This window comes from Crassostrea angulata, chromosome 6 (genome assembly GCF_025612915.1).
Source record: "Crassostrea angulata isolate pt1a10 chromosome 6, ASM2561291v2, whole genome shotgun sequence".
Taxonomy (NCBI): Eukaryota; Metazoa; Mollusca; class Bivalvia; order Ostreida; family Ostreidae; genus Magallana; species Magallana angulata.
Genome location: NC_069116.1, coordinates 183696 through 444724, shown reverse-complemented (window position 1 = coordinate 444724; position 261029 = coordinate 183696). Strand labels below are relative to the sequence as shown.

General features: G+C 33.9%; 21 protein-coding genes, 1 long non-coding RNA gene and 3 pseudogenes across 31 annotated transcripts; 18 read left to right on the top strand and 7 right to left on the bottom strand.

The window, feature by feature from the left end:
• The first annotated feature begins 1111 nt into the window (after positions 1–1111).
• LOC128190540 (uncharacterized protein K02A2.6-like) lies at positions 1112–3984 on the top strand. The gene is made up of 4 exons (XM_052862623.1): positions 1112–1352; positions 1488–2898; positions 2984–3320; positions 3460–3984. The coding sequence occupies exons 1-4, from the start codon at positions 1112–1114 to the stop codon at positions 3982–3984; spliced, it is 2514 nt and encodes an 837-aa protein (XP_052718583.1).
• Positions 3985–14093: 10109 nt separating this feature from the next.
• Positions 14094–19074, top strand: LOC128189622 (protein draper-like). Of its 2 annotated transcripts, none has more exons than XM_052861295.1 (9): positions 14094–14242; positions 14569–14627; positions 14760–14930; positions 15182–15224; positions 15848–15900; positions 16040–16177; positions 17810–17948; positions 18023–18087; positions 18173–19074. In XM_052861295.1, exons 1-9 carry the CDS (start codon positions 14148–14150, stop codon positions 18715–18717), a joined length of 1308 nt encoding a protein of 435 aa, XP_052717255.1. In that variant the 5' UTR covers positions 14094–14147; the 3' UTR covers positions 18718–19074. The 2 variants fall into 2 exon arrangements, with proteins under 2 accessions (XP_052717255.1, XP_052717253.1); XM_052861293.1 differs by having other exon boundaries at positions 14748–14930; positions 18173–19073.
• A 10904-nt stretch (positions 19075–29978) lies between these two features.
• LOC128190284 (multiple epidermal growth factor-like domains protein 10) lies at positions 29979–33483 on the top strand. Its single transcript, XM_052862281.1, has 6 exons — positions 29979–30115; positions 31179–31240; positions 31489–31636; positions 31858–31910; positions 32057–32302; positions 32395–33483. The coding sequence occupies exons 1-6, from the start codon at positions 30036–30038 to the stop codon at positions 32559–32561; spliced, it is 756 nt and encodes a 251-aa protein (XP_052718241.1). The 5' UTR covers positions 29979–30035; the 3' UTR covers positions 32562–33483.
• Positions 33484–33578: 95 nt separating this feature from the next.
• On the top strand, positions 33579–34945 carry LOC128190519 (uncharacterized; the record flags this gene model as incomplete). The annotated part of the gene is made up of 3 exons (XM_052862597.1): positions 33579–33688; positions 33789–33853; positions 33944–34945. Coding segments are annotated over 3 exons (684 nt in total), but the record flags the coding sequence as incomplete, so codon positions are not given.
• A 4149-nt stretch (positions 34946–39094) lies between these two features.
• On the top strand, positions 39095–45581 carry LOC128190283 (uncharacterized). Of its 2 annotated transcripts, XM_052862279.1 has the most exons (7): positions 39118–39225; positions 41674–41772; positions 42781–42833; positions 43068–43226; positions 44005–44098; positions 44190–44254; positions 44357–45581. In XM_052862279.1, exons 3-7 carry the CDS (start codon positions 42812–42814, stop codon positions 44707–44709), a joined length of 693 nt encoding a protein of 230 aa, XP_052718239.1. In that variant the 5' UTR covers positions 39118–39225; positions 41674–41772; positions 42781–42811; the 3' UTR covers positions 44710–45581. The 2 variants fall into 2 exon arrangements, with proteins under 2 accessions (XP_052718238.1, XP_052718239.1); XM_052862278.1 differs by lacking the exon at positions 41674–41772 and having other exon boundaries at positions 39095–39225; positions 44357–45579.
• Positions 45582–47898: 2317 nt separating this feature from the next.
• LOC128190282 (multiple epidermal growth factor-like domains protein 11) lies at positions 47899–55271 on the top strand (annotated as a pseudogene).
• A 7597-nt stretch (positions 55272–62868) lies between these two features.
• Positions 62869–63493, top strand: LOC128190511 (uncharacterized; annotated as a pseudogene).
• Positions 63494–65138: 1645 nt separating this feature from the next.
• On the top strand, positions 65139–66044 carry LOC128186816 (uncharacterized). The gene is made up of 2 exons (XR_008243980.1): positions 65139–65492; positions 65849–66044. It is a non-coding gene; the product is annotated as an uncharacterized LOC128186816 (long non-coding RNA).
• Positions 66045–66921: 877 nt separating this feature from the next.
• Positions 66922–74217, top strand: LOC128186814 (uncharacterized). Its single transcript, XM_052856720.1, has 6 exons — positions 66922–67052; positions 71352–71404; positions 71587–71745; positions 73033–73126; positions 73220–73284; positions 73390–74217. The coding sequence occupies exons 1-6, from the start codon at positions 66970–66972 to the stop codon at positions 73710–73712; spliced, it is 777 nt and encodes a 258-aa protein (XP_052712680.1). The 5' UTR covers positions 66922–66969; the 3' UTR covers positions 73713–74217.
• A 998-nt stretch (positions 74218–75215) lies between these two features.
• Positions 75216–78512, top strand: LOC128190423 (uncharacterized). The gene is made up of 7 exons (XM_052862465.1): positions 75216–75613; positions 76326–76375; positions 76829–77032; positions 77601–77739; positions 77825–77867; positions 77942–77990; positions 78366–78512. The coding sequence occupies exons 1-7, from the start codon at positions 75531–75533 to the stop codon at positions 78431–78433; spliced, it is 636 nt and encodes a 211-aa protein (XP_052718425.1). The 5' UTR covers positions 75216–75530; the 3' UTR covers positions 78434–78512.
• A 1491-nt stretch (positions 78513–80003) lies between these two features.
• Positions 80004–82969, top strand: LOC128188651 (uncharacterized). The gene is made up of 3 exons (XM_052859832.1): positions 80004–80383; positions 81017–81211; positions 82290–82969. The coding sequence occupies exons 1-3, from the start codon at positions 80017–80019 to the stop codon at positions 82898–82900; spliced, it is 1173 nt and encodes a 390-aa protein (XP_052715792.1). The 5' UTR covers positions 80004–80016; the 3' UTR covers positions 82901–82969.
• A 4000-nt stretch (positions 82970–86969) lies between these two features.
• LOC128189183 (metabotropic glutamate receptor 6-like) lies at positions 86970–97086 on the bottom strand. 3 transcript variants are annotated; one of them, XM_052860687.1, is made up of 11 exons: positions 96929–97086; positions 95111–95280; positions 94383–94989; positions 93618–93730; positions 92180–92373; positions 90925–91141; positions 90526–90632; positions 89648–89821; positions 89345–89446; positions 87978–89201; positions 86970–87569 (listed from the first exon to the last, which is right to left on the bottom strand). In XM_052860687.1, exons 3-11 carry the CDS (start codon positions 94845–94847, stop codon positions 87103–87105), a joined length of 3063 nt encoding a protein of 1020 aa, XP_052716647.1. In that variant the 5' UTR covers positions 94848–94989; positions 95111–95280; positions 96929–97086; the 3' UTR covers positions 86970–87102. The 3 variants fall into 3 exon arrangements, with proteins under 3 accessions (XP_052716647.1, XP_052716644.1, XP_052716646.1); XM_052860684.1 differs by having other exon boundaries at positions 86972–87575; positions 96929–97081; XM_052860686.1 differs by lacking the exon at positions 95111–95280 and having other exon boundaries at positions 86972–87575; positions 96929–97081.
• On the bottom strand, positions 96696–114043 carry LOC128190501 (metabotropic glutamate receptor 4-like). Its single transcript, XM_052862574.1, has 11 exons — positions 113870–114043; positions 111325–112219; positions 110171–110283; positions 108738–108931; positions 106395–106611; positions 105993–106099; positions 104745–104918; positions 104442–104543; positions 104110–104300; positions 96929–97087; positions 96696–96770 (listed from the first exon to the last, which is right to left on the bottom strand). The coding sequence occupies exons 2-11, from the start codon at positions 111784–111786 to the stop codon at positions 96696–96698; spliced, it is 1794 nt and encodes a 597-aa protein (XP_052718534.1). The 5' UTR covers positions 111787–112219; positions 113870–114043.
• Positions 114044–117604: 3561 nt separating this feature from the next.
• On the top strand, positions 117605–118968 carry LOC128189377 (uncharacterized). Its single transcript, XM_052860963.1, has 3 exons — positions 117605–117838; positions 118002–118116; positions 118350–118968. The coding sequence occupies exons 1-3, from the start codon at positions 117730–117732 to the stop codon at positions 118693–118695; spliced, it is 570 nt and encodes a 189-aa protein (XP_052716923.1). The 5' UTR covers positions 117605–117729; the 3' UTR covers positions 118696–118968.
• Positions 118969–119413: 445 nt separating this feature from the next.
• LOC128190496 (uncharacterized) lies at positions 119414–152675 on the top strand. Its single transcript, XM_052862570.1, has 5 exons — positions 119414–119564; positions 119856–120120; positions 140997–141144; positions 143340–143584; positions 152626–152675. Exons 2-5 carry the CDS (start codon positions 119997–119999, stop codon positions 152673–152675), a joined length of 567 nt encoding a protein of 188 aa, XP_052718530.1. The 5' UTR covers positions 119414–119564; positions 119856–119996.
• A 910-nt stretch (positions 152676–153585) lies between these two features.
• LOC128190492 (uncharacterized) lies at positions 153586–159068 on the top strand. Its single transcript, XM_052862564.1, has 3 exons — positions 153586–153658; positions 156270–156417; positions 158611–159068. Exons 1-3 carry the CDS (start codon positions 153586–153588, stop codon positions 159017–159019), a joined length of 630 nt encoding a protein of 209 aa, XP_052718524.1. The 3' UTR covers positions 159020–159068.
• A 2174-nt stretch (positions 159069–161242) lies between these two features.
• Positions 161243–167427, top strand: LOC128189312 (uncharacterized). The gene is made up of 3 exons (XM_052860866.1): positions 161243–161474; positions 166636–166762; positions 166958–167427. The coding sequence occupies exons 1-3, from the start codon at positions 161354–161356 to the stop codon at positions 167220–167222; spliced, it is 513 nt and encodes a 170-aa protein (XP_052716826.1). The 5' UTR covers positions 161243–161353; the 3' UTR covers positions 167223–167427.
• A 5196-nt stretch (positions 167428–172623) lies between these two features.
• On the top strand, positions 172624–176333 carry LOC128190735 (C-C chemokine receptor type 3-like). Its single transcript, XM_052862883.1, has 2 exons — positions 172624–172771; positions 174917–176333. The coding sequence occupies exon 2, from the start codon at positions 174947–174949 to the stop codon at positions 176165–176167; it is 1221 nt and encodes a 406-aa protein (XP_052718843.1). The 5' UTR covers positions 172624–172771; positions 174917–174946; the 3' UTR covers positions 176168–176333.
• A 3090-nt stretch (positions 176334–179423) lies between these two features.
• LOC128189236 (PCNA-associated factor-like) lies at positions 179424–181034 on the bottom strand. The gene is made up of 4 exons (XM_052860766.1): positions 180902–181034; positions 180591–180665; positions 180219–180411; positions 179424–179771 (listed from the first exon to the last, which is right to left on the bottom strand). Exons 1-4 carry the CDS (start codon positions 180948–180950, stop codon positions 179747–179749), a joined length of 342 nt encoding a protein of 113 aa, XP_052716726.1. The 5' UTR covers positions 180951–181034; the 3' UTR covers positions 179424–179746.
• A 3050-nt stretch (positions 181035–184084) lies between these two features.
• Positions 184085–192189, bottom strand: LOC128190672 (uncharacterized protein C1orf50 homolog). Its single transcript, XM_052862802.1, has 5 exons — positions 192054–192189; positions 191051–191166; positions 190273–190359; positions 189201–189332; positions 184085–185033 (listed from the first exon to the last, which is right to left on the bottom strand). Exons 1-5 carry the CDS (start codon positions 192085–192087, stop codon positions 184839–184841), a joined length of 564 nt encoding a protein of 187 aa, XP_052718762.1. The 5' UTR covers positions 192088–192189; the 3' UTR covers positions 184085–184838.
• A 391-nt stretch (positions 192190–192580) lies between these two features.
• On the top strand, positions 192581–203357 carry LOC128188086 (mitogen-activated protein kinase 1-like). Its single transcript, XM_052858892.1, has 11 exons — positions 192581–192744; positions 193500–193626; positions 195438–195493; positions 195918–196107; positions 197158–197290; positions 198436–198507; positions 198931–199010; positions 199162–199240; positions 199507–199616; positions 200302–200431; positions 201199–203357. The coding sequence occupies exons 1-10, from the start codon at positions 192620–192622 to the stop codon at positions 200425–200427; spliced, it is 1098 nt and encodes a 365-aa protein (XP_052714852.1). The 5' UTR covers positions 192581–192619; the 3' UTR covers positions 200428–200431; positions 201199–203357.
• Positions 203358–204519: 1162 nt separating this feature from the next.
• LOC128188085 (uncharacterized) lies at positions 204520–208739 on the top strand. Of its 2 annotated transcripts, XM_052858890.1 has the most exons (7): positions 204520–204883; positions 204977–205082; positions 206131–206418; positions 206880–206973; positions 207102–207239; positions 207600–207874; positions 208145–208736. In XM_052858890.1, the coding sequence occupies exons 1-7, from the start codon at positions 204807–204809 to the stop codon at positions 208370–208372; spliced, it is 1206 nt and encodes a 401-aa protein (XP_052714850.1). In that variant the 5' UTR covers positions 204520–204806; the 3' UTR covers positions 208373–208736. The 2 variants fall into 2 exon arrangements, with proteins under 2 accessions (XP_052714850.1, XP_052714851.1); XM_052858891.1 differs by lacking the exons at positions 204520–204883; positions 204977–205082 and adding an exon at positions 205529–206043 and having other exon boundaries at positions 208145–208739.
• A 3600-nt stretch (positions 208740–212339) lies between these two features.
• LOC128190601 (uncharacterized) lies at positions 212340–223699 on the bottom strand. 4 transcript variants are annotated; one of them, XM_052862718.1, is made up of 10 exons: positions 223640–223699; positions 223501–223548; positions 219247–219291; positions 217518–217553; positions 216653–216742; positions 215374–215454; positions 215170–215223; positions 213062–213136; positions 212736–212795; positions 212340–212488 (listed from the first exon to the last, which is right to left on the bottom strand). In XM_052862718.1, exons 1-9 carry the CDS (start codon positions 223654–223656, stop codon positions 212765–212767), a joined length of 477 nt encoding a protein of 158 aa, XP_052718678.1. In that variant the 5' UTR covers positions 223657–223699; the 3' UTR covers positions 212340–212488; positions 212736–212764. The 4 variants fall into 4 exon arrangements, with proteins under 4 accessions (XP_052718678.1, XP_052718675.1, XP_052718676.1 ...); XM_052862715.1 differs by having other exon boundaries at positions 212736–212764; XM_052862716.1 differs by lacking the exon at positions 217518–217553 and having other exon boundaries at positions 212736–212764.
• Positions 223700–228911: 5212 nt separating this feature from the next.
• On the bottom strand, positions 228912–239921 carry LOC128190600 (uncharacterized). Of its 2 annotated transcripts, XM_052862713.1 has the most exons (10): positions 239832–239921; positions 239681–239734; positions 233951–233992; positions 233319–233360; positions 232434–232523; positions 230687–230767; positions 230495–230554; positions 229835–229909; positions 229401–229429; positions 228912–229181 (listed from the first exon to the last, which is right to left on the bottom strand). In XM_052862713.1, exons 1-10 carry the CDS (start codon positions 239861–239863, stop codon positions 229150–229152), a joined length of 537 nt encoding a protein of 178 aa, XP_052718673.1. In that variant the 5' UTR covers positions 239864–239921; the 3' UTR covers positions 228912–229149. The 2 variants fall into 2 exon arrangements, with proteins under 2 accessions (XP_052718673.1, XP_052718674.1); XM_052862714.1 differs by lacking the exon at positions 233951–233992 and having other exon boundaries at positions 239832–239882.
• A 7677-nt stretch (positions 239922–247598) lies between these two features.
• LOC128190487 (fibropellin-1-like) overlaps positions 247599–261029 on the bottom strand; it is a 13954-nt pseudogene continuing 523 nt past the window's right edge.

Below are 261029 nucleotides of genomic sequence, written 5' to 3'. Positions count from 1 at the left end.
TCGAGAGTCGCCATTTTTACATGTAAACAAAGTGCACCACATGAATTTACGGGACTGGTGATGGTGTTTAAAGACTATCCGAGGCAAGTGAAGAGACATCAGAGATATCAGTAGTAAATTGCATGAATAATTTAATGGTACTAATTGTTTTCACAGAATTTGCGTATAAATAAGATAAATTAGTCGAAAACAGCGCACGTCTTTCTGCGCAATAAATATACAATTTTTTTCAATGGGTGGTCCTGTACCTCCCAGGTCCTCCATCCGAATTTTTTCAGACCGGGAGCTTCAGACCTGCAGCTATAATCAGGCACGATATCTATGTTTTGTTGTTTACGTCTCTGGCGTTACGCAGATCAACTTAGTTGCATTTAGTATTAAAATCGTTAAAAAGATGATAAAGTTCCTAATAAATCATCAAATAGTAGATTATTTATGTAAATACTTTTCTACTGACTTTACACTCAGTAATTTTATTGATATAATGCAATTTTAAAATATTTATATACATGTCCTTTTCACAGACATTATATCAGGAACAAGGACCATCAACGAAAGGAAGGCCACCCTTGAAGAGAAAAACGCTGCAAGGATGATTCGTTGCTGGAAAAAGCACTATCCATTGACGGTCGCCAAATGCCACAACCCATTGACCGGGACGGAGGAAAATCGCTTAATGGTTGACGGTAAGATGGAAATCGGTTTCGCGACAAAACAAGCGTTCGAGGAAAGCAAAGGGGTTCCAAAAAAATTCGGCATCGTCTTAAATCTGTATTCAGCGGCGTAACACATAGGAACGTTCAGACTGTTGATGAAATGCTGTATACTTTATTTGGAACGGGTTCGGAATTCAGGTCGGGTTCGGTGTATGATTTGATTATGTTGTACGTGTATTGAATAAACGCATGTTTGATCGTCACAGCTATTTAATAATTATTCGTCCCGATAGCACGAATTAACATGGTGGCAGCGATGTGTTGACTCTGATAACGTCTCAACGCTGCATATCGGCATTCCTAAGGTGATTTTGAACATTACAAACTGTTATTTGTAAGAGCAAAGTTTGACTTTTTGTGCAACCACGTGCATCCGCCATTTGCATATATGAAACATGGGCGAAGCAGAACCAACCCCAGTGCAGGTATATAACTGTCCTTTTCGATTACCCCCTGAGTTAGAATTTACAACAGGAAATGAGTCAGAAAATTTTAAGAAATGGAAAAGACAGGTCGAGGTGTATCTCGCAGCTTCCGGTGGCACAGAGAAGGCCACAGAAGTGCAGGTAGCCATAATACTCAGTTGTGGAGGCCCCCACGTGGTTAAAATTTATGACCAATTCCAGTGGGACGATGGTAATGACAAGAATGACCCTGATAAACTTTTTCAGAAATTACAATCTTATTGTAACCCCAGATCAAATGAAGTACTCGAATCACACAGATTTTGGTAGCTCCCATACCAATATCCATTTGATAGTTTTCTCACAGATCTGAAGACCCGTGCAGCATCTTGCAATTTCAAAGAACCTGACAGAATGATGAGAGACAAAATAGTGTTCACAGTTACCGGAAAGTTACAGGAACTTCTACTCAGAGAGGACAAACTTACACTCGAAAGAACCATACAAGTTTGTAGGGCGTATGAACAATCCAACAGACAAGTAAAGGAGCTACGTGAAGCCACTCTGCAAGTGAACAAACTACAGAAATCTGAAAAGTACATGCACAGCAAAGCGAAAACAGAGAAAAAGAAGGAAATTCCAAAGACTAAACACACTCAGTATAAGAAGAAAGACTGTGAATTCTGTGGGTACAAACACGAACCAGGGAGACAGAAGTGTCCAGCATGGGGAAAATGTTGTGAACAGTGTGGTGGAAGGAATCACTTCAAAGCAAAGTGCAAGAAGATACATTCAGTCAATCAGGAAGAAGAATTTAACGAGGACCAATGGTTGAAAGCTGTTAGTTCTGGTGGCAAGGAAGTGACTGCAATAATGCGTATCAATGAGTGTGACATTAGATTTCAACTTGACAGTGCCGCAGATGTGAATACAATTTCTCAGCGTTATGTCCGCAAGGAGCAATGCAAGCCTACCAAAATCCGCTTGAACATGTGGAATAAGACAAACATGAAACCACTTGGTGAGGCAGATCTGACATTCGTCAATCCACGTACAAATGAGAAGCACCAACTCAGATTCATTGTTGTTCCAAATCATTACACATGTTTACTTGGACTTGAGGCGGTACAGAAATTGAAGTTGATTACCATAAATAACGAGAAATTCATATCCAGTGTATCAAGCAGTGACTTAGGTGGTTTGGGAACAGCCCATCTACATGTCGACCCAAATGTGAAACCCAAAGCTCTTCCCTGCAGGAAGATCCCTATCGCACTCCAGAGCTTGGTACATGAGGAACTTCAGAAGCTTGAAGATAGAGGAGTACTTATTCCGATTACAGAGCCTACTCCATGGGTCAGCCAGATGGCTATTGCTCATAAAGCCAACGGCAAGCTAAGATTGTGTATTGACCCGCAAGCACTCAACACAGCGTTGATGAGAGAACATTTTCGCCTACCTGTTCTTGATGACATTCTACCGCAGCTCAGTAAGGCCAGAACCTTCACAAAACTTGATGTCAAGGAAGCTTTTTGGCTTGTGAAGTTGGATGAGGAATCCAGCAGACTAACGACAATGATAACCCCTTTTGGAAGGTACAGATGGGCAAGACCACCTTTTGGACTAAAGGTATCAAGTAAAATATTCCAGAGGAAACTGAATGAGGTGTTCGGAAACATGACAGGTGTTTTCAGCGTGGTAGACGATATCATAATAGCCGGCTGTGGAGAAAACGATGTAGAAGCTGAGCAAGACCATGTTTTAAAATTGAGAAAAGTGTTGGAGAGATGTGATCATCTTGAATAAAGAAAAACAGGAGATTGGACTGAAAGAAATCTCATTTCATGGACATATTATTTCCAGAGATGGAGTGAAAATTGATGACAAGAAAGTAAAAGCCATTAATGACATGCAACCTCCTACTGATGTTTCAGGAATTAAGAGACTGTGCGGCATGGTTCAGTACATGGCGAAGTTCCTTCCAGACCTTTCTACCATAATGGAGCCGCTCAGAGAACTTACTCGCAAAGATAAGGCATGGCATTGGTCTAAAGACTGTGAAGCAGCATTTCAGAGGATCAAGATGATGCTGACAGAAACTCCTGTACTAGCTTACTTTGACCCTGGGAAGGAAGTAGTAGTACAAGTGGACAGTAGTAAAGACGGCATTGGTGCAGTTCTCCTTCAAGACGGTAGACCAGTAGATTATGCATCTAGATCACTGACAGTGTCAGAGAGAAACTGGGCGCAGATCGAGAAAGAAGCGTTATCTGTGTTATACGGTCTGGAACGTTTTGACCTTACGGCCATATACATATGGCCGTAATGTGATGATACAGAATGACCATAAACCATTAGAGGCCATCCTGAAGAAACCTCTTGCAATGGCACCAAAGCGACTACAGGACATCATGATGAGATGGAACCGGTACGATTTTAACTTTGTGTATGTCAAGGGAACTAACCTTACAATTGCAGATACATTGAGTCGCGCATATCTAAAGAGTGAGGAAGGTAATTTTAGTGAGAGACTAAGAATCATGGCATTGAAAAGTGACGAACCATGTGACATTCCTGATGCTCGACTTAGTGAAATAAAAGAAGCAACAGAGAGTGACGAGGAAATGCAAATTCTCAAGGAAACTGTGATGAACGGGTGGCCGGAGCAGAAACAAGAAACGCCACAGAGAATTCGCCATTACTTTGACTTTAGAGACACTATATCATACAGTGATGGACTTATGCTCAAAGGGGAAGCTGTAATAATCCCTAAATCTTTGAGGAGTGAAATGAAAGCCATACTTCACAAGGCTCACTTTGGATATGATAGCATGCTGAGAAGGGCAAGAGGAACAATATTTTGACCAGGAATGAATTCAGATATCAAATAGTTGGCTGATTGTTGCTCAATATGTCAAGAGAGAAAACCAATGAACCAAAATGCTCCAATGATGCAGCATGCAGAAGGATCTACTCCATGGCAGAAAATAGGACTTGACCTGTTTGAGCTGAATGGAAAGCATTATTTGATTGCAGTTGACTATTTTTCTAGTTTCATCGAAATCGACTTGCTAACATCTTTGACAAGCTCCAGAGTAATAGCTTTACTCAAGAAACAATTTGCTCGATTTGGAATTCCAAATGTAATCATGTCTGATGGAGGGCCACAGTTCGTAAGCCAAGAATTCCAAGATTTTGCAAAGAAGTGGGGTATCACTCACATGACATCATCGCCTATGCATCAACAAGCCAATGGCAAGGCCGAGTCAGCTGTAAAAATCATGAAGACTTTGTTAAGAAAATGTCAAGCGGAGAAGACTGATCCTTATGAAGCAATTCTTGAACAAAGAAATACACCAAAACAGGATACTGGTATTAGTCCTGCAGAAATCATGTTTAACAGAAAAGTGCGTGGCATGATTCCACATTTTCCACAGAAACTGGAGAAACCAGAAAGTGATGCATTCATCAGAAAGAAGAATCAGCGCAGACAGACAGTAAAGAAATCGTTTGACAAGAAGTATCGCGAGCAGAGTGAATTGGACGTTGGTCAAGCAGTATTCTTCCAGCATCTAGAGGGACGCAACTGGAAACTCGGAAAGATCAATGGTATTCTTGGACCAAGGACATACATCGTCAAGGACCAGAACGGAACCACTTATCGTAGAAACAGAATTCATTTGCGACCTACCACAGTTAACTTCTACAGTCGTGACCGCTCACCGTTGCGTTCAGTCCCAGATGATGATACAGAGGGCATACAGAGACACTTTGTAACAGACTCTAAGCCAGTGAACAATCCGAACTCTACTGTTAGCGGACGCGCACCAGAAACACCGTCCGTTGAACTTACCGTATCAACGCAAAATGAACCACTCCGTGAAGAAAGACCTGTTCGCGAAAGGAGAAAACCAGCCTATTTGAAAGACTATATTACTGGTTAATGGACTTTGTCTTATGAAATTAAGTGATTTTCTAGTCAGTTGTTGTACATGTGATTTTCAATTGATCATTGTGTGCCTATAGGTCAGATACTTCACCATTTCAGTGACATTTTGTGCTAGATAAGTGCACTATTCATTTTATGTTTGTAACATGATGAAAGTCTATTTTGTTTGATGAAATTTTGACAAATTTTCTTAAGAAAAGGGGATGTTGATGAAATGCTGTATACTATATTTGGAACGGGTTCGGAATTCAGGTCGGGTTCGGTGTATGATTTGATTATGTTGTATGTGTATTGAATAAACGCATGTTTGATCGTCACAGCTATTTAATAATTATTCGTCCCGATAGCACGAATTAACACAGACGTCTCTGAAATCTCTACCCGAAAAGCAGTCCGTCAATCCAATATTCGACAATGTAGCTCCTCTGAAACCTATTCGTGCGAGTTCGATACAAGAACGCCACCAAATCGACTTAGTTGATATGTCGCGATACACCGAATTTTATGACGGTCAAGAGTACAGGTATATTTTGTCGGTTATAGACGTGTTCAGTCGTTACATATGGCTTCGCCCCCTCCGCTCGAAAGAAAGCACCGAGGTTGCAGACGCGCTCGAGTCCATTTATCAAAGCGAAGGACCGCCCAAAATTATTCAATGCGATAATGGTCGAGAATTTCATGGAACAGTTACCCAATTGGCCGAGGTATTGGGTTGTCAAATTATCAATAGCCGACCGTATTATCCACAAAGTCAAGGTAAAATCGAATCGTCGCATAAATCGTGGAAATCAAAGATTAAATACGACTTACTTAAAATAATCGATTCGAATTGGGTTCGGGATTTACCAAAATACGCGATGTTACGCAATGAAGAGTATCCCTCTTCATTAAAGGCGTCGCCATTTTACGTGTATCACGGCCGGGAATCTAATCGCGTGCGTAAATCTACTCGACTTGGGCCGAGCGTTCCGAATCACGTTTCTAGTCAGCTAAAAAGGCAATCAGCTGTCCGCAACGCAGCCTTATTGGCATCGAACAAACGCGAAAAAACTATGATAAAACACCATTTCAAAAAACATCAAGTTAGTGTGTATAGCGTGGGCGACGACGTGTATGTAAAATCTCGAACGCACAAAAATTACAATAAAGCTAAGCCCCGTTTCGAAAGAGGGAAAGTAATCGCTACTAAACACAACGCGTTCTCGTATAAAATCAAGTTTTCTAGTGGGGTTTCGCGTTGGATAAACGTTCAAAATATAGCTGCGATTTCGCGTTCCGAAGAATTGTTAAAAAGGCAAAAACGTCATCGATTAAGATTTAATCCCATGTGCGAATGTACCAGCGATGAATGCTCACGAGAATCGGACCCCAACTGCAAACACAAACTCAGTAAATTTTGTTGCCGCAAAAGCAAAATTTCGTGTTCGCTGCCCTCTCATAATTTTCCTCATATATCGGATTTCTATCTGTCCGAAAACTTAGTTAACCAACTTAAGGTAGCTCCATACTCGTAAAATTCTCTGAGGAAAGTTGAAAAACCGAACTGATTTCGACTTAATAGACTTAAATGTCATCAATTGTTAGAAAAAATATACATGTCATCACACTTTTTGAGATGCCAGATAAACATAAACTAAAGTATATTTTAGCATTAGAAAAATGTATTTTGTTTCTGTTAAAAGTAAAATCTTGTGGGCAGAAATTTGTTTTTCTTGTTTAATTTTAATGTCAACTTTATCAGAAAACTAAAATTACAAAATTATTTTTGAATTAATCGTTGGAATAAGAAAAACTATAGCATTTAGACATACAACTGAGAGAAAAGTCAGAAAAAGAGTTATTTCCCCTTTGCATAGATAAAATATATAAAAATTTGGAAATTTAGTATAAAATTAAGTGTGAAAATATCTTTAACCTACCAATAATTCTAATTACATCCATGTGATTATATTCACATAAAATAAATAAAACTATCTTGCACAATTTTTAAAGAATTCAAAGTTTTACAAAAAAGTGTGACGTCACAGAACACTGGATCTACTTTAAAGGACCGAGCCTTTCGATAACCGATACAGCCCATGACGACTTGGTTCGAAATGCGCTTGAACGCGATTTAGTTCCTGTTGGAAACATTCCTAAAGACGGCAGCTGTCTATTCCATTCTGTTGCACAATCGCTCTCAAGTCAGTTACAAACCGATCTTGGTCAGCAAGATATCCGAAATGTCGTGGTTAATTGGCTTTCCGAAAATCCCGAAACACCAGCCGGCGACCGCTTCTCGCAGTTCTTTCCTAACCTAGACTGGGACACCTATTTAGAGGGCATCTTAGGTACCGAATGGGGCGATCACATCTGCATAACAGCCATAGCAAACGCGTTTAACATCGCAATAGGTATCGTGTCGAGCGCCCAGTCCGACTTAAATTACATTTTACCTTTCAATCCTCAAAATCGGGAACATCTTTTGCATATTTATTTGGGTCATGAGTTCGAGTTTCATTTAATTAGATTAGAGCCAATAGTAGGCATGCAGTCGGATGTTTTTAATAGTGCAGTTAATGTTCAAAATGTAAATATAACATGTCTTCAAAACAAAAATACAATCTCAAATCACAATATCACAGACAACTGTAGTGATTTTTACAACTATTCTTTTCAGGAAGTTATTCAACCTACAAATTATTCGACTGATTCAGTTCTGAACCTACATTTATCTACAGACGACAGTTCATTTTCTCCTCAAAGCAGCCATCTAGACAGCGCCCCTTGTCACACAGAAGAGGAACACATTGATGCTCCTCTCCTGTCAAAGTTAGATTCATCAGCCTCCCCAACAGCCGCCTCAGACAGAAACGATCTCAATTCCACAGATCATGACAGGTTATCCCCTCCAAGCCATAATATGTCATTTTATATTGATCCGCCTTCTTTAATTCAAATTGCAGATACAGCAAATGGTTCAAATTATGACGAGGAACCTCCGGTGTTATCACCAATTCATTTAAGGTCAATAGTGCGCCCTCCTAAGAAGTTCACACCAAGTGATTATGTCAGGGCACGTAAGCAAATTTTTGCCGAAAGGGTAAACCAAAAGCATTTTACTGATTTACCTTTTTTTTATTCAGCGCAACATTTTGTCCCTTGTAATCTATAACAATTTCAACATGTTTTTAACTTTAATGAAGGTATCAACACATTTCGAACATCTGCTAGCCACCCTTAATAATTTATGTCCTCAAATTTACTTAAATGAAAATGTTATGTCCATATTGGAAGGTAAATCTGTGTTTCCTGATTGCGTACGACACAACTGGTCTCTTCGTAAATGAAGCCGATTGGCGGGTCCTGGGAGTGGAGTAATGATGGAACTGCGTGACGTGACCAATTTCTTCCCGATGGCTACATCGAGATCCTCGCAACAGCAATCGCCGGATGGTATTATATTGTCGGTTTTAAATTCAAACAGTAAAATTTAATATTCGCGTGTGCAGCGTTAGTAATTGAGCGTCAATTGACGGTGGTATGGCCTTTTTTCTCTAAATAGGCTTCCAGTTGGAGCCACCAATCGCGCAAATAACATAACAACAGTAAACATGTGGTACGGCCACGTGTCGCGCAAATATAGGACAATATGTAAACAAAATGAATTTATTTATGTATTTATTTATTCCATTATCTTTTTCAATGTAGAAGTAAAGGAAACACTTTCAAAACAAAGCAATGTTGAAAGTGTTCTCTCTCTCTCTCTCTCTCTCTCTCTCTCTCTCTCTCTCTCTCTCTCTCTCTCTCTCTCTCTCTCTCTGTTTAATCATTTAATAAAAAACAAAGACTCTTAATAGGAGATGCCTCCACGTGGCAAGAGTTGGGCAACAGTTTAATCTGGCAGAAATCTCCTGATATTATTACTTGACTTGTGCATGTACTAGCAAGGTAAAGTGAGTTGATTTCCAGACCATACCCGTAATTTTTATTTAGTTTTTTATTCATTGTTTTCCCTCTTATCCAAACATGATTTTCAGTACTATATTTATTTGCTTTTGTCTGGTTACTCAAAATGATAAGATGGTTAAATATTGAAACGTGTATTTTAATGCATACTGAAAATGCCCTTAATGTCATAGATTTCATATTAGAGTCTCTGAAACGTTTCAGAACTGTTCATGTAATCAGTAGTTTTTGATGATGCACATGTCTTTATAATACATTTTCAAAATCGTCATACAGGAAATTCGAACATAGAACCTCTACATTGTAAGTTTTAAATTACCGCTAATTTACGTACGTTATAGTAAATACTTTGACATGCAGATGCGTATAAAATCTAAAGAAATATATATTTTGTTTAACCATCAAGAAGTAATGAAGAGAACTATAGGTGAATGTCTTTTTCCCGGTTAATTATTTTTAAATGTTTGTTACCGAATGCCTGATAACCACAAATTTCCTAAGCATCTCTGAACTTAAGATATAATCATATTCTAAAATTAAAAAAAAAATAAGATAAACAGAGGCGGTATTATGTTCATATTCTTTGTTTACAACTGTAATGTTGACTTTCCTCTACATGTCAGCAATAGTACACAGTCAAATTAATAACTAAATATTTCATTTATGAGAAGTTGGATGAATAATATCAAACCCGTTTGCAAATAATTAATAATGTAATTAGTGCCTACGTGTGATAATAAAATTAAAATTATCAGATGCGGTAGTCGTTACTCATTAATTATGAGGAGATAAATGTAGGCGATAATTATAATCGCTTATAATAGAAGAGGCAATTGTCATTACTGTTTAATTATGAGGAAATAAATGTGAGGTGATAATTATACAATCGCCTGTATTTTCCCACGTTTGCTATAATTATGATACATGCATTTTATTTTTTATATTAACGATGAAAGTCGCCATCTTCGGATCCTCATACGTGAAGCGAGCTTCTTATTTTGCAGACTTTGCCATGCCATTTGAAGTAGAGTGGTTCGGTGTTGGTGGAATGACAGCCTCCCAGCCCTGCCCAAACCTAATCTTCAAAATGGCGAGATACAGCCCGGACATCGTTGTCGTTTGTTTGGGGGGTAACGACATTTCCAGTGGAGCAGAGCCGTCTACTGTCATCGACTGCCTGACAAGCCTCTTCCACAGAATAAGAGATTTCGCCCCCCGACAACCCGATATTTTCTTCACGGAGATAGTCTCCAGGGAAAAATTCCGTTCTTCTCTACAACGTGAGGAATTCGACGGAAAGAGGAGAACCGTCAACAATAAGATGAAGAAAATCCTTGGCAGAACCTTCATCAGAATAGACGTCAGGTTTCCCAGACACTATCTACCAGACGAAATCCATTTTAACGACGCTGGGACTGTCATATTCCTGCTTTCCATAAGCAAGACAGTAAAAAGTCGCTCCTTGGAGTAGAGAATAAACGGCCCTTTTAAGGGCATTTCACATTTTTCGAAAAGCTACCTCTAAACAGCAATCATAACATGTCTAACAACGGCCAAAAATGGCACACCCGTCAAGTTTCAAAATCTCGAATTCCTAATAAAAACAAAAAATTCATTTCATAACATTTAAGACAACAACGTCTGCCTTCAGTTCCATGTACGACGCAATACAGATTTTGTCATATATTTATCCTCATAACTATTAATAATATTCATTTAAACGTACATTCCTGTTGGCGGACATTTTGTCACGTTCTTTCACAATATTCAGCGTGGGCATAATACGATTTCTTCAAAATTTAAATGCGGCGTACATAATGTAAAGACTTTTAGAAACTAGGCAACCTTTTTTAATTGCAGACATTATGTTTCGACATACAATTAGGTAGGCGGACATTTTGAACAACGTTCACAATGTTTAGCGTGGTCATAATACGATTTATTTATATTTACATGTTCCAGTGTCTTTGCCTGTGATAACACTACGTATCGATTTTGTACTATATAACCCATAATACAAATGACGCCAAATTGAGGCGCCAGCGGGGTTTGCTTATTCATATTTAAATATTTAATCGTACGATGGTTTAAAATTATATAAATATATGTAATAAGGAATCATTCTTTGAATATTATGAGGTGATAATTTCGGTCGGGGCGTGATCAAATCTATCATAAAGCCCTTCGGGCTTTATTGGATTTGATCACGCCCCGACCAAAATTATCACCTCATAATACTCAAAGAATGATTCCTTATTCCTTATAAAAATTTCAGTGGCGGACATAATGTTACGACGATTAAAAAATAGCACTTTTTAAATGGCGGATATAGTGTTACGACTTACGATTGAAACTTACATTCGTGTTAGGGATGTTATGCCATTTTATTTTTCAATGTTAGCTTGGTCATTTTATAATCCTTTTAAAAATATAACGGCGGACATAATATTACGACTTTTGGAAAAAATGTGAATATTTGAAATTGCTTATATTATGCTATGACATACATTGCAGTCGGCGGACATTATGCCACAATTTTTAGCGTGGTCATAATCATTTATGATTTCTTCAAAAGTTAATGCGGCGTAACTTTAAAAATAGGATAACACTTTTTTATGTCGGACAATTATATTTCGCCAAATATCGTAAAATAAGTAGATTTAGGCTGTTTTATGACCCAGAAAATAGTTATAGCACAACCTTTGTCTAGTTTGCACAACTCTAAACGACACTTTGACTTAAATCACTCAAAAATGCTTGCAGTGCAGGATGTAATTCATCCAGGAAATTTGCTTACATATCCGTTTTCGGAAACCTGCACCTTTTCTTTGCAAAGTATGTAAATATTTTCTTTATACGGAGTACAGAGTACAGCGTATCTGATTCACTTCTCCTATACATTATTAGAAGAATATCCACTATGGACGTAACTATTCTGGTCCTTTCTATAGCATGCTGATTGATACCCCCTTCCCCCTCACCGATGAAGACGTGGCAGAATTTGTGACCCAATCATTTTATAAATATTGAACTTTTTAAATATTTCCTTGTCCAAATTATCACATAATTTATTATATTTTCGTATGATAAACTTATTTGGAACCATTAGATACTCTCAAAAATATATTCAAAAGAAGTGATTCCTAGTTCTCTGAGTTCCCTCTGGAGTTGTAATTGTGTAAATATTACTAACGGTGTGCAGCTGTCAATTCTTAATATTAACAGTTTTTCATTGCGTTCCGCATTTACTTCGGCTTGTGGCTGTCCGTCTTGTCACCAAATTCACCACTGCAAATCTCATGCCTAACACAATCAACTTCAACATCTTTTAGTTGTTTTTTGTTTTTTTGCTTGGTTTGTTTTATCTATTTTGAACATCATGATGAAAAATTAAGAACGAAATATGGTGATAATGAACAGTATTCAAAATCAAAATCGAAAAGAATAATACAGCACTGGGCCAGAGCAAACACCGACCTCTACAAAAAATAAAGGTAGGATCAGGTGCCGTGTAGGAATGAGCATCCTCTGCTGACCGGTCACACTCTGTCACACCCGCCGGATGATCTTTGTCATAATCGGGAAAACGATCAAATTCAGAGATAATTTGATTTATAACAATAGCCTAACAAAAAAATTAAAAAACGTCAGTAACCATTCAACTTAGTGAAAAATTGTATTTGCTGACAAGATCGTTGTATCGACCATAGAACTTACAAAATGATGGGGGGGGGGGGGGGGGGAATGAGTTCAGAAGTAATTTTTCCCTCCATACATTAAGATCATGTAATATGTTTTATAAGTCAATTCATTTAAACAAATAATTAATTTCCTTTTTAGAAAACCACGATTTGTCCTTTTTTTTTCTTTAGTTGACTTGACAATACACATTTATTAAAAAATGAACTTAAAAATAGAATATGTTGACAATTGCTTCTTTAATTAGCTGATTTGAATTAGAGCATTATTGATTTATGCTTTCGAGCAATAGTTGCTATTTTGTTCCACATAAATTTAAATACAGCGATGATAGAATAAGTTATAATAATGTATTTTATAATATTCTAATTTAGGCGGTGGAAATTTAATATTGAGTGAAGAATAATTTAATTTCCAATAATATATTCTGGCTGTTTGCTGAAGATTTATGTAGTGAGTCATTGAAAACATTTTCAAACAAATTGATTGAAAGATTTAAAAAAATATACAACAATCAGATCAAACAGTTTGCTAAATTTATATCTTTGTGACATGAAAATCAATCAATAAAATTAAAAATACTGAAATGCCACCTTTGACAATATCATAAAATCATGGAAAAAATGCATCAGTAGGCTATTAGTTAATGTAAAATTAGAAAAAAACTAAATAACTGACCAAGATTTTTGTCTAATTTGTTTCCTACTTAAAGTTTCTTGCATTAACTTTTACAACTTATTACAATTATATTAGTTTTAAACATTATAAACAGTTTCAGTTAAATTTGTCTAACACATTTATCTTAATTTAGAACACATGTTTTCTTTTTGACTGCATGGGAATAGTAAGTCCTGCTTTGATTGTACTTGACCTCATGTATTTATTTTATTTTATTTTGTATAAATCGTTCTTTAATCATATACTATTTGTTGTTTTTTTTTAAATTCTACTTCATTTAAAATTGTGATCGATTTTAATAACTTCATACATTATTACACTCAGTCTTGTCGGTCTCACTTCCAAAAACAGATACCCATTGCAATAGCTGTGAATCAAAGTTTAAAAAAGTTAAACTACATGTATATTAGATGAACAACTGTTGTAAATAAAATGGCAATAACTGATATCAGGAACAACAACGGCAGATGTCCTTATTATAGATCAATCGTAAATTTTATAAATATATTCAATTACACTAACATGTTAAAGTATTTTAATGGACCAATCGAATAGGTTCTTAAATTACAATTACTACAGCTGTACGGAATAACAAGTGTTCTAATTAATCAATTTAAATGCTTATATTTCTTCATGTTTATTGTTTCTAATTTCTGGGTTTTTTAAAAATATTTTGAAATGCTTACAATATAAATGGTATCAGATATGGGGAAAACTATTTCGTCTGCCTGGGTTGTGTTATCTGTCTGAACAATGTTGACATATTTTGTATCTTTGAGTGGTATTACATTTATTTTGTTGATCTCTATTCAGTCAGGAGGCTTTGTGTTTTCTTCTGAATGCAACAGGTTTGTATGAATACAGTTATTGTTATATCAATAGTATATAATTTTTTAAGCCTCAAATCATCGTTATATTTCCCTTATGTTTACTGCTGTTTTGAAGCAAACAGTTGAAGTGATAAAATAATAGACCCTTTTCCAATTCTATTATTATTTGTACACGCTCTTTATGGCATCATTAAAATCTATATTAGGGCAAAATAATTTTATTGCAACTTTAACTTAATTTTGTTCATCTTTACGTAAAATATTGCAACCCTTTCATCGTACAGGTTAACACAGAAATATTTTTATTTTCGACAATGCTTTACAAATGATTATTTGTATTAAAGAAACAAGGATCGCTGTTGCGTGAACTACTATCGATCGAGATTAAATGGACAATGCACAGGTAATGAGATGCAATAGTCGAACGTTTAACATCTCTGTTTTAATGCTATGATTTTTTTTTCTGATTGTATACTATCAATGTGATTTATGTGGTGTATATGTATATGTATAAATATTTTAGAATGTCCGGCAGGAACATTTGGCTTGAACTGTAGCAGTACCTGTGGAGACAATTACTATGGACGATTATGTAAGGAAGAGTGTCACTGCACTGATGGTCAACATTGTGATCAAGTCGACGGATGTCTAAACAATCATAGAGACACAACCAAAAGAGAATCCGGCGTTAATGAAACAAATGCAGGTACATATGTTGCCAATCTGTTGTTTATAACGGGTAATTGTTCAACACTTTTAGTTAATATCTAGCAAGGTAAAATCAAATATAGTTATGAATTCCATCTGCCCAGTCTAGTATCCTTTATTATTCTGAATGTGATACATATATATTGATAAATGTTTCATAAAAATCTGCATTTCATTTTTGATATTGTCCATCCATATTTTTATTGATTGCAAGGTATTGTACGCAGTCATTTTTTATTTTTTTTGTAGTTTTTGCAGTTAAAAGAATTGCAAGGTCTTCAGAATGTGAAAGGTTTGACAAAACGCACTTGGTTAATTTACTTTATTTTCTCTCTCTCTCTCTCTCTTTCTCTCTCTCTTTCTCTTCCTTCCATCCCTTTGTTTTCAAAAGAGGAACAGCTATTAAACAAATCCGTCTTTTTTTTCTCAAAGAAGTAATATTTTACGAGTGGGGCAATCACCTTTACTCTTACGCGCTAAACAATCACAGGAAAAACATTACTGAAAATCAAATATAATATAGAAATAATTCTCTTTAAATTCCTTGAAAATTGTGTGAAAAAAAGAAAACTTCTGAATCAATAAAGGCGATGTTAATTTTCGTTAAACTCAATACACTTTTTTAACGGTAAACATGTGTTTCACACCAGATTTCTACTGTCCTTGTCATCATAATTTATTGAGTAAAACGTTCGCTAACGAAAAAAAAATAACACATAATTATCACTAAGAGTATTGCTATGCGGGCTAAAATAACATTCAAACCATAAATTTATATAAACAAAAATAAATGACCCATAACACACAATGCTAGTTCATCTTTCTAAACATTTTCCATTGAAAAGCAAACAAGTCAGTTTCTTTAATCATTACCACAAACGTGTTCACAGTTGGATGTTTACCTTTCTATTCCAGTAACATAGGACGGTGCTGTCTAAATTACTACAAAGTAAATGGAAACTGTACAGGTAACAGAATAGATTTATATAATTGTCTGAATTCTAATTCACGTAAACCCTCATACTTAAGCATCGTTTTCTAGAAGCAAATAAAACGAATACTGAGTCGTATTAAGTTATACTGATTTTCATTTTTTTCTTCAATCAGAATGTCCGGCAGGAACTTTTGGCTTGAATTGTAGCGGCACCTGTCCACGGAATTATTATGGACTCTTTTGCGAGGAAGAGTGCAGTTGTACTGATGGTCAAAACTGCGACTCAATCAATGGATGTATTCAAAACACGGGTATGGTAAGGCTTCCTGATTATTTTCACAACAACGTGTAGAAAGTCACTTGTCTCAGGTCTATACTTCACAAAATAAGACTTCATAACTAACTTTGACGCTACGATATGTATTATTTTGATAGTTATCAAAAATGCACCATAACGTTATAAATGAATTTTATTGAAGATTAATGAACCTTTACATAGACGCTGTTGTTAATACTAGTGTTACTAAATGCAATATTATCATTATTGAGCATCAAATATTTATCAGTTTTAAAGCTTCGTATTAGGTAAAGACTAAATATTACTCATGGTGCGGAGACTGTTTTTGCTACGTGCACGTAAATTTTATGAATAGTAATGCTTGTACAAAACAACTAAGTACAAACGAAAGATCAATGTAATCTTTGTATAGTTAGCGGGAAGTTTGGAGAGAAAACAATAACCAATGCGACTCATGATAGGGGAAACCGACCATTTGACCCATTCTAATTTTTTTGGATGGGCGAACTGTTTTGATAATATAAATTTAATATCAAATCGTCGTCACAACTATCAAATATTGTGTTGGACATCGCTGTTATTTTATGTAATGAAGATTAAAAGAAATTTGCCAAGTTGTAGTACCTTTTCAATAATGATACCAATACCGTTTTATGATGCTATTTTAGCTTCGGGAAATTTAATCGTTGCTGTCAACAAGCGTTACAAACAAAGAATGGAAACAGTCGTCCAAACTAGGAATCCAGTAATGCTTCAAATAAAATTTTCAGTACTTTTAAATTTTACGATTCACAAAAAAATTGTATGGACTAAATCAAAATAAAAACAACCATAGGATAAATGACTGGCTCAATTTTTTTTTTATTTCTATTGACATTTATCCTCAGACGTTAGTGTATGCCATCGCTTACTATTATTATATTTTTGCATTATTTTCTATAGGTAAGTAAATTGTGATTGTTTGATTTACCTTGTAGAAGAATATATATATATATATATATATATATATATATATATATATATATATATATATATATATATATATATATATTCGGTATTCATACATAATCAATAGAACATTTAATATTTAATCAAGTTTTAATACTTTAAAGGCGACATACCTCCTTTGATTAGCGCATTTATTTTGCATACGTTAATGGAATGCTTGTTAAAGATATCAGATTTTCAATATTACTTTAAAATCACAAACACAAAATGAAAATTTGTTTATATAGCTGTTTGACGTCAATAATTACACTTTTTATTGTGCATGAAGTGAATTACTTTCCTATGCTTTAAAGGTTCAAAATATGATTTTCGAATTTATTTCTCATTCACATTCCATAAGGTAATGTCTTCAGTTCTGTTGTTAGTTTACATTAGCTCAAATCTGTCAAACATAGCTTGATTAGTAATGGTTTAATTTCTGTAAGAAAATAATTCATTTATATTCTGCATTCCACACTTATATAGTTAACTATCCCTGTTTTTTAGTTTTGCAAAATTGATTTAGGTCCGTTGTCCCTCATTCACCAGCAGAACAAAACTTATTGTCATTTTTTTTTATCATATTTATCTTTCGATACACTTTAATTGTGTATACCGCTATCTGCTTTCATAATTATGATCATGTTTTACATCGCAGTATATTCAACTTCTACCAAAGTCTTCACTGCAACACCAATTTTTGAAGATATGTATCTGTGGAAAAATATGACATTTGCCTTCACTGGGTCCATTGTAACTGCATTCGCTGTGGCAGCAATAATGTGTTTAAGATCAAGGTAATAATTATTATAAATTATTTCCAAATAGCAATTAACATTATAAGAACGCAAAATGTATTTTGCTGGTTTAGGTTGAAAGAGAATCAACGACAACGGTCTTTAAGATGCCATGGGGAAGACCAGGCAGATCTTACTGGTGAATATAAAATAAATAAAAACAAATTATGCATTTGAATTTTAAGTACATTTTTACAGCATAGATAAATAATGTCCTTTTTCAGCTGCTAGACGGGACCACGGAGAGGCAAATATTGAAAACATAAACCTTGATCAGGAACATGCACATGAAGAAACGGCAGACAACATGGACAATCTATATGCCGATTTAAGGTCATCTAAACTTTTAGATACATATAGCAATGTTACAAAGAAAAACAGTTTTGCGACATGTAGCACCAACAATGAAATTCCGAATGAAGATCATTGTGATTCCAAAAATGAATTTTTCATCGAAAGTCCGATGATGTATACAAACTCGAATGAAGAAGCCAATGCCAAAGATGAATCGGTACCAAATTATGAACAATTTCAAATGCCCTTCCAATACAGCATACTCTCTTTGAAGAGAAACCTTGACCCATCTGCTACAGAATTATATGGTAAGACCGAATATAATAATGCCGATGCATATGACCTTGTCAATGTGTATGAAAACAGTAGAAGTAGTTCCTCAAGTAACAGCCAGTCAGAGATGGAAACATTGTTAACCATCTTAAAAACGGAAAATGAGAAAGATGAACAGAGTGATGATGTTGACAGTCCGTGACATATACATGTAAATACCATTATTCTGGTGTGCTACTCATGTACCTCCAACAATTATTCTTTTAAAAATGATCATTTTATATCATTGTATTTAACATGTATGAATTTGTCTTGAGCATGTAATGCAATTGTTAAGGTATGTCTGTCAATTCCAAAATGAAGAAATAAACATGCTACGTATGATTATTATGTACATGTTGAAATGACAATTTTGAAATTTGAGATTTGAAAATTTGCTTTGTGGTAATTTTAATTGTTTGAGACTAATATACAGCTGAACAACCAGCTGTTTGATGTCTAACAACGTAAGTGGTTGCTTCGATGTGTTTCTTTCAGAATAAACATCCTGATAATCAGGAAAAAAAACAGATTGAATGCTTTAAAACGTATCAAGAGTTTTATGTTCGGATTTTTTCATCTTGTATAAGAGATATCAATTATGTTTGTTTACGACCTTTTGCTATCTGATAAAGTTATTTTAGTAAGTATTTTATGGCGTTTGGATTTGTAAAAACTCTTTGCAAACTGTATGTACATTACGATAATCTGTAAAAAGCATAGTCGATGGGCATGAACCTTTGATGATATTATATTTATTTATCTAATTTCTCAAAGTAGTCATAAATTAAAAACAAAATGAAAATAACAAACAGTCAATCATTTCAAAAATCCATAAAATAAAATACAAAACCATAGCAGAGCAACACGGACCTCAACAAAGATAGAGGTAAGATCAGGTGCCTAGGAGGAGTGAGCATCCTCTGCTAACCGGTCACACCTACCGTGTGCTCTTTGTCGTAATCAGTAAAAATAACGGAAATGTCCGTAGAGAATTAGGTGATTAATTATGGTCTAACAATAAGTATAAAAACGCCAGTCAGCATGCGACATGGTGGAAGATTGTGTTTGCTGACAAGGTCGTTGTATCGACCATAGAACCTACAAGCAAATGACTTCAAAAGAGACTACTGATAGTCTCATAAACAACATTTCTACAGTTTTTACACAGCATTCTTAAAGTTTTGTATCATGCTTAACCCTTCCTTCTAACAACTAGCTGTACGAGATAAAATGCATTTGTTCTTGACGATTGTCGTGTTCATTTCTGTAAATATTCTTAGTATAAATATCTTTGGGGTTTTGCAGCATACTAGTATTGTAAAAATAAACATCATATTTCAAAAACCAGTCACTATATATAACTACGTTGTGTTCTACATGAATATCTCACACAAGTTCTGAAGTGTTTAAAAGAAATAGCAAAATAAAATATTGGTGCGATCAATTATCATTATTTTTATCCTGTAGTATATTCTATTCTTTTGAATTTTCGTCGACTGTTTAGCTCACCTGAGCTGAAAGCTCAAGTGAGCTATTCTGATCACATTTTGTCTGTCGTCCGTCTGTCCGTCTGTCCGTCCGTCTGTCCGTAAACTGTTCACATTTTCAACATCTTCTCAAGAACTACAAGGCCAATTTCAACCACACTTGGCACAAATCATCCTTAAGCAAAAGGGGATTCAAAGTTGTGAAAATTAAGGGCCACACCCGTTTTCAAGGGCAGATAATTAGAAATTAATGAAAAATTTTGAGAAATTTTCAAAAATCTTCTTCTCAAGAACCAGAAAGCCAGGAAAGCTGAAACTTGTGTGGAAGCATCCTCAGGTAGTGTAGATTCAAAGTTGTGAAATTCATGACCCCCTGGGGTAGGTTGGGGCCACAATGGGGGGTCGAAGTTTTACATAGGAATATATAGAGTAAATCTTTAAAAATCTTCTTCTCAGAAACTAAACAGCCAGGAAAGCTGAAACTTGTGTGGAAGCATCCTCAGGTAGTGTAGATTCAAAGTTGTGAAAATCATGACCCCTGGGTGTAGGGTGGGGCCACATTGGGGGGTCGAAGTTTGACATAAGAATATATAGAATAAATCTTTAAAAATCTTCTTCTCAGAAACTAATCAGCCAGGAAAGCTGAAACTTGTGTGGCAGCATCCTCAGGTAGTGTAAATTCAAAGTTGTGAAAATCATGACCCCTGGGGTTAGGTTGGGGCCACAATGGGGGGTCGAAGTTTTACATAGGAATATATAGAGTAAATCTTTAAAAATCTTCTTCTCAGAAACTAAACAGCCAGGAAAACTGAAACTTGTATGGAAGCATCATTAGGTAGTGAAGATTCAAAGTTGTGAAAATCATGACCCCCGGTTGTAGGGTGGTGCCACAATGGGGGGTCGAAGTTTTACATAGGAATGTATAGAATAAATCTTTAAAAATCTTCTTCTCAGAAACTAATCAACCAGGAAAGCTGAAACTTATGTGGAAGCATCCTCAGGTAGTGTAGATTCAAAGTTGTGAAAATTATGACCCCTGGGGTAGGTTGGGGCCACAATGGGGGGTCGAAGTTTTACATAGGAATATATAGAGTAAATCTTTAAAAATCTTCTTCTCAGAAACTAATCAGCCAGGAAAGCTGAAACTTGTGTGGAAGCATCATCAGGTAGTGTAGATTCAAAGTTGTGAAAATCATGATCCCTGGGGGTAGGGTGAGGCCACATTGGGGGGGGGGGAGGGGGTGTTAAAATTTTACATAGGAATATATAGAGTAAATCTTTAAAAATCTTCTTCTCAGAAACTAATCAGCCAGGAAAGCTGAAACTTGTGGGAAGTATCCTAAGGTAGTGTAGATTCAAAGTTGTGAAAATCATGACCCCTGGGGGTAGGGTGAGGCCACATGGGGGGGGGGGGGGGGTGTTAAAGTTTTACATAGGAATAAAGAGTAAATCTTTAATAATCTTCTTCTCAGTAACTAATCAGCAAGATGATTTTTTATAATTGTTAAGACTTTGGCTCCAGGACAATTCTTCGGCCTCACAAGAAGGTTCAGAGTTTGATGTAGCTAAATATCCCATATATAAACAATTGTAAAGGATCTTTTTGAGAACTGCAATACTCAACATGTGATATGACTATAAAATTGAAGCAGGCAGCTATTTTTTCATTAGAATCTTTTTGTATTACTGTTTTGAGTTATTGCCCTTGATTTATTGATTCTTGATTATTTTAATTAATGCATCCACTGTTAACCAATTAATGTGATGATTATTTTTATACAATAATAAATATTCAATGTATATAAGTTGTTCTGCATAAGTAGTTTTGGGTTAGGCTGGATTAGTTTGTTTATTTTTGATTTCCGATTTTTAGTATGAATTGTTTACTATGAATTATTTTAGGCTGGCACATATATAGGGACAGTGTCTATTGCATTGCAATGAGCGACTGTTTGGGGTTAAACTTGAACAGGTACGGAGAGTTTGAGGGTGTTGACCTCCCTGCTCTTTCTATTCTTCGTGTTTTTCTAACCAACGATACAGAATATGCGGTCAATTCTGCCCTGTATCGCATTAATACAAATATGCGGTCATACCTGCTTGTATTGGTGGTGGTTGCGGCGGAGCACTAGTGTATGGTCATCCCTGCTGGTGTTCTGGCCTTTCTAGCGCAAGTGTGCGGCACTCCCTGCGTTAGGTTGAGCTGTTGGCGCAAGTGTGAGGTCATCCCTGCTTGCGTTATCTCTGCTTGCATTAACGTTGGTACCTGTTGAGTTGCGTAGGTGTGCGGTCATCCCTGCCTGCATAACGTTGAGTCCCTATATATGTGCAGGAGCGGTGATTAAAGTCTGCTCTTGTAAATATTTTCAGCAGTCAGGGCTATCCAAGTTCCAAGGGGGAAAAATGGATTTTATTTATACAGGATCTACATGTATTAATGTACATTGTCCAGATTGTATTATGACTCCATTAAGCTGACTTTATCATACCTATTGTTCCTCAGGTGAGCGATGTGGCCCATGGGCCTCTTGTTTTTCTCTTAATGTAGTTGCAAGCAATTGAAATTCAGACTGCGAGTTCTTAAATTATATTTGGTGAAGCTCAGTTCATCAGTATGTTTTGCAATTAATAATTGTTAACCTCCAGTGATAAAAAATAGGTAGATTTTGAACTGAAAAGCGGTAGCATCGCGTCATTTTCGCGTATATTTCAGAGCATATATTTTGATGTACTACAAATGTACAAAGGGTTTCTGATTAGTAAATAAAGATATCAACTAAAATATAAGACTATTGAAATTTGGTAATATCAGCACAAGCAATAAAAATGTTTGCATGCATTTACCATTATATTGATTACGGTAATAAAGCTATTTATTTTTAGAGGAAAAAATATTTCAGTGCAGAGACTTTAACAACTGCATTTGTTCAGAAAATATAGGTTAAGTTGCCAATATTCAACATATGAGAGGAGTAAGAACTTGTAGGAAATCGTATACTGTGGTTTCATCAATATTCGTTGAATACCAATTTTCGTGGATTTCGTTGTTTAGTTGATCCAAGAAATTAAATGTTCATTGAAGTGCAATTTTTATTAACATTTTGTATTGATAAGGTCCTTGGCCACGAATTTACGTATCCTTGAAACTGTGATTTTCACTTTATCCACGAAATTTGATGCCCTTGAATATTAATGAAATCACAGTATTCTTTTTCAATATCAAAACAAAGCAATAAACTGCAAGTCAAGTGTACTGTTATGGCCAAGTTAAAAGATATATTCAGTCATCGTTAGAGCTACGTGTGGAGCTGCAAACCTTCTTTTATCGTGGCAAGGACAACATCGACATGTCTTGTAACTTTTGTTTTCAGGGGAAGTGGCTTCTTTCATCGTACAATGTAAAACACATGCTTGAAAACTTATCAAACTTACCGACTTAAAAAAAGTGTTTGTGTGCCTCTGATTCAAAGATTCGCGCTTATTTCAAACTCGACGAGATTTTTTGACCACAATGGCATCCAAAATGGCTATCTATCAAAACAAGGAACGTTTTTTGAAAAAAAAAAGCGGTAGATTATTTTAATAAAAGCGGTAGGCGGAAGGCAGAGCTAAAAAGCGGTAGACTTCAGCGTAAATCGGTAGAGTTAACATAAATGAATTATAAATGAATTATTCATGATACAATTCATATTGCTGGATTTGTTTAAAACATTTAATTAATAAAATAAATGACCAACAATGAATCCACCCAGTACGTCGTATTTATCATGTAGCTAAATCATCCTGCATGAATAATTGCTATTTTAAATTTATTTTAACAAAATTTCCCCGATTTTTAATTTTTTTTTTACATGATCAGTTTTGGATATCAAAAATATAATTCAAGCTCATTTATGCCGATTCCTAGATCTCACTGACGTTCTTATAAAACACACAATTGATAATATCTTGCATTTTGTACTTCCTGAACATGCATTATAATCAAAGCAAGTGTTTTCTATTAATCCTTTATAAATTAAATGTATTAACAAAATAAGTTTATCCGAATTCGCAAATTGTTTAAATGGTTGCTGCTGATGACACACATTTACAATTTACATAAAGTTATAAAAATACTATATATAGTCTTCCAAATATGATGCTCTGTAGTTTATGTTGTTTACGTAGATGTAATTATATTATTGCAAAAATAAAAATATATTGTTGATCACTTTTTTTTTTATTTCAACAGTATTTGTCAATATCAATGCCAATGCTTTCTTCTTCCTTAAATGGAATTTGAAAATTTGGAACAAAGTTTTCATTAAAAAAAATTGGCACACAAGAACATATTGCGGTATTTATATTTTGATAAACAATGCAAAATCATCTTTCATAACTCAACTTATGGTTTATTTTGTATATCATCATATATTGCTTTGCAGACAACTTATTATTTTCAAAATATATTTCTTTTTCTTCAGAGAGGATGTACATGTAAGAATAACACATTAATATGTTTTACTGTAAATAAGGCACCCAATCATTAAAAACACTATTCATAGGCATTTTTGTTTATTCCAAAAATAGTTTTGAAAATAAACGTTTAAACATTTTATTATTGTATGCAGTATAATTCAAAATGACTTACAAGGGAATATTGATTATCGAGCCAAAGCAGCACTGTTAAGGCTTGCTATGAAAATATCAGCGGATTTTAACGTTCATAAAACGATGCATGTATTATTACAAAATCTTTATGTAAAGTTATTTTATTATGATATAAATGTGATATCAAATGAAACAGTACAGTAAATGTTACTTTGTATGACACTTATTGTGGTCTCCTGAATTGATGGTCACGCGATGTGTGTTGATAATTCTCCCGATTGGATAAACAAATTTCACTATTACAAGGGCATACCCTTGAGCTCCAGTTGGAATTTATATGACCTTCGCTTAATATTTACGTATTTGTTAAGTCATTCTGTAGATTTCATTGAAGCAGCAGCACTTTTGAATAAATATAACATTCCCTTAATTTATATCCAAACGATCGAAATGATCTGTTAAGTATATGCCCTTCTAAAAAGTGCACTTAGACTTCCCGATGTCAAACACATCGGACTTGTACATTAAAAATCCTTAAAAAGAAATAATACACGCTTTAAATAATAATTACAAGTCGAATAATAACAAGCATAGTAGACAGTATTTAATGGTATAATAATTGTTTTATGATTATGATCCGTTTATTTATAAAATGCATTTTTCTCGTGTTAAAAAATTGATTGATCCGCCTCTCTCTACACACAATATGCGTCAAAATTTACAATATGACGTAACATCGACAAGTGCACCGCGATCAGTATATGTTGTTTATATTTATCGTTGTTGGACTTATTTGACTACAAAGTTGCACGCATAGGTAATTTTTAATGTAGTTTAATGTTTTTGTACCCATAACAACTGGAAATTGCTTTATTTATTAGCATTTTTGACGACTTGTTATTTTGTGTTATGTCATAGCTAACATTTCCCGTACTTTCAGGTCGGCACGTCCATGAGGTAAACCTTAACAGTGCTGCAAAACAGTACATGATATATGATAGTCAATTTTATTACAGTAAAGATCCTTCGATCCGTTATTGTAAAAAGGACAGAATCCCCATAACATCATAAATGCAATAAATATTCATCTTCTCATTCCCACATACATTAGTATTAAAACATTTTTTTTAACCTCTAAATCGAAAATTCTAAACAGGAAATTTCATCACACGGGACATACATATACCCAACCAATATCAAAACTGTTATACCAATATATTGATTTCGAGTAGGATATCATTTAAAATGTTGAGTTTAAACACTAAACTTATATTCATCAAGTTTGCAATTATGACTTATTAAAGTATATTGTGTTTTCATATCATTTTAGAAATACTGAGCGTGAAAACCATCATGCTAATTTTCAAAACTCATCATCTATGAACAGTGCTATCACTATACTCAAAAGACTTACTCTGTGCAAGCAGGAAGTGATGAATTTATGTCGCAAATATTTTATTACGGTGCAACATATAAGATGATTTTTCCATTTATACTCTTCTTGCCTTTAAAACATTTCTTACAAAGAATATGATTTGTATTTAGCGCGTCATATTTTAAAAAATGTAGACAATATATTACATTATATATATATATATATATATATATATATATATATATATATATATATATATATATATATATGTATATATATATATATATGTATGTATATATATATATATATATATATATATATATATATATATATATATATATATATATATATATATATATATATATATATACATATATATATATATATATATATGTATGTATAACTTTCTGCATATTGCCATATTTTACACTCTTGTGCATATTGCCATTTTTTACACTCTTGTGCATATTGCCATTTATAACAATATTTTTAGATATACTCAGAGTTGTTACAAAACATAGAAATATGAAATTAAAAGTGAGGCCAGAAGGCCAGAATGATCACTTACATTGACGACAGGATCAAATACTTGAAACCAGAGGCTTGGCTTTCTGAACATTTAAAACATAGAAATCATAAATCAGAATATATAATTAAAACATGAATACTATTTCTCTTTTTAAGAGATGCAAACATACGCCAAAACAAATACGTCGTTATTCAATGAAATTGTGTTTTAAAATAATTTTTTCTTACCTCAATTATAATGTGAAGTGCTTATTTAGGAAATCATTTGTTTTACGATCTCCACCCAATGTATTACGATGTCGATAATTGGAAAAAAAAACACGTTTAACAAAACAAGAACCTTCTTTACTCTTCATTGCAGGCAGATATAAACGGTGGCATGCATGGGTTGGTCACATGAAACAAATTAGGACGTATTGGTAGATTTTTATTTTTTGGTTTTTCGGGGGGTTTTTTTGTTTACTAATACATTGCCCATTTCTAGAACACACATTTTGTATCAAATCATACAAGTTTTGTTAAAAACAAAACTCTACAAGATTTTTCTATATTACTAATTGTTGAAGTTAGACTGATTTGCAATGGGATGTATAATATAATGTAAGCAAACTGTAGCGGGTGAAAAGTTTATAATGAAAAAGAGAGTGGTACTCTAAATCAAGTAATCCTTTACATATGATTCCTTACCATCTGTCATTGATCAGTTGATCAAAATATTTTGTCTTCCATTCAAATTTGTGAATAAATTACAATACACGGTAAAGGTTAAACAATAGATGAGAACAAACTGTTGCCTTACTCTAGCCACATATATCTTATGAAGATAACAAGGCAAGTAATCTTGGAAATGTTACGTTGATAAAATATTTTAATACGTTTAAAGCCGTACACACAACTTAATTATGTTATAGAAAACGAATTGTTTATGAATACATACTTTGAATATGTCAAAAGAATTCAGATTGATTAAATAGATGCAATAAAACTCTTTTGTACATTTTTGACATATAAGTATATAATTGAAATATGCAGTAGACATAATGAATGGTCAGTTTTCATCCCTCTGAGTTATGGCCAATTTATTTTGATTTTTTTGCACCTAAAATACACGCGGATAGGTTAAGGCAACTCAGGTTTTTAATGACCGTCAAAATTATGATCAATTTAAAACTGTTAGTTTTTATGAAAACAGTGCTGAGAATTTTACCACGTAAATGTGTTCCCAATGATATTATGTTTCTTCTTCGGAATTGACTCGATCTTTGAAGCTGCCGTACCATTCTATCACGTGACAACTAAAACAAGATCAAATTCTCACGCCAACAAAAAATTGAAAAGTGCATCACTATCCTGAAGTTCATTTGTAAGCATGATACAATAATTCGAAATGCAATTAGTTCATTTTTTTATAGTATAACTGCTAGAATCCTATTGTTAATCGCATAAAAATTGTCATTTTTCATTGAAATTACTGCATATTTTTCATTTACAGCAACAAAGCCAATATTCTAACAGCATTTTTAAAGTATTTTAGGTCAAATATATACTTTTGATATTTGCCAATTTCATCTTTCATACTAGTTGGGGTATTGTAATACTTTTGCCTTTTTTTGTACATACTGACAGAGGAAAGGCCGGTCAAACCAAGTAAATGTATATCTGCTTACCTTATAACACCCGTTGATAAAACAAAATAGCCATGTCTGTATTATCCTGATTATATCCTAACTGAAATTCATCAAAATCTTGTGTAGATCTGTATCTATATTAAAGTAGTCTTATTTCAACGTTGTTTACACTCCATTCAAATGATTTGTCTCCCATAATTGATCTTCTCTAAGAAACACGCTTTGTGACGTCATGAATGATAATTATACGTTATACAGAGAAAACGAAGATATATATTCAGTTATAGTCTGACCAAAGATATTTATGTAGCACATTTTGGCGATCTTTAATAAAAATAGAGTTACCTGTGAAAGAAGTGCAAATGAAATAGTTGAAAGGTATAATTTCCATGATAATAAAATGGGGAATGTCTACATCTCCTATCCATTCGGAATACACTTGGAATACATCGCGCAATTATTCAACGTTATCATCCGGGCTTGCTGCAATACAAAATCCCCGTATTTTAGCATTGTATTGAAACCTGATAAGCTAACAGGGGCGTTTCGACTGAGAGATCTTGGAAGTTTTTTTTATTCTTTTAAATGAACATTGTATGAACCTTGAGATATTTTTTAATATCAAGCAATTAAGCAAACGATCAATTCAGAATATCTTTGGACAAACTATAAAAGAGTTTCTAGTAACATTTTAAGTCTATAGTTTTAACAATTAAAACAGGAGATAAAGTTAAAATTGACATGTTTCTGAGTACAATATGACATTGTCCTACTTGTTGTGACGTCATATCGATCAAAGAAATTTTTACTCAATCGATCACTGAGAGTGGCCTTATCATATCCACGCAATAACTGCATGATTAGATGATTAGGATTTGTTGACAGTATCTATAATTAAGCAACCCTATATCTTTAAATATTTTTTTGGATTATACACAATGGTCACACTGAATAGAGGGATTACGAAAAAATTGTTTGAAGCTGCAATTAATTGTTGTGACCTTTCCGCACTTAAAATAGACAATTTCTATAACAGTTACAATTTGATTTTAAATAAAAACATTTGAATATCAATTATTTTATATGAGTAATCGTGTTTGTCCAGATATGTAATCAGTCTTATTTTAACATTAAAAAGACCAAAAACATGGGTGTTAGTGATGTCAAAATTTAGATATATGGCTTCAAATGTAACATTCTCGTAAAAGGTGCCTTTAAATTGTTTTAAGACATTTTCTATATATTTGCATTAATTCATGCTAAACGTCTATCACTCTTTTAAGATTTAATTTTATACATGTGAATCAGAACCTATAGAGAATGTTACAAACCTGTCAAATGTTGAAAATTGGAATAATGAATAAAATATAATAAAAAGAAAAGTATCTTGGAAAATCATAAAAATGCTTGTTTCTGTCATTTTCGTCTAAAACACCTCTCGCCCGAAAAAAATAGTTCCAGGAAAACTTGCTTGTTTCTCCGGATGGATTTTTTTAATGAATGTTGTGTAATTATACAATAATAACATAGAATAGAACATTTCTTTCAACTCAGGCTTGTAAAATGAGTAAGCAAAATACACTTTAACAAAGAATTGTTTCTCGTCAAATAGTGTTTAAATAAAAGTACAATTCAAAACAATTCATCGAAACGAATATGCAATTTAAAGTTATTTCATATACCACACTCTCAGCACGACCAAGATAAACATAGTTCATCAATATAATTGAATAATCTATAATCTATTCAAGGAAACAATTTTTACTAGATCATTTATGTACACAATTTCCTTGTATGTATTATAAATGTACGTGTTATCCGTTTTACCCCTTCAGTTAAACAAAACAAAAACAAAAAATAACTCGCAGAAATGCATTTAGTGAATGTTGGATGTTTTTTCTATGTAATATTCCAATGCATGGTTTGTGCAATATTTTTTGAATGTAACAGGTAGGTTATAAGATACATGCACATTTTTGGTTTGTCTTTCGCAGTCTCTCTGTCTCTCTGTCTCTCTCTCTCCCCCCTCTCTCTCTCTCTCTCTCTCTCTCTCTCTCTCTCTCTCTCTCTCTCTCTCTCTCTGTCTGTCTCTCTCTGTCTCTCTCTCTTTATCTCTGTCTCTCTCCCTCTCTCCCTCTATGTATATATATATATTATTTGCCAACGTTTAATAAAGAGAAGACTTAATGCAACCAAATTCAGAAACATGTGCTGGTCAAGATTGATATGCGTATTAGTAAAAAATATATTAGCAATGTATTTACAAATAGAATCACTCTGTTAAAACTAACATAATTTCCCGTATTGACTGTTTTCTGTAAACTTTATAGCATACTGTAAAGAAATTGATATGCCGTTATCAAGTAGGATATTATTTTACATTTTTTGAGTAAAAACATATTTCTGGTGAACATTGTTATCCATATGTCAATTCATAAAAAAGATTTTTTTTTCATGCATATGAACGGTCAATTTCTATCATATGACCGTGCTATGAATTTTATTTTTTAACTTACTATGCTTAAATCCAAAAATATATAGATACTTCTTTATACTAGAAATAGATTTTCATGACAACATAATAATTTTGTGACATTTTGACGTCACTTTAACGAAATTAACGCATATACGTAGTGCAGCCAATATTTCACTATAATTTTACACTTACAGAGATTTGGTTTTTTATCTTTTACAATAAAAACAATCAGAGCCTTTTGATATCAGTCAATAAATGATTGAATAGACCTGGCCCTTGTGCCATAAAACTTAGACAAGCTCAGTTTGGATCTAATTAGTCCCACTTTAACACTATGTATTCTTTTTGTTAAAGTGAGACTGAGATCAAAAGCGATCGGCTAAGTTTTATGGCCCCGGAGCCTGATAAGAGTATATTAACCTCAGGCTTCGTCCTCGTTTGATATACTATCATAAGGTCTATAAAACCCTGTATTGACCTCATCAAAGAGCCAAAGTTGTGTGATATTGAATAGCTGAATTATTTTTTTATTTTCAGTGACAACCACAAGACTAATAAGTGTTGTCCCGATTATTACAAAGTCAATGGTAATTGTACAGGTAACTAATTTGACAGTTAATTATTTATTTCTATATTTTATATATCATTTATGTCATATTTTGCAATATGCTCTTTTATAAATACTTTTTTGGGTTTTTTTAACACTGTTATCACAACGGATCTTACAACTTCATTATAGATAATACGTGTCTTGATATTATATTTTCAAACAATAAATGAGACAACCTATAAAGCGTAGGTAAATCAGACTTCTACTGATGCTAATCACATTTTGTATTCAACCAAGAATGTCCAGCTGGAACTTTTGGTCTGAACTGTTCTTCTATATGTCCAAAGAACTTCTATGGTCAGTTTTGTCAGAAAGAGTGTTTTTGTCGTCATCAATATTGTCACCCGGTCGATGGCTGTAACATCAATAACTTCACAACCGATGGGTAAGCTTGAAAACTAACTGTAACCGCAATCTTATTTGCTTCTTTTTTAAGATGTGCAGTTGTTTAAATGGTATTTATTTCTAAAAATGTACCGGTAAATGATGAATTTTCATGTTTTATAAAGGAGTTCAGACCTCCTCTCAATTCCACTTCAGTTAGGTTCAACTCTTCTGACTCAAGGTTAGGCTGTATTGATATTATTTTTCTTTTTTTGTTTTCAGAGACAACTTTCCATGTATTCAAAACTACTATATTTTAGATGGTAACTGTACAGGTATATAAATCAATGTGAATTAATATTTAGTATTTCCTGAAACATAAAATGCGCACAGTTATGTAATGTATTTATTCAATGAAATTCACCATATGTAGTGCTGCTAAAATTCAGTTTTAACATATATCTTATTTACTTTTATTTAGAATGTCCGGATGGAACATTTGGTGTGAACTGTAGTCAGACATGTCCAAACAATTATTTCGGTCGTTTATGTAAGATACCATGCAACTGCTCTGATGGCCAATTTTGTGACCAAGTCAAGGGCTGTATTCCAAATAATAATGACACAGACAATGGGAAAATTAGTGATTCAGGATTAACTACGGTTGCTACAGAAGTGACTACGGATGCCACAGAAATAACAACGATTGCTTCAGGAATAACTAAAGGTTAATACTTAAATATTTACGAATTGCAAAAGAAACTAATACCTTTCCCCACTAATGATTTAAACCATTCATGTATTTTTTTTCTGTTTAAGAATGTCCGGATGGGAGTTCAGGTGTAAACTGTACAAAGACATATCCGACAAACTGTACAATTAACCAATTATGTGACATGGTCGATGGTTGTCTACAAACAAACAGAGACACAGATGACGAAAATTCAGTCACATCAACAACTGGTTACAACACTTTTTTCATATAAAATGAAGCACTGTGCATTTTATCTTATAAGCTTTAATGCAGCATGTTTAGTTATAAATAAAATATCCTAACTAAAAAAAATAGGACCACTTGTTAGAAAAATACGAAACTATTTCTGTATAGCAAACTTTCCATACAATGATAACAGCTCATATTTAAAAGATAAAGTTTCTTGTACAGTTTTACATGTAATAACTTATTCCCAAATAGGAGATTAAAAATTTAAGTTAATTAATTCATAAACATGTTTAGCAACGCATATTAAAGCAACGACAATATCATCATGAATTTCACTAAACGAGCAAACACATAATTAAAAGTCAATTTTTTTTCAAGTGAAACCTTACGAACGAATAAACCAATTATAAACCCATTTTCTATCAATTGTAATTTAATCTTTGTGTTGAACTTTGTTAGCAAATCTTCAGACATGCATATAAAAATATTTATACGCATTTGAAAAATCACAAAAATGCATTCTTTGTTATTAAGAAGCAAATTGCTACCAAATAATTCCTTTGGCAAGGTTCCATTGTGTTAAGAATGCATAGAAGATGTCTCATTTTCTTATCAGACATTTATTTTAACATTGGTTGTTGTTTTTGATTGAAAATCAAATCATTTTCGACACCTGTTAACGTACTTCCGGTTAGAACAACAGTATCGTTACGCGAGTTTGATGATTCTTGAAACCAAATTAATTTTCAACAGGACAGATTAAGCAAACATATTTTTTCAGGCTGCAATTAAAAAGCACACTCTTTGATATTTTTTCACTTGCCTTTATCATTTTTGTTATGTAACACTTCTTTTGTAAAAACAAATCCTTGTGTTCAGTAATTTTTTGTAAGTATAAAAGCTTAAGTTCATTATATGTAGCGCACAGCATCAATGATATCAGATTATTAAAGTTGAGCAAAGTATTTTTTGTTTATATGTATTGCTTTTTTAGTTTGCAGACATCATTGTATTGATATTTCATGAAGTTTTTCATCTCCTGTATAAATAAACGGATTTTTTAACAGCAATTCACCAGCGGACGTCCAAGTGGAAAGACGTTTCGTTCGCTTTGATCGGAGCTGTTTTCGTTGTTTTAGTTGTTGCAGGAGTATTTTATTTAAGATCAAGGTATTTTTATGCCACGATAAAAGTATGTATTCACAATGCTCTATGATCAGACATTATTCTACACAGGTGAGTAACTACAAGTTTGCTTTTACTTTAATAGATTGAGAAGATTTAAAAAACATTGGTCGTTTTCGAATACAGAGGAAGACCATGGGAACGCTTCTTGTAACTTCAACTATTTCGTTAAGCATTATTTTCAAAGAAAACAATTGATGCAGTTATATCTGATGTTAATGCAATCTTTACTTATTTCAGTAGCCGAACAAAACATTGAAGTTGCAAATATTGTATCCCCTACTCATTCCACTCAAGGACATGCTTCTGAACAGAGGGGAGAAGCATTAAGTAACGTTTATGACGATTTGAGATTATCTCAAATGATGGATAGAAATACAGTCTCTGGTACAGATTGTAATCATTTTGCGGCATGCAGTGAAGAGACCTTAAATGAGGAAACATTTGGTACGTACAATGAAAGCGTTTCAAAACGACATTATATCTATTCTTATACGGAGACAAGCGGTGAGGAAGAATCGGCAAACAACTATGAACATTTCCGAATGCCAACAGAATACAGTATTCTGTCCTTAAAGAGAAACATTGACCCGTCTGTCATACAACTGTATGGTCAGCGCGAGAAAGGCAATGACGGAGCGTATGACGTCATAGTTGGACAATTTCACAATGTCGGTGAACAAAGTGAAAACAGTCAATCAGAATCAGAATCAGAGACAGGTTTACCACTTACAGATATACAAGATTGAAGATTTTGATAACTGATCGGTATCACCACATTCCCTTTTTTTCAGGAGTAAAAGTAAATGCTGGAGAGCCTAACTATTAAAACCTACTTCATGTATTTCATGATATTCATTTTTCAAACTATTGGTAGTCAAGTCATATTTGTTAACAGTTTATTAACAACTCTATTCTGTGAATAAAAAGACGATTTACAATATGCAATATTCTTGTAAGAAAAAAGAACTCACGGTAGGTATCTGTATATTCAATTTTTTGTTCTTTTAACTTTAGTCTACATTATATTCTAAACAAAACAGGAATTCAAAACCTTGTTATTTGTTTAGTTATTACTCATATAGCCACTGTATCCAGAAATATAATGTATAAGCGTTTTATCATAGGACAACATTAATGTGATTATAAATTAACGATTTCGTTAATACGCCTTATCTAATATTTTCAATTGAACCTTAAAAGACCAATCATGCCCTATTCTAAAAGCTATGTAAAACATGAAAGTTTACCTTACATGTCAATTTTGTTAATGTAAATCATACTGATGTTTTTGGGTTTGGTTTTTTTTTCTTTTTGCTTTTACTTTCGTTTTACAAATGTTTGAACTGAAGAAAAGTTTATCGAAATCATTTTCTATACCGGGACATATTTCAGAAATCCTATAACCGTGCTTAGTTTTAAACATTTAAGAAATCAAAATACTATGTAATCATTAATATTCATGGTGGCTCAATTTTCGTGGTACTCGTGGTAGAGTTATCTTTCTTACTGAAACAGAAAACCGACGCATCCAATAAATTATATACCCACGAAAAAACCCACAATCCACGAAAAATGGCTCCCACGAAATTAAATGATTTCACAGTATAAGCTTAATATTTCTTTTTTTGCTACGTAAACAGAGAAAATGGAACCATACAAAAACTTTCAAAATCGTTTTAAGTCAAAATGTATGCCTGTCTACTTACTTTTCTACAAAGAAACATGAGTTTTTTAAAACGATAATTAAAATTGTCTGAATGGCGAGCTTTAAAATGACATCCTGGACTTAGTGCAATTCTTAAGTAAACTGATAGTCTTAAACATAACAATATGAACATAAAACTTTTTCATTGTTTAACACGGGGAAAAAACATCAATTGAAAAAAAGATAAAAGTAAAAGAGTGATCAGGACATACGCAGAATTAAGATATTGTTTTTCACAAACGTATTGCATTCTAAGACCTTTCATAGCCTAATAGCGATTGTAACACAATTAACAAAAACAAAAGATCATTCTTCTTTTAGAATTCTGCATTCTTCATTTACATGACTAAATGAGGAATACAAAGTCCGTTTATATATCAAACTTTAGAAATGTTCCTTTTTTAAAGATATTTTCCGAGCAATAACATATAATTGAATTTTTTTACCAATTTGTAAATTCATGCAAGAAAATCATTTCTAATGGTTTTATATCTGTAAATATCTTCCTTGTTGGTATGTACTCTATCTCTGTCCTGTAGCTACACAAAGAGTGAAATGTATTTAGTGCATGGCGAATGTTTCATCATTGACTCATGACTTGTGCAAGATGCTTTGAATGTAACAAGTATATTACAGCATCATATACTCTACTATAGACAATCTTTTGCGATCTTTTGCTGTTTACTTCTCTTTCCTAAGCTATTCCTGTCTCTCCCATTCTCATTCTCTCTCCCCCATTCTCATTCTCTCCCCCATTCTCTCTCTCTCTCTCTCTCTCTCTCTCTCTCTCTCTCTCTCTCTCTCTCTCTCTCTCATCTAGCATTTCCTTTTCCGTGGAGAGGTTTGGGGTAATTGTGATGTCTTGCATTAGCTAGCGAAAATGATAAAAAAAAACATGAAATTTTCTTTAAATTGTGTGCGGATGTTGTACTTAATAATCTGTTTTCAGTATATAAATTTCGGGGGGGGGGGGGGGCTTGAAGTCCTAATTCAATTTGTCAGTTATTCTGTCCCCACTTCGTTCTCTCTTCGTTTTCCATGCCTTTTTTTTTTTTGATTTGCCTCGGCAAATTAATTTCAAACTTTCTGTAAAGCTCCATAACGATGCACTATAGATAAATTATGAGTAGTTTTACTTTTGATAAACAGGTATAATATATATATATATATATATATATATATATATATATATATATATATATATATATATATATATATATATATATATATATACTTAAATAAATAAAACAGAATGCGACAGTCCAAATTAAATAAATTGTTTCCTGTTAGCGCTTTCAGCCATGTCGGCTCTTCAGACAATTATACCGTATAATTGTCTGAAGAGCCGACATGGCTGAAAGCGCTAACAGGAAACAATTTATTTTATTTGGACACCAACACTTTATTTATCTACATATATATATATATATATAACCACACACATGTTTAGCAAATAAAACGACAAGTGTTTCATTTTTTTATGTGGAGGGGGTGGTGTCGGTAAAAGACATGTATTGTTTGTGGCAGTTGGGCTATACTCTCATTTGTTATAAAATGAAAGTTTCCAATTACACTGTACATAGCTTCTATCATGCATTTTGACCCACGCGATAGTTTAAAGCAATTTTCAAAGCATTTAATGTAATTCAACCGATCATTTTTGGAAATAATTTTTCTGGACCCCCGCCTGATACGTCCGCCTCCAGGAAACTATAGAGACACTTAACTTGGGTGTGATACATATGCCTGTCTATACCTTCTACTCTATCTTGTTGATATATCAATGAATGAATTGTAACAAACTACAACAATAGATTTTGAAAAATTAATGCACAATCAAATTTTTAAAATTTTACTGTTCTCTGCACAAGATATCGGCACCCTATTATCCCTACCTTTAATTGTACAGAATATGTATCCTTCTATATTGAAAACAATGCCAAAAGTAAGACTCATAATAAGTCGTTTACTCAAGAAAAGGGAAAAACAATTTGTATTAATTAATAATTCCGTATGATTTGATAATATTTCAATGATTAGTTTATAATCAAGATACTAGTGTACGCCTGTACATAAAAAACGATAAGTAATGCTTATATTTATTGGTGAAACCTGGACTGATTATTTATATTTAGATTAAAACATGTTTTAGATACTAATCTTCATGCGCGGAGGGGGACTATAAAGGAGGGGGCCAGGGGGTCTGGACTTTCCTCGGGAAAATTGAAGCTTATTTAATTTACATAGTAAAATTATTGAAAATTGGCCTAGGACCCCCTACCGAAAAAAATTGGCTCCGCTTATGAAGCTCTCTACCATAACCGTATTTTTACACAAAAAGGGTGAATAAAGCCGGGGTTTAAACTATTGGTGGTGAAATACCCCAGGGTTCAAACGCATCAGGTGGAAATGCACCAGGGCAAACAAAATCACTTAGATCTGCGAAACACACTGCATTATTACCAGTCTACTTGAATAATCTGTGTAAAAATGAATACAAACAATTATTTAGTTAGCTAGGGAAAAGTGAACATAGCATTTATTTGTATATTAAAGCATGTACTAATAATCTTTATTTAGAACAGTTTGATGTCGCTTGGATACGCGTTTTCAGATCCTTGTTTTGATTGGTTAATTAGATATTGAATCTCAAATTTCGAATCTTGAATCTCGTATTTCGAATCTCGTATTTTTAATCTCGTATCTCGAATGATCCTTCTCGGCTTTCGTAGTTAACAGTTTGATCTGTTTAGAAAATAATTATTTTATGTTATTAACCTAGACACCAACATGCCGTATGAAGCTTTTTAGAATTACCACTGATAAAGTCCCTGTATCAAGACAGATCGTTGTCACTTTTTTGGAAATGATATGTTGACTTTTTCACAATCTTTTTTACAATAGCATTTTTTTTACCTAGTAAATATGTCAAAGGTAGTAGTACAAATATTTATTAGAAAAATGAAAATAAGGTATATCATCTATAGATTCCTTTCAGAATAAATTTTAAAAAATTGAACTTTGCAAAAACATTCTAAGAAAGAAATATAATAAGTGCTCTTTTTTATTTTTAAAATTATATAGAGAAAAACTTTATATTTGATATTTTCTCATTCAAATGAATATTTAAAAAAAATATATAGTTTCATTTTTAAAAATGATAGCTATCTTTTTTTTTATTCCTGTATACTTTAATCTCAAGTTATAGCTATAATATTATTCATTTATTGTAGAGACATGTTTTTAGAACTAATAGCCTTTAAATGGTTACTGTAGAGGTTCTACATTCTATGTTAATTAAATTAAAACTATCCTCTTCATTTTTATACTCGTGTGTTTTTAAGAAATGAAATAAATTTCTCTGATGGGCTAGCTTTAAAATAACATCCTGGATTATGATTTTAAAAAATTGACATCTTCTTCAAAAAATCAACGGATACATTAATTATGGTGTAATTATACTTTACAAATTATTCGAAACGTTAGTGTTATATGTATATAATTCACTTCTTATCTGGTTTGAATAAGATATAATCATATATAAAAGGCAATTCTAAAGATCAATTAACTTTATGATCCTTTAATTTGTTTTTAATATTTGTTTTTAGGAAATACACTAATTAAAAAATGAACATGTTACAAGTTGTATTAAGTGTTTTAAACATTTAAAGTTAGATAATTAATGTATAATGTATTTTAGTGCGCATATACCTTTAATGTATGTAAACAATGCCGAATTTTCTAAAAGAATGAAGTTAATGTTTTTTGTGTTACAGTTGTTAACAGGCTATGGAATGTCTTCAGAATGCAACAGGTTTGTAGAATAATATTTTGATTTCAAGTACCTCTCGATCATTTATTCAATTCATTCAATTTTCATCTCTGTTTTCTTTTCTTCAGTATTAAAGAAGGCAAAACGTTTTAAGATTATATTGTTGTTTAAATGCTCAGCTTTGCTACGAGTGCGCTTATTATTATATTGTCTACAAATGGAATGGACTCACTTAAGAAATTCAGCAAATTCAATAAATGAAAAGACAAAAGTTTATGTTTTCAAAATATACTCTGCTAGATATTGCGATTTTTGTTTAGAATATCTAATAACGAGAGTCCAAGGTCCTGGTAGTTGATATATTATAAATCCAACCAATTTTCTTTTACCTCAGTATGCATATATAGTTTTAAAATTCGTGTATAAACAAGTATTTCTTTTCTTTTAAAAGAATGATCGGCATGTAACATCATTGGTTAGCTCTGTTTATTTAATGCTAAGCAGTCCGCTACATGCAATAAGCTATATATAGCACCGTTTTGTTGATTTCCGATATAGCAAGGCACAAATAAGCTTTACTTTTAGTAGACGAATTACATTTTTGATAGATATTCTTACGCATATGTGAAGTAAAACGCGATTTGAATCTTTATGTATTTCACTGTATAAATGTTTTATTTTCAAGGCAAACGGATAATATAAATGTTTTTAGTAAGCTACGTGTAAATAAAGAGTTAGATTGGGTCATTGTATAGTAAAAAATGGCATGAAATTTATTTTCAAAGGTTTTTAATTTCCTAATAATTAAATATATACCTTTGCACTAAAGCATTTCTTGATACATGTATTCTAGGTATTTATTTTTTTTTATTTTGTAAAATATGATTGTCCCCATAGACCTTAATGCATGCAATCTTTATCAATTAATTAAAGCTTAATTGATAATATTTTTGAAAATTTTTCACTATAATTTTTTTTCTGCTCAAAAAACTTTGAAATGATAATAGAGTATTTTATACATGATGCTCAAGGTTAAAAAAATTAGAACTGATCATGAACTATATGTAACTTTATGGGATGATACGCTAGAGGCCAATTTGCTACGTATACATAAAATCCTTGTAATCAAACGCGATATCATTGATTGCACCAATGATATATGATGAATTTGGGGGTATGGGATAAACAAGTAATATTGTTGATTTAGAACGGATGAAAACAATTATAATGTAACCACTAACATGATTTTGTTTTTAATTTCCACGCAACAGTGATACCAGGAATCATAGAGAAAGGCAAAATATGAATGTTTGCATACTTTAGAATGTCTCTAGATTGAGCATGTGAAAGTTAGTCATCCAGCGTTTTCTAGTTCTTCTTCACCCTTTAACTATAGTCCTGCTGGACATATCAATACTTGTGAAGTAAATAAAATAAATAATAATGACTTTAAATTACTTATCCATTAAGGTCCAAAATTTAGGAAACCCCAATTTTTCAGCTGGCATTCTTATTTTATATACATTATGAATTATGTAGAGGATTACGCCAGACGATGGGCTAAACAAAAGGAAGACCTTGATACATGTTCAGAATGGATTTTAATTGTTAGGGCATGTTAAAATCTCAAAATAAGCTATTAAAACGCAGTATAAAAACCAAATACCTTTCTATATTTGATAGTTTAAAATTGAAAAAGGAAGAAGTCTGATCAGTTTGTACTTGTCCCTGCTGACAAATCAGGAAACAACTTGTAAGGCTCGTTATATCAATTGTATATTAGAGGAACTTGGATATAATTCCACAAGTGGCAATCCAACTGATACTTATACCTCTCTTTCCAAGAAGGATATTCTTCAAAATCTTATGTCAGTTTTGAATACATCTATTTTCAACATATCTAACAACCAATATTAATTTGAAATACCTTACCTATATTGGATACCATAACTTATTACAAACAAGATATAAAGAAGGTTCCAATGTTCTAGGTCGCCTTTTTCTTCATACAAAATTACAACAGCAGTAAAAGAGAAGAATACTGTGCAAGAGTACATTCATGAAGCAATGTAAACCAGATGTGGTTACTAAGGAAATCCAAGAAACATTTAGAAAATTTGTATTTTCAAAATTTTATCAAAATCAATAGCATCAAAACTTAAGGTTCAGGCGTTTTTACATCATCGATAGCAAAACGTTATAATAAACGTGATGACCTTGATTCCTATAGTCAGCATTCATAGTAAATTAAATATACATTCGTCACCTGTACTCTGAAGTTGACATAAAAAGATGCTACATCTAGAATGTAGTTTTTGGAAATCAGGTCTTCCAACAATCTGTTGGAATTCTCATGTGCCCATTGTTAGCAGATCTATTTTTGTATTGTTATGAAGAGAATTTATTCAAGACCGTTGATGTAAAAAAATCTTAACATTCAGGTATATCAACGACGTATTCTCAATTAACAATTGTTATTTCCATACTTAGTCGACTCGATATATCCCAGTGAACTTGAAATAAAAGATACCACAGAGTCTGCGTCATCTGTTTCATATTTGGATATTTTACTGGACATGGACATTGAGGGTGACTTAACAACAAAACTTTATGATAAACGCAATGACTTCGATTTTGCTATAGTCAACTTTCCTTACTTATTTATATATACCTTCATCACCTGCATATGGTGTTTTTGTCTCTCAGTTGATTCGATACGCAAGGGCATGCCCTTCGTATGAACACTTTCTAAGACGGAGCAAGCTACTGACAAACAAGTTGATAAAACAGTACTATCAACAGTCTCGCTTGAAGTCATCTTTTCGTAAGTTCTATGGTCGATATAACGACCTTTTCTGCAAATACAATCCTCCATTGGGTCGCATGCTGACTGCCGTTTTTCATACTAATTGTTAGACCATAATTAATCCGCTAATTGTCTACGGACTTTTCCGATTTTTTTCCCCAAATTACGACAAAGAGCACACGGCGGGTGTGACCGGTCAGCAGAGGATACTCATTCCCCCACGGCACCTGATCCTACCTCTATCTATTTGGAGGTTTGTGTTGCTCTGCTTTGAATTTGTATTCCGTTTATCGAGTGTTGAGATGGTTCACGATTTGTTATTGTCTCTCGATATTCGATACGCAAGGGCATGCTCTACTTATAAATAGTTTCTAAGTCGAGGCAAACAATTGCAACTGACAAACATGTTGATAAAACAGGACTACCAACAGTCTCGTTTAAAGTAATATTTTCGTAAGTTTTATGGTCGCTACAATTCAGAAAATACAATCTTCCACTGGGTCACATGCTTACTGGCGTTCTTAATACGCATTGTTAGACTTTGATTACTCACCTAATTGTTAATGGATTTTTTCCGTTTTTCCGATTACGAAAAAGAGCACGCAGCGGATGTGACCGGTCAGTAGAGGATACTCACTCCTCCATGGCATCTTATCCTACCTCTAACTCTTTAGAGACCCTTGTTTGTGCAGCTCCTTTTAGTATTGTTCCTTTGGACTTTTGAATTTTAACACTGCTGTAATCATCACAAGTCATACCTTAAGCTGTATATTTTTTATAATATATTTTAGTCACGGTCGTCAATGCTGTTCAAACTATTTCATGAAGAATGGTCATTGTTCAGGTTAGAAATATATATTATGATTATAAAGCTGTAAACGTCCAATTTTTATCTAACAGTTGTTAGTTATTAGCATAACAAATATTTTCAGTGAATTAAAACGTCATTTTTTTTATCTTTAACGGGACATACTTAGTTAATAATGCAATGAACCATTTTCATAATATAAAGAAGTTACAGGATTTTGCACAAAATGTCAAAACTTCTTCTAACAGCATTTGCTGTTATTTTTTTTAGAGTGTCCGGCAGGAACATATGGTGACAACTGTAACGTCACGTGTCCAGATAATTACTTCGGTCGTTTCTGTGACGAAGAGTGTCACTGTTCTTATAGTCAATACTGCGACTCAGTTAATGGATGCCTCAACATCCCAACTAACACGACCAAAATAACAGGTGACTACTTAGTTAATTAAAAAAGAATTGTAAAAACTATTGTTGAGGTTTTTTGTTGGGTTTTTTTAAGTTTTAAGTTTCATCACTGCATTGAAAAAGGAAACATGATAAATTGCAAGCCATATCACATAGGGTTTAATTACCTAATGATATTGACAAGTCAAGCGTATCAAGTTCATAACATGTTCATAAGTGGTGGGAGATTTTTTGGGGCAGGCGGGAGAATTGATATTTATTCTTATATCAAATTCACATTATGTCATTTGAATGTGCACTTTTTTCCAAACATTTTAATTAAAATCTCACTTTTAATTCAACCTCAAATGTAGAACGTTTTTTTCTGACTAAATCCTGGATTTAAACTGTGTATCATATGTCGAAATATCTAAATAGTCGCTGAATCTAGAAAAGAATCTCGTATGATTTAAACATGCAATCCTCATTCAACAATGTTTTTGTTGAACATTTTAAAATTGCAGTCTTTATCAATGCTTAGCCAAATAAGAACTAGTGTATTATGCATCTTATGAATTGACGCCAATTGGTATAACAAGAAAAAATATCTGTTAAGTAAAATAAAATGAACTCACCAAACGTTTTTAGAATTGATTTTTTTACATGTTTAATCAAAACCAGTATTTCACAGCGTTCAAACAAGATTATTTTTATCTAAACATATTTATTTTATACCCTTAACAGGCGTGTGCAACAAGAACAATCTGTTTAAGTCTTCTTTTAAAAATGTAAAACAAGTATACAATGAAAACTAATCTTTCAGAGACATCTGAGTGGAAAAACGTCACACTTGCCTCTATTGGTTCCATAATCACAGTTGGATTAGCTGCAGCAGGAGTTATCTCTTTGAGATCAAGGTTCTGTTATCTGGTTGAACACTATGAGAGAAAATATTAAATACAATTATCTTTCAACCTAAATCATTAAAATTCTTTGCTTATTTTATAGATGGAAAAAGTGTCAAGTGCAACCGTCTTCCAGATATTTTTCAAAACATCAAAGAGAAGACAATAGTAAATTAAAGCATTAAATTCTCTTTTCAGATCTGATTGATACTCTTACTGTAAGTTTATTGATGTATTTTTATGTTAATTGTTTTCTATCAACATTCTCAGTTGCTAACCAGAACGTAGAAGCGGCAGCTTTTGAACGATGTGCATCTAAAGGAGCGTCAGAAAACCTAAATCATCCATACGGGAACTTAAAATTAATGCATTCAATGGATACAACTACAGATAATAAAACCACATTACGTTGTGTGAATGATGAAATTTCAAATGACAACAATGTTGGGGTGACTTATGGACTAATTTCAAAACGTCAATTAAAAGATGCATGTTTTACGGACACTAATTGGGAAGGGAGACGTTCAAATAACTATGAACAGCCATTCCAAACGTCGTCTGTGTACAGTATTTTGTCTTTGAAGAGAAAGATAGATCTGTCTACGACGGATTTGTACGTTTAAAGTGATACAGAACTGATAGGTCACACAATTTAAATAAATATATGCACTGATAGTGCGTTTTGAAATACCTTGTTAATAGATAGTCAATACAGACACAGAAAACTCTACTGATAAAAATCAAAGAAATTTCATTTGTCAACTACACAGTTAAACGAAAATAACGTCGAGAAAACAATATATCAGTGAAAGGTGTAAATCGTTTAAAAAACTATAATATACTGTGGTTTCATCAATATTCGTTAAATACAATTTTCGTGGATTTCGTTGTTAAGGTTATCCCTGAAAATAAATTTTCATTGAAGTGCAATTTCTAATAACAGTTTGTATTGATATGATCATTGGCCACGATTTTAAGTATCCTGTAGCATTTTATTGTTTATATTAACATCTTTCTTTAACTAATTAACAAATTGATCGTAAAAAGTAAGTAAAAATCAGTAAATTACTGTTAATGAACATAAGTACGTTATCTAAAAGAAACAGCCAAATAGTCTCCTGTGAGACTTTGAATCTGATACCATCATTATTATTTCGTGCAGTCCGTGATTTTTCTTAGGTAGTTATAGATTCCGACCAATCGATAAACGGGGCGTGTAGATTTCAGTCTGGCTGTTTCTACACAGCTATGAGTTAACTATAAATATTCGTAAGAAATAGAGGGAACAATACTTGGTAGATGTAAATATGTATTAATGAACCACAGTAAAACACATATTCTAGTGCTTTCAATGCCTGTGTTGTTCGCTAATGATTATTTACTTCAATAAAAGGTCATTATGCTTATTTCATTTATGATATATAATATTGAGGAATTTATAATCTTACAAAATGTCAATACAATTATTATGAATGTTGCAAGAACATCCAATATATCGGCCAAACGAAGAATTTACTGCATTTCCTTTAAAAAAGGTCTTATTATATATTTACGAATTCGCTGTGAACAGTTATCTATTTTAGAAAGCTTTTAATATATATATATTAATATAGAATACTTTTTTGTATAATAATCTTCAAACTGCTGCTCAGAATGGACAATCTCTTTACTTAAGAAAATAATACACTAAATACAACATAAATAGAAAACTTTGCACTTTCCGTCTGATGTTATAAAAATCTTTAGTTAAACAATAAATGTTATTCAAATGACTAGAAATTATACAAAAGCTGTTAACTAAGGTTTATTGAAGACAGTCCATACATTCTGAATCAACACCACCAGTTCAGTATCAGGCCGAATGAACTTTGCAGAGTGCCTTACACTATAAGCGACACAAACCACTGCCTTATATACTTGACAATCTCTTCTATAGAACACTTTGACGATTATGCTTATGGGCAAATAGCTTTGAGTCGAAAAAATGTCTTTCAGTAAGATCACTTTCATTTCCTGTAATTATGCAACGTTTTAGGACAAAGTTTTCCATCTTTTTTTTAAAGATGTCGCCTTAATGTCGCTGTCAGTCCATTGGGGATTTATAGAAACGAATTATGCCATAAAAAGTGACATTATTTCTATACATTTTTATATATTAACATATTTACAAATTTTCATGAAAATGTTTACATTTTATCAAAGTGACTGTTTCAAGTCATAAACTTTGACCTTTTATAGTTATAACACGGTTCCGGCAAAAACATGTTGATTTTTTTTTTTTTAAAAAAGAAAAGAAGAAAGACTTCAATAAGTAAACAAAATGGTCTGTAATTTTGGTGCAATTTCTAAATATAAATCAGAAATTCACGAGGTAAATATTACCTTTCAAAAAGCTTATTATTGAATTGTTGCTTTCTAATTAAATATCACTTCAGATTTCAAATTTCTAAGCATATGGAATTAAACGATTGACACACACTTTCTCATCGAGTGCACAATTATACGTAATTGCTTTTCAAGAGTGTTTTAACTTCACTCAATGTGTTTGTTTTGGTTGAAGGGGAAATGATAAATAATTGTCACATATATGTTATCTAACCTTTAAATTTGTAATAAACCATGAAACAGTCTAGCAACTTGTACCTGGAGACATGGTAAATCTGAGCCACTTTAGACTTTTTCTATCAGAAAATCAATATAGGTTTTTGTTCCATAAATTGCCAATATTTTGTTTTTTACTCTTAAAAATCGCTAAACAATAAAAAGGATTTAAAATTAAGTTAGATTGAGATTGTTAAATGATAACTTACATGAAACTAGTAGCATGGCTTTCTGAAAAAAAAAAATGAGGTAATCTTTTTATTTCAAACAGTTGAACTGACAAATTTTACGTAGCTCATAAGATTGAAAATGCCAAAAAAAAGATTATACTTTTATCCAAAAATATGAAAAAATATGCAAACAAAAATGATTAGATGATTATCTTTCGATACATTCATCGTTAAAAATAAAGCGCTTTATTTTAGGATTATCTGTCTCCCGACTTTCACCCAAGTGATTCTGCGATGTCAATAACTGGAACAGGAATAAACGTGAAAAAACGAGAACCCTCTTAACAGGAATACACTTCTTACAAACATATTTTTGTTTCCTCCTAGATCAACGATAAAACCAAGAATATATTATAAATGTTATAAAAAACAATGTGGTCTGTATTTCAGTTTTTCTCTAAACAATTTAAACCCTAATATATTAATATGTGATAAAAATAGCTATGTAAATGTTTTTAGGAAGATAGCACTTATTTGATAAACATTTACTGCTGAAGGGGTAGCAGTATCTTTAAATGCTATAGCGATTAATATCGAGATTAGAATGACAGACATCCTCTGAAAATGATTAATGGAGATTTGACTTATATACAATTCTATTTAAAATGGAGGGGAGGCAGATATGTGACTTTACCAAATATAGTCCTTTATATTAAACTTCAAAATTTCATCAAATAAAATGAAAAAATATTGTATGTTCCTTTACTAAAGCACATTGGTTTGGTTTTCAGTGTAATTGATTATCTCATAATCTTCAATTGCACACACGATTATTTTAAGAATACATTTATCATAATATGAGGGAGACGTTTAAAAGGAAGAGACATTTATCATCACCACTTTGTGCTTTAATTCATAATGATACGTATACGATAAGTTTTATCGTGAAATGTTAAAATATATCGTTAAATTCAGGTTCGTAAAGTAAATAACTGAACTACATTTTAGGGAAGGAGATGGATATCACCTCTGTTCGGTTTAATGAGGAACTTCCTTGTTCGTATTATAAAAGTATATAAGTACTCTATCTTTGTAGACGATCAAAGAGTAAAATGTGTTCAGTGAATGTTGATTTATTTATTTTTGTAACATTACAGTGCATAACTTGCGCAAGATTTTTGGAATGTGAAAGGTATGTTATAGCATATTAATATATTTTAATATGAACTACATGTATATCTCCGTGTCTAACCTCTCTCTCTCTCTCTCTCTCTCTCTCTCTCTCTCTCTCTCTGTTATTCGTTAAATTATATATTGATAACATTAATAATATTTATACTTTACAGTAATGGTGGCAAATGTTGTGCAAATTATTACGAAGTAAATGGTTTGTGTTTAGGTAACAAAAAATCCAGATTTACTGTGATCTCTGTTCAATAAATTTCGTTCATATATTATACCCCTTTGTTACTAAAATTTATTGGAATACATATTTATCATGAAAAGAAAATGTGTTAAAATGATTAATTAAACAAACAAATAAGACAACACAAAATATGAAACGTTGATAAATCAGAATTTTACTGATTTCAATCACATTTTTTTTCAAACAAAGAATGTCCAGCGGGCACATTTGGTTTGAACTGCACTGGTAGATGTTTACCCAATTTCTACGGTCAGTTATGTAAGACGGAATGCCATTGTAATTCTTATCAATACTGTGATCCGGTCCATGGATGTACATACAATAGTCACACAATCAACGGGTAAGCCTAAAACAAATGTTTTCCCTTATGTCCGTTATCAATTAAACGAAGAGCTGCACAGAATGAATCTTTGGAATTCAGTCTACTTAATGTAAGCTGAAAGGTCTGGAATGGTGACGGAATGACATAACTTTTGTCCGTCACCGTTCAGTTACCTTATAGTCACCTTTTTATTTTACTACATGGTCCATTGATTTCATTTTTAAAAAGATACAACTATTTTTTATTTATCATTCCGGCATACTTTAAACTCAATTTATAGCAAAAACGTTTTTCATTCATTGTAGAAACAACATTCCATGTGCCGTGAACTTCTTTATTTTTAATGGTCACTGTACAGGTACTGAATTCAATGTGAATTAAAATTATGTTTACTTCAATTTAATGTATATTTTGGTATTAAACGCACCATGTTAGCATTTAGTGAAAGTTAGAGCTTTTTATCTTCTTTTTTTTAATTAGAATGTTCGAATGGAACATTTGGTGTCAACTGTAGTATGACATGTCCGAAAAACTATTTTGGTCGCTTATGCAAGGACTTGTGTAACTGTTCTACTGATCAATACTGTGACATGGTCAACGGTTGTCTACAAAATGCAGGCTACACACTGAACGAACATACACAAACTTCAAAAACAACAACAGGTAAATAACTTTCTTAAGTTGAATGGAATTATATGGCATTGCATTTTTATCAATTTATTGTTTAACGTAACAAGAAATGCTATTTAATATACATGCGTAAATGAAAGACGAAATGATCCAACTCCTAGCAGTGAAGAAAGTAAGATATTTATGATATTCCGTGAATGTCTACACAATAGTAACGGTACAGACATTTATAAACATTGCTAAATAATTAGATATATTTAAGTTCCTAAAAATTCATGATAAAAGGAAAAAAATTTAGTTATTAATATTTTTTATGAATTTTACAAGTAGCTGTGGTCATGTTTTATAGATTAAACAGGTATTGGATACATCATTTGGAGCCGAGTATCAAACTAATCAATATTCTTTAGGTGGCAGGGGACAGTTTTTTTGATCCAATTCATTGTAGCCAAGGGATGCATGTCTTCGGAACTCTGTAACTAGAATTTCCTCAGTTCCCATTCAGTACAAAAACCTTTAATTCACTCTTTATAAGGCCAATCACCAATTTCTGAAGAAAATTGCTAATCAAAACCTGTAAAATTCTCTACATACTGGTTTTTATGAGATTTTGACCCTTTCATATTTTGCTAATTTTTCATGATTTTTCAGCTTTTTAGACCTCCCCCAGCTAATTCCCTGCAGAGGGTTGACCTTCCGTACTGCGTGCATGCTGCACTATCACATGTCAGAAACTTACCGGTGTATAGTTTACAATGTCCCATCTACCTACGTTTCGTGTTATTTTACCTCCCGTCTGTAACCTGCAATTTCACTGTGTAAAGTCAGCACAACAGTCAAAGCCGCAGGTTTCGCAATTTACTTCTGATTCTCATGTACCTACAAAAGGGGCCTACATATTGCATATCAATTTCAACAAGAGACACCCCTCTAACTAATGATAATCATTAAAAATCATTTCATGAATTTTAGCAACACTCATAAGCCTTCAAGTACAGCAACTCTCAATTTTACAAAAATATTGACGGGTATTTTATTCGAAACTGTCCCTTGCTACCTTTAACATACACTAACATTCTCTGAAAAGTCATCTTGTCTTAAAATTACAAAGCTTATGCTATTCTGAAAAAAAGGACACCCTATTTTGCCAATTCCAGTGAGGTTTAAGAAAAATATGGCCATTTAAGTGAACTTACCATTTCCACTTTCCTCTATTTAACACAGATTCACAGTGCTCGCCATAAATAAAGCGTCTTTACCTAATCTTTTAGAGGTCAACTGTTGTTCAACCTCCTAAAATAAGAAACCTTGTTGAATACTACATGCATCTGCTTGATATTATCATGATAAAAGCATCACATCACTTAGAAATCCCTTTACATGTATACCCTCCCCCTATCTTTTGATTTTCACAAGAAGCATTAGTTTGAACACTTTAACCTAATATTATGAAACTTGTGGCAGTTTCCTTGAGTCATTTCTTACAATAATTGAAAACAACCATCACTGATATTTAAAATTGATCTTTTTTGGTAAATGGATGATTTGTAGCATTTTTATTCACAAAAAGTCATGTCGCCCTACATGTGATTTCTTGTTTTCATGAAAAACTAAGCCTATAATCATATTTAGTGGATATCTTATATATTCTGGTTTCTAGTCTCCTTTTAATTTTGCTAAATTAGTAAGACCTACAAGTGTGACATGTGCGTTTAATTAAAATGAAATTCAAACACACCCGGGTACCTTGGGACGAATGAGAATTCCATGAAAAAGGTTCAAATTTTACATGTTTTTCTACATTTTTTATGGATATATACAATAAAAGGGTAAAAATATGTTGTTTTTTGTTCAGTTCAAGAGTAATTATCATAGAAGATGTTATTTCAAGGTCAAATGTACAGTTACATATCCTACATGTAATGGTAATGGAGTCCATTGGAGGGGGGATGGCTTTTTTCAATTCTGTAAATACATCTAAAATACCATTTTTTGATAGGAAGGAGCAAAAACTTGAGTTTTTTGACATATTGTATACTTTGACAACTGCATTTGTCTACATGTAAAGTTCATTTGAAATAAAAATATGCTGTTTTAAAAAAATTGGGTGATATAAGTCAGGTGGATTAATGTTATTTCATAAAATCAGACAGCAAAATGGCTGCAAATTCATAAATTTAATGATTTAATTGATAAAAACTGTTTTAAAGTATTTATTCTTATCTCAGTAATTAACTTAAGCCTATTAATTGTCATCAGGATAGGAAATGCCTACTCTCTAAGCCAATTTACTCTAGTGGCGGTCATTCTACACATTTAAGAGGGAGTTACTCCCCTTGAATATTTTAGCTAATAAATGATGTCATGACATCTATAGCCAAGAAAATCACAAAATTTATTACTTATGGTACAAAATCCACTCAAAATTACACTTAAAGGAGAAATATGAAAATACCATGTAGTCTTGAAGGTGGCAGGGGACAGTTTTTTTTGATCCAATTCATTGTAGCCAAGGGATGCATGTCTTCGGAACTCTGTAACTAGAATTTCCTCAGTTCCCATTCAGTACAAAAACCTTTAATTCACTCTTTATAAGGCCAATCACCAATTTCTGAAGAAAATTGCTAATCAAAACCTGTAAAATTCTCTACATACTGGTTTTTATGAGATTTTGACCCTTTCATATTTTGCTAATTTTTCATGATTTTTCAGCTTTTTAGACCTCCCCCAGCTAATTCCCTGCAGAGGGTTGACCTTCCGTACCGCGTGCATGCTGCACTATCACATGTCAGAAACTTACCGGTGTATAGTTTACAATGTCCCATCCACCTACTTTTCGTGTTATTTTACCTCCCGTCTGTAACTTGCAATTTCGCTGTGTAAAGTCAGCACAACAGTCAAAGCCGCAGGTTTCGCATTTTACTTCTGATTCTCATGTACCTAACATAAGGGGCCTACATATTGCATATCAATTTCAACAAGAGACACCCCTCTAACTAATGATAATCATTAAAAATCATTTCATGAATTTTAGCAACACTCATAAGCCTTCAAGTACAGCAACTCTCAATTTTACAAAAATATTGACCGGTACTTTAATCGAAACTGTCCCTTGCTACCTTACATGTTAGTCGGGATAGAACAGCTATTTCATGGTACGTTTAAATGCGTTAATTCATTTTTAAAGTGCACAAAATATGAAATCAAAACAAACATAATGATATGATATTGTTAATAAGTAATCAAAATTTAAAGTGAATAAAGCAGCAATCTATTTATTAAAGTAGCTTTGATAAAAAAAGTTCAAATATTCTCTGAAACCACTTTGAATTTCCTGTTTATTTTTGAAAATATTTCCCCTTTTTATGATACAAGTACAAAAAATACTTTCTACATGCGAAATATGTTTTTATAATCGGCTTTGGTCAATCATAGTTTTGTCCACATGAGGCATCCGGCAAAGGACAATGTGCGGTTTTATGCATTTTTTGCCCCCTAAATCAAAGTTTTAGAAAGAGCTTTAAAAATAAGGTGAAAGATAGTTAAAATCATATTGGAAATAAAGGTGTAAAAGGTTATCCCCACAATGACGTCATAATGTAGAAATGACGTCATAAAGATTGCATTTTTTTGATAAATTGATGTTTTGTAGCGAAATATGGGTGTTTTCCGATGGTTTTTCGACTGGGAAACATTAAGCGCAGGCTTGCTCAAGTACCATATTTTAGTATAATGTGTATAACTATCTGATGAAAAACATATGTTAAAATCGCACTTGAGCAGACCTGCGCTCTATACTTCCGAATGCATAATATAGAGTAAAAATGGGAATATTGTTATTTGATTGCAAATTTGCGGGAATTTGGCCATTTAGGTGACGTCATAGATACACAGCGAATGAGCAATGATGACTAAAATCATTATTAAAGTTTTAGGCATCCTCTATACAATGATTTGTGAAGATTTTATTTTTATACGATACTATTTAAAAATTGGTTGAAATCGGGGGCAGATATTTGACGATACCACACATAGTCCTTTTACTATTTGCGCACGCATTGCGCCTACCACTTTTTTAATTACTATGCAATGACAACCTCATTAAAAATTTAATCACAAGTATATTACTAAATACCTTACTCTTATCCGTTTGCATTGAAAATAAAACATTTATACAGTTACATTCATAATGATTCAAATAACGTTTTTCATCACATATCCGTTAAAATATTTATCTGAAGGTATAATTTATCTACTAAAAGTAAAGCGTATATATGCCATGTTATTTCGTAAATCAAAAGACGGTGATATAATTATCTATTGCATGTAACGTAATGATTAACATTACATTAACAGTGCTGACTAATGATATTCTTTTAAAGGGAATACTTGTTTTCCATTAAAATTTGTGGTTATCAGCATTTGTATATGAAGTAAAAACGATAGTTTAAAGAACACGTCTATTCCAGGACAATGATCTCATCAAAACAATTTGCTAGCAGAAGTAGCACTTCAACGATCATTAAATTTCGTGGGGGGCTAATTGGTATTTAACAAATAGTGATGAAACCATAGTATCTTGTGTTGTTAATAAAGCCGATCTTAATTTATCATAATTGTTGGTATAATTCCTCTTTGGCAAATAAAGTACATTATATCAATTATCCGTAGTTTTTTTCAGCAGTTAAAATAAAACCTCCAACCCCCCAAAAACGTCCAGGGACTTTTAAATGGAAGACCATTGCAATTGCCTTAATTGGAGGACTGTTAGCTGTGTTGGCTGCTACAGGACTGTTCTGTTTTAGATCAAGGTTCTTTTATTGTTTCTAATTAAATACTTTTTTTTCCAATCACAGTGTTGCACATTGGTGAACAACTACCATTTTGTATACTTTCATTTGATAGATTGAAGACGATTAAAGAACATTGGTCGTTTTCACACACGGCGGAAAACAAGGGAGAAGATTCTTGTAAAAAAAATTGGTTTTGCATTAAATTTAAAAAGAAAAAAAAGTTTGATATATATTTATGCATGAAAAACATGTTTATGCCATCATAACTTGTTTCAGCAACAGATCAAGACATTGAACTGGCAAATCTGGGAACACCTACTCATTCCTCTAATGGACACAGTTCTGAGGAGAGACAAGAAGAATTTTGCAACGTATATAATGATTTAAGATTATCTCAAATGGTGGACAGCAATTTAATGGCAGCATGCAGTGAAGAGACTTTGAATGAAGATACATTTGATACGAACTATAAACATGTTTCGAAAAGACTTTATCGCAATTCTTATACAGAGACAAACAATGAGGAAGATTTGACAAACAATTATGAACACTTTCAAATGCCAAGTTCCGAATACAGTATTCTGTCCTTAAAGAGAAACATTGACCCGTCTGTCACAGAGCTGTATAATCAGCGCGATCGAGGCAAAGACGAGTCGTATGACTTGGTAGTTGGACAATTTCACGATATCAGTGAAGGAAATGAAAACAGTCAATCAGAATCAGAATAATAGACATGTTATTGCTTACAGATAAACACGATTGACGGAGTTAAAATAAATGCTGAAGAACCTATCTATACAAAACTACTATTTTTCTTTATTCTGGTTTTTTTTACTTACGATAGTCAAATCATATTTGTCAATTCTCTACTTTCTTACAATTTTATTCTGTGAACAGACTTCTCTGATTAATTAGTATCCGATATTCTGGTAATTAAAAAACACTAAATTCACGTATCTACATATAACTCTCCGTTCTTTCCATTTCATTCGACTCTAGATTATAAACATACCAGAAATTTAAACCTCCACCAATTTGTTTTTGTCATAAAAAACTTGACGGTGCATCCAAGAAAATCTAGCATTACATCTTGAAAGAAATGTTCTACTAACAAAACATTAACGATTGCGTTATTATGCTTTATCTGGTGTTTTTGGAACGTTAATGACCTACTTCGTCTTATTCTATATGTTATGTTATTAAGACATATTACGCTATATGTTGATTTTGTAAATGTAAAAATGTAAAAAAAAAAAAGTTTTTCTGTGGGTTTTTTTTTTTGGGGGGGGGGGGGTTTCTATTGTAAAGAACTAAGAAGACATGTTTTAATAGCAAATAATTTTGTCTAATGGGCTAGCTTTAAAATAACATTTTGGACTATGAAGAAAAAATATGACATGCTCTTCAATTAATCAAAGGATACGTTAATTATTTTTAAATATAAATACAAAAATGATTTTGCTTATTTTATAGATTGAAAAAGTATCAACCGTCCAGATGTTTCTCAGATAATTCAAGGAAAGACAATTTTAAATTTAAAAAAAATAAGACACTCTTAACTTGATTTCCTTTGCATAAGACTGTCTAAAGTTAATTTTACGTTTAACGTATCTCATGCGCGCAGGTTTTGGAGAATTTTGGTTTTGACAAAAAACAACAAAAAATTTCAAGTAGATTTGTTCCAGTTTCATTATACTAAAAGACTGTAATCTTTAGAAACTTGAAAGTTTAGAAAATCAGATATCCAATGGGATTATCAGGACATATCACTATTTAAAAGGTAGCCTGTATGTATTAATGTAAATGAATAAAATTATATGTTTGAAAAGCTTGCTTGTTTTATTTTATCGTTCTCCCTCGTAGATTTGGTATTTTGAAGTGACTTTAAACGTAGAATTAATTTTCGGCGGTCTAAGGAAATATTTGTTATTGGTCGTGAATATTTTTTTCTGAGTAGCTAACTTTAAAATGTCATCCTGGACTTTGATGAAATAATCGATATACACTACAGATAATTAACGGACACTTTAGTTATGGTGTGATAACACTTTACAAATGGCTGGCCCAGCATGAACAGACTGACTCTGTTAGACACATTATTCAAATATTTCGTGTTATGTGTATAGCCTTTGCAGTTTATCTCGTTTAATTCTGCATTAATCCTATAGAAAAACCACTTTTAGATAGCTATTACTTTTATGATCGTTTAATATATTTATAATATTTATATTAAGGAAATAGTTCTAAGATGCACATGTTACAAAACGCTAACATTCAACGTTATATAGCTGGTAAATAATGTTTATTTTGTATGCATATACCTGAGATGTATGTGAGAGATGCGTGTTCAAATTGTATAATGTTGATGTTATTTGTGTTACAATTGTTAGCAGACTATGCAAGGTCTTCAGAATGCCAAAGGTTTGTGGAGAAATTATTCTAATTTTGGGTACGCCCAAATCATTTTCTTACTTTATATCTGTTAAGTTTTATCTCCTTTTATCTTTCCTTAAAGAGGTTCGATCCTCTGATTTTGGGTAGCCATTTTGTGTCACCTCTAGTCTAGAAATTCTGTGTTATATATGAATTCTACTTGTAAATTCCTTTTTTACAAAGCCAAATAAACTATATTGAATAAAATAGTGAAGGAAAAATTCCATATTTAGAGAGTGTAGTAAGGGACTATATTTTGTGGCGGAAGGTTGTAAGAAGAAAATGAACATTTTTCTTAACTCAGTTGTTTTAGAGTACCGTCATTTTGGCTTTCTTATTTTCCTTGCAGACCAAATTTTCAGATAGTTTATGCATTGGGATATCTTAATGTTGTTTCAAAAAACATATTTCAACAATATGTCAATATTTCTATCGACATATATTGGCATGTATAAGTGATATATCATATAAGTAAAGAAAAATCAAATCCAATTTTCCCCTAAAATTAGCTTATTTCATGCCATATCTCAAAATTTACATTATAGACACATACGTTTGGTTTCATTTTCTGAATATTTAAGTTTCTTTTGACAAGTCTGTCAGAATTTGAGAAAAAGTTTGAGACTTTTTAATTATTTAATTGCATTTTGAATCGTTTATGAATAAAAATAGTATTTTTTTTCAGTGCAATAAGGTCAAAATATTCATAAGGAGAAGTAATTGCAAACTTTATCATCATGATAATTTTAATTTTATTAATTCTAAATAATGTAAATTTGTATTTAATACCATGGTTCATTTCGATAAACAAAATTATAGAGGAAAAAGCAATTGATGTGCAATTTGCACTTTCAGTGCAAAAAGATCATATTAAATACACCGTAGCACCGAAAGAAGCATATAGACCCCAAAATTTTGTTTTGAATTTTGGTTTAGATATATGTGTAGATGTTTAAAAAAATACTTTAGAAAAAAACTTAGGGACTTTAGATCGCAGGATCCAACGTCCTTAACAAGGCAGAACGTGTTAAGTATATACCTTTTATGCTTTAGACGATCAGCGTACTTCGGAACTGCAATCGATGCTTAAACAACTAACAAATAGGAATAGACTTACTTTAGAAATGCAGCCCATCTTGTTTTGTTCGGTTACTTATCATTATACTATGATCATCTAACATGTAACATTCTTAACGATCTTTTTTCATGATGGCTTTTAAAATTCATAGCCTTTACAAATTACTTTCATGTGTGTACGGTCTGAGTTAACTACACAAAACTTCTCCGTTTCTATACAATATTAATGTAAAACTAAAAGTTTTAGGGTAAGAAACCTTACTATAACAGTAAAATACAAAAATTTATAGCTTAGTATGCTGCAAAAAAAACGATGGGATAATAATATAATATTGATAATTTTATATCAATATTTTAGAAATCAATATTGAAAAATTAAAGTTGTATGTATGATACGATTACCTTTAGTAAATCAGAGAGAGAGAGAGAGAGAGAGAGAGAGAGAGAGAGAGAGAGAGATTCGTAGAATGTGCTATATTTTCCGTTTCAATGAAAGGATGAAAATAGAATTATTTGATATATCAATATACTGTGGAATAATTATATTTCGTAGTGGCTCAATTTTCGTGGAATTCGTGGGTACCTTTCATTCACGAATTTACATCCTCCACGATTTACTAAATTATGATTATCAAGTCATATTTCTTTTTGTGGGTGTACGATAAAACACGAAATTACATCCCCACGAGCCTGTAACATTTTCACAATCCACGAAAATTGAACCCTATGCTTTTAAATGATTCAACAGTATTATTTTGGAACAGATTAATGAAAACATGTAAGTTTACGACAGGATACGCTATATGTAATTTGCACCATATACATAAAATCCTTACGATCCAATGCGGTTTCACCTAATTGCATCTTCTATCTATAATAAATTCGGAGATATTGGTAACACAAGTAAATATATTTAAATAGAACGATTGAAATTCTCAAACAAATATCTTGTTTACCACTAACTATGTTTTTTTTTTTTTCATGTATCATGTAGAAAGCCACAATATGTATGTTTGCATACCTTAAACTGTTTTTTTATAAATATATTTTGGTAACGGTCGTCAATGCTGCTCAAATTACTACATTGAAAATGGTCATTGTTCAGGTCAGAAGAGAATTAAATGTTTACAGCTTTATAATCATGACAAATATTTTATGTGAATCGAATCATAAATGTGTTTACTTTTAGCTAAACTTTTAAAGATTATAATGCGATGAACCATCTTCAGAATTTCACGAAGCTAGAGAATACATTGTGTAAGAATATCGATTTTTTTTTCTTTCCTAAGAGTGCCCGGCAGGAACATATGGTTACAACTGTAGCGCCACGTGTCCAGATAATTACTTCGGTCGTTTCTGTGACGAAAAGTGTCACTGTTCTTATAGTCAATACTGTGACTCAGTTAGTGGTTGTCTCAACATCACAAGTAACACGACCAAAAGGACAGGTGACTACTAAGTCATTAACTAATTGTAGGAAGTTATTCTAAAGTTTCATCTTTGTGTTAAATAATGATACAACATAAACTACATTGTACAAGATACACCACACTGGGTTAATTACATTGACAGATCAGATGTTTCAAGTTGATAACACGTAAAGCACTCTCAGCTAATGATTATATAATATTACATAGTGAAAGCATTGCAGTTCACAACATTGGGGGGGGGGGGGGGGGTATTCATTCGTATATCAAATACATATTACTAAACGTATTTTTCTCGACGAATACTGTAGATTCCTAATTAAACGCGAGAAATTGTTATCCGCGTAAAATCGCGAGGAGCACCCTTCGCGAATTTTAAAATCTCGCCATTATTTTTTGAGAGTTGAGAACTATGAGAAATATGGATAAAAGTTCCGCGTTCGCGATTTTATATTCTCGCTATTTGATACAAAACAGCGGGATCGCGGAATTAAGTACTCGCGTAATATAAGGAATTTACAGTAACACTTATGGGATATTTTATCCTTTTTAATAAAAAAAATTCATTGCCGATTTTCTTTTTTTCTATTAGTTATTTTATATGTCTAAGCAAAAGAAAGTAATGTTCCGTGTACAAATAATATTATTTTTACTTAAACAGATTTCATTGATATCCATAACAGGTTTGGGAAACAGGCATAATCTGTTCGAACACTAATCTTTCAGAGACCATTGTGTTGAAAAAAATACGTCGCATTAATTCTATTGGTTAGCTGCAGCAGGAGCAATCTCTATAAGATCAAGGGATTGCCATTTGGTTGGAAAAGTTAAAAAAAAATGTAATTATCTTTAAATATAAATACAAAACAAATTTTGCTTATTTTATAGATTGAAAAAGTATCAAGTGCAACCGTCCAGATGTTTCTCAGATAATTCAAGGAAAGACGATGTTAAATGACACACTCTTTAGAAAGCTTATTGATTTCCTTTGCATAAGACTGTCTGAAGTTAATTTTACGTTTAACGTATCTCGTGCGCGTAGGTTTTGTAGAAATTTGGTTTTGACAAAAAACAACAAAACAATTCAAGTAGATTTGTTCCAGTTTCATTATACTAAAAGACTGTAATCTGTAGAAACTCGAAAGTTTAGAAAATCAGATATCCAATGGGATTATCAGGACAGATCACTATTTAAAAAGTAGCCTGTATGTATTAATGTAAATGAATAAAAGTATATGTTTGAAAAGTTTGCTTGTTTTGTTTTATCGTACTCCCTAGTTTATTTGGTATTTTGAAGTGACTTTAAACGTAGAATTAATTTTTGGCGGTCTAAGGAAATATTTGTTATTGGTCGTGAATATTTTTTATGAGTAGCTTACTTTAAAATGTCATCCTGGACCTTGATAAATTAATCGACATACACTACAGATTATTAACGAACAATTTGATTATTGTGTTATAACACTTTACAAATGGCGGGCCCAGCATGAACCGCCAGGGTCTAATAGACACACCATTCAAATATGTTGTGTTATGTGTATATCCTTTGCTTTTTAGGGTTTTCCCAAGATTTCAATTATATTACACGGGGCCAAGAATTCATATTCAATCAAAAAATTTGATATCTGCGTATGAACATAACAACGAGCTTCGAGAAAAAATAATGAAGGAAGTAGAATTAGGACGGGTTGGGGGGGCCATTTCGGGATCTACCAATTTCAAACCTCCGCATATCTCCTATCGGAGTGGTGCCAAAGGAAAACAAATCTCGTTGGAGATTAATAACACACCTCTCAGTTCCTAAATTCAATAGCGTAAATTTTTTCATTGACCCAGAGGAAAGCTCAGTTAAATATACATCTTTTGACTCGGTTATACAGATGATTGCTAAAATTGGTCAGGGGGCATTTATAGCAAAATGCGATATAAAATCAGCTTTTAGACTTTTGCCAATATGTCCAGGGGATTTTGACCTACTTGGTTTTATGTTTGATGATATGTACTACATTGATAAGTGTTTACCAATGGGGTGCTCTGTGTCATGTAAGGTCTTTGAAGAATTTGCAACATTTTTAAACTGGTTGGCAATAAAAAAATCTCATGTAGACACAATAGACCACTATTTGGACGATTTTATATTTGCGGGTCACAATGCTTCTGTTTGTAGGGACACCATGTCTGCATTTCATAGTATTTGTCATGATCTAGGGGTACCTTTAGCTGAGGATAAAACTGTAGGTCCTACCACTTGCTTAACATTTTTAGGTTTGGAAATCGACACTATTGAAATGCTGGTTAGAGTACCTTATCCAAAATGTGTTGAACTCCAAAATCTTTTAAAACAATTGTCTCCACTCAAAAAAGTCACACTTAAGCAGTTGCAGTCAGTGCTGGGAAAACTTAATTTCTTTACAAGGGCAATTCGGCCAGGCCGTGCATTTGTTCGGCGCCTGTATGACGCCACCATCGGTGTCACGCAACCACATCATTACCTAAGAGTTACTCAATCTATGCGGGAGGATATTTTTATGTGGTGTAGGTTTTTGGAGGATTTTAACGGTGTGGTTTATTTCTTAGAAGAAGAATGGTATTCAGATCAAAATCTCAATTTGTTCACCGATAGCTCAGGGTCTGCTCAACTAGGATGTGGGGCGTATTTGAATGGGGAGTGGTGTTTCTTTAGTTGGCCCAAAAAATGGAAATATATCGATGGGCATCACGACATGACCCTATTAGAGTTTATCCCTGTGGTTTTATCTGTTATCATTTGGGGCAACAAATTAGCCAACAAAAAAATTACATTTCACATAGACAATCAGGCATTGGTTGCAGTTTTGAACAAACTAACCTCTAAATCTGAGCTTGTCATGGTATTAGTTAGAGCATTTGTCTTAAAATGCATGCGACACAACATTTTATTTCGTGCTGAATATATTTCAACTAAATCTAATAATATTGCTGATGCCATTTCTCGTAAACAGTGGACCAGGTTTCGCCAGGCCGCACCAAACGCAAGGAGGGACCCCGAACCCACCCCCCAGTCATTTCACAACCTTATTTCAAGTTTGAACTTGATCGGCTGCTAGAAGCTGCAATATCCGATAACACACACAGGGTTCAAAAAGTCGGTTTACTGTCGTATCAAAAATTTTGTCATCAGTTCGCACTTGTATATTGGCCTCCAACACTATATTCGGTGGTTCAGTACTTATTGCATCTATCAACATCTGGCCTTGCTTATTCAACGGTGCGTTCGTATTTGTCTGCAATTTCTTACCACTGCAAGTTACAAGGAATAGGGGACCCAACTTCTCAATTTTTAGTTTCAAAGCTTTTGCAGGGCATGAAAAGGTTAAATCACAAATCTGATACAAGACTGCCTATAACTAAAGACTTGCTTGAAAAAATAATTTTGGTTTTACCCACTACATGCACTAATTCTTATGAAACAAGTCTTTTCTCGGCAGCATTTTCACTGGCATTTCATGGTTTATTTCGTGTCGGTGAATTGACTGTTCACTGTAAAATTCCGAACAATATTGTACTTGGTATGGAAAATCTAACTCTAGACCCTGATAAACAGCTATTGTTAATTAATCTCAAACATTCCAAGACTGACCAGGTAGGAAAAGGTACCATTTTGCAAATTGGTAAATCTTAGGGAGTTGGGTGTCCATTCAAGCTTGTTGAGAAATATTTAAGTGTTCGCCCGTTGACTGCAGGGCCTCTTTTCTGTCACTTTGATAAGACCCCGCTCACAAGATACCAGTTTACGGCAGTACTCTCAAAAACAATAGTTCGTCTTAAGTTACCGGAGAACACAAGATACAAATCTCATTCTTTTCGGATTGGAGCTAGCACTGAATTGGCATTGCAAGGTTTTTCTGCGGAAACAATTCAGAAATGTGGAAGATGGAAATCTTCGTGTTACAAGTCATACATTCGCATACCAAAATTCTAACGCATAGGCTTTGCTTATCTATTGTAGACAAACAAAAAGTGTGGTTAGTGGGTTCCTCAATACTGAAGCATGCTCAATTAGAAGCATTTTTAAGACCTGGAGGTCTTCACCTGAACCTGAAAAGGCTAAATATTTCATTATGGTGGCAGGGGTACAGTGGCCTGAAATTGTCTCAAGTAGAGCAGAAGCTTAAAACCCTTGCAAAGGTGGGTCCTGCACCTAATGTCATTTTAATACACTGTGGGGGAAATGACTTTTTCAATTTATTCAAACCAACTTCCCACATTCTAAGGTCATTTGGTCTTGCATCCTTCCACGCATACAATGGCGTTATTCTCAAAACTCTCGTGCTATGGAATCACAACGTAAGCGCCTTAATTCTTGTGCATCCAGGTTAGCCTTGCTGTATGACGGCGCAATTATCCGCCATCCTGATATAAAGCGTGACTCCTTGTTCTTCTGTGATGGAGTACACTTGTCAAAATTGGCTAATGCTGTTTTCCTAAATACTCTTCAGGGGGTCTTGAGGCTATCTTAACAAAAGGGCATGCTTGTTATCCGGCTTAGCAAGCTTGCCCTAGGGCACGGTTGTAAGTTAAATCCGCTCATACCCCCACCCATATGGTGGCGGAGTTCCCAATCTCTAAAGCTCCATAGCTGCTTTCGAGTTTGGGAACTTATGGCGTGAATGAGCGGCGCTGGTCATTTCAGACTAGTGCATGTATTATTATGTGGACATCGACCCCTGCACCTCCCAAGGGTCAATCGTAAATTCTTGACTTCTGCACCTCCCAGAGTCAAGGTGTTAAACCTGTGAACTTTGAACTTTGAGTGAACTTTGAATGAACTTTGAACTTTGTTTGAATTTGTTGAATTATGTTAACTACATGTATGATGTTACTTGATGTGTTGAATTTTGAAATTTGGGGCATGCCCTTTGTCATGTATGGCGGCCCATTACCCTTAAACAGCCGTGCCCAATCATCGCCAGATTTGAAATAAAATTTAAAGAAATTTATAAATGTTTTACTATTTGTGTTTTGTTGCGCACTTTTCTGAGATAATATTTACATCCAATTCTTTATGTATTGGATGGTGTTATCGAAGAAAAGGCCGACACCATTATCTCCCCTTTGTCACGCACTTTATTACTAGAGTTATCTCCCCATTGAATATATAAATTAAAGCTCAAGCCCAATAATCTTTCTTTCACTTCCTGTTGCTGAGAAGATAGGTTGGTTAAGTTTATATTATATTTTTATCTTTAATAAGCACGTGCTGCAAATAACCCACCCATCCCTCCCTTTTGAAAAGGTATCTGCTGGTTGTTCTCTGTTTCATTTTTCAGAAACCCTGTAAGGACCTGTCATCCGGTACGGCTGTTGTATGCTACACGTGTGCACTTAACACCTGATTGGCGTGAATGAGCGGCGCTGGTCATTTCAGACTAGTGCATGTATTATTATGTGGACATCGACCCCTGCACCTCCCAAGGGTCAATCGTAAATTCTTGACTTCTGCACCTCCCAGAGTCAAGGTATTAAACCTGTGAACTTTGAACTTTGAGTGAACTTTGAATGAACTTTGAACTTTGTTTGAATTTGTTGAATTATGTTAACTACATGTATGATGTTACTTGATGTGTTGAATTTTGAAATTTGGGGCATGCCCTTTGTCATGTATGGCGGCCCATTACCCTTAAACAGCCGTGCCCAATCATCGCCAGATTTGATATAAAATTAAAGAAATTTATAAATGTTTTACTATTTGTGTTTTGTTGCGCACTTTTGTGAGATAACACTTTGTGGATATTTTATCCTTTTTAATAAAAAAATTCATTGTTGATTTTTTTTTTCTATTAGTTATTTTATATGTCTAAGCAAAAGAAAGTAATGCTCCGTGTACAAATAATATTATTTTTATTTAAACAGATTTCATTGATATCCATAACAGGTTTAGGAAACAGGCATAACCTGTTCGAACACTAACCTTTCAGACACCATTGCGTTGAAAAAAATACGTTGCATTAGTTCTATTGATTAGCTGCAGCAGGAGCAATCTCTATAAGATCAAGGGATTGCCATTTGGTTGGAAAAGTTAAAAAATGTAATTATTTTCAAATATAAATACAAAACAGATTTTGTTTATTTTATAGATTGAAAAAGTATCAAGTGCAACCGTCCAGATGTTTCTCAGATAATTCAAGGAAAGACGATCTTAAATGACACACTCTTTAAAAAGCTTATTGATTTCCTTTGCATAAGACTGTCACAATCAAATCCTAGAAATTGCTGTAGTGTAAGTTGTTTTTATATGTAGTGGATTTATCCCGTACTGAACCCCCGTGTTTTGACAGACTTTTTATTTTTATCCCATATTGAGCCTCATATTTTCAGTTTGGCATAGGTCAGCATAATAGACTCAACCTGGGTCATTCTACCCGCATTGTTAGGGCCTTATAAGGTTTGAATTTTGCAGTTCTGGACAGAGCGCACGATTTCCCCACACGAATCTGACCACGTGTATTAAGTTTTGTAATTGCCTGGTAACTAAATCTCCAGACGGGGTAAGTTTGCTTTTATTTATTTCATTTTCATTTTGTAACTCTTAAAGCTTATAAGTGCCACTTTATATTACTATAAATAGCGGACAAGAGTTTCCACGTGAATGTTACCTTAGCTTGTATGTTTAACAGTGCCACGTGTATGCCACGTATATATCGCAATATTTGTGCGTTATAGTCTAATAGTGTCATGTTTTGTTTAGATATGTAGTATATAGTGTAGTTTAACTACCTGTGCCGTTCGCTACGGTGTGTAAACATATATCTAAGTGTCGAGAGTTCACTCTTTTTAAATGTATTATACGGAGACCGGTTAGGGTCATTAATACATTGTACTTATGTAAGCATTATAATTAAAGGTCCCGGGGTTAGTCACATTCTATGCATGGACGAGGCTCTGTGTATTGGCCCGAGGGGTGTTGGTGACTGACGGCCTATGGTGGATGACCGGAAGAGTTTCCTGTAGTTGATTACCTGGATCAGGTGAAGTGGTGAACTGGTGGACACGGTAGACACGGTGGATACAATGGACGATGATTCAGGGTAGCATGGTGATGGGCGTAGACAGGAGGATTAGAGCCTAAGAACCGTCTGGTGTCGTGTTCTGCCGATACTTTTTTGTATATTTGTAATTTTTGTATATAAATATTTTTTGTATATTTTATTGTTGTTGTTACTGATCAGAGGCTCGGTCATGGAGACAAAGACTGTCTAAAGTTAGTTCTACGTTTAACGTATCTCGTGCGCATAGGTTTTGTAGAAATTTGGTTTTGACAAAAAACAACAAAAAATTTCAATTAGATTTTTTCCAGTTTGATTATAGTAAAATACTGTAATCTATAGAAACTCGAAAGTTTAGAAAATCAGATATCCAATGGGATTATCAGGACAGATCACTATTTAAAACGTAGCCTGTATATATTAATGTAAATGAATAAAATTATCTGTTTGAAAAGTTTGCTTGTTTTGTTTTATCGCTCTCCTTCGTAGGTTTGGTATTTTCAAGTGACCTTAAACGTAGAATTAATTTTGGGTGGCCTAAGGAAATATTTGTTATTGGTCATGAATAATTTTTTTTTTTTGATTAGCGAACTTTAAAACGTCACCCTGGACCTTGATGAAATAATCGACATACACTACAGATTATTAACGGATACTTTAGTTATGGTGTAATAAAACTTTACAAATGGCTGGCCCAGCATGAACAGACTGGCTCTGATAGACACATCATTCAAATATGTCGTTTATGTGTATAGCCTTTGCATTTTATCTCGTTTAAATCTGCATTAATCCTATACAAAAACACTTAAAGAGAGCTATGACCTTTATGATCGTTTAATATATTTATAATATTTATTTTCAGGAAATAGTTCTAAGATGCACCTGTTACAAAATGCTTATAGTGTTTTGAACATTCAACGTTATATAGCTGGTAAATAATGTTTATTTTGTATGGATGTACCTGTGATGTATGTGAAAGATGCAGAGTTCAAATAGTATAATGTTGATGTTATTTGTGTTACAATTGCTAGCAGGCTATGCAAGGTCTTTAGAATGCAAAAGGTTTGTGTAGAAATTATTCTAATTTTTAATACGCCCAGATCATTTTCTTACTTTATATCTCCTTTTATCTTTCTTTAACGAGGCAGAACGTGTTACAGTACAGCTCACGAGTATCCCGACAAAAACACCGACCACCGTGTTTGAAAGTCCACGCTGAGCGTGGAAGTGTCGGTACCTTTGATCTATTGTTCTCTGTTACGGCCACGAAACGAGAAAAAACACGGTGCGACACGGTGCAACGCGATGCAACACGGACAGTAGCACGGTGTAACACGCGGTATTTACCTGTGAAAAAAGGAGGATTTAGGAATAAAACTTATAAAGAATAAAATATTTATTGATGCACGTAAGAGAATTTAAGAAAAAGACAAAAAAAAAAATAGAAAGAAATAAATAAAATTTTTAGGCACGCAATTTTCAGACGTATGCAATTGTTACGGTTGATTTTTGTTGATATTAAGAACAAAAAAAATCGATATCGCCCACGTAAAGGTTTGATCAATTAAAACACTAACACTTTCTTTTCCTTTTTAGAATTCAAATACACGGTTCCATAAGTTTTTGTTTCAGTCCGTTTTTAAACGTAGTAGTAATCGTAGTTACTGTAATAATCGTCATATAAGAGAGAGAGAGAGAGAGAGAGAGAGAGAGAGAGAGAGAGAGAGAGAGAGAGAGAGAGAGAGAGAGAGAGAATACCGGTATGAGTTTAATTTTAAGTACATTTTATTTGTAATTCAGTTTAATAAGTTAGATTTATAGTTTCCATTATATTGAACCCTTTTCCCTAAAATTGCGATAGAATCTATGCATGCAGAGTCCACGTGCTATCCCTGTCAATCAAATCAGCCCGCGAGATAGACCACGTGCTCCTTCCATGATAAGGAAAAAATGTCGTTCTATTGTTTTTTTCAAGTCCGCAAAATAGAAAAATGTTTAGCAATGAAGTATTTAGTGTTTGAAATGTTTACTTCTTCCTTCTTATATTGCATGTATGGAGTTGGAATATAGCGTTGTAGAATATCTCTCTCTCTCTCTCTCTCTCTCTCTCTCTCTTTCGCTCTCTCTCTCTCAGTGTGTACTTTTGTGCAATCATTTTTGAATTATAAGAGTTCTATTTGTATAAATTTAATTCATTTATTTTAGATCCATAATTTTAATAACGATTTTAACACAATGACTAAAAGTTTGTAAAGTACACGATGTAATAAGATTTTTCGTTAAAATTTCGACGCTATTTCACATCACACATATTAGATTTGTTATAAAATAAATAAAGTTGTGTTAACTGTTTAAAATGCTTGCAAAAAGTTACCGGTATTATCTCATTCATCTTTTTAATCAATCAAGTTTTTTCGTACATACATGTACATATTTGTACCCGGTAAATAATTTCTTATCGCAAGTTAATACTTTGTGAAATTCCTGCATTTATAGAGTTGCTGAATTGTTCTCCGGATCCACGCGCCGATAGTCTTACGTGTAGTTGTCTGTGTACATATCTACAGACAATTTTTTTGTTTGTTAGAGATTAGAAAAAATCATGGAACTAACAAAGTAGAAGAAAGATATATTAGACCATACACACGACGGGTTGTGACGAGTTACCAAACAGGTGTTCGCGGAAAGGTGTGAATAACGGCATCTCGAGTACACCTGTTCAGACGTCCAAATATAGACACAGTTAGTTGTAAATTCCAATGACACCTAACAAGATAGACAATAACACCTGTTGTGTATAGAACCCAAGATGAAAGACAATGTTGTTTATCTGATCAGCTTCCGTACAGGTGTATCGCACGAGTGATTTTTCATGTGAAATCACGAGGCCATTACCCGCTATACGGAAATAAAGTTGAAAGTTAATTAATGAAATGCGGGTATATTTTTAGTACCTGTACAATGCTTGAATATAATTTAACAAGAGCTTCTACAGGTATTTAACTATAAACTATAATATAAAAGTGATTTTTTGTTTTTTTATTGCTACATAAATAGCTGAAGTCCAAATTATTCGAGTCACCGGTAATATTGGGTTGTTTATTTACTACAGCACATCAACGTGTTTTTAAAAATCATGATCTGAAATGTTTTCATTTTTCATTTTTAATTGGTTTATATTAAGACTGTAAATTAATTAATAAATCAGAAAGTTTTCAGATAACAGAAAATAAGACGTTTAAGCTCCCGACATTTTAATCGGATCGTCAGTTACAACATCCCATGTGTTTAGAAAAAAAAAACATGATTAAATTGATTTGAATTTTGATTATATATCAACTGATTATTAAATATATTGGGTGAATTTATTTCAATTTTTTTAAGAACAAATGAATTAAAAGGCACCCATTTACGTCGAGTTTTCAGATCACAAAAACTTAACTTCACGTTGACAGCCCCGACAATTTTCTAGGTCCATGCAACGTAAGTCGATATTTTTTTTTTAAATATGAAAAGGATCTATATGTTTCAAACCTTGTTTAGCCATAATTTATTTATTTCTAAACATACGCTATTTCTATCAAAGTCTCAGGTAACGATATCCACGGAGTAACACAGTGGCCACGGAGTTACACAGGCGGCCACGGTGCGACACGGTGCTTTTTCTTGAATTTTCCAATACACATACACGGTGTCACACCGTGTACACGGTGCGACACAGACCGTTTTCCACCGTGTTTTTTACACGGTGGGTGTCGGGATACTCGTGAGCTGTACTGTAAGTATATATATATTTGTTATGCTTCAGACGATTAGAGTACTTCGGAACTGCAATCAATGCTTAAATAACTAACAAATAGGAATAGACTTACTTAGATATGCAGCCCATCTTGGTTTTTTTCGGTTACTTATAATTATGCCATTATCATCTTATATACCAATCTAAACGATCTATTTCCGTGTTGGCTTTTAGAATTCATAACCTTTCTAAATTGCTTTAATGTGTGTACGGTCTGAGTTGATTACACAAAACTTCTCCGTTTCTATACAACATTAATGACAAGGTAAATTAAAGTTTTAGGGTATGAAACCTCATTAAAACAGTAAAATACAAATTTATAGCTTGGTATGTTGCAAGAAAACGATGGGATAATAATTTAATATTGATATTTTTATATCAATATATTAGCAATTAATATTGAAAATTTAAAGTTGTATGTATTATACGTTTACCTGAAGTGAGTTATATATTTAGATTCGTTTAATGTGTTATATTGTCCTAAAGGGTGAAAAGTGAATTATTTGATATGTCAGTACACTGTGGAATAATTATATTTCGTGGTGGCTCAATTTTCGTGGAAATCGTGGGTACTTTTCATTCACGAATTTACATCCTCCACGAATTACGACAGGATAAGCTATATGTAAATTGCACCATATACAGTGGGGCCTCAGATATCCGGACGCCAGATAACCGGACGCTTCAGTTTACGGACGATTTTATTTGGGAACAGATTTTTATACGTTATTTTGTCTCATTTATCCGGAATTTTGCGTTCCGGATTCGGACGGTCTGTTTTTACCACAAAACACTGATTTACTACTAATCTTGCTTCATTTAACCGGACAGTAAAAACTGATGATACCCTACTCAGTACAAAAGATTACCCCTGTCAATTAAGTTTCACACCTTTTTTACATGCTAGACCCTCATGAGTAGCTTGTATAAACACACTGACCTCCCAAATCACTTTCAAAAATTGGAAAATTGTGAACAACAGTGTATCATAAACATATAACACTTGGACACAAAGAATTTAGCTAGATTCGGTTATCATTATTGTCTGGTTAATATTTCATGACAAAATAATAAAATAAAGCAGAGTTCTCTATTTCTAAAAACGTTCATATCAACAGACAACTCTAGCATGTGTTCCTATATGGTATGAAAGGCAAAAAACCCTAGTATCAACACTGGGTGCCTTTGTATACAAATACATTATCATTCATGACAACAATAGACACATATCAGATATCCGGACGCTTCACCTATCCGGACGGTTGGACTTGGGAACGAAAGCGTCCGGATAACTGAGGCTCCACTGTACATAAAATTCTAACAATCAAATGCGGTTTCATTTAATTGCATCTACTATATATAATGAATTCGGATATATTGGTAATACAAGTAAATATATTTAAATAGATGATTGAAATTCTCGAAGAAATATTATGTTTATCACTAACTATGTTTTTTTTTTTTACTTTTCAACGTGTATACCAGATACATGTATCATGTAGAAAGCCACAATATGTATGTTTGCATACCTTAAACTTTTTTTTTTCATAATTATATTTTAGTCACGGTCGTCAATGCTGCTCAAATTACTACAATGAGAATGGTAGTTGTTCAGGTTAGAAGAGAATTGGATGATTACAGCTTTATAATCATAACAAATATTTTATGTGAACCAAATTATAAATGTTTACTTTTAGCTAAACTTTTAAAGTTTAAAAATGCGATGAACCATCTTCAAAATGTCATGAAGCTATGCAAAAATATCGATTTTTTTTTAAATTTTTTTTCTTTTTTAAGAGTGTCCGGCAGGAACGTTCGGTGACAACTGTAGCGCCACGTGTCAGGTTAATTATTTCGGTCGTTTCTGTAAGGAAGAGTGTCACTGTTCTTATAGTCAATACTGCGACTTAGTTAGTGGCTGTCTCAACATCACAACTAACACGACCAAAAGGACAGGTGACTACTAAGTCATTAACTAATTGTAGGAAGTTGTTTTAAAGTTTCATCTGTGTGTTAAATGATGATACAACATAAACTACATTGTACAAGATACATCACACTGGGTTAATTATATTGACAGGTCAGATGTATCAAGTTGATAACACGTAAAGCACTGTCGGCCATTGGTTAGATAATATTACAAAATGAAAGCATTGCAGTTCACACAATGGGGGGGGGGGGGTGGTGGTATTTATTCATATATCAAACTTATATTATTATATATACATTACTTAATGTATTTTTTCGACGACTAACACTTTAGGGATATTTTATCCAAATCTTTTTAATAAAAAGGGGGACTTTTTAAAATAAAAACTAAACTAAAGGGTGATTTAAACATACCGTATAGTACAAATACATATTATACAAAAGATTTGAACACAAGTTCTTTGAAATAACGGGGTTCTCAACTTAAATACAACCTTTAAGGTCAACCGATTTTCTGACAAAATCTTAGATACCACTATGCCAAAGATATCTGAATGCATAGGAAAATAAGTTACACTTTCAACATACGATTAACACTCACTCTCATTTTTACTGCTCAAACAAATAAGAATCATCAAATAATGCATCCTAAATTGAATTAAACAATTAATAATTTCACATGCCTTATCAAAAACAAGCATTTTTAGAGTTCAAATATGATTATTTATCAAACATATTTCCTTGATATTCTCAACAGGTTTGCACAACATATTAAATACTCTCCTTTAATAACAGGAAATAAAGAGACATGGTCACGATTTTAGTCAAAAATTATGTTTCCGATATAGATGTTTACAATGCTTCGGTAAGGCATTTTTAATAAGCAACCAAAATTTAAGTGTAATTCGTCGAGTTATAAGCGAGTAACAGAGCTTACAATTGTTTGCTTTTGTTTACATTTTAAATTATGAAGTGAAAATTCCAGTTTTAGACCTGAATTGAATGTGCTAAACGTTAGAAACTGTTTATTTTTGCTGAAATGAATAAGAATATTGAAAAATCAAATTACAGGTATATTGAACCTATGTAAACAAAAACAGGGTACAAGCCTTGTTTATACGCCAAAGAATTGCGAGACCTGAATCTTGCTTATATCACTACGACTGACTCTTAATTTTCATTTGATCATTAGAAATGCATTACTAAAGCATTTTAAATAATAAAAGCAGTAAAATAGAATTTAACCAAAATTGTGACCATACTCCTTCAAGTGTATTGTAAAACAAGTTAACAATAAACACACTTATCTTTCAGGGACCCCTGTGTGGAAAAACGTCGCAATTGCCTCTACTGGTTCCATTATCACAATTGGATTAGCTGCAGCAGGAGTTATCTATTTAAGATTAAGGTTTTGTCATTTGATTGAAAACCATGAGAAAAAAAATGAAATTCAAATATTTTTCAAGTAAATACTTTAAAAAAATCATTGCTTTATTTATAGATTGCAAAAGTGTCAAGCGCTATCGTCTTCTAGATGTTCCTCAAAGAATTCAAGAGAAGACAATCGTAATTCAAAACATGAGACACTCTTTAACAATCCAGTTGGTTTTATTTGCATATAATGTTCATTGATTTCTTTTTATTCATTTTTTTCTTTCAATCCTTTTTCAGTTGCTGAACAAAACCCAGAAGCAGCAGCTTTTGAACTATGTCCATTAAAAGGGGCGTCAGAAAACTTTCATCATCAGTACGAGAACTTAAGAATAATGAAATCAATGGATACAATTACAGAGAATATAAATACAATACGTAGTGAGAATGAGGAACTTTCCAATTACAATAATGTCGGTGGGATTTATGGACTAATTTCCAAACGTCAGTTAAAAGATGTAAGCTTCTCGAACACAACTAGTGAAGGAGGACTTCCAATTAATCATGAACCATCTCAAACGTCGTCCCAATACAATATACTGTCTCTGAAGAGAAACATATAACCATCCACGACAGATGTATACGTTTAAAATGATATGGAATTAATCGGACACAGTAATCTGATAAGGCGTTTTGAAATAGTTGGTACCAAACATTCAATACAAAACAAACCAATCAATAAAAATCAGAGACACTTTACCTGTCAAGTTAGAAAGGCAGAGAAAAGTAACGTCAAGAAAACACTATATTACTAATATTGTAAAAACACAAAACGTGTCTTACTATAAAATATCCATATGTTTTTTGTTAGTTTTTGAGGGTTTTTTATGTTGTGTTGCTTGATAATTGTTATTAACAAGTTCCTTCCAGAAACAAACATTGTAAAACTATTTTCTTCTGTAACATATTATAAGTGATTTGTTTTCTTCGGCCTTTAAAAGATATTAATATATTGTCAAGAATGTTGGCAGGGACACCGACAATTTTTGAAAATCGAAGAATTTACTACATTTGTTGAACATGTATTTTAAAAACAGTGTTACCTTCCAAATTTATCCTTAATTATATCACTGTGTACATTAGTCTATTTGAGAAAGCTTTACATAAAATATTAAATGGCATCAATTTATTTCTATCTACTTACCTTTAATGTCGGCTTCTGAATGAAAATTATAATTTAAGTGCAAATTGTACAAAACAGAAACATTTATCTACTAAAGTATTCAGTTTGCGTCTTTACCGTAAAGTTAAACTTCTTTCATTCTCTTATTTACTTTTCAAGCAAACTGGACTTTTTAAAAAACAATCCAATTCCAAGATTGGTTATAAAGAAGCTTTAACAGTAACACTTATTTTCAATTCAAAACAAATGCAAAACATGCCATCTGAAGTAAATACAGTAAAACACAGTTATAGCGAACATGCTTATGATGAATTGATTTGTATTCCCCGTGACTTTATCACATGTTTTTAAACTTGACGGATATAGCAAATGACGCTTACGGCGTAGTAAAATCGCCCGTCCCTGGCACTTAGTTATAAGTGTGATTTGCTGTAAAGCGAAGTATTAGCCACTCAATAGTTTAAAACAATACATCACACATGAATAGAGAAAAGCAATAAAAACTTTGTACATTTTAACACAAAAGTGTCCTCGACAAATTTCTGTATTTCAGTTTTTTTATGTTAGAAAAATGAAATTTATTTAATGAAAAATCTTTTTTTTTCAAATTACCAGGAATGATCATGTATCCTCTTCTACAGCACTTTACATGAAAATGATAGGAAAATTTTCTTAATTCTAAAAATGGACGAGACTAAAAAATCTTTTAAAAAGTCCGTTTCGTTTGATACCTTTGACACTGAACATACTACTCTGCACAATGACATTTTATTTTTATTTTAACTTAAAATCTAAAGAAGATTTGTCAGAGGGCCGTTTCTTTGCCGTGCTATTCTGCAAGAACTTTTAAATCTAATATATGACAGCAGTTGCATTTAGAAATAATCAAAACACGATTTTCTATTTATATGTTAAAATATTTGTATTTAAGTTCATTATAAGATATAAAAAAGTTACATGTATGATTGACCTTAATACAGTCTGACATTTCAACTAGATTACAAAAATAGGAAAACTCAGGAAAATGCACTTTCTCTATATCCGCGTCCTAATCTCTGGATATTGTGGCGCGCCCGGTGCTGTGCGCTACCCATCCTATCCTGCAACACTTGTTATAATCCCCGCAGAAAATTTCCTGGAAAGTTTGATTACGTTAAATAAAACCGTCTCTTTTTGTTAGACAGTCCATATCCTGTAAAAATAATAAAAAAGGTATGGTTAGTATTTGAATACACAGCAGACAAAAAAGTTGGCTAGAATGTATTTTGTTCTCCAGGTTGTCATCGCATTTATAACATTCATCCGCAGCAGTACTTCAGAGAGCGCACAATGTGTGGACAGGTAAAGAACAGCTTGACTACTGAGTATTACTTCATGAAGTTAATCAAGGTCACTGTAAATATATTATGCTGATATTTTGACATTTTGATTTGTTTTGTTTTTTTATAACATTAAGATTTTTTTAATATACTTTTTAATAAGTACATATAGGCGCTCTTGTTCTCAATTTTTGGTATAGGTTTGTGTTTTGAATTATCTTCCATATGGTTCACATTATTCGTGATATTTGGCGCTGAACACGAGTTGTATACCTGTTTTATTAGTGCACAATACTCAATGAATAATGGCTTTTATACTTTTTCTTTCTGCTTTACTTAGTTTCTAATCGATTGAGCTACATGAGTTTCGAAATGCACAAAATATCAACGTAAAGATTATTCTAACATAACCTGACATAAGCAAATATCAATTCGAGATCTTTTCCTTACACAATGAAGGCAGTTGAGCTTTTGCTAAAGATTTGTACAGATTCTTCTTGGAAAACTACTTATTGTTTCCCTTTCATTTAAGATAATCAATATTTCGATAAGGATAATTGAAAAAAAATCATGCTAGATAAGCAAAAAAATATCTATAGATTTCATGTCCATTATTACATAGAGCCATTAACTTACATCTATTTCTGTGGCAATTCTTTGTTGCTCATTCAGTGAATGCAGTGTAAAGGTTACTGACATTACTGCATTGTACCATTACGCTTGATTTATTTCAGTGTCTACGTCTGTTGTACGAATTACTTTGAAGTCAATGGAACCTGTAAAGGTAAACAATATTAAAATGCTGACTGTATTTTGTATCTTTACTAGAATAACTAAAATATCAAATAGAGATAAGAGCTAAGGCAAACTATAATTCATTGGTATTTGTATTTGCAGTTTAATTTAATAATTTAAAGAACACGTTGTTGTTTTGTTTGATTCCCGTGATCGATCAAGTTAATATATCTTTTCATCGGATTCTACGCCAGGTGACATCAAATGCTATTTGGTCAAAAACTTATTTTTCAATTTTCTGAAAAGGACATTATATTATGTAATTGATTAAACAGTTCCTTTCATAAATAAGCAATGAGTTTTTTGAATTGAATAACACATTGACTTACATGTTAACCTGTAAATATTGAATAAAAGCTGAAAACTACAACTGAATATGAATAGAGATCAAAGGATCACTTTTGTCAGAATTCCTTTGGATTATTTGTTATGTTCTTTAAAGAATGTCCCGCTGGAACAATGGGACCCAACTGTAGCATCCCGTGCCCCCCGGGTTACCATGGACGGCTCTGTCTGTGGGATTGCGACTGTTCCAAGGACCAGTACTGTGACCCAGTCAGTGGCTGTAAACAAACCACTGTCAGGATCTGGCGCCATGTTGTTACAGCAAACGACTCCACTACAACTCACATACGTCATCTTCCAGGTTTGATATACTGTTTTGAGATGTGTAACATTTAGAAAAAAAATACAAAGCCATGACGAACCTACTAGTAGTTTATTGGGTTTTTTTCAATAATAATTGCTATTTTTTATAAACGCTATAAAATTTGAAAAATGATCCTTGAATAAGGTTGAACTTAATGTTTTTCTTACAAAATATTACAAAATTTTCTTTGAAACCTAAAGATCTTAAGCCAAATCACATTCCTTTTAATATTGATATGTAAGCTCGCGTAGAAGTCACGACTTAAAGCAATTCACCTAAATGGGTTTTTTTTTGGAGGAGTCATGGTTGCTGTCTTCTTGTTTTATGTTGTTTGTGTATGTATGTGTGTGTGGTTTGTTTTTTTTTTGTTTTTTTTTTTCGGGGGGGGGGGGGGGGGTCAATAAGATTCGAGTGATCCGCAGTTCCAGAAAAAAAAAGCTTGAAAAAAGACTGCCATCGTCCTCAACAAAGACAATTATAATTATATAGACGACGATATAGATAGATATAGATATAGGTAGATAAAGGTTTTCTTATAAAATAAGCTCACTTGTACTTTCCTTAGCGGCCTACCATATGGACAACATGACCCCATGGACTGTGCAAGGAGACTTACGTGTAATACGGAGTGACGTCGCTTTCTCTTCCATTGGGTTCTTGTTGGTTCTCATAGCAGCAGTGGGAATTATTTTTTACAAATCCAGGTATGTTATGTTGGTTTTTTTTAATTTAAAAGTTTCTATAGTTTTATTTTTAAGATTATAAAGTGTATTTTTGTGTGTATTTCAGCTGGCGCATTAGTCGTGATGGGACACATTTGCTTCGATTCCAGGTTTGTAAATCTAAACACTTTCGTATATAAAGATGAATTATTGACAGTTGTTGATATTTTGTTTTTGATTTCAGCTGGCGCGTAAGAAAAGCGGTGAAAAAGAGCACGGTGGGATTGGAGCAGGTCAGATAAAAGACATCACCTCAGTAGATAGCTATCAAATTACATGTATATGATTAATTGACAGATCAATTGGTTTCCAAATAGTGGAGTTTGTATGACTTTTTGCTAGATTTACATGAATTTTTATATTGACAGACTCAAGAAATACAAAACAATTAAACAACAGACTCAGTATTCCTGCATGTCAAAATCTCACCAAAACAAAGTTACTAGAAATCAATACAACACCTTAGTACATGCCTGACCATGAGGTCATTCACGAAATTCTTCACAAGTGTAGAATTTTGGTCATTAAAACCAACAACATTCTCACCCCCTGTATTGTCGGATGTACGAACAATTTTAAATCACTGTATACGTTTTATTCAATTCCAGACCAAACACACCTTGCCTCTGCAGACTTCAACAGCAGGACGGTAATCGAAGGATGTCACCCCGTGTAGGTGAAGACTTCAGGCTTGATCGAAAGTCTCAAAACTCGTTTACAAGAACTCAACAAATAGGAATTGTTTCAAACGCCGCAATAATTGCGTTTATGTACGATTTACGTACATCATGATCAGATCTACACTGTCTGAAGTTGTTCAACCATACGAAATAAGCCGATATAATTCCGATATATTTTTACAAGGCATCAACTTTACAACCAATGTACTCATGTTATCTATTTTAAAAATTAGACAAATTGGACAAATTTATTAGATATCAAATCGATTTCTATATATATTGTTCTGAACTATTTGTTTAAATGCATTGCATTGAATAAAGCATTGTTAGTTTGTCCGTTAAAACGTGTTACACCTCACATGGATAATTACTACAGAAATGTCATGATGTGTTCTATAAAAACAAAGTAAAATCAATAAAGATTTTCGTAACATATCACATTTTCTCTTCCGACTTTCTTTAGAATCAACGAGCTAAAGTGTGCATTCATTCCGAAATATATATATATATATATATATATATATATATATATATATATATATATATATATATATATATATATATATATATATATATATATATATATAAAAAACACCAAAGGTAGTCCTGACTCTGCGTTATTAGCCATACACAAGGTACCAAAAAGCGTACGAGTGAGTGCCTTTTTCATGTGATAGGGGGAAAAAATTCCACACGGCACTTCTCCCATCCATGGTTTGATCCAGGCAAAGGAATTAATCCGGAACAGCTTATTTTTCGTATACATGCAAAGCCAGGGTCAGTCCTTGCTAGTTTGTGGAGGTAGTTTTAGTTTCGATCAATCAAGAAATAATTAATCCACTCAAAAACAACACGAAAAGTGCAAAAAGACATTATTATACGATTAAAACTTATTTTTATAGCTTATAATAATATGAAATTAGTCTGTTAATTGGCCAAACAATGTATTTGAAACTGAAGCAGGTTTTAAGAGTTACTCATACGCCAACATGTTGTTTTACTCGATGGCGTTGATTTGCCAATTTATAGAACTCATATCGAATTACTGATTTCCTTCAGATACCAAGTGGGTCTAACAGTCTAACTATATACACATGAACATATTTATATATATCATATATATTTCGATATTGATTATGGAGTAAATCTGAATGTTTGCTGTAATACAGATGTTCACAAGGTGATGATCGAACGTGTGTGTTGTTCCTCACTGTCATGTGATGTGAACTCGGCTTTTCTCGCATGGAAAGTCGCTCAAAACTACGGGTCGTATTTGGCAAGTTTATGATATATCACAACATATTCCGACGTTGTATATGAAATACACTATACAATTTTTATGTAGCAAGTGTTATAGTTTTAAAATGAATAAATGTATAAAGAACTGAAATTAAATCTCTTTTTTTTTTCTAAAACAAAAAAAAACAGTTTTTAAGTACAAATTATTCGATGTCAAATAATTTTTAACAATAAGTTTATTATGTGTTAAAAACGGCGACAGAGTTGTAAAGTACCTAACTTTACCAAGATCCTTTCAACCGGGACATATCGCCGAAACTACTTTTACCCACAGCGAAAAATGGCGTCCTTAGACGGAGGACCACGAAAGAGAAGGAAAACAGACGACGAATTGTTGGAATCATTTCACGATTCGTTCTTGTGTCAAAACCCCTCATTTGCAGACGCTATCTACAGGTTCAAGGACATCACTACAGGCCTGGGTGCATTCACTATCGGGTCTTGTAACGCTGCGGACCCTGACAACGGTTGCAGCTTCAACAAGGCAGTCTGTACGATCAAACCCACTCAGCGTGTATATGCCTTTGCGAATTTTTTCGTTGATGCCTTCAAAATGTTGAAGAATTTTGTCACCAAAAAAGAAATTCCATCAGACAGTGAAATGAAGATGTTATTCCTGTGTCTCATCCGGTTCTTGGTCAACACAGGTAATCTTTGAGGTATGCTTTTATTGGAACTGTTAGCTCGTTCTAAATGTGACGTTAGTTCTTCTAACCTTGAATAAAGAATTCGAACGTCAAATTTTCCTGGCGACTATGCTAGAGGCACAAAGTGAAACTAGCCAACAGCTGAATAATACATTGAAAGTGAAAGTAGAACAAGAACAGCTACAGAATGTAAATGTATCAGCTGTGTAATGTGTTCTATTTATTTATAGAAGGCTTGTCTTTAGACCAGTGACATTGCTTATCAAGTTTCAAAGAGAAAGAACCTACTCTCTCCTCTTGTTACGTGTTTCGGATTTTTTGTGTTGATTAAAACCACATCAATGTCAATTATTCATGTGTTTTTTAAATCAATTTTCTACACATGCTAAAGAGCTGACATGACATGATGTGGATTTATATGTTCAATATAAATATATGTTCTCTTTTTGTATTAATCTCAATTATTAGCTGTAAAACTCAAGAGACACATTTTATATCAGATAATATCACAGCTGGCCTCTGATCTAGCAGCAGCATCAGTCAGTTGATATAATGTGCTCTCTGACAAATTAACCTTTTGAAGCTTTATGGTTTTATTTCAGTTTGATTTAATTAAAGATGTCTATTTTGCAGAAAACCAAGAGGGTCTATCACAGGCAGAAGATTGCACTAATGACACAGAGTTGGCTGTGCTGCTGACCTTCCATTTGTTTACTCGCCTCTCAGCATCTCCCCGTTTTATTGTTGATGACCAAAAGCCTGCCCAGCCCAAAGCTTGTCCATGTAGGAGGAGACACGGACAAGTAACTTATGGAGACACAAGTATAGGTAAGTGGCATTGCCTGGAAATTTTATTATTGACAAAAATATATCAACAGGTTTCATAAAATTTCATAAATCCTTTGACAGGGATAAATCAACATTGATGAATGCAGAAAATTAGAGAATTACCAGTCAATAAAATCCTGTCTAATCCACCCATATGTTCAGCGAAGCTTTGTAGCATGTAGCGACATTGTATATTTGATCAGATTAGTGAGTTAGTTTTGCTGTTTATCACTATAGTATTTTACTGTTTTAACTGCAGTAACATCCTGTGAACCACTCTCTGACATGTACTATCATGCAGACAAGGAAACTTTGTAGCAGAGCTTGGGGGGGATGGTAACATCAGTGACCGAGTTGTATAACGATCTCAGATATGACCTTGGTCAATCATTTTCTAAAGGTTTTTAGTTCTATGATGTTCTTGGCACTTAACATATTCAATCAAGCTCACCATTACCTCATTTTGATGCCAATTTAAAAGTAGTTATTTGTTGAGCATAAAAGTCTTAGTCAGGTGAGCAATATGACCTTTGTGCCTCATTTGTAAGTGCTCATCAACTTGCACTTATTGTAAACAGATGGATTCACTCCAGTCTATAATGTACAGATGGAGTGTGGCTCAGGCATGTGTATACTAGGTGTATATTTGGTAAAAACATTAAATAAAGTTATATGTAACAGAACAGCTGATGATAATGAGTCAACATTTCTTAAGCCAGAAAATGAGAGCTGTCACACTAAATATTGGTCCCATATTATTTAGAAAATCTTATTTATAATTTTTCATCGTTGACAAATATGAATTTAAAAAAAAAAAGGGTTCTATAGTTTGACAGTTTTACAAAATTCATGAAAATGTTTGATTAGCTAATATTTCCTTCTTTAAAAAAAACAATATAAAATCAGAATTTCTTATTACAAATATGTTAATGGATTTTTTTTCAGTTAAATTATGAAATTTAATTTAATCGGTGAGAATGAGTTAAATGTTTGTCCTAAGTCAGGTGAAATGCTGACAATGCATATAAATATACTTTTCATTGAAAATTCTGAATAAAAGGTATATATTTTATCTTAGGCAATCCAGTTGTTTGGCATGGTTGTTTGGATTTGATCATGGAGGGCTCGAATGTCTCTGTAGACATGCTGGATCAGGACTCGGAGGCGAGTAGCAATAGGGAGTCGGGACGGACAGTGACACAAAGGATGCTGGACATGACAGACAACTCCATGGGGAGTGGCTTAGTGCAGCTAGCGGCCAAGACAATCGTCCAGTCTTTCTACTACAGACAGGTGTATCCCGAGCGGGAGAACTCGCTGATTCCCGGTGTCGGAGTGTCCAGCACAGGACTCGTCTTCTACTTTTACGACTCTGTTCATGACGTGCTCCTCGGAAGTTCACGCTTTCCTTTAGCAGCTTTTTCTCCATTTGAGATAAATTTTACAGCAGTTATTGCACTTTGGATGGTGTTGAACCACAAGTATCTGTGTAATGGACTGTCCTCTGTAGATATAGAGGAGGTGCCTAAGGCAGGCTTTGTTACAGCCGCTCGGAACAAGCTTCACATTTACAAGGCGGAGCTAAGACAGGGTGGCGTAAACTTTCGTCTCTTCACTGCTAACAGTCTGGACCCACTTTCATTTGTTAATTCAAAATTCATTTTGTCAGACGTATTAAAAGATGTGTAATGAAAACAGAATACAAACATTTCAGTATTAATTGTTGAATAAATACACTGTTGTATGAACTTAAATCTATTTGTTGGTTAGTATTCTTTTGTGTGTGTGAGTTTGCTTTTGCTGGAAATAATAATACAGGGTTATTTTGTTAATTACACTATTATTCTTGCAAAGACATACATTTGTCATCTCTTTCATTTCAATGTCAATAACTGTGAAATCCAAGCATTATAAAATTGTTATAGAATCTGGATTTTGTCAGATAATTTGTGTAGTCTATTTATATCTCTGTAAGGTAATGGTAATCGCCAATGACATGCTGTATAGCCAAATGGAGAACATCACCGCTTGTTAGATGTTCCTGGGTTACACCAACCAGTCTTGCATCTTGAATTTATATTTCCCTACAACAGTTGGTACTATAACTTTATGGATTACCTTGATAACATGGAAGAAGTTCTTTTTATTTTAGTTCATACAGTACCGATCAGACCCAACCTAACACCAGAGTAAACTCAAACTAAACCCCGTGATTACTTTTGGGGTTTACTTTGGGTTTACTTTTTGAAAATTTGGGTCCACTTGGGGTTTACTTGGCATTTACTCGGGGTTAACTTTGGGTTTACTCATGCAGGAATTGCCTTTGGAGTCAACTGTACGCACTGAAGTGTGAAGCAGACCTGTCTTTTATTCTGAATACACATGTAGTGTCAGCTTTCAGGGGTATACCTATGATCGGGTTTACTCTCTGTGTCCACTCTAGGTTTACTTTGGGTTAACTCTGGGTTTACTCTGGGTCCACTCTAGTAAACCCAGAGTAAACCCAAAAAGTAAACCCAGGGTGTAGTTGGGGTTTACTTTCTGTTAGGTTGGGTCTGATCAAAACTGTATATATATGTTAAGAAAAGACATCTCCAAAAAAAAATAACAACACTTTCACTTTAAGCTGGTCAAGTTACATATGTAGTACAACATTGAAACACTGGGTTGTTCTACTCTTTACTGAGGTACTTATAGTTGAAGTAATGTTACGTAGGTACATGTATTGGGACAAGGCCACAGAAGATAAGGTGTCAGACCATAAATCTTCATCCACGTAACTGGATTTTCTTCTTGATGCTATACTTTATTGTATAATATCTCACAAGCAAGCTACATACCATGTAGAGTAACTTCTCTCATTGTATCTATTAAGTTTGCTTTTTGTTTATTTTATTCAAAGTGGTCGACCAGAGCCAGCTATACACTAGTATTTATCTTATGATACATACAAGTATTTATGTTTTCATACATACTAGTATTTATGATTGGAAACATACTAGTAATTATGTTTAGATACATACTTGTATTTATGTTTAGATACATACTAGTATTTATCGTATGTTTCCTACTAGTATTTATGTTTTGATACATACTACACATGAAGTATTTATCTTATGATACATACTAGTATTTATCTTATGATACATACTAGTATTTATGTTTGATACATACTAGTATTTATGTTTGATACCTACTAGTATTTATGTTTGATACCTACTAGTATTTATCTTATGATACATACTAGTATTTATCTTATGATAAATACTAGTAATTATGTTTGATACATACTAGTATTTATGTTTGATACATACTAGTATTTATGTTTAGATACATACTAGTATTTATGTTTTGATACATACTAGTATTTATGTCTAGATACATACTAGTATTTATGTTTGATACATACTAGTATATATGTTTGATATATACTAGTATTTATGTTTGATACATACGAGTATTTATGTTTGATACATACTAGTATTTATGTTTGATACATACTAATATTTATGTTTGACACATACTAATAATTATGTTTGATACATACTAGTATTTATCTTATGATACATACTAGTATTTATGTTTAGATACATACTAGTATTTATGTTTAGATACATACTAGTATTTATCTTATGATACATACTAGTATTTATGTATAGATACATACTAGTATTTATGTTTAGATACATACTAGTATTTATGTTTAGATACATACTAGAAATTATCTTATGATACATACTAGTATCAATGTTTGATACATACTAGAATTTATGTTTGATACATACCAGTATTTATGTATGATACGTACTAGTGTTTATCTTATCATAGATACTAGTATTTATGTTTGATACATACTTATATTTATCTTATGATACATCCTAGTATTTATCTTATGATACATACTAGTATTTATGTTTAGATACATACTAGTATTTATGTTTAGAAACATATTAGTATTTATGTCTAGATACATACTAGTATTTATCTTATCATGCATACTAGTATTTATCTTATGATACATACTAGTATTTATGTTTGATACATACTAGTATTTATGTTTGATACATACTAGTATTTATGTTTGATACATACTAGTATTTATGTTTGATACATACTAGTATTTATGTTTGATACATACTAGTATTTATGTTTGATACATACTAATATTTATGTTTGATACATACTAGTATTTATGTTTGATACATACTAGTATTTATGTTTGATACATACTAGAATTTATGTTTGATACATACTAGTATTTATCTTATGATACATACTAGTATTTATCTTATGATACATACTAGTATTTATCTTATGATATATACTAGTATTTATGTTTGATACATACTAGTATTTATGTTTAGATACATACTAGTATTTATCATTTGATACATACTAGTATTTATGTTTAGATACATACTTGTATTTATGTTAAGATACATACTAGTATTTATGTTTAGATACATAATAGTAATTATGTTTAGATACATACTAGTAATTATCTTATGATGCATACTAGTATTTATGTTTGATAAATACTAGAATTTATGTTTGATACATACCAGTATTTATGTTTGATTCATACCAGTGTTTATCTTATGATAGATACTTGTATTTATGTTTGATACATACTAGTATTTATCTTATGATACATACTAGTATTTATGTTTAGATACATACTAGTATTTATGTTTAAATACATACTAGTATTTATGTCTAGATACATACTAGTATTTATCTTATGATGCATACTATTATTAATCTTATGATACATACTAGCATTTATGTTTGACACATACTAGTATTTATGTTGGATACATACTAGTATTTGTGTTTGATACATACTAGTATTTATGTTTGATACATACTAGTATTTATCTTATGATACATACTAGTATTTATCTTATGATAGATACTAGTTTTTATGTTTGATACATACTAGTTTTTATGTTTGATACATACTAGTATTTATCTTATGATACTTACTAGTATTTATCTTATGATACATACTAGTATTTATGATTAGATACATACTAGTATTTATGTTTAGATACATACTAGTATTTATCTCATGATACATACTAGTATTTATGTATAGATACATACTAGTATTTATGTATAGATACATACTAGTATTTATGTATAGATACATACTAGTATTTATGTTTAGATACATACTAGTGTTTATCTTATGATAGATACTAGTATTCATGTTTTGATACATTATACAACTATGACTTTAATAAACTGTCTCAAATGGTGGAGATACATCTACAGTTGAACTTTGATATCTCGAATACAAACCAATGGATATGTCGAAGTGATATGCAAGTCCCAGCCAGTTATTTTACCCTCGATATCTCGAATACTTGAATATGTCGAGGTTTTAAACAGACCTATCTAGTTGGAGATAACGAAGTTTGAGTTACTAAACATTTACATTTGTCCATCCGTTTTTTCTAACATGTTATGTCAGAATGCGATTCCCGAGACTTTGCGTTATTCATTAAAGCTAGATTCAATATTCATTAAAGCTATAGTCATTATTTGTCTCCGGAAATAACTCCTGACAAGGTCAATCTTTTTTATTTCAGAAATCAAAAGATGAATATCGCCACCCCCTAATACCAAAGTATCGTGATCTAATTCAGTTCATGTATAGGAAGAAGTTTTCGTTTTAACAAAATGTACTACTCATCAGCAGAGAAACTTTTAGCCATTTTTTCTTTATCCCAATTAAGTAAAATAGGCGGGGAAATTTTGACGAAGGAAAATTTTGTAAAAATTTGCAGAATTAAACTTTATTCAAAGACAACAAATATTAAATAACAATTAATAAAAGAGTATTTCACAGGTGTTGATCGTATGTCTCCATAACATGGTCGCTTATGTCAGCAAACGTTCTGAAGGTTCACTTCCGGTAGAGACTGGGACAGCCTTCTCGACTCTGTCTGCTGCTTCTCCTCTTCGATAATGTTCTCAGAACTGGCGTTCTTTTTATTTGATTTTCTTGAAGAGTGCCATCTTAACTCCCCTTGGGTCTTGAAGCCTATACTTCCCTGGAGGTTTGATATTTTACGTGCGTCTTTTGGAGATAATTCATCTTCATCACACTTTTCATGATTGGGAATATTTCCATTGACTCTAGTCGTCCTCATTGTATCACCGAGGCCTGTGCTATCCTGGTCGTCTTTGTTCCCTAGAAGTTTGTCGCCACTGTTTACACTGGTCACGTGACAGTCCAGCACGGCCTGCGCCTCCTCGGAGAACTTCTCGGACCTGTCAATCATCACGGTGTTCTTGAACGGCAGTGTCCCCGTCGTCGCCGAGTAGTCCTCTCCCTCCTCCTCTGTGTCGTCTGCAACTAAATTCAAATGAGAACAAAAATGTTCTCAATCAGAAGAGTGCTTAAGAAGTAAACATACACATGTATTTAAAATTCCGTTATTGTAAAATTAAGAATGATTATTTCATGTTCTTCGCTTAAGCCAAATTTTATTAAACACTACTCTATTTTAGAAATTCGCTGATGAAGGATACTCATGAAATCCTCGGCAATTGATCAACCACGAATTTAAATGATCGTGTAAAATGCTGAAATCAAATAAATGTGCTTAGAATTGATTTAGGAGATATTTTAATTTCCATGCGACTTCAACGTTATAACCATAGCAAGTCTAAGTACAGTGTGATGTTAATACATGTAGTCAACAGTGTGAATATTAAAGATGCCGAGGATAAAAATGCAAAATAACTAAATACAAACCACATGCAGTAGATGGCTTTCTGGAAGCATTGGTTGAAGTTTTATCTTCCAAAGTCAAGGCCAATGAGAATCTTTTGTCGCCGGCATGGCTGCCGTGAGGACTTCCACTGAACGAGTTCCGGCTGCGGGTCGGTGTGGTGCGCATTACCCGTTCCTTGTTGTTTTTCTCGGGGCGGAACACTACGATGTAAATCTTCGTCACAAACAAACACAGCAGACACAACGTCCCGTGGACGACCAGCGCGATGGAAAGGGACATCACCTTGACGACCTTGTTATCGGAGAAGGCGTATAGAGGAATGAACGTAATCCACAGGATGAACGAGGTAAAGGAACAGTACATAATCTCGTGCGAGTCGTTCATCCCGTCCGGCAGTTTCCGCGTCTTTAAGGCAAAAACTAAACACGCTATCATTAACAGAAATGACCACCCCAGGCTAACAAAGTAACTGAAGTTTCTTAGATCGATACACGACCTGTTTCCAATGGCTGACTCACGTGTAATGGAGTAGGAGACGACAGTGACCGGGGTATCGCCGATAATCCAAAACACAATGGCGAAAAGATGTAGAGCTGAAAGAGTCAAAGTCATCACAAGGGCCGTCTTCATCGTACAAATGTTCCTGTGAAGTAACGGTTGTCCCTGAATAGTTTTATTCTTGATTGAAGATTGTAAATCAAACGCTCGATTATAGACCATCAGTTTGGACAGAATGGACGAGTAGGCCATGGTGTAACTGAGACCAAGGAATATTCTGAAGAAAGCACAGGATGCAGTGGAAGGTTCGCTGACCAGTATAAAGGGGGAAATATAGGACAGGAGTATACCTACTAACAGTACCAGACTGGTTTCGAACCCTGTAGCCTTCACTATGGGGGTAGACCGCTTGAACACGAAAACGACGGATACAATGGAGCACAGCACGATTCCCACTGACGACAGCACAAAGATCAAAATGACGTAGGGATTGTCATACTCAAGGTGCTTGACGGGGATGGCTACGCATGCGTTCTGTAATAGACCGGGTGTCCATCCGGTCCCGCAGGCCTGGCAGTTGTAGGGGTCCGTCTCGTTTACGATGTCCGTGTACGGGCACGGCTTACAGTCCCAGCAACAGGTGTCGCTTCGACTCCGGAAATCGCCGTGTTTACACGGTAAGGAACAGACTGACGTTTCCTGTTCCGGTCTGTTACCAGAATTCCAGTCTAGATTGTCCTCGTTGTCTGAAATTTATTAGTCTCGTATATGTTTATCAAATTATCAAAAGTTTTTGTGATCAATTTAAAGTTGGTAAATATTTTCTAAACTCTAGTTTTAATGTTCTTATCATTTTAAGTTCGAGTGCTATGTAAACCAAACCGCGTACATGTTCCCGTCTCTGTCCACTGCCGTGTCTGGTACTGTAGAACACTGTATTGTACCGGCCCGTCCCTGCCTTCCACAAAACTAAACTTGGATTGGTATGGATCTACAAAGTAAGGACGAGTAAATAGAACCCCCAGTCTTTATCTAGGCTGTCCGTAATTCCAAGACGTTTTGTTGTTAATTCAACGCAAGTCTCATACATCAAATTCTATAAATTTCTTTATAAAAGTAGATCTTTATGTTTTTCGGCCATAAGTTTACTTTCAATATAAGAACACAGTACAAAATTCTTCTATTAACAGACTTGAGACGTTTGCCAAGAACTGGAGTAGTAGCTCCCCTGTGAGATTGGTCTTCATTGAATCACACACTCCCGTAAGTCCGCCTCCACAGAGCGAGGTGTGGATCTGATCTATGGCGTCACCGAATGCGTACACTGCGTTACGGACATTGTAAGCAGTCAGTAGCTCCTTGAAATCTACATCGATAGAATTATGGTATATTCAGTCTACACTATTTAGTTTGCGTCTTTAGTGTAAAGCTGAACTTTTTTCATTCAACTCTTACTTTCATTTCATGCAACACTCATCTTACCAAAAACTTCCAATTCCAAAATCTATTACTAGTATAAAGAAACTTTAAAAGTAACACTTATATTCTATCACTTGGTATGCGACACATTTGATTTAATTATTTTCTTAGAACCATTTTAATTAATTAATTAACAAGACCTTGGACTTTCAGTAGAACATAACTACCTATTTCTTGCGTCAAAACATGTTAAAATGACGCTGGTTTCAAGCGAAATATACACGGATTGCGTAGTCTTAGTTCAAAAGTCAAAGGGCAATTGCTGCGTGGCCTTCAGTATAATAGACAGGCCTACTTCACATTGGCGTTTGACACCAACTACCCAAAGTCCAAGCTCCTGTTAAAATAGTTCTATCTATTTGGGACGACAATTATAGTTTAAAATAAATTTAACGGAAACTGAACAATATACGTCACATTTTCAGGAAGTTAAGGTTGTCTACTTCAACAACGAAAATCATCATTACAGTTAACCTTGAATGTTCTTCTGTTGAAAGTTAATTGAAACTTTTATATTTGGTCTTTAGCAGATCTCTATATTAAAAGTAAGGAAATGAACTCGTCCCATTAGATACAAGTACGGTCTATTACCGTTCATCTTGGAATTAGAACAGCTGGATTTCTTGGACGTCGAACAGTTATACCGCTGCATCAGGTATTCTCCAAACCAGGGGTTGTGGGGGTTGTTTATGGTCTGTCTGCAAGGTTTAATGGAAAGGATCAAAGTAATGAAACAACTAACAGGAGATCAGTGATGGTGTCGCTTTAATGAGCTGAGCGATTATTGCTACATTTGCGGTTACTACATGTAAAATCACAAATTCCGTGCATCGTGTACTTAGAATTGTACATCAAATGTTGAAAAGAAAATCAGTCATGTATTGTGATGATTGCACAGTTTAAATAAGATTTTATCGACTGTGAACTAAATTTTGGAGAGGTGACTGCTAAAAACAGAATTATTATTTTTCAACAGTTTCATCCCCTTACTCTTTGAAGTACTCGGCGAACCCTGGGTATTTTTTTGTCTTTGGACTGATCCCGATGGCGCCATTGATGACGTTTTCAAATCCGCTAGGGGGCTCTCTCCCTATCCAGGCGTCGCCACCTATCCAGATGACGTTTTTGGTGCCATGGATAGTATTCACTAACCCCATGATGCGGTAAGCCATAGCGTATTGCATAAATAGCACGGCTAAGACTTTTCCTAGAATAAAGCAACACTGTCAGATATATGATGAAATATTTATAAGAAATGAATAATACATATATATATAAGAGCGAAAAATATCAGGCATATCGCTGATTTTACTAAGTTAAGAGAGTTTGCTGATATGTCTGCAGCCCAAGTCGACACGTTTTACGAAATCAAAAATAGTTATTACTGTAGAGTTCTCTCATACATACATTGTGTTTTATAAATTGAGAGTGAATATTGCTTGTATCTTTATCATCTTTATATCTGAACAAGGTTGAAAGACTAGGATATCACAACAAAGTCGGCGTTGGTATTTAAAAGTAGACACTGCTCGATGTCCTTAAAAACATATAAACCGTTATAATCATGCCTTTGAAAACATACAAACTGTATATATCCGTGATAATTATGCCCCCTACAAGCTCTGTTGCCTGGGCTATGGTCATATGTATTATGATCGTTTGTCTGAAGGCAAAGACTCGCTTTATTATCAAATCAAGCTGACGGTCTTGGAAAATTCAAAATAATGTTTTATAAAAACAATGTAAACATTTACATGGTTTTATATTTACTGCATGTACAGTTAAGAAAAAAACTGCGGTACTTATTGTTATATATAATATATTATCATGTCTTTGGGAAGTAAATTCATCCAGCGATTGGACGGCAGACTGTACCATCTATAAGCCACGGAATGAAATGCGCGGAAAATCTTAAGAGTAATTAGTCCATTATTAACATTTCTAATGTAGTTATTATAATACCGTGGTCTATATATTTAATTCACATGTATCCCGACGATGATATATGTTACATTGTTTACAATTCATTGCTGTAACGGTGAGCATTGATTGGTTGCTGCCCTCTTCAGCATGTATGCAATGTAAGTGCCAATTAAGGCGTTAAGAATTATTTCAAAATGATCTAGTACATTAATTCTAATGATGTTCTACATTAGACCTGGCGATTTGCTGGGGTTCTTGTATAGCAAGCACTGCTAAAGAATGACTACATGGTTTACATGGTGGTTTGGCAACCCTTTATTACCGTTCGTGTTTTCCTTCTTCATCAGATCGTCCACTACTTCCTCCATTTCTTCATCACTGTCTGTTTCCCTCACTCTCTTGTCGTAACCAAAACATATCCCGGCATCCTCCGCGGCCTCCATGATATGTGTGTAGCCCTCGATCCCGTAGTTACTGTCCTCGTATATGATACTGATGAATTCCCAGCCAAGGGAACTGTAACAAGATGTTGACGGTATTTACCTTTCATATCTTGATGGCAGATACAACAACCAAAGACAACAAGGATGGAGTTTATAGCTAATAGCAATTGTTCAATAAATATAAAACGCCTTTTTTTTGGAAAATCTTACAAAATAACTGCATGGTTTTATCATTATGACAATGTTCTTCAAAGTGTTTGATTTTAAAACGCCTAGAATATGACCATTTTCACAGTAAAAAGGAAACTAATAGTATTAATTAAAGCAATGCATTGGAATTCATTTCCCTGTAAACAAACGGCTGAACACTGGCACGGGCATACGTTTATCTGTCACATTGTTAAACGTTATAAATACATTGAAACAGACGCTGTAGAAAAAAAACAATTCTGATGAAAACAGACAAGTGTCTTCCATGCAGTATAGATTAACACGAGGCTTCAAGAACGAACTTCAGGGTATTGCGTCACGTTGACAAGTACCTGGGTACTCTGTGTGGCAAGATAATTGACTCATCAATCTCAAGGACATAAGTATATCCTATCTATTGTCAATTAACTCATTTTAATGACGATGGATTCTTGCACTTGGCTTGTGCTACACTCTTAGCCCTGTAGACACTTAAGACTGGCTATCATCATTGACAAGATATAATATCCGATGCTACTTGACATGATGTTTTCCCCTTTATAGTTCGTGTGTCTTATCGAAGATAAATATATATATTTCTTGTAATTTTTGTTACTTTAAGGCTCGACAAAATGTATGCAATACTCCGCTCTAGTGTATAGTCAAATTAGTTTTACATTTTATTGAATAGCCATGTACAACTGTATAATTTAGTGGTTTTATAGTAGTCACTAGATAGATTTTGCAAAAACGTGTAATAAGTATTAAAGTCTATCAAATCGACCGTTTACTCTGATATACATATAGAACATCTGTTATTATCTAGTGAAAGCTTCAAGGCTGACAAAGATTTTGGTATGTACGTTAATGACATGTTGACTGTCTTTTACGGGGTTTATCCTCAATATATGCTCAGTTCATTGATATTTTTATAACTTTATAAGATTTTTTTCAAACACAATGTAAAATTGTAGACCACTCCGCCATTTACCTGTTCATTGTATGCATTATATGAGGGTAATCGGGGCTTTGGTGTTTGTTTCTCATACGTCGAATAACCAATCAGCTATCAATCAATCAATCAACCATCCAACAAACCAACCAATCACAAAGCGGTGTGGAGCCTACCTGAGAATACTGACCAGGGCCCTCGCCTGGTACATGTCCGAGGGCACGGTCCTCTTGAAGTACTTGTATTTCACATTGTCACTCAGTTCAGGGGTTGTGGCAAAATAGCTTATCTGTATAAAAGGAGAGGAAGTATAGTATAGTGAGGCTTCTTGGAGCAAACTCGAAATCAATTTAAACTTCTTTATTGTAGTCTTATTAAATTCTATAGTAGAACTTTTTTAGAGATGAGTGACTAAGCATTTCAATTATGTTGAAAAAATAAAAGTAATTAGAAAAAAGGTGAAATCATAGCCCCTCCTTTACGTGATAATTGAACAGTTCTTTATTTTACATGTGTTTGAATTCTAGGTTTGGAGGGAACATGATTTCTATATCAAGGTTAGCATTTCTTACTATACGATTTTGCCATTTCTGTCGTCTTTCTGGGTCTCTGAATACAATATATTTTTAAATGATCAGTGAACAATGATAGGGGCAACTGATTAGCAGCTGCCGTCAAAAACGGATGTGCTAAGCGCTAGGTATAGTGGATACATGTATCCCACATATATACGGCCAGAAAAGTCGAAGTCTCATGTTACAGTATCTTATAGTACGATGAATTGTAAGCACTCCTAATTAGGGGTCATCGGTGCACAAAATAAACACCGCATGTAAAGATAGAAACCCGAGGGAAATAATCTCGACGTGATGTAAACAGCAACACAATCAATCAAGATAAAGAATTGCATATGGTATTGATATTTGATATTTTTGACCCACCTGCGGAACTTGAAACAGGTTGAGGAGATTTGCCACAGGTACCGTCTCCTTACTTCTTGGCGGCCCGATCACACCAATGACGTTGTTTGCAACTGATGACGTACACGTACAGTTATCATATCTGAAAGACCGAGAGTTATATCGCCTCTCTGCGAACTCTAGTGCATGCTGCAACGCTACATTTGTTTCGTAACAGGAGTCCCTAGCTATCAACCCTATAGAGAGACTTTTCTTCTTCAGTTCGTCATTCACTTTTCTTAGAGCGAACACTGTGGCCTCCAGAATCTGTATCCCATCCTGCTCGTTGATTTCCGCTGTGCAGACTTGGTCCTTCGAGTAGTGTATCGGGAACAGGGCGCCCAGCATGAACTTCCCCTCGATTCGAACCTCCTTCCCACTGGTCTCGGCCGGACACTGCACGGCCAGGCACGCCATCAGGACAAACCCCACGGCTGCCAGATCCATGCTAGATTCTCGTTGGACACTCGTTCCCGTGGAGTGTTGATGTACAGGAAGAATTTAGCGTGGCGTTAGTGTGTTGTATTTTCTGCCTCATGCTTGGAAAGTGTTCTACAGAATAGGAGGAAGGAAGAGCGATATCCACGGGCTATAATTAAAAATTAAATCAACAGTAATTTTGATGAACACATGTTTATATACTTTTATATACATGACATTAAAGTTTAGTGAATCTCTCAGAGTAGTATATATGTCCAAACGTGACATACCGCCGTTAGATCATCCCCCTTCTAATTCTCACATCTCTTGTGTACTACACTTGAAATGCTTCGTTCCTTAGTCATTCATACGTTGCACATCCATCTACGACCGGAACCTATGTCAAAGATCTCCGAGTCGCTACAATATCAACACTCAATTTCCCTTTTTGGTGTTTTTCCTGTGACGGAAAGTGTAATTGACTCAATGTTAGAATGACAAATTAATGACCCATGGACTTTATCTACTTTAAGATCTTAACGTTTAGCATTTATCGAAATATTTACTATACGATATTAGATTCATGTACAAGACAATCATAAAAAAAAACATTTGTTAGGGAGAACTCTTCCTCTGTTGCATGTGCCATTTGGTTGACCATTTTCTAGAGAGGGAATTTCTTTGTCTGCATGTTGTGTATAAATGATTTTATATCCATTTGTTTCTACCGGAAATTTTGCTATACTTAAGTTTTCATGTGCATTCCGTATAGGATATTGTCTACTGGGGTAGGAATCCCAATCCCCAAACTATAAATAACTCAAATATCTAAATACTTGTATTCTGTACCTGTATTCTGTATCTTTCATTGGGTTTATCTAAATTCTTAGCAAATGCTGCTTTGGTCTAAGTGTTTAATCATAAAGTCTTTATTTATACATACATGTACACTGTAATACATTTTGTAATTTATTTTATGCATACTTATCATTTATTGATAAAAGAAGTGTCCATTCCTTTTCTCCCGTATAAATGTATCAAGGGTCTCATCGAATGCGATTGTCTTTTATAACAAGTCATTGCTTCGTTCGAATATTTTGACAAAAAATGATTAAAACGTAAGCTATTGTCATATCAAATTGTTCATAAAATGCCTAAAATTTTTTTTCGAAGGATAGACCTTAATCGCAATCACGTGTAAGCTTTGTGAAAACCCTTTTTTTTGTTGGGGGGGGGGGGGGGTCCTTAACTGACTTTTGTGACACAGAGTATTGGTGATTTGAAAATCATTCTCAATGAAGCGTAAAACGGATTCTCCCGTGTGAATTCTTCCGGCGTAACATTCTGCGGACTCTAATGATCCCCACGCGTTCCTTACCGGGTTTTATCGACAATCGCGGGAAATTAAACGTGATAGATAATGGTAATTGACCTTTAATCTTCATCACCTGGGGCAGAAACAGCATGTTACACGAATGCCACCTTTCTCCTTGCCCATAACACGCCCAAATATTTCTAGAAATTCACCTTAAAAAGTTCTCCAATGTCTTTGTAGGTAGTAAATGTAATGAAATTTCAATTGTGAGGCAAATATTTTATCTTTTTATTTAAACTTTAAGACGAGTTACAGATTCCACAAAACTACATTTGATAAATTAGTAGGGAAAGTATAATAGAGTCAACAAAACGTCATTCCTGTTGGTTACAGCAGCAGTGCCTGTGATATTCCAATAGTGAATTTGTAAAATCATGCATTGATTTTAACTCAATAAATAAACCGTTCACTGAGAACATATATAAATCCTACACATATACTACGGAAAGTACACTATCTTACAAACATGTAGTACTACCTAGTAGATTACCATGTTCCGTCTACCTTGATCTATCACTGATCGTTATCTTCTGTAGATTCAATTTAATACTGAGATTTGCATTATCAACCGTCTGCTATCAATACAAGAGATAACTTTAAATGGTTTTAAATTCCAAAAAAATCAAATTAATACTATTATACAAAATCAAATTAAGATATACTAAAAGCATTTTGAATCGTCGTAAAGAATGATGCGTTTGTATCGTTGTTTTCAGGTTGTAATTAATCTTACCTGGGGGTCTTTATCAGAGATAAGTAGTGTATATCCGTGCTCTATTGGCGGGCAGCCTCGTTCCCGTGACGTTATCGTGGGGGTGACGGGGCGGCTGTTGGTAAACACGAGAGCATTGTTACAGCTGCCGTAATCCTGCCACAAGGAGATGGAGGCCTCCTACACGGTGCACGAATCGCTTCTATCTCAGAAACTGGGTCAAGTGTACAATAAAGATTATGATATCAAGATAAAGGCTTCATTGTTTGTTCTGGCTGTTACTTTCATTAATTAATTTATTGTCTAAATTGTTTTCATTTGATATTATTTTAGAGTGATTTAAGAATTGTTTATTTATCAGAGGTGTGTAAAAGAACGTACAACTTAATTCACATTTCCTAAACAAATAAAAAGTTTTCTTTGTCGGATGTCACCCTCTGATGTCCGCCCCGTGTCAAGGGTCACCTGAGAGCAGACACGTGGGGGACCCGCCCATCCTCTGGGGAGCTTCGTCACTCGCTGAATAACGACCCTTCATTTTAAACTACACGTTTAATAATGTCCTTAAAATGTCCACGTAACTCCCAGTTTGTTGATGTGTTTGGTTTTATTTAGTTTTGTGTTTGGGTGTTTCTTTTTGTGCCCAATTCTCGCATTTTCTCCATTTTTGTTATATATGAATATGTACCAGCACTCTAAAAAAAGTTTTACTATTTTTTTAAAATATTTTTAAAATAAGAATTTGAATTTAGAAAAAAACTATAAATATTAAGTAATACAATTAGTCAGAATAGCAAGTAAAAGGTAATCTCGTTTAGTAATCGGAATCATAATTAGTAAATACCACTAATACAATTACTTATGATTTATTTTACTCATCATTTCTGCAATTACTTAAATGTATATACAGATTGGTTATTTATTTACTCAATTTAATACTTGTTTTAAGTAATTAAAATCATTTTGTTACAAGTAATTTAATTACTTGTAGTAGACTATTTACTTTTTAGCTCACCGAGCTGAAAGCTCAAGTGAGCTATTCTGATCACATTTTGTCTGTCGTCCGTCTGTCTGTCTGTCTGTCTGTCTGTCTGTCTGTCTGTCTGTCCGTCCGTCCGTCTGTCCGTCTGTCCGTCTGTCTGTAAACTTTTCACATTTTCAACATCTTCTCAAGAACCACTGGGCCAATTTCAACCAAACTTGGCACAAAGCATCCTTAGCCTAAGGGGATTTACATTTGTGAAAATTAAGGATCACGCCCTTTTGCAAAGGGAGATAATTAAGGAATTTATGAAAATTTTCGAGAAATTTTTAAAAATCTTCTTCTCGTGAACCATAATACCAGGAAAGCTGAAACTTGTGTGGAAGCATCATCTGGTAGTGTAGATTCTAATTTGTGAAAATCATGACCCCCGGGGGTAGGGTGGGGCCACAATGGGGGGTCGAAGTTTTACATAGGAATATACAGAGTAAATCTTTGAAAATCTTCTTCTCATGAACCATAAGACAAGGAAAGCTGAAACTTGTGTGGAAGCATCCTCAGGTAGTGTAAATTCTAATTTGTGAAAATCATGACCCCCGAGGGTAGGGTGGGGCCACAATGGGGGGTCGAAATTTAACATAGGAATATATAGGGTAAATCTTTAAAAATCTTCTTCTCATAAACCATAAGACCAGGAAAGCTGAAACTTGTGTGGAAGCATCCTCAGGTAGTGTAAATTCTAATTTGTGAAAATCATGACCCCCGGGGGTAGGGTGGGGCCACAATGGGGGGTCGAAATTTAACATAGGAATATATAGAGTAAATCTTTAAAAATCTTCTTCTCATGAACCCTAAGACCAGGAAAGCTGAAACTTGTGTGGAAGCATCCTCAGGTAGTGTCAATTCACAGTTGTGAAAATCATGACCCCCAGGGGTAGGGTTGGGCCACAATGGGGTGTCGAAGTTTAACATAGGAATATATAAAGTAAATCTTTAAAAATCTTCCTTTCAGAAACTAATCAGCCAGGAAAGCTGAAACTTGTGTGGAAGCATCCTCAGGTAGTGTAAATTCATAGTTGTGAAATTCATGATCCCCAGGGGTAGGGTGGGGCCACAATGAGGTGTCAAAGTTTTATTACATAGGAATATATATGGTAAATCTTTAAAAATCTTCTTCTCAGAAACTAATCAGCCAGGAAAGCTGAAACTTGTGTGGAAGCATCCTCAGGTAGTGTAGATTCAAAGTTGTGAAAATCATGACCCCCGGGGGTAGGGTGGGGCCACAATGGGGGATCGAAGTTTTACATAGGAATATATAGAGTAAATCTTTAAAAATCTTCTCCTCAGAAACTAATCAGCCAGTAAAGCTGACACTTGTGTGGAAGCATCATCAGGTAGTGTAGATTCATAGTTGTGAAAATCATGACCCCCGGGGGTAGGGTGGGGCCACAATGGAAGGTCAAAGTTTTACATAGAAATATATATGGTAAATCTTTAAAAATCTTCTTCTCAGAAACTAATCAGCTAGGAAAGCTTAAACTTGTGTGGAAGCGTCCTCAGGTAGTGTAAATTCAAAGTTGTGAAAATCATGATCCCCAGGGGTAGGGTGGGGCCACAATGGGGGTTCAAAGTTTAACAAAGGAATATATATGGTAAATCTTTAAAAATCTTCTTCTCAGAAACTAATCAGCCAGATGATTCTTTATAATTGTTAAGACTTTGGCCCCAGGACAATTCTTTGGCCTCACAAGAAGGTTCAGAGTTTATGTACGTTTATATCCCATATATAAACAATTGTTAAGGATCTTTTTGAGAACTGCAATACTCAACATATGATATGACTATAAAATCGTCCTGTTAGAAAAGGGACTAATGATTATAAACATAAGAATATCCAGGGGAAAATGGATTTTATTTATACAGGATCAACATGTATTATTGTACATTGTCCAGATAGTTTGTATTATGACTCCATTAAGCTGATTTTATCATACCTATTGTTCCTCAGGTGAGCGATGTGGCCCATGGGCCTCTTGTTTGCAATTACTAAAATATATCTTAATATTTTATTTATTTACTCAATATAATTCGCATTTCAAGTAATTAAATTCATTTATTTTCATTAGTTTATCTAATATGGTTTGTTATAGGTAATTTAATTACTTGTAGTAGACAAATTTATTACTCACTATTTACTTTTTTTTGCAATTACTAAAATGTATATAAATACTTGTTATTTATTTACTCAATATAATTCTCATTTCAAGTAATCAAATTCATTTATTTTAAAATATTCTATAATTAAGTAATAGCAATACTTATCTAAATAATTTACTTATTTCATACCAATATGGTTTACCCATTTGTTTTTTACTTGTTGTAGACATATTATTCTCCAAACATTGTATAACATTGTTTTTAAAAATTGAACGCCTAAAATTCTGTTTCCTTGCACTCGCTGATAACTGTGAACTAAGAAAATTTTAGGGAAAAAAACACCAGACAACTGTGCAAGTCAATAAATCTGTAATACCATAACACATATAAATAAACTGGCTAACAAAATGTTATGTGTACAAGGTTTCTAATTTGACTAGCTTGGATTTACAACAAATGTGCACTTGAGAGAAAACAGTAATTACTTCAAGCAATCATAAGCATTGCAATTAATTTTCCAGATAAGAAGTTCTTTAAAAAAGCTACAGTATATAGAAAAAATATGTTGGTAATAATTGCAATTTAAAGATTTACTGAAAAAAAAAAATAGATAGAAAAATCGTATTTCACATTTTTATATACACTTGAAAGGAAATTCTCTCGTTTCCTTCACAACAACCAAAATATTAGTTGTATAACATACCTCAACATTGCATTTTTAAACATTTTGCAGGATATGCATGGCAAAATACGTAATGACTCACAACTATATGTACATTGTAAGCAATCAAACTATTCAAACATGCACGGAAATATAAGTAACCATATAAAAACAATAAAAATAAGGAAAAAATAGATATACATGTACCTAGGAAGAAATTAAATTTATTCCAGATAATTTTATATTTAACAACTTAATCAGAAAATAAGGCCCATTAATTAATAAAATGACGTTCATTTGTACACAATTTTAATGCAACGTCAAATTTGCAAAGAGTACGTTTGCTGCAAATTTGTGACAAACAGTTGCCGCAAGCTTACAGATAAACATAGCAACTTTAAGAAACACTTATAATCATTTAATAATGAGTTACTCATACATGTACTATGCTTTTTAATCAATTTACCAATAACTTCTACTGGTGATTAACAAAGATGTTTAACTTAAACAGTTGCAGCAAAATTGAGAGATAAAGGACACAAGTTAAAATTATCAACTTTAAATTTTGCACATTTTATAAATTTAAAAAATAAACACAAAATTGATGAACAAATCATAATGAAATTTGACAAATAGTACTCAACCAATCGGTGATGATTTGTTGCTGCAGATTGATAAACTTGAATGCAGTTTGATCACAACATGCATGCACAGATGGACTTGGACAAAAGTTCACAATAAGCGAAGTTCAAACCATATAGTTCACAATTAAGCCCTGCAAGGTCACTTGTCATATTACAATTAATCTGACACGGCAATCTTTAAAGCATTCTTGATGTCTTTTTATGACAGTCTCCTGTATGTGCTCTCCGATTTAATTTCACACAATAACAATATCACACAAATAGCCGAATATCACAATAATGTCCACAATGGAATGGTCAGACTTCAGCACTGTTGTTTATATGCTTTTCTACATAGTCTTACACAAATTCTGTCTTCACTCTTTTTTTGTTTGCATCATTTGATCATAAAATCAGTGAGTTAGTTGTTCATGCAAGGTTTTCTTTAGGTCTGTGTAACCCAGTCACCAGGGCAGCTATTGGGAAGATAAATGGATTTCATATTAGCACAATTTTTTTCAAATTTAAAGCAGTTTCTAAGAAAAACAAGTTAGTCTATCATATATTGTCGAAGGTCCTAAATTCGTTACGGTCCTTGAGTTGTGTCCCTTTTGTTTTCTTCGCGTATTTCTCGATATTAGGTTCTAGGCTAGGCATTCCGTGAAAAAAAAATACTACGATATGTGACATCACTTCTTACTATACAGCAGCCGATAATGCGATCAAAAAAGGTAACATTTTTTATTTCAAATTTTATTTTCAACTATTGCTGAGATTTCCTATTCCCAAATAAAGTTACAGATAAAAAAGGGCAAATACTCGTCTAAACCTAAAATTTAAGAATATAACAGCGGTTGTCTCTTTTCTTGACATTTAGTCAATGAAATTCATGTGATCTGATTTAAATATTCAAGGCCAAACAAGGATAATTTTAAGTTATGAGAAGTAAAGTTCCTTATAGCATTTGAAGTTTGTTTTGTATTATTGTTAGGTTAATCCCTTTTCCAAAAAGAAACAATAACAGAATGTTATTTGTATTCCCCAACAAATTTCACAAAATGGTTAAAGAACATGAACATTTCAGTGAAAAAGGCATCAATGATATTTAAAGTGCCAAATGCTACTCTCAGAGATAGAGTTTTGCATAAAGTTGATCCAGAGACTACAGTTTGTGTTACGGTTTATTAGGCTATATTGTTCAATTTGTTATAAAATATTTTCATAATTTGCTATAGCTGCAGAACTGTAGCTCTCCGGGAAAAAAATATTGACAGACCAGAGAGCTACAGGGCCACCCATTGAAAAAATTGTATATTTATTGCGCAGAAAAACGTGCGCTAGTTTTCGACTGATTTACCTTATTTATACGCAAATTCAGTGAAAACAATTAGTACCATTAAATTCTTCATGCAATTTACCTTGTGCACAGCCTTATTCCCTTATTTTCATTCATTTTACCATCTCGGTGATGGCAGACAACATGGCAGCATCGAATGTGAAAATTGGCGGCTAGCTATTGATCGAACAATCAGCGCGCGCGTAGCTTAACATTGAAACAAAAGTAAAAGTAGAAACACTGAACAGCATACGAAAAAATTCTTCAATCTTCATGATTCAACATCAAGCGGTTTAGACACTCCAATATAAGTTAACTGATATTTGAACGTAGGAAAAAAGAATATAGCATAACAAAAGAACAGACAGGTTGGTACTCACGTAATACGTGGGGTCTGGAGGGGGGGGGGTCATTTTGCCTTTTATGTAATGAAACATCATGCGATTAAAGTTGATCTTATTTTCGTAATAATAGAAATTTTATTGAGACTATCTTAGAATTAAACTTAACTCCGAAAATATTAATTAGATTTATTTTTTCTCTATACAAAATTATAACAGCAATTCATTATAAAGTTGTGCTGAATGTGTATAAAATTGTATATGTCTTATTTCTGGTAAAGCTTTGGCAAGCTCAGGAAGTAAACAAAACAAAAACAAAACAAAAATTTTTTTAAGTTTAGAGCTCCGTTTTTTTTCCAGATGAAAAATATATATTATTTCCGTATTTTTTTCCAGATCACTTACGGATTTTTTCTGCATTTCCGTATTATTTAATTTCTGCATTTTCCATTTTTAAAATGAGGAAAAAATACGGAATCATGCGGAAATCTGGAGATCTGAGATGCGGGATGCAAAATCTATCTAGTTCTTCTCGATCATGACTCTGCTGGTAGTGGCAAATCAAGATTCTTAAAGGTGGAGACAATAAGACAACCTTGCATGGACAAGTATATAATTCTGATAAACAAGGACAATTATACCTTTTTGAAAGCAAAGGAGATATATGCCATTTCTGAAAAGCTAGTCACTTTCAAATTTCCTATTGTATTGCCCAACCTGTCTGTGTGCAAACTCTCTCTCTCTCTCTCTCTCTCTCTCTCTCTCTCTCTCTCTCTCATAATATACTTATATAGTATATATGTCTTTTTTTGCTTTAAGTATATGATAGTTCTTTATCATAACAAATATCAGTAAAGGAATTACTTAGTATATCATGTTTTGTTTTGAGTAAATGATTGTCCCTTTTTTCATAACAATAATCAGTAAAAAGGAATTACTTAGTAAAACATGTCTTCACATTAAGTAAATGTAAGTAAAATATTTTTATTTAGTAATTGACATGAAGTTCAGTAATTGTTTTAAATTTGTAAGTAAATGTTAAGTAATTACCTATTACTTATTAATATGATTTTAAGTAAAAAAAATGATTACTAAGTAAAACTTTTTTTAGACTGGCATGGCAGTTGTATGGATCCGTCTTGTTTACGATGTCCGTGTATGGGCACGGCTTACAGTCCCAGCAACAGGTGTCGCTTCGACTCCGGAAATCGCCGTGTTTACACGGTAAGGAACAGACTGACGTTTCCTGTTCCAGTCTGTTACCAGAATTCCAAACTAGCTTTACCTCGTTGTCTGAAATTTATTAGTCTCGTATATGTTTATCAAATTATCAAAAGTTTTTTGTGATCAATTAAAGTTGGTAAATATTTTCTATAGTTTCAATATTCTTATCATCATTTTAAGTTCGAGTGTTATGTAAACCAAACTGCGTACATGTTCCCGTCTCTGTCCACTGCCGTGGTTGGTACTGTAGAACACTGTATTGTACCGGCCCGTCCCTGCCTTTCACAAAACTAAACTTGGATTGGTATGGATCTACAAAGAAAGGACGAGTAAATAGTACCCCCAGTCTTTATCTAGGCTGTCCGTAATTCCAAGAGGTTTGGTTGTAAATTCAACGCAAGTCTCATACATCAAATTCTATAAAATTTCTTTACAAATGTAGATCTTTATGTTTTCGGCCATAAGTTTACTTTCAGTGTAAGAAAACAATACAAAATTCTTCTATTAACAGACCTGAGACGTTTGCCAAGAACTGGAGTAGTAATTCCCCTGTGAGATTGGTCTTCATTGAATCACACACTCCCGTAGGTCCGCCTCCACAGAGCGAGGTGTGGATCCGATCTATTGCCTCACCGAATGCGTACACTGCGTTACGGACATTGTAAGCAGTCAGTAGCTCCTTGAAATCTACATCGATACAATTATGGTATACTAGTATTCAGTCTACACTATTTAGTTTGCGTCTTTAGTGTAAAGCTAAACTTTTTTTCATTCAACTCTTACCATTATTTCATGCAACACTCATCTTACCAAAAAATTCCAATTCCAAGATCTATTATAAAGAAACTTTAACGGTTACAGTTATTTTCTATCACTTGGTATGCGACACATTTGATTTGATTTTTTTCTTAGATCCATCTATTTGGGACGACAATAGTTTAAAACAGGCTTATCTTTTAAAAAGATTGACCAGTGGGCTAGCGCTGTAGCTATCATAAAACATAGAAGCAGATCTCTAAAACATTGGTTTATATATATTTTTTTAAATCGATTAATTAAATGGGAAGGCACAGTGGTGTACTGGAATTGTGCTGGAGTGGGGTCTCAATTTAGAACTGTGAATCTAGAGGCATGGCATAGCTCATTGACTATGTCTTAATCATTATGCATCTACTGTAATTTCAATTTCGGGGTGAAAATTTTAAAAAAAACCATTGGTACTGTTTTGTAGCAATCATATCTTCTCGGGCCTTTCCGGCAAGCTCGGAAAACATATCCGAAATTGTTTTCCGAGCTTGAAGAAATCTAAGATTAATCTAGCTATTTCTTATAATATCGAAAATAACTTTGCATTATAAGACCTAAGCTACTGTTACTTTTTGACATTTACAATAAAACACAAAACTTCATGTGAAAATGATAAAACGAAATTCAAATGGTACAGTCTATCTACAGTAGTACAGAATCCCCTAGTATGCCTAATGGAGTCGAGCATGCGTATTCCAGTGGAAAAGACTAGCGTAGTTGCTAGCGCTCGAGAGCGCTAGCAAATAAATTTAAGGGAAACTGAACAATTTACGTCACAACATTTTCAGGAAGTTAAGGTTGTCTACTTCAGGAACGAAAATCATCATTATAGTAAACCATAAATGTTTCACTGTTGAAAGTTAATTGAAACTTTTATATTTGGTCTTTAGCAGATCTCTATATTAAGAGTAAGGAAATAAACTCGTCCCATTAGACACAAGTACGGTCTATTACCGTTCATCTTGGTATTAGAACAGCTGGATTTCTTGGACATCGAACAGTTATACCGCTGCATCAGGTATTCTCCAAACCAGGGGTTGTGGGGGTTGTTTATGGTCAGTCTGCAAGGTTTAATAAAAAAAAAAATCAAAGTAATGAAACAACTAACAGGAGATCAGTGATTGTGTCGCTTTAATGAGCCGAGCAATTATTGCTACAGTTGCGGTTACTACATGTAAAATCACAAATTCCGAGCATCGTGTACTTAGAATTGTACATCAAATGTTGAAAAGAAAATCAGTCATGTATTGTGATGATTGCACAGTTTAAATAAGATTTTATCGGCTGTGAACTAAATTTTGGAGAGGTGACTGCTAAAAACAGAATTATTATTTTTCAACAGTTTCATCCCCTTACTCTTTGAAGTACTCGGCGAACCCTGGGTATTTTTTTGTCTTTGGACTGATCCGGATGGCACCATTGATGACGTTTTCAAATCCGCTAGGGGGCTCTCTCCCTATCCAGGCGTCGCCGCCTATCCAGAAGACGTTTTTGGTGCCGTGGATTGTATCCACCAATCCAATGATGCGGTAAGCCATAGCGTATTGCATAAACAGCACGACTAAGACTTTTCCTAGAATAAAGCAACACTGTCAGATATATAATAAAATATTTATAAGAAATGAATAATACATATATAAGAGCGAAATATATCAGGCATATCGCTGATTTTACTAAGTTAAGAGAGTTTGCTGATAGGTCTGCAGCCCAAGTCGACACGTTTTACGAAATCAAAAATGCAATGTAGTTATTAGTCCCCTACCGGTTTCACCGGAGGGGACTATAGCTTTCCTCTGCGTCCGTCAGTCCGTCTGTCTGTCTGTCCGTCCGTTTGTCTGTCCCATTTCAGTTTCCACTGTTTTTTTCTTTATGCGTTGGACGAATGATATGAAACTTGCTGAGCAGCTTCAAAATATCAAACTACAGATTAAGTTTAAACTTTTGTAGCGTCTGGTTGACATATTTTCAAGAAAATTAATTTTTTATATTTCATTTTTTTAATGTTCGGGTTCGATATTCTGCATAACAGTGCATTGTTTTCACAATTTCCACAAACCGGTAGGGGGCGTGTATTGCTTATGCAATACTCTCAGAATGCTTGTTGTTTCTAACAAACAAATAAGTTCTGTAAAATAGTATAGAGCATTGTGTTGTAAATTTATCGGGTTCGGTTTGTATCAAATAAACGAGGAAAGTATGTTGTCAGTAATAATATCGTGCATTACTTTGACCATTCCTTTTATTAGTCCCCTACCGGTTTTCACCGGAGGGGACTATAGCTTTCCTCTGCGTCCGTCAGTCCGTCTGTCCGTCCGTCCGTCTGTCTGTCCGTCCGTCTGTCTGTCCCACTTCAGTTTTTCACACTTTTTTTCTTTATGCGTTTGAGGAATAATATGGAATTTGCTGAACAGCTTCAAAATGTCAAACTACAGATCAAGTTTACACTTTTGTAGCGTCTGGTTGACATATTTTCGAGAAAATTATTTTTTTTATATTCAAAATTTTTAATATTCGGGTTCGATATTCTGCATAACAGTGCATTGTTTTCACAATTTCCACAAACCGGTAGGGGACGTGTATTGCTTATGCAATACTCTCAGAATGCTTGTTGTTTCTAACAAACAAATAAGTTCTGTAAAATAGTATAGAGCATTGTGTTGTAAATTTATTCGACAGGGTTTTTTGTATTATTACAATCGAGTTCGTTATCGGGTTGGTCTGTTGAGACGGTAGGAAATGATATTCTGCATAACAGTGCATTGTTTTCACAAATTTCTACAAACCGGTAGGGGACGTGTATTGCTTATGCAATACTCTCAGAATGCTTGTTACTGTTCTCTGAATTCTCTCATACATACAGTGTGTTTTATAAATTGAGAGTGAATATTGCTTGTATCTTTATCATCTTTATATCTGAACAAGATTTGAAAGACAAGGATATCGCAACAAAGTCGGCGTTGATATTTAAAAGTAGACACTGCTCGATCTCCTTAAAAACATATAAACCGTTATAATCATGCCTTTGAATACATATACAAACTGTATATCCGTGATAATTATGCCCCCTACAAGCTCTGTTGTCTGGGCTATGGTCATATGTATTATGATCATTTGTCTGAAGGCAAATACTCGCTTTATTATCAAATCAAGCTGACGGTCTTGGAAAATTCAAAATAATGTTTTATGAAAACAATGTAAACATTTACATGGTTTTATATATACTGCATGTACAGTTAAGAAAAAAAACTGCGGTACTTATTGTTATATATCATATATTATCATGTCTTTGCGAAATAAATTCAACCAGCGGTTGGACGGCAGACTGTACCATCTATAAGCCACGGAATGAAATGCGCGGAATATCTTAAGAGTAATTAGTCCATTATTAACATTTCTAATGTAGTTATTATAAAACCGTGGTCTATATATTTAATTCACATGTATCCCGACGATGATATATGTTACAGTTGTTTACCATTTATTGCTGTAACGGTGAGCGTTGATTGGTTGCTGCCTTCTTCAGCATGTTTGCAATGTAAGTGTCAATTAAGGTGTTAAGAATTATTTCAAAATAATCTCGTACATTATTTCTAATGATGTTTTACATAAGACCTGGCGATTTGCTGGGGTTCTTGTATAGCAAGCACTGCTAAAGAATGACTACATGGTTTACATGGTGGTTTGGTAACCCTTTATTACCGTTCGTGTTTCTCTTCTTCATCAGATCGTTCACTATTTCCTTCATTTCTTCATCACTGGTTGTTTCCCTAACTCTCTTGTCGAAACCAAAACATATCCCGGCATCCTCCGCGGCCTCCATGATATGTGTGTAGCCCTCGATCCCGTAGTAACTGTCCTCGTATATGATACTGATGAATTCCCAGCCAAGGGAACTGTAACAAGATGTTGATGGTATTTACCTTCCATATCTTGATGACGGAAACAACAACCAAAGGCTACAAGGATGGAGTTTATAGCTAATAGCAATTATTCAATAAATATAAAACGCCTTTTTTGGAAAATCTTACAAAATAACTGCATGGTTTTATCATTATGACAATGTTCTTCAAAGTGTTTGATTTAAAAAACGCCTAGAATATCACCATTTTCACAGTAAAAAGGAAACTAATAGTATTAATTAAAGCAATGCATTGGAATTCATTTCCATGTAAACAAACGTCTGTACACTGGCACGGGCATTCGTTTATCTGTCACATTGTTAAACATTATAAATACATTGAAACAGACGCTGTAGAAAAAAAACAATTCTGATGAAAACAGACAAGTGTCTTCCATGCAGTATAGATTGACACGAGGCTTCAAGAACGAACTTCAGGGTATTGCGTCACGTTGACAAGTACCTGGGTACTCTGTGTGGCAAGATAATTTACTCATCAATCTCAAGGACATAAGTATATCCTATCTATTGTCAATTAACTCATTTTAATGACGATGGATTCTTGCACTTGGCTTGTGCTACACTCTTAGCGCTGTAGACACTTAAGACTGGCTATCATCATTGACAAGATATAATATCCGATGCTACTTGACATGATGTTTTCCCCTTTATAGTTCGTGTGTCTTATCGAAGATAAATATATATATTTCTTGTAATTTTTGTTACTTTAAGGCTCGACAAAATGTATGCAATACTCCGCTCTAGTGTATAGTCAAATTAGTTTTACATTTTATTGAATAGCCATGTACAACTGTATAATTTAGTGGTTTTATAGTAGTCACTAGATAGATTTTGCAAAAACGTGTAATAAGTATTAAAGTCTATCAAATCGACCGTTTACGCTGATATACATATAGAACATCTGTTATTATCTAGTAAAAGCTTCAAGGCTGACAAAGATTTTGCTATATTAATGAAATGTTGACTGTCTTTTACGGGGTTTATCCTCAATATATGCTCAGTTCATTGATATTTTTATAACTTTATAAGATTTTTTTCAAACACAATGTAAAATTGTAGACCACTCCGCAATTTACCTGTTCATTGTATGCATTATATGAGGGTACTCGGGGCTTTGGTGTTTGTTTCTCATACGTCGAATAACCAATCAGCTATCAATCAATCAATCAACCATCCAACAAACCAACCAATCACAAAGCGGTGTGGAGCCTACCTGAGAATACTGACCAGGGCCCTCGCCTGGTACATGTCCGAGGGCACGGTCCTCTTGAAGAACTTGTATTTCACATTGTCACTCAGTTCAGGGGTTGTGGCAAAATAGCTTATCTGTATAGGTTAAAAGGAGAGGAAGTATAGTATAGCGAGGCTTCTTAGAGCAAACTCGAAATCAATTTAAATTTCTTTACTGTAGTCTTATTAAATTCTTCAGTAGAACTTATTTAGAGATGAGTGACTAAGCATTTCAATTATGTTGAAAAAATAAAAGTAATTAGAAAAAAGGTGAAATCATAGCCCCTCCTTTACGTGAAAATTGAACAGTTCTTTATTTTACATGTGTTTGAATTCTAGGTTTGGAAGGAACATGATTTCTATATCTAGGTTAGCATTTCTTACTATACGATTTTGCCATTTCTGTCGTCTTTCTGGGTCTCTGAATACAATATATTTTTAAATGATCAGTGAACAATGATAGGGGCAACTGATTAGCAGCTGCCGTCAAAAACGGATGTGCTAAGCGCTAGGTATAGTGGATACATGTATCCCACATACATGTATATACGGCCAGAAAAATCGAAGTCCCATGTTACAGTAAATAAATACTGCCTGTTTGGGAGGGTAACAGTTGAAATTGACACCCCGAGAAAACCATTGTCAACCGACGCGAAGCGGAGGTTGACAATGGTTTTCGAGGGGTGTCAATTTCAACTGTTATCCTCCCAAACAGGCACTATTTATTTTGTTATACTGAATGTCTTTTTTTAAATTTTTAAGAAAATTTTACTGCTTTTATATAGGAATAACGTGAATTCTACAGCGAACCGTACGCGCATAATTTTCGCGCATGTAACATTTTTTAATGTTACCCGTTGCCAAGTGCGTTGCTAACGCTGAGGGTAATAGTAAATATTATTAACTGCGTCTTAACCAATCAGATTTCAGTATTTAACATGAAAGTATAACAATATCTTATAGTACGATGAATTGATTGTAAGCACTCCTTATTAGGGGTCATCGGTGCACCAAAATAAACAACGCATGTAAAGATAGAAACCCGAGGGAAATAATCTCGACGTGATTTAAACAGCAACACAATCAATCAAGATTAAGATTTGTATATGGTATTGATATTTGATATTTTTTACTCACTTGTGGAACTTGAAACACGTTTAAGAAATTCGCCACAGGTACCGTCTCCTTACTTCTTGGCGGCCCGATCACGCCAATGACGTTGTTTGCAACTGATGACATATCTGAGTTATCATATCTGAAAGACAGAGAGTTATATCGCCTCTCTGCGAACTCTAGTGCATGCTGCAACGCTACATTTGTTTCGTAACAGGAGTCCCTAGCTATCAACCCTATAGACAGATTTTTCTTCTTCAGTTCGTCATTCACTTTTCTTAGAGCGAACACTGTGGCCTCCAGAATCTGTATCCCATCCTGCTCGTTGATTTCCGCTGTGCAGACTTGGTCCTTCGAGTAGTGTATCGGGAACAGGGCGCCCAGCATGAACGTACCCTCGATTCGAACCTCCTTCCCACTGGTCTCGGCCGGACACTGCACGGCCAGGCACGCCATCAGGACAAACCCCACGGCTGCCAGATCCATGCTAGATTCTCGTTGGACACTCGTTCCCGTGGAGTGTTGATGTACAGGAAGAATTTAGCGTGACGTTAGTGTGATGTATTTTCTGCCTCATGCTTGGAAAGTGTTCTACAGAATAGGAGGAAGGAAGAGCGATATCCACGGGCTATAATTAAAAATTAAATCAACAGTAATTTTGACGAACACATGTTTGTATACTTTTATATACATGACATTAAAGTTTAGTGAATCTCTCAGAGTAGTATATATGTCCAAACGTGACATACCGCCGTTAGATCACCCCCCTTCTAATTCTCACATCTCTTGTGTACTACACTTGAAATGCTTCGTTCCTTAGTCATTCATACGTTGCACATCCATCTACGACCGGAACCTATGTCAAAGATCTCCGAGTCGCTACAATATCAACACTCAATTTCCCTTTTTGGTGTTTTTCCTGTGACGGAAAGTGTAATTGACTCAATGTTAGAATGACAAATTAATGACCCATGGACTTTATCTACTTTAAGATCTTAACGTTTAGCATTTATCGAAATATTTACTATACGATATTAGATTCATGTACAAGACAATCATAAAAAAAAACATTTGTTAGGGAGAAGCTCCCTCTGTTGCATGTGCCATTTGGTTGACCATTTTCTAGAGAGGGAATTTCTTTGTCTGCATGTTGTGTATAAATGATTTTATATCCATTTGTTTCTACCGGAAATTTTGCTATACTGAAGTTTTCATGTGCATTCCGTATAGGATATTGTCTACTGGGGTAGGAATCCCAATCCCCAAACTATAAATAACTCAAATATCTAAATACTTGTATTCTGTACCTGTATTCTGTATCTTTCATTGGGTTTATCTAAATTCTTAGCAAATGCTGCTTTGGTCTAAGTGTTTAATCATAAAGTCTTTATTTATACATACATGTACACTGTAATACATTTTGTAATTTATTTTATGCATACTTATCATTTATTGATAAAAGAAGTGTCCATTCCTTTTCTCCCGTATAAACGTATCAAGGGTCTCATCGAATGCGATTGTCTTTTATAACAAGTCGTTGCTTCGTTCGAATATTTTGACAAAAAATGATTAAAACGTAAGCTATTGTCATATCAAATTGTTCATAAAATGCCTAAAAAAAATTTTCGATGGATAGACCTTAATCGCAATCACGTGTAAGCTTTGTGAAAACCCTTTTTTTGGGGGGGGGGGGGGTCCTTAACTGACTTTTGTGACACAGAGTATTGGTGATTTGAAAATCATTCTCAATGAAGCGTAAAACGGATTCTCCCGTGTGAATTCTTCCGGCGTAACATTCTGCGGACTCTAATGATCCCCACGCGTTCCTTACCGGGTTTTATCGACAATCGCGGGAAATTAAACGTGATAGATAATGGTAATTGACCTTTAATCTTCATCACCTGGGGCAGAAACAGCATGTTACACGAATGCCACCTTTCTCCTTGCCCATAACACGCCCAAATATTTCTAGAAATTCACCTTAAAAAGTTCTCCAATGTCTTTGTAGGTAGTAAATGTAATGAAATTTCAATTGTGAGGCAAATATTTTATCTTTTTATTTAAACTTTAAGACGAGTTACAGATTCCACAAAACTACATTTGATAAATTAGTAGGGAAAGTATAATAGAGTCAACAAAACGTCATTCCTGTTGGTTACAGCAGCAGTGCCTGTGATATTCCAATAGTGAATTTGTAAAATCATGCATTGATTTTAACTCAATGAATAAACCGTTCACTGAGAACATATATAAATCCTACACATACATTGTACTACGGAAAGTACACTATCTTACAAACATGTAGTACTACCTAGTAGATTACCATGTTCCGTCTACCTTGATCTATCACTGATCGTTATCTTCTGTAGATTCATATTACTGAGATTTGTAACAGTATTATCAACCGTCTGCTATCAATACAAGAGATAACTTTAAATGGTTTTAAATTCCAAAAAAATCAAATTAATACTATTATACAAAATCAAATTAAGATATACTAAAAGTATTTTGAATCGTCATAAAGAATGATGCGTTTGTATCGTTGTTTTCAGGTTGTAATTAATCTTACCTGGGGGTCTTTATCAGAGATAAGTAGTGTATATCCGTGCTCTATTGACGGGCAGCCTCGTTCCCGTGACGTTATCGTGGGGGTGACGGGGCGGCTGTTGGTAAACATGAGAGCATTGTTACAGCTGCCGTAATCCTGCCACAAGGAGATGGAGGGCTCCTACACGGTGCACCAATCGCTTCTATCTCAGAAACTGGGTCAAGTGTACAATAAAGATTATGATATCAAGATAAAGGCTTCATTGTTTGTTCTGGCTGTTACTTTCATTTATTAATTTATTGTCTAAATTGTTTTCATTTGATATTATTCTAGTGTGATTTAAGAATTGTTTATTTATCAGAGGTGTGTAAAAGAACGTACAACTTAATTCACATTTCCTATACAATAAAATGTTTTCTTTGTCGGATGTCACCCTCTGATGTCTGCCCCGTGTCAAGGGTCACCTGAGAGCAGACACGTGGGGGACCCGCCCACCCTCTGGGGAGCTTCGTCACTCGCTGAATAACGACCCTTCATTTGTAACTACACGTATAATACTGTTCTTAAAATGTCCATGTAACTCCCAGTTTGTTGATGCGTTTGGTATTATTTAGTTTTGTTTTGGAGGGTTTTGTGCCCAATTCTCGCATTTTCCCCATTTTTGTTACATGAATATGTACCAGAAAAAACAACATTTTGTCTAGTTCTTGTGCCTTTTTACCCCGTATTACTGTCCTTTTCTTCTTGAATTGTGTTAAACAATTGTGTCAAATCTAAAAGTTTTAATGTTTTCGAAAGCAACTCGAAAAAAAAATCAACGTCAATAGATTGCTTATATCATCATTTGTTATCATGATACATGTATTTAAATAAAATAAGTAATGGCAAGTTATATAAATATTAATTGTTGAATACATTCACCTGTACATATTCATGGTACATACATATTTTTTTCTGTAAGCGAAGTACACTGTAGCTATGTTTACAAGCCGTATATAACTTACGTGTATACAGAAATATACACGATCTCGGTAAATGTAACAACCCACTACCCCTACCCCTCTCCCTCCCCCGGGGAAAAAATTCAGTCTTTATTAACATTTCACTAGAATAAATTAACTTTTATACCGAAGAAATCTGAATGTGTGCGTCTTTCTCTTTATGACCAATTCCCATTCCGTTTTATCACATCTCGTTTTTTTTGGTTATGCAATTATTTGACACATTCATAAAACTTTCTTTATTTCGTATTCTCCGTCAAATGTCTTTTGAATATCTTATGATTTAGAAATTATAAACCAGTAATTAATTTATGCTTTCACTGAACTATAAAAAAGCGATGCACGTATGACGTCATTATGTTGATTTTTGGAATTTCCCTGGTCGCACCATTTGTAACAGTACTCTGTTGTATAGTATGACTGCAGACATTTTAATCCCGGAATGCTGACCACAGGTATCAGCTAATTCACAAGTGTCGTTTACTTCCGATCAGAAAAGACAATAGCGCTCTATTGATTGTTTATAGATCATCGATCAGTCACCGTGAAAATCGAGGGGATTTTGACAACATCCGGAACATCTCGGAGCATTGAAAGTTTTTCAAAATCAAAATTCACAAGCTCTACAGCTTTAACCGACAGTCAATTACATACATGTATAATATTTTTTTTTTATTTCTTGCAAATATACACTGAATTATGTTATAGTGCATTATATATGTATTTATACATAAAGAAAAATGGTTTTCATTATGTTTTACGTGAAGGTACTTTCTCTGTATTTCATTAAAAAAAAGCGATAAAAAATTAATGAAACTTAAATTATTAACGGGAAACACTGCACTTTACTGGAATCAATTATCTGATAATTAATTAAAATCTGTAATGTCTGTTTTAAACTAAAGTGCTAAATACCATTTATAGATTTTTTTGTCTAAATATAATTAATCAATTAAATAAATGAAGATCAACAAATATACGTTATATTTTAAATAAAATATCAAACATAATTTATCGATACAATTAAACAAGCGTTTTGATATATTGAAAAGAATGAAGCTATTTATATGTTAAGTTTTTCTATTATTAACAGCTTGTATAAATTTAATTGCACTTTTATAAGTGTACAAACCGGTTACGACAAAGAAAAATTATATATATTGACAGTTGTCCTCAAATGTTCCTAGTAAATATTTGCTTTTTATATAATTAGTAGCTTTTGATTCAATTTCATCGGTCAATGATAAGTTTACCCTTTCAATACCAATAAAGTTTTTTTGCCCAAATGATGTATTCAGGTTTTAAGAATTGGTTACAAATTCTAACTGAAAAGAAATGTGTATGGATGAAATGTTCTTATTTTTTAAAAAAAAATGACTCAATTCATTAGTGGATTATTTAATCTGAAACTCTGCAAGGGGAGGGTGTACGGGATATTAGATTAATAACAAATTCATTGGAAGAAAGGGACGACTCTACAATATACAGTGTATGTAGAAAAACACTGCAGCTTGAAGATTAACTGTATATACATGTACTTATATAGAAAGGGGTCGCATGGAAGGAAACACGAAATTAGTATGCTGTATTTAGTTTGTTTTGAAGGAAATCCTCCCTTTGCGCCATTTCTATTTATATCGTGATCAAAAGACTTAAAGAAAAAAAAACAATATATGATCTTGAGCTTTCAGATCCAATGACATCACTTATTATTACCAAGTATTCGAATACATTAAATTGGTTAGAAATCAATGTAACTACATGTATTTGTGCTGCAAAAAGATTTGAGATCTAATGAGAATGTTTACAACACACAGTCCCAATAACGGCCCCGCTCCCCTGTTTACCTGTGGATACCTGTACTTACCTATGTTTACCTGACAATAGGTCTGAACCTCGGCCACCTTGTACGTACATTTCACACCTTTGTGTTGCACGCTCGCCGCGAGGCCACAAAGTTTAACGCTATCAGCTGTTGGTTTTCTGATCATCCTCTCGGAGCAGACGACCAGTTTCGTTTACGTAATATCTGAAAATACGTCATGTTTACATGTTCATTTATCTATGCATAATTAAACCGCTAAAAGTTAGATTGAGACTGATAGTTTAAGTTCTCATATTTTCATTTGTTAAAATTCTCATATTTTTGTAGATTAGATTTTTCATAATTGTTTGTTAGTTAAAATTCTCATATTTTTGTAGATTAGATTTCTCATATGTTTGTTAGTTAAAATTCTCATATTTTTGTAGATTAGATTTCTCATATGTTTGTTAGTTAAAATTCTCATATTCTTTCTCCCCTCTCTTGTGATACATAAAAGAAATGATCTATATAACATATTGATGGCGCTAGACAATCTCCTTTTTTTCTTAAGATTAGCAACTTGTGGTTGGACTCCGACGCAGATTATTGTGCATTAATAAGCTCCGACGACTATGTCATACAATGATTAAATGATAATCGTTGGAATCTCTTCCTTGAGCGTGGATACGTAACACACAACTATCGCACAAGCTCTCCATTAACCCCAGGCAGACACAGGAAACATATTCCTACGACACACGACCACAACAATTTAAAAATCAAAAACCATTTTGACAAATGAGAGCATGTCATATTTTTTCATAACGTCTTATGAAGTTATTTATATCTAAGCTGAAATCTTGTGAATTAATTAGAATTTCGGTGATTAATCATTTCACAAACAATATTGCTCCACAGGTATATATACTGACAGCCGGGGCTGTATCCACAAACACTTCTCTCTCACTCAGCCTTCGCTAACGACCGGCGCTCGCTCTCTGACTGCATTGTCAGCTGCTGAAGATAACATTTTCTGTAATTCTAAATCTCTGCGTGAGAAATTCCAACAAGACAACATGTACAGCTCTGTAACTGTGATTTTGATGTCACTGCTAATTCCTGAGTTGGTTCGTGGATGGTGTCAATTTATTCCACAGGAAACTTTGGCCATTCCTGGAAAGAAAAGTAAGGGTCATCTAAGGTTACGAGCATTTATACTGATAACGAACTTTCGTTTATGTGACGGACACAAGAACATCTCTTTGTTTTTCGATGATCGAATTTTTTCTACGGTTTTTTGCAAGTTATTTTTATATCATTATTCATTTGCTTTTTATTATTTTTGCAGTGTCATTAGACTGTCTTTACAAGGACTCCATCCGGGTTCCTTATCGGCAGAGCTACCGCGACGAAAAAACCTGTCAGGACTGTAGCTGCTCAGATAGTGGACTACAATGCTGTGGGTAGGTACAATTCACAGAACTAAAATTGTCTTAATATTAATGTATCCATACCTCTATTATATAAGACTTAGTTTATCGGGGCATTTTAATGAAGGCTTTGTGAAACCACTGTCTATATAACTTTTTTTTATCATAATGAATTTAACATTCTAATGTTTTTTTTTTAAATGACTAAGGGTTAATGAACGTAAATAAGTGCATATTTTATTGATATTTGTTTTTAATTTTGTAAGATTTGGAAACAACGCCGGGGTATTTCACGTTGAGGGATGCATCGAAAAGAAGGACGGTTGTTATTCCACGTATGTGGACGCTAACGATCCAACAAAGCCTTGCCCCTCCACCCAGACCACCACCCAGGCCCCACCTGTGCATAACGAACAGGTGCCCGATAATCAGGTTTACAGAAATCCGTTTGCTTCCAAGGGTCAGGATTCCAGGTACAACCCGTTTAATAGCCCAAACTCTCTGTATAATTTCAATTTGAACGAGAAGCCATCAGAAGACAAAGCCGAGAGACAGCGGCAGTACGAGTTCCTCCTGTCCCTGCTTCAGTACTACATGATCAACGGCAGTTAATCCGGCCCCTTAATCCGGGGTCAAAGGGCACGGTCGAGGCTACAGAAATCCATCGTTTTATTAATTTATTATTAACTTTATTTATTGATTTGATAGATATGTATTTTATTTTATTTTTCGTTTTCGTCTTTTCGGGAATATTTATTATGTGTCACCAATTCACATTAAAGAATACGTGAATGCAAGTCTTGGAGACCATGTTTGTTTGGTAACATTTGTCTAATGAATGTTTGTGCAATTGTGTTTGGATAATAAAAGACAATTGAAATTAAATGCTTGATATTTTTCTTGTGTGTATGTGTGTGTGTGTGTGTGTGTGTGTGTGTGTGTGTGTGTGTGTATATATATATATATATATATATATATATATATATATATATATATATATATATATATATATATATATATATATATATATATATATATATATACACCTAGTAAACAGTAGTATATCTTGGACTTCGTTTATCTTGTGGCCATTGAGTCGTTAAAGACGATGTGCTGTGTTGTTCTGCTTCAGACCTCAATCCACAAAACAGTTGTTGCACAGTGTTAACTCCGCCCTTCAAATGTTTCTTATCTACAAGAACAGTTTCCATGGAATTTAGCATTGAATGTGAACATGGTTTTTTGAGAAAAGAAATAAGTTATGAAATATGTCAAATCTTGTCATTAAATTTGAACTCTAATTTGGAAACTGCTAGCCACAATTGTTTTGGAACTGCGTTAGATATGCTGCATTGTGACAGGCAGTGAAGTGTATAATTAGCTTTGACAGTGTGACAACCTGCCTACAGTCGTAATCCTTGTATGATCTCACACACATATAGTGAGGATCTGTAAGGAACAACCATCTTCCCCATGATATGGTAAGCAGTTTATGTTCAACAAATGTGTGCTTGTTCCACTTATTCAAATGTTATAGATGATGTACCCTTAAGTTTGCTTTATGGGGTTTTTGTTGTTGTTTTTTTTACAGTTTTAGTGTCTTGATCACTTTTTGAATAGGCTTGAATTTTGTCAGTCGACATTGAATTACATGCTTGTCATGTTTTATATGAAACCTTGTGAGGAAAGTTTAACGAGATTAATTAAAAGAGCTTCAAATTTTAGTCATAATTCAGAATATTCAACGATTTCGAAATGTCACTATTTCAAAGGTGACGTCGCTCCCATTCAACTATCGTGCATTAGCCCCGGCGCAGTGAGAGGGTGTGTCCACAAATCGCCCGGCCGTAGGGCACGCACAGTCACAGTAAACACTAGGGCGTCCACTCAGTCTTCAGAGAGTCTCCGCCATCATGACCCGGGTCCACGCTCTGTGTGTTCTACTGCTCCTGGATTTGATCTCCGGAATCTGTGTCGGGTTCGATGTTTGCCATAATCTGATACAAGTCGAACACGACTTTGACAAGAACAAGAAAGGTAATCATATCTATTTATATCTGTCGTCTTACTTGTCTGCAGGGCTTCAAACATCAAAGCACATTTATTTCATCGCAGTGATTGAAATGTTAATTAAAGTCAAACGCGTTGCGACTGATATTTGAAAGAGTACCTCTATATAAATAGTGCCTGTTTAGGAGGGTAAGAAATGAAATTGACACCCCGAGAAAACAACCGACGCGAAGCGGAGGTTGACAATGGTTTTCGAAGGGTGTCAATTTCAACTCTTACCCTCCTAAACAGGCACTATTTATTTTGTTATACTAAATGTCTTAATTTTACAGAAAACGTTTGTACTTTTATATATAAATGACGTGAATTCTTTGGCGAACCGTACGCGCATAGTTTACGCGCATGTAACAATTCGTTGTGTTACCCGTTGCTAAGTGTGTTGCTAACGCTGCGGGTAATAGAACGGATTATCAACTGCGTCTAAACCAATCAGATTTCAGTATTTAACATGAAAGTATAATAAAATACCATGTTCTATAACCAGGCTATGGATTTAAAATGATATTCTATATACTTGTAACAATATCTATTTTTAAAAATAAAACCGTCGTTTGTCGAATTTCACTGCTTCCTATGATGACATATTTGTTTTCACCAGCGGTACAAGTTCAGTCAAATCAAGACTGCTGTGTAGTCCACATGTTTCTATAATATCAAACATTTACCCGTATCAGTCTCAAACTGTAGATATTTATTTTCCATTGTTTGATTTTTTGGGATGGTGGCAACATTTTTTATAACATTAACAACTTCCATAAAGAAACTAGGCCAACACAGAATACTATTGACGAATCTTTGTCATACTTTTTCTTCGGTTTGCTTAGGCCATTGTTCATACATTCATTCTTGGATCCTCCCAAGCTTATGAAAATTTGACTTATCCTGTTTTATAACATTCATTTTTTGTCAAATAAAGCAGACTTGCTCAGGTGTCATGCATCAAGCAGTGCTATAAAGTGAGGGATATTCTTTACAAATGTTAAAGTACAATTCATTTAGTTCACATAAACAACCGAATCTAACTCTGCAGATGTGTTTGTCTGGATCCAAATTTCACATTATTTTAGTTTACATGGCATTTACATGTCACGATCAGCCATTTTATTGCAGGCTACGCTCACTGACATTCGGTGAGGATTCAGTAATTTTCGATAATTGAGTAATTTGAGTTTGAGCCGCTACTTCACAAGCTGTGATAGTACCGTTCTAGAATTGGTGTAATCTGTCTGATTATTATGTTAATGGCATAAAATTCTAGATTAAGTGCAGTCTGTCTGATTACTTTTTTTTTTTTTTTTTATAATATTTATTATTCAGTTTTTATACAGATAACAATAATTCATAAACAATACAGGAATAAGTTAGGAAAACATAAATCTAGATTTGACGATTAATACATAGATATCTTGTACATTAAGTCGAATATATTTTGTTTTCAAACAATGAATATACATAAATTGGATAAATTGTATTTTAACAACCAATTGCATTGCATAAGCATATGTATAATATAGAAGTACTCTGATACTATTTGATAATTATGGTCCACCAGGGTCCTTACAACACAAAAAGTCCAAACACTCCCCAGTGGACGATGCTACATGAGACTGTTTTCTCAAAGTAGCTAAATACTTTATAGAACTAGAGCAGAGCTCGTGGCAAAGCCCCGAGTAGGTCTTCCGTTGTTGCTGCGAGTTGAAAATATATGTTATATGGTGTCAAACGATTATAATGACTATACTTTCAGTTCTGCTTTTGTTATAAAAAATTGTTGTGATTGAAAGCCTGTATATAAAACGTGTTTTGAAACAAAAAAAGGAAGAAAATATTTTAGGAAAACTATTTGTCGAGCAGAGTTCATGTAATCGTTTCAAACATTCTTTAAAAAGTGAGATGTTTAATGGCGAGTTTAATTTTCAAGGGTAGCAAGCATTGTTATAAACAGTATGTACTCATGATTCATGTCAGGAATTGTATTTCTTTTTTAAACTGAACCCGCCTACAAAACACGTAAACCTTTCTCAAAGATAACTTCTAAATTAAAATATTTCTAATTTTTTGAAGACTATGTGCAAGTTTAGAATTGCGTGCTGACAAAATTTACAGACCCTAAAACGTACTACTACACCAAAAAAGCGTGCGGCCTACGTGCGAGAAACGTTTCGTGTAAACCTTTTAGAGTTTCATGTAAACCGTTTAGAGTTTCGGGCAAAGCGTGTAAATCGTTTCGAGCAAAGCGTGCGAGAACCGTGTGAAACGTTCATCAGATTTCATTCGGAACTCTCTGACAAGTTAATTGTTTCAAAATGGCGCCCGTGTTTTACATTACTTTAACAAAATTGAGCGAATTTTTAACAAACAAAAGAAAGGTATATAATTATATTAAAAGACGACTAGTAACAGATAATTACATGTGTATTTAACGTTTTCATGCGATGTTTCAGTACTGAAACAATATTAAAATTCGCTATACATAAAAAATATTAAATACAGTTAGCGAAACATGATTTCTATTGGAACAAACCTAAATCAACTTTAACTTGCACTATCATGTTTTGATAAGCATGTATTTTTATTATCTATTTACATCGATAACTCTTACTGAGACCATTCGGCTGTGTACAAGCAGCACACATAACCTCGGACATCGGGTGAGACCTGCATCTGGCTAAACCTGTCAATCAAACTCTGTGTATTTGTTTTCATTGGATGGTCAGGCGTCTCTCTTTTGTCAAAAGCCAATGGAAAATTAATGACTTCAAGGTAATCGGAATACGTATTTGATGAAGCACACAATGATAGAAAATTTATTAATTATTTGAACAAAATTAAATGTAAACATAGAAAGGTAATAAAAAATTAAATTATTATGGGAATCTATACGCATGGTACTCAATTCAAATAGATTATATTATGATTTTATTATTTTATGTAGTAAAATCACCCTTCCAACTGTTACTCAATTACATAACAATTGATGACCTGGGGCTATAAATGTTCTGAGCTGTGTGCGCTGAAGCGACACAAGATTCTCGGTCGCATGCGGCAATTGAATTAACACAGACTGGCCGAATAAACAAACGGATGGGAAAGTGAAACAAAATGTTACACATAAGAAACCACCAAAAATGATTTTCGACAGATCTTGCTATCTTTTCTCCAATTAAAAAAAAAATCCAGCGCGAGCACCTGTCAGCGGGGCGGGAGGTGGGGGGGGGGGGGGGGGGGGCAGCAATGAGTTCGCTTCCACAATGAAACTACAGTAGTGATTAATATGTGACCGATAGAATCTAATCTAAAGTTGTTTAAACTCATGTGAATATTTTTTAAAATAATCATCGAATACCTCAATTCAGGGCATTCCTTTATCGTGCTAGCACCTACCGCAAACATGTAACATGGGACTTTGATTATAATTTGATTTGATTTTTAAACTACCTTATACGCTATCGTATAAATCAATGCTTAATCAACTGTACAAGTAAAATAAATTTATCTTTTCATCTTAAACCAATATAATAGTTGAAAACATAATAAAATATAGTTGTGTCCGTGCAAAATATGAAACATAAACGCGTCATAGGGTACATGTAGAAGAACACGAACCGACCGCGGATCACTTATCCACTCGCGCCGGATCTCCTCAGCCATGTGCGAGGGATGATCATCATTTACATAATGTAAATGTTTAATATTTGAGGGGGGGGGGGGGGTGTTGATTTAAAACATTAATTGTACAGTTTTTAAAGTAGTTTACATAAACAAACCAACCATTAGTTTATGTCTAACGATTTTTCCGATTTGGAGTAATATCGTTCATTAATATTCATTTACACTCAAATATTTAATTAAATATATACAAGGAGGACAAACTTTTATAACATAAAATTGAAACAGTTCTTGTATATACGGCTATATTAACTCAAACACGTTCATATGCATGTAAGTGTAAGTCGCGGTGTGCGAATCTTGTGTATTAAATAACCGTTTACCGCTAGGTAATGCAGCCGTCGCTGATCTCCTCGGCCGTGGGCAAAGAATATATTTCGTAAAGGTACAACGCACAGAAACGCACAGCTCACAACCAAGGAAGATTTGAAAAGTTTGCAATATAATGACCTTACTCTATCAAATAGAAGTTATATATTTTAAACTTAAACCCCACAATTGATCTATGTCTATTATTGCTTTAGAGAATGACATTGCTTTTATTAATTAAATGAACTATTTCTTACTTGACATCCAATCGTTTAATCCACAAAAGATTTTGTGTAATCAAAACTAAAACAATTCTTGAGTTCGCGGCTAAATAAACTCATATATGAGAGACGCAACTCTCGTGTATTAGATAACCGCTGACCGCTAGGAAGTCCAGCCGCGAGCATGGTGACCGATTTTCTCGGCCGCGGGCGAGGGAGAGCTTACGTAATGGCACACACACACAACTCTGATTCAAGGTAGATTTTAAATGCATGGAGTTAATAAATAAAATGTAATGCATAGTTTTTTAATTCCATATTTTGTGGTTTAAAAGAAAAGAAAAAGAATGTTTTGTTTTCCAATTGCCGTTTTTAATGATTGTGCACTATAAGAACTTAACAACAATGACTTAAATTCCTAAAAAAAAAAAAGCATGTACTCCAACAAAAAAAAATTCTTATAAATTAATGCCTCCTGTATAAACCAGCATACTTTCTGCGACAACTTTATGCCAGTTGTACGCACAAAGACTTTCGTTAACTTGTCAAATGAAAACAGGTACATGTCAACATGTAAAGCTTTTTACACCCATACTACACAAATCACTTACAAAATAATATTGTTACGACCTTTATGAGATCCCAACAAACAACTTTTCCAGCGACATCCATATCAAAATCCAAACCGTTTTTGAGTTATTAAGCAAAAACTTTTAGGGGCTATTGGCCCTTAATTTAAGGGGCCAGCCCTTTTTTATTGGTGTCAAATGAAAGCCCTTGATATTCTGCACAACTTTTATTCTACATGTCTTAACAAAATATTTTTCGTTAAAAAGATATAAAGGAAAATATGTCTAAATTTTTGCACTTTTTGGAATCCTGTTTTTTGACCCCCTACCTTTTCCTAAATAAGGAACGTAATCCAAAAACAAAAACCGATGTATACAACTTCAATGTCTTTGTTATTCAAATTCGTTGGATTCCCATTCCCTGCTATCATAGTCTCTGAGCCTTTGTCTGGAAACCAAAGGCCCTAAAAAATTTTAAAAGGGGAATAACTCGTTAACGGAAAGGGAATTCTAACTTTTATGAATTGATGAAGATAGTGTTTTGTAAAGTCCATTAGCCCTGAAAATTTGAGCAAAATCCGTTCAGAAATGAGCACGATATGAAGCCTCAAAGTTCGCGTCTAGGAAGAAAAAAAAAAAAAAGAAAAATAAGAATAATCTTAACCCGCACAATAATAGAAAGGTCTTCCGTTGGAAACGGAAGACCTTAATTACAAATTAAAAACGTGTAAGTACATGTATATATCACAATGTATCAGCAAATTTTGAGAAAAGACGTTGTTTGTCACATTTCATAAGACGTAACAGAGAAGAATATTGAATAAGAGCATTTTTGACACTTTTACACACATTTATTTCAGTTTCTTGCAGAGATTCAATTCTACAGTACATTTTGTATTTATATATTTTATAAGCAATGAAAGAAATCAATAAATTCAACGACTCAATCTTGTCGTTTTGTTCTAAATAAAAGCCTAGAATAATATGTTTCCATTTTATGTCGAATAATAAAAAGGAACCTAATTTTCTCCAAATATGTTCAACATTTTTACATTCAAATAATAAATGTTTAGTGTTTTCAATTGTTTTGCATATATTACAGTTATCCCCCTTGTTCCTTAAACATTTACTTAAATATGCATTGTTGCAGAGAATATTATGGAGCATTTTGTAATTGAATTCAGCTATTTTATTGTCATTTATATCTTTGACTTTTCTCGTGTATATATTTTTCCATAGATTTGAATCCTTTATCGGTATTGCAAACTCTTGAGAAAGTTTAGTTTGATAACACGGCTTAACAAATTTCTTGTGTATTAAGTTTTTATAAAAGAATTGGCATTTTTTATTATTTAAGCATGACACCCCTGTTGCAAAATGAAATTTCCCTTCATTTTTTATGTTCAAATATTTAACATTTGTAAAATCATATTTTTTACACAATGGTTTTATAACTGATAATAAAGTTTTATATTCACAAAGCCAGTTAGACTTTCTCTTAATAATAGTGGAAAGCACTTGTAGTGTTTTTATATTCCCGTTATTATCTATTAAGTCCTTTAAGTAAAGTATATTACTGTTGACCCAGTTTTTAAAAAATAATGTTTCTCCTTTTATTTTTATGTTGTTATTATTCCAAATGGGTTGTTTTAAAATATCGTTAGGTGATATGTTATCGAAGTTACACCTTTGTTTACATTCGTTAAATGAACTTAGAATTTGTTTGTAGAAAAGTGGAAGTTTGCCTATTCTATCCAGTGCATTTAAATTAGTTTCAGAAAACTGTAAGACGTAATGAAGATTTAAATTAGCTTTTTCCATAAAACTCTCAAGGATTTCAAATAGAGTGCCCTTAGAAGATAACAATCGCGGTATCCACGCTGCTTTTAGAGCCTTGAACTTACTTTCAATATCTATAATTGATAAACCTCCATCTATTATATCGCCTATCAAGGTATTTCGTTTGATTCTTTCAGATTTGTCCCATATGAAATTAAATAAGAGTCTTTGGACCTTACAGATATATTCTTTATCTGGTATACACAATATAGATGCAATATAAACTAGTTTTGAAGTTGCTAATGTTTTGATTATACATGATTTACCAAACACCGTTAGTTTTCTACGTTTCCATGATTCAAATAACTTTTCCATGTCGTGATATATTTTCATCCAATTTTTATTGTAACATTCTTCTTTATCATGTCCTATATAAATACCTAAACACCTGACAGCTTTATTTGTTGCTTTAATGCCATTGATTTCATCATACATATCTTTAAGCCCCCCTAAAAGAATACATTCGGTCTTGTTAGGGTCTTCCGTTTTCAACGGAAGACCCTCTTGTTATTCTTCGGTTTCTTTTTAGGGTCTTCCGTTTCCAACGGAAGACCCTCTTGTTATTCTATTGTTTCTTTTTATTATTATTATTATTATTATTCTTTTTCTTTATTTTTCTGACTTTTTTAAAGCTTAATATCTCAAAAAGTTTTCAACGGATTTACATAAAACTTTCAGGGATTATGGCAAATCACTGTCCCTAAAAGATGTTAATTTTTTAAGTACAACGTCATTTCCGTTTCTACGTTACGTCAATTTTTAAATTTTAAAAATGTGATTTTGTCCAGGGCGTTTTTCAAAAACGCTTAAAGATAAAGACTTCGAATTTTCTGTGTTGAAGCATTGATCGTTTTTATTTGGACATAAGGCTGAAATTTAGTTTCCGCCACTTCCGGTCCAAACCGGAAGTGTTTTAAAATTTTCGAATTTTCGAATTTTTCGTTTCAATTTCAAATGTTTATGAGGTTTGTAGAGTTGGTCATGCTGAATACGAAACTGAAATCCGTTTAAAAATCGGAAGATGCATTATAGAGATATCGGGGTTTAAAAATTGATTTTTCCGGAAATTTTCTTTCCGCGTCCTTGGTTTAAAAAATAGCGTAATGTTCAAAGTAAAATTAACTCGTACCAAAAATAATTGCTAAGTCGTACTAAAAAACATTCGGATTTTTTTTGTTAAGTCGTTCTTAAAATCGGAAAGGTTTTTGTTAAGTCGTACTTAAAATCATTCGTATTTTATTAAGTCGTACCAGGAATAATTCGATTTTTTTTCATTTTTTTCTTTTACTCTTGTTGTTGGTTTAAGAGCTCTGCTTCTTACAGGAACTTCCAGCTTTACTTCCGACATTGACGGAAGACCCACTCGTTGCTTTGCAACGAGCTTTGCTCTAGTTATTATTATTTTTTTTCTTTTTCTTTTTTTTCTGACTCCTTTTCGGCTTCATAACTCAAAAAGTTTTCAACTTATTGAAATGAAACTTTCAGGGATTATGTGCAATTATAATGCCTCAATGATGTTAAAGTTTCCATAACAACGTCACTTCCGTTTTGACGTTACGTCATTTTTAAACTTTAAAAAAAGTCATTTTGTCCGCGACATTTCTCAAAAACGCTTTAAGATAGAGTCTTGAAATTGTCTCTGATTATGAATTTGGCAATTTACATGTGCAATAAGGCTGGAAATAAAAATCCGTCACTTCCGGTCGAAACCGGAAGTGAAACAAATTTTTCGAAAAAATGAATTTTCTGATCAAATCAAAAATGAAAATGGGTTTTATAAAGCTTATCAAGCTGAATCTAACACTGAAATCCGTTTTAAAATCGGACAATGCATTAAAGAGATATCGGGGTTTAAAATTTGATTTTTCCGGAAATTTTGTTTCCGCGTCCTTGGTTTAAAAAATAGCGTAATGTTCAAAGTAAAGTTAACTCGTACCAAAAATAATTGTTAAGTCGTACTTGAACACATTCGGATTTTTTTTGTTAAGTCGTTCTTGAAATCAGGAAGGTTTTTGTTAAGACGTACTTAAAATCATTCGTATTTTTTTAATTCGTACCAGGAATAATTCGATTTTTTCATCTTTTTATTTTAGTTACTCTTGTAATTGGTTCAAGAGCTTTGCTTCTTACAGGAACTTCCAGCTTTACTTCCGACATTAACGGAAGACCCACTCGTTGCTTTGCAACGAGCTTTGCTCTAGTTTTTCTTTTTTTTTTTTTTCTTCCTAGACGCGAACTTTGAGGCTTCATATCTTGCTTATTTCTGAACGGTTTTTGCTCAAATTTTCAGGGCTAATGTACTTTACAAAACACTATCTTAAGCAATTCATAAAATTTAGAATTCCCTTTCCGTTAAAGAGTTATTCCCCTTTTAAAAATTTTTAGGGCCTTTTGTTTCCAGACAAAGGCTCCGAGACTATGATAGCAGGGAATGGGAATCCAACGAATTTGAATAACAGAGACATTGTAGTTGTGCACATCTGTTTTTGTTTTTAGATTACGTTTTTTATTTAGGAAAAGGTAGGGGGTCAAAAAACAGGATTCAAAAAAGTGCGAAAATTTAGACATATTTTCCTTTATATCTTTTAAACGAAAAATATTTTGTTAAGACATGTAGAATAAAAGTTGTGCAAAATATAGAGGGCTTTCATTTGACACCAATAAAAAAGGGCTGGCCCCTTAAATTAAGGGCCAATGGCCCCTGAAAAAGTTTGCTTAATAACTCAAAAACGGTTAGGATTTTGATATGGCTGTCGCTGGAAAAGTTGTTTGTTGGGATCTCATAAAGGTCGCTACAATGTTATTTTGTATGTGATTTGTGTAGTATGAGTGTAAAAAGCTTTACATGTTAACATGTACCTGTTATCATTTGACAAGTTAACGAAAGTCTTTGCGCGTACAACTGGCATAAAGTCACCGCAGAAAGTATGCTGGTTTATACAAACGGCATTAATTCATAAGAATTGTTTTTTTAGAATATACGTGCTTTTTTTAGGAGTTTAAGTCATTGTTGTTAAGTTCTTATAATGCTCAACCCTTAAAAACGGGACTTGGAAAACAAATCATTGTTTTTCTTTTCTAGTAAACCTCAAAATATGGAATTAAAAAAAATCTATGCATTACATTTTAGTTATTAACTCCATACATTTAAAATCTTCCTTGAATCAGAGCTGGTGTGTACCATTACGTAAGCTCTCCCTCGCCCGCGGCCGAGAAAATCGGTCACCATGGTCGCGGCTGGACTACCTAGCGATCAGGGGTGTTCTAATACACGAGAGTTGCGTCTCTCATATATGATTTTATTTATCCGCAAACCCATTGATTACACATGTTTTTTTATGGATTAAACGATTGGGTGTCAATTAAGAAATCGTTCAGTTAATTAATAAAAGCAATGTCATTCTCAATCTAAAGCAATAATAGATATAGATAAATTGTGGGTTTTAAGTTTAAAATAAATAACTTCTATTTGATAGAGTAAGGTCATGATACTGCAATTTTCAAGGCTTACTGGGTTCTGAGCTGTGTGGGTCTGTGCGTTGTACCTTTACGTAATCTATCGTTCGCCCACGGCCGAGGATCTCAGCCACGGCTGCACTACATAGCGGTTATTTATACACAAGGTTCGCACACCGAGACGCACACTTCCATGCATATGAACGTGTTTGAGTTAATATAGTCGTAAATACAAGAACTGTTTTAATTTTATGTTATAAAAGTTTGTCCATTTTGTATTTATTTAATTAAATTTGAGTGTAAATGAATATTAATGAACGATATTAACCCAAATCGGAAACATCGTCAGACATAAATTAATGGTTGGTTTGTTTATATAAAATATTTTATAAACTGTACAAATAATGTTTTAAATCAACAACAACAACCCCCCCCCCCCCCTAAATATTAAACATTTAAATGATGATCATCCATCGCCCATGGCTGAGGAGATCTGGCACGATTGGACAAGTGATCCGCGGTCGGTTCGTGATCTTTTACCTTATCACGCGTTCATGTTTCATATTTTGGCATTTTGCACGGACACAACTATATTTATTGTTTTCAACTATTATTTTGGTTTCAGATGAAAAGATAAATTTATTTTACTTGTACAGTTGATTAAGCATTGGTGTATACGATAGCGTACAAGGTAGTTTAAAAATCAAATCAAATTATAATCAAAGTTCCATGTTACATGTTTGCGGTAGGTGCTAGCACGATAAAAGAATGTCCTGAGTTGAGGCATTCGATGATTATTTAAAAGAATATTCACATGAGTTTTAAACAACTTTAGATTAGATTCTGTCCGTCACATATTAATCACTTCTGTAGTTTTTCTACATGTTCGTTTCATTATGGAAGCGAACTCATTGCTGCCCCCCCCCCCGCCCCCCTCCTCCCGCCCCGCTGACAGGAGCTCGCGCTGTACTTTTTTTTGGGGGGGGGGGGCGAAACGATATCAAGATCTGTCGAAAATCATTTTTGGTGGCTTCTTCTTATGTGTAACATTTTGTTTCACTTTCCCAACCGTTTGTTTATTCGGTCAGTCTGTGTTAATTCAATCGCCACGTGCGACCGAGAATCTTGTGTCGCTTCAGCGCACACAGCTCAGAACATATATAGCCCCGGGTCATCAATTGTTATGTAATTGAGTAACAGTTGGAATGGTGCTTTTACTACATAAAATATAAATAAAAAAATCATCCAGAAAAAATGTTACCGTAACTCAATAGTCAATACCAAAAATAAAAATCCGTATGATTACAAACTGAAATCGGTTTTTCAGTATTCGGCGGGATTTGATTTTTTCTTCTAACATTAGTATTTTTATTGGTTTCAGAGAATACGATGTAAAAATACAAACAGGAAATAAATCTGATATTATTTACATTGATAATGTTGAAAAATATTTAAAATTAAATAAGTCACATTCGTTAGAAAACACTGTTATACAAACATCCGATAATTTTTTTCCTATGTCGTATCATTTGCGTTAATAAATATGGTCTGTACATATCCATGTACCTCAGAAAAAATTCAAATGATTAAACAAAAAAGAAAGTTGTAATAACTATTTCGGATTTTTTTCAAAGTAATTTAACATTGTATTGAATCAGAAAAGAACAAGAAATAAAAATGATTTAAATTTTTGACTCAATCTTCGAATATATTACCGGCGCTCCTTACATGTATAACGGCGTTCAGTGTATATAGATTATCATGATCTATTTGAATTAAGTTCCATTCGTAAAGATTCCCTTAATAATTTATTGCATGACTGTGTACATTGTAGGCAAATCCCTGTGCGTTAATTACGTCTTGTTTTCCGTTAACAGTGGTTTAAGTAATTAAAATAATTACTTGTAAAAATATCTATAATCGGGATTCCAAAGAACTTACTTCCCGCAATTCATAGAAATGATCAGTATGTTTTCTTTCTATGTTTACATTTAATTTTGTTCAAATAATTAATAAATTTTCTATCATTTAAATTGTGTGCTTCATCAGATACTGATTCCAATTACCTTGAAGTCATTAATTTTTCCATTGGCTATTGACAAAAAAAGAGACGCTTGACCATCCAATGAAAACAAATATACAGAGTTTGATTGACAGGTTCAGCCAGGTGCAGGTCTCACCCGATGTCCGAGGTTATGTGTGCCGCGAGTGGTCGCAATAAGAGTTATCGATGTAAATAAATTAAAAAAAGATACATGCTTATCAAAACATGCTCGTGTAAGTTAAAGTTGATTAAGGCTTGTTCCAACAGAAATCATGTTTTGCAAACTGTATTTAATATTTTTTATGTATAGCGAATTTTAATATTGTACAGTCATTTTACCGGTAACGAATCAGTATGCGGTTTCTCGTGCATGCAACTATTATTATCAAAATTCCAAATGTTTTTATTTAAATCGCGTTTCTTTGTCCTTCTAAACTGTATCAAACTTCCGAAAATATAAAGGATGAATTACGGAGACAGTAATTTCAACACCCCCTCCAGTTTCCTAGTTTCGAATTCGTTTCCCAGTATCGAATTAAGCGCCCTTTATCACTTCTGACCGAATATTTTGAGGCGAATTAATTTCAAAAATATTCTAGAGGTACATGTTAATGGACTTATAAATGAACAAGGAAAAACGATTGTGGGAATATGTCATTTAAACAAATTATATGATCGTTATTTTTATCATACCGTTTTCCGGTCAAATTGAAACTGGACTTGAACAGTTTTCATTTCCGTTACTTTATAATATTGAATTTTCATAAAAACACTTTATAATAGTAATTGATGATAAGTAGTTGCCATTTTCCTTTGTTTTTCCCGTATATCTATCAATTTTTGCAGCCAAATAATACTGCTGTCGCAATGAACCGTAACTAGGAAAACTACACGTGGTTCTATTTGAAGTCGTAATTTCATTCAAAGCTCCATTATTATTTGATATGATGTATTATCTTTTTAAATGAATTATATTTACTAATTATTCACTAAATAGGGATCAATAACAAACTTATTTTCATAGTTAGGCTTAATTGTTTTCACACTTTCGTTTTTTAGCTCACCGAGCTGAAAGCTCAAGTGAGCTATTCTGATCACATTTTGTCTGTCGTCTGTCTGTCTGTCTGTCTGTCTGTCTGTCTGTCTGTCCGTCCGTCCGTCCGTCTGTCCGTCTGTCTGTAAACTTTTCACATTTTCAACATCTTCTCAAGAACCACTGGGCCAATTTCAACCAAACTTGGCACAAAGCATCCTTCGCCTAAGGGGATTTAAATTTGTGAAAATTAAGGATCACGCCCTTTTGCAAAGGGAGATAATTAGGATTTTATGAAAATTTTCGAGAAATTTTCAAAAATCTTCTTCTCATGAAACATAAGACCAGGAAAGCTGCAACTTGTGTGGAAACATCATCTGGTAGTGTAGATTCTAATTTATGAAAATCATGACCCCCGGGGGTAGGATGGGGCCACAATGGGGGGTCGAAGATTTACATAGGAATATACAGAGTAAATCTTTGAAAATCTGCTTCTCATGAACCATAAGACCAGGAAAGCTGAAACTTGTGTGGAAGCATCCTCAGGTAGTGTAAATTCTAATTTGTGAAAATCATGACCCCCGAGGGTAGGGTGGGGCCACAATGGGGGGTCGAAAGTTAACATAGGAATATATAGGGTAAATCTTTAAAAATCTTCTTCTCATGAACCATAAGACCAGGAAAGCTGAACCTTGTGTGGAAGCATCCTCAGGTAGTGTAAATTTTATTTTGTGAAAATCATGACCCCTGGGGGTAGGTTAATGCCACAATTGGGGGTCGAAATTTAACATAGGAATATATAGAGTAAATCTTTAAAAATCTTCTTCTCATGAACCATAAGACCAGGAAAGCTGAAACTTGTGTGGAAGCATCCTCAGGTAGTGTAAATTCACAGTTGTGAAAATCATGACCCCCGGGGGTAGGGTTGGGTCACAATGGGGTGTCGAAGTTTAACATAGGAATATATAAAGTAAATCTTAAAAAAAAAAATTCCTTTCAGAAACTAATCAGCCAGGAAAGCTGAAACTTGTGTGGAAGCATCCTCAGGTAGTGTAAATTCATAGTTGTGAAATTCATGATCCCCAGGGGTAGGGTGGGGCCACAATGAGGTGTCGAAGTTTTATTACATAGGAATATATAGAGTAAATCTTTAAAAATCTTCTTCTCAGAAACTAATCAGCCAGGAAAGCTGAAACTTGTGTGGAAGCATCCTCAGGTAGTGTAAATTCATAGTTGTGAAATTCATGATCCCCAGGGGTAGGGTGGGGCCACAATGAGGTGTCGAAGTTTTATTACATAGGAATATATATAGTAAATCTTTAAAAATCTTCTTCTCAGAAACTAATCAGCCAGGAAAGCTGAAACTTGTGTGGAAGCATCCTCAGGTAGTGTAGATTCTAATTTGTGAAAATCATGACCCCCGGGGGTAGGGTGGGGCCACAATGGGGGATCGACGTTTTACATAGGAATATATAGAGTAAATCTTTAAAAATCTTCTTCTCAGAAACTAATCAGCCAGGAAAGCTGACACTTGTGTGGAAGCATCATCAGGTAGTGTAGATTCATAGCTGTGAAAATCATGACCCCCGGGGGTAGGGTGGGGCCACAATGGAAGGTCAAAGTTTTACATAGGAATATATATGGTTAATCTTTAAAAATCTTCTTCTCAGAAACTAATCAGCTAAGAAAGCTTAAACTTGTGTGGAAGCGTCCTCAGGTAGTGTAAATTCAAGGTTGTGAAAATCATGATCCCCAGGGGTAGGGTGGGGCCACAATGGGGGTTCAAAGTTTAACAAAGGAATATATATGGTAAATCTTTAAAAATCTTCTTCTCAGAAACTAATCAGCCAGATGATTCTTTATAATTGTTAAGACTTTGGCCCCAGGACAATTCTTTGGCCTCACAAGAAGGTTCAGAGTTTATGTACGTTTATATCCCATATATAAACAATTGTTAAGGATCTTTTTGAGAACTGCAATACTCAACATATGATATGACTATAAAATCGTCCTGTTAGAAAAGGGACTAATGATTATAAACATAAGAATATCCAGGGGAAAATGGATTTTATTTATACAGGATCAACATATATTATTGTACATTGTCCAGATAGTTTGTATTATGACTCCATTAAGCTGATTTTATCATACCTATTGTTCCTCAGGTGAGCGATGTGGCCCATGGGCCTCTTGTTCTGCTTTGAACATCCGGTAGCTCATATCTGGGGCACATTTTTAATTTGTAAACAATTCGGTAAATAATCGTGCAAATGGCAAACAACTTCACGTACTGATATAATATTTATTTCTGTGTTATAATCACCTAGCTAGAATTTTTTAAAACCTCAACTTTGTCTTCCACCAATAATTTTTCTAAAAATTTTTCGATACTGGCAAATATTCGTTACCGGTAAAACTGTACCAGTACTGAAACATCGTATAAAAACGTTATATATATATGTACTCTGTAACTAGTCGTCTTTTAATACATATACCTTTCTTTTGTTTGTTAAAAATAAATTCAATTTTGTTAAAAGATAAGCATATCATTTCTTCTAGATTTTTTTTTTCATGAAAATACCTACAAGAGAGTTTTGCCAATCACAAACAGTTTAAAGTACATGTAATGTAAAACACGGGCTCCATTTTGAAACAAATTGTCAGAGAGTTCCGAATGAAATCTGATAAACGTTTCACATGGTTCTCGCACGCTTTGCTCGAAATGATTTAAACGCATTGTCCGAAATTCTGCACGCTTTGTCCGAAACGCTAAACGGTTTACACGAAACGCTTCACGATTCACACGAAACGCTAAACGGTTAATACGAAACGTTTTTCGCACGTAAGTCGCACGCTTTTTTGTTGTTGTATAGTAGTACGTTTCAGGGTCTGTAAATTTTGTCAGCACGCAACAATTCTAAATTGCACATTTTCTTCAAAAATTTACAAATATTTAAATAAAGAAGTTATCTTAGAGAAAAGGTTACGTGTTTTGTAAACGGGTTCGGTTTAAAAAAAAAAAACACAATTCCTGACATGACACATGAGTACATACTGTTTATTACAATGCTTGCTACCCTCTGAAAATTTAACTCGCCATTAAATATCTCATTTTTTAAATAATGTTTGTTACGATTACATAAACTGTGTGCGACAAATAGTTTTCCTAAAACATTTTCTTATTTTCTTTTTCAAAACACGTTTTATATGCAGGCTTTCAATCACAACACGTTTTTATAACAAAAGCAGAACTGAAAGTTTAGTAATTATAATCGTTTGACACCATATCACATATATTTTCAACTCGCAGCAACAACGGAAGACCTACTCGTGGCTTTGCCACGAGCTCTGCTCTAGTTGTTAAACTAATTGGTCTATAATTTTTTAACAATTGTTTTTCGCCTTTCTTGTATATTAGTGATATCACAGAGAGCCTTTGAGATTCAGACATTTCTTTTTGTTTAAAAACTTCTTTAAGTGCGGCGTAGAAAATTGGTCCAATAATGTTCCAAAAACATTGGTAGAATTCACAGGGTATACCATCTAAGCCAGGAGATTTTTCTCCTTTCATATCAAGTACGGCGTTTTTGCATTCTTCGAAAGTAGGGAATTCATCTAACATCAATTTGTCTTTCTCGTTCAACATTGGTACCTCTATATTGTCTAGATAAGTCAAAATCTTGTCGGTTGGAATATTTGTGGTTTTAAACAGATTCGTATAGTAATTAATCATTTCTCCGATTATTGAATTTGTGGTATTTATCATATCTCCATTTGATGTTTTTAGTTCTTTGATTATATTAGATGTTTGATTTTGTTTTTCAAGATTAAGGAAATATTTTGTGTTTTTTTCGCCACTTTCTATCCATTTTGCTTTTGACTGTCTGATTACTAATGTGTTGTCGCTATGAAATCTGTATGGTGACTGTGTTGTCGCTATGAGATCTGTCTTGTGCCTGTTTTGTTGTTATGAGATCTGTCTGATGACTTTGTTGCCACTATGGGATCTGTCTGTTGACTATATTGTCGCTTTGCAATTGAGTTATATGACTTTTGCAGTGACCGCCTGCCGCTATGAGATCTGTCTGGTGACTTTGTTGTTGCCATGAGATCTGTCTAATGACTGTGTTGTTGCTATGGGATCTGTCTGGTAACTGTGTTGTCGCTATGAGATATATCTGGTGACTGTGTTGTCGCTATGAGATCTGTATGGTGACTGTGTTGTCGCTATGAGATATGTGTGGTGACTTTGTTGTCGCTATGAGATATATCTGGTGACTGTATTGACGCTATGAGATCTGTATGGTGACTTTGTTGTCGCTATGAGATATATCTGGTGACTGTATTGTCGCTATGAGATCTGTATGGTGACTTTGTTGTCGCTATGAGATATATCTGGTGACTTTGTTGTCGCTATGAGATATATCTGGTGACTGTGTTGTCGCTGTGAGATCTGTATGGTGACTGTGTTGTCGCTATGAGATCTGTCTTGTGCCTGTTTTGTTGTTATGAGATATATCTGGTGACTGTATTGTCGCTATGAGATCTGTATGGTGACTGTGTTGTCGCTATGAGATATATCTGATGACTGTGTTGTCGCTATGAGATCTGTCTTGTGCCTGTGTTGTCGCTATGAGATATGTCTGGTGACTTTGTTGTCGCTATGAGATATATCTGGTGACTTTGTTGTCGCTATGAGATATTTCTGATGACTGTGTTGTCGCTATGAGATCTGTATGGTGACTGTGTTGTCGCTATGAGATATATCTGGTGACTGTATTGTCGCTATGAGATCTGTATGGTGACTTTGTTGTCGCTATGAGATATATCTGGTGACTTTGTTGTCGCTATGAGATATATCTGGTGACTGTGTTGTCGCTATGAGATCTGTATGGTGACTGTGTTGTCGCTATGAGATCTGTCTTGTGCCTGTTTTGTTGTTATGAGATCTGTCTGATGACTTTGTTGCCACTATGGGATCTGTCTGTTGACTATATTGTCGCTTTGCAATTGAGTTATATGACTTTTGCAGTGACCGCCTGCCGCTATGAGATCTGTCTGGTGACTTTGTTGTTGCCATTAGATCTGTCTGGTGACTGTGTTGTTGCTATGGGATCTGTCTGGTAACTGTGTTGTCGCTATGAGTTATGTGTGACTTTTGCAGTGACCGCCTGTCGCTATGAGATCTGTATGGTGACTGTCTTGTCGCTATGAGATATATCTGGTGACTGTGTTGTCGCTATGAGATCTGTATGGTGACTGTGTTGTCGCTATGAGATCTGTATGGTAACTTTGTTGTCGCTATGAGATATATCTGGTGACTTTGTTGTCGCTATGAGATATATCTGGTGACTGTGTTGTTGATATGAGATCTGTATGGTGACTGTGTTGTTGCTATGAGATATATCTGGTGACTGTATTGTCGCTATGAGATATATTTGGTGACTGTGTTGTCGCTATGAGATATACCTGGTGACTGTGTTGTCGCTGTGAGATCTGTCTGATGACTGTGTTGTCGCTGTGAGATCTGTATGGTGACTGTGTTGTCGCTATGAGATCTGTATGGTGAGTGTGTTGTTGCTATGGGATCTGTATGGTGACTGTGTTGTCGCTATGAGATATGTGTGGTGACTGTATTGTCGCCATGAGATATATCTGGTGACTTTGTTGTCGCTATGAGATATATCTGGTGACTTTGTTGTCGCTATGAGATATATCTGGTGACTGTATTGACGCTATGAGATCTGTATGGTGACTTTGTTGTCGCTATGAGATATATCTGGTGACTGTATTGTCGCTATGAGATCTGTATGGTGACTTTGTTGTCGCTATGAGATATATCTGGTGACTTTGTTGTCGCTATGAGATATATCTGGTGACTGTGTTGTCGCTGTGAGATCTGTATGGTGACTGTGTTGTCGCTATGAGATCTGTCTTGTGCCTGTTTTGTTGTTATGAGATCTGTCTGATGACTTTGTTGCCACTATGGGATCTGTCTGTTGACTATATTGTCGCTTTGCAATTGAGTTATATGACTTTTGCAGTGACCGCCTGCCGCTATGAGATCTGTCTGGTGACTTTGTTGTTGCTATGAGATCTGTCTGGTGACTGTGTTGTTGCTATGGGATCTGTCTGGTAACTGTGTTGTCGCTATGAGTTATGTGTGACTTTTGCAGTGACCGCCTTTCGCTATGAGATCTGTATGGTGACTGTGTTGTCGCTATGAGATATATCTGGTGACTGTGTTGTCGCTATGAGATCTGTATGGTGACTGTGTTGTCGCTATGAGATCTGTATGGTAACTTTGTTGTCGCTATGAGATATATCTGGTGACTTTGTTGTCGCTATGAGATATATCTGGTGACTGTGTTGTTGATATGAGATCTGTATGGTGACTGTGTTGTTGCTATGAGATATATCTGGTGACTGTATTGTCGCTATGAGTTATATTTGGTGACTGTGTTGTCGCTATGAGATATATCTGGTGACTGTGTTTTCGCAATGAGATCTGTCTGATGACTGTGTTGTCGCTATGAGATCTGTATGGTGACTGTGTTGTTGCTATGGGATCTGTATGGTTACTGTGTTGTCGCTATGAGATATGTGTGGTGACTTTGTTGTCGCTATGAGATATATCTGGTGACTTTGTTGTCGCTATGAGATATATCTGGTGACTGTATTGACGCTATGAGATATGTGTGGTCACTGTGTTGTCGCTATGAGATATATCTGGTGACTGTATTGTCGCTATGAGATCTGTATGGTGACTTTGTTGTCGCTATGAGATATATCTGGTGACTTTGTTGTCGCTATGAGATATATCTGGTGACTGTGTTGTCGCTATGAGATCTGTATGGTGACTGTGTTGTCGCTATGAGAATTGTATGGTGACTGTGTTGTCGCTATGAGATATATCTGGTGGCCGTGTTGTCGCTATGAGATATATCTGGTGACTTTGTTGTCGCTATGAGATATATCTGGTGACTGTGTTGTCGCTATGAGATATATCTGGTGACTGTATTGACGCTATGAGATCTCTATGGTGACTGTGTTGTCGCTATGAGATATATCTGGTGACTGTATTGTCGCTATGAGATAAATCTGGTGACTGTATTGACGTTATGAGATCTGTATGATGACTTTGTTGTCGCTATGAGATATATCTGGTGACTGTATTGTCGCTATGTGATCTGTATGGTGACTTTGTTGTCGCTATGAGATATATCTGGTGACTGTATTGACGCTATGAGATCTGTATGGTGACTTTGTTGTCGCTATGAGATATATCTGGTGACTGTGTTGTCGCTATGAGATATATTTGGTGACTTTGTTGTCGCTATGAGATCTGTATGATGACTTTGTTGTCGCTATGAGATATATCTGGTGACTGTATTGTCGCTATGAGATCTGTATGGTGACTTTGTTGTCGCTATGAGATATATCTGGTGACTGTGTTGTCGCTATGAGATATATCTGGTGACTTTGTTGTCGGTATGTGATCTGTATGGTGACTTTGTTGTCGCTATGAGATATATCTGGTGACTGTGTTGTCGCTATGTGATATATCTGGTGACTTTGTTGTCGCTATGAGATATATCTTGTGACTTTGTTGTCGCTATGAGAAATATCTGGTGACTGTATTGTCGCTATGAGATCTGTATGGTGATTGTGTTGTCGCTATGAGTTATGTGTGACATTTGCAGTGACCGCCTGTCGCTATGACGTCCTGAAGCTGGACCCGTCAGGAGTGATGATAAGAGAGACGGTATCCACCCCTGTCAACACGACCCTGTGTCACGAGCTCAGGACCGCCGACACCTGCAGTCCGGACGGGGAGCTCGTCACGTGTCAGTAAGTAATTACGTCCCGGGTCAGTGAATATTACCACGTGACATCGAGGTTTGAGTATTTTGATTAACATATTGTACTGGTATCTCAAATTCGCCCAATCATAGTTAGAAATAAAAACATTTTCTAATAAATATAGTCATCTAACATTACATGTATTTTGAATTCGATCATTCTTAAATTTGATCGATAACAACAAGGGCGAAATGGGCAAAAATAAAACATAGGCCAATATTTCCCTGAATACACTAAGTTATCTGATTTCACTTAAGGAATTAAAATTTGTTATGTTTGTCTATGATATGATATATTATTTATAATTTGAGACAGTTTTATTAAACTTTAAAGCGAGAAGCTTTTAAAGCAAACATAAATTGGAAAGAGTCATATTACATTGAAGAGTGTAAAACCAAGTTTTCACGTGTACGTAATATATACCTATTTGCAGGCTTGGGGTGAATTACATTGTAAAGTAATGCATTACATTACCATTACTTCATGAATTTGGGCATTATATTACCATTACCATTACTTGATTTTCTTGAAGTAATGCATTACATTACCATTACATGAGTAAAGTAATGCATTACCATTACCATTACTTTGTTTTTAGAAAGTAAAGCTAGTAAAGAGTTTTTGCAAATGTTTCAAATATAAAACACTCTTTAACATATATACAGGTTCATGCTTAGTATCATGTTCAAATTCAATGACTATACAAGAGTCATTCTTTATAAATTGCTCAATTTATAATCATCTTGTGGCATTATGAACAACATATTACATAAGTAAAATGATATTTATAGACAATTGGCATGATACAATGTAGGATACGAAATAGAGACACAGAATTACATGTATAACAAAAAACAATTTATGGAATAATGTTGCGGTTATCAAAAGCTAAATAGAGATATTTCCCCAGAGTACACAAATCTTTATAATTTTGGACACTTAATTGTATTCATTCATAAACAGATGGTTTTTCCCAGTTATATTTCTTAAGATACTGTATTTGAATCATATTTCTTTCTACTGAGGACACTTTAAGACAAAAGATTGCTGTTGCACTTTATGATCAAAGTTTCAAAGGGTTCATCTTTAACTGCATCTTGTTAGTTTGAAAATCTTCTCAGCTATACTAAATAAATGTTTTACAGGAGCAGTCGAAGCTTGGACTGAAAAGTACTGTTTGGCGATCATATTAAGTGCAATAATAGAAAAAAATACATGAATCTTGTACTTTCTATCAGTCCAAACTAATGTACAGTGTACTTAATATAAGAGAGAGAGAGAGAGAGAGAGAGAGAGAGAGAGAGAGAGAATAAGTAAGTAAAATTATTTTCAAATGGGTTATAATATTGGAAGTGATATTGCTTTTCATCATGGATGGACAGTGCATTCATTTTGCTTTTAAAGGTGCATGTCTGTCTCCTATTCTTTTGGGACATAGCGAAGGGAAGGGGATTGGGGCGTTTAGCACTTCTTATAACAAAAGATTGTTTTGATACGTAGATTATCCTGGGGGCTTAGTGTGTTGTTGACACATTTCTTATTGAAGTGCAAACTAATTGGAGTAAACTGTTTAAATGATTAAAAACTCTTAATAACAACACTCTTGAAAATGTTATGAAATTGTGCTGTTATATTTAGTAATATTAACAATTCAAAAATGAATTTTTAAAAAATCTTTTTTCATTATACAATTAAAACATTTTTATCTCAAGAATTATTTCTTTCTTCTTAAAAAATAAATTTAGTCAAATTCAATTTCAACTATTCATTTATTCATCACATTTTTTAAAGTGCACATATATAAATAAGCATAATAATGCAAAGTAATGCCATGTAATGCCAGCATTACACTAGATTTTGGAAAGTAATGAATTACATTACCATTACTTGTAATGCTAATTTTGTGGCATTACACATTACTAGCATTACTTTGAAAACATGTAATGCATTGCAATGCATTACCATTACATTTAGCATTACCCCAAGCCTGCCTATTTGACAATGTATTCTAAAAGAAATCGATTAACGTTGTTTAAATAGAACTTTATTTAAAATTCTCAGAAAAAGATTTATAAGGTTTTGATGTGCGTCATTTTATGGCATTGGTAAACAAAACAAAAATTGTATTTTTGAATAAAATACCGAAAAACTTCATTGTGTTAATCTTTTGAATTTGTCTACAGCCATGTTCCCGAATGGGAAAGACACCCGCTTGGAACATTCATACCACCTACGGGGTGTACCTTCTCCCAGAACCTGCAATGTCAGCTAGAAACAATCTGTCCTACTGAGGTTGAACAATCTGGAACTATACCTGTATCCAAGACAACAGAGAAAACCATGACAACTACAGAAACACACAGGAGACAGTTTGTAAAAACTGTCAAGAACCCGGTAAAAGTAGAGGCAACTACTGCAGAAACCGGAAGTGAAACAAATTTTTCGAAAAAATGAATTTTCTGATCAAATCAAAAATGAAAATGGGTTTTATAAAGCTTATCAAGCTGAATCTAACACTGAAATCCGTTTTAAAATCGGACAATGCATTAAAGAGATATCGGGGTTTAAAATTTGATTTTTCCGGAAATTTTGTTTCCGCGTCCTTGGTTTAAAAAATAGCGTAATGTTCAAAGTAAAGTTAACTCGTACCAAAAATAATTGTTAAGTCGTACTTGAACACATTCGGATTTTTTTTGTTAAGTCGTTCTTGAAATCAGGAAGGTTTTTGTTAAGACGTACTTAAAATCATTCGTATTTTTTTAATTCGTACCAGGAATAATTCGATTTTTTCATCTTTTTATTTTAGTTACTCTTGTAATTGGTTCAAGAGCTTTGCTTCTTACAGGAACTTCCAGCTTTACTTCCGACATTAACGGAAGACCCACTCGTTGCTTTGCAACGAGCTTTGCTCTAGTTTTTCTTTTTTTTTTTTTTCTTCCTAGACGCGAACTTTGAGGCTTCATATCTTGCTTATTTCTGAACGGTTTTTGCTCAAATTTTCAGGGCTAATGTACTTTACAAAACACTATCTTAAGCAATTCATAAAATTTAGAATTCCCTTTCCGTTAAAGAGTTATTCCCCTTTTAAAAATTTTTAGGGCCTTTTGTTTCCAGACAAAGGCTCCGAGACTATGATAGCAGGGAATGGGAATCCAACGAATTTGAATAACAGAGACATTGTAGTTGTGCACATCTGTTTTTGTTTTTAGATTACGTTTTTTATTTAGGAAAAGGTAGGGGGTCAAAAAACAGGATTCAAAAAAGTGCGAAAATTTAGACATATTTTCCTTTATATCTTTTAAACGAAAAATATTTTGTTAAGACATGTAGAATAAAAGTTGTGCAAAATATAGAGGGCTTTCATTTGACACCAATAAAAAAGGGCTGGCCCCTTAAATTAAGGGCCAATGGCCCCTGAAAAAGTTTGCTTAATAACTCAAAAACGGTTAGGATTTTGATATGGCTGTCGCTGGAAAAGTTGTTTGTTGGGATCTCATAAAGGTCGCTACAATGTTATTTTGTATGTGATTTGTGTAGTATGAGTGTAAAAAGCTTTACATGTTAACATGTACCTGTTATCATTTGACAAGTTAACGAAAGTCTTTGCGCGTACAACTGGCATAAAGTCACCGCAGAAAGTATGCTGGTTTATACAAACGGCATTAATTCATAAGAATTGTTTTTTTAGAATATACGTGCTTTTTTTAGGAGTTTAAGTCATTGTTGTTAAGTTCTTATAATGCTCAACCCTTAAAAACGGGACTTGGAAAACAAATCATTGTTTTTCTTTTCTAGTAAACCTCAAAATATGGAATTAAAAAAAATCTATGCATTACATTTTAGTTATTAACTCCATACATTTAAAATCTTCCTTGAATCAGAGCTGGTGTGTACCATTACGTAAGCTCTCCCTCGCCCGCGGCCGAGAAAATCGGTCACCATGGTCGCGGCTGGACTACCTAGCGATCAGGGGTGTTCTAATACACGAGAGTTGCGTCTCTCATATATGATTTTATTTATCCGCAAACCCATTGATTACACATGTTTTTTTATGGATTAAACGATTGGGTGTCAATTAAGAAATCGTTCAGTTAATTAATAAAAGCAATGTCATTCTCAATCTAAAGCAATAATAGATATAGATAAATTGTGGGTTTTAAGTTTAAAATAAATAACTTCTATTTGATAGAGTAAGGTCATGATACTGCAATTTTCAAGGCTTACTGGGTTCTGAGCTGTGTGGGTCTGTGCGTTGTACCTTTACGTAATCTATCGTTCGCCCACGGCCGAGGATCTCAGCCACGGCTGCACTACATAGCGGTTATTTATACACAAGGTTCGCACACCGAGACGCACACTTCCATGCATATGAACGTGTTTGAGTTAATATAGTCGTAAATACAAGAACTGTTTTAATTTTATGTTATAAAAGTTTGTCCATTTTGTATTTATTTAATTAAATTTGAGTGTAAATGAATATTAATGAACGATATTAACCCAAATCGGAAACATCGTCAGACATAAATTAATGGTTGGTTTGTTTATATAAAATATTTTATAAACTGTACAAATAATGTTTTAAATCAACAACAACAACCCCCCCCCCCCCCCTAAATATTAAACATTTAAATGATGATCATCCATCGCCCATGGCTGAGGAGATCTGGCACGATTGGACAAGTGATCCGCGGTCGGTTCGTGATCTTTTACCTTATCACGCGTTCATGTTTCATATTTTGGCATTTTGCACGGACACAACTATATTTATTGTTTTCAACTATTATTTTGGTTTCAGATGAAAAGATAAATTTATTTTACTTGTACAGTTGATTAAGCATTGGTGTATACGATAGCGTACAAGGTAGTTTAAAAATCAAATCAAATTATAATCAAAGTTCCATGTTACATGTTTGCGGTAGGTGCTAGCACGATAAAAGAATGTCCTGAGTTGAGGCATTCGATGATTATTTAAAAGAATATTCACATGAGTTTTAAACAACTTTAGATTAGATTCTGTCCGTCACATATTAATCACTTCTGTAGTTTTTCTACATGTTCGTTTCATTATGGAAGCGAACTCATTGCTGCCCCCCCCCCCCGCCCCCCTCCTCCCGCCCCGCTGACAGGAGCTCGCGCTGTACTTTTTTTTTGGGGGGGGGGGCGAAACGATATCAAGATCTGTCGAAAATCATTTTTGGTGGCTTCTTCTTATGTGTAACATTTTGTTTCACTTTCCCAACCGTTTGTTTATTCGGTCAGTCTGTGTTAATTCAATCGCCACGTGCGACCGAGAATCTTGTGTCGCTTCAGCGCACACAGCTCAGAACATATATAGCCCCGGGTCATCAATTGTTATGTAATTGAGTAACAGTTGGAATGGTGCTTTTACTACATAAAATATAAATAAAAAAATCATCCAGAAAAAATGTTACCGTAACTCAATAGTCAATACCAAAAATAAAAATCCGTATGATTACAAACTGAAATCGGTTTTTCAGTATTCGGCGGGATTTGATTTTTTCTTCTAACATTAGTATTTTTATTGGTTTCAGAGAATACGATGTAAAAATACAAACAGGAAATAAATCTGATATTATTTACATTGATAATGTTGAAAAATATTTAAAATTAAATAAGTCACATTCGTTAGAAAACACTGTTATACAAACATCCGATAATTTTTTTCCTATGTCGTATCATTTGCGTTAATAAATATGGTCTGTACATATCCATGTACCTCAGAAAAAATTCAAATGATTAAACAAAAAAGAAAGTTGTAATAACTATTTCGGATTTTTTTCAAAGTAATTTAACATTGTATTGAATCAGAAAAGAACAAGAAATAAAAATGATTTAAATTTTTGACTCAATCTTCGAATATATTACCGGCGCTCCTTACATGTATAACGGCGTTCAGTGTATATAGATTATCATGATCTATTTGAATTAAGTTCCATTCGTAAAGATTCCCTTAATAATTTATTGCATGACTGTGTACATTGTAGGCAAATCCCTGTGCGTTAATTACGTCTTGTTTTCCGTTAACAGTGGTTTAAGTAATTAAAATAATTACTTGTAAAAATATCTATAATCGGGATTCCAAAGAACTTACTTCCCGCAATTCATAGAAATGATCAGTATGTTTTCTTTCTATGTTTACATTTAATTTTGTTCAAATAATTAATAAATTTTCTATCATTTAAATTGTGTGCTTCATCAGATACTGATTCCAATTACCTTGAAGTCATTAATTTTTCCATTGGCTATTGACAAAAAAAGAGACGCTTGACCATCCAATGAAAACAAATATACAGAGTTTGATTGACAGGTTCAGCCAGGTGCAGGTCTCACCCGATGTCCGAGGTTATGTGTGCCGCGAGTGGTCGCAATAAGAGTTATCGATGTAAATAAATTAAAAAAAGATACATGCTTATCAAAACATGCTCGTGTAAGTTAAAGTTGATTAAGGCTTGTTCCAACAGAAATCATGTTTTGCAAACTGTATTTAATATTTTTTATGTATAGCGAATTTTAATATTGTACAGTCATTTTACCGGTAACGAATCAGTATGCGGTTTCTCGTGCATGCAACTATTATTATCAAAATTCCAAATGTTTTTATTTAAATCGCGTTTCTTTGTCCTTCTAAACTGTATCAAACTTCCGAAAATATAAAGGATGAATTACGGAGACAGTAATTTCAACACCCCCTCCAGTTTCCTAGTTTCGAATTCGTTTCCCAGTATCGAATTAAGCGCCCTTTATCACTTCTGACCGAATATTTTGAGGCGAATTAATTTCAAAAATATTCTAGAGGTACATGTTAATGGACTTATAAATGAACAAGGAAAAACGATTGTGGGAATATGTCATTTAAACAAATTATATGATCGTTATTTTTATCATACCGTTTTCCGGTCAAATTGAAACTGGACTTGAACAGTTTTCATTTCCGTTACTTTATAATATTGAATTTTCATAAAAACACTTTATAATAGTAATTGATGATAAGTAGTTGCCATTTTCCTTTGTTTTTCCCGTATATCTATCAATTTTTGCAGCCAAATAATACTGCTGTCGCAATGAACCGTAACTAGGAAAACTACACGTGGTTCTATTTGAAGTCGTAATTTCATTCAAAGCTCCATTATTATTTGATATGATGTATTATCTTTTTAAATGAATTATATTTACTAATTATTCACTAAATAGGGATCAATAACAAACTTATTTTCATAGTTAGGCTTAATTGTTTTCACACTTTCGTTTTTTAGCTCACCGAGCTGAAAGCTCAAGTGAGCTATTCTGATCACATTTTGTCTGTCGTCTGTCTGTCTGTCTGTCTGTCTGTCTGTCCGTCCGTCCGTCCGTCTGTCCGTCTGTCTGTAAACTTTTCACATTTTCAACATCTTCTCAAGAACCACTGGGCCAATTTCAACCAAACTTGGCACAAAGCATCCTTCGCCTAAGGGGATTTAAATTTGTGAAAATTAAGGATCACGCCCTTTTGCAAAGGGAGATAATTAGGATTTTATGAAAATTTTCGAGAAATTTTCAAAAATCTTCTTCTCATGAAACATAAGACCAGGAAAGCTGCAACTTGTGTGGAAACATCATCTGGTAGTGTAGATTCTAATTTATGAAAATCATGACCCCCGGGGGTAGGATGGGGCCACAATGGGGGGTCGAAGATTTACATAGGAATATACAGAGTAAATCTTTGAAAATCTGCTTCTCATGAACCATAAGACCAGGAAAGCTGAAACTTGTGTGGAAGCATCCTCAGGTAGTGTAAATTCTAATTTGTGAAAATCATGACCCCCGAGGGTAGGGTGGGGCCACAATGGGGGGTCGAAAGTTAACATAGGAATATATAGGGTAAATCTTTAAAAATCTTCTTCTCATGAACCATAAGACCAGGAAAGCTGAACCTTGTGTGGAAGCATCCTCAGGTAGTGTAAATTTTATTTTGTGAAAATCATGACCCCTGGGGGTAGGTTAATGCCACAATTGGGGGTCGAAATTTAACATAGGAATATATAGAGTAAATCTTTAAAAATCTTCTTCTCATGAACCATAAGACCAGGAAAGCTGAAACTTGTGTGGAAGCATCCTCAGGTAGTGTAAATTCACAGTTGTGAAAATCATGACCCCCGGGGGTAGGGTTGGGTCACAATGGGGTGTCGAAGTTTAACATAGGAATATATAAAGTAAATCTTTAAAAAAAAAAATTCCTTTCAGAAACTAATCAGCCAGGAAAGCTGAAACTTGTGTGGAAGCATCCTCAGGTAGTGTAAATTCATAGTTGTGAAATTCATGATCCCCAGGGGTAGGGTGGGGCCACAATGAGGTGTCGAAGTTTTATTACATAGGAATATATAGAGTAAATCTTTAAAAATCTTCTTCTCAGAAACTAATCAGCCAGGAAAGCTGAAACTTGTGTGGAAGCATCCTCAGGTAGTGTAAATTCATAGTTGTGAAATTCATGATCCCCAGGGGTAGGGTGGGGCCACAATGAGGTGTCGAAGTTTTATTACATAGGAATATATAGAGTAAATCTTTAAAAATCTTCTTCTCAGAAACTAATCAGCCAGGAAAGCTGAAACTTGTGTGGAAGCATCCTCAGGTAGTGTAAATTCATAGTTGTGAAATTCATGATCCCCAGGGGTAGGGTGGGGCCACAATGAGGTGTCGAAGTTTTATTACATAGGAATATATATAGTAAATCTTTAAAAATCTTCTTCTCAGAAACTAATCAGCCAGGAAAGCTGAAACTTGTGTGGAAGCATCCTCAGGTAGTGTAGATTCTAATTTGTGAAAATCATGACCCCCGGGGGTAGGGTGGGGCCACAATGGGGGATCGACGTTTTACATAGGAATATATAGAGTAAATCTTTAAAAATCTTCTTCTCAGAAACTAATCAGCCAGGAAAGCTGACACTTGTGTGGAAGCATCATCAGGTAGTGTAGATTCATAGCTGTGAAAATCATGACCCCCGGGGGTAGGGTGGGGCCACAATGGAAGGTCAAAGTTTTACATAGGAATATATATGGTTAATCTTTAAAAATCTTCTTCTCAGAAACTAATCAGCTAAGAAAGCTTAAACTTGTGTGGAAGCGTCCTCAGGTAGTGTAAATTCAAGGTTGTGAAAATCATGATCCCCAGGGGTAGGGTGGGGCCACAATGGGGGTTCAAAGTTTAACAAAGGAATATATATGGTAAATCTTTAAAAATCTTCTTCTCAGAAACTAATCAGCCAGATGATTCTTTATAATTGTTAAGACTTTGGCCCCAGGACAATTCTTTGGCCTCACAAGAAGGTTCAGAGTTTATGTACGTTTATATCCCATATATAAACAATTGTTAAGGATCTTTTTGAGAACTGCAATACTCAACATATGATATGACTATAAAATCGTCCTGTTAGAAAAGGGACTAATGATTATAAACATAAGAATATCCAGGGGAAAATGGATTTTATTTATACAGGATCAACATATATTATTGTACATTGTCCAGATAGTTTGTATTATGACTCCATTAAGCTGATTTTATCATACCTATTGTTCCTCAGGTGAGCGATGTGGCCCATGGGCCTCTTGTTCTGCTTTGAACATCCGGTAGCTCATATCTGGGGCACATTTTTAATTTGTAAACAATTCGGTAAATAATCGTGCAAATGGCAAACAACTTCACGTACTGATATAATATTTATTTCTGTGTTATAATCACCTAGCTAGAATTTTTTAAAACCTCAACTTTGTCTTCCACCAATAATTTTTCTAAAAATTTTTCGATACTGGCAAATATTCGTTACCGGTAAAACTGTACCAGTACTGAAACATCGTATAAAAACGTTATATATATATGTACTCTGTAACTAGTCGTCTTTTAATACATATACCTTTCTTTTGTTTGTTAAAAATAAATTCAATTTTGTTAAAAGATAAGCATATCATTTCTTCTAGATTTTTTTTTTCATGAAAATACCTACAAGAGAGTTTTGCCAATCACAAACAGTTTAAAGTACATGTAATGTAAAACACGGGCTCCATTTTGAAACAAATTGTCAGAGAGTTCCGAATGAAATCTGATAAACGTTTCACATGGTTCTCGCACGCTTTGCTCGAAATGATTTAAACGCATTGTCCGAAATTCTGCACGCTTTGTCCGAAACGCTAAACGGTTTACACGAAACGCTTCACGATTCACACGAAACGCTAAACGGTTAATACGAAACGTTTTTCGCACGTAAGTCGCACGCTTTTTTGTTGTTGTATAGTAGTACGTTTCAGGGTCTGTAAATTTTGTCAGCACGCAACAATTCTAAATTGCACATTTTCTTCAAAAATTTACAAATATTTAAATAAAGAAGTTATCTTAGAGAAAAGGTTACGTGTTTTGTAAACGGGTTCGGTTTAAAAAAAAAAAACACAATTCCTGACATGACACATGAGTACATACTGTTTATTACAATGCTTGCTACCCTCTGAAAATTTAACTCGCCATTAAATATCTCATTTTTTAAATAATGTTTGTTACGATTACATAAACTGTGTGCGACAAATAGTTTTCCTAAAACATTTTCTTATTTTCTTTTTCAAAACACGTTTTATATGCAGGCTTTCAATCACAACACGTTTTTATAACAAAAGCAGAACTGAAAGTTTAGTAATTATAATCGTTTGACACCATATCACATATATTTTCAACTCGCAGCAACAACGGAAGACCTACTCGTGGCTTTGCCACGAGCTCTGCTCTAGTTGTTAAACTAATTGGTCTATAATTTTTTAACAATTGTTTTTCGCCTTTCTTGTATATTAGTGATATCACAGAGAGCCTTTGAGATTCAGACATTTCTTTTTGTTTAAAAACTTCTTTAAGTGCGGCGTAGAAAATTGGTCCAATAATGTTCCAAAAACATTGGTAGAATTCACAGGGTATACCATCTAAGCCAGGAGATTTTTCTCCTTTCATATCAAGTACGGCGTTTTTGCATTCTTCGAAAGTAGGGAATTCATCTAACATCAATTTGTCTTTCTCGTTCAACATTGGTACCTCTATATTGTCTAGATAAGTCAAAATCTTGTCGGTTGGAATATTTGTGGTTTTAAACAGATTCGTATAGTAATTAATCATTTCTCCGATTATTGAATTTGTGGTATTTATCATATCTCCATTTGATGTTTTTAGTTCTTTGATTATATTAGATGTTTGATTTTGTTTTTCAAGATTAAGGAAATATTTTGTGTTTTTTTCGCCACTTTCTATCCATTTTGCTTTTGACTGTCTGATTACTAATGTGTTGTCGCTATGAAATCTGTATGGTGACTGTGTTGTCGCTATGAGATCTGTCTTGTGCCTGTTTTGTTGTTATGAGATCTGTCTGATGACTTTGTTGCCACTATGGGATCTGTCTGTTGACTATATTGTCGCTTTGCAATTGAGTTATATGACTTTTGCAGTGACCGCCTGCCGCTATGAGATCTGTCTGGTGACTTTGTTGTTGCCATGAGATCTGTCTAATGACTGTGTTGTTGCTATGGGATCTGTCTGGTAACTGTGTTGTCGCTATGAGATATATCTGGTGACTGTGTTGTCGCTATGAGATCTGTATGGTGACTGTGTTGTCGCTATGAGATATGTGTGGTGACTTTGTTGTCGCTATGAGATATATCTGGTGACTGTATTGACGCTATGAGATCTGTATGGTGACTTTGTTGTCGCTATGAGATATATCTGGTGACTGTATTGTCGCTATGAGATCTGTATGGTGACTTTGTTGTCGCTATGAGATATATCTGGTGACTTTGTTGTCGCTATGAGATATATCTGGTGACTGTGTTGTCGCTGTGAGATCTGTATGGTGACTGTGTTGTCGCTATGAGATCTGTCTTGTGCCTGTTTTGTTGTTATGAGATATATCTGGTGACTGTATTGTCGCTATGAGATCTGTATGGTGACTGTGTTGTCGCTATGAGATATATCTGATGACTGTGTTGTCGCTATGAGATCTGTCTTGTGCCTGTGTTGTCGCTATGAGATATGTCTGGTGACTTTGTTGTCGCTATGAGATATATCTGGTGACTTTGTTGTCGCTATGAGATATTTCTGATGACTGTGTTGTCGCTATGAGATCTGTATGGTGACTGTGTTGTCGCTATGAGATATATCTGGTGACTGTATTGTCGCTATGAGATCTGTATGGTGACTTTGTTGTCGCTATGAGATATATCTGGTGACTTTGTTGTCGCTATGAGATATATCTGGTGACTGTGTTGTCGCTATGAGATCTGTATGGTGACTGTGTTGTCGCTATGAGATCTGTCTTGTGCCTGTTTTGTTGTTATGAGATCTGTCTGATGACTTTGTTGCCACTATGGGATCTGTCTGTTGACTATATTGTCGCTTTGCAATTGAGTTATATGACTTTTGCAGTGACCGCCTGCCGCTATGAGATCTGTCTGGTGACTTTGTTGTTGCCATTAGATCTGTCTGGTGACTGTGTTGTTGCTATGGGATCTGTCTGGTAACTGTGTTGTCGCTATGAGTTATGTGTGACTTTTGCAGTGACCGCCTGTCGCTATGAGATCTGTATGGTGACTGTCTTGTCGCTATGAGATATATCTGGTGACTGTGTTGTCGCTATGAGATCTGTATGGTGACTGTGTTGTCGCTATGAGATCTGTATGGTAACTTTGTTGTCGCTATGAGATATATCTGGTGACTTTGTTGTCGCTATGAGATATATCTGGTGACTGTGTTGTTGATATGAGATCTGTATGGTGACTGTGTTGTTGCTATGAGATATATCTGGTGACTGTATTGTCGCTATGAGATATATTTGGTGACTGTGTTGTCGCTATGAGATATACCTGGTGACTGTGTTGTCGCTGTGAGATCTGTCTGATGACTGTGTTGTCGCTGTGAGATCTGTATGGTGACTGTGTTGTCGCTATGAGATCTGTATGGTGAGTGTGTTGTTGCTATGGGATCTGTATGGTGACTGTGTTGTCGCTATGAGATATGTGTGGTGACTGTATTGTCGCCATGAGATATATCTGGTGACTTTGTTGTCGCTATGAGATATATCTGGTGACTTTGTTGTCGCTATGAGATATATCTGGTGACTGTATTGACGCTATGAGATCTGTATGGTGACTTTGTTGTCGCTATGAGATATATCTGGTGACTGTATTGTCGCTATGAGATCTGTATGGTGACTTTGTTGTCGCTATGAGATATATCTGGTGACTTTGTTGTCGCTATGAGATATATCTGGTGACTGTGTTGTCGCTGTGAGATCTGTATGGTGACTGTGTTGTCGCTATGAGATCTGTCTTGTGCCTGTTTTGTTGTTATGAGATCTGTCTGATGACTTTGTTGCCACTATGGGATCTGTCTGTTGACTATATTGTCGCTTTGCAATTGAGTTATATGACTTTTGCAGTGACCGCCTGCCGCTATGAGATCTGTCTGGTGACTTTGTTGTTGCTATGAGATCTGTCTGGTGACTGTGTTGTTGCTATGGGATCTGTCTGGTAACTGTGTTGTCGCTATGAGTTATGTGTGACTTTTGCAGTGACCGCCTTTCGCTATGAGATCTGTATGGTGACTGTGTTGTCGCTATGAGATATATCTGGTGACTGTGTTGTCGCTATGAGATCTGTATGGTGACTGTGTTGTCGCTATGAGATCTGTATGGTAACTTTGTTGTCGCTATGAGATATATCTGGTGACTTTGTTGTCGCTATGAGATATATCTGGTGACTGTGTTGTTGATATGAGATCTGTATGGTGACTGTGTTGTTGCTATGAGATATATCTGGTGACTGTATTGTCGCTATGAGTTATATTTGGTGACTGTGTTGTCGCTATGAGATATATCTGGTGACTGTGTTTTCGCAATGAGATCTGTCTGATGACTGTGTTGTCGCTATGAGATCTGTATGGTGACTGTGTTGTTGCTATGGGATCTGTATGGTTACTGTGTTGTCGCTATGAGATATGTGTGGTGACTTTGTTGTCGCTATGAGATATATCTGGTGACTTTGTTGTCGCTATGAGATATATCTGGTGACTGTATTGACGCTATGAGATATGTGTGGTCACTGTGTTGTCGCTATGAGATATATCTGGTGACTGTATTGTCGCTATGAGATCTGTATGGTGACTTTGTTGTCGCTATGAGATATATCTGGTGACTTTGTTGTCGCTATGAGATATATCTGGTGACTGTGTTGTCGCTATGAGATCTGTATGGTGACTGTGTTGTCGCTATGAGAATTGTATGGTGACTGTGTTGTCGCTATGAGATATATCTGGTGGCCGTGTTGTCGCTATGAGATATATCTGGTGACTTTGTTGTCGCTATGAGATATATCTGGTGACTGTGTTGTCGCTATGAGATATATCTGGTGACTGTATTGACGCTATGAGATCTCTATGGTGACTGTGTTGTCGCTATGAGATATATCTGGTGACTGTATTGTCGCTATGAGATAAATCTGGTGACTGTATTGACGTTATGAGATCTGTATGATGACTTTGTTGTCGCTATGAGATATATCTGGTGACTGTATTGTCGCTATGTGATCTGTATGGTGACTTTGTTGTCGCTATGAGATATATCTGGTGACTGTATTGACGCTATGAGATCTGTATGGTGACTTTGTTGTCGCTATGAGATATATCTGGTGACTGTGTTGTCGCTATGAGATATATTTGGTGACTTTGTTGTCGCTATGAGATCTGTATGATGACTTTGTTGTCGCTATGAGATATATCTGGTGACTGTATTGTCGCTATGAGATCTGTATGGTGACTTTGTTGTCGCTATGAGATATATCTGGTGACTGTGTTGTCGCTATGAGATATATCTGGTGACTTTGTTGTCGGTATGTGATCTGTATGGTGACTTTGTTGTCGCTATGAGATATATCTGGTGACTGTGTTGTCGCTATGTGATATATCTGGTGACTTTGTTGTCGCTATGAGATATATCTTGTGACTTTGTTGTCGCTATGAGAAATATCTGGTGACTGTATTGTCGCTATGAGATCTGTATGGTGATTGTGTTGTCGCTATGAGTTATGTGTGACATTTGCAGTGACCGCCTGTCGCTATGACGTCCTGAAGCTGGACCCGTCAGGAGTGATGATAAGAGAGACGGTATCCACCCCTGTCAACACGACCCTGTGTCACGAGCTCAGGACCGCCGACACCTGCAGTCCGGACGGGGAGCTCGTCACGTGTCAGTAAGTAATTACGTCCCGGGTCAGTGAATATTACCACGTGACATCGAGGTTTGAGTATTTTGATTAACATATTGTACTGGTATCTCAAATTCGCCCAATCATAGTTAGAAATAAAAACATTTTCTAATAAATATAGTCATCTAACATTACATGTATTTTGAATTCGATCATTCTTAAATTTGATCGATAACAACAAGGGCGAAATGGGCAAAAATAAAACATAGGCCAATATTTCCCTGAATACACTAAGTTATCTGATTTCACTTAAGGAATTAAAATTTGTTATGTTTGTCTATGATATGATATATTATTTATAATTTGAGACAGTTTTATTAAACTTTAAAGCGAGAAGCTTTTAAAGCAAACATAAATTGGAAAGAGTCATATTACATTGAAGAGTGTAAAACCAAGTTTTCACGTGTACGTAATATATACCTATTTGCAGGCTTGGGGTGAATTACATTGTAAAGTAATGCATTACATTACCATTACTTCATGAATTTGGGCATTATATTACCATTACCATTACTTGATTTTCTTGAAGTAATGCATTACATTACCATTACATGAGTAAAGTAATGCATTACCATTACCATTACTTTGTTTTTAGAAAGTAAAGCTAGTAAAGAGTTTTTGCAAATGTTTCAAATATAAAACACTCTTTAACATATATACAGGTTCATGCTTAGTATCATGTTCAAATTCAATGACTATACAAGAGTCATTCTTTATAAATTGCTCAATTTATAATCATCTTGTGGCATTATGAACAACATATTACATAAGTAAAATGATATTTATAGACAATTGGCATGATACAATGTAGGATACGAAATAGAGACACAGAATTACATGTATAACAAAAAACAATTTATGGAATAATGTTGCGGTTATCAAAAGCTAAATAGAGATATTTCCCCAGAGTACACAAATCTTTATAATTTTGGACACTTAATTGTATTCATTCATAAACAGATGGTTTTTCCCAGTTATATTTCTTAAGATACTGTATTTGAATCATATTTCTTTCTACTGAGGACACTTTAAGACAAAAGATTGCTGTTGCACTTTATGATCAAAGTTTCAAAGGGTTCATCTTTAACTGCATCTTGTTAGTTTGAAAATCTTCTCAGCTATACTAAATAAATGTTTTACAGGAGCAGTCGAAGCTTGGACTGAAAAGTACTGTTTGGCGATCATATTAAGTGCAATAATAGAAAAAAATACATGAATCTTGTACTTTCTATCAGTCCAAACTAATGTACAGTGTACTTAATATAAGAGAGAGAGAGAGAGAGAGAGAGAGAGAGAGAGAGAGAATAAGTAAGTAAAATTATTTTCAAATGGGTTATAATATTGGAAGTGATATTGCTTTTCATCATGGATGGACAGTGCATTCATTTTGCTTTTAAAGGTGCATGTCTGTCTCCTATTCTTTTGGGACATAGCGAAGGGAAGGGGATTGGGGCGTTTAGCACTTCTTATAACAAAAGATTGTTTTGATACGTAGATTATCCTGGGGGCTTAGTGTGTTGTTGACACATTTCTTATTGAAGTGCAAACTAATTGGAGTAAACTGTTTAAATGATTAAAAACTCTTAATAACAACACTCTTGAAAATGTTATGAAATTGTGCTGTTATATTTAGTAATATTAACAATTCAAAAATGAATTTTTAAAAAATCTTTTTTCATTATACAATTAAAACATTTTTATCTCAAGAATTATTTCTTTCTTCTTAAAAAATAAATTTAGTCAAATTCAATTTCAACTATTCATTTATTCATCACATTTTTTAAAGTGCACATATATAAATAAGCATAATAATGCAAAGTAATGCCATGTAATGCCAGCATTACACTAGATTTTGGAAAGTAATGAATTACATTACCATTACTTGTAATGCTAATTTTGTGGCATTACACATTACTAGCATTACTTTGAAAACATGTAATGCATTGCAATGCATTACCATTACATTTAGCATTACCCCAAGCCTGCCTATTTGACAATGTATTCTAAAAGAAATCGATTAACGTTGTTTAAATAGAACTTTATTTAAAATTCTCAGAAAAAGATTTATAAGGTTTTGATGTGCGTCATTTTATGGCATTGGTAAACAAAACAAAAATTGTATTTTTGAATAAAATACCGAAAAACTTCATTGTGTTAATCTTTTGAATTTGTCTACAGCCATGTTCCCGAATGGGAAAGACACCCGCTTGGAACATTCATACCACCTACGGGGTGTACCTTCTCCCAGAACCTGCAATGTCAGCTAGAAACAATCTGTCCTACTGAGGTTGAACAATCTGGAACTATACCTGTATCCAAGACAACAGAGAAAACCATGACAACTACAGAAACACACAGGAGACAGTTTGTAAAAACTGTCAAGAACCCGGTAAAAGTAGAGGCAACTACTGCAGAAAACAAAGAGACCACAACGGAACAAGAGGAGATAACTCATCATATCTTTATCCGCGTGCAAAAGCATGTGACAGAAAAACCGCACTCCGGAGCGACAGTGATTAGTGTAAACTCTTTGGTGACCATTTTGTCAGCTGTAATGAATATTTTATTTCTCACCATGAAACTGTAAGAATAAACCATTAAAGGAAAAATAATTGAGTAAATGTGTTTTTATGGAACGTGTTGTGTGTTCATTGGTCATTTCACATGATTAACTGATGATTACTAGAAAGCAATAATTCTGGATTTTTATGACAAAGACATAAACTGTTAGGTTTATCAAATATACAATACATGGGGTACATGTATGAATTATATTGGTAACGCGGAGACAACGTGCTGTACAAATAGATGCAGGCTAATCGGTTTATTTTTATACGTTCTAGTTGCAAAAGATCGACTTTCAAATAGTATACCAATCTACTCTGATACCTAGACTTTTGGCATTTTTAAAGTTTGTTTTGCGAGGTTTTTGAAATAAAAATGGTCACAACAGTTGTGAGATGAAAAATAACCAGAAAGGACCAAGTTATCTTAAATAGACAAACATCATGTGTACATTGAATCCTCGACCTTGTCTTTATTCAGGTTAATAAGGTTTCTAACCATATACGTCCGGGTGTAAGGCTACATCGCAACAGCGAGTTCCCCTTTACGAGAAGAACTCATCCATCCTTCAAAACCAGCTACCAGCCTGTACGCGAAGACCAATGAGTAGAGATTTACATGTCCATGATGACAGAAAATCAGTACATTGTTTAATTATAGGAAGAGTCAAAAAGTCGTCAAATCATTATTGTGAACAGAGAGCAATAAGTTTCAGCTGACAACGATGTCAGATTTCAGCACAGTCAATAACTTGTCTCTGTATCTCTGATTCGGCAGTTATCTATCTCTCTAGCTTGTAATTATTAGAACGTACCGAAACACGCTTAGAGTAATTATTATTGTACGCTTAATAATATAGTTTTCAATTGGACAACTTATAAGAAAGTACATTTCACGGTGGTAAAAATAAAGCTATTAAAATAGTAATTATTCAAATTCAAAATAACTAATTGGATGTTCTTACATTCAAATGCAGATTTTGTGACATAAATATGTAAAATATAATGATAGGACCTAGCCAAGGTTAGGACTAGGTGAACACAACAAAGTGAGGGTCTAATCGTTTAATTACATACGTATCACTGGAATTCCTTGGTAATGCATAGAATTATTATTATATATAGGACAATATCACTATTAAGGTCGTAATTACAACAACTCCCACGATCTGTAACCGAACAGTTTCTTTATACTACGAGTGGAAATGATCCTCCATATAAAGTGTTCTTCACGTTGTGTCTTTGGTGTATAAACACTTGATATTTGACTTGAGGTGTAGGAGGTCTGGGTGCTGGCGGTCATTTTTAGGCTGTATTTATCTTTCAAAGAAGAGATTTGTATAAAGAGAAAAGAAAATGTCAAAATTTTAAAGCTGAAATATATTGATTTTTCTTTACTAAATAATATCGAGCGCAGCAGGATCCGCCTGGCTGCCAACTGAAATCATAAGCCAAAGTTAAACAAAGCGTCGCGCGCTCAGTCTATTGTGTGCGTTTCAAATAAATTGTTGTATAAAAATCAAACTGCACTGTGTTGAATCTGCGCTAGGTCCAACGGTCACACCGTTTACATATTAGTTTAAAGCTTTAAAAAATCAAATCTGAATGTTTTAATTTGTTGACAGCCCAGCCTCCTTAACGTTATTTGTCTTTAATGGCAGATAGTTTACTATAGTATCAAGATCTGTAATACCCACATTTGTTTGTATCTTTTGTCCCTTTCTTATATTGTACGGACTGTAATGTCTGCCCTTGCGTCTAACCTAAACGTATGTAAAGAGTGTGTGGGTGTGTTTGACAAATAATTTGTAAAGTTTGTCCGTTTGTCTGTGAGTTAATCAGTCTGTCATGTTTGTCCGTCTGACTGTTGGACATTCTCTTTTATCTTCGTGGCAAGCTCACCGATTATTGTCAGACTGTAGTTTAGAATTATTATAAAACTGAAATAAAAACTGCCCCAGACGATTTCCTCTGACAAGTACAAACTATGAACGTGCATGAAAAATGCATATTTTTCTTAAATGTCTGAAATGAATCATTCCAATCTTCAAATGCACGGCTTTTGGAAACAGTTGACATCTGCGAACCCTACAAACGGGAAAACTAATCTAATTAAACGAGTGCACTTAATCGCTGCATATAATTCATGCATAATATGAATATCGTATGAATTCGCTGTAATGTTCAATTCAATTACCTACCTCGTGTTTATTAATACTGGCCCCTAGCAGTTCTCACCTATTTATCTCGGACAACCCAAGCGTATCCGGACGTACATGAGGGATGATGCGTTGTGACGGTCTGTGCGCGCCCAGTCTCTGAGACAGGGGACCTACGATTGGGGGACAGAGACGAGGATGATCGCCGCGTGCTGGATAGCGCTACTAACCCTGACCGTGGCGGGGTACGCCCGGGGAACATGTATGCGTTACGAGAAGGAAGGGGGCAGCAACACTGGAAATGGGATCGAGACACCCGGTAAGTCTGTGTTTTATCTCCTTGCTCATGTCTAACTCTTGTAGGATCTGTGGGTGAGTGTACTTAGTTTATCAACCAGTAGCAGCTTATAAACCTGTAGTATGTACGGAAAGTGTAATAAACCTGTAGTATGTACGGAAAGTGTAACTTTGCGTTCGTTCACAGCATAAGTACAATTTTATATTTATTTATTTTTTTTTGGGGGGGGGGGGGGGGGCGGTGGTAGAATTTTGATTTTAGAAGATTTATACATGCGTTTAGATAAGGGTGACTGACAATTGTGTACCTAATGAAATGTTTTGAAGCGTCGTGTATTGAAAATTATTCATTTGCGTTTATGTTTTTTTTTTTAGCTCTAAGCTTTGACTAATACAAATGCAAATTTTTTCGTTTAAATTAAATGATCATGTCTTTGGTTTGCACTGACGATGTGTTATAAATTTTATGTAAACTTCTTATCTAAATTAAGAAATAAACAAACGTTTCAACTGATTTGTTTACAAAAAAATCTATCACAAGAAATTATACCGGTTAGAAATAAGTATTTCAAAGAAAAAAACCTTCTCCATTGTCACAGTGTCAGTGTAGAACGTTCACGTCTGTACTACGTCTCTGACTTTTGAATTATCCGTGAGACAGATAATGTTTCGTTTGGTGTCAACAATGACTTTGTTCAACGCAAATTGATGAGAGAATCAACAACAAAGGCCAACGTTATGCAACGACGAATTTTGAAGGCCAGATGAAATCTCACTTTTATATAAAGAATTCTGTCAGACTATTCACAAATGATTAGAAATTCAGATTTATTCTTCAATGCATTTTAAGATAATCACTTTGCATTTTCTCCTATATAACACAAAAAAACCACATTCTCGGTATGCCAATCAAGCTGAAGGTAGTATTGTAAATTATTTAAGAATGTTTTAACATCAGCATCATCCGTAGACAAATTATAATCTATAGACCCCTATACTTAATCAGCGATTTCGCTGTAGTTATTCAATTCGTTGTACAACATTCGTATTCTGATGTCAGTATGTGCAATACCACAGAGTTATTTGTTGTCCGCTTATCTATTGCCTATATATTCCACCTATTTTATTTCTATGTTTTATGCTTTGTTGTTATTCTAGTCTGCATATTTGTTATCGGCCTAGAATGTCTATTTGTTTTCTGAGTAGAATATCTATTTGTTGACATTTTAGTCTGCATATTTTTGTCTGTGTAGTACACCTATTTGTTTTTTATGTAGTCCGCCTATTTGTTGTCCGTGTTGTCCGCCTATTTGTTGTCTGTGTTGTCCGCCTATTTGTTGTCTGTGTTGTCCGCCTATTTGTTGTCTGTGTTGTCCGCCTATTTGTTGTCCATGTTGTCCGCCTATTTGTTGTCTGTGTTGTCTGCCTATTTGTTGTCCTGTAGTCCGCCTATTTGTTGTCCGTGTAGTCCGCCTATTTGTTGTCCGTGTTGTCCGCCTATTTGTTGTCCGTGTTGTCTGCCTATTTGTTGTCTGTGTTGTCTGCCTATAAGTTTTATGTGCAGTAAGCGTATATGTTGGCCGCCTATTTGTTGTCTGAGAAGTAAGTGTATTTGTTATCAGTATTGTCTGCCTATATGTTTTATGTGTAGTCCGCTATGTTGTCTGTATAGATTACCTATTTGTTGTCTGTTTAGTCCGCCTATTTGTTGTCTGTTTAGTCCCCTATTTGTTGTCTGAGCAGTCCCCTATTTGTTGTCTGTGTAGATTACCTATTTGTTGTACGTATAGTTCGCCTATTTGTTGTCTTTGATGTCGATGTGGTCACTCTTTTTATTCGTTGTCATTGTAACCACTATTTTGTTTTGTTGCCGCTTTATATCACATTTTTTGTTGATTCAGTGACAACAATCTCACTTGCTGCTGTGGTGGCACGTTTTGTTTCAGAAGTCCTGTTAACTTTGACTGTGTTCTGTTTCATTTGACTTATCTAACATTTTTTTATAAAAATTTTATTTTGAAAGGCATAACAATTTATTACTTTGACATCAATCCTATTAACTAGTGCCTTGAGAATCTAAACCACAAATTTTTAATTATATTTAAAACACGCCAAAAAATTCGCTTTATTAAAAAGATGTTGTCCATGTAGATCATGCAATATCAAAGCAATTTAAATGATAAATAGTGGTTAAGGTCCCCTAAAGGCGTTTACTTGAGAGAAAACCAGACGACATATTACAGCGACACACGACGACGACAGGTAAAGAAGAGTTATCTTCCCGCGCCCACTCATGTCCTTGTGTGGAACAATCGCACACGAATGGCAAAGACAAATATTTTTGCATTATATTCATTTTTAATAATAAACACTCATCGTTGCACATATATATATACATATATATTCATATTTTATTATCAATGCTTAGCAACTGAAGACAGATCAATTTATGAAGTAAAAGGTTAATAAAACACTTTAAACACTTTTAGAGATATACCAGTTAAAATGTAAAATCAGATGCAAAATTTGATTTTTCTAATGTTTGTTTTCAAAATATCGACAAAAGGCAATCTCAATTTTTTTTGTCTTTAATAGTCATTTAAATAGAAGCCACCGGCTACATTGCTTAGGACATTAAGATGAATTGTTACAAATGTATTCCAGAACTTGATGTTTCACTCTTGACAAATGAATTATGAAGCTCACTTAATTATTATCATTACTTGACAGGACTGTCATCAGGATAAATAGCTCTACTAACACTTATACACAGACCTGTTGTAACGCTCGGAGAGTAAACTTGTTTGTAAAAGTACGCCTTACCGAGGGCTAGAAAAGGGTTCGTTTATCACAAAACAAGGAGCTACCCACCACTCTAAAATTTATTGCATGCGTCAAAAAAAATAAAGTATTGAAGTCCTTGTAACTTAGAAACAACATTAACCCTCTCCTTTTAACTCAATAATACAAACAACGTGAGTCAAGAAACATTGTTACACGGGTAATAAAGGCAACTGTGCACGCATTCCAAACCTTTACCTTGTTTTTTGGCCCTTAGAACACAAAGTGTGTGTCACAGAGTGCATTTCTCCTACCTCTCTTGATACGTAATTTCACTGCTTATAATTGTGTTGAAAAATAGTAAATCTGAATCATTCAGCAGGATCTATCTCACAATGTGGAATAATTGGTTGAAACAGTCCATTTACCACTTCTGATATAAAACTGATGAGGGTGGTTTACTAATGGTTAGGGTATATAATAAAGGCTAAGACTAAACAAAACTTTTTACCTTTTTTTGTGCGTTTTGAAACTCTATTGCTACAAAGGCAAAGCCCCAGCGTCTGTTTCTTTTGGAAAGGCGACATTGACATGGCGACTACATACTGCTTATCTGTGAAATTTTATATGTCGACTTAATACATCTGATCTGTGTTATTCTAAAAAAAAAAACTACATACAGCTGATCTGTGACATTCTACACGGCAACTTCATACAGCTGATATGTGACATTCTACATGGTAACTACATATAGCTGATATGTGACATTCTACGCAACCACTACATACAGCTGATCAGTGACATTCTACACAATTACTACAAACAGCTGATCAGTGACATTCTACATGGCAACTACATACGGCTGATCAGCGACATTCTACATGGTAACTACATACAGCTGGTCAGTGACATTCTACACGGCAACTACATACAGCTGATCTGTGACATTCTACACGGCAACTACATACAGATTATCAATGACATTCTACATGGCAACTACATACAGCTGATCTGTGACATTCTACACGGCAACTACATACAGATGATCAGTGACATTCTACACAATTACTACATACAGCTGATCTGTGATATTCTACACGGAAACAACATACAGCTGATCAGTGACATTCTACACGGCAACTACATACAGATGATCTGTGACATTCTACACGGTAACAACATACAGATGATCAGTGACATTCTACACAATTACTACATACAGCTGATATGTGGCATTCTACATAGCAACTACATACAGCTGATCTGTGACATTCTAAACGGAAACAACATACAGCTGATCTGTGACATTCTACATGGCAACTACATATAGCTAATATGTGACATTCTACACGGCAACTACATACAGCTGATATGTGATATTTTACATGGTAACTACATACAGCTGATCAGTGACATTCTACACGACTACAACATACAGCTGATCAATGACATTCTACACGGCAACTACATAGAGCTGGTCAGTGTCATTCTACACGATTACTACATACAGCTTATCAATGACATTCTACATGGCAACTACATACAGCTGAAATATGACATTCTACACGGCAACTACATACAGCTGATCTGTGACATTCTACACGGCAACTACATACAGCTTATCAATGACATTTTACATGGCAACTACATACAGCTGATATGTGACATTCTACATGGCAACTACATACAGCTGATCTGTGGCATTCTACACGGCAACTACATACAGCTGATCTGCGACATTCTACACGGCAACTACATACAGCTGATCTGTGACATTCTACATGGCAACTACATACAGCTGGTCAGTGACATTCCATATGTCAACTCCATACAGCTGATCTGTGACATTCTACATGGCAACTACATACAGCTGATCAGTGACATTCTACACGATAACAACATACAGATGATCAGTGACATTCTACACGGCAACTACATACAGCTGATCTGTGACATTCTACACGGCAACTACATACAGCTGATCTGTGACATTCTACACGGTAACAACATACAGATGATCAGTGACATTCTACACAATTACTACATACAGCTGATATGTGACATTCTACATAGCAACTACATACAGCTGATCTGTGACATTCTACACGACCACAAAATAGAGCTGAGCAGTGGCATTCTACATGGCTACTACATACAGCTGATCAGTGACATTCTACACGGCAACTACATACAGCTAATCAGTGACATTCTACACGGCAAGTACATACAGCGGATCAGTGACATTCTACACGACCACTTCATAAAGCTGATCAGTGACATTCCATATGTCAACTACATACAGCTTGAGAATGATATTTCTGTACATATAAGAATAGATATAACAGACATGACAATGGGTAAGGGATATAATCTTAGATCAGAACTTTTTTTTTTGTTTCTAGTGACAAAGTGTACATATAGTGACCAGAACGGGAAAACCATAGAAATTAATGTAAACGCCACCTACCGGCATCTCACGGACTGCACGGACTGTAAGTGCTTGACATTCGGAGTGGTGGAATGCTGCGCGTAAGTACAAACAAGCACATTGTTCAAAAGATTCTAGATTTAAAACAACATTTCAGAAAAAAAATAATTGGATCAAACTAATACGTTTCCTCGTGTCACATATATAACATTGATATTAATTCTAATGGAAATGCCTATCATCTAATTCAATTTTAAGAATATCGCTTTCTTACAACTTGCTATTGGTTCTTTCAGATTCGGCGCAAAGGCCGGAAAAATGGACGTTCCGTCCGCCTGTACTCTAGTGAAGGTCAATAATTGCGAAAGTAAACTGGTTCTGAAGTCTGACGAGAGGACGCCGTGTAAGGCAGAACCAGTCTACCCGTCGTCCACAGAGAGTCTGAACTCACAGCAAAATTCTGGGACGAAAGAAAACGAAAACGCGGGAAATAGCCTGACGTCACACGGCGCCATGTTTGTGCTCACTGTTTTATGTCTGTTGCTTTGTCGATTGACCTGATTTATCCTATGACAAGCAGTGTTTTGTGCAACTTCATGAGATGTGTGGATAAAAACAAAAGTGTTATTCTTTTGAAAGTAATCATGTGTATTTAACTTGCATTCTTACACAGTGAAGTGTCCATCATTTTTGTAATACATGATACTCATTTGATATAGATGAGTAGGATTTATGTTAAGATATTAAAATATCAATGTGTTGATAATTTGAATATTTACATTTGCAAAATATGTAAAACCATCGTGAAATTAACGATTTTGAACGATTTGCCATTCTCAAAGGTAAATGTAAGTAATAAACAGCAATGATAAAAAGTTCACCGAGATATGAACTTTGTTGGTACATGATCAAATCTTCTGAGAAGTCATTCGGGCTTCACAGGATTTGATCACGTGACCAACCAAGTTCATATCCCGCTGAACTTTTTTAAATTGCTGTTTAATATCTGAAGTCTGTGGTCACGCATAGTCACCGATTTTCTTTACATTTCGTATTTTGATACCTTTTGATACTCTTTAATTGTATGCGCTTATCATTTGCATTATTGTAAACATATACATGCGGATATATTAATAGTTATGAGCAATTTGACTTTCTCAAATGTAAATATAAGTAATAAACAGCAATGATAAAAAGTTCACCAAGATATAAACTTGATTGGTTCGTGATCAATTTTTTGGAGAAATCCTGCTGTTTATTTTTTAAATAAGTGATTTATCATCAATAAATATATAGGTATATCTAAACTCAGGAAATAAAACTTAACTTAAAGATACTTTATTGCGATATCATAATTAAGATTTGATGCAATATTACATGATAATTAAAGTAATAGTAAAAAATAGTATTTTATTTGTATCATGATTATTTCGTGCAGTGCATGGTTTTTCTTAGGTTGCTAAAGGTCTCAACCAATCGATAAAAGGGGCGTGTAGGTTTCAGTACTGTAAGAGCTAAGAATTAACAATTTCCGAAATTGAAGGAACTAAAGAAGGAACTATATTTGGTGGATGTAAATATATAACACTGTAAAATAAAATTCACAAAGTGTAGGACAGAACCGAATACAAGGACCCCTGCACTCTGTGTCTGTTCTAGTTTCCATTGTGGCTGATGGTCGGACACGGATTATAGCTGGGCAGCTGATTAGGCAAGCACAAACACTCAACACAATCTGGACTACTTAACTAGGACAAAACGCTCAGCAGTTGAGCGTGTGTTTTAATTAGCCTCCTTTGGTTAGTTTGGTTGGTATCTGATCAATCAATTCGATTCTTACTAACATTCTTGTATTGAGTACTCTGACAGAATAATTATTGAGATTTCATAGTTTTGTTAAGAGGAGTAAAATTGTCGCGAAATCCATATCATTCGATGTTTAAAACACATTTGACCGTTAATATTTGAACGGTAAGTTGTTTATTATCTAAAGCAAACTTAGGTAAAGTATTTTATTTTATTGATTTTTTTTTAGATGTATTATAAGTATATCTTATCGTTGAAAATATCTTTTTTCGTGGGACTTGCTTTTTTTCATGGAGTAACATGTAGATGTAGATTTGTTTTCCCCGAAGGATGGGATGCAAACAACTTGTCAGCTAAAGAACCAATACACGTATAAGGAACAAGATAGAATAAAGATTTTTTTTATTTTACTATGGATACTAATAAGGTGTGACATTTTAAACAAATCTCACGAAATTATCAGAATTTGAAATTTAAAAAAGTATGAAACCCTACACAATGGAAGTTATAGCTAATATGACATGTTTAACATTGCTTCAAACATGATATTGTGAATGTTTCTGTAAACACGGTTAAAACTTGCAATTGCTATGCAGGGATATTTTATAAATATGTTTATCATTTCTCATGGAATTTTTTTTCTTTTCTTATACCATTAATATAAACAATTGCGTTTTCTTCTACATATTATAAAGTAGAGTAGATGGAAGTGTAAAAGTCTATAATCTATAGACGCTGTTCAATATTTATTCGAACATTTTTAAGTTTCAAGATTAGGGTCAGGGTATTGTAAGAAAGAAGCCAAAACCAAGATCATTTTTTTTTTCATAAAAGTGATGCGCATTTTTGACGGTAAAATGATAAGTATTTTCAGTAATGTGTAAACAGACGAGTTTCTAGTTTCGGTTACAAACAAAACGGAGAAAATTAATTTATTTTTAAAAAGCTGTTTGATCAATGTGCAGAAGTGATAAGTCTTGTTACAATATCTATTGCTTGTGATAATTGCCAAATTAAAGGGAGTTTATTGATAAATGAAACTAAAGACAAAATAATTCTATGTTAGGTAATAGATTTATCAATAACTGTGTCATTCAAACCATTTTCTGAAATAAAAAAGTAAGTTGACTGTTTATTTACACAGTCTTGTGCGACGGTTTGAATAGCGACCACTAATTCACTGTCAACAGCCGGCATTGAGTCTTGGAGCCAGATAATGATCGACACTGCTCCACGTATTACCACCACTCCCCCAGCTGAGCATGTTTGAATACAAACACGTGCACAAAAAAAAAACGTCAGTCAATGACTGCTGTTTAAATTCTCAAGTAAGGACACGAACTGACATTGATTCTCCATAACTCTCAAAAGGATCCTATAGCCCTTCCTTTAGTGTCTACCTGGCCATGTTAATTTGATGTTCTCTAGAAGGAAGTGAAAAGGGTAGGTTTCTCCTTTAACCAGTTGTTGAGCTGTAGATATTTTTGTGTATTCATGTATTTATTCAATTTATCATTTAGTGAAAGCTGGTGTAAAATTTATTTCACCAATTTATACTCATCACAAGTATTTGGCTGCAAAACGCTTGCTATCCAGAATGTAATTCGAAACATCATCGGTATGGTTTTTTATTCAATGGTGTCAAGCATTTATCAAAAATTTATCTCATCATTAACATTTCTCTCACTGCAATCAGTTTACCTATTACTAGAAATGACTGAAATGGGTTTTTTTTTCTATCCTTTATTCTTAATTGACCAAAGGAGCCATGTGGCTCATAGGCATATAATACATACAATCAACAGGAGAATGGCGGGGGATTCTACATGGTATATATATCAAATGGTGTACAATATTATTAATATATAATAGATATGTAAATATACGTAAGACAGATAGCATCATAAGGAATTAACATATTAATTTTTCTCTCAGCTTCGAAGCTTTCAATAAATATTGGCAAAGTTTCTGAATAGATTTGAAGTTATCATAACTAAACAACTGTATAAATTTGGAGAAGGAAGGTTTCTTATAGTAGTATGGTTTTATGTATTTTTCTCGAAAATTCAAAAAAGCAGGACAGATTAGAACAAATAGAAATTCGTCCTCTATCTCTTGAGAATTACACAAAGTACATTTACGGTCATTTCTAGGTATGTTTTTATACCTTCCGTTTTCAACGTTTAAGGAATGCGCTGATATTCTATATTCACATAACAGAAACTTTTTCTTTATGTGACAACCGTTTCAAAAGATATTTCTGTAAACAAAAATGTGGAGCTATTTCCTTGTACACTTTACATTTTGAAGAATTTTCAAAAACACTATAACAATTCTGTATGAACGCGTCCGTAAGGCGCTGTTCAACAAGTAGAACAAATTGTTTAACATAGTAACTTCTTGTTGTTCCCAAAAATTTCCAAGTCCCAGACAATAAAGTTCATTTCTAACTAGGCTTACCCAGTTTTTACATTTTTGCTGTTGTTTTTCATATTCATATAACAATTCCTTATAACATTTCTGAAGTATACAATTATTTGTTGTCAGCAAGCTACACCAGTATTTCAAAATACGAAGTTTTATCAATGTTTATTTTCTTAAGGGAGGGGGTATATAATTATAAAAGTTTGAGATAGATATTACTTTTTTCGAATACTATTAAGTCAAGTGAACCACTTAAATTTCGTTTGATGTAATTTAAATCCCATGTGCAAACAGGGAAACCAGTCTGAGTGATATTGAGGAAACATTCTGAATAGATCTTTTTTTTTCGAAAAAAAAAAACTGTATGTGTTTTGTTTACATATACGCAATTTAAATACGGTTTCTAATTCCTTGAATACAATTTGCCCTTGACATTAAGATCAAAGGGCACCAGCATGATATGTAAATACAGGAAGAGACCGAGAATCGTACTACCTGTAGTTGGTCCGTATTGTTTTTTCCTGGTTTATGTTTTTTCATTTTTTATTATTTATTGTTTTGAATTTTCAAATATTCTATGACTGTCTTGTACATATGTCATAAATCCATATCACTGGAAATCAAACTAACAGGGTCATTTAAATATTATCAGCTTTTAGTGCACCAGCAATATACGTAATTTATCTACAATGTCACACTCATTTCTATTATATTGGATAGAATTCTATGTTTTATCTTTATTGATGACCACTCTTACCTTTTACTCTTAGGTAGTTTTCAATATTCAATATCTCTTGTTGCTACATGTACATGTAGCTAAATTTAATGATACTGTTTTGAGTGCCCTAGATCTACAGTCTCGTCCTGTGATTGAATTCAAAGTACCAGAGAAGTAAAAAGCTATATCTCCATGTGACATTTTGAGTGGATTTGCAGATTGCATAATAATGTTCTGATCGTAGCTGGAGGCAAAGAGGTCATTCATAAAGCGTTCAGATCCAAATGTTACCTTTTATATGTTTGTTTACAAGTATTTATGATTTTTACCTTTTATTTAGCGACGTCTGTATAAAGAAAATGATGAAGCACCATGACGGTGTGGAATTCTCCTGTCGCCTGGCTTTGAATTATGGATTATCAACCTTGTTGTGAATATTCCTACACATTGTAAACTAAGTAAGTTCAAACCTATTTCAATAATCATAGTACTAGTAAATTAAATGATTTTTATAAAATATGATAATATTATTTTATTTACTTCCTGTTTTTAGCAACTGTCTGATTTCTAAGGTATTATAATAGTATAGATTGAACAAAAGAAAGGTGGTACGTTTAAATTAATACACTATTGGAATTGTATTGTCCAGAAAAAACTTGGCAAAAATGTATGTTTCTTGTTAGAGCCCACCATTGACCTAACCCCAAAACATGAAAATCACAAGATACGATCTTCAACCATGCGCCACAAGCTGCAGAGTGAACTCAGGCTGACGTCTGGCCCACGACCCACTTTGCACATGACACGCCCCTTGCCAAATTCCTTACTAAACGGACTGATAAAGACACTGATTATCCGGTCCGTTGTATGCTTTAAACTTGTCGTAAACGGTTAAAATTAACCAAATAAGGTAGTCGTTGCAAAAAAGGACAATCTAAATACAATCTAAATACTGACACCAAATAATATTAATTGTACAGTTTCTAGGGGAACAAAATGAACTTCCTACACGCTAGTTTATCAAATCTAAGCTTTCCCTCAGCAAATTTTTCCGTATGATTTGGGTTTTTTTTTTAAAAGAGACATACACAGTATTATACCTATGTTAAAAGTGGTCAACGAGGAAGTATCTTAAAACCCGGAATTTAGACGGTTCCGAGCGGTAAGCCTAAATGCTTTGTATCATGGCATGATTGCTTAACATGCAACTGTACATGCTAGAATTAATGTATTAATGCATACAAATAGCAATGTATTGTTTACAATAATAAGAATTATTTCTTGGTAAACTTTCATTAAAATCAATGGAGAAAGTGAAAGAAATTGGTATACTGAACTCTCGTATTAATCAATGTTCCCTCGGTGAAGTAAACAGAAAGAGATGATATTGGTGTGCAGGGCAGCGTTTTACAAAAGAACTTACGACCTAATTCATCACAAACTAATCAATGTTTTATTCTCATGGCTGTAGAATATAATTATGGACATCAGAGTAGTTGTATAAATAAAGCTCTGTCTAAGTTTTGTTCTTTATATATCATTCCATGAGACTGAAAATATTTATGACTTTGTGACGTAAGTTCTTTTGTAAAACGCAGCCCAGGTCTTCAGAGACTTCGGGATGAAATTATAATATTCATTAATATATATGTCTTAATTGATATAAAATATCGGTATCATTTTGCATGTACTAATTGTTATCTGCACATGTATCCATCACGGGGAATCAAACAAACATAATGTCAAACAAGATCACTGGAACTATTTCATCAATACAAAAATATTACACAGCCAACACAACTGTAATTCTAGACATTTCCAATCTTAACTTATTGAATTCAAATTAAATGTAGGCGTTACTGGTTAAGGACAGTTATCAAATTTCCCGATTGAGTGGGGCTTATCATCAAAACTCCAGTCTATTATTTCCTTGTCCGTTAGTTGTATTTTTAATTCCTATAGTATTTACCGATTTTAAGATTTGACATGGACACCTTCTTAAAAACATCTGCTCTATTTGGTGGTTCATGCGATTTTGATGGTTGCGAGCAGTGCAGAAAATTAAAAAAACTGGCGTTAGTTGTTTATGATTTTTTGGGGCAATAATCACTATACTCACTGTTATAGTCCGTATGTATTGTACCACTATATAAATAGTGCCTGTTTGGGAGGGTAACAGTTGAAATTGACACCCCGAGAAAACCATTGTCAACCGACGCGAAGCGGAGGTTGACAATGGTTTTCGAGGGGTGTCAATTTCAACTGTTATCCTCCCAAACAGGCACTATTTATTTTGTTATACTGAATGTCTTTTTTAAAATTTTTAAGAAAATTTTACTGCTTTTATATAGGAATAACGTGAATTCTACAGCGAACCGTATGCGCATAATTTTCGCGCATGTAACATTTTTTAATGTTACCCGTTGCCAAGTGCGTTGCTAACGCTGAGGGTAATAGTAAATATTATTAACTGCGTCTTAACCAATCAGATTTCAGTATTTAACATGAAAGTATAACAATATAGAATGTGAACAACTGTTTATAGATACATCTCTTTACTTCTGACCTTAATTGCTTATCAGTGCGTTACACTGAAATATATAGAAGATTTACTCGGCACACCTCCTCCTTCATATAATTAAGAAGGGACTAGATAATATGGAACCCCATCGCTGCCTTATGTGGCTATTTCATGTGGAGATGGTGCTTAACTATTTGAAGATGGTGCTTTTTTATATGAAGGTGGTGCATTTTTATATGAAGTTGGTGTTTATTATATGAGGGTGGTGCTTTGTTATATGAAGGTTGTGCTTTATCATATGAAGATGGTGCTTTATTATGTGAAGATAGTGCTTTTTATGTGAGAATATATTATGCTTATATAATAAAGCACCATCTTCATATAACAAAGAACCGCCTTCTTACAAAAAAGCACAATCTTCATATGATAAAGCACCATCTTCACATGAAATAGCCACATAAGGCAGCTATGGCGTACGTTCCATAACTAGGCATATTCAGCTTAGCTGTACTGAAGGCTAAGGATACAGAGTTCTGAAAAATTCAAAGAATATGTATGCAAACAAATTGAAAAAACCAGCTAGTTAGATCGTTATTCGATTTTTCAATGCATATGAAACAAGTCGAATTCCGTATTTAGTAAAAGTAATAATGTATGGTAAAAATACGAAGAAAAAGTGAATTTTGCGGCTGAAATCCCTGAAAGATACACCATTGTTAAGATCCTTTATACCTTGCTGTTATTGCATGCTATTGACAATACATGTGTGTGTCTAACTTGTTTCAGGCCTAGCCATTGACGGAATGTCCGGTCGAGATGTCCAACTTAACCAGCCTGCCATTTTCTATGACGTCAGAACTGAGTGTCACGGAATCAACCACTCAGTTATCTCTTGGCGTCATTCATGCCGTGTATCCACCAATCCTGATTCTGGTTGGAGTCACGTGCAACGTTTTCATCATTTTGGTCATGCGCACTAAACAGTTTTGCAGACAGTCTACAGCGGTGTTCATGACAACTGGCGCTGTGAATGACGCCTTAAGTCTGTTGATTTCCATGACAACACACTGGCTTCATGTTAGTTTTGACGGAATCTATTATCAAAACGAGGTTAAAGACATATGTCGGTTTCTTGACTTCTACGGATGGGGGAATTGCGACTATGGAATTTTGATTACAAGCACAATGACTGTTGACCGAGCGCTAGCAATGACATTTCCCTTAAAGGTCAAAACAAAGTCAGTGAAGCGAGCAAGGGTCACCGTTGTAATCCTTCTGCTGATTGTGGTGGCCAAGGAGTTTCATTTTCTAATTGGATCTCATATGGTTCCAGAATCAAGAAAAGAGCGCCTCTGTGATGTTTATCCACAAACAGATTCATACAAATTTTTCTGGAAAGAGGTGTGGCCATGGCTTCACCTTGCCTATTTGTCTCTCTGTTTCATTACTATTATATGCAGTAATATAGTTCTTGTCATTCAAATAATCAAATCATCAAAGTTTGAAGAAAGCATCAGAAAAGATTCAAATTCATTCGACCACTCCAAAGGAAAGGACCACAATAAAACTAGTTATGTGAAAAGAACGAGAAAACAACTCCATACCATCGCCCCAATGTTGATAGGAGAATCCATTTTGATGCTGATTTTAACGTTTCCTTTCTCCGTGCAGCTGTCTGTGTCCGAGTACAATCCGGAATTTTACCGCGCGCCGGGAATGGCTCTGTTGTTCTCGGTGACTTTCTACATGTTGTACACCAACAAGTGCGTCACGTTCTTTGTGTATCTAGTGACCGGCAGCAAATTCAGGGAGTCCCTCAAACAAGTGTTCTGGAGGTGTCTCAAAGGGAAGGGTGGGGTGCGGAGAAACAGGTTCAACACCTTTTCTCAGTGGTATAAGAAGAGACAGGGTGGCTACTCAAGACAGGGCGAGAAGGACCCCGCGGGAAGCCCGTGGACCACGGAGAGCGGTTCCAAGGATCCCGAGACCCCCAACCGTCGCTTACACCACGGCAACTTCGTGTCCACGCATCTCTGACTGGCCACGTCCTGTTGTTGTACACCCACTATTACTTTTTTGCGGTGCCATAAATGGATGCACACGTTCTGTTTGTTTTATGAAAACAACAAATGTATAGATTTGTTAAATTCATACGAGCTGTGCTTTGTTAAACTTATTAAAGAAAGTATGTTTATTGTTTTGACTTAAAGTCATTAAATGTTTTTAATACCTAGAACGTTAGGTTGCAATTATTTGAATGCATTTTGTAATTTATAAAGAGTTATAAGCCAATGCTTTAACATTTTCTAACTAAACAAGCATTCTGAAAGTATTGCATAAGAAATACACGTCCCCTACCGGTTTGTAGAAATTTGTGAAAACAATGGACTGTTATGCAGAATATCATTCTTACCGTCTTCTGTACCCCGAATCAACAGACCAACCCGATAACTAACCCGATTGTAATTATACAAAAAACCCTGTCGATTAAATTAACAACATAATGCTTGAAACTATTTTATAGAACTTATTTGTTTGTTAGAAACAATAAAAGGAATGGTCCAAGTAATGCACAATATTATTACTGACTACATACTTTCCTCGTTTATTGAATACACGCCGAACCCGATACCGAACCCGAACATTAACAAAAGGAATATAAAAAATTAATTGTCTCGAAAATATGTCAACCAGACGCTACAAAAATGTAAACTTGATCTGTAGTTTGACATTTTGAAGCTGTTCAGCAAATTTCATGTTATTCCTCAAACGCATAAAGAAAAAAGCGTGGAAAACTGAAGTGGGACAGACAGACGGACGGACAGACGGACGGACGGACGGACGCAGAGGAAAGCTATTGTCCCCTCCGGTGAAACCGGTAGGGGACTAATAAGGGTTGTTATTTTTTCCCAACTTTCACAACATACCATGCAGTCTGTGATAATGACTTACGTGAATCTGTATTTATATGATGAGCATAATAATGTCTTCTATGATCACGTGTACACAAGAATGTACTATAGTCTGTTTATTTATGCTGCACATTTGGACGATTTTTAATAAAAATACACAAACCTGTGAAAGAGGTACAATTGAAATCGATCGAGGGGACAATTTCCAAGATAACTTCATTCCTACATTATCATTTTTCTCTCGTAATAATTCACAGGAACGAAACCAGATTTCCTACGAAGATTTATAATAGGGAATGTTGACTTCTTTTCTTCATTCGTAAATCATTCGGAATACCTCGCACAAATTTTCAACGTTATCTTCCGGGCTTCATTATGGCTGCAAAATCCCTGTAGACTTTCTACTTTTAGCCGTGTATTGAAACCTGACAAGCTAGAGATGGCATTTCAAATGGGGAATCTTGGGATTTTTTCATACTGATGAATGAACATCGTCTGAATCAAGAGGTATTTATAAATATCGAATAATTTAAGAAAATATGCGGCAAAATTATCTTGGGGCAGACTATAGTATGCAAATTAGTCACTGTCCTGTGTAAAATTTCGAATTTACGATGATCTCCATTTAATGCCAAATTTCATTTCAGTTGTTGAAAATGACTTACGAAAAGCTAATCGGTAGTCTTTGCTTTACTTATAGCAATTGAGGGTTTTTTGTTAGACTTGGTATCTAAAGTGTAGTACATGTATTTATATTTCCATGTGAACTCACTTAGTTACACAGTAATTTTAACAAACATTTGATATATTTTGCAAAAATAATTCAATCGCTTTGTGTTTTATAATGGAAAATACACTTCATAATTACTTAATCCTTGAACATTTATCCAATGAATTGCTTAATAATGTCGTGAGATTGATATCAGGTTTGTGAGGTACCTAACGCACATGAAAGCAGATATAAAATTAACTGTTGAAAAGTGACTTCCTCTTTGGTAAAATAACGGGAGTTAAAAGGAAACGACCGAAATTGGCGTCATCTAAGAATGGTCCCTTTTGATTTTTTGTTCCATAAATATCGAGGTATTGACTTTGTTTATGCACATTTTTTAGTTAAATGTTATTCAAAGTGAATATTTCAATACGCGTTTGATACACTGCCTCTGGGGCTATTAATGGTGTGCATTGAATTGGACATATAATAGAATCAACAAAAGCATTCAGTAAAACGGTTGTATAACCAAAACAAGTTCGGCACTCAATGAATTCATTTGTTCAGCGGTTATGTAAGCCGACATGGGGCTCAAAGTGGGACAGAATGAGATGACAGCCCGACAGAGTAATAGACACCCCCCGGTCTCTATAGCTGAACCATTCACAGTCGTGTATCAGCCGACATTTCCACACACGTTCCCCGGCACTTATATCAGCTTTGGTCCCATTCCAGGCAGTCGTTAAAGCCCCTTCCCTGGGGGATCTTGTTGAGTGGTCTAACTACTAGACAAAGTATTTGATATCGTTATCCTCAACAGCAATCATCTTTTCTAATATGCACCATTTAAACATATATAGCCAAACGAAAACAAAATAAGGGCGAAACTGACATTATTATTTGTCAGAATTGATAAAGAAATGCATTCGGTCGAAGCGCCGTGGACTTGTCGAATGAAGTTAACTTTTACAGACTGCAATGTAGCATTTTCTTTTGAGCATGCGATAGAAAAAAAATTTTAACAACAAAAGTTATGCATCACAAATGTTTCTAGTTTGACTTCGTTGTAATTATACAGAGAATCACATTTCATAAGTTCTCTCAGGTTCAGATATATAACCTTATAACAACAAATCAGTGCGATGTAAGACCAACAACAGGGATAACTTATACGTTACATTATTTATAGTATCGCCTATTGCTTAGAATATCTGCTATAAATAGCATTATTGGGCATACATGTAGAGTGTAATAGATATTGAGTCTTGCTATCAGTACTTCCAGTTCTTTGATTTGACATACTAGTAGCTCCGACAATGCCGGCATAGTCAAATAATGAAATAATGGAAGAATCTCAAAGGAACAATTTAATTTTGAGAAATAAAAAAAAATGTATGTTTTATGTAGAAATGGCGACAATTTCCACCTTAGCGACGCTTTGTGACGACCGCCTGTTTAATCAAAGAACCACAACTCCAACAAAAATAGCAGAATAATCCTCCTGATTAAAACTATAGAAGCTGTGTGGGAAGTAGAGCATACAAGATGTAAATCGTTGTTCAACCGTCTTATACCTAATATACAATGTACCTATTACTCATGAACCCAACTCTTACACACGATAGTTTACTCAGTCAACAAACTTTTAAAGCAGAATGAAACAAAGATATAAAATTTTTAAAATTTTATTAAAAAAATAATTTTGAAACATTTATCGCTCCTTCTCTCTCTCCCCTCTCTCTCTCTCTCATACATACAAGATTACAGTTTATACAGGTATAACATGTATTTATGATATATGCCACATGAATCTGTCTTGGCTTTTGTAGGGAATCTCGAAGTAAAATGAACTCCCTGCCATATGTTCATGAACTGATGAAGACTTTGTTTGACTTATAAAAAGTTCTTCTCATTAAAAACACGAGGTGTCAGCTGACTATTCTGGGAATTCATCTCACTCAATGCTTTAATGTTGTCTGTATTGCCCTGTCATCAGTCATCAGAACTACAGGATGGTCTACAAAATCAACCAGACAACCATAACTCAATCTTCATTTTGCACAAATGCACTAAATCATTAAAATTTATCCACAATGCCTAAAAATAAAACCATTTGATGTACTTGACATGTGAATATTTAATATTTTCATTATAGGCTTGTAAATCTGAATATTTGAATACAACCAGTGTAATAATGAAGTGGGGCTACAAACATTGTTTTGTCAATTGTTTTACTAGGTTTGGTCTGTGATGGTACAATGAAGTGAAACATGCCAATGCTCCAAACTTTCTGTACATATGCAAAAAAAACTAACACACCCATATACACCGTATAGTGGTGCTATAAAACCCGTCCCCAACAAATTGTGCGAGAGAATAGTATGATGAGGACAATGAAAAAAGATTGAGCCTCAAAGTTCAAGAAAAGACTATAGGGAACGAGATTACAGGCCGCTACTCTTACCCCGAGTCTGGACAGGAAGAGGCGGAGGATGAACTGCCCTGGCTACTGCCGCTCCCCACAGACTCTGAGTCGCTCGGGCTCTGATTCTCCTTGCCTTTCTGTGGCGACTGGAAGAACGAGTTGATGCCTTTCTGCCAGTCTGGAGTCGGCCTTGGACACGCCGAGTTCCCGCCCGCATATTTAGCTGATTTACCTGCAGGAGAAGTTTCACATATCATTAGGCGCCATAAAGATAATAAAGCAGGTTCACTCACAATGACTCAAACTTTCAGATGAAATCAGCAAGTTTTTTAAGATCTAAACTTGAATGGTTTGAAGTCCTTTTAATTTCTATGAGAAGACATAGTTCTTAAACAACTTATGTCTACATACCGCTGGGGGAGTTACTTGCTGATGAACTGGGTCCACTTCCACCCAGGGCCTTGCGTGGGGCTCTCGCTGCAACAACTATGTAAGAAAAGAATAAACATCTAATTTATACCAGTGTTTTACTTCTTTAAAACTTTTATGAAATCGTTCAATTTGTGTACAAGTCACCGTTTGCACATCAGTAAGCCTCACTACATTAATCAACGACACCCAACACACAGCGGCCATGTGCAGGTTTCAGGACAAAAAGATAAATACTGCCAAACTAATCAATAAAACCTGTATCCTTTCATGTAAAACGTGTTTAATGTTACCTTTCCTTGAAGCAGAACTTGATCCACCATCTGCCTTTGTTCGCACCATGATCGGTTTGTTGTTCACAGCTTTTCCCGCTTTTGTTGATAATAGCAAATTTGGCGCGCTTTCCCCATCGGAAATACAAATAGCCTTTATAAATCCAAAACTAATGCCGAACAGTTTTAAATATTCCGTAAATAAGTTGAATCATGTTTTCTACTTTATAAATGTATTTCTGCTAAACTTCTCAGGTATGCTATAGTTTTTAGCATCATTAATTATCAAGATCAAGAAAAAAATCTAATTTTATTCATAAGCATCTAAAGGCGTCGGAAGCTAATTGATATCATAATATAAACAACCCCATCTAACAGTTTATATAAAATCATAGTTTACATATAATTTTATCAGTAATAGTTTCTTTTCCAATATATTGCCATCTTACAGCGTAGCACAATAGGATAGTGGGTTCACTTTAGATCTATAAGTAAGTAAGTAATTTATTTATATATAGCGACATGTGTATACATTTCCATGTGTAATAACAACTGTAAGCATAGATTTAACACCGGTCCATCGGGCCTATGTATATATGCCACTTTGAACACATTAAATATGAAAACAGAACAGAGAATAACACACCATCATGCGGTAAAAAAAATATGATTGAAAATATACATAAAGCTTCCTTTGGAACCCTTGAGTTTGCAAAGTTTATATAATACGTACAGTACATATGTTTATTTTCTGAACAATAAATTAAGATTGTCTACGTGTAAAAGAATGATATAAGTATTTGGCAACATGCCGAGGATAATTTGAACAATTAGTGCACCTGTATCTGACAAATTTATTAATTGATTAAACCCAGTCTTTTCGAAAAGGATTCTTCTATAATCGTTATACAAAGGACAATATTTTAATGAAAAGTGAATTTCGTTTTCTACACTATTTTTACAACAAAAAGTACAAATTCGCTCCCAAACGGGTTCACCGTCGTATCTACCCGTCTCAATTCTCAATGGTAAAATCCCACATCTAAACTGAGCCAAAATTGATCGCAAATGTTTAGGCATATCTAAAACTACATAATTTTCTCTACAAAAAAAAACTGTCTTAAAAAGTACGTAAGTACATATAGTTTTGGAATATTAATGATCTCACTGTTCCAGAAATTTGAATAGAAGAAGTGTATTTTTGATTGAATTATATTTGTGTCTACGATCATTCTAGAGTCAAAATAGAAATCTAAATCTAAACTGTGAAAAATTTCTTTTAAATCACTACACCAATTATTCCTACATCTGTTGTAATCAATTTCAAATACATTTCTTAATTGTGATCCGTTCATATTCAAAGGACAAAACTCTAATATCTAATTACATTAATCCAACGTCTATATTGACTAGGTAACCATCCAGTGTCTCCATAAACCGAAAAAGTTGGCGCAAAACGATGAACTCCAAGAAAATAACGAATGTTTCTATTTTGAACTTTATCTATCGACTGAATTTTTTTGAATCCCCAGACACTGGATGCATAGTCCAAAACTGGAATGACACGAGAGTAGAATAGTTTCTCGTATGAGTTAAACCTAAAGTCTTAATTATTATTATGTATTGAGGAAATAATTTTCCCAAGAGCACGTCCCCCTGCTTTAGCTAGCCTTTCTCCATTTCCATAAAGTTTCATGAGTAAGTGAATGTTATTCCCAGATACCTACGATTATCAACTGTTTCTAGCTTATTAAACCCAATGGTAAATTCAAAATTCGTTGCTCTTGCCCTAATTTTCCTAAAATGCATACATTTTGACTTGTTGGTGCTTTTAAGTACTCTCCAAAGTCTTCACCACTCATGTAATTTATTTAACATACATTGTAAATCTTCTGTATATTTGGCTATCAAAGCAATATCGTCTGCGTATAACAACATGGATAATTTGCGATTTACTAGATCTATTCCTACATCTTGATTATTAATTTCATGAACAAGGTCATTGATGAAAATTGAAAATAAGGTTGGAGATAAATTATCATCTTGTTTTACACCAGTGTTACAATCAACCCAATTTATGAGGTGACCATTAATTCGCACACATGATTCTGAGCTCTGATAGATATTTTTTTTATATCGAATTATACATTTTAATAAAAGTCACGAGTTCGGGATTTTAAAATTTTAACCTTTCCAAAATTTTTTTAAAACGTATAAATATTTTTTCAAAGTGGGTTAACTTGGTCCAAAATTTAACGCACTTTGAAAAAAAAATTCAAAGTGCATTGATTTGGTCCCAAATTCAAAGCACTTTGAACAAAAAATTCGAAGAGCGTTGCCACACAGCCAGTAAATGTAAACTGAAAGCTTCAATAACTTGCTGCGAGTGCGACTATTTGAATGAAAATTATATGATGCTATATCCACCATTTTTGCTGTAGGTGCTTCTTTTTTTTTTGCAGCTATAGGTACAGTAGCAAGTGTATTTATTCAGGGACGTATGTTAAATGTTAGTATATACGTCCCTGATATTTTCAATAATGAATTGTACGTTTACATTGAATATTTACACAGCTATACTATGTTGTTTTGATGATAACTCAATTACATATTTCCTTTTCATGAATATTTCTGCCGTTATTTTGGTGAATTAATAATAGTAAGGGAAATATAAGTTCTGATTTGGGGGACATATTTAATTTTAATAGTCAAATCAATGTAGAGCATTTCTTTCCAGATTCACCTGTACTTGATAAAATCCCAAGTTCATATTGAACTTCATGAAGTGATGGTGTGTAAATTTCTTCAACTAAGCAATGTAAGTTTCCTCCTTTAAAAAAGTTCAAACTTATCAATAAATTGTAATACTTATAAATAGCTTCCTTACATCTTTTATAAATTCCTAAGAGATGTTCCACTGTACCTTAGTGTTAAAATGTCTCTGCTATCATTGTTGTTATTTCTTATTTTCTATTATCCATACAACTTGTGAGCACAGGGGCAACAGAGAAAGATAAATCTTATAAACATTTCGCATATAAACAAACTGTCTCTATAATAATTAGCACAAGGCAATCCATCCATAAAAATCCATGTAGCTACATGTATACACTCCTCATTGATAATATATTGGATATGATCTCTCAGCTGCTGGAAATATAACTGCGTTCATTTTGCATCATATCTGATTACAACCAAACCAAATAAGAGGGCAAGTCTTTTTATTTTTTTCATATTTGATTAATGAAGACAATTAGAAAAGCTCTTCCGCAGATGAATAAACATTCTGATAGGAACCTGATGGTGTACACACTTGTTTTTATAACATTGCAGTAAAATAATATTAGCATAAAATACAATTAATATCAATAATGAATTATTCCATTTGCATAAAATAAATATACAATTAAAAAAATCACTGTTAACTCCAATAAAGTATTGTTATTAAAATGATTCAACATACACATAATCATACAATATGTAAGTTCTTGTAGCAAGATAATATATCACCAATATAATCGTGCATGCCCTTAGAGAGTCAGAGATCACAAAGTATTAAAAAATTACAAATATACTGGTATAAAGATTACCCCTTATAAACATAAAATGTATTGCAATTCTGTATTACATTTGTGAAGATGTTTTTCTCTTGCATCAAGAACAAGCTTGTCAAGAAAACCTTTCTTTGGTCTTATGGACTATACAATGTTATAAATTATAAAGTATCAAGAATGTTAGTGTAATTAGAACATGTACATGTGTTCATTTACCATGTGATTAGAATAATACAAGTGTTTCAGCCTAACACTGGATACTGGTGCTCAGTTTCTAATATTTCCTTTCCACAGGAAGAAAACAGAAGTCATCTCGCAATCACTGTCATTCATTCATCGTCTCCCTTCCATACACTTAACCCATTCATCATTTCACCACACAGGAGCCTCCTCCACACACCAGACTAGGATTTCTCTCCCAGCACACTGCTTATCGTTGGGCTATCTTTGTCCGGCAGGGCTTTACGAGTGTCTAATATTTTGTCTATCAGGGCAAACTGTTGACTTCGTTCCTCCACTTCCTCTATGGGTGTCCAGGACATGTCATGCTCCAGTCGATATGCTCCAGAAAACACGTGGGGACAAGAAGCACCCCATTCCTGGAATAGAGAGAGAAACAAACTGAATACTGCCTCACGTGAAATGGATATAAAACTCATTTAAGGTTCTCCAAACCTCAACCTCAAAGTATTTTTTTCATCATGTTCATCATGAAAATTTTATTTGTTTTTCAACCTTTCTAAATGAATAAAACAAAATTTATCGATGGTATCCATGCATTTAACAAAGTTATTGCAAATATTCCCACAATGAATGAAATAGAATAAATAAGCAAGTTGAGATCAAATTTGAAAAAAGAGGTTGTAATGGTGCACCAATTGCTCAAACTCCTTTACCTAAAAGTAGCAGACCCCCTTACAACCACTAGGCCAATATTCCCTTGAATATGTAATATCAACACTAGAAGACTAATTAACTTTGACTAAATAAACAAGAGGCCCATGGGCCACATCGCTCACCTGAGGAACAATAGGTATGATAAAATCAGCTCAGTGGAGTCATAATACAAACTATCTGGACAATGTACAATAATTCATGTAAATCCTGTATAAATAAAATCCATTTTTCCCTGGATATTCTTATGTTTATATTCATTAGTCCCTTTTCTAACAGGATGATTTTATAGTCATATCATATGTTGAGTATTGCAGTTCTAAAAAAGATCCCTAACAATAGTTTATATATGGGATATAAACGTACATCAAACTCTAAACCTTCTCGTGAGGCCAAAGAATTGTCCTGGGGCCAAAGTCTTAACAATTATAAAGAATCATCTGGCTGATTAGTTTCTGAGAAGATTTATAAAGATTTACCCTATATATTCCTTTGTTAAACTTTGACCCCCCCCCCATTGTGGCCCCACCCTACCCTTGGGGATCATTATTTTCACAACTTTGAATCTACACTACCTGAGGATGCTTTCACACAAGTTCCAGCTTTCCTGGCTGATTAGTTTCTGAGAAGAATATTTTTAAAGATTTACTGTATATAATCATATGTTAAACTTCAATCCCCCATTGTGGCCCCAACCTACCCCCAGGGGTCATGATTTTCACAACTTTGAATCTTCACTACCTGAGGATGCTTCCACACAAGTTCCAGCTTTGCCGGCGAATTAGTTTCTGAGAAGAAGATTTTTAAAGATTAACTGTATATATTCCTATGTAAAACGTCGATCTCCCATTGTGGCCCCACCTTACACCCGGGGGTCATTATTTTCACAAATTTGAATCTTCACTACATAAGGATGCATCCACACAAGTGTCAGCTTTCCTGGCCAATGAGTTTCTGAGAAGAAGATTTTTAAAGATTTACTTTTTATATTCATATGTTAAACTTCGACCCTCCATTGTGGCCCCACCCTACCCCCAGGGGTCATGATTTTCACATCTTGAATCTACACTACATGAGGATGCTTCCACACAAGTTTCAGCTTTCCTGGCCGATTAGTTTCTGAGAAGAGGATTTCTAAAGATTTACTCTATATATTCATTTGTTAAACTTCGACCCCCCATTGTGGCCCCATCCTCAGGTGAGCTAAAAAGGTTAAGTTTACAATTCAATAAGTTGGTTTCTGGAAGAACAGATTTTGAAAATTTTCGTAATAAATATTGACAATTTTTTTATTTTTTAAAGCGCTAAGCATAGCTCAGCGCTTTATTGTCGTTAGACTTCAACTTACGGTGCATCGAATAACCGCCCCCTGTAAGCAAAAGTATACATAATTTAAACTGGTTAGGGAACCAGTTTCAGGGGTTTATGCACATAACTGCACGGGCTAAATTGTGAATCTAATTTATGGGCTATTGTGAAATTAATGTACGGGGCTTACATACATCATTGCAGGGACTGTCATGCAGTGATGAGGAAATATAGTGCGTATACAGAAGCTGAAATGCTATATACATATATCTGTTATATACATACAGAAGCTGGGTTAGCGCTTTTCAGTACTATCAGTACTTTGATTTAATCTTCAGCTTTTAAGATCTGTGTACAAACATAGAATTGTGAGCAAATCTCTGTATCTTGCTTATAATTCGAAGCTTAACACTCAAATATGGTTAGCAAATAGAAATTGTAAACAATTAAACACAAGAAACATGCACTACATGTATAACAAATAAAGAACACAATTTATTTCTTCGAAATGAATCATATATATACATGTATATACCTACATATTTCCGTATGCGATATTTAAACTGAATAAACTAGAGAAAATGCCGAGCATCTCAACAAAAACCTATTGAATTAATCTACCATTACGCAAAAGATAATGCCGAATTACCGATAGATGAATTGTATTTCAGTACTCCTACATCAGATTTTGCTTAATTTGCGCAGGTAAACAGTTAACGTAACTGTTTGATTTACCGAAATCTCTGTTTGATTTGATACGTAAAAATCACGAAATACAGACGACAGTTTCCAGGTTACAAAGCATAAATAATGAAAACGAAACGAAAATCAGAACAAGCTAACATCAACGTCATGTGTGAAAACTGTCAACGCATAGAAATATTTATAGTCTGTCCCAAGATATTTATGCAGCACATTTGGGCGATTTTTAATAAAAGTACACTTACCTGTGAAAGAAGTGCAATTGAAATAGTTGAAAGGGATATTTTCCAAGATAATTTCATTGACACATTATCATCTTTCACTCGGAAAAATTCACAGGAATGAAAACAGATTCCTTACGGAGATTTATTATGGGGAATGTTTACATCTTTTCTCCATTCCGAATACACTCGGAATACATCGCGCAATATTTCAACATTATCATCCGGGCTTGCTGCAATACAAAATCTCCGTAGACATCACATTTTTTAGCATTGTATTGAAACCTGATAAGCTAACAGGGGCGTTTTGACTGAGAAATCTTGGAAATTTTTCATACTTTTGAATGAACATCGTTTGAATCCTGAGGTATTTATAAGTATCAAGCAATTAAGCCAAAAGTGAATCCAAAATATCTTGGGACAGAGTATAGCCTCAATTTACTTCACAAAATCGGCACCAATATATTTTTCATGTTTCAAAAATTTCCCTTCATACGCGAACTGTTGCACAACAAGCAAATTCATCATAGTCAGATCGACCCTTTTTCGAATAATGTCATGGCTGCTTTAAACAAAGAACCTCGTTTTAGAAGTATGGAATACGAGTCTTGGTAAAATGGGTACGCAAACCCGGGCCGTGGCAAAATAAAAGGCGGGGCAGATCGGCAATCGTCAATTCCAAATACGCATTATTTTGCAGCAATATTTACAGCAAATACAAATATACTGGTCCATCAAATATCCTGAAATTTTAATGAGATTGGCAGATTAATAACTGCCAATCTTTTGTTTTGCCCAGGCCAAGTCTTGTCTACCCATTTTACCGGATGCCGAATCCGAAGCTATTAAACTGATTGAAACACGCCTTTCCTTTATTATTATTTTCGTAATAACTCAGATTTGAAACAGAATTAGACCTTAATTTTTGCAATTAATATTTTCCTTCCCATAAGGATAATTTATGCTAAACTACGTTGAATTGGAATCAGTATTTCTTGAGAAGAAGATTTTTAAAAATGCACCCCCTTTTTTCTACAGTTTCAAGGTTTTCTCCGCTTTGAATACAGATCGGACTTTTATTTCTGCAATTTATATTTGCCCTCCCATAAGGATGCTTTGTGCCAAATTTGGTTGAAATTGGATAAGCGGTTTTAGAGAAGAAGTTTAAAATGTAAAAAGTTTACAGACGGACGGACAGACGGACGACAGACAAAAAGTGATCAGAATAGCTCACTTGAGCTTTCAGCTCAGGTGAGCTAAAAACAGATTTAACGCATAAATAAAAAAATCTGCATAATTTGGAGATATGGAACATGCTGAGGATTGGAGATCCGTAATCATACAGCTGATACCCAATTCTTATGTACGTGTTGGGACATACTTCACAGAGCGAAATAGTGAAACTGTAAACCAAGTTTTATTCAAAGAACATTTGTCAAGGTTCCCAACAACCTTGTTGTCATGGATACTTCTAGCTGTGAACCATGCTCCACTTTTTTCTGACTCTTACATGTTAAAGACTCTTTACATAACTTTGGTTGAATTAGTCACCCTGAACCATTATTAAACACTTTTAAGCACAAAAAAAATTGATGGGAACAATAGTTGGTTTACAGTATTGATCATGTCAAATTTTCTAACCTCTGGAGATAAAATGGACATGTACTTTTGTCCGGAATCTCGCTCATACAGATAGTAAGTGGTGCCTGGTTTCTTGACGAGGTTACAGGCGTAGTGGTGGAGCTTGTTGTCTCTGTTAGCTTCCTCTAGAGCCTAAAATATGATCATAATCAAAGTACTGAAAGTAAAAGACAAGTCTAATTCTGTAGTTATTACCTCCAATTCCTATTGTTTTCCCTTGGACTGAAATGTCACAATTACATTGGTTTAAACATAGCACGTGATTGCCTCATATATCTCTATATTTGTTCTGTGGGAAATAATGTTAGGCAATATGGCCGTCATTTGTCGACGCTTCGCTTACTCATTTCGACATTTCATTGTATTTTATACATTAACTGCATCCCGTGAGTTCTTAAAGTATTTGGAGTAGTTGCCCTTTGAAATTCTTTAAAATTAGAGTAGTTTCCCTTAAAATATTGACGTCACATTGTTTTGTCTGGAGCAGAACAAAATGGCAGCGTCGAAATTTGCTCAAATTTCTGCAGAGGAAAGGGTGAAAACATTTAAAATTGAAAAGCAACAAAACATTGTAAGTAACATGGGTGAAGCAAAGATTTTGAAAGAGTATTTGAAAGGTGAGATTGAAAATTTTGAAGAGTTTAAATGAGTTAAATTGGACGAGATGTAAGGCATCTTGTACATGGCTTTGCATAGATGATCGCTATTTGTGAATATAAATATGTCGCTTGAAAGTCCTCGAGAAAACAAAACACTTATTAGGTTAGTTACTGACTCACTACGGAAATATATTGGGTTGATCAATCTCATAGAAGGCTCGGCTTCGCCTCGCCATCTATGAGATTTATCAACCCAATATATTTCCGTAGTGAGTCAGTAACTAACCTAATAAGTAATAATGTTATAGCTTAAAATGATGAAACAATTCAATAAGAATTGAAATGAACCATTGTAAGAATTTATTGCAAATTAAGAATTGATGTTAAAAACATAAACATTCACCTCCACCCCTTCCAGTTATGATGCCATCTATATATGTTGTGTGATAAGGGATGGGTGAGACAGTACAAACCTTTCGGGCCCTTTCCTGAAGGTACCGGATCTGGTTGGCGATTTCTGTCAGTTTGCTACCTGCTGTGGCTTTGACAAACTCATCAGCCTGAAGGAAAACCTCAAATAGTCAGCCAACATTGCAGCCTTAACGGCGGCTGGACAGTCAACAAATCAACCATGGACCATTCAAAAATTTAGGATATGATTTATCAAGCTATAACATGTTAAAAAGTAAAAAAATATATGAACTCTACCATGTTTACCATTTAAATGAGGGTATTTTCCTATATATCTATAGGGAGCTCTTCTTCTAAAGTATATCAATACTAAAATGGTCATGACCATTAAGTCCTCTTATACAGTAAGCCAACTTTACAGCCTCAAAAAGTAAACCAAATTTACAGCCTCAAATAGTAAGCCAACTTTACAGCCTCAAAAAGTAAACCAAATTTACAGCCTCAAATAGTAAGCCAACTTTATATCCTCATAAAGTAAGTTAACATCACAGCCTCAATTAAGACAAGATATATTTGGATGTGATATAGTTAAAATCCCCATCCCCCTCTGAAATTTCTGTTTTCCCTGGCTTTTTTAAATGATTTTGATATTTTACATGCCAGTAAAACGTCATCAGGAACCAGCACCATTACGGAAACTGGATACTTGCTGCCTCCAACAAAGCAAATCATTAATAAAGCCAGGAAAATATTAGATATTTCAAACTAACCACCCCCCCCCCAAAAAAATTAATAGTACTAATAATACATTATAGTAAGAAAACTGTATGATAGGAAAACCTTTTGAATAGTTGTGGCCAGCTCCACCAAGTCCATTGGGTCTGCATTCTTGTTTGTTCTGGCGGTGCTAACCAACTGGACACCACACGGCCGGCTGTTACTCTCTACCAGCTGCACTACAATTACATGACCACGAGGTCCAATCAAACGTCAAAAAATCAAATACAATCACATGACCACGAGGTCCAATCAAACGTCAAAAAATCAAATACAATCACATTGACAGCGAGTTAGTGTTGATTTTTTGGTGGGATACATGGATGCATCAATGTTTAAAATGTAGAAATAATAGGTCTGTTATGAAAATTCAGGAGTCAAAACATGGGATGATTCTTGAAGCGTAGACCATCTTCGATTCCAACATTTACAAGTTTTTCAGAATCAAATATGAGGGCTTGCAAAGAGAAATGAATGTAGGCTGTGCCTGGCCACTTCTCAAAAGAGAATATTTCAGGGGGTTTATCACAGCACTAAATTTGAAGGAATGGAAAAAACCCTGACCAGACTAAGATTCAACCATTCTGATCGTCAAACACATTTGTGCTGTCAAATTTATGACAGGTCTCTGAAGTGTTATAAAAACTTAAAGGAAAGGCATATCATATATATATATATATATATATATATATATATATATATATATATATATATATATATATATATATATATATATATATATATATATATATATATATATCCCTGGTGTATTGATTTTTATTTTAGTCCCATTATTGATGAAACTTAATTCATGTGGTCTAATCTTCTGACATGTCTTGATTATTGTTAAATAGTTTATGAAATTAAAAATGAAATTGTTTTATCGTTATGTAAAGTGACATCCTGAACTGACATAACAAAGCCTAACCCGGTCCACGCCGACATACACCCGCTACATGTGCCCAGTCTGACAGTTACACAACCACTGACCACTGCTGTACATATTATCGTCGAATTGATATTGATTTAGCAAACAAACCAATACGCTAAAAAAGTTATTATTTACCTGCTGTCGTATGTGGAGGCGGATTTTGACTCATTTTTCTATATTTCGGATCTGCAATTATGTTTCACTGATCTATATAGATCTGCGTCTATGTCAACTTCGTACCGCGTTTCACCGGAAATAAACATTCCGGACCGGTCGTGTTCATTTATATAACAAAAATGACGTCACTCATACTAAATAACTTGTTCTTTACTTTTTCGTGCAAATGTTCGACCGATGACATTATTTCAATACCTATTGTTGGAAATACAAAATACTTTTTAAAAATGTCTAATAAGATGTATTTTTCTATATTTCTACCATTTTGGTCAGAACTTTTGATTTAAAAATAAATGTACCATAAATTTACGTTAACGTGCTATGTTTATGGGAAGTCATTAGGCTCCGACGATTCATGATTATCTACCAAGTTTCTTTGCAATTTTAATGAAATATATTCACAGATACATCAGGGTTTTGTAGCGTTGATATTCGCATCCTTCTATCTTTGGTAGGTGCATATGCAAATGAAGTGAATTTCCCTGTGACGTCAATTATCACGTGACTCCGAGCTCTCTATCAACATGGCGAGCGGGGATAAACCTGCGAGTAAATCAGGAGCCGTGGCTGTTAAGGCCCAGGAATTCCTTGTTGGTCCACGCTATGTTGACTTGAAATACATTGGAGAGGGTGCATACGGAATGGTTGTGTAAGTTATGGCCAGCGACCTGCAAACAACTGCAGCCAAGGGCCACTACTCTACGATATCAAATTATTTTTAATTTTTTCACTAGTAATATTAACGAGATGTAGAAATAGCAAGACAAGTTGAATGAGCCTGTATGGCTACATGTCTTATTTCAACATATACAATGACTAAATTTTGTTTTCATCAATTTTTTAATATGAATATACATGCGGTATGTGGATCCATGTGTACCATGGAGTGGATTGATTAAATACCACCTATATTGGAAAATGGACGTTAGCTGAGCCAGCTTATGGCATTCCATTCTATTGTGCAAAATATGTACAAATAATTTGTTAGTGCACCAAACGTTTTGATGATCGAGCCAATTGCCTGTTGATTCAGTTTAATTAACTGATTAATGTGAAAACTCGAGATCTTATAAAAGTGGCATAGCCATAGTATTTGAAATATAGTTTTACAATAGGACTAGTGGGAGTATATGGACCAAGGATATTTGCCTGGTGATGAACTGGTAGAGCTCTATAATAAAAATAGTCCAACTCTGTTAATTTTGAAACAAGTCAAACATGGTCCATTGTACAATATCATTTTAACGATAGTAAATTCTATTATGGTAGAGTTCCTGACTTGGAAAACTTTTGTATTATATGCTCACTTCTCTTTTCCTACTATATTTGTATTTAACAAAAAAAACTTTGTTATTGAACGATGAATTGAAGTATATTATTAAATTGCCATTTCCTCTGTTACAGGTCTGCCCTGGACACTGTAACTAAACAGAAGGTTGCTATCAAAAAGATCTCACCATTTGAACACCAGACATATTGCCAAAGGACCCTCAGAGAGATTAAGATTTTAACAAGATTCAAACACGAAAATGTGAGTATAGTCAATGGTAGAGAAATTAATTAAAACCATTCTAACAAGGGCTTGGACTTTGGGTAGTTGTGTCAAACAGCAATAGAACGTAGGTATGTCTATTTTGTTGCTGGCCCCTCAGCCATGGCTCTTTGAAATCAACAAGATTTGCTGGCTTTTGAGCTTAGACTACGCAATAGGTGCATATTTCATTTAAAAATAGCATCCTTTTCAACTTCTTTTGAGGAAAGTAGAAGTAGATAGTTACGCCCAACCGAAAGTCCACGATCTTGTAAAAATGGTTCTAACACAAGCATTTGACTCACAGTTCTCTGTACTATACATATATCAGAGAGGATCGTAACTGAGCAATTCCAAGTTTTGTCATATGAGATGTGTTCAACCCATTTCAGCTGGAATATATTGACATGGTTGAGTTCTGGAATTTTTTATGGGGAATTTAGTTATTGCATGATTGACATGTGTTTTGACTGATGTTAAAATTTATTCTAATTGTTGTCAGAGAGAACTTTTTGGTTGGACAAAAAATATTGGGAAAAATTACAAGTTAAATGGGGGAAAAAATCAGTGATATTTGCAAGAAGAAGGGCCAAAATTCAGAATCATTGACTGTAAATAAGTCACTGCCTTCCCTTTTTGAAAGAAAACAATCAGCAAGATCATCCTATACCCCTACCCCCTTTACACTTTCACTGGACAACATTTTATAATATGTAAATTTTACAGTAACTAGTACATCTGTACCAATTTGATTTTCACTTGGTTATGTAGCTGTCGTAATGCTCAGTGTGTGAAGATGATGTACATTTTAAGATAATGGCATTGCTGCATAATGACACAAGCGCTGTAGATAGGTGCTTTATTGATTAATTATTGATGACATTTTATTGAACACACTTAATGGACCGGGTACAGAGATGTCGTCAGGCGATATCTGCTGATTTGTTTCAGCAACAAGTTATTGACTTCAAGACTCAGACATTTTATATTAATCAGACAATACACCAATGCCTTCAATAGGTGTATAGATAGTTAACTGTTGATTCTGTTTAACATATTATGAAGGGGAATCATTGAGTATATTTAAGAATAAAATCATTTGTAATCTGTATCATAGATCTAAAGGTGGGCATACATGACACACTGTTATAAAACACCTGGTGGGGGCTGAGGTCTATGCATTTAGAACAATAAGTGATGTAGGGGTCAGGAGCTGTGAGAGGAAATATAAAAAAATATTACATTCACCTAACACCCCCCCCCCCCTTAAAAAAAAAAATGTAGAACTTTTATTTTAAAATACTTTTGATTTTCATCATATTGTACATGTAAATGCCTCTTTTCCTAGTGTTTTTGAATGAGATGTTATTGTCAGCATTCTTTCTTCAGAAAAGTGGGGGAAAGTTAATATTGATTTATGGAATTGAGTACTAGCATCTTACGTTTTTCATCAGAAGCTTGATATGCTGTGTTATGACTTACAGTTTACATTTATTACCATGATTGGAATTCACAGAAATCTTATTACTTTAATTTGAGTCAGAGGTGATAGAAGTTGGATCTAGACGTCAAATGAACCTCTGACAACATTCTAGTGCCATTGACTTGGATAGTTCTTGAGGCTGTTTTTTTTCATCTTTCGTCATAAATAAATGTGAACAGTCAACAGTTTAGGTTGATGAGAAAGGTTGAAACATTGCTAACATGTAATATTTCTCAGGGAACTTGGATTAAACGGGCTAGTTACAATAATTATGAGATGTTGTGTTGGTAACTTGATCATTTTCCTGACTTCTGTACATTGTTTTCAGATTATCAATATACAAGATATTCTTAGAGCACCTACCATTGATGAGATGAAAGATGTGTATCCTTTGATTTGCTTGAAATTGAATTTGACTACTTAATTTTCAACAGTTTAAAGACACAATGTTGTACTATATATTATGCTGCAGTACCTGATGTAATAAATCAATATATATACTAAATTTTAATGAACATGCAGTTCTTATATTGCAAATTTTAGATCATTTTTGATTGATCTATTTTTTTTAACCTTAAAAAGTTAGAAGTTCTATTAAAATTGAAATGATTATAGAATATTGTAATCATTTAGCTTAAAACCTTTAGATTGCTGTGAAGTTATGATAATAATGGTCTTTTTTGAGAAAAAAAGAAATTCTGCAAGTGTAAGAAATTATATGATTTATTGAAATTTCTTGTACAAATATCAGAAGAAAACAATAAAAGAAAGAAATCTAAGGTCCACAAAGTTCCTTAACCCTGATAAGTTACATCGTCCAGTGTTTGATGGAAACAGATATGTACAAACTACTGAAGACCCAGCAGCTCAGTAATGACCACGTGTGCTACTTCCTGTACCAGATCCTGCGCGGCTTGAAGTACATTCATTCGGCAAACGTCCTTCATCGTGACCTCAAGCCCAGCAATCTCCTCCTCAACACAACCTGTGATCTGAAGGTGAGTCTTTCAAGCCCAGCAATCACCTCCTAAACACAACCTGTGAACTGAAGGTGAGTCTTTCAAGCCCAGCAATCTCCTCCTCAACACAACCTGTGATCTGAAGGTGAGTCTTTCAAGCCCAGCAATCACCTCCTAAACACAACCTGTGATCTGAAGGTGAGTCTTTCAAGCCCAGCAATCTCCTCCTTAACACAACCTGTGATCTGAAGGTGAGTCTTTCAAGCCCAGCAATCACCTCCTAAACACAACCTGTGATCTGAAGGTGAGTCTTTCAAGCCCAGCAATCTCCTACTCAACACAACCTGTGATCTGAAGGTGAGTCTTTCAAGCCCAGCAATCACCTCCTAAACACAACCTGTGAACTGAAGGTGAGTCTTTCAAGCCCAGCAATCTCCTCCTCAACACAACCTGTGATCTGAAGGTGAGTCTTTCAAGCCCAGCAATCACCTCCTAAACACAACCTGTGATCTGAAGGTGAGTCTTTCAAGCCCAGCAATCTCCTCCTTAACACAACCTGTGATCTGAAGGTGAGTCTTTCAAGCCCAGCAATCTCCTACTCAACACAACCTGTGATCTGAAGGTGAGTCTTTCAAGCCCAGCAATCTCCTACTCAACACAACCTGTGATCTGAAGGTGAGTCTTTCAAGCCCAGCAATCTCCTCCTCAACAAAACCTGTGATCTGAAGGTGAGTCTTTCAAGCCCAGCAATCTCCTACTCAACACAACCTGTGATCTGAAGGTCAGTTTGTTGACCTGAAGGTAAGTTAAATGATCTGAGGGTCAGTCAGGTGACCCTTTGTTAGAGTGCTGAAACACACTGTAAAATTTTTTATTGAATTAAAATATAAATCTGATATTTTCTTCAGTTTTCTATGCAATGGAAAAAATATTATTATTTTACTTGTTTGCAGTAATCTGCCTTTTGGCAGTAAATAGTTATGACTTTGTATCAAATGTTTGCCTCTCAAAGTCTAAGTGTGCAGTGTTATGATGTTCTTTCTCTCCTAGTAATAAGTTCAGAAATAAGTTATTGGGTTTCTGTTACAGATTTGTGATTTTGGTTTGGCTCGAGTAGCTGACCCAAATCATGACCACACTGGATTTTTGACAGAGTATGTCGCAACAAGATGGTACAGAGCCCCAGAGATCATGCTCAACTCGAAAGGCTATACCAAGTCAAGTAAGTCAGTACCAAGTCAAGTGAAACGTGATACTAAGTCAAGAGCTAAATCATAGTACTGTTACATAATTATAACCTTGTCTCACTCTGTTTACAGTACTCTAACGATGTTTTTTCCCTTGTCTCCCTCTGTTTACAGGAATGTAAAGATGACTATAACTTTGTCTCACTCTGTTTACAGTACTGTAACAAAGATGATAACCCTGCCTCACTCTGTTTACAGAAATGTAATGATGATTATAACATTGTCTCACTTTGTTTACGATACTGTTACAATGATTACAACCTTGTCTCACTGTTTTCAGCAATGAATCAATGACTATAACTTTGTCTTACTCTGTTTACAGTACTGTAACATTGATTATAATCTTGTCTCACTCTGTTTATTTTACTGTAACAAAGATTATAATCTTGTCTCAATCTGACTACAGTACTGTAACAAAGGTTATAACTTTGTCTCACTGTTAACAGCAGTGCAACAATGATTATTACCTTTTCTCACTCTGTTTACGGTACAGTAACAATGATTATAACCTTGTCTTACTCTGTTTACGGTACTGTTACAATGATTATAACATTGTCTTACTCTGTTTACGGTACTGTAACAATGAGTATAACCTTTTCTCATTGTTTACAGCAATGTAATGTTAATTATAACTTGGTCTCCCTCTGTTTACTGTGCTGTAACAATGATTGTAACCTTGTCTCACTCTGTTTACAGTACTGTAACAATGAGTATAACCTTTTCTCACTGTTTACAGCAATGTAATGTTAATTATAACTTTGTCTCCCTCTGTTTACTGTGCTGTAACAATGATTGTAACCTTGTCTCACTCTGTTTATGGTACTATAGCAATGATTATAACCTTGTCTTACTCTGTTTACAGTACTGTACACTGTAAAAATGATTATAACCCTGTTTTCCTCTTTTAACAGTACTGTAACAACGATTATAACCTTGTCTCTCTCTGTTTACATTAATGTAACAATGATTATAACCTTGTCTCCCTTTGTTTCCAGTACTGTAACAGTAATTATAACCTTGTCTCACTCTGTTTACAGCAGTGTAATTATGATAATAACTTTGTCTCACTCTGTTTACAGTTCTGTTATGATGTTTTACACTTGTATCACTCTGTTTACAGTTGATGTCTGGTCTGTTGGCTGTATCCTGGCAGAAATGCTGATCAACAGACCACTCTTCCCAGGGAAACACTGTATCCTCTACATGTCAGATCTTTACATCTTAAGTATTGAAATGTGGGGGATATCTAACAGAAATTGAATATTGGAATCTATAGAAATTAGGGATGTCAACATTTGACTGTGGAACATTAGAATTTATATAATGAAACAATTGACATTCCTGCTACTGAGTATTATCATATTCAATAATATCTTCATCTCTGATCCCAAGCTATAAGAGAGCTCGATACTTGTGCCTCAATCTGCAAATTAGTAATTAATGCTGGAGTTCTAAAACTTGCCCAGTGTACTTTCAGTACTTTGATTCAATATCTACTCTATTGAGCGCAAGACTGACTTTATTTGTTTGCCATATGTTTGACCTTGCATTTAGTCTTGTTTATTCTTGTGATTGACCTTGTGTTTGCCTTTGTGATTGACCTTGACTCTGATAGACCTGGACCAGCTGAATCACATTTTGGGCATTCTGGGATCTCCTGGCCAAGAAGATCTCGACTGTATACTCAATGAAAAGGTCAGTTCTCACCTTCTAGACATGTGATGAAATCTCTGCTCAGAAATATACCATGAATTTATACAAGTGATGTTCATGTTTCTCACAAATGATAATCACCTTTTTAGATGGCTGGAATAATTAAAATGCTCCATGAATTTGTTTGTTACAGGCCAGAGGCTACATCCAGTCCCTTCCTTATAAACCCAAAGTCCCATGGAACAGACTGTTCCCCAGGGCTGATCCCAAAGGTAACGGTGCTACTGTATACTTATCAGTGTTTGCAAGGGGACCACCATACAAATGATAATGCACCATAAGTATCCGGTTCAGTAACTATGAAAGTTAAATAAATATTGCAAGTTGTCTTTCTTGAATACTTGAATGCCTAATAATAATACATTGATTCTATGCAATTTGGTATCATAAGTTGCAGATTCTAATACTGTATTACAGTTTTTGCTTAATGGAATTATATAGTTGCTTAAGACAAGGTATGTTTTATCTTTATCTTCAGCCTTGGACCTTCTGGACAAGATGTTGACCTTTAACCCCCACAAGAGACAGACAGTGGAAGAGTTACTGGCCCATCCCTACCTAGAACAGTACTATGACCCAGCAGACGAGGTATTTATACCCTACCCCCACCCACCTTGCCTGGGGCACCCCACCCTTATCTCTTATAAATTTTAGTAAGGGTTCATGAGAGCCCACTCTGTTGATCACCCCCTCCCAAGTATAAAGAAAGTGATACTGTACTATCAAGGAAAGATTTTGATAAAAAAAAAAAAAAAAAAAAGCATAACAGCAGCCTTTTGACAGATAAATAAATTTATTCATTAAATGTCTCCCTTTTTACAATAGATAGAATTATTTAGAGTTGACCTGATGATAAGAAATCCATCACAATACAAATAATGTCGATACTGTTAGGATATTAAAATGGAAAGTCATTGGTGGTTTATATAAATACAAAGTATTCTTCATTCTATGTGGTTTTCTACCACATGACACACAGAAAATATTGTACTGTAAATCTGTCAGCAGGGTCACCTTCAATTGTATAGAGCAATCTTAAATTTCAATATCATCAAACTTGAATAAAAGTTGCATTGACTTATGCTAGCAGTATTTGGGATTTTATTAAAAACTGACCCTTTTCTAAATAAATAAGATATTATAGCATATATTATGTAACAGTATCACAGCACAGCATTGTATACATAGGATATTGTGTAATGTGATATGAAAACAGTGCTCCCTTTGATAACAGTGACTTATTTAAATAATAAAACTTTATTTTGATTCACAGCCAGTAGCAGAGGAACCATTCACATTTGAGATGGAGTTAGATGATCTACCCAAAGAGCGACTGAAAGAATTAATTTTCCAAGAGACAGTGGATCTAAAGAAGAAAATGGGAATTGCTGATTTATAATAGGGTAAAGACTCTCTCTTGTTATCTTTCTCATCTGCAATACTTTGAACTGTAAAGGAACTATAATTGTGTAGAAAATATATTATTTAATATATGATTGATTCCTAGCTCGCTGATTGGCTAAAGTCCAACATTCTAGAAAAATAAAAAAAAAAGTTAGTATTCCCCTGCAAGTGACCTATGAGGTGATTATAACATATGATTTTTTTCTACATTGGACTAAATGTCCACACTGCTATGATTGGTTGTCATCATCATTCCTGTCGTCTGATGAAATTTTGCATTTCTCAGTGTGTTTGGCTCTGACTTTAAATTATATAAAGGTTATAAGGTTTTCCACTCAATTTGATATGTCTGTATAAATTTGTCACTAAATCACCTCTTTGCTCGGTGAATATTGTACTTGTAGGGCAGCTAAATCATCGTATTGACCTAAAAAACAGCAAAATTATATATCATCAAGCCTTGATGATATATAATTATTGCTGTTTTTTAATTTAGTTGTTTAAGTAAAGTGTGCAAGCAGGTGTAACTAAAAACATATCTGTGCGATAATATATACCAGTAATTGACTTTAATTAGATTACAAAAGCAAAAATATGTTACATTTAAAAAAGACTTGTTGGTTTACAATCACATTGACAGTGTAACAAAGAGCTGATAGTGTGACAGATTCAAGTAACACATGCAGGTATAAACACATAAAGACAATGCAGACATGAACAGGCAAACATCGTAGACTCTAATGTTTACTATTTGTTTTTCTTCCAGATAAGACCAAATTTTGCATATCTACAGCTTATTCCATTTTCTGCGGCACAGATAATATTACGACATCAGTGTGTATAGATGTGTCAAGAAGTCAATGGATTTAAACATTCCATACAAACGCCACAAGTCGCCGCCGCCATAGAAAGCTAGGTGGTTCTCCTCTGGACTCATTCTGGATCTGACACGACGGCATTTGATCTTTTTTTTTTAATATTGCATAATCACTGTAAGAGCTTACAAGTCAGTGTTGTTATAATGGTAATCTTCCACTCCTCATTTCCTGTACAATGAATAGAACGTTGTTAGCCTCATTGACAGACTCTGTCTTTATACCTCTCTCAGTAGAATTATCGTTTGATATGAATCTTTGTATGATTGAAATTATCAAACACATGCAGACTTCTACACACACAAGACTTAATTATTCTACACATCTGATTTAGTTAACTGTTTTAGGAAAGAAATTACAGTATATTTATTAAAGGACTACACCGAGAAGAAAGCACAGCAAGCAATACACAGCATAAATGACCGGGTCTAGTGACTTTGTTGACAGATGAATTTCATTGATCTCTCTCCAATGTATTACCGTACATTTTTAGTGAATTTTATTTTGAATTTTTTTGAAATTTGAGATCACATTGAAACGTAATGCAGCATGAAGCTTGGTCCCATGGAGGGGACATTAGAAGTTGATTCTTTAATTGGGTATTTTACATACCTTTGTTATTATCTCATTTGTTTTCTATGTTGTTGTCTTTTTACACAGAAAGTTGAATAATAAGTGCTAGCATTTCACCCATTGGAATATATTTACATATAGTTTATTTGATTACTCATATTTTGTGTACATATTTCATATATTTGTATAATTTTGGATAATGGTTGACCTAAACAGTTTATTTATTATTAATTCATAGTTTTACATGTATTGTAATCAAGTTTCTACATTGATAGAATGGGGTTTTTTTATGAAAAAGTAAAAGTCCATCGCTATCAGAATGAGTCCCGCACTCATAAAAGACATGGATCCATTTAAATTATTGCAAAACATTTTTGACTTCATACATTGAAAAATCTCCAAAGACTTATTTATACGTAACAGGCATTGTCATTCCATTCAGGGGAAACTGGTCAACTCATTTAATCATTCATTGGTCCAGACTGTTGATTTTAGAGTAAAAAATATTACATATAAGGAAAACAATTATTTACGAAAAAATAGCATTGTTCCTGCAATAATGCCACAGTACATAGGAATTTTTTTTATTTCATTCACTGTAATTTATTACATATAAAGCATTTTCGATTGCCTCAGCAGATTATTTAAAATTCAAGATGCTTAGGTAGAAACTTAAAATGATATATCCCGACTGATAGGAATTTATACTGTTATTTTTTTTTCGTTATCTTGGTATACTTTCATACTACATTGACTGTTTCTTTATATTAGCTTTGACATATACAAATTTATATCAATATTTGTCTCCCTTAGCATATAAAACTGGTACCAAGCTTATTCTTAAACTGGTATGCCACAGTTTTGATAGTCTACAGTTTCAGCTGATTATGTATATTTTATGAATACCCCCAGGGAGTGGTCTTCAAACCCGCCCCCTCCTCCCCCTACCCTGATGTGGGGCAGTTGTTGTATTGATGTATACTGTATATATATAAAGAGTACATAGACCCTACAACTTATTGACAGTCCTAATTGTTAACTCTCCAACATGTTGTTGTCAAAATTATTGTGAATCTTTGTCCAAAGATTTTGTGTAATTTTGTCAATCGTTGTACAAAGTGAATATAATCCTTGTCTCTCCAGAGTCTCTGCGGGAGTTCGCGTTACTCCCTGTGGTCTAATGTAAGACTAGGCACAAATACTAAACTGGAAAAACTCACTTAACTTGGTTAGTTATACCAGCATCCAGTGTTAACTGATTTTTTGAACTGTCTTCATATCTTAACTAGCTTTTTATATAATACATGTATGAGTGCTCTTTTTGTAGAATCATCATCTGAATACACTTTATAATTTGTTGTTTGAAGTTCAGCTGTTCCAAGTTCTAAGTCAATTAAAAAGAGGAAAAATAGAAAATGTACATATTGAAAATGAATATATGTATGTTAAAATAAATTAATTCATATTGAAATAAGAAGACAGAGTATTTATTGGCGGTTGTTCGAATTACGCACTCGAAAGTAAGTTACAAATCTTGCTTGTCTGCCTGTTCGGTTGTATTTTGCCACACATTTATTTATATGATTTTAAGCAAAATGATATCTAATGAATTGTAAATGTATAAAAATAAAGTGTTACGCTGTTTGATTCAGACACTTGCTTTAGAAAACAATGTAAATAACTCCGTCATTCTATAAATAACTATCATTCTATAAATAACTGTTATTCTGTCGAAGCATTGGTTTTCATTGGTGCATTTCCTGGATGTTATAATTTAATATTTCAGACTGCAATTATGTGCTGGTCACAATTTTTTGTCTACTAATAAAAAGCAGAAGATTAAGGAAGTGTGTTGTTGATTATTAAAGAATTGTCCGCGATGAAGGAAGTGTGTTGTTGATTATTAAAGAATTGTCCGCGATGAAGGAAGTGTGTTGTTGATTATTAAAGAATTGTCCGCGATGAAGGAAGTGTGTTGTTGATTATTAAAGAATTTTCCGCTCGCCAGGTGTCCGTCTATAAAATAGCACAATAGCACAGCGATGAGACGGATGTATAGAAGAATCTGAACAAGGGTTTAATATTTCAATCACATATTAATACAATGATATATATTTTTAGGTTCTGTTCCCTCTTATGGGTTTTTTTTTTATATATTTAAGTGATACATTGCAGTGAATGTAGCCTGTTATGTGCGCATATGCTTGTAAAATAAACAAGTGAAATTTTTTTATGTATTTATACATGTAGGTATATGAAACCTACTTTTGGCGTGTGAGCGATCTTTGAGGTCAATTTCTGTTTTATTTCCCCCAACAAATGACAAATGTTGGGAAATAGTGTTTAATGGTTCCAGGTGTGTTGTATCCATCTTGTTTCGCAAAACGATAATTTTTTTTATACTTACATACTTACTTAATTATAATTGCTGACGTATTCCACCTTCGGTCTTTTAATTAAGTGATGCTTGAATTCGTTGCATTATTTTTTTTTCAATTTAAAAATCAATAATTCCAGAAAGTAAAAGGAATCTTTTTGAAAAGAGGTTACCTTTACCGGAGATTGCCATTTTTTAATTTTTTTTTCAATTCTTGCTAGATGTAATTATTTAAACTTAAAATGAATTAACACATCACAGGGATGCGGTTTAAATCTCTTTTTAAAGTTGTTTGTGTTCCAGATGTTGACAACAAAACAAAACCTATCTAAAACGAACGTGACCCCTGGCCCCAAATGATCAATTTACTGACGACACGCTCCAGTGAGAACGACAATGACAGTCGGTAATGCTTAGCGGCCCATTCATCCAGGACAATGCCGTCCCCGACTCCCCGCTCATCGGCTGTTCATTGCTGAAAAATAACAGGTGAAAATAAATTAAGCCTTTTAAAGAAATGAGCCTTTACAACTAGTGTGTGGGGAAAGCATGTGGCAAGCGGTGCTCCGAGGGAAACCTCCAGCCCGCCAGATGACGCGAGCGAATTGGCTCGGCTACCGACCAGGGTATGGTCTGTCTTAAACAAATGATTGTGCATATTGTCCCCAAGTCACTATTTGTTGCAAGGTAGAACAGATTTGGCATCATTAATAATTCAGAGTCGATACCATGAGGATCAGCGATCTAAGGAAGAACGGCTGTTTTCGTGGCTACGATTTGTCCAGATTTACCCCATGCTCTCTGAGGGCCTACGAACCTCTGAAGGTAACTTTTGGGTTGTATATCAATAATTAATATCACCGAGAAATTATGAATTGATTAAACGATTGAGAAAAAGTAGATGAATATGTAGTTGTTACTTTAATTCTACTACTTGGAATTATTGGAAGTCCTGAATGTGGAGTTTATTCATATAACAAGTTGCACCTGACTTTTGCCGGGAATTCACCGAAGGAGACAATTGGTAGGAAGGAGGATTTCGATTTCCGGAAATATTTTTCAAAATCGTTTAACACCTTTATCGTGCATAATTTTGACCGCAACATTTCTAAATGCAGTGGCCGTGGACGAGACTTACTTTTCTATATATATAAGTAAACAATTATAACTACTTTATTGGCGAAGGACAAGGATGAAGCACTGAACAATTTTAGCTGTCGAACTGTGTAAATACAGGGTATATATATATTACAACATTGACTCGATTTTATTGTTTGGTCTTTCGTGCGTGTGGAAATCCAATTTGTGAGAAGTTCCTTGTCAACCCCGGTGCAGTATTTTCTTCAGATTTTCAGGATGAAAAATTGTTAACTCGTCTCGTCCCAAGAATTGTCAAACTCATTCGGCATTTTTGGGCATTTAATGTAATTGTGCAATTGCTCATTCTTTGGGTGTGTAATTTAAAATGTGTCTGGGAATTTCACCTATTTACTGAAGCAGCTACGCGGTTTATCACAGTGATTTGTTGAATGTCACATTTGCTTCATGTTACATATAGAATCAATCACCGAGCTTATTTGGTTATCATTTTCCAATACGTTAAATTCGCATTTAGAAATTGACTGAAGAATAACCAATGACGATATTTGATACTGATATCGAAGCTTAAAGAAGAGACAAGACGTTGTTCCTAAACAAGAATTTGATGAAAAATGATAAAACTTATAAAGGATATTGCAGTAGAATTAATTTTAAAAGGAAAAAAACAGCAATTAACTACTACAGTGTACTATTTTTTCTAATAGATTGACCATCTTATTTAATCAAGATGTTGTAAATGAGAACATTCTATACATGTTGCCTTACCTTGCAGCCCTTGCTGACCAGCAGGTGCGACAGTGACCCCGTCTTCTACGTCCACCAAGGTCATCTCCCAACCCACATGCGGAGCCTGCGTTTGTCCCGTTACACGGACCAGCGACTCACCCGACACGCGCCCGCACGTGCACGTCGTTTGATGGTCACTGGCGGGGTGCTTGCTCTGTTCCTCGTGTCTGTGTTGTGCTTCTTGCTGTCGCTGTATTACTGGGGGAACAAAGGCTACGATGCACCGCCTTCTTTGGAGGACCCGGAGTCAAAAGTTTCTACAGCCTATGACAAGGTTAGTCTGATTTTAAGCGTGTTGTTATTTAATATTTCAATATATTTGGAGATATATATATTTTTAAGTTATATGGGTAGAATTGGGTACATAAGTTATGTAAAAACCTTTGCAAATATGAACATGTAGTTAGAAGACATGCAACCCAACAATGAATGCAATGGATTATTTGAATTTTAATTTAAATGAATACAGCGATAAAATTCCTATACATTATATATAGAAGCATATCTAATCACAAAAATGCTCATTCGGAGCGTTTTTCTATTAATTTTATTTTTAAAATTTTTGTTCAGTCTCACATTTTTTGTAAATTATTACAAAATCTTGCCAAATTTGGATTCTCACAATTATTTCGTAAACCATTTTAATATGATCATAAATGTACTTATAATATTGCTGCTGTCCGACAAAACGTTTATTTGTTGTATGTGCCCTTAAACCATTGTCGAATTTTGCAGTTCAAACCAGAAAGAATCAACATAGAAAGAAACAATACTCTAGAGAAAATAAAAATCAAAGCCAACTACGAAAGCATTGTAAATTATAAGAATGGTAAGTTGATTTCATTAGTAAATCATCTGTTTTCTTTTGCTCATTGTTTACAATCTTAATATTTAATTTTATGGACATTTTAAAGGTATTAAACGTATACACTGATGTTGCGTTGACTTCTTTTGCAGCGTTGCGGAATCACAGCGTCAGGTTGCGCTGTTCAGCGGGCACCTGTCCGGCTTACTCGGCATTCCGATTCAAATCTTCGTGTTACCAAGGACGCTGTCAGTGTAATGGCGAAAATTACCAACAGAAAAACTGTCTACGTACGTTGCTTTTTGAAAACTGTCACACATTTTGAGATAACGCACTAAAGATTCTAAAAATTCTTAAAATTTGCCAGTATATGATATATAAATTATGCTACAATATATTGGCAAATTCAGTATTTATCACAGCCTTAAAGACTGAGTTATAAATATGTCGTATCCTCTCGACCGTCCATCTGTCTGTCAGTTCATATTTTATTGTACTATCACGTATGTACATCTTTGTCACCATTGTAAGGACATGTTTTTATTCTTTTTTTTTTATAAATCACAAAATTTGTTTTTTTTATGTATTTTTGGTTTTTTCCAATTTTTGGTTTTTCATTTTAATAGAAAATCATGACTTGAATTTTACAGCTAAGTATGGTGACTGCTATATTGAGGAGAGAAACGACAGCCCCGTTGGGGTCTACAACGGGGGGATACGTCCCACAGTCTATTCCTGCCGATCAGCAGCTAATGGCAGGAACAAGGTTCACGTGTTCAGTAACTTCGGCAACAGCGCGAGCAATGAGACGACAGTGGAAATCTCCGGGGATTCCCCCGACCCCGTGTCTGTAGTCCTGTCAAACTATCACAAAGTCCACTGGAGGGTGGTCCTGCGAGGGACGCTAGTCCCAAATATTTATCTGGTAAGTTCGTGTTTTAAAGATAAATTTAAGGCATACACGTCAGTAAATTCGCCCATCCCATAGAGCTCTCTGACCTTTTTATGCATTTATCGTATTCTGTTAAAAATATTTGTACTTCTTTCTTTTTTAGGGGTGGGGGTGGGGGTGTGTAGGTGGGGTAATAGAAGCGAATAAATGGATAATTTTTCATATGAACAATATATATGTCTTCCTTTGCTAATGTAAATGTAATGGCGTCTATGTTGATATCGTTTTGATTTTTGACTCTAGGTTTCCCGCCATCACCTGCGGCGGTCCACGGTGCGCGTGGAGACAGAGCGGGGGATGCCCGGACCCCCAGTAAACAGAGTGTTCTCTCACGTGGGGTACGGGGAGGACCAGTATGGGGGGCACACGGTGTCATTACTACGGACGGTCAGTCAGCGTGTGGGACACATCTCATCATTTACCGGGGTCGCCTCGGCCGACAGATGGACAGTTAACTTAGACACGCTATAGTTTTTGTCATAATGGATGATATTGACTTTGTTACAGATATTTCGTCATTATTTATATTGGAGGTTTATATAGATTACTTGAACAAACTGTGGTTGACGTTATAGTTATTTGGGATTTTTTCCTGGTCTCTCTTTTGTCTCTCTTTCCTGACCGTGTTTGTGTTTGGGTGGGTGGGTGTGCATGCGTTCGTTTGTGAGAGAGATATGTCTTGAAGGAGATATACATGTATGTATCATATTTATTGTTGACGAACAAAAATAAAAAAGTTATTGGTTACTTTTTACCTACTACAGTCGATCTCAAATATATAAAACGCTGTAAACAAGTTTCAATTTTAAGCACGCACGCATAAAAGGCACATATAAAGGCGACATTTATTTAAAATAATGAAATTATCTTTGATATCGTAATGTTAAGAGTTTTCTCTATATAAAGACGGTAAGCTTTTTTTTAAAAGCTAAGCTTGTAGATCTATTGACTCGTTAATGTCGTTTTACCCATCGTCCAATTGTTGACAGTAATTCTTCACTCTGGAAACATTGATTTTCCATCAACACTTGCCCGGTAAACTTGTCCAGTAAACACTTTAATTGAAAAATTCTAAAGATAGTTTCTTTTTAAAGATAAAAGAACATTAATTTTGTAGGTAACACACTACACATGAATGGCAGCAATGGATGATTTTTAAGGTACCTCACTACTCCCAGACTTATACTTTTTAAGACACGATGTCACAAGAAAGCGATTTAAATGTTTTGTTAAATTGTTTATATCTTTCGATTCGATTATATATCGTCATAGCTAAGTGATTAAAGTATTGGGCTTCTGAACCGCAGATCATAAGTTCGAATCCGCCTGGGGCTTTTGTTCATGTTTACTGAATTAAATGTTCGAAAAAGTAATTTTTCATCCAAAATTGCACATTTTTGTTTGCCTATTTGACTTAAATACTTCTTCTCCATTATAATATCTATCATAATCAAGTAAATTTCTGCTGATTTGAGAAAATATTTCACGGTGTAGAGAGCCACCTTAAACAGACAAGTTTTTGCCCAGCCTCACATTTTCTTAAATCATTGTTTAAACTTAACATTTGCTAAATTTGGATACTCATATTTATTTCGTAAAATAAAGATTTTTGACTTATTCAAACTTTGGAGTCTAAACCAGAGTTAATCAGCACAAAAAATAAACACCGCCTTTCAAAAAACAAGAGGCCCCAGGCCTTGACGGTCACCTGAGTAGCATAGCTCGTAGATGGACCATTCAAAGAGTCTCGTGTTTGGATTTTATTCTCCATTTTGAAGCCTTCTAAGACTTTTCCCCCGTTTCTGATATCAAATGTTTATGTTTGGGAACATTAATTTAAAAAAGAGTGGCGAGAGACAAGAATCAGAGGACCCTACGATTATCTAAACGCTAGTTCCATAGGCTAAACTTTGAAATATTTTGGTAAAAAGAGATCTGCATGCCTTTAATGGTCAGTCTTTTAAAATGAATACAATTTCATTTATAATGCTCACAGCGTGCATACAATTCATTGCTACAAGCATGCATCGCACCGGAAAGTAATGATTTCCTTTAAGGGGGATCTGCGCCATCTTTTACGTTTGAGAAGAAAAATGTAAACACTTCTTGAACTAGCTTGTTTCTGTCCAAAACTTACTAAAACTGTTGTCAAAATATACAAAAGCAATAAATATGACGTTCAATATGTTGTTTTGTATTAAAATACAGGACATACAGGACAGCACAATGCGTGTTTTAAGCACTTAGAACTGCGCAACTATAGACTTGAATTTAAGAATTAAAAATCTGTAAAAAATATGAAAGGTCATAAGTTTGTCCACTCTACAACCATTCGTTGAGAGAAAGGTCAACGCTTTCTTATTTAAGGTGTAACTATGTCTCAAAAGAGAGTACCCTGTTCTTAAAATGGGTCCAAAAAACTATCAATTTCCACGAGATATTTTTGTCTGTCTATGGAGGTACATTAAAGTTAATTTTTCATTGAAAAATATATGTACATGTATATCTAATATTAAAGGCAATTAACTTTTGAACCCTATCCCACATTTAAAAAGAATTTAATTTATACTTTAAGAACTAAAACAATACAATTGGAACTAGTATCTATAGAGATGTTTGTCACATTCAGCCCAGATTGTTTTGAATTAACATTTATTTTTTTTTCGATAAAAATTTAACGTCAATGTGCCTCCATAGACACGGGAGTGTTAAGTAAAGCATGGACTTTTCTTGTTCTTGTAGACTCATGCCGACTGATAAAAATAGGGTATCCTATTTTGAGGCAAAGTTACGACATAAATGTGCAAGATTCAACCTTTTTCTCAACAAATGGTTGTAGAGAAGACTCAAATTAACAGTTTTCTAAGTGATTTAAAAAGCATTCTTCTGTTCTTAATAATTTGCATACAAAACAACATATAGAACTGCATCTTTATTGTTTTTTCATCTTTCTACAACAGTTTTGGTTAGTTTTGCGCAGAAACAAGCCAGTTTAAAAAAAGTTTACATTTTTATTCTCAAATGTACAAGATGGCCGCACATCCCCCGTTAAGGGACACATGTTTGATATTTTATGACCAACTGACAATTTACTTGTAGTTTTGAAGGTGAAGTTAAGAATGTAAAATTGTTGACGGACGACACACGACCAAGGGCAATAGGTTACGTTCACTATATTGCCATATTTGCCACCCCTCCGCCTAAATAAAAAGCCTAAGCCTCTTACCCATGGTCAAGGTATTTAACAATTTAAGAAAAGATCATCATGGACATAATTACAATGACCTGAGCCCTGACCCAGGGATCATTGAATTCACAATTTGGGTAGATGATTTCATGGTCATGGGCATCGTAACCATACATTTAGTTTTTCTCAAATCTTGATTCGAGTAGAGGAGAAGAATTTGTAAGATAAATTCACTCTTTGATCATATTGGCCTCGCCCTAAGAACCGGACCCCGAACCAGCGGCCAACACTTTTTACAACTTTGGTAGACATCATAACCATGCAGTCAGGTATGATATTATCAAAATATATCACTTACCTGTAAAACAGCATTTCATTTTAGTCGACGTTTCACTGGATGTAATATTCATCCAGATATGTGTTAGAAAAGTATCACAACATCATCTTATCTAGAAGTCTAACGATTGTTGAAAGAATAACACAATTTAACAGCAATATTAAGTACAGTATATATTTATTAGCAGTTCATAAGAAAAATCACAAAAAAACTGTGCACAGTGGAATTCGAACTGGTGCTACTGGTTATTGTATGTTGATATTAATAATTGGCATTAGATGAACATACATGTTTGTAACGACGTTTATTAAATTTTTATTCGTTTTGTTTTTGTCTCCAAAAATACCTATACGAACAAGTATATCAAATAGGTAACGATCAGGCTACTGCAAATATTATCAGATTTTTGGTAAACCAACTACTTGAAGTAAGATAATTGGTCCAATTGTGATGCACGACAGTGACAAATGCTATTTTAAACAATACATGTATTTTTTTAGTAATTAGCATCATACATATTGCAGCAACAGTGCATAGCAGATTGAGAAACAATCCAAAATGTTGACTCATGTGACAGAAAAATTACGTTATCTTTAGTACGCATATCATAATGTGACAAAGAGCAAGAAGTCAGACTTCAATGAAATACCAGTACTTTAATATTCATCTGCGGTCAGAGAGAGAGAGAGAGAGAGAGAGAGAGAGAGAGAGAGAGAGAGCAATTAATATACAAGTTGACTGTCTAAATTTACATATATATGTACAAGCCCTATATCTCATTAAGTGAGATATTGTATGGAGTATAATTCAGTTAATGATGAATATAGTACAAATTAGCAGGTAACATCCATTGTATGATTGGCCAGTAGTTTGGCCTTTAATTTTTAACCAAGAACAGAAATCAAATCAGCATATTTCAATTCTCAATTTATTTGTTCTTTGATAAAAACTTAATAAGTCCCCTTTTTCCGTAGCTTTTTGGTATTAAAGTTTTCAACATTTGCATTTCGTGGCCAGGACTACTAGTAATTGAATGGAAAATTGGACAGTCTCATGGATGAGCCTAGAAAATGGTAATAAATAAAAAAAAAGTAACTATAGATTGTAATCCATATAGGCACATACAGAGTGTGAGAGAGAAGGAGAACGGAAAACACGAAGGTATTCGGTAAAACTTTAGTTACTATAGTATCGATTTTATTCAATATCTTTACAGAGTAGCGAAGTAAATGTTTTAATATCATGTAGTAATACGATTTGTTATGATTTTCAGATATCACAGTGACTGATTGGTTTACTGAAGTACATACCTCCGGATTGTCCAAGAGCAGGATTGTTTCTAAAACCACAATGTTGTAATATTAACTAGCCTACAGACACCATTAATGAGAAGCATTAGTTTTTTTGTATCATGTTTGTTTATAGGTAGTAACTGCTTATTTAATTATCCAGTCATAATGTACCTATCCACTAATCAATATACCACTTATAAAACAAATGATACTCACTTATATTACAATCTAGGTGCCCAAATATGTATTATTTAAAGAAAGATGAAAAGTAATTTCATATATTAAATACTTAGGTTATAAATAAATGTGTAGATATCAAATGTTTCCGTTAGTCAAATAATTACCCAAACGGTCTTTGAATCCAATCTGGATTTCCTCTGTACTCAATTTCATTCTGGATAGTTCTACCATCTCTATCGCTAAAAAGGCAAATGAGAAAAAAAATATCTAAATTACTTTCATACCATACGTGTAGATCGTTGTAAAATCACTTTTTAAATATACATGAATACATGAGTTTTAAAAATATTATACAATTATATAAACATGTTCTTAAACTAAAGAGGAATGAACGATTATGATGTCCATGAAGCCCCCTACCAAAATTGTGAAATGTATAGCCTCTGGGTCATGACTTCAGGGTACGACCAATATTTCCTTATAGTGAAGCTGTTTTTAATCTTATAACTCTTCCTCTCTACTCTTACAATATATATTTGAGATAAACTAAATGCATGGTAAAAACATTCACGAAGCCAGCTACCAAAATTGTGAAATTCATGGCCCCTACATCAGGGGTTCAGGCTCTAGGGCGAGGCCGATATGGCCATATAGTGTAAATGTATTTAATCTTAGAATATCTTTTTCTCTCTATCCATATCAGGGAGAGATAAACTGAATGCATGGATATGATATTCATGAAACTTCCCAAATTTCAAATTCGGATTAGTGTTTTTAAAGGAAAGCTTAAAATGGAAAACCGAGACCCTCTGACAGGTCAGTGTTAGGGCTATGGTACTCAGGTGACCGTCAAGGCCTGTAGGCATTTTGTTTTCTTGTTCAATCACCATATTAACATCGCTGATTTGGTATCAAGTAATAAAATATTACTTGTGGTATTCCTGTAAAACATTACATATAATTTTCATATCAAAAAAATATTTTGATAATTTTTTTTATCTAAACATGGACACTAGTAAATAGAGCAAACTGCTAAATTAAATCATTGTTATTCACACAAAACTTTCATTTCAGCCTTTCTCAAATGAAAACTTTTACACCAACCCTCTTAACGGAAGTAATTCCAATACATTATCTATGCTTGATTTAAAGAATGGCAAATTTAGCGTTTACACATGCAAGTCAATATCAAATCGGATTTTAAACTCGTGTATTTGTGTTGTAGCATATAGCAATCTATATTTGTAAAACATCTATCAAGATGGCTGGATGTCTATATAAATTTCCCCAGGAAGATGAGCTCTGTTCAAAGATACCGGTAATGTCTCAAAATTTAAAGCTGAAATATATATGCTGTTTCTTTACTTGATAATAGTTTATGTTTAAGAGTAGAAGAAGGAAAAGTTTCTTACTATATTTGCCCTAAAATTTGAAAGTTGTTTAAATCTCATGAAAATACACATATATCATCTTTAACACATATGTATATAAAGTACCAAGCTATATTTTTAACTTGTTTTCATAAAAGCATAATAACTTCAACATTTTGTCATGTTTCTAAGAGGTAGTAAAAATTATGAAAAATAACTAGTACATTTTCTCATAGTTTTTTGAAAAGGAAAATGTGTCCGCAGCCGTCGATTGCAACGAAATAAATATATTTTATGTTATGAAAAAATGACAATAACAAACCGTGAACCATCTAAAAAAAACCATAAAACGAGATACAAATTCAAAGCACAGCAATACGGACCTCCAAAAAGATAGAGGTAGGATCAGGTACCTAGGAGGAGTGAGCATCCTTTGCTGACCGGTCACACCCGCCGTATGCTCTTTGTCGTAATCGGGGAAAAAACCCGGAAAAGTACGTAGACAATTAGATGATTAATTATGGTCTATCAATTAGTATGAAAAACGTCAGCCAGCATGCGACCTAGTGGAAGATTGTATTTGCTGACAACGTCGTTGTATCGACCATAAAACTGCTAAGTTTTAAGAAAAATTCATGAAAATGCACTGTTTATGGCATTTGAATCACCCTTTTGAAAGTCTAATCTGGTAGCTATTTATAGAATTTCAATTTATGGGTATTCATGTATAAATGTTACATTTCAATTTTTGTGATTTTTAAAAAATTACTTTAAAATAAGGCAAAATATGACTGAAAGTGCAACTTGAGCTTTGTTGACCGTTTGGCCTCCTTAAAACACGATATTTTTCTTAAGTCAGCATTGTTACTTAGTATTACAGTAATTGCCCATAAATTCCTTACGTGACTGTTTGCCGGAGGCGAATATTCAATTCGTTTGCTCTCAGTGTCTGTAATCTGCAAAAATATAATTAAATGCGTATTTTCAGTTTGTGTTTATTTAAAAAATATCTTAAATTAAAAATGATATTTAAAAAGAATAAGTATAATTATTATCTTTTATCCTGAAATGAAACCTATACCAGAAATCACCACGTGTCTATTTACCTCATCTCTAAGGCGTTACATTCTGATACTTCTCTAGAGTTGGCGTGGTGATGTCCCTGGTGACATCTGTTAGTTCTAGATCTATAGCAGATGATATGACATGAAAGTTTTAAATTCATATATAAGCAACCTTTTTATGGTAGAAAAAAAATGTGTTTTTAGTTCATTTCTTATAAAATCTTAAAACAGAAATGAAGTCCTGGTGAGCTATAATGCATAACACGAGATTGTCAATGAAGTTGCAATATTTTGAAACCATTTTTTATAATCATTTACTAATTACTGATGAATATAATGAAATTTAATTCCACGCTCGGTTACTCTCAGTACTTTGATGAACTGTCATACTGACATGTATCTTCTGTTGTTAGTTGAATCTGCGAAGCAGCTGCTTACGTAATTCTTTTCACTAATCTATCTTTAAAAAACCGGGTATAATGTGCAGAGACAGTTGGCTATTTGTCTGTCACCAATTCATAATGAGCCCAATTTTTGCAACGGACGCAAAATTTATTTTGTGAGCATAATCTATTTGAATGAACTACATTTGAATAAACCAATGCTAAATGTACGATGACATTTGTACAGCTTATAAGTAAATATCGTGTATCTTTCTATCAAATGGAGACTGACGATGAAAGATCTTCGATTTATCTTAATTCAATCTGTCCATTGTTCAAAGTAATAAATATTACATTTCCACCTGTCTTTGTCTGTGATAACACTACGAATCAAATTTGAACCCAATAACCCAACAACTTCATAAAACATCAGTGACACAAAATGGGCGTGTCTTATAACATAACCAGAAAAACGGTATTGGCTGCGCCGTGCAGTAAAACATAACATGTGCTATATGAAAAAAAATAGTGGTTTTAATGTTCTTCTAAAGTGTATAAATTGAAATATATATATATATATATATATATATATATATATATATATATATATATATATATATATATATATATATTTATATATATATATATATATATATATATATATATATATATATATATATATATATATATATAAGGAATCATTCTTTAAATTAAATTAAAGGTGATAGTTTCGGCCGTAGAGTGGCCACGCCCCGACCGAAATTATTACCTCATAATACTCAAAGATTGATTCCTTATTCCTTAAATAATACAAATACGAATTTTTTAAGCAAAAACAAAAGATAATAGGATATCAATAATAATAAAAGATAAAAAGCAATTTTCTCAAGAGAAAACTGTTCAATGAGTTCAAATCTTGAAAAAGTCACAATACTTACGCCATCATTGTCAGCATTGTCATGCTATTGCAATGTTCGGCTTCTTCTTGATCAAAGTGATTATGTCCAATTTGACATTTGTAGATTTGCCTTAAAATAAAATTACATGACCATTAAATCAGAATCAAAGAGACCAATTATGCATTTACAAACGGCTAAACGACCGAGCGAATTAATATCACAGACACTTGTTTCTGTTAAAAAAGATTACACAATAGTGTAATAATAACAAAAGGTACCCAACTTAAAATAACATACGACAACCCCTGCACAGTAATTGCAATCATTTTTGCTTTTCGTTGAATGCAGTTGGCAGGTGTGTAAAATATTATTCTTTTCGTCAATAATTCAACTACAAAATTACACATGATATGCTTGCCTTTATTTGTTTCTATCTACATAAACAAAGTACAAACCTCGCTCGCCGATTTACACCACGAACCTTTATGTACTGGTCTCGAACAGAATAAGTACGCGTAATTTTATTAATGTGAGAGGTTTTGGGAAAGTTATAAATATTGGGAGTAAAAAACGGCAAGTATACAGTATATTAATTTGTGGCTTAATTAAATTAAAAGAGAATGACATTGAACAGATGTCAGCTGTTTTCCACTTAAGTAAAGCGAAATTGATTGCAATTTACAGAAGGATACTCCACGTTAATCGGAATACGATACCTCCCTTGTTGTCATTATATTTTAGGCTGAATATCTATCACAGAAACAACTACCTGTGGTAAATATTTATCATTTTACGTTCAAGCAAAGGTCGGATTTAAAAAAAAAATTAAACAAACTTAGTTGTGCGCATTAGAGTGTGTTTTGTATAGATAGACGACTAATATTTATATAAAAGTTGTTCTCACCTTCGAGGTATGATCATAAACTGTCCACCATTATAACTAGGTAACAGATCAAACAAATAATTAATTAAAACACATTGTGAACTTAATCACAAGACATGATAATTTAAACAATATTGTATTTATAAAGGGGTTCTTTCCCATTCAGAGTTCTGCTTATTTAGATACGAAGCAAAATGCTGGTGAAGCTATTCTTGCACAATATTTTTTTTGTTTACTTCCAAAAGTGTACGATTTACACAAAGTGAAAATAATAATGGAAAAGCCCCAATTGATGGAGATAATGATACTTTGTACATAAAACAATGTTATATACCAACAAATTATTATATCAAGAAAAATGATCGCACAACGTCCATAAGTTTATGACAGAACTTGATCGCACTACGTCCATAAGTGTATAACAGATCTTGTGTGTACACCTTGCTGGTATTTGTATGGCACTTATATACACAGGGGCTGGGCCAATCCAGAAATGATGGACATAAAACAGCAGTAAATCATAGTTAGTTACTTTGCACATCACCACATTTCTCCTCCTTATAACTATAGACGGTGGATATGATAAAATTGGGGTAAACGATTTCTGTAATAAGGCTGGATAAACAAGCCACCCAGACAATAAACAATAAAACTCAAAAGTTAATATTATAAAATCTAGGATATGCCGAAATTATCCCACCATGTTGAAAGGTGATATAGACAGGCAGATCTGCCTTTGACAGGGACTGTTAAGCAAATCAGCAGCATTTCCCCCACCCTCATATTCTGTCATGCAGTAAAACCTAGCTTTGTTTCCCGAGTTAAATTCAACTGGATGAATAAATTATACAATCTATTTAGCAATCTCTCATGGCAAAGTTTAAGTTTTCATGATATTTTGTGGTAATAACGAACAATGTTCAAAATCAAACGTTCAAGAGAACAATACAAAACAGGAGCTGAGCAAACAAGGACGTCTAAAACATTTAGTGGTAAGATCAGGTGTCATGGAGGAGAGGGCATCCTCTGCTGACCGTTCATACCCGCCATGTGCTCTTTGGGCTCTTAATATCTAATGAATTTCATGCGTTAAATATATTTGCCATAGATATTCAATCTTGTTGTAATAAAAAAAAAACACAAGATAATAAAACTACTCTCTGCAAATGTGTTTCCAGGGAGCAACACTCTCAAAAGATTTGATACAAGATTGTTCATTGCTCGTTTGGTACAAGTGTTTTTCTTATCTGTAAAAGATAATCTAAAGTCTTTAATATAATTTAAGATAGTTCATTGAATTACAAAAAATCAAAACCACAGTAAAAAGTAAATCCTGGAATACTCTTATCATACTCATCTCCCTAGGTAAATATCTAAAAAAAAAATATGTGAATTCAGAGTTTATATTTGTCAAATTATTAATATTATAATATTCTTCCATGTCCTAAAAGTAAAACATCCTTGTTAGAACCTTAAATACAGTTTATGAGGCTTATTTAACTGGATATCAAGAATGTTAACAATCATTTCGGTAACCTTGAAAGCAACTCTATTGATGACAATATATGATTGTGCATATATTTTTAATAGACTCTTTCACTAAACAAACATTTTTCCTTGATATAATCATTATTTCAATCTTTTGTGGCGTTATCTTTATAAGTTATCTAAACTAATTTTGCTTTAAAAAGTGTTATGTAAAAAACATAAAATTTAACAATATCCATTGCAGAACAAAGCATGTGCTCACCTCTGAGAATTTCCATATGCATGTCTAGGACGTGGTTCAAAATAGCTGTAAAAAAGAAAAAAAGTTATTCCTTACTACTGCAAACATATACCATTTTCGTACAATACGTTACAATGTTTTAAAAATTGACAACCTTTGCGATTAGACTATTTTTTTGCAAATATTAAAACATCGTGAATGTTCATTAGCAATATTGAAAATTTGTCCTTTAGCAATGAAAAAGTATGTTGGCATCATTGTACTGCCTAAATACCGTAATTAAATGAACTTTAATATTCTTTATTTTTTTGTCCCACTTATGTCTCATTATGGTGACTGCTATGTGGAATGTTGAAATAACGAAAAGTGTTCCAAAATCAAAAATCCAAAGGGAAAATACAAAACAGGAGCTGAGCAAACACGGACCTCTACAAAATTAGACAGGTTTTATAAAAGGGAGATTTATAGGTGAAAACATTAGGATTATATATGATGTTATGAACTATACAAAACGAAATTCCATACCTGGTCTGCTAATGTTGATAGATTTTGAAAAAGCTTTTGATTCGATATCATGGGATTTTATTTATCAGACACTTGACATATTCAAATTTGGTCAACCTATCAAAGATTGGGTTAAAACATTTTATAATGATATAAATTCATGTGTCTTACAAAATGGATTCTCTTCAAAATATTTTAAACCCCAAAGAGGCTGTAGGCAGAGTGACCCAATTTCACCCTATTTATTTTTATTATGTGCTGAAATATTAGGAATTTTGATAAGAAATAACAAAGATATTAAAGGAATAACAATAGCTGGAGAAGAATATAAAATCTCTCAATACGCAGATAATACATCTCTTGTTACAAATGGATCACCAGAATCTTTAAATGGGAGTCTTATAGAATTAGATATGTTTGCGAGTATTTCAGGTCTAAGAATTAACTTTACGAAAACAAAAATGGTCTGGATAGGCAGTAAAAAAATTTCAAAAGATGTTTTTCATCACTCTAGATGGATACTGACCTGGAATAATACAACTTTTGATCTGATAGGAATTAAATTTTCAGTTAACTTACAGGAAATACCAGAACTTTATTATGAAAGTCAATTTTTGGAAATTGAACAAACAATTAAACAATGGAAATCAAGAAAATTAACTCCAATTGGAAGAATAGTTGTTATAAAAACTTTAATTGTACCCAAAATGAATCATTTGATTTTAACTTTACCAAACCCCGACCATGAATTAATACAAAAGTTTGATAAAGCTTTATTCAATTATCTCTGGGGGTCAGATATACACAAAATTAAGAAAAAAAACAATCATTCAAAACTACAATCAGGGAGAGCTTAAGATGATTGATTACAATAGCACTTAAATCAACCTGGATAAGAAGACTTCTTCATTCCTCACCTAAATGGATACATATTTTAGAAGCTGAAATGAATACTAGTGTTTGCGACTTATGGTCAAGAGGTACTGAATGTACTCTAAAAATATGTGAATTAATACATAATTGTTTCTGGAAAGAAGTACTCCTGAGCTGGACCAAAATAACTGATTGCCAGATAACTATAAAAGAATTAATTCCATTTGAACATATATGGTATAATCCAAGAATTAAAATAAACAAGGCATCTGTATTTCTAAAACAATATTTTGATAATGGTTTGATTTGTATTATCGACCTTTTTGATCCAAATGGTAATTTCATAACTTATGAAACAATTATTAACTCAAAGGTAAAAACAAATTATGTAGAATATGTAGGACTGAGGAACGCAATTTTTGAATATATAGGGACATGTAATATGACTCAAGTAAAACAAAAGATTCAGCCATATATACCAATGCCCCTAAAAGTGTTTTACAAAAGTAAAAAAGGATGTAAAGATATGTACAATTTACTTACTAGAGAAAAGAAAAGCAAGTTACCTCGGTAATAAATTGGAGAGAAAAAGGATAAGATATGAATGAATTTGACTGGGGAAATATCTTTGAACTTCCATTTAAAGTTACTCTTGAATCTAAACTCCAATGGATGCAATATCAAATACTGCATAGAATTGTTCCTACAAATAATTATCTCTATAAAATTAAGCTTAAGGACTCTCCTCTTTGTAGCTTTTGTAAATTAAACATTGAAACAATAGAACATTTATTTGCAGAATGCCCTGAAGTTAAGGATATATGGTATAGAATTGAAGAGCTGTTCTTAACAAAATATAATGTCTCTGTTGTTTTTTTATAAAAGAAGCATACTTTTTGGTAAATACAACAATAATGAATTATACAGAGTTCAGAACTTATTGATACTTATTGTAAAACAATACATTTTTTCCTATGAATCCCAACCTATCCAAAAACTGGACTTTTTTAGTTTAAGTATCATAATTGCTGACAGATTCCTTATTCAGAAATTTATGTTATTAAAAAACTGCAAATATTTAGAATATTTTTCTTGTACCATATATGTAAAATTGTAAAAGAGTTTCAATAAAATGTTTCAAAAAAAAATTATACAGGTCACACCCACTGCCCTTTGTCGTAGCCAGTAAAACGAGCAATTCGGTGATAAAGTATGGCTTAACAAGAGGTATGAAAAACGTCAGCAAGCATTTGACCTAGCCGAAGATTGTATTTGCTGACAAGGCCGTTGAATCGAAAGTAGAACTTACAAAATGATGACTTTAATCGAAACTGTTGATAGTCTTGTTTTATTAACTTGCTTGTCAGTAGCTTGCCTCATTTAGAAATTTATTGTAAGTATAGCATGAACTTGCGCATCGAATCAACTGAGAGACAAATTCTCCAGATGCAGGTGATGAAAGCATATTACTAACGTTAAATAAATAAGTAAAAAAAAGTTGACGATGGGATCGAAAATCACGTTTATCAAAAAGTGTTGTTAAGTTTTTCTAGTGAGATATCTAAATATTCAACAGATGACTTGGAAATGTAAATTGATAATACTTCATCAATATACTACAAATTTACTTTTTTTTCGCGTGCGAGAAATCTTCGCAAGGTTTGCAAGAGCCTTGTCGTCGACAATATTTGTCGCCACAAATCGGTTCCTCATATGTAATTGATCTGTGTTCTGTATCTACATCTTGATAGCGAAAATAAATCTCTGCGAACCAGTGTATCTTTATCCTTCATGAAATAAAGTCGCCGCGATTAAAAGTTGGTAAGCAGTTGCTAAATGTCGAGTTGAAGCCACAGCGAGTGACTTCTTTTTGCAATATACAAGTCTTTGATTAAATTCTGCTTCATATAATATGCACTTCATATATCTTTTACAAATTTATGAACACGAAATTAAATTTGTAGCCTTGTCATAAGAATAGTTACCTGAATATATGATCCGTAGTAAACATTGTATTTATATGGGCAAAACATTTTGAATAAAAAGATGACTATTAATATCTTACATGTACTGATTGCAAAGAAAATATTCTTTTTAAAGATAAGTGAAATGTTAGACAGTTAAACTCATCATTTCAGTTAGGTTTACAGCCTTTAACATTGCTATTTCTTATATAAGAAGGGTTTTTGTAAAATATCTGATTTTTTTACTTTTAGATCAGTTTAATCGAGGAATCTACAAAATGTCACGAGTGCAGCTTGGACGTAAGACGCTTCTGTCACTTTCCTTTAGATCGTTTGTTTACGCGGTCGACAATCTACTTTATTTATAGGCGAGGTATGTGTTTTCGTAAAACATTGGAACCATCTTTATTAAGGCTTCACTTTACCATCTCTCATTACTTTAAGTTTGAAATTTTTATTCCATTACCGTTTTTAGTAATTTAAATAAGTAAAAACTTTGCATGTATACATTATACATTATATACATTATACATGTACTGCCTATCTGTTGTTTGATAAAGAGATAAAAATACCGGTAGATAGTCAAAATCAACAACGTTCCCATTTTTTACAACTGTTACAAACAGAAGTTGATTTATAAAGCTATTTTAATAATTGTTTTGTCTGTTATATAAATTGAATAACATTTAATTTTCAATTAAAGGTTTAAACACAGTACTCTAAAAACGACTGCAACGGGAAGTACTGATGAAATATATTTTACATGATACATGATACGGCGCTGAAGTGATTCAATTCTACTATGACCATGTCATTTTGCAAACGTTATTAATTTGATTAACCTTTTGGTAAAAAGGTCCATGGATGGGGGTTCTTCTGCAATTGATTAATATTCCTTAAAAATGTTAAATTATTAAAGCAATGAATTGCTTACCCATTAGGCATTCCAACTTTATTTGTTGGACATACTCCATAGTTGTCGCTAAATAAAAAATTGTTAATAGAAATACAAAACAATTAGAGATAGGTTGCAAAAAAAAAAAAAAGGAAACTACAAAAAATGTAACACATACTTATAAGGGTTATACATCCTTAATTAACTGCACCTTTTGTTTATTTTATGAGGAATGCATTCGATCATGTGACCTTTTCATGTGATATGTAAAATCAACATGTGATTTTAACTCTTCCCAGAAAATGTAAATAACGAAAGCAAATAGAAAAAGTAATATAGAAACTAACAGGAAGTAAAATTGATAAATACAAGTATACCTATAACTTTAATTTCACTGTTTATTTCCTTATTTTCAATTCAATTTTTACATGGCCCCATAAAAGTGTGAGTGTGGGGGTGGGGGTGGGAGGAAGGGGTTGCAACTCCTTGTTAATTCAAATTTTTTTTGTATGTAAATTTAAGAAAATCTTTACTGCGCAAAAGGTGAGGGGGGGGGGGGGCTGCCTGCTATTTTGACATATGTTTGATAACAGGAGTTGCCTTTCATCTATCAAAGTACATCGCGAAGCTTATACGTAGTATTTACTTCGTAGACGGTGATAGATAAAACCGCCCACTTCAGTGCTATGACTAGACATGTTTAGTAAGTTACGAACGCAGTACGCAAAAAGCATTGTTTCAAAGTTGACACCTATCCTAAGCCAAAAACAAAACAATACGAAGAAAAAAATACAATAAGAGGCCTAGGGACCACATTGCTCACATGTGAAACAATAGTCATAACTCTGATAAAAAAAACTGTAGGCTTTCAAAAACAAAATATCTAGACAGCTTAGTAAATAAGATCTTGTTAAAAAAGATTTTCCTGATTTCATATGAACAGTATGTATAAATCTCTATGCTAGTGTAAATGTAATGACGTGCAGAGGACAACAGTGCGCGTGGAGACAGAGCGGGGTGAGCCCGGTCCCCCAATGAACAGGGAGTTCTCTCACGTGGGGTACGGAGAGGACCGGTACCGGGGACACCAGAGACGGTCAGTCAGCGTGTGGGACACATCTCGTCATTTACTGGGGTCACCTCGGCCGACAGATGGACGGTCAACTTAGATACGCTATAGAGTTTGTCATGATAGATAATGCTGACTTTGTTATAAATATTTCGATATCATTTATATTGGAGTATTAACTAACACTTGAACGCAAATTGGGTTGACGTTATTTGGGACTTTTTCCTCGTCTCTTTTATCCTATATATATATATATATATATATATATATATATATATATATATATATATATATATATATATATATATATATATATATATATATATATATAAACACACTCGTAAATGTCGTTTTCGCCATCCTCTAAATGTTGACAGTAATTCTTCAGTCTTGAAACATTGTTTCTCGTCCGAGAAACTTGTCAAAATAAATACTTTTATGGTCCTCTTTTGTTGATTGTTTTGAATTGACATTTATTTTTTCGATGAAAATTTAACGTCAATATGCCTCCATAGACACTTGAGTTTTAAGTATAGCATGAAATTTTCTTGTTCTTGTAGATTCAATACCGACTGATAAAAATATGGTATCCTATTCCGAGGCAAAGTTACAACATAAATGTGCAAGATTCAACCTTTTTCTCAACAAATGATTGTAGAGAGGACACCAATGAACAATTTTCTTGGTGATTTAAACAGTATTGTTCTGTTCTTGTTAATTTGCATACAATATACATATAGAACCTCATATCTATTGCTTTTCATCTTTCTACAACAGTTTTGGTTAGTGTTGCGCAAAAGCAATCCAGTATAAGAATGTTTACATTTTTATTCTCAAATGTACAAGATGGCCGCACATCTCCCTTTAAAGGACACATGTTTGATATTTTATGACCAACTGACAATTTACTTGTAATTTTGAAGGTGAAGTGAAGAATGTAAAACTGTTAACACACGACCAAGGGCAATAGGTTACGTTCGCTATATGGCCAAATTTGCCACCCCTTCACCTAAACAAGAGGCCCATGGGCCACATCGCTCACCTGAACAACAGTTCCTTGTAACATTCTATTTCATAGCATATGTTATTTCTATTTTAAACTTTGAACCGCTCTCTGGGGTCCCAGTATTGGTCCGGGGTTTGTGGTTGACTTTAACAACTACACTATTTGACGATCCTTGCATTGTAATCTCACAAACTGTAGCATTGTAGTTCTCAAGAAGAAAATGTTTAAAAATTTTCCATATATATATTTCTATGTTAAACTTTGAACCCCACATGGGGCCTCAGTATTGGTCTTGGGGGTCTTGGGGCCCCAGTATTAGTCCGGGGGTCACGAGTTTACCAATTTAGAATCTACAATAGCCAATGATGCTTGCATAGTAATATCACAAACTGTTGCACTGTGGTTCTTGAGAAGAAGATTTTTAAACATGTTCCCTATATATTTCTATGTTAATTTTGAACCCCTTCTTGGGCCCCAATATTAGTCTGGGGGTCACAGCTACCACAATTGAGAAACTTTACAATTTGAGAATGCTTGCATAGTAATCTCACAAATTGAAGCATTGTAGTTCTCCTCTATTAGATTTTTAAACATGTTCCCTCCTATCTGTCCATGTGAAACATTCAACCCCTTCTCCTGGGGCCCCAGTATTAGATGGCTTCTATAATTTAAAGTTTTCACTATTTGAGGATCCAAGTAAAGTAATCTCACAAAGTATGACATAGTAGTTCTCAAGAAGAATTTTTCAAAACATGTTTCCTATATATTTCTGTTAAACTTTGAACCCCTCTTGATGCCCCAGTATTAGTCCGGGGGTCATGATTTTAACACTTTAGAATCCAAAATTAACAAGGATGTATGCATAGTAATATCCCAAACTGTTGCATTGTAGTTCTTGAAAAGAAGATTTTTAAACATTTTTCTTATATATGTTAAACTTTGAACCCCGCCTGGGGGCCCAGATTTTGCCCAGGGGTCACAATTTTAACAATTTAGAATCTTCACTATACATACAAGCTTATGTATAATTATTGGCATTTCTGGTGCAGTGGTTCTTGAGAAGAAGATTTTAAAACATTTATCCTATTTATTTCTATGTTAATCTTTGAACCCCACCTGGAGCCCCAGATTTAGTACGGGGGTCATGATTTTTATAATTTTGAATCTTCACTATACATACAAGCTTTTGTATAAATATTGGCATTTCTGGTACAGTGGTTCTTGATATGAAGATTTTTTAAAAAAATTCCAACATATTTCTATGTTTAAGTTGTAGCCCGGGCCGCCTGGGGTCCCAGTTTTGGTCTGGGGGTCACAATTTTTACAATTTAGAATCTTTACTATATATACAAGCTTTTGTGTAAATATTGGCATTTCTGGTGCAATAGTTTTTGAGAAGGAGATTTTTAAACATTTATCCTATGGATTTTTATGTTAAACTTTGAACCCCGCCTGGGGCCCTAGTTTTGGTCCGGGGTCACAATTTTTACAATTGAGAATTTTTACTCTATTTAAAAGCTTTTGTGTGAATATTGGCTTTTCTGGTGCAGTGGTTCTTGAGAAGAAGATTTTAAAACATTTATCCTATTTATTTCTATGTTATTCTTTGAACCCCGCCTGGAGCCCCAGATTTAGTACGGGGGTCATGATTTTTATAATTTTGAATCTTCACTATACATACAAGCTTTTGTATAAATATTGGCATTTCTGGTGCAGTGGTTCTTGATATGAAGATTTTTTAAAAAAATTCCAACATATGTCTATGTTTAAGTTGTAGCCCGGGCCGCCGGGAGTCCCAGTTTTGGTCTGGGGGTCACAATTTTTACAATTTAGAATCTTTACTATATATACAAGCTTTTGTGTAAATATTGGCATTTCTGGTGCAGTAGTTTTTGAGAAGGAGATTTTTAAACATTTATCCTATGGATTTTTATGATAAACTTTGAACCCCGCCTGGGGCCCCAGTTTTGGTCCGGGGTCACAATTTTTACAATTGAGAATTTTTCACTCTATTTAAAAGCTTTTGTGTGAATATTGGCTTTTCTGGTGCAATGGTTCTTGATATGAAGTTTTTGAAACATGTATCCTATGAATTTCTACGTTAAACTTTGAACCCGCCTGGGGCCTCAGTTTTGGTCCGGAGGTCACGATTTTTACAATTTAGAATGTTCACTAAATATACAAGCTTTTGTGTAAACATTGGCATTTCTGGTGTAGTAGTTCTTGAGAAGAAGATTTTTTAACATTTTTCCAATGTATTTCCATGTTAAAATTTGAACCCCGCCTGGGGCCCTTAGTTTTGGTCTGGGGGTAACGCTTTTTACAATTTAGAATTTTCACTACATATACAAGCTTTTGTGTAAATATTGGCATTTCTGGTGCAGTGGTTCTTGAGAAGAAGATTTTTAAAGACATGCACCCTATTTTCACTGTTTCGTAATTATCTCCCTTTTAAAAAGAGTTGTACCCTTAATTTTAACAATTTAGACTCCCCTTTTCAAAAGGATGCTTTGTACCAAGTTTGGTTAAATTTGGCCCAGAGATTTTTGAGAAGTCAAAAATGTGAAAAGTTTACAGACGGACGGACGGACGACGGACAACGGGTGATCAGAAAAGCTCACTTAAACATTCGGTCCAGGTGAGCTAATAAAAAGCCTTAGCCCCTGACCCATGGTCAAGGTACGTATTTAAAAATTTAAGAAAAGAACATTATGGACATAGTTACAATACATTTAGTTTATCTCCCACAAATTTCAACGTATAGAAAAATAATATCCTGAAATTGTATGCATTTTCATTATCCAAAAGTCTTACGATTTTTGAAAGAATAACACAATTTAACAGCAATAAAAAGTATATTTTTATTAGTAATTCATAAGAAAAATCACAAAACACTGTGCATACTGGAATTCAAACTGGTATTAGCAGTTTACATATTTTAGCATTGTTAATTAGCATTAGATGAACATACTTTTTTGTAATGATGATTATTAAAATTCTACTGGTTTTGTTTCTGTCTCGAAAAATACCTGTACGAACAAGTATATTAAAACGGTAATGATCAGGTTACTGTAAATATTATCAGACTTTTAGGTTGACTAATTACGCGTAGAAAGATAATTAGTCCAACTGTGAGGCACGGACAGTGACAAATGTTGACTCATCAGAAAGAAAAATGTACTTTAGCATTTATAAAGTAACATACATGTAGTACAATAGGCCAGACTCCAATGGTTTTACAGTATTTTTATACCCATCAGAGAGAGAGAGAGAGAGAGAGAGAGAGAGAGAGAGAGAGAGAGTGTGTGTGTGTGTGTGTGTTTGTTTGTGTGTGTGTGTGTGTGTCGTTAATATACCACTTGACCGTCTAAAATAACATTTTAGAGAGTTTATTTGGAGTATAATACAGGTATCAATATTGAACACAATACAAATTAGCAGGCAACATGCATAATATGATTATTTTGCAAAGAAAAGTAATCAACTTAACAGTTCTCCATAAATCTGTTCTTTGATTGAAAACTTTCAAATTAGTCTTTTGTAATTATCAAAGAGGGTTTCTTCTCAGCTTTCTGTCACAAAAGATATCAGCATTTACATTTCGTGGCCAGGACTAATTGAATGGAAAGTTGGACAGACTCATCCCTGAACATAGAAATGATAGTATCAAATATAAAAAAGTAATAAAATTTAAAACCACAAAAGCACATACAGATTGAGATAGAAAGAAAACGGAAAATATAAATGTTATGGTAAACCTTTATCGTCTTTTTTCAATATCTTTACAGTATAACAAAATATATGATTTAATAGCATGTAATAGTTTTGTTAACATTTTTAAATTTCACTTTTTTTTGTACATACCGCCAGATTGTCCAAGGGCAGGGTTGTTTCTAAAACGACAATGTTATATCATTAGATAAACTACCTAACGTTCAGAGAGCATCAACGAGACCTGTCTAAAAGCTTACAGAAACCACCAATGAGAAGCATAATGTTTTCTTTAAATTGTTTGAATCCTGTTTGTTGATATAATGTCACAGCTGTTTTTCAGTTTTCTTATATTCTATTGTCTACATCACTATGTACCCATGTACGTACCAATTATAAACATGTACCCATGTACATGCCATTTATAAACATGTACCAATGTACATGCCATTTATAAACACATTATTCTCATACCGCCAATAAATTAACAACTACAATTAATGATTCTTCTGCGCATTCTTCTGTGAATAAAGTGACTATAAATAATAAGTTAGATATCAAAGTTTTTTTCTCTATCAACTAATTACCCAAACAATCCTCGCAATCGCTCTGGATTTCCTCTGTACTCAATCTCATTCTGGATAGTTCTACCATCTATATCGCTAAAAAATCAAAAGAAGATTATCTAAATCATCATCGAATCTAATCAATTGCCTTACTTCTATGATCCAACCCATGATTGTATCAAACGTCATTTTTGGAACGCTGTTTATTGATTTATTATTCTACGTGTGATCTTAATGCTGCCATTTATTTAATCTCATGAGGCTGGATGTTAAACACATTAACCATTAGATCTATCCAAAACTTTTAAATATGATATTTTTGGACATAAACTAACATTTAGTAAAGACAAATCCAAATATTTTATCTTTAAAATTCGATCCTTTTCCCCACATCTGTTTACAGGGGTCTTCTTCTTAAGGAAATTAATAAAGTCTAAATATTGCCACTACCATCAAACCTTCTTAATATACCAACATTTTTTTAAAAATCAAAATTCATTGATTTCAGTTCTGTAAATTTCTTTTCTACTGTTGTTTAAAATTGTTCAATACATCTTACATGTTTTACCTATTGCGATAATAAGGAAGTTAGTTTGATTAGGTGAAGAAAAGTAGAGATGTGGTATATTTTTTATATCATTATGCATATAAATGCCTGCAGTATTCCTGCAAAGTCCTTACGTGATTGTTTGTCTAAAGCGCAATTCCGAAGCTGAGGACTCTGTTCTCATTCTCTGAATTCTGTAATATTTTAAATTTAAAGATATAATATTCAAAGCCTCTTTCACTGTGTGCTTCTGTTTAAATACTTTCCATATTTTCTCAAATTTTCTGATTGAAGATATACTTAATATCATCAGCGTTTCTACATACTTCTCTTCCAGTTCGTTACATTCTGTTACTTCTCTCGAGTTGGCATGTTCATGTCCTTGATGACATCTGTTAGGTTTTGATCTAAAACAGTAGATAAATTATGAATGCAAGAACAATTGATTAAAATTCTGTAATAAGTTATTTTCATCACTGGTAGTAAAATGTGAATAATCATATCTAATTTGAAAATTGAGTTCACATTCTGCTGGTGAGCTTGAATACTCCTAAATGTGTCCATAAGATCGGAAGATAATTTTGCGGTTCTTTCATTTGCAATTATATATATTGTGAAATTCAATTTTCAGATGGAGATCTCTTGGAACTTTAATGCGTTTCATAATTGGTAGGTAGTTTCTATAGCTTCGGTCTGGTGTGATAATCAGCCGAACAAAAAGGGTTAAGGAAATGTACCGTGGACTTCTTAAAACATGTTTTTTTTAAATTAGATATTTGTCTAGATATATATTTTTTAAAAATTATTGCAAATACTTTTTTTCGTCATATACTAGTAAAATCTAGTACTTGATTTTGCATCCATTTTTAAACATATAAGAAAAAGTGAAAATAAACAATCATCAATCAACATTAAAATAAGAGTTCGCAATGTCAACAGCATACGAGGGTCAATCAAAAAATACGAAGACAATGTGGCTGTCTATCATATATCTTTCATGTAAGTCATACTTAACAGATTAATCTGTGCACCAACACTTATGTTATTGATATGCGAAGTTTTAGTCCATGTGATGACACGATATTTTTGTTACCCCTTTTTAAAAACAACATGTTTTGTCACCACGGCGCACGGTAACGTTCAAAACATGACGTCAAGATTAAACACGCACAGTTTATAGATATACCCCATCTTTATATCACGCTTATTCTCTTGTGCCTTTCTCCTTACAATTTAAAATGGCATTGAACCACTTAATGTATTATTTGCACACTTTTGTTCGCGAATCATAAGTTAGTTCTTTAAATTTTTCATTTTTTAACCGTGTATCTCTTAGTTTACAGTAAGGACAACCCTGAAGGTCGGTTGACGTTACTTATTTTTTGACCAAATATTTACAGATATTTACAGATATTCTACTCTTTCTCGGACTGTTTTATATTCAAAATACAATTACCACCACCCCCACAAAATTTATTACAGTTAAACACAAACTTGCAAATAATTGTTGACTTATTTTTTGAACCATTGAGCATTTTCACAGCTTGTATCGGCTTTTTCCTGAGTTAAATCCATTTTGTGTGTACTTCTCGGTGCGCCGTGACGTCCGGTGACGTCGATGTTTTTAGTCAATTCTAAAGAGGACTATATGTCTTAAGTTACTAATATCTGTTCGACGAAACAGTATATCCCGTCATTATTTGGAACATAGAATACCAAGACAAAACTTAATTTGAGGTTTCAATATTATTTGGTTTTAAGCCCAATTTATAGAGATATTACTTTCAACATTATATGGTTTATTGTTGACATGACACAAATTTTGACCGTGCGCCGTGACCTCATTGTTGCAGGATTAGATTCTAAATAATTCTTAGAAATAAAGGTATTTATTAATTTTTTTTTCTTGCAAATTGTTTGAAACTATTGCTTAATTATGTCTACCAAATTAAGTAATGATATGACGTTAAGTAATATAGCTATGACAAAAGTCTTCGTATTTTTTGATTGACCCTCGTATAATCAAAAGATACATTTTATTAAATTTCAATCATTAAAATGATTAAAACTCACGCTAGTAAAGTCATCATTGACATTCGGTTACAGTGTTCAACTTCTCCTTGATCATTATGATTGTGCCCCCTGTGACATTTGTATTCCCGACTTAAAAACAAACGTAGGATATTAAAGTGATGTGACAAAATTAAAGCAGCATTGTTTACTACTAAAGGCAAACCAACCAAACAGTAAACACATCAAACACATAATCAAAATAATAGATATCTTGAAGGATTTTGTGAAATTGTCAATGGTCAGAAGATAATAGATATCTTAAAGGATTTGTAAAGTCGTCTATTATCAGTAGATGGAACAAACAATACCATGCAAAAACAAACAATAACTATAAATTCAAAAATAATTAAGAAAAATCTGTATTTTTTATTGAGTTCTGATTTATACAAAATTCACATCATTCATTTTTTATTTGATGCCTGACCAAACTTGAATCAAAATCAATATGATTCAATATTTAGTAAAGCAATATAAAACTCACACCAACTTAGTCGTGCAAATACCCTTAATATGAATAATCTTATCAAATAAGAAATTGTGAAATAATGTCTTCTATTGAAGCATACTAGTATCTATGTTAGCTATATTATTTTTTTTAATTCCACATACCTTCGAATCATTAGCATACCAAATCTGTATTTTTTATTGAGTTCTGATTTATACAAAATTCACATCATTCATTTTTTATTTGATGCCTGACCAAACTTGAATCAAAATCAATATGATTCAATATTTAGTAAAGCAATATAAAACTCACACCAACTTAGTCGTGCAAATACCCTTAATATGAATAATCTTATCAAATAAGAAATTGTGAAATAATGTCTTCTATTGAAGCATACTAGTATCTATGTTAGCTATATTATTTTTTTTAATTCCACATACCTTCGAATCATTAGCATACCATGAGTGGGTCCACCATTGCTACTTAGAAACAAGTAAACTACATTTTAATTTTTATTTACATCCACCAAGTACGATTTCCTACGAAAATCGATAGCTATTCATAGCTCATGATGATGTCAGACCCAAATTTCCATTTAAGATGATTTGGCTATTTCTTTTATTTAACGCACCGATGTACATTAACAATGAATTAGTCAGTTTTCTTAATCATTATGATCAATTCATTAACTTGTTGATAGGAAGATGTAAATGCATTCAATATTTAAAGCTTTCATTGACGATCATTGCAACAAAAGTTTGCTATTACTCGCTAACGAAAAGAAAGCATGCTGATTTTGGTTCAAGATTTGTCAGGCAACAAACCGTTAGTTAAAATGCTATCATTATTTATTCAACCCAAATATTAGTGATGGGGTTAATGCCTGACAAAACGAACCAAAATTACCATGATTTAATATTTAGTAAAGCAATATAAAACTCACACCAACTTAGTCGTGCAAATACCGTTGATTTGAATAATCTTATCTAAAAAGAAATTGCGAAATAATGTCCTCTATTGACGCATACTAGTATCTATGTTAGCTATATTATTTTTTTTTTATTCCACATACCTTCCAATCATTAGTATACCATGAGGGGGTCCACCATTACTACTTAGAAACAAATAAAATACATTTTAATATATATTGACATCCACCAAGTATGATTCCCTCCATTTCCTACAAAATTTGATTGCTATTCATAGCTCCGTGGAGACTGACAGGACTGAAATCTACATGCACCGTATATCGATTGGTCAAAACCTGCATCGCCCTAAGAAATATCACGAATTGCACGAAATAATCATGATGATGTCAGACCCAAATTCCCATATAAGATGACTTGGCTATTTCTTTTGTTTAACGCACCAATGTACATTAACAATAATTTAGTTAATTTTACTAAATCTTTAGTTTGAGTGTTTTAACATTCAGTATAATTCTAGCTTCCTTTTTCTTTAACTTAAAATTTTTCTAAATTTGGTCATTGTTGTTTGCTGAACACCAAACTGTACAACAGTAGAAAAAATGTGGGATAATAACAGTATTATAAATTTTTAATAAAGCAGCATTTGACATAAAAACACGAAGACGACGTAAAATACATGTACCTATTTTTTGAGCAAGTTGTTTGCTTAAAAATTCAATGTGCTTTACCAAGTAAGAGATTCATCTATTGTTACACCAAGAAGTTTAGCCTTTTCTACAGTGTTTAAAACAACATCATCAACTTGGATATACAATTTTTTACATTTCAATAATTTTTGTTTTGTACCAATCAACATACAAAAAGTATTCTCTAAGTTCATGGTCAAATCGTTACTGTTCATCCATTTTACAGAATATAATTTTTGTTCAATACCATCAATAGATTTATGGGAAACATCTTGTGTTGTATCGTCTGCATAAATATTTACATTTGAAAATTTAAGACACTTTGGAGAGTCATTCCCAAATAATAAAAAAACAAAGGCCCCTAAAGAGATCCTTGCTGAACACCAATTGTAACATCTTTTTCATCAGACGATACACCTTTCCATCTAATAGTTTGTGTTCTTCCATGAAGATACGACTGAAACCATTAAAAAATTAAAGCAGTATTGTTTACTACTAAAGGCAAACCAACCAAACAGTAAACACATCAAACACATAATCAAAATAATAGATATCTTAAAGGATTTTGTGAAATTGTCAATGGTCAGAAGATAATAGATATCTTAAAGGATTTGTAAAATCGTCTATTATCAGTAGATGGAACAAACAATACCATGCAAAAACAAACAATTACTATAAATTCAATAATCATTTACAAAAATCTATATTTTTTATTCAGTTCTGATTTATACAAAATTCACATCATTCATTTTTTATTTGATGCCTGACCAAACTTGAATCAAAATCAATATGATTCAATATTTAGTAAAGCAATATAAAACTCACACCAACTTAGTCGTGCAAATACCCTTAATATGAATAATCTTATCAAATAAGAAATTGTGAAATAATGTCTTCTATTGAAGCATACTAGTATCTATGTTAGCTATAGTATTTTTTTTAATTCCACATACCTTCGAATCATTACCATACCATGAGGGGGTCCACCATTGCTACTTAGAAACAAGTAAAATACATTTTTTTTTTATTATTATTTTTTCATATGCATACAAACATTTTAATAATATAATTCAAAGCCATTTTTTATTCATCCACTCACACATTCGTGCTCACATTCATCCAGATTTGACAGTGGTTGCTTATTTAACAAAGGCAAACGGTTAATATTAATAATAAACAAAGAAGAAACAAAAAATAAAAAAAAATACTGAATTGTATCAAATATATGTTTCCATACATGCCAGTTGTTAGTAAACTTTTGCATTTGAAATTTCTGACATGAAATATATTTTTCAACTTTGTATTTGTTATATAGATAAAATAGCAGCCCTAGTAGACTAGGCAGTATATCTTTTTTAAGACAGCAAAATAAATATTGTTTTGTGTACAAAATTATAAAGTTTACAACTTTATTGTCTTTTGACAATGGGAGTTCACCCAATAAAATATTGATAACATTGAAACCAATTCATATAGAAGTATATTGGTAAATATGCATGCTTAGGTTGCTCCAAATTGTTGATATTTTTTCACAGCTTACAAAAACATGTTGGATTGTCTCAACATCACGTTCACAGAAGGAACAGCAATCAGAAGATACAACATTGATTTTTTTCAAATAGTAATTTACAGGAAGAATTCTATGAAGTAATCTGTATTGTAATCATTGAATAGATGAGTCATTGGTTGTCTTAAAACATACATTAACAGCATCAGAAACACAAATTTCTACCCCATATTGTACCAATTCTGAATTCCACTTTGGTATTGCAGTTGGGGTTATTTTACAGGCAATTATCTGTTTATAAATTGGTTTTGTACATTTATCTTGCAAAAGAAAAGGTTTGTAATATAATGGAATATATGGAGTAAAGGATCTCTTAAATAAACAAACCGTTAGTTAAAATGCTATCATTATTTATTCAACCCAAATATTAGTGATGGGGTTAATGCCTGACAAAACGAACCAAAATTAACATGATTTAATATTTAGTAAAGCAATATAAAACTCACACCAACTTAGTCGTGCAAATACCGTTGATTTGAATAAAAAGAAATTGCGAAATAATGTCCTCTATTGACGCATACTAGTATCTATGTTAGCTTTATTAATTTTTTTTAATTCCACATACCTTCGAATCATTAGCATACCATTGTTGCATATACCAAAAGATAAAAGTTTGTGTAATAATACTTGATGATTAATAATACTTGCCAAATACTTTGCTAAGACAAATAAAATGAATGCCCGTTAATTTGCCACCATCTATGTTGTTTAACCATTTGTCAATTATGTTATGTAATGCAGTTTCACACGAGTACTTAGGTCTAAAACAAGAATGGTGTTCGGTTAAAAGGTTATTCGTATTCAATTACTCGTAACAAGAATTAACAAGGGCACTGCAAAGGGGAGCATACCCTCGCGACATGACTTGTTATAGGGGAAAATGCATCATTTAGGAAAATACATGTAAATTTTTCAGATTTAATTAAAATTAAAATTAAAAATTAAATCAGATCAAAAACATATGCCACAAGTATTTCTAAAAACCACTTTGACTTTATGATATCTATTTTATCCTAAACCCCAGGCTTTGTGGTGTATAAATTGGGGGAAGGGGGGGGGGTTGCATGTACTGTACGTGGTTGCACAGTTTTCCTATCCCTAGCAGAAACTCAACACGTGTACACATAATTATGCTTTAAAGTTAAAAAAAATTGATTCAATAAGTGACATTCATTTTTATGGAAGCATACATAAACGGTCCGTATACATTATGAAACGTAGATGAAGATCTAGCGATCTGTAGTTTGCTCTGATGGACAATTCTATTGCGTGTGGTTTGTCAACCCATAGTTACTATGCAGCTATTATTAATATGAAACAATCTTCGTGTCATAAATGTGCGATATCTGTCAAAGTCTCCTCTGAATTTTGGACTAGTTCTATTGTAAGTAATACGGGAAAATTTGTCCGAAAGTCGACTGCTTGTTTCGATGTTAATCGGATAACTTTAATTTCTTGCCTGCTTCAACTTTTACGTACGGGCAATATTCTAACCCTCCAATACTACAAAACGTTTGGGTTTTTTTTCCCTTTACTAGATTAAAATCCTAAGAATATGTTGTTTATTTGAACTGCATACGGTAGCGATTTACTTAAAGTCGAACATAAAATTACCGGAAATGTCTATTGTCAAGTCGTACATAAAATTCATGTTTACACTACGCTGTTTTACGATAATTTAATAAGTATTGAACCAATTGACTTGAAAATCAATAAAAAAAAAATAACAAATCTTAGTTACTATATGTAAGTTATTTAGTCCCTTAACGGTTTTCACCGGAGGGGACTATAGCTTTCCGCTGCGTCCGTCAGTCTGTCAGTCCGTCCGTCCGTCCATCTGTCTGTCCGTCCATCTGTCCGTCCCACTTTAGTTTTCCACTTTTTTCTTTACGTGTTTGAGGAATAATATGAAATTTGCTGTACAGCTTCAAAATGTTAAACTTTAGATCAAGTTTACACTTTTGTAGCGTCTGGTTGACATATTTTCGAGAAAATTAATTTTTTGTATCCAAGTTTTTTAATGTTCGGGTTCGTTATCGGGCTCGGTGTGTATCAAATAAACGAGGAAAGTATGTTGTCAGTAATAATATCGTGCATTACTTGGACCATTCCTTTTATTGTTTCTAACAAACAAATAAGTTTTGTTAAGTAGTGTTAAGCATTGTGTTGTAAATTTAATCGACAGGGTTTTTTGTATTATTACAATCGGATTCGTTATCGGGTCGGTCTGTTGAGACGGGAAGAAATGATATTCTACATAACAGTGCATTGTTTTCACAAATTTCTACAAACCGGTAGAGGACGTGTATTGCTTATGCAATACTCTCAGAATGCTTGTTGAAATAATGATACGTTCACAGAAAAAAACTTGTTTTAATAAAAACACTTCCTCTTCAAAGACCACTAGGCCATATAAGATTTAATATCGTTACCCTTAAATATGCATACACCAGAGTAGCTGCTTACAACTTTGATATTTCAACACCTCGTTTGAGATAATGTCAGTAAACTATAGTTTAATCATACCTTATAAGTAATTACTGTGAAATTGATTGAAAAACCTACTTTCATTTTCGATAAACAAGCCCGGCCCAAAATAGCAATCACACAAATAGAAGTACTATAATACACAAAGTCTGGGAGAAAGTGTTAAAATATACCGGATGTTCTAAAAATACTTTTGAAGAATCATTTTAAAATCGGAATTTGTTCTTTTAATGAAAACTGCCCTTAGTCAGAAATCTGAGATGAAATAGAATTTTGATATGCCATGACAAAACACGATGACATTATGAGTATCATAACCATACATTCAGATTACACCACCCTGTCCCCTCCTGATGTGGACGTGGAGTAGAAGGTTTTCTAAGGTGGTTTTTCCTTTTTCCTATTTAGCCATATTGACCCAATCGTAGGGCCTGAACCAATGATACAGGGACCATGAATTTCACAATTAAGGCAGAGACCATAATGGACATTATAACCATGCGTTGAAGTGAAAAAAAATATTCAATATTTGTTCATTGACCCAACGGTAGAAGCTAAACATCTAACCCAGGAAAATGAATTTTAAAATTTTGACAGAGGGCTTCATGGACACCATAACTATGGATTTAGTTTTTTCCAACATGCGTGAGAGTAGAGAAGATTAAGATTTTTGAAAATGGCCTCTTTTGTGTTGTTTTAATCGCACTCATAAGACCCCAGGGTGGTAAGGTAATAGATTCAACTAATCCTAGAGATGCTTCCTACTAAAAATGGTAACAGTTTGTCTTGTAGTTTTCAAAAAGTTAAAAATAAAAAATTATTAACCGACGAGGCACGATAATGAACAGAATTTAATCTCAAAGGTCACATACGTGACTCAGGTGACGTAAAAAATTAAGTACGACGAATACATGGGACTTTTGTAATGCATGTGTCTGAAGTATGAAAATATATCCAGATGGATTCTATTTAATATTGTTTCTAGTCAAACAAATATACAATGCATTTCTTCCATGAAAACAGCTTTTACGATAGTTAAAGCTAAATTATTGAATACTAAAATGAGCTTTTGGTGAAAATAAATCAAATCAAAATTAAAATTAAGACTTTACAGAACAATTAAAATCGCTTACTATTGAGATGATCCAATTCCAATCGGAAAACTTGGCTCATCATCTTCTCCTAAACTAAAGAAAAATGTTGTTATTTAAATACAAAAGAATGAAATCAATCCAAAAATACAACATGAAGATCAGATATATAAAAAAAACAAATATAGAAAACCTTAGCATAGGATGCCGAAACGGGTTAAACATCGTTCACGTAAAGCCTAAAAGCTTGAGAAGGACTTTAAACTGACTAATATTATATATACAAGTGTTTAGTGCAATGTGAAACAAGAGGCCCATGCACCGAAATTACTCACCTGAACAAAATATTCTACTGCTAAAAGAAGTTTTAATTTAGATAATTTATTGACAAGAAAAAAACAAATCCTTTCTATTCATGCTGTTATATCTATAAAAATGGATTTCCGTTGCACCTTTATACAGTTTTGGACCCTGACAAATCATGATCACAATTTAAATACTAACTGCATTTTCCATAAATTTCTATTTAGAGGATATTTTTTAATAAGTTTGATCTATATCAAATATATTGATTGGTGGTAATTCGTAAGGGTTCTCCAGGTACTCCAGATTCCTCCAACACTAATGAAACCTCGCGCTAACATCCGTGCCAACAAAAGATACAAATAAAGTTGTAGAAATTGTTTATCAATCGTTGTAAATTAATTAAAATTCAGGTTTTTATAAGGGTTATGATATAAATTAAACACCGTTTCTTTTTATTCAAATCTATAATTGCTTACAAACAAAGGCATTAGCATGACCATTTTGGCACGTCTTTGACTTTGACAAGCTTATTTTTGTGAACAGAAGTTTAATTGAAATCTCTTCTCCTTCGAACTCTGAAGAAAAAACAACAAGTTTCAGTTACAACGCTGATACAATTTTCTAATATCTCGAAGAGCAATTTTTAATATATGATTCCTGTTTTCTTCGTACAATGCTCCAATAGGTTTTATTTTATCACTAATGAACATACAACGACATAAACGTCAAGTAGTAAACATTATTAAAAGTTTTTGAAAATATAAATATAAGGACAACTTTCCCATCTGTCATCTTTTGCACAGTTGAGCTAAAAAGGGAGCTAAAAACACTTGACACGCATTTTTGTTGACACTGTATTTTCATTCAAGGGCAATATCATACAGCAACCATATAACGACTTATCAAATTCTTGCAAAATTTAATTTTTATGACGTGCTTTCTGCGTATTTTTTAAAATAGTGACAATCTGATAAATGTTTGTTATATAAGAAAAAAGAGTTTTATTTTTTCTACCGTGAACTTTTTCAGAAACCGTCGTTTTCTGAAAACAAGATAAAAAAAACTCATTCTAGAAACTAAACAAGGAAGGTATTTTGAAATATTTTAACACTAAGTTAATCTGTACTCGTCCGTGACGTATTGTTGCTCTAGGAGTAGGTGGGTTCTGATTAATAGGATAAGGGTTGAACTAGTACTTTCCATTCTGTAACACAAATGGTGACGAGGCCCTGAGGGGGACACAGTTGATTGCCTTTAACATATAGAGAGTTACAATTATTTTGTGTCCAAGTACCGTGGTGTACAATCCACTCGCTTCTCATCGCTGCGACCGAAGTTCGACCCCCCTTGGACACGTGGGTTCTCTCCGGGTACTCCGCCTTCTTCCCATATTCCTATTGTCATTCTTTTGAGCTACATAGATAAATCTGATTCTGGTTCTTCAAAAACGTCTGCGTTGTAAATATAATCATCCCTAAATAACCGCCTAGATAAAAATCTGGAACAAATTTATCCATTCATATTTTCATTAACTCATTGCTTCATCACCGATTTATACTTCTTAATGATTTATTGTTTGATTTTGTTTTGTTTGTTTTTGTTTTTGTTTTTTTTGTTTTTGTTTTTTTTTTGGGGGGGGGGGGTGCTTATAACAACCTGTGCAGTCATGTGTCTTTGAAATCGACAGATCCGGTTATTTTATAAAGGGAGGGGGAATCAACTTTTTACATTTATACGTGCATTGTTTTAAAATCCATTAAAATTAATCTTTTGTTGTGAAACTCTGCCTACTTGAAACAAAATGAGTTTAATCTTAACGTTTAGAGTAAGAATTTGTTGACAGTCATTTCCAATTTTTGTTTCCTAGAGGCATATTTCTAGGTAGGCAGTTTTTCACAACAATAAAGACCCCCCTTTTATAAAAGCGTGAAATCTGCCACTTCTGTATGTGTAACCATTTTCAAATTTATATAATGTTCTTATAAAAGTTAGTACAAACTTTCCACATAAAATTCTACACTGCTTTATATGCAACGTTGCAACGACAAAAAATTACATCAAATTCATTAACTTTGATTTTTCCATTTCATCTTCAACTTCTTTCGGGAAATTTAGCATTGGAAGTGAAAATCAATCATTAGTATCTTTTATGTTGATTTTATAGAATACGGGATCATAATAAGTCCTTACAGCTAGGGATCATATGGGTCATTACCATTAGAAAAGCAATCATCGCTGCACTCTTCATTGTATTAGTATGGAACTTTCACACCCAAAAGTATGTATGGGTTTGAGGTGGGATAATTTGATTATTTGCTTCATTTCCTTATCAAAGATAGGACTTTAACATAAATTACGCTGTATAGGTCAGTCGCATTACAAAGATACAAGATATATATATATATATATATATATATATATATATATATATATATATATATATATATATATATATATATATATAATTTTTTTACGTGCCTGTAAAATACAAAATATTTGAATAGCCCCACCTTAAATGGGTCACGTGACAACCATCTAAGTCTATCAAAAATAATTGCGACGACGAGAAAGACGGTAGACCGTTAAGTTTGACAGATTTGGCAAGGAAAGAAAACAGGGAAAGACTGAAAAGGATTAGAACAAAGGGTAGAATGCTATCAGAGACCTTGTAGATAAATAGAATAGGAATTAAGGCCGAAATAATCTTAAGTTTCCATCATGAAGTTGTTGGAGTTTTGATAGTCAGGTTCGTGCTCCATGTGTTCCGTGTCTTAACTTTATAAACCACACGTGGATTTTTGTTTAAAGGCAGTTTTGAATATATATGAAGAATAAATAAACACTCCAAGTACATGCATCCCTCCTGGAGAGGGGGTATTTACTCTCTTTACCGTGTCGATTATGCTAAAATCGTATCTCATTTTTATTACACATAATTAACAACTTATTTAACAAGAGGCCCAGGGGCCACATCGCTCACCTGAGCAACAATTGTCTTAATTCTGATCAAATTAGCATTACAGTATCAAAATATCTTGACAAATAAGTACAGAAGATACATGTATTGCTAAAAAAATTGAAAATCTGCCAATTTTTATCCACCTCTTTTTTGGGGGTAAATACCAAGCCCCTTTTGTTGTTGTACCTGTAAGAAGATTTTTCTCTATTCCTATATACCCCCCCTTTCCATTTCGTGGCCCAATTTTTCTCTAGGGAATAATGGTTTTATCAAACTTAAATCTGCATAACCTGTGCTTTCACACTAAGTACTGAGTTTTGGACCGAAAACTTTCCCAGAATATTTTTAAAGATTTTCTCTATATATTCCTATGTGAAAATTCAAACCGCCATCACGGCCCAACCCTATCACTAGGGACTGTGATTTTGCAAACATGAATTTACACTACGCGAGGATGCCTCTACAAAAGCTTTCCTGGCCAAATAGTCTTTAAAAAGAAGATTTTTAAAGATTTTCTCTATATATTCCTTTGTAAAAATTCATCTCCAATTGTGGCCTCACCATATTCCTGGACTATTATTTAAACAAACTTGAATCTATCGATCTGGGGATGCGTCCACTCAAATTTGGGCTTTCCTGGCCTATTAGTTTTTAGAAGAAGATTTTTAAAGATTTTCTTTATATATAAAAATTTATCCCCCATTGTGGCCCCGCCCTACCCCCAGGGACCATGATTTGAACAAACTTGAATCTACATTATCTGAGGATGGTTACACGCCAATTTGAGCTTTCTTGGCCAAATAGTTTTTAAAAGAAATTTTTTTTAAAGATTTTCTCTATAGACCGGGTATTCCTTTTTAAAAATTTATACCCTAATTGTGGCCCCACCCTACCCCTGGGGAGCATGGTTTGAACAAACCTGAATCTACACTATCTGAAGATGCTTCCACTCAAATTTGAGCTTTGTTGGCCTAATACTTTTTTAGAAGAAGATTTTTAAAGATTTTCTCTATATGTTCTTATGTAAAAATTGATCCCCCCATTATGGTCCCACCCTACCCCCAGGGACTATGATTTGAACAAACTTGAATCTACACTACCTGAGGATGCTTCCATTTTAATTTGAGCTTTTCTGGCCTGATAGTTTTTGAGAAGAAGATTTTTAAAGATTTTCTCTATATATGCCTTTGTAAAACTTGATCCCCCTATTGTGGCCCCACCCTTCCCCCGGGGACCATGATTTGAACAAACTTAAATTTACACTACCTGAGGATTCTTCCACTTTAATTTGAGCTTTTCTGGCCTAATAGTTTTTGAGAAGAAGATTTTTAAAGATTTTCTCTATATATTCCTATGAAAAAAATCCATTCCCCCATTGTGGCCCCACCATACCACCAGGGACTATGATTTGAACAAACTTGAATCTACACTACCTGAGGATGCTTCCACTTTAATTTGAGCTTTTCTGGCCTAATAGTTTTTGAGAAGATTTTTAAAGATTTTCTCTATATATTCCTATGTAAAACTTTATCCCCCAATTGTGGCCCCACCCTACCCCCGGGGACCATGATTTGAACAAACTTGAATCTACACTGAGGATGCTCCCATTTTAATTTGAGCTTTTCTGGCCTGATAGTTTTTGAGAAGAAGATTTTTAAATATTTTCTCTACATATTCCAATGTAAAACTTGAACCCCCTCTTGTGGCCCTTCCCTACCCCCGGGGACCATGATTTGAACAAACTTGAATCTACACTACCTGAGGATGCCTCCACACAAGTTTAGGCTTTTCAGGCCGAGTAGTTTTTGAGAAGAAGATTTTTGAAAAATACCAAAAATTGTTCATTAATTCTCAATTATCTCCCCTTTAAAGAGGGCGTGGGCCTTCATTTGAACAAACTTGAATCCCCTTCACCTAGTGGTGCTTTGTGCCAAATTTGGTTGAAATCTGCCCAGTCTTGAGAAGAAGATGAAAATGTGAAAAGTTTACAACGACGACGACGACAACGACGACAGACAACGGACAAATTGTGATCAGAAAAGCTCACTTGAGCCTTTAGCTCAGGTGAGCTAACAACTCCTTAGGGGAAGGGCTAAAATTGGCTGTGCCTGCTGCCCAGCATAATTCAATATATTATATTGAATAAAATGTTGGGGTTTTTTTAAATTAACAATACCATTCTACATTAATGAATATCGTAATAATAATGCTTCGAGTATCATCTGATATAACAATTATCTAATTTAAGACCTGAAAAACTTGATTATAATTTGTAAACAAACTGTTCTTCCATCGTGTTTTCAATGCTGGGTTTTTTCGCACTCAGTCGCAAAGGCGTTATAAATGGCGGATCACATTAATATTCATCAGACGTGGAGCAAAGTTTAGAGACAAACAACTAAAGACAGAACATGTTTTATGGTTCTAAAATTTGTGAAACGTCTTTCTACATGAATCATGATGTATATTTTTACTCAAACTCATGTCAAAATTTTACTCCAAATACGCCACATATACCTCTAAATACCTATTTTCCAAAGAGGTGAGTTTTACTAGAACAGTATTATCTTAAATATTGTTTTAGTACTGTACGTTGTATCAAAATAATTGATGTGTACTCCTACAAAATAGACATGTAAAGTTCAAGCATATAACGATCAGACTGGTTGTGAAGTAATTATGTTAGTGCTTAATAAAGAAAATATATTTCATAGAAACCTCTTAGAACGCAATGCTGAAAATAACGGCAGGGGCGTATCTAGAACGTTTTGATGTGCACGCCAAAGAAGGCAAGGGGTCTGAGGGCACTTTTAGCCCCCCCCCCAAGTGTGTCGAGACTCCTCATGAGTTTCAAAGTTCTCGTTAGACAAAAACCTACTCTCTGCTTATGTGCACGAAATATGATATCCAGCTTTATTTAACTTATTATATAAAAGAAGATGAGCGAATAATGCGGGTAAATTGCCTTTATTAGGACAGATAAGATACTATTTTTTTTAATTCGTTTCAAATGATGTATAACTAAAACTTAAATAATTCTAAATGTTTGTGGTCTTTTTAGTTAGTATCAATTTCTGTATAAAGATAAAAGAACAAATTTTGATACTAAAATATTTGGATTTTTTTTACTATAATAGTTTATAGCTAAAACATAGAATTCAAATTTTAAAGTATTGTGTATTTACTTGACCATCAATCCTTTTTAGAATAACTTTTACACTCTTTAATGATTCATGCGGGTATGAAGGAGTGTACTTTAAGTTGAGAGTTTAATTGTCACCTTAAAAAATTGGGATATTTTTTTCTTCGTTTCTGTTGGACTATCAAACCGACTAAAAAAGTTTTGCTTTTGCCTGATTGTCTTATATATATTATTAAAATTGATTATTATTAAATGAAAAAATCAAAATTAAACTCATATTCATCGATCTAACAAAGGGAATTTGCGCCCATATTATTTGTTCATCCTCTTTTATAATATGACTACTAAATTTTTCAACCATTACTAATTGATGTTTACATAGAGTTTTTTTTTTTAATCTAAACTTTCAATTATTATTTTCTATTTCACATAAAACATTTTTTATGTCTGATGTTTGATGGCTACGACCCTCCAATAGTTACCAAAACTCCTCAATATTTAGAAACTACAAAGTCTTCCATTACTTTAAATTCTCAATATTAATTTCAAAGTCATAATGAATATAAAGAAGTCGGAGTGATGACCAACTGTCATTGTTTATTGTAGAATGGATATAGGTTTTATAGAGCCTGAGAACACCGAAATACCTCTCTGTTGTTGCTTTTGCAACTGGTATGTTTCAAAGATACACAGATACCACATACTTTATGAAAATAATAAACCCGTACATGTTCCTGAATCCTATTTTAACAGTCAGTATAAACCATGACATAAGATGATACGTTATATTATCAGCAATTTGGAGGATTCATATTTGATAATATATCTTTCTCTCTTATTTTTTTTTAACAAACGAAGTGCATGCTATGGCATGCTGGCGTTTAGGCAGCTACGCCCTGATAACGTGTCGTATATCTCTAAATTATCAAATGGTAGGCAACATGTATATCTATGTTACTCTTTTTCATTTACATTCTTGTATAAAAACCAGAATAAAATCTAAATTTCAAATTAAGTCATTGCTATAAAAAGAATCGAAACTGAAACAAATATCATGTACTAGTATTATGAAATTCATACATAATGCTTTGTGGATCAGTATATCGGTCTCATTTTATCATGAAAAGGGTTTTTTTTTCTTGCCACTGTTTTGAAATGTTTATCATAAGCTTAGAAGTGATAAACATTGGTGTCATCTTGCCCATGTAGGTTTTTGTTAAGGCCCGTCAACCCGATTGCATGCAATGTTTTGCTCCTATGTTTTGACCGAGACATTACCCCAAGCGTAAGCTTTTACTTTTGATGAATTACGATTCTTAAAAAATAATTATTTGTAAAATGTAAAATGTGAATTATGTGTTATATAATTCAATAAATAATAATAATAATAATAATATATATATATATATATATATATATATATATATATATATATATATATATATATATATATATATATATATATATATATATATATATATATATATATGAAAGGAACTTGCGTTGTATTGTCCTGCTAATGAACCAATTGACATCAAACCATACTTAAAACTTCAATAAGCATTTTATTCTATTAATAAGATATACAACATTAATCGCCATTGATATTGATAGAAAAGTACACTTCATATATTATTATTTTTAAAAAACTATGAAGTTTAAATAAAAAATCTAAAGTTTCAATAACGCAGGTGCCTAGGGCGTTTCGTTGGAGGTTGTGGTCGAATCTTTTTCTCCCATCTTTTGAACTTCTTCCTTCTGTTCTTTTTCGATGAGCGCTTCCATAAGAAATAACAGCATATGCAAACAGTTGCGAGAACTGATAGAGCCAGTGCGGCTCCCACTGTTGCAGTAATAATGCCTGCAATAGCACGGTTTGTCAATATACTTAAACATACAATGTAGCTATGTCAAAAAATACCTCGATGCTTAAAAAATAAATCACACAACTTACCAAATGGCCATTTCTTCTCGCTGTTTACTTTAACGTTCTGACCTAAAAAGAAAACTTGTTAAACTCTCAAAACAGAATAAATATTTTCACTAATTTTCATTATATTTTCTTAATCTTTCTTCCCAAGTTCAACATACAGCAAAACTTACTAGTCGTGATTTTAGGTCCAACGGCATTGCCACCTCCATTTCCACCACCACTCCCACCTCCACTACCAGCATGATTACTGTGTCCACCCTGCACTCCACTCCCGCTTTGTCCACTGATTCCTCCAGGTACGATGTTAGCTACATGAGTCACGTTAATCGTGGCACTAAGTACGCTAGGAGACTGAGTAGGTTTTGATGCCGGTCCTTTATTGCCAAATACAGAATCAGTCACAGCAGGAACACCTAATGAACGCGCCGTGTGCGAAAGTGTACCTGCTCCTTGCTGACTGTTTGTTTGTCGTGAAGATTTGTTTGTGCCATATAAGGATTGTGTAACTTTGTGATTTGATACGACAATGTTCCCATTAGGACCACTTGTTTTGGTTTTCGTAGTTGTTCTAGAATTGGTAAAACCAACGGCGTTATATATTGAAGTGCTGAAAGTTGGATTTTGATTTACTGGAAGGGAAGTCTTTGCTCCGCTCTTTCCTCCATAAACCGGATTATTTACTGTTAAAGTCATATTATGAATACCAATTTGTGAATTTTGATGACTTGCAGAGTTTCCAGAGTTTGGTTTTGATTGACTTAATGATGCTGACAACTGTGGCAGGAAAATCTCTGATACAAGTAAATATTATTTGAAATCAACTCAAACGAAAAAAGTGTACAATTTAAAGTAAACTAATTTTAACGAATATGCGTTTATGACCGAATTTCATTTTATGTCTAATTTTATGGATACAGGTCTCTCTTTTTTTACTTACGAATATTACATATCTCCCCTGTGAACCCAGGGTTGCACTGACAAACATAGCCTCGCTGTAAATCCACACAGGTACCGCGTATACATGGATGGCTGCTACATTTTATTGCTTAAAATAATAATTAGCCATGTATTGCTAAACAAACTTTGAATGCAAAAAGATGTAACTTTGTTTCGTAAAGCGTGCAATTTAACACGAAATATAATATTTTTCGGCGACTCGAGGATTTGGCGGCAAAGGGTTTCATTGAATCTACATATTATAATTGGAATTTGAATCCATATATGTTTGTAATATATTATTAAAAATTAATTAAATTCAAAAATACTGCTTTATTCGGTTCAGTTGGGATAGCAACGTATTACGCCAAATTGTTATTACCGAAAATCCTCATATCATTTGTTATACAGCACTTATGCAATAAAAAGGGGAACGAATTTTAAAAGAAAAGAATCTAATGTGTTATGCACGTGCAAAATGAGAGCTTTTAATTCTGAAAAATTGGTATAATGTATGAAGTTTACTTACGAGTATCGCACCTTTTTCCTGAATATTTAGACGGACAATCACAGACGAAACCAGCGGCGGTGTCTTTACACAATCCACGAAGGCAAGGCGGAGGGGAGTCACTACACCTTATTACTGCAAACAATAAGAACATGTATCCATATACATTAATAAATAATATTTGTAAGGTAAACAATATTATGAATATAACAAATAAGCTGGCAATGCTACTAACGTGTATCGCAATTGTCTCCCCTGTAGGCAAGGTCACATGTACATACATATCCGAGAGAGGTATCTCTGCATGAACCGTGAACACATGGACGGGAGCTGCAATTTATCACTGAAAAGACAGTTATTATATAGTATCTTAATTACTATGTAAACATTCCTACAGTTTATTAATTACAATGTATTTTTTAATTTTACATCAATTAAAGTGCGCAGATATTTATGTACATATTTTTTTATATATACACATTGTTAGAACTTTAAATTGTGATTTTTCAATTCATCAAATTAACGAGTGAGTTCTAGATATAAACTCATTTACTGGTAAATTGATTTTTAATTTGTAACCTTATTAAACACTTAACAGAAATTAAATTTGATGTCTTTAAAATGATGACACTGCACAACTCTTTCGCTAGACTATAAATATTAGCCAAATGATACAAAGAAGATTATGCTAGTTAGAAAGCAGTGAAAACTCACGTGTATTGCACGTGTGCCCAGTGTATTAAGCGTTACAGGTACAGTAGAACCCAGATCCTCTGTCACTGCATGTTCCGTGCTCACATGGATCATTGCTACATGTCAACACTTGTGTTGAAAAAGAATAAAAAAGAATAAATTAATATTTAATTGCTTATCCAATCAAAGTACCGAAGAACTGACGGGAGTTGATTTTATCGATGTTTATTTATTTTAAAATCAATGATATGTTATTTTGCATGACAAGTACAGGTAGTTTCTAATCTGTATTTAAGTTACGCACATTTTTTATCATATGAATTTTCGGACTTTTTCGACACAAGGATGTTGAAAAAAATCATTTTTAGTAATGTTTAAAGATAGAATAATGTCAATCAAACTATATATCAGTGATAGAAATATTTCTAGAAAATTTATGGATCCAAGCAATATTGAACTCTCGTCTCGTTCAACCAAACGCTCGGCTATCGCCGTTAATCCCGGGCAAGCAAGAAAGAGTCTCTGCTTGTCGGAGATTTACGGAGACGGTTAAATGAGACTATATTGAACTCTGGCGTAAGAATACATACAACTACAAAAAATATTGAAATTGTTCGTACCATTTAAAATCTGACTATTTTCAAGGTATTTATAAACATGTTTCCTCGAAAAACAATGCTTTAGCATACATTATTTCGAATTTATCAATTATTTTCAGGAAATAATTCTTGTCAGCGGCGAAGATTTGTGATTTGGTCCAAACACTGTTTTACTTTCGGTTTGTTGGAAAACTGCACAGGAGTGTTGAATGATATGAACTCCCAAAAATTTCTATAGACGATTTGTTAGAAAGCATATTGCCCTTTGTTTTTGTTATGGTTTTTTTTTTAATTTAAGGAGATCTTTTATATTCTCTAAACGTCAGTTTTGATGTTGTTTTTCATTTTTTACAAATCCGTTTTGCATTTTATTCTCCTATTTGACCTAATTCACACAAGAAATGACAAACCATCAAACTCCATTTCTTAAAGATGGGACATGAAATATGTTTTCTAAATGAGATGTTTTAAAAACTCACTTTTGTCGCATTTTTGTCCTGTATAACCACCTTCACATTGACAGACGAATGAACCGCTTCTGCTGATACATCGGCCATGTCCACAAGGATTAGACTTGCATGGTTCTGGAAAATATTACACTTTTGACTTAAACTTTGATATTTGATATTGTATATAAAATAAATTAAAATCTTTACTATAAACAAGTCAGAAATAAATTCAACGGACATAAATCTAACTACCTGATGTTTGGCAGTTTTTCCCTGTGTACCCCGACGAGCACCTGCACACGTATCCTCCTGATTGGTCTGTACACGATCCGTGCTGGCAGGGGTTGTCCCTGCATGTTGTAGCTGGTTTTTGAAACAACACAAAAGTATACCGACATTCGTTTTAATAAAAAATTTAATAGTTTTATTTTAAACAACTTATTAAACAAGAGAAAAGCTATCAATGTGACAGCAAACCGGGTTTTCTTTTGTGGGGACAATTTCAAAAATCCATTTGTCAACCCTGAATTGATAAACAATACCTAAACAGAAAAATGGGGCACTGTGGCAACGCACTTTGAAAAACTAACGCTCTTTGAAAAATAGTTTCAAAGTGCGTTAAATTTTGGACAAAATGAACGCACTTTGAATTTTTTTTTACAAAATGCGTTTAATTTTGGACCAAGTTAACCCACCCTGAAAAAAAAATTCAATGTGCGTTATGAAGTTACATCAACATTTTTTAGTATTGACATTCCTAATGCACTTTGAAAAACTATTTTTATATCACATATTCTGGAACTGAATTTCTAATTTGTTGATTGTATGAAGATGTTAACACTGGTGGGTCTAATTTACCGTATTTAGTACGGAGATGGAGAAGGGGGAGGGGTTAACCAAAGATAAAGGTCAAATACCAGTGCAGCATTTAATTGATTACAAGATGAAGGTCCCTAGTCACTCATTTTTTCTTCCAAAACATATGATATTCAGCAACTTTGGGTAAACATTTAAGATCGGAAAAAGAAATATGCGTTGTATAAGTACATTCAGTGTTATTGTAAAAGTGAGCTGGCCGAACAAAAATTTCACCATTGGTATGTTAAAGACTATATGTGTTTCAACATTAACCCTATTTTCGTGTTCTAATCAAATAAATCACTTCAATTTAATAATATTAACATTAACGGACATTAAATTATTATAAACCTAAAAAAACGCATTAGGATGTGGGTTAATTTTCTCGCACTGATCTTCTAAAAGATCATATTCTTTTTGATAAACAGAACAAAGGTATCCTTTTTCACATCATATTTGCAAGAAGCCAGTTGAAGTATATTATACATTGATCTCCATTATTCATATCTATAAACCATATTCGTTCGGGCATAGCCCAATATACTAGATAAGAAGTAAATTTGCTGTTTTCTCAAAAAAGGAAAATGCAGTTGCTAAGCGATAAAGTTTATGTCATATTTGGATAGTTCAAGCCTCCTTATGAGAAAAGAAAAAACATTCATCTAGAAACTGTTTATCAAGCTGCAATGAGTTCTTTTTTTTAAATATATCACATTAAGGTAAACAAGGTTAAAACAATCATTTATTTGTCCTTAAAACTATCATCTATTTTCACTAAACCCTAAACATTTTTTTAGTTCACCTGAGTCACTCAGGTGACCTATTGCAATTGGTCTTCGTCCGTCGTCGTGCGTTGTGCGTCGTGCGTCGTGCATCGTGCGTCGTGCGTTAACAATTTTACATTTTTAACTTCTTCTTGAAAACTACCAGGCCAATCGTTACCATTTTTGGTGTGAAGCATCTCTATGGTAAGAAGAATCTAAATTATGAAATTTATGGCTCTACCACCCCTGGGGTGCCACGGGCGGGGCCAAATATGCAAAAAAAGCCAAATTTTCAAAAATCTTCTTCTCTACTTCCACACATGTGAGGAAAAAACTGAATGCATGGTTATGATGTCCATGAGGCCCTCTACCAAAATTGTGAAATTTATGGCCCCTGGGTCAGGGGTTCTGGCTCTAGGGTGGGGCCAATATGGCCATATAGTAAAAATGTATTAAATCTTAGAAAATCTTCTTCTCTACTCCCATATATATTTGTTGAAAACTAAATGCATGGTTATGATGTCCATGAAGCCCTCTACCTTAATTGTGAAATTCATGACCCCTGGGTCAGGGGTTCAGGCTCTAGGGTGGGGCCAATATGGCCAAATAGTAAAAATGTATTAAATCTGAGAAAATCTTCTTCTCTACTATCATATAAATTTGTTAAAAACTAAATGCATGATAATGATGTCCATGAAGCCCTCAACCTAAATTGTGAAATTCATGACCCCTGGGTCAGGGGTTCAGGCTCTAGGGTGGGGCCAATATGGCCATATAGTAAAAATGTATTAAATCTGAGAAAATCTTCTTCTCTACTCCCATATATATTTGTTAAAAACTAAATGCATGTTTATGATGTCCATGAAGCCCTCTACCTTAATTGTGAAATTCATGACCCCTCGGTCAGGGGTTCAGGCTCTAGGGTGGGGCCAATATGGCCAAATAGTAAATATGTATTAAATCTTAGAAAATCTTCTTCTCTACTCCTATATATATTTGTTAAAAACTAAATGCATGATTATGATGTCCATGAGGCTCTCTACTAAAATTGTGAAATTCATGACCCCTTTGTTAGGTGTTCATGCTCTAGGGTGGGGCCAATATGGCCATACAGTAAAAATGATTTAAATCTTAAAAAATCTTCTTCTCTACTCCCACACATGTGGGCAAAAAACTGAATACATGGTTATGATATCCACAATCTCCTTTACCTAAATTGTGAAATTCATGGCCCCTGGGTCAGGGGTTCAGGACATGAGGGGGGGGGGGGCAATATGGCAATAAAGTGTTAATGCATATAATGTTTAAAAATCTTCTTCTCTTTTCTCACACATCTGTATAAAAAAAACCGACAAATAATTATGTTTACCAGGAAGTCCTCTACTGAAATTTTAATTTTCATGTCCCCTGGGGTATGGGTTTTGACTCTAGGGCAGGGCCAAATGGATGTATAGATGTTAATGCATATAACGTTAAAAAATTATCTTCTTTACTCCCACACACCTGAAAGGAAAACTAAATTCATTATTTTGTAGACCAGATCTTTTAGTTTTTCACCAAAATTATAGGTTTCACATTTCTTTTTGAATTAAATGTGGTTGTCATTACAAATTTATAATTCTTCTATGAGACTCCATGACAAGTTTGTGTATTGGATATATGCTACTCAGGTGACCGTTAAGGCCAATTGGCCTCTTGTTTCAAAGTGCGTTAATATCGACGATATCAAAGCACTTTGAAAAAAAAAAATTTCAAAGTGCGTTGACTAGGTCCCAAAATGAACGCACTTTGAAAAAAAAAATTCAAAGTGCGTAATTGTGCAAAAAGCATTGGAACAGGACACTATAGGTGCAAAATTTTGCTAAAAAAACGAAGTTTAATAGGTGGTATTTTTTTCATAAATTATCAAAAATAAAATCTACTATTTAGTTTGGTGACATGATACCTGTATCACAGTTCTTTCCCGAGTACCCCGGATGGCAGGAACAGGTGTATCTCTGGACGACATCACGACAGGTTCCGTGTTGACAGGGACTGTCACTGCACTGTACAGCTGGAACAGAAACCTCCTTACATCATTGTTACATTGGCGAGGTAAGAAAATTAATATCAGACAAATACGATTTAAATACTGTAAATCTAAAATAAATCTCTTTTAGACTTCACTAGAGATTAAAAATATTAATAAAAATGAAATACTTATTAGATAATGTCTTTAAATATCTACAGGATACATTTTGTTCATATTTTTACCATTAAATATAAAAGTATGTTAAAATTCAAAGAGATAATACTTACATATGTTGCATGTTTCACCTTTGTATCCAAGTTCACACGTGCAAGAGAATCCGTGAGATGTGTCCTGGCATGTTCCTCGATCGCACGGGTGACTACTGCATTTTATCACTGATATTTATGAAAAAAAAAACCTTATTTGTTTATTGACAACATATCATAATTGCACTCGTTAATTAAGTCTTTCAAATTACTTAACATTTTGGTTAATAAAGAAAATTTCATAATTTAAAGAATAGCTGCATATTTTAAGCATGCATAAACTGCCCCACATCATGTTATTCTGGTTCAATAAAAAGAAATAATTGATTTATTCCTTAAAGTCTAGTTTATCTTCAACATGCTTCATATGAACAGACGTAATTAATGCAACACTTTAAGCAAAATGGATAGATTTCCACGTTTTCCTTGCGCATAGTATCATGACGTAGGCAAAGTATGTTTATACTTTGTAGAAAATTTGTTTATCATATCCAAAAAAAGTTTTATCTTATATTAAACTGTTTTTTAAGTATATTTAAATCAAAGTACCAAAGTACTCACGAAAGTTGATTTTATCGATTATCATTTATTCAAAATCAACGATATGTGATTTTGCATGGCAAGTAGTTTCAGTAATCGAAATATTTCTAAGAAATTGTATAGATCCATGCAAGATTGAACTCTTGTCTTGTTCAACCAAACGCCCGGTTGTCTCCGTTTATCTGTTTTGTCGGATATTAACGGAGACAGCCAAGCGTCTGGTTGAACGAGATTACATTGAACTCTAGCATAGGAATACATACGACTTTAATAATATATCTAAACTGTTTGTACAATTTAACATCTTATCATTTTCATGGTATTAATAAATAAGTTTTTCTGAAAAACAATGTTTCAGATTACATAGCATCGAATTTATCGATTATTTTCAAGAACTAAGTGTTGTCAGCGGTATTGATTTGTGCTTAGGTCCAAATACTGTTTCACTTTCGTTTTGCCCGAGTAAGTGCATAGGAGAGTTGATTAAAATCAACTCCCAAAAATGTTTGAATATGTGTATTGCACGTGTGTCCTGTGTACTTGACGTTGCATTTACACAGAAACCCTGATGATCCCCGGTCAGTACACTGGCCGTGTAGACATGGACGAACTGAACATGTCATATCTATAAACCAAATTATATATATATATATATATATATATATATATATATATATATATATATATATATATATATATATATATATATATATATATATATATATATATATGTATAGTCTGTTTATGATTTTGTAAACATTGGGAATGTAGGTCAATTTTTCATCTTTTAGATCTTTACAAACGTACCATAATAACGGAGAGCAAACTAATATAACAATGAAATGAATCATACTTAAATCAGTTTGTGTCTGTTTAAAGAACGGTCCAGTGTGTACCTACTAGAATCACAGTTGCTCCCAGTGAATCCCTCGTCACAAAGACAGGTGTACCCGTTCCTTTCATCTGTACACGTGCCGTGTTGACAGGGGTGATTGCTACATGTTACCTCTGAATTGGCATATTGTAATTAAATATACTTAAATGCTCGATGTTTCTTTGTTATAATATTAACAACATAATCTTGTTTATTGATCTTTTAAAGAAGAAGACTTATGGTGGCTTATGAATCTAGTTATATTCGGTTTTTATGAAAGGCTATTAAAATTGAAAAATAGTAGCATTTACTAACATCTCGTATAATGATTTTTGTTTGCGATGTATATAACAAAAAGTGCATAATTTACTTACTAGTCTGACAGTATGTCCCTGTATACACTAGCTGACAGGAGCACCTGACGCCATTATGTATATCCGTACAGGTACCAAGATGGCACGGGTGATCACTACAAGTCACAGCTTAAAAAAATATGTATAATTTATCAACACGAGTGTTATTTTCATGAAAATAATACTAACATTAAGAATATTCTTTTACTAGTTTTAATATATATCAGGTTTGGCAGTTTGAAACATACTAATCAATTTTACAATCCCTCTTGTATAACTCATTGTGCATTGCAAACTGTACTAACATATGGCATACAATGTAGTTCCTACCCGTATATCCCGGTGTACACTACAGGGAAAACTGTTGTAACCACAGTCACAGTTTTTTCCCATTAAACATGGTCTACAGTATAAACTGTACTTACCACTGTCACAGTTCTTACCCTTGTACCGTAGTATACAACTACAGAATAAACTGTACTTACCACTGTCATAGTGCTTACCCTTGTACCGTAGTATACAACTACAGAATAAACTGTACTTACCACTGTCATAGTGCTTACCCTTGTACCGTAGTATACAACTACAGTATAAACTGTACTTACCACTGTCACAGTTCTTACCCTTGTACCGTAGTATACAACTACAGTATAAACTGTACTTACCACTGTCATAGTGCTTACCCTTGTACCGTAGTATACAACTACAGAATAAACTGTACTTACCACTGTCATAGTGCTTACCCTTGTACCGTAGTATACAACTACAGTATAAACTGTACTTACCACTGTCACAGTTCTTACCCTTGTACCGTAGTATACAACTACAGAATAAACTGTACTTACCACTGTCACAGTTCTTCGTATACCCCGGTGTACTAATACAGTTGATTTCCACACATACCTCGGCGAATACGTACTCCGGATAATTTCACTATATGGCTATATTTGCCCCACCCTTAGGCTTAAAACTGTGTATCACGGATCGTGAATTTCACAATTTACGTAGAGTGCTTTATGAACATTAGAATTATACATTTAGATTCTCTCATATAAATATATTTGTTTAATTTTGAATTTTTTTTTTGCATATTTGGCCCCGTCTATAAGTCCCCGGTGGTAGTAAAGCTTACTTATAGAGATGCTTTACACCAAAAGTCATCAAAATTGGCGTTGTACCTTAAGCTAAAAATGTCAAATTGTCAACGGACGAAAGACGACGCACAAAAAAGGATGTAGTCCAATTGCTATAGGTCACCTGAGTGACTCAGGTGACCTATTAAACTGCACTCTCTACTCTCCCCGTGTATCCCGGTGTACAACTCTATATTAACCGTACCCACAACTGTCCATGTTCTTCTCTGTATACCCCGATGTACAACTAGAGCATAAACTGTACTTACTGCTGTCACAGTTCTGCTCCATATACCCCGGTGTACTAATACAGTATAAAATGTTACAATCATTATCACAGTTCCTACATGTAAAGCCCTGTGTAAAACTACAGAATAAACTGTACTTACTTCTGTCATAGTTTTCCCCTATACTCCGGTGTACAACTACAGTATAATATGTACTCTTCGATTCTGGCAGTTCTTTCCTTTAAACGCCGGTGTACAATTACAGTATAAACTATATTAACGACTGTTACAATTTCTTTACTGTATACCCCGCTGTACAACTACTATATAAACTGTACTCACCACTGTCACAGTTCTTCCCCGTATACCCAGTTGTACAAATACAGTTGCATCCTCCTTTGGAATCATGACATGCCCCATGCTTACATGGTGAATCGCTGCACTTGGCGGCTAAAGCAGATTCATTTCAAGTTTGTGTAAAAAGTTCACGTATTAAAATTAATGATTTTTTCCTATGTTAATTATATTTGGCAAAATAAGACGGTTTGCTCACCCCTGTCACAGTTTGTTCCCGCGATGCCATGAGAGCAGGTACATCGGTAATCTGTTGATGTGTCTAGACACGCTCCATTACGGCAAGGACTGTCACTACATTTGGCGGCTTAACAGAAAATAAAACTGTTTTGAAGAACTATCGAATTGCAAACGCTAGAGGGATGTATTTCGGTTTTCCTTTTAAAAAGGAATTCTATAATTAAGCATTCTTTTTTTACTTTAATGCACAGTATAATTTGGAAAAGTTTTTACCTTTCTATATCTGTACTCGTGAGGTATTCTTAATCAGATAATAACGACTAAGTATAGCCGGTCCAAGAATATTTATGCAGCACATTGGACGATTTTTAATAAAAATACATACACCTGAAAATAAAATGCAATTAAAGATATCTGCATTTGCACATGGTCATTTTTCTCTTGGAAAAATTCGCAGAAAAGAAAAGACTTCTTACAGAGATTAATAATTGGAAATGTTGACATTTTTGCAGTCACGCGGCAAAACTCGTACAATTTTTTAACGTTATCATCAGGAAAGTTTCTTGTCTATTGCAATGCAAAATTTCTGTAGACATTTTATCTTAAGCCGGGTATTAAAACCCGACAAGCTTGATTGGGCACATCAAAGAAGACATCTCTTTTTATACCTTTGAATGAACATCGTTTTAGGTACGATATATTTATAAATTTCTAATGATATATGGAACCGTGGTGCATACATATCCCGGGACGGAGTATACAAGACAAAGAAAAATTTGTACTCTTCTATTCATTAACTTTAAAAAAAACGTGAAACCTAAACTTATGTGTTCTATTGTACATTGAATATCATATGTAAAAGTAATCTCTTAAACATAATGATGTGCCGTTACATGTAACTATAAAAAGTTTACTTCATTTTCGTCAAAACTGATGTCCTATTCGTTATTTTTTGCCTATACTGGACTCAAAATGAGTTCGCTTTATTTGTAAATTTGTTGCTTTAGTTTACAAGAATTTATTTGTAATTTTCCAGATTCTTAACACAGGTTTTTCCATATCTGTGATGTAGCTATATCGTGTTCGAACTTAATGAGATATTCTCTGTATATTCATATTATATTTCAATTCATAACAAGGGTCTTATAATTTTAAAAAGGAGACATAACCTTTGCATCAAACGACTGATGTTCACTCACCCATGTCACAGTTTGTCCCTGCATATCCTGGAGAACACATGCAGGTGTAGCTGGTGCCAGTATCACGACAGGTTCCCTTCTGACAGGGGCCATCACTGCACGTAGCGACTGAAATCATAAACCCCTTTATCATTGGTTGACAAGGCCCGTCGAATGATGAAAATCCGTATGTAAAGACTTTCAGAGCATATATTTTTTAAACAATGTTAATATATAACTCCAAAAAAACCATAACTTTATAAAAAATGGATAAATGTGGAATTTTAAATATTTTATCTGATTTCAACGATGAAAAGAAAAATAATTAGATTTCTGGACAACAAGAAAGGTCTTAACACCAAAAACAAAAGTTGACATAACATACAGCACAATTAATTACCGTTTACTTAGTAGAGACTGCACTCTCAAAAATATAGACAACATTTCAAATTACATTTACTAAATAACTTCATTTTCAGTAAACTGCACGAATACCAAGGCATCTACACTGTTAAAGTATTTTGTTATAAAAGCATAACCCCCTGAGGTAGTCTACTAAATTATTATCATTGAAAAACCAATTTAAGAGCTAATTTAAGAAATATAGCTAATTTTCGATGCAAAAAGTCTACCAAAGTGTCAGTTCTTTCATAAGTTACGTGAAAAATAATATTCAAAACAAAAGTAAATAAACTTTCAAACATAAAAAACAAAGAATGAAAATGCCGGCTGAGATTTAGGAATACAAGAGCTCATTTTAACCTCTATCACAGTTTTTCCCAGCATACCCTGGAGGACAGCTACATTGGTAACCCCCCGCGGTATCCCGGCAGGATCCCTTCTGACAAGGAGTGTCACTGCACTTGGCGGCTGTGAAACAATGTATTTTGCCAATAATGTCCTTTTAATTAAAAACAACTGCGCAAACTTTACTCTATGAATTAGAAAAATTATAAGTTCCGTGTAGCAATTATTGTTTTCTAAATGTAGATGTCTTTTTCATTGTATATACATACACATTTCATAGTGCCTGTCTAACAATTATCTGTTTTCTGACTTAACTAGGCAAAGTCATATTACTTTTACCCTAGATATTTTGATTAAAATTCGGGCAGGCAGTTAAACTAT

What these genes read in the sequence shown, in the direction of transcription:
- LOC128188085 (XM_052858890.1), top strand. Translation starts at nt 204,807, where the DNA reads ATGTGGCAAGCGGTGCTCCGAGGGAAACCTCCAGCCCGCCAGATGACG. An exon ending in TGGCTCGGCTACCGACCAGG is followed by an intron (nt 204,884 to 204,976) that starts GTATGGTCTGTC and finishes TTAATAATTCAG; the next exon opens with AGTCGATACCATGAGGATCA. An exon ending in TTTCTACAGCCTATGACAAG is followed by an intron (nt 206,419 to 206,879) that starts GTTAGTCTGATT and finishes CGAATTTTGCAG; the next exon opens with TTCAAACCAGAAAGAATCAA.
- LOC128189377 (XM_052860963.1), top strand. Translation starts at nt 117,730, where the DNA reads ATGTACAGCTCTGTAACTGTGATTTTGATGTCACTGCTAATTCCTGAG. An exon ending in GGCCATTCCTGGAAAGAAAA is followed by an intron (nt 117,839 to 118,001) that starts GTAAGGGTCATC and finishes TTATTTTTGCAG; the next exon opens with TGTCATTAGACTGTCTTTAC. An exon ending in AGTGGACTACAATGCTGTGG is followed by an intron (nt 118,117 to 118,349) that starts GTAGGTACAATT and finishes TAATTTTGTAAG; the next exon opens with ATTTGGAAACAACGCCGGGG.
- LOC128189183 (XM_052860684.1), bottom strand. Translation starts at nt 94,847, where the DNA reads ATGGATCTGGCAGCCGTGGGGTTTGTCCTGATGGCGTGCCTGGCCGTG. An exon ending in ACCTGTTTCAAGTTCCGCAG is followed by an intron (nt 93,731 to 94,382) that starts GTGGGTCAAAAA and finishes CCTTTTATACAG; the next exon opens with ATAAGCTATTTTGCCACAAC. An exon ending in GCCCTGGTCAGTATTCTCAG is followed by an intron (nt 92,374 to 93,617) that starts GTAGGCTCCACA and finishes ATCTTGTTACAG; the next exon opens with TTCCCTTGGCTGGGAATTCA.
- LOC128189236 (XM_052860766.1), bottom strand. Translation starts at nt 180,950, where the DNA reads ATGGTGCGAACAAAGGCAGATGGTGGATCAAGTTCTGCTTCAAGGAAA. An exon ending in AAGTTCTGCTTCAAGGAAAG is followed by an intron (nt 180,666 to 180,901) that starts GTAACATTAAAC and finishes TTTCTTACATAG; the next exon opens with TTGTTGCAGCGAGAGCCCCA. An exon ending in AGCAAGTAACTCCCCCAGCG is followed by an intron (nt 180,412 to 180,590) that starts GTATGTAGACAT and finishes CTTCTCCTGCAG; the next exon opens with GTAAATCAGCTAAATATGCG.
- LOC128190496 (XM_052862570.1), top strand. Translation starts at nt 119,997, where the DNA reads ATGACCCGGGTCCACGCTCTGTGTGTTCTACTGCTCCTGGATTTGATC. An exon ending in CTTTGACAAGAACAAGAAAG is followed by an intron (nt 120,121 to 140,996) that starts GTAATCATATCT and finishes TGACATTTGCAG; the next exon opens with TGACCGCCTGTCGCTATGAC. An exon ending in AACTACTGCAGAAACCGGAA is followed by an intron (nt 143,585 to 152,625) that starts GTGAAACAAATT and finishes TGACTTTTGCAG; the next exon opens with TGACCGCCTGCCGCTATGAG.
- LOC128190600 (XM_052862713.1), bottom strand. Translation starts at nt 239,863, where the DNA reads ATGTTTAACCCGTTTCGGCATCCTATGCTAAG. An exon ending in GGTATACTAATGATTGGAAG is followed by an intron (nt 233,361 to 233,950) that starts GTATGTGGAATA and finishes CTTGTTTCTAAG; the next exon opens with TAGCAATGGTGGACCCACTC. An exon ending in TCAATGATGACTTTACTAGC is followed by an intron (nt 230,768 to 232,433) that starts GTGAGTTTTAAT and finishes CTACTGTTTTAG; the next exon opens with ATCAAAACCTAACAGATGTC.
- LOC128189312 (XM_052860866.1), top strand. Translation starts at nt 161,354, where the DNA reads ATGATCGCCGCGTGCTGGATAGCGCTACTAACCCTGACCGTGGCGGGG. An exon ending in AAATGGGATCGAGACACCCG is followed by an intron (nt 161,475 to 166,635) that starts GTAAGTCTGTGT and finishes TTTTGTTTCTAG; the next exon opens with TGACAAAGTGTACATATAGT. An exon ending in GGAGTGGTGGAATGCTGCGC is followed by an intron (nt 166,763 to 166,957) that starts GTAAGTACAAAC and finishes TGGTTCTTTCAG; the next exon opens with ATTCGGCGCAAAGGCCGGAA.
- LOC128190284 (XM_052862281.1), top strand. Translation starts at nt 30,036, where the DNA reads ATGCATTTAGTGAATGTTGGATGTTTTTTCTATGTAATATTCCAATGC. An exon ending in AGTCAATGGTAATTGTACAG is followed by an intron (nt 31,241 to 31,488) that starts GTAACTAATTTG and finishes TATTCAACCAAG; the next exon opens with AATGTCCAGCTGGAACTTTT. An exon ending in TTTAGATGGTAACTGTACAG is followed by an intron (nt 31,911 to 32,056) that starts GTATATAAATCA and finishes ACTTTTATTTAG; the next exon opens with AATGTCCGGATGGAACATTT.
- LOC128188651 (XM_052859832.1), top strand. Translation starts at nt 80,017, where the DNA reads ATGGCGTCCTTAGACGGAGGACCACGAAAGAGAAGGAAAACAGACGAC. An exon ending in CCGGTTCTTGGTCAACACAG is followed by an intron (nt 80,384 to 81,016) that starts GTAATCTTTGAG and finishes TCTATTTTGCAG; the next exon opens with AAAACCAAGAGGGTCTATCA. An exon ending in TTATGGAGACACAAGTATAG is followed by an intron (nt 81,212 to 82,289) that starts GTAAGTGGCATT and finishes ATTTTATCTTAG; the next exon opens with GCAATCCAGTTGTTTGGCAT.
- LOC128190735 (XM_052862883.1), top strand. Translation starts at nt 174,947, where the DNA reads ATGTCCAACTTAACCAGCCTGCCATTTTCTATGACGTCAGAACTGAGT.
- LOC128188086 (XM_052858892.1), top strand. Translation starts at nt 192,620, where the DNA reads ATGGCGAGCGGGGATAAACCTGCGAGTAAATCAGGAGCCGTGGCTGTT. An exon ending in ACTCTTCCCAGGGAAACACT is followed by an intron (nt 198,508 to 198,930) that starts GTATCCTCTACA and finishes TGACTCTGATAG; the next exon opens with ACCTGGACCAGCTGAATCAC. An exon ending in ACTATGACCCAGCAGACGAG is followed by an intron (nt 199,617 to 200,301) that starts GTATTTATACCC and finishes TTTGATTCACAG; the next exon opens with CCAGTAGCAGAGGAACCATT.
- LOC128186814 (XM_052856720.1), top strand. Translation starts at nt 66,970, where the DNA reads ATGCAGAGTTCAAATAGTATAATGTTGATGTTATTTGTGTTACAATTG. An exon ending in TAACACGACCAAAAGGACAG is followed by an intron (nt 71,746 to 73,032) that starts GTGACTACTAAG and finishes CTTATCTTTCAG; the next exon opens with GGACCCCTGTGTGGAAAAAC. An exon ending in GAATTCAAGAGAAGACAATC is followed by an intron (nt 73,285 to 73,389) that starts GTAATTCAAAAC and finishes ATCCTTTTTCAG; the next exon opens with TTGCTGAACAAAACCCAGAA.
- LOC128189622 (XM_052861293.1), top strand. Translation starts at nt 14,148, where the DNA reads ATGTTGACATATTTTGTATCTTTGAGTGGTATTACATTTATTTTGTTG. An exon ending in TTTTCTTCTGAATGCAACAG is followed by an intron (nt 14,243 to 14,568) that starts GTTTGTATGAAT and finishes TTTGTATTAAAG; the next exon opens with AAACAAGGATCGCTGTTGCG. An exon ending in ATTAAATGGACAATGCACAG is followed by an intron (nt 14,628 to 14,747) that starts GTAATGAGATGC and finishes TAAATATTTTAG; the next exon opens with AATGTCCGGCAGGAACATTT.
- LOC128190492 (XM_052862564.1), top strand. Translation starts at nt 153,586, where the DNA reads ATGACTTTTGCAGTGACCGCCTGCCGCTATGAGATCTGTCTGGTGACT. An exon ending in GTTGCCATTAGATCTGTCTG is followed by an intron (nt 153,659 to 156,269) that starts GTGACTGTGTTG and finishes TGACATTTGCAG; the next exon opens with TGACCGCCTGTCGCTATGAC. An exon ending in GGGGAGCTCGTCACGTGTCA is followed by an intron (nt 156,418 to 158,610) that starts GTAAGTAATTAC and finishes ATTTGTCTACAG; the next exon opens with CCATGTTCCCGAATGGGAAA.
- LOC128190501 (XM_052862574.1), bottom strand. Translation starts at nt 111,786, where the DNA reads ATGGATCTGGCAGCCGTGGGGTTTGTCCTGATGGCGTGCCTGGCCGTG. An exon ending in GCCCTGGTCAGTATTCTCAG is followed by an intron (nt 108,932 to 110,170) that starts GTAGGCTCCACA and finishes ATCTTGTTACAG; the next exon opens with TTCCCTTGGCTGGGAATTCA. An exon ending in GAAGAAGAGAAACACGAACG is followed by an intron (nt 106,612 to 108,737) that starts GTAATAAAGGGT and finishes GCTTTATTCTAG; the next exon opens with GAAAAGTCTTAGTCGTGCTG.
- LOC128190283 (XM_052862278.1), top strand. Translation starts at nt 39,101, where the DNA reads ATGTATTTTAGTGCGCATATACCTTTAATGTATGTAAACAATGCCGAA. An exon ending in TAACACGACCAAAATAACAG is followed by an intron (nt 43,227 to 44,004) that starts GTGACTACTTAG and finishes CTAATCTTTCAG; the next exon opens with AGACATCTGAGTGGAAAAAC. An exon ending in GTTATCTCTTTGAGATCAAG is followed by an intron (nt 44,099 to 44,189) that starts GTTCTGTTATCT and finishes CTTATTTTATAG; the next exon opens with ATGGAAAAAGTGTCAAGTGC.
- LOC128190672 (XM_052862802.1), bottom strand. Translation starts at nt 192,087, where the DNA reads ATGAGTCAAAATCCGCCTCCACATACGACAGCAG. An exon ending in GCCTCCACATACGACAGCAG is followed by an intron (nt 191,167 to 192,053) that starts GTAAATAATAAC and finishes ATGTAATTGTAG; the next exon opens with TGCAGCTGGTAGAGAGTAAC. An exon ending in TTCAGGAAAGGGCCCGAAAG is followed by an intron (nt 189,333 to 190,272) that starts GTTTGTACTGTC and finishes ATCATATTTTAG; the next exon opens with GCTCTAGAGGAAGCTAACAG.
- LOC128190601 (XM_052862715.1), bottom strand. An exon ending in AAAGTTGGAATGCCTAATGG is followed by an intron (nt 219,292 to 223,500) that starts GTAAGCAATTCA and finishes TCTTTTTTACAG; the next exon opens with CTATTTTGAACCACGTCCTA. An exon ending in TGTAACGCCTTAGAGATGAG is followed by an intron (nt 215,224 to 215,373) that starts GTAAATAGACAC and finishes ATATTTTTGCAG; the next exon opens with ATTACAGACACTGAGAGCAA.
- LOC128190423 (XM_052862465.1), top strand. Translation starts at nt 75,531, where the DNA reads ATGTATTTTGTTCTCCAGGTTGTCATCGCATTTATAACATTCATCCGC. An exon ending in AGCGCACAATGTGTGGACAG is followed by an intron (nt 75,614 to 76,325) that starts GTAAAGAACAGC and finishes GATTTATTTCAG; the next exon opens with TGTCTACGTCTGTTGTACGA. An exon ending in GCACGGTGGGATTGGAGCAG is followed by an intron (nt 77,991 to 78,365) that starts GTCAGATAAAAG and finishes ATTCAATTCCAG; the next exon opens with ACCAAACACACCTTGCCTCT.
- LOC128190540 (XM_052862623.1), top strand. Translation starts at nt 1,112, where the DNA reads ATGGGCGAAGCAGAACCAACCCCAGTGCAGGTATATAACTGTCCTTTT. An exon ending in CCAATTCCAGTGGGACGATG is followed by an intron (nt 1,353 to 1,487) that starts GTAATGACAAGA and finishes GTTTTCTCACAG; the next exon opens with ATCTGAAGACCCGTGCAGCA. An exon ending in TCCTTCAAGACGGTAGACCA is followed by an intron (nt 3,321 to 3,459) that starts GTAGATTATGCA and finishes GTGATGATACAG; the next exon opens with AATGACCATAAACCATTAGA.